Source organism: Lithobates pipiens, unplaced genomic scaffold (genome assembly GCF_037356315.1).
Source record: "Lithobates pipiens isolate NorthernLeopardFrog02 unplaced genomic scaffold, aLitPip1_a1.2 Scaffold_19, whole genome shotgun sequence".
Classification (NCBI taxonomy): Eukaryota; Metazoa; Chordata; class Amphibia; order Anura; family Ranidae; genus Lithobates; species Lithobates pipiens.
In genome coordinates this window covers 56,370,501-56,624,506 of record NW_027507764.1, presented here as the reverse complement: position 1 = coordinate 56,624,506, position 254,006 = coordinate 56,370,501, and the positions used below count along the sequence as shown (strand labels likewise).

Here is a 254,006-nt window from a genome sequence, read left to right as displayed (position 1 = left end):
ATGTGATACAAGAGATGGTCAGAGACTGCAGATGTGATACAAGAGATGGTCAGAGACTGGATATAATACAAGAGATGGTCAGAGACTGTGGAGATGGTCAGAGAACGCACAAATGATGCAAGAGATGGTCAGAGACTGTGGATATAATACAAGAGATGGTCGGAAACTGCAGATGTGATACAAGAGAGGGCCAGAGACTGCAGATGTGATACAAGAGATGGTCAGAGAACGCAGACATGGTACAGGACATAGTCAGAGACTGTGGACATGATAGAGGAGATGGTCAAAGGCTGCAGCCATAATACCAAGAGATGATCAGAGGCTGTGGATATAATACAATAGATGATCAGGGACTGTGGACTTGGTATATGAGATGGTCAGAGACTGCGGAATATGATACAAGAGATGGGGTCAGAGACTGTGGACATGGTAGAGGAGATGGCCAGAGGCTGTGGACGTGCTGCAGGTGACTTGAATTTTGAACATGCTACATGAGTTGTTGGAAACTGGAGACATACTTCTAGAGACAGTCATAGACTGGAGAAATATTACACAAGCCTGCTAAAAATCCCTGTGATACTAGGGCAATGGGGAAACACAGATCAGTGTTTGCAGAGTACCCGAGGGCCACATAGAAAGTATCAAAAGGGCACATGCGACCCCCAGGTTGGGCTCCACAGTCTTGTGACAGTGGTAAAATGTTTTTCCCCATCACTTTCCCTTCTAGTGACAATGGCCACCAGAGCAAACTGAGAGTAGGAATATTCATAGTGGGAAAGAAAATGGCAATAAAAACCTGATGGGGGCTCTAACCCTTTTCTTACTGTTTCCAAAACTGAAAAAAAAAAAAGTTTGGCTTTAGACCTCATTCACATGGGTGTACTAAAACATTTACGTGCAAAGTGCCATGTTTGCCCACACAGGATGCACAGGTGTTCATGCATCCTCGTGCAGGCAGACAGGTAAGTAGTTCAGCGCTCCTACATAACAAAGAATGAATGCTAGAGTTGGGAGGTTCAGTGGTTGATTGTTTTATGTCTTTTACTTTCAGAGTTCAGCAAAGCCGCATCTGATCGTAGCTGGAGCTGCCACGGTAAGCCGTCTTTAATAGCTCAATTATCCAAACTGCTGAAGCAAAACCATAACCTGTTATTAAGCCTGGCATTTCATTAAAGGATATCCGGGTTTATTATAAATAGATGGGAGGAGCCTGGCTTTCATCTGTCTTCCTGAGCGGTGGCCAGGCGGATCCGGTCATCAAGGTCCATTGAAGCTTAGATTGTAATGGATTGTAATGTCTTCAGCTGCTGACACTTAACACTTCCTTATCGGGCCATAGTCAAGGCATCCTCAGTTTGAAGTGGAATATCAGGGTTATGGGCGCAGCAATATCTTATAACCCCGGTATTGTGTTTTTTTTTTTTTTTTTTTCGTTTTTTTTTGCCGGTGATTCTCAAACATAAAAGTGATCAGAGCGGCTGGATAGCCGCAGGATCACTTTTAGAAGGGGCGGAAGGGATGGAGGCTCATCTCTGTGACCAGTTGCCACAATCGCCGGATTGGTTCCCGGGGCTACCGATCATCCAGGTAAGCCTGGGAACCACCAAAAAAACAAAAGTCCTGCAATCAGCATCTTTAGGGCGGTTTGGGGGCACTGTATTTAGCACAGCAAAAACGTCCTACCCATTGGAATGAATGGGCAGCACTTCCGAAGCACCTGAAAAGCAATTTGGAAGCGCCACAACAAGGGAGTTTTTAACACCTTCTTTGGCGGTGATTTACTGCTAACGTGGCTGTGGCCTCAGTGTGAAAGGGGTCTAAAGCATTAGATCTATCTGTGTGTATATATAATATAATATAATTTTTTTTATTATTATTTAACACTTTACATTGTAGAGGAGAGATGTGAAGTCTTGTTGTTGACCCCAGATCTCTCCATAAAGAGAACCTGTCGCTGCTTATTTCACAAGGGATGTTTACATTTCTTGTGAAAGGAATAAAAGTGACCACATTTTTTTTTTTTTTTTTTTTTAAAGGGACAAAAAGGAATTCAAAAGCAATCAATAGCAAAAAAAATAAATATATATATTTTTTTAACGTGTCCTTCCATACTCTCCCGCAGTGGTGAATGCATACATAGGTCATGGCCACATATGTAAATGGTGTTCAAACCACACATCACATGTGAGGTATCGCCACAAACGTCCGAGTGAGACCAATAGTTCCAGCCCTGGACCTCCTCTAAACTGGTGACCTGTAAATTTTTTTTAACCACTTGGGTACCGCGCTATTGCCGAATGACGGCATTAGCGCGGACCTAGATTTCCGGGACTACGTCTATTGACGTCGTCCCGGTTACGAGCGGCCTGCGCGCCCCCTGAGGGGCGCGCGCGGCGCGCTCTGTGATCGGCGAGTCTATGGGACTCGCCTGATCACCGATCCGTGCAAGGGGTCGATCCCGACCCCTTATCACGTGATCAGCTGTCAGCCAATGACAGCTGATCATGTGATAGAACGGAGCCGGTAATCGGCTATTATTCCTCCTCGCGCTGACAGCGCGAGGAGAAAAAAAAAAAGCCGATCACCGGCGGCCGTGATCGGGACATCAGTCCCGATCACGGCCAGCAATGCAAGGCACCACATGCCACCTGCCAGTGCCCACCTGCCTCCCGCAGTGCCATCCTGAAGGATAAATAAAAGTAAAAGTAAGTGCCCCCCGTCTGTGCCCATAGTGCCCACAGTGCCACCCACAGTGCCACCCAATCTGCCTCAAAGGTGCTGCACCCCAGTGCCGCCCATCAGTGCCCAGCAGTGCCGCCCATCAGTGCCACCTATCAGTGCCACCTATCAGAGCCACCTATCAGAGCCACCTATCAGTGCCCATCAGTCCCATCTATCTGTGGTACCTATCAGTGCCCATCCGTGCCACTTATCCGTGCCACCCATCCGTGCCATCTTATCTGTGCCCATCTGTGCCCATCAGTGCCGCCTTATCTGTGCCCATCGGTGCCGCCTTATCTGTGCCTATTAGTGCCGCCTTAACTATGCCTATCAGTGCCCACCAGTGCAGCCCATCAGTGCCCACCAATGCAGCCTATCAGTGCCCACCAATGCAGCCCATCAGTGCCCACCAATGCAGCCTATCAGTGCCGCCTTATCAGCGCACTTCAATGAAGGAGAAAAATTACCTGTTTGCAAAATTTTATAACAAACTATTAAAACATGATTTTTTTTTTTTTTTTGCATTTTTTTTTGTTTGTTTAGCAAAAAATAAAACTCCGAGCTGTAACTAAATACCACCAAAAGAAAGCTCTATTTGTGGGAAAAAAATGATAAAAATTTCATTTGGGTACAGTGTTGTATGCCCGCGCAATTTTCATTCAAAGTGCATCAGCGCTGAAAGCTGAAAATTGGTCTGGGACTGAGGGGGGTTTAAGTGCCCAGTAAGCAAGTGGTTAAAGGGCTGCCTATGGAGATTTTTAAGTACCATAGTTTGGCGCCATTTCACGAGTGTGCACAATTTTAAAGCATGACATGTTGGGTTTCTGTTACATCGGTGTAACATCATCTTTTATATTTTACAAAGAAATTGGGTTCTGTATTGTGTTTTTTTTTTTTTTTGTTTGTTTGTTTTTTATTGTTTTTGTTTGGTTTACTTTCAAATTCAAGTGTATTTTTGCCCAAAAAATTGCGTTTGAAAAATTGTTGCACAAATATGATGTGACAAAAATTGCAATGACCGCTGTTTTATTTTCTAGGGTTTCTGCTAAAAAAAAAAATATATATATATATATATATATATATATATATATATATAAATAAATAAATGTTTGGGGTTCTGATTAATTTTCTAGCAAAAAAAACCCACAGATTTTTATGTATGAGAGAAGTGTCAGAATTGTTCTGGCAGTTGCTCCCCCCACTTTGCCCACAGCCTTCTGGGACGGGTCACAGGTGGTGTCAGGATTGACTATACTTTTGCCTAAGTCCTAATGTGTCTGTGTTCATATTTCAGTGGTCCATAAAAATCAATAATGGCAGCGCGGAGTCTCTTGCCCAGTACAAGGTGAACCTGACGGATATAGAACCTGTCCTAGGAAAACTGACAGACAGTGGCGATGTTTATTGGGTCTTACAAGGTACGGTAGCGCTTATGTCATCTCTGTACAATTAGCTATGGGACTGTGTTGTCTGTGTGATCTTTGTTTAACCACTTGTCGTCCGTGCTATAGCCGAAAGACGGCTACAGCGCAGACTTAATTTGCCGGGAGGGCGTCCCTGGATGTCCTCTCGTGCGCCCCCTGCAGGGCGTGCACGGCGCACTCTGTGATCAGCAAGTGTCTCATAGACTCGTCTGATCACAGATCGGAGTAAGGGGTCAATCCCGTCCCCCTTACCACGTGATCAGCTGTCAGCCAATGACAGCTGATCATGTGATGTAAACAGAGCCGGTAATCGGCTATTTTTCCTCCTCACGCTAATAGCGTGAGGAGGGGGGAAAAAAAAGACGATCACTGGCGGCAGCGAGAGGGACATTGGAGGTGGAGGTGTCACCAGCGCAACTTACCAGTGCCCACAGTGCGGCCTATAAATCACTAATCAGTGTGTGTCATTGCCATTGCTGCCCATCAATGACATCTATCAGTGCCACTCATCAATGCCGTCTTATCTGTGCCCATCAGTGCAGCCTCATCAGCGAATATCAATAAAGGAGAAAAATGATGCGTTTGCAAAATTCTATAACAAACAATGAAACATGTTGTGTTTTTTTTGTTTTTTTTTTGTTTGTTTAGCAAAAAATAAAAACCCATCTCACCAAAATGGTGATTAAATACCACCAAAAGAAAGCTCCATTTGTATGAAATAAGTGATAAAAAATGTATTTGGGTATAGTGTTGTATGACCGCACAATTGTCATTCAAAGTGTGACCGCGCTGAAAGCTGAAAATTGGTCTGGGCAGGAGGAGGGTTTAAGTGCCCAGTAAGCAAGAGGTTAAAGAGTCTGCTGCCAGAACATTCATTTCACCAACAACCATTCCATCTTGGATGAGATATCAGCAGACTCTCAAAGCCGTCACTCACGTGACTATGTAGGTGTTCCCCTTCGCTTATTTCCAGTCTAGGGCTCATTCATATGGCTGGGAAGCAGTAAAACCTGGTGTTTGATCCAGGGCTTTAGCGCCTCCTGAAAGCCCATCACATTAAGATTTGCATACTACCAAACCAGCATTGTGTGCATTGCACATGGTTGTGGTGCAACCCCATAGAACTATATTAGCCGTGTTCAGTGGCAACACTGCCTGCCAAAAGCAATGTGCTCTTTGAGTTGCTGTGACGTGTGTACCGTCATGAGCGACTGTACTTGAGCCTGAGTTTTTAATTTTTTTTTTTTTCTCGTTATTTTCACTCAACCCAGCGGGCTTAAAAAATGAAGGAGCTTGCTGTTCTAACTTACTGCATACTTAGTACAGCGATCTCCCTGCTGAGCTATTGTGTTCTGACAGAGGAACGCCCTCTGGTCAGTGGTCGCAGTCATTGGCTACCAGCGCTGATCAGATGCCGATCGTCTGCAGGTTTTACAGCATGCCGTATGACAGAAGTCAGAAGTTAGACTGTCTTTTGTCAGACAGGCTGCTATATACACAGCCTAAATGTTTACCCTAAAACACACATGTTAAAGGCTATATCTCAGATTCAACAGACAAGGGCAGGGAACTGAGGTCACACACTGCACAGCATAGAGCAGGGAGCTGAGTGTAATCTGAGACCTGAGTGGAGGGAATAGGGAAACGTGCACAGCTGAGGCTGTCCAACGCAGGCTGTGTGCTGGAAGAACTCCCCTCCCCCCTCTCCCTTGATCCCTTGGCATAAAATGTCAGAAGTAACTCATTCAGAGGAGATAGCATAGGGTTATCACACTTGGTGCTTTGGCTTGAGGCTTTGCTCACTTTTCATTTTAGAGGTTTCCAACCACTTTAAATAGTTGATATATTGTTGACATTCTTTTGCAACTCCATGCCATAATGTATTCTTTATTTGTTTTTTTCCAGATCCAGTTTATGAACAGTTACTAGGTGAAAGTCGTAAAATCATTACCAATGTGAGAATTGATGCCTATAATGAAGCTGCAGCTGCAATATTAAATGGTACCAATAGAAGATCAAGATCAAAAATCAAAATCTTCAGTGTCTCCCGACTGATCTCGGAGGAGAGTATAGAGCAATCGTTGGATGGATTGCATGTCCCCGAGATCAGCAGAGATATAGTGAGTACCGGACCATACACAGCACAAGGATGGTCATCTACAGTGCCTTGAAAAAGTATTCATACCCCTTGAAATTTTCCACATTGTGTCATGTTACAATCAAAAACGTAAATGTATTTTATTGGGACTTTATGTGATAGACCAACACAAAGTGGCACATAGCCTTGAATCATCGGCTGGAACCTGCTGACATACTGCAGCTGTGTACCACTAAGTCGATGGGAGGGCACGCATGTGCACACCCTAAACCTGGAAACAGGCAGAGGCATACCAGTACGGGCCGCCTGTCTACAGTACATTGAGAGCAGGTGGTCCTTAAAGGGGTTGTAAAGCTTTGTCGTTTTTCACCTTAATGCATCCTATGCATTAAGGGGAAAAAGCAGCTGGCAGTGACCCCCCTGTTTTACTTACCCGAGCCCTGGAACTTGACCCAGCAGGGACGCGCTACATCTCTCTGCCCGGGGGTTCTTGGCTCTTGCTCGGAAGAGTGCTTCTCCTAGGTGGTTATCTGATGTGGGGAGGAGACGCGAGAGCCGCCGGGGGACCCCAGAAGATGAAGTTCGGGGCCACTTTGTGCAAAACAAGCTGCACAGTGAAGGGTAAGTATATCTTTGTTATTTAAAAAAAAAAAAACCTTACAATCACTTTAAGTAGTTATTCACTGGTGCTTCTTCATTTCACGGTATTGTAATGCCCCGTACACATGATCGGAAATTCCCCCAGCAAAAGTCTGAGAGCTTCTGGTCGGAAAATGCAATTGTGTGTACGCTCCATCGGACTTTTGCTGGCGGAATTTCGGCCAGCAAAAGATTGAGAGCATGTTCTCAATTTTTCGGCCGGAAAAAGTTCCGATCGGAAATTCTGATCGTCTGTACAAATTCTGACGTGCAAAATTCCTGTGCATGCTCGGAAACAATTTGACGCATGCTCGGAAGCATTGAACTTCATTTTCTCAGCTCGTCGTAGTGTTGTACATCACCACGTTCTTGACGGTCGAAAGTTCAGAGAACTGTTGTTGGACCGTGTGTATGCAAGCCAAGCTTCAGCGGAATTCTGTCCGAAAAAACATCCAAGTTTTTTCCGACGGAATATCCGCTCGTGTGTACGGGACATAAGTCTTTAGGTTTGGATATATCGGACTTTGTTTTCCAGGGGCCACTCATGTTATCACAGTGCATATTTATTACAATAGGTTTTATAATTACTTATGTTATGATTCTTTGTTCCAGGATGCCATGGTCCTCATGAACGCCTTCTGCAACAGAATAATCAAGCCCATCGATGGCTCCTGCTGCCAGCCCACACCTCCCCTCACCATCATCCAGAAGTTGGCGGTTTGTTTCTTCACGCTGTCTATTGCGGCTTACGTGGCGATCACTGTGATCCAGCGGAGCAAGCACCGGAAGAGCAGGATGTGTACAGACATAGAGAGCGGGGAGGAGAAGAAGCCAGCCACCGCCACCCCAGTCGCCTCCACACTGGAAGTCGCCCTCTTCTCCGTCTGCAAACTGGGCCTGATCATGGGTTACTTCTATTTCTGTGACCGAGCAAACCTGTACATGAAGGAGAACAAGTTTTATACCCACTCTTCCTTCTTCATCCCTATCATCTATATCCTCGTGCTTGGAGTCTTCTACAACGAAAGTACAAAAGAGGTATTTGTGTGCTAATGCTGTCAGAACATGGGGGGATGTGACTGGGGAGAGGGTTCCCTGCGCAAACTGGAGCCCCTCCAAAGGGCAGAGCCTACTATTGTTATATCTGACATAAGAGGGTTTAATCCCCATTGATCGTTTCGTTTATACCAGTTAAAGAAGTTGTAAAGTCTTGAGGTTTTTCACCTTAATGCATTAAGGTGAAAAACCTTCTGTGCTGCAGGTGAACAACAACCCCACCCCCCCCCCCCCCCCCCGAGCCCTCCTTTTTTGTACCAGAACCCGGTCGTTCCAGCGACGAGGTTGAGCCCAGCTGCTCCATTCGCTGTTTCGGGTCCTCATTGAATATATTGAAAAAACTACCAATATACAAAGCTAACAATATATATTGTGATCAGTTGTACCACACAATAAATTTTAATATAATCCACCAAGTGAAAAAAATTTAAATATTTATAATACAAAATATTGTCCACCGAATATTTGAATATTTAGATTCAAGAAAGTCCTGGTATCAGTAAATAATATCAGGAGATGGACATCTCAAAAACATCGATAAGGAAAATGACATCAGTGTGAAGAGAGAAACCTCTATGGAAGAAACCGCCACCAATTGTATGAAGGCTTACCGGAAGTAGTGGACTTAAAGGGGCTTATACCTCTTAAGTCAAACAGGCTGTATGGAAGACCATCAGGAATCCTGGTCAGATCCTTAAATAATGTTGATCAACACCAAATCCACAACGTACAGGCACATGAGGCTCAAATTGAAGGAGGAAATGCCAGAGGATATCCTTTTCTCGCATGTTGAAACCAAAAATCAAAGAAAGGTTCCACACAATGTGATATTGTTTAAAAATTACATTTATTTAAAAAGCGTAACAATGGAACACTCACGTTTAGGAAGTGCATACAAAGCTCATAAAAGGGCATGATGAGGCACAGTAATGTTGTCAGAGGTCGACCGACACATTTCGTCTGATTAGACGTCATCTGGGGTATGTGTGCACCCTAAACCTGGAGGTAGGCTGCAACACGTATGGGTATGTTGCTTTGCCTACAGCGGCCGCTCTCCCACAGTACATTGCGGTCGGACGGGAAAGTGGTTAAAGGTAGAGTCACACCAGGTGCTGTAGGAGTGTGTTGGGCAGCTATTCTAGCACAGTCCTTCTACGTGACGAGGCACAATGCCTTTTCTTCTACCTGGCCGGTTCCCAGCACTACGTTGCAGTACGAACCTTCAGCCACAGAGCTGGAGGAATTATCAGTGGACTACAAGTGTGATGTCATAGATCCATTGAGGACAACAATCCCTCTGCTATAATGACAGATTGGACTTGTTGTGTTTTCATTCACAGATCTCTGGAAATGAATGATGAGACCATGCTGGATATGGTCAGAATTGAGGTGGGGGGGGGGGGGGGTAGTTTTTAACCCTTTAGAGCCATCAACTGAGGGCTTTAGAATGCTGGCAGGCGGGTTCATAGCATAATTGACTGTCACAATGGTCACATGATCGGAAAGCTCCTGATCACAAGCCATGGCCATGAATGGGAGCTTTCCACTAGCTTACCGGTAACTGTGCTGGGAGAGCACATTCTCCACACAGCTCTGTCTGCGCTATTGCACACAAATATGTGGCTGAGAGGCTGCATTATTGGGTGCGCTCGGCGTGAAGAGGTTAAAGTTGTGCAGGGAGTGTTATCACATTTGTCCCAGAACAGAGAAGTCTGATTTAGTTGAAGTTACATTTTAACAGGAACTTTACGCAGATTTATAGTCACTGGGGAGTCGCTGACGTCAGTAGTTTAGCTCCTTTATTGAAGATATTCGCCAATCAAGATCAGACCGCGCACGTCGCCGCAGCACACCTCCCAGCTCTTCTTTTGTGTTCTAATAGCAAGCCGAGTTCTTAGATTTCAGGGAACAGCTATCTAGCAAATCATTTACTTTTATAATCTATTTAGTAAATGTAAATTCTGAATACACAACATTTTAGCGTGCTAAAGTACCATGTATGAAGATTAATTGCCATTATTCAGCAGCACGGAGATGCAATAATCCTTTGTTGCACAACAGTGCTGCTGCAGTCTCTTCACAGCCACTTTGTGTACTCCAGCGATGGCTGCGTGACATTTCTTAGGGTAGGTTTCCTGATGGTGAAAACAGTGGAGCATGCCTGTGTAATGTGTGTGGTGATTGGGTTTATGTATACTGACCATACCTTAAAGTGGAACTATGGGCAGAGTAAAAAAACATATATGATGCGTTCTGTCACTAGCAGCAACACAGTATCCGCTTCTTTCTGCCTATGAAGAATTGGGGCACACCGCACCCCAATATTGCATTTTTCTGCCACACAGCACCCCTGACAATGTACCTCAACACCCAAGACGCTGCACCTTTCTGCCCCCCATTTTTCATAGCACTACACCTCTGATTGTAAACCTCCATGCTTCCTAGCAACCCGTACATTGGACCCCAACAGTCCAGATTCTGCACCTTTCTTCCACCCAGCACCACTAACACTGCACCCCGACGGTGAACCTCCCTGCTTCTTAGCAACTCTGACATTGCAGCCCAACAATCCAGATTCTTCACCTTTTTGCCACCCAGCACCCCTGACCCTGCACCCCGACTGTGAAACTCCCTGCTTCCTAGCACCATAACACCCCGGACACTGCACCGTTCTGCCCCCCAGTACTCAGCACTGCACCTCTGACTGTGAACCTCCCTGCTTCCTAGCAACCATGACACTGCACCCCAGCAATCCAGATTCTGCCCCCAAGCACCTCTGTCACAACACCCTGATTGTGAACCTTCCTGCTTCCTAGCAACCGGGACACTGCATCCCGACTGTGAACCTTCCTAGCAACCCAGACACTGCACCCGACAGTCCAGATTCTGCACCTTTCTGCTACCCATCACCACTAACACTGCTCTCCCCCCAGCACACCTGACACTGCACCCCGACTGTGAACCTGCCTGCTTCCTAAGACCCCAGACACTGCACCGTTCTGCCCCCCAGTACTGCACCTCCAACTGTGAATCTACCTTCTTCCTAGCAACCCTGACACTTCACCCCAACAATCCTGATTCTGCACTTTTCTGCCACCCAGAAGCAATGCACTCGCCTCTGCCACCCAGACACTGCACCCCTGACTGTATACCTAGTTGCTTTCTAGCAACCCTGTCACTGAATCTGAACACGACAGCGGACTTAACCCAGGTCTAGCGTATTCAGAACTTGAGCCGGAGTGCTATTTTAATCTCCGTGATGTGTTTTTTGAGCTGTTACTATCACTATGACTGTTGTCTCGTTGCAGACGAAGCTCCTGAACAGAGAGCAAACCGATGAATGGAAGGGTTGGATGCAGCTTGTGATCCTCATCTACCACATCTCCGGAGCCAGCTCTGTAAGTATGGTCAGGTGTGACTTCATCAGGAACACTAGGGGCCACCAGCAATTTAAAGCAGAACTGAGAGGGAAAAAATGTGGTGCTGTGCCTGCACTGCATGGGTGAACTGCTAGAAGTAAGAGCAGAGTTTATACTCATATGATCCTCCTGAAAATGGCAATCCCCTACATCCAGCGATGGACCGTTCCTGTTGTCCCGACTCTCAGGGCAGGTCTATGGGCTTGATGACCTCAGGAATGGGCCACCACACATGACTGCTAGACTGCAGGCTTTGCAGGAGCAGCAGGGACCGGTCTTGCACTGGAAGGATCGGCTGAGTATATCTCGGCTCTCCTCTCCCCTAGATAAAAATGAACAGCCCATGCTGTGTGCAGGCACAGACCCACTTCATGGGGGAATTTTTCTTTATTTTTTTTCCTGGAGTTCTGCTTTAAAGCAAAAAAAAAAAAAAAATGATATCTATTGCAGCTTACTAATCAATAGATGTGGCTGCATTAGTTTGCTTTTTAAAGGCTTTTTGTTTTCACCTGGTGATCCGGCCAGTAACACACCTCCTGTATTAGAGTGCCCCCACTCTGGATGAAGGAGCACAGGGGGCACAGAAGACAATATCATTGTCAGTCTGGGAAGGAGGTGGGAGTAGGATGTACTAGCAGATTTATGGAGGCTCGGCATCATATGTGGGTGTTACTTAGGATGGTCTGCATGCAAATACAGCTTGCCTTAGCACACCCATTCCTCCAGACTGACATCCACCCATCAATACATTTCCATATTTGCATAACTCCTCCCAAAAGCCAGCCCACTGCTTGCATCAGGGGGTGAGGGCTCTTCAGAGGAGTACTAAGGGCAGGGCACTGTGATGTTTTAGGAAGCCATCTACAGCACCCTGCCGGCCCCTCCTACCATCCATGATTTGCCTGCATTTCATAGAGAACCAAAGAGATGCAGATCATTTCACTGGATCTAAAAAAAAAAGATGTGTAATGAGAATGGATTCAGTAGTAAGGGTGGGGAGGAGTCAGGGTAGGCAGAATATAAGAAGATCAAACTTTAACCACAAGATTTTACCCCCCTCATGACCAGGCCATTTTTTTTTCTATTCAGCACTGCACTACTTTAACCGGTAATTACGCGGTAATGCAACGCTGTACCTAAACTAAATTTATATCATTTGTTTCCCACAAATAGAGCTTTCTTTTTGTGATGTTTGTTTACCACTGGGTTTTTTATTTTTTATTATATAAATGAAAAAAAAAAACATACATTTAAAAAAAAATATATATATTTATTTTTTACTTTCTGCTGTAAAACATATCCAATAACATAAAAAAAAAAAAAATCTAAGTTCTTCATAAATTTTAGCCAAAATGTATTCTGCTACATGTCTTTGGTTAAAAAAAATAAATAGAAAATCCTAATAAGTGTATATTGATTGGTTTGTGTGAAAGTTATAGCGCCTACAAACAATTATGTGTGTGTGTATGTATGTATGTATATATGTATGTATGTGTGTATATATATATATATATATATAATATATATATATATACTTTTTAATACTACTATTGCTGTAGGCAATCTGACTCTGACGCTGGGTGTGAACTGATTAACTGACATCTCCATAGACACTGATACAGTGATCAGTGCTAATGATATACATCGACACTGGCTGGAAAGGGGTTAACATCTAGGGTGATCAAGGGGTTAAATGTGGGCCTAACTATGTGTAATGTCTGTTCTGTGTGCTGATTTTACTAAGCAATGTGGAGATTTTTACACCTTGCTTTGCAGAGAAAAAAAAAAAATAGCACATCACTGCTGTCTGTAGAGAGCTCTGGGTTGTTTACTAACACAGAGCACTCTTCTGTCATTCACTCAGCTGATCAGCAAGTTCCAGACATAAATCTTTGGCCGGGACCTGCTGATCGGCATGTGCTGTAGGAAATTACAGCACTGCCGGGCGATGGGTGCACGCCCCCTACCCAGAGATACAAATCGCATATATTTTTGTGGCCGCCCTGTTGCAGTAAGGCTGCAGGAAGTGGTCGGCGGGTGGTTAATCCTGATAAATGATGTTCTGATTTTGTCATTATTTGTCCTCTACATCTACATAATGTGTTCCTGTACCTTCTTTCCTCCCAGTTTTTACCAGTGTACATGCACGTCCGGGTCCTGGTCGCTGCTTATTTGTTTCAGACGGGCTATGGGCACTTCTCCTACTTCTGGCTGAAGGGGGACTATGGACTCTATCGGGTTGCTCAGGTATGTGACCAGATTAAAGAAGAACTCTGAGTTTAAAATAAAGAGCATTCGAATTCTCTATGCCTCAGGTCTTTAACCACTTACCGACCGTAGGACGTCCATGGATGTCCTTAGCCTACAGTGGTTATACTGGGATGATGCCTGAACCTGCAGACATCATCCCGGTAGGAACATTTTCAGCCGACGATTCCCTGAAGCTGAACAGCCACTTGATCACTTCTGTGGATGGCGGAAGGGAAGCAACCGATCAGACAGATCTGTGTTTGATTGGCTGCATTGGAGGCCAGAGGAGAGATTTGGGGTCTAATAAACCCCCAGATCTCTTCATCAATAGGATCTGTCATGGCCCATGCTGTCACAAGTAGGGCTGAAACAACTAATCGATTAGTTGTCGATTAATCGATTATGAAATGAATCGATTACTATTTTCATAATCGAATAATCGGCCACTAACATAATGGGGTTAACAAAAAACTAAAATTAGCCCATTATAGTACAAAAAGAGCAAATCGCTCCTGTAAATATTACATTCACTGTCCCATAGTAAAAAATGAACCCCTTACAGTAGCGATTATTTGCTCTTTTTGCACTAATTTTAGTTTTTTAACCCCATTATGTTACTAAACATCTCAGGCCTGGGTCACACTTCTGTGTTTTTTGGTGCTTTTTTTGTAGAAACACACTACAGTTGATCTACATGGTTTCCTATGGGACACGTTCACATCCATGATTTTTTCAGCTGCTGCGTATTTGGAAAAAGACAAGGACTTTTTTTTTTAATGCAAAACGGTGCTATTTTGTTTTTTTGGTTCAATATACTTCAATGGAGAAGCTGCAGAAAAGCATGTAATAATGCGTTTTTGTGGCAATTTGTGTTTTTTAATCTGCCCAACAACAAATTGGCCAAAAAAATATTTAAAAATGCAAATTGCAGCAAAATTACGTATATCTTTTTTTTTTTAGGTTATTAACTGATTATTCGAAATAATAATAGGCCAACTAATCGATTATGAAAATAATCGTTAGTTGTAGCCTTAGTCACAAGTAATGGTTATTCTTTGTAGTAGCAATAAAGTTAATATAAAAAAAAAAAGTAATAAAAAATAAAGACAATGTAAAATAAAAGTTTTTAGGATAAAATAAATAATAAAAAATAAATAAAAGTAAAGCGCCCCCCACCCCCCCAATGCTTGTGCACAAATGCAGATGCATTACTCCCGCACACTTATGTAAACGGTGACTGCACCACACATGTGAGGTGTTGTGAGAGTGTGAGCAAGACCTCCTGTGTATCTCTAAACTGGTCGCCTAATGCCGCGTACACACGAGCGGACTGTATGGCGTACTTAGTTCGTCATACAATCCGACGGACAGTCCGTCGTACTTTCGACTGAACGGACTTGACCACACACGGATGCACAAACAGTCCGTCGAAAGCTTGCGCGATGACGTGTACAGCACGTACGACGGGACTAGAAATAGGAAGTCCAATACACAGCAATGCACCCTTCCGCCGTGTAAATCCTTTCTGGGCATGCGCCATTCTTAGTCCGTCGAACTAGCCTACTCACGAGCGGATTGTCCGCTGAAACCAAAGTACGACGGACAGAATTTCGAAAAATCCGAAATACTTAGTACGCCGGACTGCACGCTGAAAAAGTCCGCTGAAGCCCACACACGAGCGGATTGTCCGCTGAAATGTGTTTCAACGGACTAAGTACGCCATACAGTCCGCTCGTGTGTACGCGGCATAAGGAGAACTTTTAAGTACCATAGTTTGCCACCATTCCACGGGCGGATGCAATTTGTGTACTTGGCGTAACATCTTTTACAGAAAAAATTAGGTATGATATTGTGTTTGCGTGCAATACAATTCATTAATAGAAAGTGTATTTTTTCCCCAAAAATTGCGTTTGGAAAAAAAAGGTGCGCAAATACCATGTGACATAAAAAATTGCAACACCCATCATTTTATTCTGTAGGGTCTCTGCTAATATATATTGGGCTTTTTTTTTCTCAGAAAATAGGTGCAGGAACTCAACCATGATACCCAAACCCAACCCCCCCCCCCCCAAACACACACACACACACACACACACACACACACACACACACACCCTCCAAACTGCATCAAATAATGGGTGTGGTTAAATTTTACGACTAACAGTGGAAGGGTCCTAAAGGGGAAATTAATATCAGGGATGCATTATGTACAGATTGCAGAGGTCAGGGGGGAAGTTTTACACGCAGAGTGCAGAGTTCAGAGGTGCGCTACATGTAGAGGTGGGGGGTGTGCTATGTGCAGAGTTCAGTCTTCTTCCACGGTTGCTTACCTCTGCATCCCCCCATCCACATCTCACCCCTCTTCAGCTCCAACTTCTGCATGCAACAACCCCCCCACCATCTTCCACATATCTTGCTGTGTTGCTGTATTAGGCTGAAACACCCAGCCGGCTCTAATACCTCCCTGCCCAATGTAGGTGGCTCTGCCTCTCTCACTTGCAGGGAGATCATCCAGTGGGAGGGTCTGGATCTTCTGTGATTGCAAGTGATAGTTGTGAGCAGAGGGACTGAGCCAGAGGTGGTGGATATATTGGTATATATATATATATATATATATATATATATATATATATATATATATATATATATATATATATATATATATATATATATATATATATATATATATATATATATATATATATGTATGTATGTATATGTGTATGTATGTACACACACATACATATATATATTGTGTGTGTGTGTGTGTGTGTGTGTATATATATATATATATATATATATATATATAATTTGGTGGGGGTATATATATATATATATATATTTGGTGGGGGTTCCAAGTCATTTTCTATTTAAAAAAAAAAAAAAAAAGTACCGTATGGTTTTACATGTAGGAGAAGTGTCAGAATTGACCTGGATGGGAAGTGATAAATCCCCCACTTCAGGCAAAGAGTAAATAAAGTATATTTCAATCCACTATGTTCTATAGAACATGTTTTATATAAATCTTCCCGGGCACAGAAGGTTCGGGGTGATGGCTCTTTTTCCTCCTCTGAGTCCAATGCTTGCAGTGATGGTTGTTCCAATTTGTCTCCTCCCAGGTCCTGTTCCGCCTCAACTTCCTGGTGGTGGTCCTCTGTATAGTGATGGATCGGCCGTATCAGTTCTACTATTTTGTTCCTCTGGTCACCTTCTGGTTCATGGTGATTTATGGGTCTATGGCACTGTGGCCACAGATCACTCAGAAGAAGGCAAATGGTAATATTTTAATCTGATCATTATTATAAAATCTACATCATGTCTATTAGAGTCAAGTTAGTGCTTGTAGGGAGCTGAGCTGCTGAGCCCCTGCTAGGAAGGGGAGAGCAGGGTGAGCTGAGCTGTGGAGTCAATGCTGGGAGCGGGGAGATAAATGTCTAAGTCAGCCTTTCTCAACCATTTAACCTTAGAGGAACCCCAAAAATAATTTCCAGGTCTCGAGGAACCCTTCCTAAAACCAATGTATTGGGGGTCAATAGGAACAATGCTCCTTATACTGGTGGCCAATAGGAAGAATGTCCCCCATAAAGTGCTGTTCAGAATGCCACCCTTAAAGACAGCTAAAAAGATATTTGGTGTCTTGCTGCTGACTTTGCTAAGTGATGCTGAACCTTGAACTCTGTAGACATCATCAAATAGGTGGTTCATCAACCACAGCTCAAGGAACCCCTAGTAACCTCTGGAGGAACCCCAGGGCTCCACGAAACCCTGGTTGAGAATGGCTGGTCTAATTCTTTGCTGGGAGGAGTGAGCTGAACTGCTGGGTCATTGCTGGAAAGGGAGAGCAGGGTGAGCTGAGCTGTGGCTTTGGTACCAGCAGAGGGGAGCTGAGCTGCCTAGTCACTGCTAGGAGGGGGAGCTGAGCTTCCAAGTCTTTACCAGGAGGGGGGAGCTGAGTCACTGCCGGGAGGGGGGGAGCTGAGCCACTGAGTGAATGCCGAGAGGGGGAGCTGAGCTGCTGAGTAACTGCCAGGAGGAGGGAGCTGACTTGTTGAGTCTTTGCCAGAAGGGGGTGACCTGAGCTGCTGGGTCATTGCTGGAAAGTGAGAGCATAGTGAGCTGAGCTGTGGCATTGGTACCAGCAGAGGGGAGCTGAGCTGCCAAGTCACTGCCCGGAGGGGGGAGCCGAGCTGCTGAGTGACAGCCGGGAGGGGGAGCTGATCTGCTGAGTTTTTGCCAGGGAGAGGTACTGAGCTGTTGCATCTTTGCCAGGATGAGGGAGCTGAGGTGCTGAGTCACTGCTGGGAGGTGGAGCTGAGCCACTAAGTCACTGCCAGGAGGGGGGAGCTGAGCTGTTGAGCCACTGTTGGGAGGGGGAAACTTGGCTGCAAAATCACTGCTTGAAGGAGGTAAAAAATCTATGATTCACATATTCCTTATTACAAAAATATCAGTTTTGAATTAAGTAATGTGTGTGTATATATATATATATATATATATTTATTTCTTTTTTAAACTAGGTAATATTCGTGCCTATTAAATGTTGTTGTTTTTTTTTTTCTTTGCAGCAAACTACATGTGGCATGTCGGCCTCATGTTAAAGCTCGGATTCTTGCTGCTATGTATATATCTTCTATCATGCTCTCAGGTATGGGGACCTGCTGACGTCAAAAGAGGACCTGAACCCTCAGTGTATCACTAAACCCCCCTCCCCCACTTCTCTAACATGTAATGTATAGGATCATGCCAGGTGCCTTCAATGGATTTTCTTTTATTGTATCTGTTCAATGAGTGCACCAAAGATACTTATTGATCCTGTCAGAAATCCAGTGCTCTCTTATAGTGTTATCTCAAATAACACTTCTTGTTCTAGGGTGACAATACTGCTCCCCCATTGATACACTATTTACCAAAAGTATTGGGACGCCTGCCTTTACATGCAAACTGGAGATTAACATTCTTACAAATGCTCATTCCTGGGTGGTTCTCTTTAACCACTTGACATCCACGCTATGGCCGAATGACGGCCACAGTGCGGATCTGAATTCCTGGGAGGCCGTCATATGATGACCTCCCCTGTGAACAGCTGATCACATGATCAAAACAAAAGCTTGGTGATCATTTTTTCTTCTCGCACTGACAGCGGAGGAGAAAAAAAAAGGCCGACCACCGCCTCATCCTAAAGGGACATCGGTCCCGAAAAGGAAGAGGCAATTATACCATCTAACAGTGCCCACAAGTGCCACCTATCAATGCCCACCAGTGGTGCCAATCAGTGCCACCTATCAGTGTAACTGATCAGTGCCCATCACTGCCACCTATTGGTGCCCATCAGTGCCGCCTCATCAGCGTACATAAATGACGGACAAAAATTACCCGTTTTTTTTTTTTTTTTTTTTTTTATAACAAAATACTTTTTTTTTTTTTTTTTATGTGTCTATTTACATTTTTTTAACATAAAATATAAATCGCACAGGTGATCAAATACCACCAAAAGAAAGCTCTATTTAGGGGGGAAAAATTATAAAAAATGTCATATAGGTACAGTGTTGTATGACCGCGCAATTGTCACTCAAAGTGCGTCAGCGCTGAAAGCTGAAAATTGGTCTGGATAGGAGGGGGTTTAAATGACCAGTAAGCAAGTGGTTAAACCCTCTGTCCAAGTGTACAGCTAGGAGAGGAGAGCATTTTTTAAAGGAAGAAATTTTTAAAGTGTATGTAAACACAAGAATAAAGCTGTAATATATTGCGGGTTACCATACATGGTGGCTGCATTTTGTTTTTCTTCTTCACGCTTTTTTTTTTTTTTTTTTACCCTGTGATCCTACCAGTAACACACCTGCTGGCCTAGGTTGACAACACTTACTCACTGTAACGTACACCATATTACCAAAAGTATTGTCTTAATCCGTAGGGTTCAGTATTGAGTTGACCCACCCTTTGCAACTATAACAGCTTCAACTCTTCTGGGAAGGCTGTCCACAAGGTTTAGGAGTGTGTCTATGGGAATGTTTGACCATTCTTCCAGAAGCGCATTGGTGAGGTCAGGCACTGATGTGGAACAAGAAGGTCTGGCTAGCAGTCTCCACTCTGATTCATCCCAAAGGTGTTCTATTGGGTTGAGGTCAGGACTCTGTGCAGGCCAGTCAAGTTCCTCCACCCCAAACTCACTCATCTATGTCTTGTTTTGAGACCCCAGACCTCTCATTTATCTTTAACAGCAAAAAAAATGTCATTATGACTTTAAGAATAAAAAAAACTCCCTTTAAGCCCAAGAGACTTCAGACCTCGCTCCGGTCCTCCAAGGGCATAGAGCCGATTGGGGGGGGGGGGGGGGGATGATCTCACCCTCACTCGGCTTCCTGTCTAGCCACAGATTGGACCAGATCACTTCCAGGTTTACCGATAGCTCTGGTAAACCGGGAAGCCGCAGGAGGGGGGCACCTCTCCCGCCGCTTGTGAAAGTGATCCTGTGGCGCATTCGCCGCCGGGACCACTTTTATCGTAAAAGCCGGCCGCCTGCTATAAATAAAGATACTGGGGTTATGGTAGCTAGCTGCTGCCATAACCCTGCTATTTGCAGACAATTTCATTAGGTATATTTACAGTTAGGCGGTCGGCAAGTGGTTAATGCATGTAATAATATATCTGTTGATGGTATTCAATGACTACATTTAGCAAGCATCACAACTTCCAAAATCTGTTTAAAACTGTAAAAAAACAAGCAAAAAATCAATAACTAAAGATAAATAATGTGCTGAGTTTCTCATCAGAAATCATAAAATAATTTGTGTTTTTTGTGTTTTTCAGGGTTCTTTCGAGAATATATTCTCCATCTGGCCTGTTTCCAAACTGTTTGAGCTGAACGGTAGAGTCTACGAATGGTGGTTTAGATGGTCATTAGATCGATATGTAAGTCTATCCTCATTTTCTTACATATCAATTTTGTTAATGTTTCTTTCATCTGTTTTTAAAACTGAATTCCAGGAACTCTGCAACTTTACAAAAAGTAGAGGCACACTATGCATTAAGTCCAATTAGGTGCTTGTCACCTTCGGGACTTATATCTATTACTTGTATGTGACAGGTTTATTGCACTCCCAGACGATACACAGGACACTCAAGACTGTGAGAGAGGAGAGAAGAACACCAAGCAGCTATGCCTGCCCCCTCCACTCTGCTGCCTCTTCACAGAAGCCTGTGTATTTTGTGAATTAGTTCACATAATACTATGGCTTCTGTGAATGGGCAGGGGGAGGGGTGAGCATAGCAGTTCCAGCAACTCTTATCTTGGAAAGAACTGAGGCCAACGGTGAGACGTGTCTGAGTTCCTGAAGTTATCTTCCTGCAGCACAATACACCTGTCAGATTTAAATAAATCAAGGAGATGGCAGACGCCTAGACTCAACTCATGGTATGCCTGTAGTTTTTACAAAATTGCTGAATTTCTGGAGTTTAGCCTTACTTTTCTACAATTTATAGTCTGGCAGTAAGCAGATTCAATTCTAGCTTTCCCACATGCTGTTTGAGAGAAATGGGCTCTTGTGAGATGTAATTCTGGGGGAGTGCCTAGATTTATAGGAATTGATCTCCCTTCAGCTATCCCTGCAAACCTTTTACAAGCCTGGAAATGACATCACAGAGTGAAAAATAATTCTATGATATGATCTAGAGCAGCCTTTCTCAACCAGGTTTTCATGAAACTCTAGGGTTCTTCTACGCGTTGCTAGGGTTTCCTTGAGCAATGAGCAGCTTCTCCATCTTAGATGAGTAACTACTGACACCAATGATCTTTTTCACGATTTGTAAGTGAGGGAATTCTTCCCCATGATCACAAATGTAAAAAGCATTTTCCCCAGTGGCCATCCAACTAATATACAATGAATTGTAGGTATAGCAAGTATTAGCAGGAGTTCACCGAACCTGGAAAGTTGTTTTCAAGGGTTCCTCCATGTTAAAAAGGTTTGAGTAAGAATGATCTAGCCCAGGGATATGCAATTCGCGGACCTCCAGCTGTTGCAGAACTACAAGTCCCATGAGGCATAGCAAGACTCTGATAGCCACAAGCATGACACCCAGAGGCAGAGGCATGATGGGACGTCTTTATGGAGCTGGCTACACAAAGGCACAGTCATGCCAGAACAGAAAAGAGCCTTCACCACACTTATTACAAGGCTGGAAGAGCCCCCCATTGTCTAAAATGTCTTTGTATGCTGTGACATTAACAGGTGTTTTTTTTGGGGTTTTTTTTTCTGACCTGCAAAGTAAATACATAATATGCTAGTATGCATAGCATACTAGCACATTTTTTTTAAACTTACCTGCAAACAAAGCCCTCCACCGATGCGTTGTCACTGCTGGAGGTTGCATCCATCTTCACCCATCTTCCTTCTGGGTCCGTGGACTCTGGCTGGGTTACTGGCTTGAGCCGGGTGACATCAGTCATGGCACAGGGCTCTGAAGGATGGTATAGCTAGTATAAGTAGTGACATTACTTATTACCACTTATTTTAATTTCCAGGCTGTGTTTTATGGCATGCTATTCGCCTTCACCTACCTGGCTTTACAAAAGCAGCAAGTCCTCCATGAAGGAAAGGGGGAGCCTCTCTTCTCCACCAGAGTGTCCAACATCTTGCTCTTCATGTCCGTGGTCTCCTTTCTGGTAAGTATTAACCATTTGACCTCCGAAAGATTTACCCCCTTCATGGCCAGGCCATTTTTTTGTGATACGGCACTGCTTTAACTGACAATTGCGCAGTCGTGCGACAGTGTACCCCAATAAAATTGATGTTCTTTTCTTCCCACAAATAGAGCTTTTGGTGGTATTTGATCACCTCTGCAGTTTTAATTTTTTGCGCTATAAACAAAGACTGACAATTTTGAAAAGAAAATTAAAAAAAAAAATCTTTTTAATTTCTGCTATAATACATATCTAATAAAAAATCAAAAATCGAATTTCTTCATAAATTTAGGCCAATATGTATTCTGCTTCATATTTTTGGTTAAAAAAAGTCCCAATAAAGCCTTTATTGATTGGTTTGTGCAAATATATATATAAATTGTTTATTTTCCTTGTCAAAGATTTTATTGCTTTTAACTTGAGACTTGCAGTACAAGTATACAGAAATGAGGGAAACCATCTCAAAATGCACATATGCTATAGCAGGTGGGCAACCAAACAAAACCGTACCGATTATAGGAGTAAACAAAGGAAAACAAAGATGGTTGCTGGGTAGGAATCCGCAGCCATTTATTTTTTATATATACCGTATTTGCCGGCGTATAAGGCGGCTGGGCATATAAGACGACCCCCTAATCATACATTTTAAATGTTGGATTTGTGCTATACTTGCCGTATAAGATGACCCCCTTCCGACCAGTCTGTCAGCCTGCTGGATGTGTTGTAATGCCGTATGTTCAGTAGCTTCGTGTAACAGTTAACACTGTCTCACAGTATACATACAGTATACCGCTCTTAGCCAATCACGGCGAGCGACGTATTCTATTAATGAAAACAAAGCCTGCTCGGATTGGCAGGGGCTGTAACATCATCAGCCCGCGCCTCTGACTCTCAAAGCCAATCAGAGCAGGCTACCGTATGTAGCCTGCTCGGATTGGCAGAGGGGGTTACTCCAATCCGAGCAGGCTTTGTATTCACTAATAGAATGCATCGCTTGTCAGGATTGTCTCAGCGGTGTATGTTGTATGTATACAGTATTACCGCACATTCAGCAAGCATCCAGAGGGATGTTATGCAGCGGGCGGCTTGCATACAAGGCGGCTTTGCTTTATACCCGGCGTATAAGACGACCCCTGCTTTTTGGCTGTTTTCTTTTAGTGTAAAAGATCGTCTTATATGCCGGAAAATACGTTAATAGTAATGTCGATCGGCGCTTTATAGCGGGACTGTGATATTGCGACAGACATTAGGACACGAACACTTTTGCCATTTTGTGACACTAATACAGTGATCAGTGCTAAAAATCTGAACGGTCGCTGTACTAATGACACTGGCTGGGAAGGAGTTTAACATTCAGGGTCATCAAAGGGTTAAATGTGTGCCTAGCCTATGTGTTTGTGTAAACTGTGTGCCGCCTTTACTAAGGGAAGTGATGGATTTTATTCCTTGCTTTGCAGGGACACAGAATCCATCCCTTCCCCCTTGTCGGAAACAGCAGTCTGCTACGTTTACATAGGCAGAGCTCCGTCCCTTGTCTCTGCTTGACAATCAGCGGGTGCTGGCGGTCATCCAGTGCCTGGCACCTGCAGATCGGCTTCCGCTGTGAGTAATCAGAACAGAAGCGGTGCATTGGGGCCCCCTTAGGCGGAAGTGCAGAATTTTGCGTGTGCGTGTGTGTGTGTGTGTGTGTGTGTGTGTGTGTGTGTGTGGGTGTGGGTGTGTGTGTGTGTGGAACAGCTGCCCTTTAGCAGTATATCTGCTATGGGGTGATCGGTAGGTGATTTAATAAGTCATGTTGCACCTAGTAGTGTCACAGTTAATAGAACTTCTTACAACTGGTCTGGAAGAAGATGAAACAAACATATAAAAGATGATGTTATGCCAAGTAAATATATGCCTAACATATTGCATCTTAAAACCGAGCACACTCGTGTAGTGGTGCCAAACCACAAGACTTAAAAATCTCCATGGGTGACACTTTCTTTCAACGTTTTTATTGAGTTTACAAGACAGAGGAAACAATACAGTACAGTTATCGCTCATTACGCGATGAAGACATAAGACACAGTCATCAGACTCACAAATGTTTACTCAGAAAACAACACGGAACTAGGAGTCTAGTATTCTTAACCATGACCTCCATTCCCATTTACATACCTAATCTTCAGGCTTAACTTGAGTAGCACCTACTGGGCCTCACCAGCACCCCATCTGGGATCACACTGTGCAGGGTGAGAGCCCTGTGGTGTCCTGTCTCCTGCAAAATGGGTGGAGGACAACCATGGGCGACGCTTTAAACATTTTTACAGGTTACCAGTTTGGAGTTACAGAGGAGGTCTAGTGCTAGAATTATTGCTCTCTCTCTCTAACATTCGCAGCAATACCTCACATGTGTGGTGCGAATGCCATTTACGTATGCGGGCACGACCTACATATGCGTTTGCTTCTGCATGCAAGCACAAGGGGACAGGGGCCCTTTAAAAAATATAATATTTTGTTATTTTTATTTTTTTACACTCTTTTTAATTTTTTTGTTTTGATCACTTTTATACCTATAACAAGAAATGTAAACATCCCTTGTAATAGAAACCAAAGACATGCAGGTAGGTTAATTGGCTTCTGTCCAAAATTGGCCCTAGTATATGAATGGGGACCTTGGATTGTGGGCTCCTTGAGGGTAGGGACCAATGTGAGTGTGCAATGTACAGGGATAGGGACAATTGTAGACACTCACTCAGGTTGAACTGGATGGATTGGTGTCTTTATTCAACCTTACTAACTATGAAACTATGAAATAAGGCAGGACAGGTCCTCTTTATGGAGAGATCTGGGGTTAATAAGAACTCAGAAATCTTTGCTACCCTGGAAGGCATGAGATGAAGAAGAAAAAAAAAAACGATCTCTGCTTTCCAGGGGAAAAAAAACTGGCAGTGTTTACATCTGCCGAAGCTGGAAGTGATATCATGACGTTGCTTTTGGCCTCCCAGGATCTTAGAGATGGCCGGAAATCAATCAAGTCTATGGCCAGCTCTATGGCAACCCACCGCCGGATCGAATCTCCGGCTTCCCGATCACACAGGAGAGCTCAGAGAGACGCCATTGGGCGATGGGTAATGTCCCTTCCAACTACCTGTAAAAGCAATTCAGCATGTAATTGGCTGCTAGGATGGCTTTTACAAGAGAGGAAATCTGAAAACCGATATTTGGATGATGCCTGTAGCTGCAACCATCATCCAGATATTTCCACTTCAAATCCAGGATGTCAAATGACATCCTACAGGCAGGAAGTGGTTAATAGGGTAACTCCACTTTCATGGGGGGGGGAAGCAAATACAAAATAATGTAGTGTATCCAATTCCTACACAAGGCATATTGTAATTGATCAATATTAAAAATGACCTTTCTTTTTCAATCTGCAGCACTGTCATTTTCTAAAATGCAATATGGCAACCTGGAGCTGTTCTATACACAAATGGCATACCAAACATATAAGATACAAGTCAGATTTTGGACATGCCCTGCAGCAAAAAATTTCATTTTTAGTGAGATACTTCCAAAGGGAAATCGCATCTAAAGGGATGCAGACCCTACCACTTTCCTCATTAGAGCCCTGCAGGTACACAGCTGATTGACAATTATAAAGTCACTCCCATTCACATTCACTTGATCCCAGATCTCATATTTTAAGAGGTCCTCTCGTGCTTTTTTTTCTTTTACATGGGATGTTTACATTCCTTGTGCTAGGAATAAAAGTGACACTTTTTTTTTGTTTTTTCATGTAAAAATAAAAGGTAAAATAAATAAGAAAAAAAAAATTCACATGGACACAGACAAACAGCTATTTCTTCATGAGTTTGTTAAAATCCTTGCAATGTACATAGATCACCCAGAGGGAAATGTTTTTTTTTTCTCAAAAAAAGTGGAATTACTCTAATTCTATTATGTTTTTTCCTATTACTACCTACTGTTTATTAAAGCCTGCTCTTACTGTAAAGAAGCCCTTCCTGAACAGATGGAAAATCATCATATATATATATATTAGTTGTCCCCTTGTCTTTTTACAGTTGTTGAGATAGAAATGTAATTTTCCCAGGACAGGATTGGGGATGGGTTGGGTGTAGGCGTAGAAAAGGGTTAAAAATCCCTTGTGTCTGGCTATATTACTTCACTTCCTGTCCCAGAGACCAAATGGGAAGTCAGAGGAAAGTGCGGGCAAATTCGCTCTCGTCACTGGAAAAAAGTGCCCCCATTCAAAGATGACTTCTTCTTCTGGTGACCTCTGGCATGAAGCAGCCAGCAGTGCTGTCAAATTGGCCATCTCATCACTTGCCGACCACCAACAGTATGTTACTTTGACGGAAAATACCATTGTTATGGCAACAGCTAGCTGCCATAACCCTGGTATCATTCTTTTCTGTGGGTGATTTGGCGTCTGATAAAAGCAATCCCAGTGGTGCATTCACTGCGGGATCACTTCTAGAGGTGGCCCCCACACTTGGCTCTATGCCCTTGGAGGACCAGAGCGACCTCCGATGTCACTTCCTGTTCTGCATAAAGAAATTATTATTTTTTCAAAAAATTCATTGTGTCAAAAATGTTTTTTTTTTTTTTGTTTCTTTTGCTTTTAAAGGTAAATGAGAGCTCTGGGGTCTTTTTGATCCCTGATCTCTTAATAAAGAGGACCTGTCATGCTTATTTTTTTTATTACTTTATTTTTATTACTTTATTTATTAATGTTTGCATTCCTTTATTACTTTTATTTATTAATGTTTGCATTCCTTGTAATAGGAATAAAAGAAAGTGATGATAAAAAATAAATAAAGGGACAGTGTAAAAATAAAAAGTATAATACAAAAAAAAATATATATATATATATATAATCTTTAAAATTCCCCTTCCCTCAGAAGTGAATGCATATGTAAGTCGCGCTCGCTTATGTAAACGGTGTTCAAACCTCACATGTGAGGTATCGCCGTGATCGTCAGAGCGAGAGCAATAATTCTACCATTAGACCTCCTCTGTAACTCTAAACTGGTAACCTGTAAAAAAAAAAATTTAATTGTCGCCTATTTAGATTTTTAAGTACCGAAGTTTGGTGCAATTCCACGAGTGTGTGCAATTTTAAAGCATGACCTGTTGGGTATCTATTTACTTGACAGAACATCATCTTTCACAATAGACAAAAAAGTTAGGGTTACTATTGTGTTTTATTTTTTATATTCATTATTAAAGTGTATTTTTTCCCCCAAAAACATAGCCTTTGAAAAACCACAGTGTAAATATAGTGTGACAAAAATATTACAACTATCACCATTTTATTCTCTAGGGTCTCTGTTTTATTTATATATATATATATATATATATATATATATATATATATATATATATATATATATATATATATATATATATATATATATATATATATATATATATATATATATATATATATATACACATTTTTACATAATTTTTAACCACTTGCTGACCAGGCCTTTTCTGGAAGTTTTTTTTTACAAGTTTAAATTAGTCATTTTCTAGCAAAAATTACTTAGAACCCCCAAACATTATTATTATATATATATATATATATATATATATATATATATATATATATATATATATATATATATATATATATAATGTTTGGGGGTTCTAAGTAATTTTTGCTAGAAAATGACTAATTTAAACTTGTAAAAAAAAACTTCCAGAAAAGGCCTGGTCAGCAAGTGGTTAAAAATTATGTAAACATTTTCATTTTAAAACACTTAATTACACTCATCTCATTCTTTTGCTCTTTAAAAAACGTGTTTTAAAAGACTTTATATTCTGTTAAACCAATCCTTCCCAGAGCGAGCTTCAGATTTCCCATTATGGTCTTTTGTGCACTTATCCCATCTAGTGGTGAGATGGGGTATTGCATCTAAGTGTGTGTGATGCCAAATACAAATGACTGTATTTTAGCAGGTTGGTGTTGTGATTAGAAATTGTAATTTTCTCATAATCTGATATGGGTGTTCTCTGTTCCCCTAGACGTACTCAATCTGGGCCAGCAGTTGTAAAAACAAGACGGATTGCAATGCGATGCACCCCTCAGTCTCTGTTGTACAGGTATGACTTTATTATGTGATGTATTCAAAAAACGACTTTTATACAATCCCAGGAAAATAGGAGGGTGGGGGATACTTTGACCACTTGAGTAGCAGTCTGTATTATACCCCTTCAGTTTTCAGTGCTTTGATTGTTTAATAACTGTAAATGACCTGATCATACAACACTGTACCCAAATTCATTTTATATCATTTTTTAGGGCAATAGAGCTTTAATTTGTTGGTAATAAGCACTGTTTCTATAAAAAAAAAAAAAAAAAAAAATCAAGACAGGGGTTCTAACCCTTCACCATCTAAAATGGAAAAAAAAATGCATAACATGTCATCTACACGTACTGTATAGTGTCCTATCAACAATTACTACTACCGTATGAGCCTTTACATCCGTGGCAAAAAGTTTTGAGAATGACACAAATATGAATTTTTATAAAGTCTGTTGCTTCAGTGTTTTTAGATCTTTTTGTCATATATTACTATGGTATACTGAAGTAGAATTAAAAGCATTTTATAAGTGTCAAAGGCTTTTATTGACAATTACATTAAATTTAGGCAATATTTGCAGTGTTGACTCTTCTTTTCCAAGACCTGTGCAATTCTCCCTGACATAAAGTCAACTTCTGGGTCACACATGTTCTCAGTGGGATTAAGGTCTGGGGAGTTTCCTGGCCATGGACCTAAAATGTTGATATTTTGTTCCCCAAGCCATTTAGTTATCACTTTTGCCTTATGGCAAGATGCTCCATTGTGCTGGAAAAGGCATTGTTCATCGCTGGACTGTACTTGGACGGTTGGGAGAAGTTGCTCTCGGGATGTTTTTGTTCCATTCTTTATTCATGGCTGTGTTCTTAGAAAAATGTATGAGTGAGCCCACTCCCTTGGCTGAGAAGTAACCCCACACATGAACAGTCTCGGGATGCTTTACTGTTGGCATGGCACAGGGCTAATGGCAGCGCTCACATTTTTCTTCTGCAGACAAGGTTTTTTCCAGATGCCCCAAACAAAAAAAAAAAGGGGATTTATCTGAGAAAATGACTTTACCCCAGTCCTCAGCAATCCAATCCTGGTACCTTCTGCTGAATATCAGTCTGTCCCTGATGTGTTTCCTGGAGAGATGTGGCTTCTTGGCTGTCCTTCTTGACACCAGGCCATCCTCCAAAAGTCTTCTCCTCGCTGTGCGTGCCGATGTACTCACACCTGCCTGCTGCCATTCCTGAGCAAGTGGTGGTGCCCCCATCCTGCAGCTGAATCAACTGTAAGCGATGGTCCTGGCGCTTGCTGGACTTTCTTGGGCGCCCTGAAGCTGCCTTCACAAATGCAGTAGAAATGTTTTTATGGGATTAAGTTCATTTTAATGGCAAAGAGGGACTTTGCAATTAATTGCAGTTCATCTGATGGGGCAGCACGGTGGTGTAGTGGTTAGCACTCTCACCTACCAGTAATAAGGGTCGCTGGTTCGAATCCCAACCACGACACTACTTGCCTGGAGTTTGCATGTTCTCTCTGTGCCTGTGTGGGTTTCCTCCGGGTACTCCGGTTTCCTCTCACACTCCAAAGACATGCAGGTAGGTTAATTGGCTTCTGTCCCAAATTGGCCCTAGTATATGAATAGGGACCTTGGATTGTGGGCTCCTTGAGGGCAGGGACCAATGCGAGTGTGCAATGTACAGGGATAGGGACAATTGTAGACACTCAGTTTGAACTGGATGGACTGGTGTCTTTATTCAACCTTACGAACTATGAAACTATGATCACTCATCATAACATTCTGGAGTACCGTATATACAAATTGCCATCATAAAAACAGAGGCAGCAGAATGTGAAAATTAATATTTGTGTCATTCTCAAAACTTTTGGCTACAGCTGTAGTCAGGTCAGCTCAGTATTGCCTATACATTGTACAACTCTGTACTGCCAGTACACTGCCCGCTGTGTTAATTGCCCCCTGTACTGTAAAAGTGGACCTACTGTATATTCAAATGTCAGTATAAAGCTATATTTAACAGTGTTTTGCTGTGATATAAATAAAGAATGAATGAAGAATGGAAGGGCCAAAATATTTGCCTCTTCTGAAGAAAATGCTGATCAAAGCTCCTCCTAGTGCTGCTCGCATTGTCAGTAAACTTTGGCATTTGATTGTGGCCCTGTTCACACCTGAGTAATTTTCAGCTTGTAAAACGCTCGGCTCTGAAGCTCCAAAATGCCCAACAGGCAAAATACCATTCATTTCAAAGGTAACATGGTAATATCTGAGTGTTTTGTCGCCTGAAGCTCAAAAAAAACAAATCATGAGCTTGTTTTTGGCAGATTATAAGCATTTTTGGCCCCATAGACTTCAATAGAGACGCCTGACCTGAGCAGAAAAACGTTTGTAAAATGCTCAAATAGCAGCTCTCCACCCCTAATGTCCTCTCCCTCTCCCCCTCCCTAGTGCTCTCTTATGGCTAAACAAGAAGGAGATCACATTGGCTGATCCTTCTCTTCAGCTGAGATAATGGGACCAAAGGCCGCTCTGAACATTATGTGAGCAGCACTTGAGAGAGCCCAGGGCAGCAGTTTCTCCAGAGAAGATAAATGTTTCAGCACATGTAGTCTTTATTTATCTATCACAGCAAGATTGATAAAGTTTGAACGTGCAAACACATCGTACTTACCTGCTCTGTGTAATGATTTTGCACACAGTGGTTCCAATCCTCCACTTCTGCCAGTGCTCCTGGCTCCCCACCCCCTCTGCCAAGTGCCCACATAGCAAGCCACTTGCTCTGAGGGCACTCGTGCGGGCTCACTCCCGAGCCGCATTCTGTGTGTTCATTGACTTCCAGAACGTGGCTCCGGCCCTGGCCTCTGCTCCCTCCTCACTGACTACGATTGACAGCAGCGGCAGCCAGTGTCTCCCACTGCTGTCTCTGAGCCAACGAGGAGGGAGAGAGCGGAGAGAACCTCTGCTCGTGTGCACATCGCTGGATTGAGATCAGGCTCCGGTAATTATAGAAATTAATTGGGGGGTGGGGGGGGGGCTGCATGCAGAAGGTTTTTTGCATAGAATGCATTAGGGAAAATAACTTCAACCTTTAGAACCACATTTACATTCCCATACAACAACCAAAGCAACACATTTGCCCTCTACATAGAAAAATGTATACACTACCATTAAAGGCGGAGTTCCAGTCTAAATAAAAACTAGGTCTTCATCTTTTGAGCAATATAAAGAAATGGGGAAACTAATGCGCAAAACCAAACTGTATAGAATAGGATACTTAAGGATGGGAGAAGCTGCCAACGTATAAAAGTGTTCCCACACAGATAAAATATACCAGTAAATGAAGTATGTGGCGCTAACTAAAGTGCAGAATAGAATCAATATGTATATAGATACTAAATAGAACCGCTCACACACCTGACAAGTAAGCGTGTAGAACAGAATAGGCAAGTGCAAGTGAAAATAAAAATAACAAATCTTCTCTACATAGTAGTACTTGTCAGGTGTGTGAGCGGTTCTATTTAGTATCTATATACATATTGATTCTATTCTGCACTTTAGTTAGCGCCACATACTTCATTTATTTAATCATTTGAGCAAACCTTGCTGTTTTGTGCCTTTTTTTTTTTTTTTGGTTTCCTGCGGGGACTTCCGTCCTACCCTGCCGCGGCGAGGTACGTCATCTCATTTGCATCGGCTCCTCCTGGGACCTGTGTGTGTCCCAGATGATGACGGGACCATTCAGAAAGCGCAGTGCGACTCGCCCATGTGCAGTAGGAAACCAACTGTGAAGCCTGGAGGCTTCACTGCCGGTTTCCCTTAGTTGCAATTCCGGCGCCTGCACCCAAAGTCGGGGGACCGACATCGCGGGATCCCTGGAGAGGTAAGTGTCCTTATCCAGTATTTGTAGCTGCTGACTTTTTTTTTTTTTTTTTTTTTTAGAGGCTGGAACTCTGTTTTAATGTGCAAAACATCTAAACGCTTTTGCACGTTGGTTTGTCCCCGTATGCAAACAGTCTGTGCTCATGTATACCCAGTTACAGCCATTGATTTTTATGGGCAGCTGTACACAGCACCTATGATTCCCTGGGCGGGGATCTACACCCAAATGTTATGTTGTACGGTTGCAGTCACCTGTAATCTTGATGCCCACCTATTGCTTTAGTATGAAATATTCCAGCCAGATACGTTGCCAGCATGAAGCAAAGTTATTGTTTTGTTGAATGTCCGCACACAGGGCCATCTCTTAGTGGTAGGTGACATTGCAGAGAGGATTTCCTCCCAGAACAGAAATCCTCAGCCCCGCAGTGTCCCATCTTCACTGCGATCCCACCAGTGCCACTGCCACGTGTCCTACACTATGGGGGATGTGGGTTTAGCTTTACAATGTGCTACATAATAAGTAAAACATTTCTGTCTTGTATTTTTATTGCAGATTTTAGCCTTTGTCCTCATTAGGAACATTCCTGGATACGCTCGCTCTGTATACAGCTCCTTCTTTGCCTGGTTTGGTAAAATATCCTTAGAGGTAAGTACTGGTGCGTGTTTTGTAAAGGCACTAGCAGACATCGGACAACGGTCTTTTCAGATCTTTTCACTGAACACAACACCCACAGCCCCCATGTGCCCAACCTGTGACCCCTGGGCCACATACGGCCCTTTGGTATGTGATGTGCGGCCCTCAGACCCCAGCGGTCTGTAGTGGGAACATTGATTGGGGTAATGGCATTGATCTCTACTAGACTCATGTAACATGTTCCTAGTTTCATATTGTCTTCTGCAGCATCTCCCCAGCCAACAATGTATCCTCTCCTCGCTCTCTGACCCTCATTTCCTCTATTAGATCTGCCATCTCTGACAGTCCTCTCTAGAATTACATACAATACACACATAACAACTCTGTGACATACATGTGTTTGTGTATACACCCACGCCCATGTGCACCTACCAACACACAAATACATACATGCATACACGTACACTATGTTACCAGAAGTATTGGGACACCTGCCTTTACATGTACATGAACTTTAATGACATGCCAGTCTTACTCCGTAGGGTTCAATATTGAGTTGGCCCACCATTTGCAGCTATAACAATTTCATCTCTTCTGGGAAGGCTGTCCACAAGGTTTAGGAGTGTGTCTATGGGAATGTTTGATCATTCTTCCAGAAGCGCATTTGTGAGGTCAGGCACTGAGGTGGATGAGAAGGCCTGGCTCGCAGTCTCCCCTCAAAGTCATCCCAAAGGTGTTCTATCAGGTTGAGGTCAGGACTCTGTGCAGGCCAGTCAAGTTCCTCCACCCCAAACTCACTCATCCATGTCTTTATGGACCTTGCGTTGTGCACTGGTGCGCAGTCATGTTGGAACAGGAAGGGGCCATCCCCAAACTGTTCCCACAAAGTTGGGAACATGAAATTGTCCAAAATGTCTTGGTGTGCTCACGCCATAAGAGTTCCATTCACTGGAACTAAGGGGCCAAGCCCAACCCCAGACCATAATCCATGTCTTACTGCATTGTGGCCCGAAGCCAATCAAAAGAGAGGTGGTACCTCTTTAACCAAGGATAACCAATAACCACCAGGTAATGGGGTGAGGAAATAACTTGAAATTGGATTATCTCATGGTGAAGAGCCCCTACGGCCAATGGTCAACAGAGCAGTTCCATGAGCCACATGGGCAGGCTGTAGAGGTCTCCCATCAATAGCCTCAATGGCAAGAGTCCTGACCTCAACCCAATAGAACACCTTTGGGATGAATTAGTGTGGAGACTGCGAGCCAGACCTTCTTGTCCAAATCAGTGCCTGACCTCACAAATGCGATTCTGGAAGAATGGTCAAACATCCCCATAGACACACTCCTAAACCTTGTGGACACCCTTCCCAGAAGAGCTGAAGCTGTTATAGCTGCAAAGGGTGGGCCAACTCAATATTGAACCCTACGGCGTAAGACTGGGATGCCATTAAAGTTCATGTGCGTGTAAAGCTGTGTGTCCCAATACTTTTGGTAATATATAGTATATATGTGTGCATACACATACATACATACATACATACATACATACATACATACATACAGTGGTGTGAAAAAGTGTTTGCCCCCTTCCTCATTTCCTGTTCCTTTGCATGTTTGTCACACTTAAGTGTTTCGGAACATCAAACCAATTTAAACAATAGTCAAGGACAACACAAGTAAACACAAAATGCAATTTGTAAATTAAGGTGTTTATTATTAAAGGTGAAAAAAAATCCAAACCATCATGGCCCTGTGTGAAAAAGTGATTGCCCCCCTTGTTAAAACATACTATAACTGTGGTTGTCCACACCTGAGTTCAATTTCTCTAGCCACACCCAGGCCTGATTATTGCCACACCTGTTCACAATCAAGGCATCACTTAAATAGGAGCTGCTTGACACAGTAAGGTCCACCAGAAGATCCTTAAAAGCTACACATCATGCCGAGACCCAAAGAAATTCAGGAACAATTGAGAAAGAAAGTAATTGAGATCTATCAGTCTGGAAAGGGTTATAAAGCCATTTCCAAAGCTTTGGGAATCCAGCGAACCACAGTGAGAGCTTTTATCCACAAATGGCGAAGACATGGAACAGTGGTGAACCTTCCCAGGAGTGGCCGGCCGCCCAAAATTACCCCAAGAGCGCAGCGACGACTCATCCAAGAGGTCACAAAAGACCCCACAACAACGTCCAAGGAACTGCAGGCCTCACTTGCCTCAGTTAAGGTCAGCGTTCATGCCTCCACCATCAGGAAAAGACTGGGCAAAAATGGCCTGCATGGCAGAGTTCCAAGGAGAAAACCACTGCTGAGCAAAAAGAACATCAAAGCTCGTCTCAATTTCTCCACAACACATCTTGATGATCCCCAAGACTTTTGGGACAACATTCTGTGGACCGATGAGACAAAAGTGGAACTCTTTGGAAGGTGTGTGTCCAAGTATATCTGGCGTAGAAGGAACACTGCATTTCATAAAAAGAACATTATACCAACAGTAAAATATGGTGGTGGTAGTGTGATGGTCTGGGGCTGTTTTGCTGCTTCAGGACCTGGAAGACTTGCCGTGATAAAAGGAACTATGAATTCTGCTGTCTACCAAGAGATCCTGAAGGAGAATGTCCGACCATCTGTTCGTGTACTCAAGCTGAAACGAACTTGGGTTCTGCAGCAGGACAATGATCCTAAACACACCAGTAAGTCCACCACCGAATGGCTGAAGAAAAACAAAATGAAGACTTTGGAGTGGCCTAGCCAAAGTCCTGACCTGAATCCTATTGAGATGTTGTGGTATGACCTTAAAAAGGCCGTTCATGCTCGAAAACCCTCTAATGTAACTGAATAAGGACAATTCTGCAAAGATGAGTGGGCCAAAATTCCTCCAGGACGCTGTAAAAGCCTCATTGCACGTTATCGCAAACGCTTGGTTGCAGTTGTTGCTGCTAAGGGTGGCCCAACCAGTTATTAGGTTTAGGGGGCAATCACTTTTTCACACAGGGCCATGATGGTTTGGATTTTTTTTCACCTTTAATAATAAACACCTTCATTTACAAATTGCATTTTGTGTTTACTTGTGTTGTCCTTGACTATTGTTTAAATTGGTTTGATGTTCCGAAACACTTAAGTGTGACAAACATGCAAAGGAACAGGAAATGAGGAAGGGGGCAAACACTTTTTCACACCACTGTACACACACACACACACACACACACACACACACACACACACACACACACACACACACACACACACACACACACACACACACACGCGCGCGCTCGGGGGAATGGTGCTCCGTCATTGGTGTCAGTAGGGGGAATGGTGCTCCATCATTGGTCTCAGTAGGGGGAATGGTGCTCCATCATTGGTGTCAGTAGGGGGAATGGTGCTCCGTCATTGGTGTCAGTAGGGGGAATGGTGCTCCGTCATTGGTGTCAGTAGGGGGAATGGTGCTCCGTCATTGGTGTCAGTAGGGGGAATGGTGCTCCATCATTGGTGTCAGTAGGGGGAATGGTGCTCCATCATTGGTGTCAGTAGGGGGAATGGTGCTCCGTCATTGGTGTCAGTAGGGGGAATGGTGCTCCGTCATTGGTGTCAGTAGGGGGAATGGTGCTCCATCATTGGTGTCAGTAGGGGGAATGGTGCTCCGTCATTGGTGTCAGTAGGGGGAATGGTGCTCCGTCATTGGTGTCAGTAGGGGGAATGGTGCTCCGTCATTGGTGTCAGTAGGGGGAATGGTGCTCCGTCATTGGTGTCAGTAGGGGGAATGGTGCTCCGTCATTGGTGTCAGTAGGGGGAATGGTGCTCCATCATTGGTGTCAGTAGGGGGAATGGTGCTCCATCATTGGTGTCAGTAGGGGGAATGGTGCTCCGTCATTGGTGTCAGTAGGGGGAATGGTGCTCCATCATTGGTGTCAGTAGGGGGAATGGTGCTCCATCCTTGGGTGTCAGTAGGGGGAATGGTGCTCCATCCTTGGGTGTCAGTAGGGGGAATGGTGCTCCATCATTGGTGTCAGTAGGGGGAATGGTGCTCCATCCTTGGGTGTCAGTAGGGGGAATGGTGCTCCGTCATTGGTGTCAGTAGGGGGAATGGTGCTCCATCATTGGTGTCAGTAGGGGGAATGGTGCTCCACCATTGGTGTCAGTAGGGGGAATGGTGCTTTATTATTGGTGTCAGTTGGTGGAATAGTGCCCCAAGGGCCAGATAAAGGCAGGCAAAGGGCCATATCCAGCCCCTAGGCCACAGTTTGAAGGCCACTGGTTTACACATTCTTTAACAGACAGGGAGTGGTTAGAGATGAAGACAAGGCTTTAGCTGTTGACATTTGCATATTGGTATCAGATCCTCCATGTTCTCCAACGCAAAGTTTATTTTTATTTTGCTAAAAGACCAACCATTTAGCGAAGTGTTCTTCCTTGCAGCTCTTCATCTGTCAATACCACATTTGGCTGGCGGCGGACACCAAAGGCATCCTGGTCCTCATTCCGGGCAGCCCGGTGCTCAACATCATCATCAGCACCTTCATCTTCGTGTGCGCGGCCCACGAAATCTCCCACATAACCAACGACCTGGCCCAGATCTGCGTACCCAAGGAAAGCTCGGCCTTATTCAAGAGGTTACTGTGCATCACCGCCTTCTTTTTCATACTCCTGATTTTATCGTCATTACAACATTAACAAGACTTCACAGACCTTCTCTCCGCAGCCCCTCCGACCCGGCGGGCCCAGCAGGCACTTTTTACGGCTTGTTTTGTAAATAGATAAACTATAGCGGGCCAAGCCGGGGCAGAATCGCCCCCCCAGCCGTGTCCGTGAGCAGCACAGTACAGGACGACCGTTCCTTTTCTAAAAGCCACTTTCGTTCACACCTCTAGGTAAAGCCGCACACGGAGGTTTGGGGGGGGGGGGGGGGGCGGAGAATATAAAAAAGAAAGGATACCTCCAATTTTTTTTTTTCTTTTTTGGTCACGGTAATCAGAGGTCGATCTTGTGAAGCACCACTGACCACTCAAGCTGTGAACAGTTGATCTTTATGTAAGAACATTGAACAGATACGAGAACACCACCAGTGTTTTAAACGATAAAAAAACAAACAAAAAAAATGAGACCTTTAAGGAAGTATGCGGTGTGCATTAAGTGCAATCCTTTACGGGAATAAGGTTTTTAATTTGTGTAATTAAACATAATTGAAGTTCATAATTTATTTCTTAGGAAAAAGAAATACCCATAGTCGTATTTATTGTTTTGTTATGATGCCCTTGTCTGTTTAAAGGAGAGCTCCACTACGCATGGATTGGTGAGGTGGGGGGAGGAGACTCTCGGATCGCTGCACTCCTATGTCCTTTACTATATATGTTCCAATCACCTCCAATAATATAATTACAATTACAAGATTTTAAAAGGTCACCAAGGCCTTAAAATGGACCTAAAACCTCCCTATTGTTTTCAGCCAAGGAGGCTGCCATCTTGGCTTCTGTTTAATCTTCAGCTGCTATGATGCTGCACATGTGATCAGGTATGACTCCAGCCATTGGATGGTCTGTTTGAAAGTACAACCAAATGTGACAGTTGCATTTCTGGAACTGTTTTTTTTTTTAAACTGTTAAATCAATGGGTTTAGTTCTGCTTTAAAGCGGAACTAAACCCATCAATTTAACAGTTTAAAAAAAATCGTTGCATTCCTGGCATGCTGGGAAATTAAGGCAGGGTTCACGGATATGCAGATTGGATGTGTTTTGAACCTCATCCAATTCACGTGATCCTGGCAGCCATCTCTATGGAGCCGGTTCGCATATCTGTGGGGCGGCATCGGCGCGTTTCTTATAGAAAGTCTTGTGCGTTTTTTCAGTACGGTTCAGGTGCGATTTCAAGTAAAATTTCCCACCTGAATCGCCTCCTTTTAAAAATCACGCTGAAACTGAGCCTTATGCCACATACAGATGATCGGACACTCTAAAAACAAAACCATGGATTTTTTTTCTGACGTATGTTGGCTCAAACTTGTCTTGCATACACACGGTCACACAAATGTTGTCGGAAATTCCGAACGTCAAGAACGGGGTGGCGTACAACGAGCCGAGAAAAGTTCAATAGCCAGTGCGGCTCTTCTGCTTGATTCCGAGCATGCGTAGAATTTTGTGGAAATGTGTACACGTGGTCAGACAACAGGTTTTGTTGTTGGAAAATTTGAGAACCAGCTCTCAAACGTTTGTTGTTGGAAATTCCGACAGCAAATGTCTGATGGAGCCTACACACAGTTGGATTTTCCGACAACAAGCTCACATCGAACATTTGTTGTCGGAAATTCCGATCATGTGTACGAGGCATTACTGTCACATTTGATTGTGTTCTCCACCAAACTGTCACACCGTCCAATGGCTGGTGTCATAAGTGATCACATGGCAGTTGAAGATGAAACGGAGGCCAAGATGGCAGCTTCCTTGGCTGAGAAGGATAAGGAGGGTTTAGTTCCACTTTAAAGTGAAATAAAAGCCTAAGTTTAACTATTCCTTAAACGGTCCCCCTCCTCCTACCTATCCCACCTATTCTAAATAAAAAAGTTATATGTACTTACCTATTTTTAATCCGCTCTGGTTCAGTTGCGCGATCTTGCAGCTGCGGCTCAGGAAGCTTTAGAAAACAACTAGGAATTCTGGGAGCTGTGACGTCACTCATAGGTTCTCAGCTGTTGTCGAAGCTCCCTCCTCTCCCCTGCAGCAGCCACTTACTGACAGAGGAGCTGAAACTGCAAGATCATCTGACCAGACCGGATTAACAAAAACATATATATATATATATATATATATATATATATATATATTTTTTGTCAATACAGGTTAGATATATAGTATACTTACTGTAGAAAATGTACACAATCCGGCTCCCATTGTGCAGCTCAGACCAGTTTAATCTTTAATTGGAGTGAGGTCTAGTCTGAGCTTTTTTCTACAATCTTCAACCCCAGTGGGGAGATCTCCCACCATCCCTGCAACAGGTCAGGGGTCTGCTGAATTCATATATTCCTAGACTGTCCACTAGGGGGCCTGTCACACCAGCAGTATGACCTCTCTTGCTAGGTTTCAGTTTTAAAGGGCCAGTAGTCTAATTGGGAAATCAATCAATACGTTACATTTACAGATATATGTGATCAGAAACACTGATGTAAGAAATTAATCTGTGACAGATTTTTTTTACATGTCGCTAATCGCTGTCCTGCATCCCTTGGAAGGACACTGTGGACACCCCGGTGAGCCGCCTTTTACTAATTTGTTAAAGCGATGCCAAATATTTCATGTTTTTGTACAGCTGTCAGAATCTTTTTACTGATGTATTTGTAAATGGAAATATTCGATCATTTGTGTAAATTGTAGTTTTAGGGTTACTGGACCTTCAAAGTGAACCTGTGCTTTAGTCATGCAGGGAGAAGTAACGGGTTCATGGAAAAAAATAAAAGTATTTGGTGCATCTCTGCAATCTGTGCACATTTCACCATGATTTGTGTCTCTATAAAGTACAGAAAAATGATCTGCCAGAAATCCAGTGAGCTCCTTACTTCCTGTAGTGAGCTGGCAAAGCTGCCTCCGTTGCACTGGAATTCTCAGAAGTGTTGTCAGCCCTGTCTGAATTCCCCCCTGCTGGACTACAGAGCACCACCCCCTCTCCCCATCTTCATAAATAAGGTGTTCTATAGTCCTACAGAGGAGAACTCAGGCAGGACTGACAACACTGCTTGGGATTTTAGTCAGTGTGTCAGCTCACTACAGGATGTTAGGCACTCACTAGATTTCTGGTATTATTCTATACTTGCAGCATTTATAAGGAGACGCAACATGGGGAAATTTGCATGTGCTGCCCAGACATACACTTTATCTGCTGACCCGACCTGCTGCACATGCCTAACCTTCCATTCTCTAACCTTGATGCTCTCTTCTGCCACCGGATAACATAAAATACCTGTTACTCCTGGGTATAGGGAAGCTTGTGACTTACGCCCCTTGACAGCACTGGTGCTTGGTGATTGACCCAGTGCTATCACATGGGGGTTGGGGAAAGGCTCTTTGCTCTCACGGGTCTGGTGAGTCTTCAGCCCTTGTGATTGATCAAGTGCGGATGGGAAGAGTATTTTCTTCCCTTGTGATTAGCCCAATTATAGCATATGGGAAATGTGAGTGAGTCTTTAGCCCTCGTGATTGACACAACATTGCCATGTGTGGGTATGGAGAGAGTCCTCAAGCTTCGTGATTGGCCCAGTTCTGTCACTTGGGGATTGAGATAGAATCTTCTGCCTTTGTTATTGGCCCAGTGCTGTCATATAGTGGTTGGGAGAGCATCTTCAGTCCTCTGGATTGGCCCAATGCTGCCATTTGTGCGTTGGGGGAGTGTCCTCGGGCTTTATGGTTGTCCCATTGGTGTCTTATGTTGGTTAGTGAGAGTCTTCAGCCTACGGATTGGTCCAGTGCTGTCATATGGGTGTTGGGAGAAAGTCTTCAGTCCTCGTAATTGACTCAGTACAATTGTAATAGGGCTGGTAGAGAGTCTTCAGCCTTTGTGATTGACCTAGTGCTGTCATATGCAGGTTGTGGGAAGTCTTCGGTCCTCACAATTGGCCTAGTGCTGTCATATGGGGGTTGAGAGAGAGTCTTCAGCCTCCTGATTGGCCCATTGCTGTCATATTTGAGCTGGTAGAGAGTCTTCAGCCTTCGTGATTGACCTAGTGCTGTCATATGCAGGTTGTGGGAAGTTTTCAGTCCTCATATTTGGCCTAGTGCTGCCATATGGGGGTTGGGAGAGAGTCGTCAGCCTCCTGATTAGCCTAGTGCTGTCATATTTGGGCTGGTGGAGTGTCTTCAGCCTTTATGATTGACCCAGTGCTGTCATATGGAAGTTGTGGGAAGTCTTCATTCTTTAATTGACATGGTGATGCCATACTGGGACTGGTAGGATATATTTGGCCTCCGTGATTGACCCAGCGCTGTCATATGGAGGTTGTGGAAAGTCATCTCCCCTTATAATTGGCCCAGTGTTGTCATACGGGGGCTGGGAGAGATTATTTTTGCCTTTGTAATTGGCCCAGTGCTGTCATATGGGGTCTATAACCCTCATGATTAGCCTAGTGCTGTCATATGGGAATTGGGAAGAGAGTCTTCAGCCCTGTGTAAGTCACAACCTAGAGCTAGTCTAGGACTTCTCTTCTCTCTCATTGGGGGAAAGAATTTGTCCTTCTGCTAAGGGGTGCAGTTTAAAGAACCTGTTGCTTTGTCTTTCATAGGCAAAGGATAGGTCCACTTTAAAGTGAACCTGTAAGGAAAGAAACATAGAAGCTTCCATTGTTGACTTGTTTGTAAAAGTGTGTGTTCCAGAGACGTCCGTCCTTTTCCTGCATGCTACCTACTGAATGACTGACGTGGAACAATCTCACAAACGAGTTCCAAAAAGTTACTGGCGGCGTTCTCGTCACTTACTGTGTCATGACGCCGATGTGACAGCAGCCCTGGAATCGGCTCTTCCAAAAACAAGTCAACTCCCATCTTTATCTCCTGATGGATTCCTTGTAATGTGGGCAGTTTATGAAAAGATTCCTTTGAAGATCCTTCTCTCAGATGGAGAAGCTGTCCATCCTGTGATTATTATTCAAAAACCCGTTCTGGTTTTTGGCCCTGTATGGATTTGGACTGTTTGTTTAGATGTATGGCTACGAGTGAGTGTGTGTGCGTGTGCGTGTGGGTGTGGGTGTGGGTGTCTGTACATTTATCAGTCTTTGTATAGCCTGGAAAGTCATATCTGAAAAATGTTGGAAATGTAAATAAGTTTTAAGTCCTTTTTTTTTTTTTCTATTATTATTTATAAAATCTGTTTTATTTTGCATTCTTTTTTGTGGAGTCTGTTCATCCCCAGTGGTAATGGGTGGTCAGCCTGGCCATACATGTTATAATCTAATTGTGCAATATCTATAAAGTGTAAATGCTTACCTATATAATCCATTCTATTTGTATCCGTTCAAGAAGGCTATTGCACTACTTAGTTGTTGGTAAATCCAAAGGAGATTATACAATCAGATTTTAACATGTATAGATCACTTTAAAGAAGAAGTAAACCCTGATGGGTTTACTTCCTCTTTGTCTCCCTGCAAAGGTAAAGCATAATGGACTACTATGCATCGCATAGTAGCCCATTATGTGTCACTTACCTGACACAGGAGCCAGCGATGTCACCGATGTCCCCTGTAGCATTAAGAGTCTAGAGCATGCGCACGGGAGCCGCCACTAACGGCATATCGCCATTAGCAGTGGCATGCTCAGTGCGCCTGCACGCCGTAGACAGCAGTGCCTGTCTTTGGGCAAATACCTCCTAAACCGTATATGTTTAGGAGATATTTCTTGGACCCACAGGTAAGCCTTAATCTAGGCTTACCTGTAGGTCAAAGTGGTTTGTAAGGGTTTACAACCACTTTAACAGGTTCTGGAAATACAACAGTCCAATTGATTTCTGGGTAAATGCTGTGTGGCCTCTGAGACCATTTACAAAATACCCCAGAAGCCACTTGACCGGGAGATGCTTTCATGCTGCAGCGTGGGCCAGCGGTGTGAGCTCCCGATCATGTGACAATCGCAGCAGTCACAGATTGAGAAGCCATGGCAATTTAAAGTGATTAAGACCATAGTGTCAAATAATCATCACATGACATTTGCTGATTTGGACCACCTACCCATGGACAGTTTTGCGTTTAAAACCCAGTTGATGGGAAATCATTCAGCTGACGCCCGTGTAAATATGGCATTTACCCAGAAATCCTTTTTTTTTTTTTTTGAGAGAGAGGTATTGCCTGTTGATTCCCAAGAGGAACTACTAGATGTCCACCTTCCTTCTACTTAATACTTCAGACATGTGGGATGTGAATTATAGATAATTATTTGGACTTGTTGGCTGTGTTGTGCTACTGATTCCTTTGGACCCACTGCAGTGGTTGCCATTTTTGTAGGCTTGTTGAAGTTATCAATTCACCAGCAACTAGTCATCTCTCTTGTTGATAGGCCGCATCTTCTGAAACATGGGTTTGGTGATCAAGATGGCAACCTACCTGCTTTCTAAATGATATACAGGGCTGTCCTAATTAATCTGATGGATGTCAGGGATATGTAGATGAAGATCTAATTAAAAGATCACAGCAAATGTTGGTGGAGAGTTCCATTGTAATAGGCAAATTTTGTGGATCTGACCTTTCTAAGCCCTTGTACACACGGTCGGAGATTCCGACGGAATGTGTCCTATCGGACCGTTTTGTCAGATATTCCAACTGTGTGTGGTCTCCATCGGACTGTTTCCGTTGGAATATCCGACGGACCAACTTTTCCAACTTGCCGACAAAATGCTCCGATCGGACATACTCCGATCATGTGTAGCCTACTCCGACGGACAACGTGCCACACACGCTCAGATCAAATTCCTAGACCAAAGCTATTGGCTACTAGCCTGAACGTAGTCCCGTCATAACAAAATAACGTCATCACGTTATGTACAATCGGATTTTCCGACAACTTTGTCCGACCGTGTGCATGCAACAGTTTCGGACAAAATCCGTTGGACAAAATCCAACGGATTTGGTTGTCAGAATGTCCGACCGTGTGTACAAGGGCTTAGGGTATCTGTTGCATCTTTGTCCCCATGGAACTATCCACAGATCTCCAGTGTTGTCTTTAAAAAAAAAAAAAAAATGTATCTGCATCTCCCTGAGTCTAGCCATAAACATGAGATGGTGGAGAGAAGATCCATTCCGTAGCATAAACATGCCCAAGTAGGAATGTATAAAGGTTACCTGTCATGAGAGAAACCTTGAATCTGCCATTGGTGACCACTCCTTCTAAAATTACTGGTTGCAGATCCAGAGCAAGCATGCAGATATGGACTTTTGACTTTTCTGCCGTCTTAAGTTGACTAAATATTGGTACCTAGTCAACGTCAGACTGCTGGAGAAAAGTCAGATTTCCATATCTATATGCTTAATATGGATAGAATTTTAAGATGGAGGCCAGTAATGTACACTTTAATCGCTGAGCAGGCTCTCCTGAAGTTGGCCTTAACTTAGGGCAGGGTTTCTCAACCAGGGTTCCATGGACCTCAAGGGTTCCTCCAGACCAGAGGTTGCTAGGGGTTCCTTGAGCAATTTTTGCCTCTCCGATAAGTTCCCACTGATCTATTTAGCTATCTGTAAGGAGGTAATTCTTCCCAATGACCACAAGTGTAAGGAGCATTCTTCCCACTGACCATCACACTAATGTATCATGAGTTGTAGATATAGTAATTTATATCAGGGGTTCTCTGAGAACGGAAAATTATTTCAAGGGTTCCTCTGTGTTGAGAAAGGCTGCCTTAGGGAATCCATGAAAACATCTGAGGATATCTCTATTGGGCAATCTCTTACTTTGAGTTGGCTATTGGGTGTCTGCAGAGGATGAATACTTTACAATCGTCTCTCAGTCTGACTGTGACCTGCGGGATCAGATAGCAGTTGTCTCATGTCTATGACTAGATCTATTGGATCAGCTCTGACCTCCCTGTCCGTAATCTGCCATACTTGGCTGAATATAAAATATAAAATAATCAGATCTAAGGTGTAAGGTGTGTCTTTTATTTTAATTTTTTTTATTTGCCATGTTTAAGATTTGGGTTTGGAAAGTACTTGTGTGAGGTTTTATCTGTTGTACATTCTGTTATTTTATGTTATTTATATACACGTGCTTGTGATTACCTCCTGATCAATGCCTTTTCATGAGCTTTATTTAATTTATGTTAAGATGTGTATATGGAATATCTGAGTAAAGGACAAGTAATAAAATCCTTTGTTTCCATGTGTTTGATTATTCTTGTTATACAATATAGTCCTATTTCATTACAATAAAATTAAGCTTTTTAAAGGGTTCATCCCATACTGATAGTTCACTTTACAGCTGACACTCCCCCTCTCCCCCCCTACAACATTCTTAAATCTCTTGGGAAGTTAATTAGCGGGATCTCCCTGCCAGCGATCCCAGATCTTCATTTTGTAGGACTTCTATTCCATCCTGACTTATCTTGCTGCTCTCTGCACTTATCGTATAAAATGTCACGACATAAAGCCTTAAGGGAAGTTAAAGGTGCAAGATTTACCTTAATATGCTGGGTGGGCAGCGCACCCTACTGATCAGAGGTCTAACTGGAGCCTGGGGCCAGGGTTAGTCTTGCAATGTTCTGATGCCCGCCATTGTGAGCTGCTATGGCTATTACCACTGTTGTGGAACCAGATCTAAATAACTGCCTTTGGAGTTTTGGATCCTGGACGCAAACTGCACTTATTATAAAGTCTTCTAATTTACTAATCTGCTATGGGCCACCAGTAAATTATTTTACTGATGATTGTACACCCTTTTTTTTTTATCTTAATGGTACAGTACATGACACAGGAAACATATGTATACACTATGGGTTAGACTTGTACCATCAGATGATTAGACACTGGCAGACTTCAGAAGCCCTCCTAGGGCCCCTCTTTTATAACCCTACCCCACTCCATGAGTCCCCAGTTTTTTGCTAGTGTCTGAAAGTGATGGACTTCTCCCTTAATGGAGAAATCAGCTTCACTAGTTTTATTTTTTTATTCTTGGAATTCTTCAATTAAGCCTGACTATGTTCTAATGCCTACAGAGAAGCAATGTATCCAGATCGGTGCAACCTCAGTAAAGACTCTGGATCTGTACTTGGACCTCACACTGTGGGGATAGCCTATAATGCTGCTTTGGGCACTGGATCTTGTGTGGGGAGCTAACCTTGGCACTTTGGAGTTAGCCGCAGGGTGCTATACAGGTCCAGACCCATGGTCCATCACAATGGAACCCAGTTCCTGAAGACGCCTTGGTAGGTGTGCCCACCATGGCAGGCATAGGCTGGACTTTTCTTTTTTTTTTGGTCATGTGGGGGAGGAAACCTACAAGATACTGAAGCCTCCTTATGAGGAGGCACCCCCGCTCGCTCAATATGGGGAATTCTTCTGCAGTTCTCAATGATCTGGCAGGAAGAGTGTCAAGACGAATGGGGGACTTCCTCAATAGCTCCAAGGTATTGGAGTTCCAAGAGTTCCCATCTCCTCGTTTTCTCGGATCAAACGTTCCTAAGGATTCAAAAGGAAAATAAGTCTTTCTCTCAAACATTGGACCATCTTGGCAAAAAGTGATCATGGTGGCCCCCATGTAAGAGTAGGTTGGGGTTTGGTTAATTCCAAATGGACATTCTGGATCTCAAAAATCTAAATTCAGTTCCTGAATATAACCACTCTTTTTCGCATGGAGTCAATCCAATCAGTTATCTCCATCCTACAAGGAGGAGAACTTTTGGCGTCAATTGACGTCAAAAATGCATACCTCCATATGCCTATGTCCTCGTTTACTAGTAATATCTACTTTTCAAGATGGAAAATCTTAATTTCCATTTCGTTCACTGACTGACACAGCTCCATTAATCTTGACCATAGGGTTGTTACACCACCTTCAGGAGAGGACTAGGTAGAACATGTTATACATGTGAAAAAACAGAACTTTACAGTTCCTCCCAGTGGGCGGTCCCTCCAGTAACAACCATTCAGCCTGCTTCCTGCAGCTCAGTTTTTTTATGCCTAGTGAAGGAGATGGACCTAGGAACCCTGCGGGACCATCAGTCCTGGGAATTTTTTTGCTGAAGTTTGCCTTTTGCGCAAGATTTTTTTTGATCCTGTAAACTACTATCAATAGCCGGCTGATTGACAGGCTGGATAATCTTATCCCTGTAGTCTCCCCAGCTTGGCCATCGAGCGTGTGCAGACCCTAGCTACGTACTGGGTCGGCCACGACATGCCCCTCAGTCTCCAGGGGCGGCTGGTGAGCGCAATGCTCCGGGGCACACATATGACCGGATTACTGATGTCTTTGTCACAGTATGCCATGGCCAGCAGCCACCCCGTACTGATCAGAGAGTGGGTCTGTGATGGGATGTCCCCAGCTCATCCGGGTGGTAAGTACAGCTCTCCTTGCCTCTGCGGGATTGAGCAGCTGGGCATTCCCTGGGAGTTCGATTAGGGGGTCCCTCTCTTCTCTCCCTGTCTCTATTTTCCCTCTCCCCCCCCCTGTGGGGGATGCTGCATGATGGGCTGCTGAGTGGTGTGTGTACCTGTAACCAGGGGTCCCCTGGGAGTCTGTGGTCTCCCTGCTGGGTGTATAGAGGTCTGCATGTGCTGATCGCCATAGCGCTGTTCTGCAGCCATTTTCTCTGTCCTTTCACTGTGTACAGTTGTTTGTTGGCCATTTTTGGTGTGCCTCAGGCGAAAGCATGGTCAGGGGCCATTTTTCTGTAGCTCGGCTGCCATTTTCTCTGCGATTATGTCCTTTATACAGGGCGGCCGTGGCCATTTTTTTGTAGTCCAGCGCGGTTTTTATGCCCAGCGCTGGTCCCTGCTGCTCAGAACAGCGCGGTTTCTCACTCGGGACACCTGGGAGCTGACACAGGACACAGGCACTTGTAGCTGAACGGCGCAGAACTCGGTCGGGGGGAGACTCCTGCGGTGGGGGCCCCACAGTCTGCAGCAGCTAGGAGGGTGGGACTGTGCACTTGTCCTAAGTCCCCAAGGGTGGCAGACAGGGTGGGTCAGCATGACTTCAGAAACTGGTGTTTCTTCCCCAGAACTCCCTGCAATTGCAACCAACTCGTCTGCAAACAATGCAGTGCCTTTGGACGCTTTGTCGGAGGTCCTTGAAACGTTCGTTGCCAGGGTGGAGTCGGTGTGCTCTGACGCAGACTCGGGCCCCGCTGAGGCTGGTGGCCCCTGCTCTGTTGCTTCAGATGACGCTGACCAGGACTGATCTGACAGTGAGGATGCGTCCCCATCCGGGTCCACGCAAGACAAAGAGCTAGTTGGAGCACTTATCACAGCTGTGCACGATACCCTGAAAATTCAGGATACAGCAGGTCCCTCTGCTGAAGTAGCGGTCCCTTTTGGGTCCCGTAAGCCAGCCCGTACACCTAAGGTGTTTCCGTATCTGACTTATTAAAAACTGGTCGGCTCCTCCAGTCGTGGACCCCCCCAGTATCCAGGTTAAATAAAGAAACCACGATTCCCGATAGAGGGGACTCCTGCATTTAGGGACCCTACTAACAGGAAGGCCGAGGCAGTGGCCCTTTCCTTATTTACGGTTGTGGGGTCTGCAATACGACCAGTACTAGCCACAGCACTTGTGTCACAGACACTTACTGAATGGGCAAAACTTTTGCACTGCGAATTGGAGAAGCAGCAGGCTACTCCCGTGTGCGTGGAACTAGCAGACCAGTTAGTGCACGGCCTTAAGTACGTTTGTGACGTGGCCCTGGTTACGCTTCCCCTGCTATCCAGTGTCAGCAGTGGTGCTGAGGCTCCTAATTTGGATAAAATGCTGGTCTGCGGACCAGGCATCCAAAAAAGCCTTGACGGATCTGCCCTTCCAAATCTCCGTTATCCCTGGATCGGCAGATTCGGGTGAGCCAGTCAGTCAGGGACTCCCTGCACTGGTGGCTGAGGTCCCCGGCACTTCGGTCCGGGAAGTCGTTCCTACCACTACATTGGACAGTGATCACAAGGGATGCCAGCCTGACTGGCTGGGGTGGAGTACTGGGAATACAGTCGACCCAGGGCCTCTGGTCGGGGGAGGAATCCAAGTTGCCGATCAATGTGCTCAAGCTCCGAACGATCAGGCTATTGGAACCTCTTGGGCTTTCCAACATCAAGCGTCAGTTGCTCAAGTGTGTAAGGCAGCGACTTAGTCGTCTTTTCACACTTTTACCAAATTCTACAAAGTGGATGTAAGCGCATCTTCTGATGCCTGCTTTGGCCGCAAAGTTTTGCAGGCGGCCATGTAATGTTGCAATTCTGCACTCCTTTTTTCTGTTTAAGGGAAATACAGTTACTTTTGAGTATAATGCACTGCTGCATTGTTGACCCCAAGTTCTGATGCGGCTAGATAAGGTGGTGACTCCCCTGTTAGGGAGCACTTCTGGTTGTGGGTGATGTTTTTTATGCTGTTCCCACCCCTTCGTTATGACACTGCTTGGGGATGTCCCTATGGTCAAGATTAATGGAGCTGTGTCAGTCAGTGAACGAAAGAGAAAATAGGATTTTTGTACTCACCGTAAAATACTTTTCTCTGAAGTTCACTGACTGACACAGCACCCTCCCCTCCTATTGGTTTACGTTATAATGCTTGTTTTTGATGTACTGAGCTGCAGGAAGCAGGCTGAGGGGTTGTTATTGGAGGGACCGCCCCCTGGGCGGAACTGTAAAGTTCTGTTTTTTCACATGTATAACATGTTCTGCCTAGTCCTCTCCTGAAGGTGGTGTAACAACCCTATGGTCATGATTAATGGAGCTGTGTCAGTCAGTGAACGAAAGAGAAATTACGATTTTCCATCTTGAAAAGTAGATATTACTAGTGAGCGAGGAAATAGGCATATGGAGGTATGCATTTTTTACGTCAATTGACGCCAGAAGTTCTCCTTCTTGTAGGATGGAGATAACTGATTGGATTGACTCCATGCGAAAAAAAAAGAGTGGTTATATAGGTGGTGTAACAACACTATGGTCAAGATTAATGGAGCTGTGTCAGTCAGTGAACTTCAGAGAAAAGGATTTTATGGTGAGTACAAAAATCCTATTTTTCAGTGTGTAGCTCTGCTTTCCAGTCTAGCTACTGCACCTAGAGTGTTTAGAAAGGTACTGGCCCCTCTTCTAGCCAGATTAAGGTATAACGATTATGGTTTACCTGGACGATCTGTTCTTGGTAGCCCGCTTAGACCAAAGTATGGTCACCACATTCAACTACCTGGAATATCTAGTTCGGATTCTCAGCCTACGAGAAATCTTCTTTAAAACCATGAAAATGGCCAAAATACTTGGGTCTGATCATAGGTACACCCAGAAAAGGGTATTCTTGCCCCAGGCAAAGATCAGCGCCATAAAGGAACTGATTTAGGTGGTCAAAGCAAGATGAATTCTTCTATTCAACTTTGCATGAGGTTGTTGGGAAAGATGGTGGCTTCATTCGAAATCGTTCCTTATGCTCAGTTTCATTCGAGACTGCTGCAAAACAGTATCCTATCAGCTTGGAACAAAGGGTTCAAGCTCTAAATTCCCAATGTTTCTGACTCCAAAGCCTACGGCCATATAACCCTGAAAGCGCCCGATCTCGTCTGATCTTGGAGGCTAAGCAGGGTCAGGCTTGGTTAGTAGCCAGATGGACCACCTGGAAATATCAGGTGCTGTAGGCTGGGTATGCCAGAGTCTCAGTTTATGGTTAATATCCAAAAATCTGCAAAGGGGAAAATCCTTCCTTCAGTTACCATGGAAGTGGCCCAGATCAGAAATGGCCTTGCCCATTATCATGCTAGAAATTCAGGCAGAGCACTTGGTTCTGAGGGCCTGAACGTTCAGTTTACGGTATTGTCCTGCCAGGATTCATTCTGACTATGCCACAGCAATGGCCTATATTAATCACCAAAGGGGCACAAGAAGTTGTGAGGCCCAAAGAAAGGTGAATAATATCCTATCTTGGGCAGAAAACAATGTACTTTGCCTATTGGCAATCTTCATTCTAGAAATAGAAAATTGGAGGCGGACTACTTGAGTCACCAGCAGTTGTTCCTGGGAGAATGGTTCCTTCACCCCGATGACTTCCTGTCAATATGTCAAAGATGGGGGATCCCAGACATAGATCTGTTTATGTCCAGGTTCAACAAAGAAATCGACAACTTTCTGTCAAAAACAAAGGAACCGCTAGCATGCAGAACAGATGCCTTGCTATTCCCATGGAATCGGTTCTCACTGATTTATGCATTCCCTCCTATTCTGCCTGTGTCCATGACTTCTTCGCAGGATCAAGCAGGAAGGGAAGTCGTGATTCTTGTGGCCCCCCAGCCGGGCCCAGGAAATCTTGGTATGCAAAGATTGTAAAGATGACACTAGGGGACCCATGGACCCTACTGCCATGGCCAGACCTTTTTTTGCAAGGTCCGGTATTCCATCCTACTTTACAAACGCTAAAATTAACAGTTTGGCTATTGAGACCCACACTCTGAAGAAACGTGGGCTGTCAGGATCAGTGGTTTCTATCTTGATTAATGCAAGGGAGCCGGCCTCCATAATGATATATTATGAAGTCTGGGAAGCATATGTCTCCTGGTGTGAAACCAGAAACCAACCCCAGGAAATAGGTCAAAGGTAGAATCCTTGACTTTCTGCAGATGGGGTGATAAATAAAGCTGGTCTTGAGTGCTTTCTAAGGACAGATCTCGACCTTATCGGTATTTTTTCAACGACCACTTAATTTGCTTTCTTTTGCTCGTAACTTTTTTCAGGGGGTAACATGACTTAAAGAGGAAGTAAACCCTGATGAGTTTACTTCCTCTTTCATTCCCTGCAAAGGCAAAGCATAATGGACTACTATGCATCGCATAGTAGTCCATTATGTGTCACTTACCTGACACAGGAGCCAGCGAAGTCGCCGCTGTCCCCTGTAGTCTGCCGCATCCATCTTCTTGGTGGGGTCTCGCAGCTCCGCCGCTGTTATTCGGCGAAGCCGCGATGACGTCACTCCCGCACATGCGCACGGGAGCCGACACGCGCGACAGCTCCGTCGCTGAGAATGCCGCGCTCAGTGCGTCTGCGCGCCGCTGTCTACGGCGCATGCGCCGTAGACAGCCGCGCCTGTTTTCGGGCGAATATCTCCTAAACCATATAGGTTTAGGAGATATTTCTTGGACCTACAGGTAAGCCTTAATCTAGGGTTACCTGTAGGTCAAAGTGGTTTGTAAGGGTTTACAACCACTTTAATCCACCGTTGGATCACCCCTGAACCCTTGGGACTTGAATTTCGTTTTGGCGGCATTACAAAACAGCCTTTTTTGGACTGATACGACATATTCCCTTGGTCCTTTTTTGACAAGGAAACTATTTTTTCTGGTAACCATATCTGCTGCAAGAAGGGTAACAGAATTGGCTGTTTTTTTTTGTAAAGAGCCATATTTTTATTGTTCACAAGGATAAGGTAGTATTGCGTCCTCATCCTAACTTTTTACCAAAGGTAGTATCGGGTTTTTATCTCAACCAGGACATTGTTCTTCTATCTTCATTTTTTCCAGAACCCTGTTCTATGGAATAAAAATCACTACATTCTTTGTGTAAAATCACTACATTCTCTGTGTACATACATGTGGTGAGAGCAGTCTATTTAAAGACGACTGCTCAGATTTGGAAAACAGATGTTTTGTTCATATTGCCTGAAGGCCCTAAAAGAGGACAGGCAGCATGGAAATCTACTATTCTAAATGGATTTGACAAGTAATCGTTCTAGCTTATGGTTTAAAGAGGTAGTTTCTACCCTCTCAAATCAAAACGCACTCCTCCCGGGCTGTTAGTGCTTCGTGGGCAGTGCATCACCAAGCCTCCATGGCTCAGATCTGCAAGGCCGCACTTGGTCTTCAATCCATACATTTACCAGATTCTATCAGTTGGATGTAAAAAGGCATGAGGATGTCGCCTTTGGGCGCAGTGTACTGCAGGCAGCAGTATAAGTCCTCTGATCTCATGGTGCCCTTCGTTTGTTGTGTCTCCCTCCCCTCAGTTGGCATTGCTCTGGGACATCCCACATAGTAATTACTATGGCTCTGTGTCCCGTGATGTACGATTAAAGAAAATAGGATTTTTATAACAGCTTACCTGTAAAATAATTTTCTTTTCAAGTGTTCCGTCCCTCTTTCTAGTATACACGTGTATTGCTTTGCTACGAAACTGAGATGCTCCCAGGATGGGAGGGGTTATATAGAGAGGCAACTTCCTGTTTAGGGTGTGCCAGTGTCCAGCACCTGAAGGTAGACTATAACCCACCTAGTAATTACTATGGCTCTGTGTCCCGTCATGTACTTCAAAAGAAAAGCATTTAACAGGTTAGCTGTTATAAAAATTCTATTTTTGTACTACTATCAGCTTTTGTTTAAAATAAATAAAACATATTAATACAAGGGCATGTACTAAGCCTAAATGAAAAAGATTTTTTTATAATTGGCACAGAGGTGCACTAAAATAGGCATTCAAATGAACAATATACCATATGTAATTCGACATATATCTAAAAGTGATTCTACACACCAAATAAAACATTAGAGTGTATAGAATAAATTAGTCCATAAAAAACAATTGTGTAAATTCTTGAAGTGACTTCCAACACCAGCATAAAGTTGTGCACCTCCACCACATAAAGTGTGTGTTTACCAGATGGCAAGCTATCATAAGCCTGTGGCTAATGCCCAGCCAGGGCCTTTATCCAGGAAGTAAGGAATGGGAGCTCTGGATCACTTGATAGATGATTAAAAAAGGTATACAGCAAACGGCCAGGGAGACTCGAACATTCAAAGGTCATGGATGTAGACCAGGTATTACCAAAAATAGAAAGGAGCTCAACATAGTGTAAATCGTTTTATATACATTTATTAAAAACTAAAAGATGCACGTTTAAAAGCCGGCCGGCTAGCGAACACCCGTCCACTCAGATAAACAATGCAATGACATCGGCATGCCACTCCTCCTGACACGCGTTTTATCACCCACTGATGTCGTCCTGTTTTATGTTAGATATCTCTTCTTTCATAGCTCGTTGTACCGAACGTGTCGAATAGGGTAACAAAGCAATCACATTGCCCACTTTCCCGACTAACAACTTATCTGTTGAGCCCAGATAGGGGAGGACAGTTTTTTCCTTACTAGTTTCCAGTTTAGCCTATAGGTACTTTTTAGGCTGCTACAAGTATTTAAATGGCAGAAAATTTGAGAACTGCATAGTAACATCCCAGAAAAGGTAACTAACTGTAATTGGTGGCCCCCTGCTGTGATTGTAAGGTCGTGATTTACCTAAAAGGTGAAAAAAACACTCAAGAATGATATTTCTTCTATAAAACTTATACCTTTTATTGCAGTTAAACACACATAAATGTTTACAGTGCAGAATGGGATGGCAATACCATCTGGTGAATTCTTACTCCTATGTACAAAACATTGATCCTTGTGAATGAGTTGCAGTAAATGCTGGAATGAAATACTTTCACATATCCCTCCAGTCGGTTCATTTAGTAAGGTAGCAATGATGAAATTGCTCGAATGCACGCTGCAATCAGCCAGCTACCATCTTATGCTCTTTTTGATGAAGAATGACATTTGATTGACTGATTGTCCATCACCATTGCTGCTTGTACTGCCATCATGTGTTTATTGACTGTTCTTTGTTGTCATTTTAATAAAGTTCATTTAAAAAAAAAAAAACCTTGTACAATTTATAAAAAAATCAAGATGGATGAAACTGTCCCATGAGCCATGCAGGTGGGTCATTTTCTTGGTTAGAAAAGTTGATGTTTATTTTTCTTTTCTTCATACATTTGTTATAAATTCATGGCTTCTGTCAGTTTCCTCTCTTCAGGTATACCATTGACCTGCAATAATAAAGAACACTCCAATCAAAACTGAACATTAAACCTTGAGAGGCCTGCTTCCATCTTCATTCATGTGGACGTGTCTATAGTTCATCAGTCTCACATTTATAAGCAGTCTGGTGATCTGAGAACCCCTTCCTCTGATACATGAGATATGTTTCCGAACAAACCCACTGCAATGCTTGTGCTAAAAAGTTTCACACTGCCAAAATCAGGTTCATATGGTCCCTTATGGACTAATTTTCAGTTCACCGTTGCTGCTGATTTTTGATTATTTATATAAATGCTGAAGAATAAAGCGAAGCCAATGGATTCCAGATGGTATTTCACAAGGACGATTAACAAAATGACAGTTGTAATCTGGTCACACACAGACTTTTCTCCATTTATTGTCAACTATCCAAAATGCAGCATAAGATCTACCAACATGTTTCCTTTTGAGCTACTACAGTATGTTACCAATTGGAATGAGCATATCGAAATCCGGTTCTCAGGAGGTTCGGTGAATTAAGTACCAAACCCCATTCCATTCTATAGAAGCTGAATCTTATTTTTTTATCTGGACTTTTTCAAGGCCAGTTTGTAAGCTTTTGTTCAAAAGGGGCATGGGTAGTTGGGCACTGGAGGATATGTATAAATTAAACAGTTCTTAAAAATACAGTGGGAAGAGAGTATTTTAATGCAGTTAAAGAGGAAGTAAACCCTAATGGGTTTACTTCCTCTTTGTCTCCCTGCAAAGGTAAAGCATAATGGGCTACTATGTATCGCATAGTAGCCCATTATGTGTCACTTACCTGACACAGGAGCCAACGATGTCACCGCTGTCCCCTGTAGTCTGGAGCATCCATCTTCTTCCGGGTATCGATGCTCCGGCCACTCACAGCGCTGGAGCAGCAATGATGTCACTCCTGCGCATGTGCACAGGAGCCGCCACTAACGGCATGCGCCGTAGACAGCTGTCAATGTCTTTTAGTAAATATCTCCTGAACCGTGTAGGTTTAGGAGATATTTCTTGGAGCTACAGGTAAGCCTTAATCTAGGCTTACCTGTAGGCCAAAGGGGTTTGTAAGGGTCTACAACCACTTTAAAAAGGGCAATATTACAAATACTCAAATGCTTTTAATAACTTGCCTTCAAACTTCAAATAAGATTAGAGAGCAGTTTAATGTACTACTTTAACAGTGGCATGATTTATTTACCAACAGCAGCTGGGGATCTGTCACTTAAGCCGTCCATAGATGGTTCGGATCTTGGCCAGTCCCTGATTCGAACCATATATGGACAGGCTAATTGTACCCAAGTTGATCAACTTGGATAGAACCAGCCTGTCAGATTTTTCATGTGATTATTGCCAGCGGCTATAGCCACTAGCAATAATCACTGTGTGGTCTCCCAGCCAGGACAGCACCCGCACTCCTATCCCACCGGAAGAACACAGTAGCTCTGTGCAAGGGATTTCTGCATCAACACTGATTGTGTTGATGGGGGAATTTAGGGCTCATTTACACTTGCCTCGACTTCAACACACATTAAAGCACCTACTTCTTCACCATGCCTTTTTTATGCGTTTTTGATGCTTCTGTGGTGCTTCAGTGGTGCTTTTTTGAAGCTTATATAAAGCTTAGCAGATGCCCTTTGTGTGTGTTGATATCTCATACCTGCAATTTCTCCAAAACAAAGTGAAGCTAAAGCTGAAGCCTCTCAAAAGCTCCAGGTGCTTCAGGCAAGCTTTGCCATAGACTTCTATGGAGGCTTTGAATATGCTTTGAAGCACCGCTAAAGCGTGTCTGAAGCCTTGTTTTGAAGCAACTGTAAATGAGCCCTAAGCGTTTCACATACTGTAAGCTCATACTGTAATGTCATTAATAAAGCCCAAGTAATTGTACAGTGATCAATAACAGTAGCAATAGAGCTATAAGTTGGGTATTCCATGTGAAATCTCACAGAAGGCTTTAAATTAAAAGAAAAAAAAAACAGTTGACTGTTGGTTATACTTACTTCGAACCTCTGAAATGTTGCCATGCGGAATTCTCCTTTGGATTCGGAAAGCAGTAATGAAGAGGAAGATAAATATGAAATTCCCCGTTCTGCTTCTACATGCAGTTCTTCTTACACATATTTGTTTTTTGTCAAACAGGATAAAGTTTTAAGTGTAATTTAAAAGTTATCCCACTTCCTAAATGCAGGAGAGTCCATATGACTTTTTCTTCTGTTTCTTGGGGACAATATGAAAATCACAAGCTTTCAACATGTACCTCTATGGTCCCTGCAAATTTGACCTCCAGAGCCCCTGGATTTCCTTACTGCCAATTACACCAAAAACAGTGAAGAATCTTCTTTTCACCGACTTCTAGTATAAGTAGATGGATTAATTTGATCTTTTATAAACCAACTGAGAAAAATATCAAATGTGGCACAAGTCATTTTTAAAGGGGGCTACAGTGAGCACAGATGTGGAAGCATTGCTTTGTAAAGAGAATGTAATAGCTATGATCTCTAGCAGTCCCTGTTAACGTGTCTCCAGTCTATTACTGTCTAATAATGCTAGAAATAATTTTCCCAGTCTCTGACTAGATGCCCTTGCATGTCTGCAGTCTCTTCTAGCTTTTTATAGCTTTACAGTCACTGAATGTTATGTGTGGCCCTTCACTGATGTCAGAGACAACACTTAAGGCCCCCTATTTTAAGTAAGTTCACCATTACTCACGTACAGGGTGGGCAATTCTTATGGGCTTGGGAGTTCCCTTTATTTATCCTTCAATTGAAGCATGAAGAAAGCAATGTTTGCAAACACTGTACACCTATCTACGTCCAACCATAGCCTGTCACTAAATTAAAAAATATACCGTACACACAATGCTTTGCTCTACTGACCTGGATTGTGTTGCTGAGGTATTGCTGTCTGATGTGGTATTGTCCTAGGAAACAATGAAACATTTGTCAGTTCATGGGGTGGAACCTTCTGCATATCAAGCATTGTTTTTTACTGGACACACATTACACAAGAACCATTAAAGGCTAACTGTACTTTCAATGCATTTAACTCTCTTAACAGAGGCACAAGTACAAATCATGGGAAAAGGGCAACATTTTGTCGTGGCTACTCTGGAGGCTCCCCCTCCACTGACATCTCTGTGACACTTGGAATTCTGCACCCCAAATTAGAAAATCCTTAACTACTGGTGGCCAGAGACCTATACTGTTGACGGTCAATGCCCTGCAACAAGCCAACATCCATCAGCCAAGGTCTCTCATCAGTTCCTCTGCATATTCACAGGAACTGTACCTGTGATGAGGACTATAGAGAAGAAGCTATGATATATTATGTACTGGAGGTGCTGAGAGAGGGCTATCCCCACAGAGTCATTAGGAAAGCCAGGAAAAGAGCATCAGCTTGTAGCAGGAGCAATCTGCTGTCTGCGTGTGATGTGCAATCTACCCTGTCCCCTATGGACCCAGTACAGGCCATTACCCAATACAGGACTCAGTGAGAGGAAGTGAGGTCCATCTTGAATAGACTGGCATTTCCTGATCTGTTCCCTGCGATTGGACGCCATAGTGGACCCAAGACCCCTTATGGTCACAAAACGAGACAGAAATCTTAATGATGAGCTGGTCCAGTCAGAATTTATATTCAAGCCAATGAAGAACTGGCTTACTGGGCTACCAAAAACAACTGGCATGTTCCCCTGTGGGCATTGCCAAATGTGCCCCTTTGTGGAGAAATCCGATGTGTTCACCTTGGTGGACCGTTCTAAGACTTTTCAAAGTTAGGCAATTTATTAATTGCTGCACTACACACCTGAAAAACACATTGTGTCCATGCTCCAAATTGTATGTGGGAAAAACTAAGCATCAGCTGAGGGCCCGCATTGGCAAACACATCGAAAGTATTAAGCATCAGGATGGCAATAAGTCACTAGCACAGCAATTTGCCACAGTACTCAGCAGAAGGTCAGTTGGATTAAGAGTTAAGGGTATTTATTCCCTGAATTTAGTCTCTCGCAGAGGGGAGTTCAATACCATCCTTCTCTGTAAGGAGAAAATATGGAACTTTAAACAAGGTACACTAGCCCCAAGGGATCTAAATTCAGAGTTGAATTTACAAGTTTTCATTGACCCTTGAATCAGGTGGCATAAGTATCAACTGTAGCCCTGCTGGGAGGCCTCTGAAGTATTCACCAATCCAGTGAGAGTCTAAGTCCAGGTGCTTTAAATAGTACTTAAATATCTATTTATGGAGTAATATGTCACCTTAAATTTAGATGCACTCACACACTTAATCTATCATTGTTTTGCTTATAGCTTTAATGCTAGTCTGTCAAGTTAAAGAGACCTCTGCTGGTGACACTTGGTTGGTGCAAGCAGTGAGGCTTTTTAAGCCTGGATTACATATCCCGCCGTGTCCTGAAGAAGCATGCAATTGGGGGAAGGCGAAATGCATTAATGGCACACCTGGCTGTCATCGCTCTGTGTCCATCTAACCATTGAGCTACCTCTGTCACAATGCAATATGTCAGAAATCAGATATTGACTATAAGCCCAGAAGGTGGTTGGCATTAGGAAGCTGCCACATCCACTCTTCATCAATCCTGTGCTGTTTGGGAGAAGCGGTAAGCATATCCATTAGGACCACCAAATTTCATATAATGGATAATTGAGACTTTGTTGGAGTGCCATGTGTGAGAATCGAGTGTCTCTTTACCCTGCCACTGCCCTCATCCTTCAGTCTGCTTTTGCAACTAATATGCTTGGCTCTGTACCTCTGTGCTGGTTAACTTTACCTCTGCTAGTGCTTACCCTGCTATATGCTTATACATGCTGTTGGTGTGGTATCAAGACTTGCTGCCATAGTTTTCTTCTCCAGCTTAAGGACACACATGCATAAGAAGGGGCTCTAAAGACTGGTTGTCAGTGGTTCCCAGGGTGCACACTGTGGATGGACTTTGGCACAAGTTTACACAAGGAAAGTTCATCACGGAAAGCTGGCCAACTCCCGACTGCAACACCATCCTTACCGAATTGATGCCGGAGAACTACAGGATCCTAACTGAGCATCAGAAAGGAAAAAAAGGAAGAGGCCTAGCAGTGATCTTTAAATCTCACCTTGTGCTCACCAAACCAATTTTGCAGAACTCAGTGCCTTTTCTGGAGACACTGACGCTACATCTTCAATCAACACCCCATGACACGACTCACATTCTACTATGCTATAGACCACCAGGACCAAAGACTAATCTTCTAACACCCCTCACGGAATTCATTTCAATACCCTGAAATCCTAAAACTTTCTGGTACTTGGGCACTTTAACCTCTGGGAAAACTCTACCCAAGACCCTATCGTGACCTCCTGCATCAACCAACTGGAATATCCAGCAACTGATAAAGCCTCCCACACATGGTTCAGGACACACCCTGAACCTCATCTTCAAACAAAATATTGACATCAACATACTCGACAACATACCACTACCATGGACGGACCACCACGCCATCAAATTTAAAATCTCCACTAATACCACCCACCAAAAATGGAAACTTTCAACAACAACTCACTGGACCAGATCGCAGAAGAAACTTTACTCCAAAACCTTCAAAACCACTTTTTCAAACAAAATAGCAACGCCGAATTTAAGCCACTCAATGGAGCAAATACTCAGCTCCCCAAACAAGGTATTACTACAATCAGCAGACTCAGTGGCTCCAAAATGCAGAACACTCATCCGGAGAAAAAACTCGGGATGGTTTAATGGCTCTCTCAGGCCGCGTACACACGCGGGGACTGTTCGCCCAACTTTGTCCGTCAAACAGTTTCGGCAAACAGTCCGCTCAAAATGTGCATGGACGGACATGGCCACACACGACGGACGAACAGTTTGCTGAAACCGTGCGCGATGACGTGAACGGCACGTACGACGGGACGAAAAATACGACGTCCTATACACTGCATTATAACTTTTGGCGTGTAAATCCTTTCTGAGCATGCGCGGAACTTAGTTTGACGAACAAGCCTACACACGAGGGGACTGTTCGCTGAAACAAAGTTTCAGCGGACAGTTTTTCGGAATTTCCGAAAAACCTTGTTCAGCGGACTGTTCGCTGAAACTGTCCGCTGAAAGCCCACACACGAGCGGACTGTTTGCCGAAACACTGTTCAGCGGACAAAGTTGGGCGAACAGTCCCCGCGTGTGTACGCGGCCTCACTCTACTCAAGCAAGAATGCAGAAGAGCAGAAAGAGCATGGAGAAGAAACCCTACCAAGGAAAACCACACAAACTACAAAGGACTCACGAAGAATTATCACAAAGCAATCTTCAAAACTAAAAAAGATAATTTCTCAAATACCAACTCATCGGCCATAAACTGCCCTTGGGAACTTTTTTAAATAGTTGCTTAGTCGATGAACCCCGTATGCTTAGAGCCCCCAGCAAACGAAACCCAAGATTTCTGCAACGAGTTATCAGATTTTTTCTTCGACAACATCCGGAAAAGAATTCATCAGAAAAAAACAACCAACCTCAGTCAACCAAAGCAAAAAGAAGATATCGACACGAACATCCCACAACCACCGAAATTTTCTCTGACCCCAATTACCACAGACACCACTAAAAACATCATCAAAAACCTTCGAGACACCACATCACCAATTGACATCATCCCCATAAAACTCCTGAAAAAATGCTCCGACATAGTGGCTCCCACCATAACTCACCCCATAAATCAGTTGTTTAAAGAAGGGATTGTTCTGGGCACCCTTAAACAAGGCATCGTCAAACCCCTGCTAAAGAAACCCAACCTCGACCCTCAGGACCCCAACCACCGCAGACCGACAAGCCTTAACACCATCTCCAAGATTATGGAGAAAGCGGTAGTACAACAGATACAGTGCCACCTGGATGCACACAAACTCCTGGCCCCGCTGCAATCAGGCTTCCGCCCGGGCCATGGACCAGAAACAGCACTCCTCAAGATATGGGACGATGCCCTCGAAGCAGCAGATGAATGAGAATCATGTCTCCTGGTACTGTTGGACCTCAGTGCAGTGTTTGATACAGTGGACCACAATACTCTACTCATCCGCCTCACAGTGGTTCGCATCCTTCTTAGGAAATCGTTCTCAGACAGTGAAACTAGGAGCATTCACCTCTGAAACCCGGGCAATCTCTTGCAGAATCCCTCAAGGATCACCCTTGTCGCCAGTGCTCTTCAACATATACATCCACCCACTCCTCAAAATCATCAGAATATCAGACCTCTGCTTCCACTCATATGATGATGACACACAACTCTACTTTCGTATCACTGGACAAAAAGACCATCATCATCAACTAGAAAATTGCCTCACTTTGATAGACGACTGGATGACAACTAGCTCCCTCAAACTCAACAAATCAAAAACAGAGCTTCTTATCCTACATGCAAACCAAAATTCCCGAACCAAGATTCCTTGGACACCACCCACCATCTTTGGACAGACCATCTCCCCAAGGACCAAGGCCAAGAGTCTCTGAGTCATTTTTGACTCATAAATGTCAATGGATGCATAAATAGGAGCAGTAGTCAGCGGTTCTCACCATCTGCTCCGCCTGCTACACAGACTCATCCCCTTCATTCCAAAGGAGGACAAAGTAGTGGTAGTTGGAACAGTCATTAATTCACAACTTGACTATGTAAACTCCTTCTACCTTACCTTACCTTACCTTACTCCTTACCCCAATATCAACTTGCGCGCTTACAGCTTATCCAAAACACGGCGCAAAGGCTGATAACAGGTAAAAAAACCCCTGGGAATCCATCTCCCCTTCCCTGAGGAGTCTACATTGGCTAACCGTAAAGAATCGGATCACATTCAAGACCCTCTGCCTCACCCACAAATGCACACATGGAGACGCTCCTCAATACCTACGCGAGAAAATAAAACACTATACCCCAATCGCAGTCTTCCATCATTTAACCAAAACCTCCTCCTCATTCCCAAATCCCGCTACAAATCAAAGGGGGAATGGAGATTCGCTGGCCAAGGACCACGGCTATGGAACGCTCTACCAACCTACATCCGCATGGAAGAAAACCATCAGGCCTTCAGGAAAAAACTCAAGACTCTTCTAAGAAGCTTGACAACAAACCACAAATACAGCGCCTTCAGGCGATTCAGTTTGCATTTTAGCGCTATACAAATTATTCATTCATTCATTCATGGTAAGTTTTTTTCCTTTTTCCTATTGTACCCCTGTTAATTGATTGATTGTCAATAGATCTCCTTCCATTGGTGGTTAGTGGAGAGCCCCCTTATGTTGGTTGTCACGTAGGAAGGTATATTGTTGACCAGTAGAGAGGGGCAGTGATGGCCAATGATCTGATCCAACGCTGAAATAATTATAAGTGTCAGTTGACTATTACCTCTAGAGATAGCCAGATCAGCCGGCACACAGAAGGAAAGAAGCTAAGATACTGCTGCCAGTACTTGGGCTACACTTAGTAACTTCAGAGCTATACTGCCTTGGAAAGTACAGTCACTCAAGTAATACAATCCAATTCACAAAGTAATTCAATGCTTTATAAACCAGGGGTCCAGACAGGCTGCATTTGTTGCTATTGTGGATTGTTGGGCAGATGGAAATCGCTGGCTGCAGTAAATTTGCCACCCCCTTCCCCTGCCCTCAAAAAAAACCCCTACTGCCAATTTACATGCTATGGTGGTAGTTGTGCAGTAGGGTGATAGTAGGAATACCAAACCTTCAAATATAAACTCCGTGCTGTGAGATCTGTCAATACAGGCCAAAACCATCAGTGTATTGTCTACCTTTAACTTGTCTGCATTTGCCCTTACCAAGAATACAATATAAAGCAGGGTTTCTCAACCTTTGTGCAGTACTTTACAGAAATTATAACATTTTATGGTTCCTTGCTGTGCCATCACAATAATCTAGAGCAAATATCTTCCTTGTTCCCAGTCCTTGACTCTAGTTGGTCTCTATGATGACAGCTCTCAGGACAACAAAAACAATTTTTTTTTATGTGGAGAACATGGGTGGAGTGGACTAAGGACTTTACAGCTCCTATGCCAACAATTAATACTCACTGCTGTGTTTGCATTAGTGGCATGTTGGTATTATCGTAGGTGTCTGTGTGAAGTGGCGGCACCATTTCGCCAGTCACCGGGTGGAAAACTGGAAGTGTGGACAAAGGCCAGGCAATCTCCCTGTTCTTGGACATGTCACGAAGTTCTTTGGATGATTTCTGGATAGCGCTGTGGTGAACAAGCTGAATACTGGAATAAAACAGAAAGGTATATTATTACATTTTGTTCATTTTACTCATATCCCATTGTCTGGGATATTTTACTGCACTGTTGTAAAGCAGAACGATATTAGAAGGTTTCATTACTTCAATACACAAACTCCAAGCAAAGTTGTCAGCAAAAAACATTTATGAAAATGTTGGAAAAAAGTACATTGTGGTTGCGTATAGTACACTATGGAAAACAGAGAAGGTACAGTTCTTTTTCAGAATTTTGATAGATAAGGACCTAAGATATTGGCCAACACTATCCAATTTGTTAGTTCAGTTTTGCATGGCTACCAAAAAGTTGACAAGTTCTTAGCTATCTCTGGGACACCCCTGGCAAGTTTTCCCCAGAATGCTCTGCTAGATCATTGCAGCCATTAAAACCCAAGTGACAGTATCAAACTCCTCAATGGATTTCCCCTACTATAGAATAGATAAATGAGGACTCCAGCCATGGGAGAAACAAAGCCTTGTAGAATCGGGTAAATATGCTTGTCTTTACATTTGGGTTCGCTGAACCTTTGGAAAATCGAAATTGGGCAGGTTTGGTCATTACTAGAGGCAAATCCCATTAAAGTCTGTTGAGTGTAGGGGGGTCTTGTTAAATTCCAGCCATTTTTAGGGCTAATAGGCAAAAGGAATGAGAAGCCTGGCACTACCATGGGAGACATGCATTGATGCAAACAATTTTTTTTAAATACCATACAGTGGGGAGAGGGTCTTTTCATGCAGCTGTGAGGCAATATTATAAATACACAAATTGTTTAAATAAGATGCTTGGTGGGGGTGCCTTAAAGTTGTATCTTCATAACAGTATGATTCTCACAGGCAGTCTCAGTGATAGCGTACACTGAAATTTGGTTGTGGACCCCGATCTGATTCATTGCAATTTAAAAAAAAGGCTATTTTCATGTAGGTTTAGCAGCTACACATGCTTATTGATAAGGTGGTAATAGGACCCCATTGGCCAGTAGTCTGTTGTGGCTGTCCATTTTCTCGCAGTTTTAAAACTGTCACACCCCTGTTTTAATTTCTATCATGCTTGAATTAAGAATTACAATACCACAGTGGATAAAGCAGTGTAAAATTGGCCAGCAGCAGGACAGTTTTAATCATGGATAAAAGGCCTAATCGGGGTATGCCTAACTTTTATGATTGACTGATTGTGAGTGACATATTGAGGTGGTATCCTTCATGCAATGGATTGGCATGCTGCAAAAAAAAAGGCAGCTCCAAGGACAGATGGTCATTAACAAGTGAATGTTCCTGTTTAAGCACCCCAAAATGTAAAAAGTGGCCTTATGAGCATAAAATAAAGTTAAATAAAAACTGTTAAAAGAAAACACCAAAATGCCACCCTGAAACAAAAGTCAATTTTTTTTAATGGGGTGCCTTATTTGCCCAAATAACTAGCAATTAGAATTCATGTTTTATAACTGATCCAAATCTCTCCTAACCCTAACCTATGAAATGTATCTTTTTGTATCTTTTCCTATCCTTTTCCTATAGCAACTTCCAATACACTGACACTACAACTTCTCTGAGCCCCATTTTTATAGTGAGGGGTACTGCCTTATCCAAAAGTCCCCTCTCTAAGCTTGCTGGCCATACTGCAAAGGCCCTGGGATGCATTACAGTTTCAAAAACATTCTCCTGGGTGAATCTGCACATAAATTCACCAGAACCATGAACCCTAAAACCTGCAGGATTTGCCTCAACTCATAATAGCAGCAACTCCAAAATGTATCCCTACTTGACTAAGCTTTGGAGAGCCATAAGATCCTAATGGAAAAAAGAATCAATCACAGGTTGTCTTTTCAAAAACTTCAAAATATTATCTATGGGCAAGGTTGACTTTTAAGTCCTAGTCACATCAAATCAGACTGCAACTGACAATCTAACAAATGCCATCTGTCTAAAAGACTAAAATGTTCACAATGTATATCCATGAAACGGTGCATTATCTGCAGTCATTGGCTCATTTGTCTGTGGGAAAGCTGGGGGGTACATGATGTCCTTAACTGACTCTCTCAACAGTTGCTCTGAACTGATTACTACAGACAGTATTATATATATAATCCATATACACTTTAATAAATCCATGACATAGGAACTTTAACAGCAACTACGGTGGCTGATAGAAAAGGCAGGTCAGGACCCCACATACTGTAGTCCACAGCTACAAGTTTATGAACTTAATAATCTAACGCAAAATACTCTCCCACCACCATAGTGGAATGCTTATTGACCATGTTTTTAGCTGGAACATCCTTCAAATACATCTAGGTTTCAGAATTAAAAAAACACCAACACTTTGCCCTCTTTTCAAACCACAGGGGTCTTCAATAGGTGACCTTTAGGAGAAAAATATTAGATATGGAATTTCTGCTTAAGGGGTATGTTCACTAAAAACATATTTCAGGTTTGGTTAACTGTGGTGGGATGAATCCTCCAAGGGTTTTATTTACTGCTTATCTTGGCAGTAACATACAAGGGTGTATAGGGTTGGGGTGCATTGATTGTGAGTGACATATTGTGAGGTGTTTTAAGTGCACTTTTTTTTCTGTCTTTCTAATCCACGTTAGAAAATCTACTCCAGGATAACCATCTCAGTTCAGCTTTCTCCCGACTCCCACCTGCGCAATTCTTGATGGAGGGGGATTGATAACCCCTTTTAAACCATACTGTACGCTTGCCACTCTCTTCTTTGTATCAAATGTACTTAAATCTCTTGGGGACAATGGCAATGTGATCTGTTTCTTGTGATCATGCCTGGTAGATATGGGGACCCAAGGACAGAGGTCTAACAACTATAGAGACCCCAGAGATATAAAAAGCTCATGGGTTATACAAATACCCAGCATCTACCTGAAACCTCCAAAGAACAAACACACACACACACACACACACACAGACACACAAAATCCCTGAATAGTTGTTTTTTGATTTGCCAGAGTTTATTGCAGATATTTTTGCAGGCCCTAATACCAGCTGTTCTGCCTTTAGAAGAACTAGACATAACCTCAAATAAGCAGCTTCTCTGTTACACCGCATACATTGATACAAATATCATAGTCTGTTCACCAACACACCAAGTAAACCTAAACAACTACCAGCAGCGTTCACCGAAATAATCCATGAGTGAATGCCAAGGTGGAGCATGAAACACATGGGTGAGGCATGGCAAGCTACGGTGAGGTGGGTGGTGAAGATTAGGTGACAACAAGGCAACATAGAGAAGACACTTACTCTGGTGTTTGCATGTTTCTCTTTTCCCTAGAAACGAAACAAAATGTATGAATTAAATAATAGCATTGATATTTGGAGCACTTTAGCTACAGATGAGTTATGAGTTCTAGATGAGCCATAAATGCTAATGTAGGTACTGAAGAGAAACAGTTACTTACATCAGTATTTGTTAAGATGGCAGAGAAGATGTTTAGATGTTCTACGTGTGATCAAGAGCATCCATCCTATGAGTGAAATACTTCAAACAGCCATGTGGTTACTCACTAATGGGACCCTCTTTGGTATACCTTTCTAACATAAATAATGTAAGCTTAAGGTAAATCTAATTTTTGACTATCCAAACCATTGAATTATGGTCATGAGGAACAATGAAGACACTGGGCCTCATATGTAACCCTAGGAAACTTGCGGTACTGCTCCAGACAAACATCTTTCAACCCTCAGGGACTCCTACCCAAGGGTGCAGGCTGCTAAAAAGCCCATTCCTCAGCTCTGTAGCATTCACTGGAAAGGAAGAAACACCACAGCACAACCGGTCCAAAAGGTGAATTAACAAGACAGCTTCAGGCTGACTCCACCAGGGGGTGTGACCTGGGTGGAGTCAGGCTGAAGCCATCTTGTTGATTCACCTTTTGGCCCGGGTTGGTGTGCAGCAGTGTTTCTCCCTTTCTTTCTTTCCTTTCCATTGGGCCTCATATTTCAAAGTAATCAGCTGGATTTCAGACATCACCAAAGTTTGTAAAAGTTTAAAAGTTGGTGTCATGGGTGTCACTGGAGGTCAACCTAATGCCGCGTACACATGACCGGACTTTCCGGCAGACTAGGTCTGACGAAATCATTCCACCGGATAGACCGATCATGTGTGGGACAGTCCGTTTTTAGTTAAAATAAATCATGCGGACCTAGAAATAGAACATGTTTCAAATCTGTCCGACGGACTCAATTGCTATCGGGAAAACCGTTCGTCTGTATGCTGGTCCGACGGACCAAATACGACGCAAGGGCAGCTATTGGCTACTGGCTATTGAACTTCCTTTTCTAGTCCCGTCGTACGTCATCACGATAAAAACAAAGGACTTTAGTCTGTTCATGTGTGGGCAAGTCCGTTCATTCGGAAGTCCGTCGTAACTCCGTCGAAAGTCCATCGAACCTTTTCTGATGGAAAGTCCGGTCATTTGTACGTGGCATAAGGGTGCTTAGGTAAAAGCAGATGCAGATATAAGGCAGAAACAGCCCTTGCAGCAAATTTTGATTCCTTTCTCCCAGATGCCTTTTGAAAACTGTAACCATCAAAAATTAACAGTGACATTTGTATTTGGCCATCTGAATTCATGAAATTCAATTGGAATTCAACATCATTTGAAATTCGGGTTAAACTCTTATTACGAACGAACGAACGAACGAACAAAATACTTGTATAGCGCACAATGCGAACTGAATCGCCTCTAGCTCTCACTTTTTTTTTTTTAATGGGGGTGTAAGAAAATATCTAATTAGTTGCCTTTCTTGGACCTATTTGGCTGTTTCCTAAAAATTTTAAGCATGCTGGCAATGAAGCTTTACTTAAACAGCTATTAGAAGCTATTGGAAGACACAGAGGAAACCTCTACATTTGGTTTGACAGAGGTCAAATTTTGACTAGTTACCGGATGTCTAGAAGGCCATACTTCTACTCCTTAAACTAAACTGAACTGGACATCTTAGCCCTTGTACACACGGTCAGAGAATCCGTCGGAATGTGTCCTATCGGACCGTGTTGTCGGATAATCCGACTGTGTGTGGTATGCATCGGACTGATTCCGTCGGAATATCCGTCGGACCCAATTTTCTAACTTGCTGGAAATATTTTCCGATAAACTGGTCCGATCGGACATACTCCGATCATGTGTAGAGAATTTTGATCGGACCGAGTGCAACGCATGCTCAGATCAAATTCCTACATCAAAGCTATTGGCTACTAGCCTGAATCTAGTCCCATCGTAACGAAATTACGTCATCACGTTCTGAAAGATCGGATTTTTCGACAACTTTGTCCGACCATGTGTATGCAACAGTTTCAGACAAGATCCGACGGACAAAATCCGATGGACAAAATCCGACGGATTTGGTTGTCGAAATCTCCGACCGTGTGTACAGGGGCTTAGACAAAGACCATCAAAGGAAACCATTTTTTTAAAAAGGAAACTTCAGCGTCTATGTTAACCATTTTCAATTAAACTTATTTTGTTTAGGGTTTTACAATAGAGCTTTCTTAGCCCCTCATTTTAGCTACCTCCAAAACAAGTTATGATTCCAGGACTTGCTGGAAAAGCCAAGATGCCATGGAAAAAAAATTTCTGGAATTTACCAAGATTCTTCTAAATATTGGCAGACATATTGCTCACTTGACTTCAGAATGTAACCTACGCAACTGAGATAATACGAAAGGATCAGCCCACCAAAAAAAAATGATCATTCAGTGTAGATGGGAAGCTTAACTATACACCGCTTCCCATACCTCTTAGGGATACCATCGGTGAGACCTCTGCAGCTTCCCAGTTCCCTCCACTAACAATGGTAGCTCCACAGGGTCTTGTTCACCCAGTGATGATAGAGTAAAGCCAGGAAGTGTGTTTGGTGGATCTCATGTCTGGAGTCATTTTGAGATATAAGAAGCCACAAGCTGAGTCATTCCACTGGACATTCTCCATAACTGGAATATCAATTGTGGGTGAATTGTTCCTTTAGGAATAGCAGGGACATCAGATCTGGATCACCATAGAGCAAATAATAATGAGTCACAATGCAGATTTCTAGAAATGACTGAAAAATGGAGATGCAAAGACAGAACGCATGTCAAAAACAAACACAAACATGGAGATTAATGTATGGCTGAAATAAACTTCATGAAAGAATGTAATCCAAAATGCACGGATGGCTTTTGTTATGTTACTTGCTGCTTTTTTCCCCATTTCATCTATATAATTAAACTTATTTTGCCTTCATAAAAAGACAGATTAAAAAAAAAAATATATATATATATATTAAATGTAAATATTTACAGTGCTTCAAATCAGGAAGGTGGCAACGTGTCAATTATTGGCATAAAAAGTTGATATTTGCATAATACAATACATTTGATCTCTTAAAACATACCAGTACAGTACTGCATAATAAAAAACAAAACGAAAATCTCATGTTTTTGTTCTGATAAAATTTTGCAAAATTAAGTTATGAGTGGTCCTAGATTGTCCTAGATGGGAATTATCATTCCTGACCTAGTCATTGCAAAGTGATCTCATGCCTATGGGGGCTCCTGACTCTGCTAGTGGCACCTGCTGGGGGAACCAGGAATAAGGTGGGAGAAAATATAACTTGTTCCTTTGAAAGGCCCACACTGGTCTCCTGCTTCCAGCTCAGTCCCACCATACTCGCCATTAAGCCACTTTATTTCACCAAAAGTTTGTGGACACCTGATAACCATGAATGTGAACTTGTTGGACTTCCCATTCCAAAATCATTGGCATCGATATGGAATGGATCCCTATTTAAGGCTATAATAATCTTCACTCTTGAGAAAGTTTTCAATAAGATTTTGGAGTGTGTCTGTGGGAATTACATTTGTAAGGTCAGGTCTCTCCACACCAAACTCATGAAACCTTGCCCTTATGGAGCTGGCTCTGTACTCCTGCATGCAATATTTGAAGGATTGTCCACCTCAGACACGTGTGATTTGTCGTGTTACTAATTGAAATTCAGATGAAATCTTCGATATTCGGAAAATCAGATGTATCTGAATTTCTGAATCACAGTAGTGATTTCAACTAATCTGAAATTATAAGAAAACGAATTATCCAGCTGCGTGGCTCCTGTGTCCTCTCCTTCTTGGCTTTGGAGGCAGGCAGCATGGCTCCTGTGTCCTCTCCTCCTCGGATTTGGCAGCAGACAGCGCAGCTCCTGTGTCTTCTCCTCCTCAGCTTCGGCGACAGGCAGTGCGGCTCCTGTGTCCTCTCCTCCTCGGATTTGGCAGCAGGCAGTGCGGTTCCTGTGTCCTCTCCTCCTCGGATTTGGCAGCAGACAGCGCGGCTCCTGTGTCCGCTCCTTCTCGGGTTTGGCAGCAGACAGCGTGGCTCCTGTGTCCTCTCCTCCTCGGGTTTGGCAGCAGACAGCGCGGCTCCTGTGTCCTCTCCTTCTCGGGTTTGGCAGCAGACAGCGTGGCTCCTGTGTCCTCTCCTCCTCGGGTTTGGCAGCAGACAGCGCGGCTCCTGTGTCCTCTCCTCCTCGGGTTTGGCAGCAGACAGCGTGGCTCCTGTGTCCTCTCCTCCTCGGGTTTGGCAGCAGACAGCGCGGCTCCTGTGTCCTCTCCTCCTCGGGTTTTGCAGCAGACAGCGCGGCTCCTGTGTCCTCTCCTCCACGGGTTTGGCAGCAGACAGCGCGGCTCCTGTGTCCTCTCCTGCTCGGATTTGGCAGCAGGCAGCGCAGCTCCTGTGTCTTCTCCTCCTCGGATTTGGCAGCAGGCAGCGCAGCTCCTGTGTCTTCTCCTCCTCGGATTTGGCAGCAGGCAGCGCAGCTCCTGTGTCCTCTCCTCCTCGGATTTGGCAGCAGGCAGCGTAGCTCCTGTGTCCTCTCCTCCTCGGGTTTGGCAGCAGACAGCGCGGCTCCTGTGTCCTCTCCTCCTCGGGTTTGGCAGCAGACAGCACAGCTGCTGTGTCCTCTTCTCCTCGGGTTTGGCAGCAGACAGCGCAGCTCCTGTGTCCTCTCCTCCTCGGGTTTGGCAGCAGACAGCGCGGCTCCTGTGTCCTCTCCTCCTTGGGTTTGGCAGCAGACAGCGCAGCTCCTGTGTCTTCTCCTCCTCAGTTTCGGCGACAGGCAGTGCGGCTCCTGTGTCCTCTCCTCCTCGGATTTGGCAGCAGGCAGTGCGGTTCCTGTGTCCTCTCCTCCTCGGATTTGGCAGCAGACAGCGCGGCTCCTGTGTCCTCTCCTTCTCGGGTTTGGCAGCAGACAGCGTGGCTCCTGTGTCCTCTCCTCCTCGGGTTTGGCAGCAGACAGCGCGGCTCCTGTGTCCTCTCCTTCTCGGGTTTGGCAGCAGACAGCGTGGCTCCTGTGTCCTCTCCTCCTCGGGTTTGGCAGCAGACAGCGCGGCTCCTGTGTCCTCTCCTGCTCGGATTTGGCAGCAGGCAGCGCAGCTCCTGTGTCTTCTCCTCCTCGGATTTGGCAGCAGGCAGCGCAGCTCCTGTGTCTTCTCCTCCTCGGATTTGGCAGCAGGCAGCGCAGCTCCTGTGTCCTCTCCTCCTCGGATTTGGCAGCAGGCAGCGTAGCTCCTGTGTCCTCTCCTCCTCGGGTTTGGCAGCAGACAGCGCGGCTCCTGTGTCCTCTCCTCCTCGGGTTTGGCAGCAGACAGCACAGCTGCTGTGTCCTCTTCTCCTCGGGTTTGGCAGCAGACAGCGCAGCTCCTGTGTCCTCTCCTCCTCGGGTTTGGCAGCAGACAGCGCGGCTCCTGTGTCCTCTCCTCCTTGGGTTTGGCAGCAGACAGCCTCTCCTCCTCGGTTGCAGCAGCAGGCAGCGCAGCTCCTGTGTCCTCTCCTGCTTGGCTTTGGCGGCAGACAGCGTGGTTCCTGTGTCCTCTCCTCCTCTGCTTCAGCAGCAGGCAACACGGCTCCTGTGTCCTCTCCTCCTCGGGTTTGGCAGCAGGCAGCACGGCTCTTGTGCCTCTCATCCTTGGTTTCGGCGGCAGGCAGCACGGTTCCTGTGTCCTCTCCTCCTTGGCTTCAGTGGCAGACAGCGCGGCTCCTGTGTCCTCTCCTCCTCGGTTGCAGCAGCAGGCAGCGCAGCTCCTGTGTCCTCTTCTGCTTGGCTTCGGTGGCAGACAGCGTGGTTCCTGTGTCCTCTCCTCCTCTGCTTCGGCAGCAGGCAGCACGGCTCCTGTGTCCTCTCCTCCTCGGGTTTGGCAGCAGGCAGCACGGCTCCTGTGTCCTCTCTTCCTTGGCTTCAGCGGCAGGCAGTGTGGCTCCTGTGTCTCCTCCTCCTCAGCTTCGGCAGCAGGCAGCGGGCGGGTTGCAGGCAGCAGATTCTGTGTCCTCTCCTCCTCGGCTTTGGCAGTAGGCAGTGCGGCTCCTGTATCCTCTCCTCCTCGGCTTCGGTGGCGGGCAGCGGGCAGGTTGCAGGCAGCAGATTCTGTGTCCTCTCCTCCTCGGCTTTGGCAGTAGGCAGTGCAGCTCCTGTATCCTCTCCTCCTCGGCTTCGGTGGCGGGCAGCGGGCGGGTTGCAGGCAGCAGATTCTGTGTCCTCTCCTCCTCGGCTTTGGCAGTAGGCAGTGCAGCTCCTGTATCCTCTCCTCCTTGGCTTTGGTGGCGGGCAGCGGGTGGGTTGCCAGCAGTGGCTCCTGCGTTCCTCTCCTCCTCGCCTTCAGCGGCAGGCAGCATGGCTCCTGTGTCTCCTCCTCCTCGGTGGCTTCCATTGTGCAGCTCCTCCTTCCTCGGTGTCTAATATGATCACCTGTCCTTTCAGCCAATCGGGTGATGGGTCTCAAGATTGGCTTCCTGAATGGCCGAGAGGAGGATCAGTGGGGTGATAGTGAATATTCACTCGCTACTGTCACACAACTGGGTCCACCTTTTTTTGAAACTTATTAAAGCCTGTGGCTCTAATCACCTGCTTCAAAAAAACACCCCCGCCATTTGAATCTGGCGCCATGTATGTAGATCAGGGGGCCAGATGCATGGATGGGGGGGTTGCGCCAGTGCACACCTAATAGATGGGCCACCACTGGTTTGCACACCACAGCTCAAACACACATGCCTTTCTCTGCAGCCTCAACAGCACTGGAGTGAATGAATGGGAGCTGTTGTGCTAAGCGGCTTCCTATTCATTCACATACAGAAGCATAGAAAACACAGTTTACTATGCTTCCATTATGATTTAACACAATGAGTGTGTTCACTGTGTTAATTTAGAAAAGGAAGTGGCCCCTTCCCCCACTCTTCATCCTGAAACGAAACATGGGGGGGGGGGGGAAGCCCAGGCAGTAGGGGAAAACGGCAGTGATTAGGGTGTGCCCAGGCACATCTGGCACACCCCCTGCTCTCACCTATGGCTATAAGTGATTCCTAACTGCAGCAGACAAAAATTTGACCTTCTGTCCTGCTAGACAGGGCTGTACCAAGTGGCAGAGCTGTGTAAATCTCAAGGCTGGATGGACAGAAACACATATACTTTGGCAGGTAAAATGACTCCATTATATGTATTTCATCATTGTATTCAGCTCTTTGCCTGGAATTTAGCTTTAAACTACCTTTTGATACTTTTGTATCTTTCTGATATTTTTGTACCAAAGACAAACTTGAACAGCAGAGAACAATTTTTGAGCTCCGAATTCAACTGGGGCCCAGGTAAGAACTCTTTATTCGATGTGTATATACCGCTCCTAAACCGCCCCTACCCCTTGGAATGCATGGGCAGCACTTCTGAAGCACCTGAAAAGTGCTTCCAAAGTGCCGCAACATGGGCGGTTTTAACCCTTTCTTCAGCCACTAGTGGGGGTTAAAAGCACCCCACTAGCGGCCGAAAAGCACCGCTGTAACGACGGTGCTTTACCGCCAACGTGACCACAGTGTAAAGTAGCCTTAGGCGGAGATAAAGAGAGACATTATAACATTTAGTTCTTTTAGATCAAAGGGATGAACTTGGGTCTGTAAAGGATATCAGTTTAACCACTTAAAGCTGAGTTCCACCCGCTTTTCTGGTCCCCCCCCCCCCCCCCCCGTGTCACATTTGGCACCTTTCAGGAGGGAAGGGGCAGCAGATACCTGTCTAATACAGGTATTTGCTCCCACTTCCGGCGAAAGATCGCAGCAGCGGCGATCTACGCCATGTCAGGCTCCTCCTCCGTTCCCCCCCGCTGTCTTCTGCGAGACACACAGGTCCCAAAAGACAGCAGAGACCAGTCGGAAACCAGGCTGTGAAGCCGCAAGGCCTCACTTCCTGATTCCCTTACCGAAGATGCCGGCGCTTGCACCCAGGAGCCGAGGGACAGGTCGGCTTCGGGTGAGGACATCGCGGACGCCCTGGGCAGGTAAGTGTCCTTGTTTTAAAAGTCAATAGCTGCAGTATTTGTAGCTGCTGACTTATTTTTATTTTTTTAGGCAGAACTCCGCTTTAAAGACTAAACCTTTTTCTGACACTTGTTGCTTACACGTTAAAATCAGTATCAGTAATTACTTAGAAGTTAGAACCCCCCAATGTTTTTTTAGCAGAGACCCTAGAGAATAAAATGCCAGTTGTTGCAATATTTTATGTAACACTGTATTTGCACAGCGGTTTTTCAAATGCAATTTTTTGAGAAAAAAATACACTTTAATGAACACAAACAATAAAGTTAGGCCACTTGTTTTGTACAATGTGAAAGATGAGTTTATGCCGTGAGGATCGTGATTTTTATTCTAAGCGAAAAAAAATTGTGATTCTCATTTTAGCCAGAATCGTGCCGCTCCACTGGATATATAAACAGAAAGGAACCAATGGAGAGAGGCCTTCAAAACACCCCCAACCTTCTAATGGCATATAAAACCCAACAGGAAATACTCACTTCCAGGTCCAATCCAAATAACTGTACAGAGGAAGCAAGACAGGCATCCTATGTGTAGATAGTAAAGGGGGGTTCCCCATTCTGTGTGTCAATTAAATATCACAAACCAAAAACATGGCTGGGGCACCATGAACAATTCCCCGGTCTAATGACAGCATAAGGCCTCATTTACACAGGAGGCTGAGGGGTGCTAAAAACAGGCCTTATTGTAAATAAATCTGCTAATACGTTTAACACCACTCCCCTCCCCTCAGACCGACAATGCTGCTGCCTGCTGTGCCTCCTGTGCCTCCTGCATCCAGAGTGGGGGGGGGGGGGGGTACTCTAATACAGGAGGCAGGGGCGTAACTATAGGGGGTGCAGCAGTCGCGACCGCAACCGGGCCCTGTGATGCAGGGGGCCCATGCAGCCCCCTCTACATATGGCCGGCAGCAGCATAGGCAGCTAGGGGTACCAGTGCACCATGCACACGGGTGGCTGGAGCTGGAGGGTGACTAGCAGAGCTCCATGCTTGACTATCGCACTGGCTGCTCTTTAGTTGTGCATTCCCTGCATGACCTGTGTCCTCGGCCGGCTCCTCAGAGTACCCCTCTCCTGCTCCATGCATTGCCCCTCAGTCTGATGTCTGTTCTCCCAAGCCAGAGTCCGGCCCCCCCCTAAGTCCGGCCCACACTGCACTGCATACTTCTCCTGAGCAAACAAACTTTAAGCACACAGATGCAGTACAGCCCTATGAGAGCCCCCCGGAGGACACTGCAGGCTTGTCTGCCAGCCCCCCTCCTCCCCCGTCATACACAGATGATGAAAGGTCTTTCTGGGAGATATGCCGATCACCCGTCCAGGCCAACATGGATGAGTGTGCGGCCTACAGCTTGGTCATGGTGAGTGAGAGGACCCCATCCCCCACACACTATTACATACCCCCTCCATCTCCCCCTGGGGACAGGGACCCCCACCTCCCCTGGGGACAGGGACCCTTTCTCACCTAGGGGGCAGTAACTTCATCTGCCCTGGAGAAAAGGTCCTCATCTCTTCTGGGGACGGGGACCCCATCCTGCCTAGGGACAGTCCCCCAATGGGGCACCTAAAAATGTAAAAAATTAAATAAAAAAAATGACTGATACCAGTGGTGGAACTACAGGGCTCACAAAGGTCATACCTGTGACCACGCCCTGGAGTTCCACCGCCGGACTCGGAGGGAAGGGCCCTGGCTGGGGTTCAGGGGGGCCCTTCATGGTTTCTTGCATCGGGGCCCTGAAGGTTCTAGTTACGCCACTGACAGGAGGTGCGTTACTGGCCAGATCACCAGGTGAAAACAAAGGGGGAAAGGCAACTAAAAATAAAACGATTGCAGCCATCTAATGTTATACTAACTATATCTAATGATTAGTAAGCTGCAATATATACTAACTGCCTAACTGCACTAGGTATGTATGTCCTGATTTTTTTTTTTTCCTTTGCCTTATTTATTTATTTTTCTGTAAAGTGTTCCAGTGTATTTCAGTGCGTTTTTGATGCGTTCCAATACAGTTCCTTGCAGAAAAAATGCAGCATGCTCTGCTTTTGTTGACTGTATTGGAACGCACTGCAATTGTGTAAACGTTGCCATTGGAATCCATGGATGTCCATGCGTTTGTGTTGCAGAAAATCGCACTGGACTGCATGTGGTGTGAACCACCCCTTAGAGCTACACACTGAATCACGCACCACACTGCCCCCTACTGCATTTGGGAATGGACAGCTGCCATAGAGGTAAAGTGCTCCAGCAGCTCCCCGTTCCTGTGTGAATACAGCCAAATACTTTCAAACGACATTAGTCAAGTCATTGAATGTACTGAGAATTTTCGAGGCATTTCAGGAAAATATTGCATTATGGCCACCATTAGTTACAGTTATTTGCTCATTTCTGTAGCAATCTCTGGAAATGTTTCATTGTATCTCTTTTTAGAAAAACACATGTATTTCCTATGCTCCACAGTGCCATCTAGTGACCATAATGCAGTAGTTTCCTAATTAAGGCATTTCAGGACAACATTATGGCCACCATTGGTTACATTTATCTGCTTATTCCCTCTAGTGTTCTCTAAGATTGTTACATTATATCTCTTGTTACATTAACATATGTATTTCCTATACTCCCCAGCTCCAATTGAGTGGCCACAATGCAGTATTTTACTATTGCACATGATAAAAAAAAAAAATTCACTCAGAAGAGAAAATGGCCTAAAGAACATTTGTTTTTTCCCAATACGCACAGAATGAATGTACAAGCAGATTCACGGGACGAATGTCTATGCAGCATTTTCTATAAATAGGCCCCTTATTCTACATGTATATAGAAAAGAAGGCACAGGAAACATCGGCCAATGGAAACACTATTTGCAGTCATAAGTCTTGACGCAACGCACGCCTGGTAAAACATTTCAATTTCAGGGGCCAACAATACAAATACAGCCCAGGTTTGTATCGGGTCTCACCAGGTTTCTATTCAAAGCTCTAAACTTCGGCAGCCTAAATAAAGTTGTTTGACTTTGAATGGATGAATAAAAACAGAGGTGACTCACATTCCTTCTCTCCGGCAGCACATGATGTACCCGAGTATGGCAAACATCACCAGAGCCACGGCAGAGGGCACAGCCAGGGTGATGAGGAAGTCTGCATAGAAATCTCGGGCCTTTAGGGACTCTGATGGTGGTTTATACTCCCCGACGTCCGGCAGGATCCCTTCTCCGCGCACAACTTCCTGCGTGATCACCACTTGCTTTGTTTTGTCCACCTGGAATGCAAAAAACATTAATCCGTGTGCATTTCCCACAGGAGGAATACAGAATTCTATAAAATGAAAGCATTGGTCTCCAAACTGCGGCCCAGGGGCCAGATTCTGCCCTTTGTTATCTTTTATCCAGCCCTTGGGGCAATATTCTTCCCACTGATATGAGATAGTGTTCTTCAGACTGACAGCAACTGTGAGGCATACTTCCTGCCACTGACACCAATGATGGGTGACTATCCCTTCCCCTGACACCAATGATGGGTCACTGTACCTTCCCCTGACACCAATGATGGGTGACTATCCCTTCCCCTGACACCAATGATGGGTGACTATCCCTTCCCCTGACACCAATGATGGGTGACTATCCCTTCCCCTGACACCAATGATGGGTGACTATCCCTTCCCCTGACACCAATGATGGGTGACTATCCCTTCCCCTGACACCAATGATGGGTGACTATCCCTTCCCCTGACACCAATGATGGGTCACTATTCCTTTCCCTGATAGAAATGATGAGTCACTGTACCTTCCCCTGATACAAGTGATTGGTCACTATTCCTTCCCCTGACACCAATTATGGGTCACTATACCTTCCCCTGACACCAATGATGGGTCACTATCCCTTCCCCTGACACCAATGATGGGTCACTATTCCTTCCCCTGACACCAATGATGGGTCACTATTGCTTCCCCTGACACCAATGATGGGTCACTATTCCTTCCCATGATAGAAATGATGGGTCACTATTCCTTCCCATGATAGAAATGATGGGTCACTGTACCTTCCCATGATAGAAATGATGGGTCAATATTCCTTCTCCCGACACCAATGATGGGTGACTATCCCTTCCCCTGACACCAATGATGGGTGACTATCCCTTCCCCTGACACCAATGATGGGTGACTATCCCTTCCCCTGACACCAATGATGGGTCACTATTCCTTTCCCTGATAGAAATGATGAGTCACTGTACCTTCCCCTGATACAAGTGATTGGTCACTATTCCTTCCCCTGACACCAATTATGGGTCACTATCCCTTCCCCTGACACCAATGATGGGTCACTATCCCTTCCCCTGACACCAATGATGGGTCGCTGTACCTTCCCCTGACACCAATGATGGGTCACTATCCCTTCCCCTGACACCAATGATGGGTCACTATCCCTTCCCCTGACACCAATGATGGGTCACTATTCCTTCCCCTGACACCAATGATGGGTCACTATTCCTTCCCATGATAGAAATGATGGGTCACTGTACCTTCCTCTGATACAAATGATGGGTCAATATTCCTTCTCCCGATACAAATGGTGGGTCACTATTCCTTCCCATGATACCAATGATGGGACACTGTTCCTTCCCCTGACATCCATGATTGGACACTATTTCTTCCCCTGACACCCATGATGGGACACTATCCCTTCCCCTGACACCAATGATGGGTAACTATTCCTTTCCTTGACACCTTGCGGCAATATTATTCCCACTGATATGAGGTAGTGTTCTTCAGACAGCAACTGTGAGGCATACTTCATGCCAATGATGAGTCACTATTCCTTCCCCCGATACCAATGATGGGTCACTATTCCTTCCCATGACACCCAGGATGGAACACTATCCCTTTCCCTGACACCAATGATGGCACACTATTCCTTCTGCTGATATCAATGATGGGTCACTATTCCTTCCCCCTGATACCAATGATGGGTCATTATTCCTTCCCCTGACACCCATGATGGGACACTATCCCTTCCCCTGATATCAATGATGGGGCACTACTCCTTCCCCTGACACCCATGATGGGACATTATTCCTTCCCCTGACACCCATGATGGGACACTATCCCCTCCCCTGTAACCAATGATGGGTCACTATTCCTTCCCCTGACCCCAATTATGGGGCACTATCCCTTCCGCTGACACCAATTATGGGACACCATACCTTACCCTGAAACCAATGATGGGTCACTATTCCTTCCCCTGATATCAATGATTGGGACACTATTCCTTCCTCTGATATCAATGATGGGACACTACTCCTTCTCTGGATATCAATCAAGGGTCACTGTTTCTTCAACCAATGATGGTTGACTATACCTTCCAGTGACACCAATGATGGGTGACAAATCCTTCTCCTGACACCGCTGATGGGTCACTATTCCTACTCTTGACACCAATGATGGATAACAATTCCTTCCCCTGACACTAATGATGGGTGACGGATAATAAACTGGGCCTCTGTTTAGGAAGTGTGGAGAAGCCTGGATTAAAGGAAATACTGTATATAATGTTTTTAAAGGCAAAGTTTTAAATCAGTTTTTTAAAAATGATTATTATAATATACAAATTTATTTACAAATAAAAATGTAATAAATAACAAAGGATTCACAGAGCACTGTGGGTTTTCTAAAGTAAGAGCCCTGCAGAAGCCAACAGCTTTTAGGCACCCCGTGTCTAATTGAAACTATAAAGTGGTTGTAAAGTTAGAAGGTTTTTTACCTTAATACATTCTTTGCAGTAATGTAAAAAATAACTTTTGTCCAGTGTCGCAAGGGGCTAACAAACCTGATGTGATAGGATTAGCAGGTGACAGGTCCTCCTCATGGAGATATCTGGGGTCCCCCTGTCCCCAATGTCTCCACTGCAGCTAATGAAGCATGCAGGGCGAGGGAGGGGTTACTATGGCCCTTCCCAGTGCCCTAAATTTGATTGGGCAGCTCTACAGCTTCCCAGATGACTAACATAATAGCTAAAACCGAACTGAAAAAAACAAAACCAAGCTCATGGCTGTAGCTGTGACCTTGAAGTCCCTGCCGTTTATATATGGTGTGCAGACATCATGTGAGTAAAGCTGAACTTTTATGCCGCGTACACACGACCGGACTTTTCGAGGGACTAGGTCCGGCGGTCTTTCCGACTGAGTTTTGGCGGAGTTCCGACGGACTTTCCGAATGAACGGCCACACACAATCACACCAAAGTCCGATGGATTCGAACATGATGACGTACAACTGGACTAGAATAAGGAAGTTCATAGCCAGTAGCCAATAGCTGCCCTAGCGCCAGTTTTTGTCCGTCGGACCAGCACACACACGAACGGATTTCTCGGTCTGGCGGAGTTCCGGTGAAAAAATTTAAAACAAGTTCTATTTCTAAAGTCTGCCGGATTTTTGGCAAGCAAAGGTCCGATGGAGCCCACACAAGATCGAATTGTCCGACGGACTCGTTCCGTTAGACCTTTGCTGTCAGAAAGTCCGGTCGTGTCTACGCGGCATTATTCAAATCTTTTTATCCTCCCAAAGAATATACAGGTGCATCTCAAGAAATTTGAATATCATCAAAAAGTTAATTTATTTCAGTATTTTATTTTCAAAAAGTGAAACTCCTATTATATAGATTCATTACAAACAGAGTGATATATTTCAAGCATGTATTTCTTAAAATTTTGATGGTCATGGCTTACAACTAGTGAAATACCCAAAATTCATTATCTCAGAACAATAGAATATTACATAAGACCAATAAAAAAAAAAGGATTTTTAATAGAGTAATGTTGGCTTACTGAAAAGTATATCCATGCACAGTATAATATGCACTGCATACTTGGTTGGGGCTCCTTTTGCCTAAATTACTATATCATTGCGGCGCGGCATGGAGGCGATCAGCCTGTGGCACTGCTGAGGTATTATAGAAGCCCAGGTTGCTTTGATAGCAGCCTTCATCTCGTCTGCATTGTTGGGTCTGTTGGGTCTCTCATATTCTTCTTGACAATAACCCACAGCTCCTCTATGGGGTTTAGGTCAGGTGAGTTTGCTGGCCAATCAAGCACAGTGATACCATCATCATTAAACCAGGTATTGGTACTTTTAGCAGTGTGGACTTTCATCCAAAGAGTACTTTGGACCACTGAGCAACAATCTAGTCCTTTTTCTCCTTAGCCCAGGTAAGACACTTCTGATGTAGTCGCTGGTTCAGGAGTGGTGTAAGGGCTTACCTAGGTTGGAGTCCATGACGCAGAGATGTATGCTCACCCTTGCAAATACACACAGCCCATGGTAACAGGGTAATAAGCTACCTGGGCTTTGGATCTGTGCATGAGGGTGTGACAGGAGTTTGCCAAAGGATAGTCGAGGTAAAGCTGTAGTCAGGGATTCCAGAAGACAGAATAAATGATAAGCAGAGCCAGGATCAGAAGCCGGAGTCAGTCTTGGGACGCTGTAACTAGAACACAGGAATACTGGAACATTTGGCAAAACAGGAAACAAGAGACAATGAACTGACATAGTGTTGAACCAGGAGTATTGTACCTGTCACTCCTCAACCAGGAGTAACAGGTACAGAGTATCGCCCTCAGTACTTCATGCTGAACTAGGCATAGCTGGAAAGCAGGCAGACTAGAGAACTGATGTGTGCCTCAGAGGTAAAGGAACAGAAGAAGCTAAACGGAAGGTTATGGGTTCAATACCACCTTGAGCCACTTGGGGCGTGACCACGCCTGGCTGTCTGCTTGGCACGGTAGGGACCTTAACAAGTGGCTTGTCACAAGGAATGCGGCAGTTGTAGCCCATGTCCTAGATATGTCTGTGTGTGGGGGCTCTTGAAGCACTGACACCAGCTGTAGTCCACTCCTTGTGAAGCTCCCCCAAATTCTTGAATGGCCTTTGCTTCACAATCCTCTCAGGCTACCCTTGTTGCTTATGCACCCTTTTCTACCACACTTTTTCCTTCCACTCAACTTTCCATTAATATGCCTGGATACAGCACTCTGTGAACAGCCAGTTTCTTTAGCAATGATCTTTTGTGACTTACCCTCCTTGTGGAAGGTGCCAGTAACTGTCTTCTGGACAACTGACAAGTCAGTAGTCTTCCCCAATGATTGTGATTCCTACTGAACCAGACTGAGAGACCATTTAAAGGAGGGACCCTCAAACTACGGCCCTCCAGCTGTTGCAAAACTACACATCCCATGAGGCATTGTAAAACTCTGACATTCACAGACATGACTAGGCATGATGGGAATTGTAGTTCCTGAACAACTGGAGGGCCATAGTTTGAAGACCCATGATTTAAAGGCTCAGGAAACCTTTACATGTGTTTGGAGTTAATTAACTGATTAGAGTGTGACACCATGAGTATAAAATATTCAACTTTTTCACATTCACATTTTTTGAGATGCACCTGTTTATCCTTTATGAGGAGAAAAAGATTTGAATAAAAGTTCAGGTTTAGACCCCTTTCACACTTTAGCGTTAAAAAAAGCGCCTGTAAAGCGCTTGAAAGAAGCCTCATCTGCAATCCCAATGTGAAAGCCCGAGTGCTTTCACACTGAGATCCCTTTCTCATTGGGGCATTTTTCAGGCGCTTTAGCTTTGAAAAAAAGTGCCTGTAAAGCGCCTGAAAGAAGCCGCAAATGCAATCCCAATGTAAAAGCCCGAGTGCTTTCACTCTGAGGCACTGCGCTGGCAGGGCGTCAAAAAAAGTCCTGCAAGCAGTTTCTTTGCAGCGCTTTTGGAGCGGTGAATACACCACTCCTAAAGCGCCCCTTCCCATTGAAATCAAAGGGTAGCGCCTGCAAAATGCCTGAAAAGCGCCTGAAAAGTGCTTTTGACAGCAGCGCTTTGTGGGTGCTTTTAACCCTTTATTTGGCCACTAGCAGGGGTTAAAAGTGCCCCAATAACACTCGAAAAACACTGGTAAAGCACTGCTAGTTTAAGCGGGGCTTTACGAGCATTTTTCGGGCGCTGACATTGTGAAAGGGCTCTTAAAGCACTTGGGTTTTCACATTGGGATTGCAGATGAGGCTTCTTTCAAGCACTTCACAGGTGCTTTTTTTAACGCTAAAGCGCCTGAAAAACACCCCAGTGTGAAAGGGGTCTTACTTGATGTCCGCACACCATATATAAACGGGGGAGACTTCAAGTAGTTAAAGCAAAGTCAGAGCTATAGCCATGAGCTTGGTATTGTTTTATCAGTCCAGTTTTAGCTTTTATATAAAAGTCATCTGGGAAGCTGTAGAGCTTCCCAATCAAATTTACGGCACCGGGAAGGGCCATAATGACCCCCCACTCCATGTGCTTTATTAGCGGCAGTGGAGGGCGGGGGAGAGACTGGAGCCAAGAAGACCCCAGAGACCTGTCATCTGCTAATGCTATCACATCAGGTTTGTTAGCCCCTTGCAATAGCAATAAAGTTACATTGAGAAAATAAAAAATGTTAAAATAATTGTAATAAATTAAATAAAGATAGTTTAAAAAAAAAAGTAAAAACCCTGTTGCCCTGCACACACAGGCAAATACAAGCACATGCATAGGGTGTGCACCTGTATGTAAACAGCAATTGCATTACAGCTTGAGGTATCGCAATAAGCATACTGATAGGAGAGGAGAGCATGGAGGCAGAGAGAGGAGCTCATCATTGTACTGTTTCTCCTTTCACTGTCCAGTCACAGGCTGGGGGCGGATCTATGATGACCTAGATTCAGAGGAAGCAGATTGAATGATGCTGGACATCAGAGTGACGACATCTAGTCGCAGAAAAAAAGTAAATCTCTGGATTGAAGGTGAATATTGTAGCAACAGCTGATTTTGTTGTTGTGTCTTGTAATGGACTGTTCATTTTTATCTTGTTATTTCTGGTTGGATTTCTGCATTAAGACTAAAAAATTAAAAATATTTTTCTGTAAAAACTCAGTTTCTGTAATTCTCTCTAACTGGGTATCAAGTGATATTTTCCATGGGAGAAGAACATTCTAGAAATGAGGACCCACCAGTGAAATCTTGCACCAGTCTATGTGGAACTGAGCTCGGAACTTTTTATCACAACTGATGACTGGCTCCATCTCTTGGCTGCACCTTAGCTGGTTCTGGGGGTTCTCCACCACCTCCCGAAGACATGAAGAGAAGGGGACATCTGCTCCCACCATGACGTAGACCCTAGAAGGACAAGAATAGGTCAATTTCACTAAGGAGGGACATCATCTTCACAGTACAGCCTTCAAGAGGAAAGATAAATGGTTGACGGGACTTCCTAAGGACTTCTTCAGACCTCGTTCCCATTTAACCACTTCAGCTCTGGAAGATTTACCCCCCTTCATGACCAGGACATTTTTTGTGATATGGCACTGCGTTATTTTAACTGACTATTGCGTGATTGTGCCACACGGTACCCAAATAAAATTTATGTCCATTTTTCCCCCACAAATAGAGCTTTATTTTGGTGATATTTGATCACCTGAGCTATAAACTAAAAAAGAGCAACAATTTTGTAAAAAAAAAAAAACTATATTTTTTACTTTCTGCTATAAAACATATCCAATAATTTTTTTTAAAAAAATCTAATTTCTTCATCAAATTGGGCCAATATGTATTCTGCTACATATTTTTGGGTAAAAAAAAAAAAAAATCACAGTATGCGTATATTGATTTGTTTGGGCAAAAGTTTATGACGTCTACAAACTATGGAATATATATGTGGAATTTTTTATTTTTTTTACTAGCTGGTGGTGATCAGAGACTTATAGCAGGACTGCGACAATGCGGCGGACAAATCGGACACCTAACTGACACTTTTTGGGAGCTAGTGACACCAATACAGTGATCAGTGCACTGTCACTCTACTAATGACACTGGCAGAGAAGGAGTTAACATCAGGGTTAAATGTTTTACCAGAGAGTGCATGCTAACTGTGAGGGGAGGGGGTGTTTGTACTGTGGAAAAACAGACATATGTGTTCCTGCTTAGCAGAAACACAGGATCACTACCTTCCCTTCTCACAGAACAGCGATCTGCCTTGTTTACAGATCGCTGTTCTGCCAGTCTCCTGAACAATCGGTGGGTCCAATCACAGCAGGAGCAGGTCGCCGGTGGTGTGCGTACACGCCCCAAACCTGGAAGTGCAGAATCATGTACAGGTGTGTGATTCTGCCCAGAGCGGCTGCCCTGCCGCAGTAAGTGTGTGTGGGACAGTCAGCATCTGGCTAAAGAGGAGACCTTCTTTATGGCTACTGCTAAAGATATGTAATTATTAGCATGAAAATAAGGATTGCACTGCTGTGGGTACGGCGTAGGATGCTTTTAAAACTACCATCCGCGGTACTATAGTGGGTGTCATCAAACATCTCAAGGAGGACAGGGCCTGGTAGGTATCTACACATGAAACCTCAGCCTTCACAGCAGAGAGCAGAGTTAAGATATATTAAAAACCCATCCTCTTCCATGAGGCGATTTGATCTGGTCTAGGTTGAGAAAACTCAAAAGAAGCTGCTGTACTAAAAACAGAGACTGTTCGAGTTTGGGGGACAAAAACAGTTGCTTATTTGGCTAGAATTGATTTGCCGCCTACCTCTATACCCTGTATTTTTGATCATACTGATACTCTTTAAACCTCACCAGAGGAGATCACCCAAGACTTCTTTGATTTTTATATGCTTCTAAAGCCAGCTATGATCAGGCAGACCTGGTGGCGTACCTGAGTGATGTTCACTTACCTGTCCTCTCTGAGACTGAAGTTAGTGACTTAGATACACCTCTTTCAATGTTGGAGATAGATGTGGCGATTACTTGTTTTAACCCACATAAAACCCGTGTCTAGATGGTTATCCAATTAAGTGGTCCAAAACCTATGCAGATTATCTCTCTAGTACTGTCCATGTACAGCGTGGCTTATGAAGTGGGAGCCTTACCTACCTTACTCTGTGAAGCTTTGATAGTCCCGATTCCAAAGCCCAATAAGGATCTCAAATATTGTGAGTCGTACCAACCTATATCATTAATCAATGTACATGCCAAAATTCGGGCCAAGGTCTTGGCTCGTTGTTTAAATGTGGTTATTGTTGGTCTTATCAACCCTGATCACATGACATTTAACCCCATGTGCTCCAAAGTGATTAATTTACGTTGCTTATTTACCAAGCTTCAGATCTGTGTCCCTGACCCAGACACTAGAGTGGTGGTATCGCTTGATACGCATTGAATGGCCCTACTTATTTGAGATCCTTAAAAGGCTTGGCTTTGGCCCTAAATTTCTGACCTGGGTTAAACCACTATATTCCCAGCCTATGGTATGATTTAGAGTAAATACCTCCATTACTGAGGCCTTCCAAATGTTTTGTGGTACTAGACAGGGATGTCCGTTATCTCCTCTGCTGTGTGCCATCACCATTGAGCCACTGACTGGCGGTGCTTCTTAGATAGGATGGGGTAATTAAAGGGTGCAGGATTAATGAATTGGAAGCAAAAACATCCTTATATGCGGATGATATGCTCTTGTACCTGGCAGACCCAGCAGACTCTCTTTGCACAGCCCTACGGGTTATATCACAATGTGGATCCTTTTCAGGTTTCTAAGTCAACTGGAGTAAATCTAGTATTCTCCCTTTGGACCCCCTATTTAAGTCAGTACTCCCACCTTCCATATCACTTTGAGTGATCTTTAAATTTTGCTATTTGGGAATTGAGATACAACTAACTTATATAGAAAACAATTTATACCCAATGTAGCGGATGATATTTGGGATCAAATGTCACACGCATTGTAAATTTAGTTTTTGACCTCAGGACAATAAAGTTTCTGAGGGTTAAATATTGTAGGTAGGCCTAACACCAGTCTGGCCAGGCTGTGTTTAGAAGTTCTGCATGGTCATGTGAGGTGCACATGACAGGCTAGAACCAAGTCTGGTTGGATGTTTTGGTATCGGCCCTCTCAGAGCCAATCAGCGGGAGTGCCAGGGGCGGCTGAGGAGTCTGGGAGGGGGTACTTAAACAGGTGTGGGTCACGTGTTTGTTCCGGAGTTGTTCATGAGTAGTGATGGACGAACTTCCGACGGGACGTTTCGCGAACGCGAAACGCGAACGGACACAAACGTTCGCGAAAACGACCGTTCGCCGCGGGCTCCATTGACTTCAATGGGAGGCGAATTTCGCAAACCTTTAGGTCGAATTTGCGGCCACGGGGTAATTATTAGGGGGTAGCACGTAGTCCCACCACCTGGACAATAGCATAATACATGTATGAGGTGAATTTGGGATCGATAACTACAAGCATTTTTTTTTTATTTGGGAAATTGTTCTGACAATTCAGGACTATGGAGCTAATGAAGGCAATGGAGGAGAGGGAAGGTCAGGGACCAGGGTAGGCAAACAAGAGGGTGCAGGAGATACAGAGCACTGACAGCAGCACCGTAATACAGAGCACTGACATCAGCACCGTGACATACAGCGCTGACAGCAGCTCCGTGACATACAGCGCTGACAGCAGCTCCGTGACATACAGCGCTGACAGCAGCTCCGTGACATACAGCGCTGACAGCAGCTCCGTGACATACAGCGCTGACAGCAGCTCCGTGACATACAGCGCTGACAGCAGCACCGTGACATACAGCGCTGACAGCAGCTCCGTGACATACAGCGCTGACAGCAGCTCCGTGACATACAGCGCTGACAGCAGCTCCGTGACATACAGCACTGACAGCAGCTCCGTGACATACAGCGCTGACAGCAGCTCCGTGACATACAGCGCTGACAGCAGCACCGTGACATACAGCGCTGACAGCAGCTCCGTGACATACAGCGCTGACAGCAGCTCCGTGACATACAGCGCTGACAGCAGCTCCGTGACATACAGCGCTGACAGCAGCTCCGTGACATACAGCGCTGACAGCAGCTCCGTGACATACAGCGCTGACAGCAGCTCCGTGACATACAGCGCTGACAGCAGCTCCGTGACATACAGCGCTGACAGCAGCTCCGTGACATACAGCGCTGACAGCAGCTCCGTGACATACAGCGCTGACAGCAGCTCCGTGACATACAGCGCTGACAGCAGCACCGTAAGCAGCCCCAGGAGGAAGTCAGCACAGCACAGGGATGGTGTGATCCCCTCATAATAAGAACCCCCAGGAGGAAGTCAGCACAGCACAGGGATGGTGGGAGCCCCTCATAATAAGAACACCCAGGAGGAAGTCAGCACAGCACAGGGATGGTGGGAACCCCTCATAATAAGCAGCCCCAGTAGAAATATGACACCGCTCAACCTCTTCAAAGAGGAGGGTAGGGGCATATAGTACGGTGTGCTTTTTTGGGTCAGGGAAGTGAGCCAAATGAATTAAGAAGGTCTGTGTGCTTGATTCCAAAAATTGTTTATAGACATATACATGGTCTACTGATCACATGTGTTGAATTCCTCCGAGATCCATGCCTCATTCATTTTTAGAAATGTGAGGTAGTTAACACTGTGGTGAGCTAGGCGAGTACGCTTATCGGTCACAATCCCCCCTGCTGCGCTGAACGTCCTTTCGGACAGGACACTGGATGAGGGGCAAGCCAACAGTTCGATTGCAAATTGGGCAAGCTCTGGCCAGAGGTCAAGCCTGCCCACCCAGTAGTCTAGGGGTTCATCACTCCTCAGAGCGTCCACATCGGCCGTTAACCCAATGTAGTCGGACACCTGACGGTCTAGGCGTTCCCTGATGCTGGATCCGGATGACACCTGTCGATGGGTCGGCTGAAAGAATGACCTCATATCCGAAGTCACCAACACATCTTCAAACCGGCCTCTTCTTGCAGGCGCTGTTGGATTGGTACCCGCAAATCCTTCTCTGGGAGTGGGAATTGCTCCTCTGCCAGCGCACGCAAAAGCAGAATGCAGCATTTCTCGAAGCAAGGCCTGGAAGTGCTGCATTCTGACAGCCCTCTGCGACGGCGGTAACATTTCCGCCATTTTGTGTTTGTACCGGGGGTCTAAGTACGTTGCCACCCAGTACTGGTCCTTGACCCTCATGCTTTTTATACGGGGGTCCCTATTAAAACACTGGAGCATGAAGGCCCCCATTTGCACTAAAGTGGAAGCGGTGTGGTGGCCTGGCTCCTGCTCATCATCCAGGATAATGTCGTCCTCTTCATTCTCCTCTCCCCATCCTCGCACAACAGGGATCCCAGAAAGGTTTAAAGCATGCTCTTCTTGCTCCTGCTCATCCGCCCCGGCACCATCCTCCTCTGACTCCTCATCAGACTCCTGTTGTTGACTTGTCTCAGATAGAGTAGCCCCCCCTGGGAATTCATCCAGCATTGCGACTTCCTCATCTTCCCGCTCCTGCTCCTCCACAGCCTGATCAATGACACGACGCAATGCACGCTCCAGAAAGAAGGCATAAGGTACCATGTCACTGATGGCGCCATGGCTGCGACTGACCAGTTTGGTGATCTCCTCAAATGGCCGCAGAAGTCTGCATGTGTCGCGCATGAGCAGCCACTGGCGCGGTGAAAAAAAACCCAGCTCCCCAGAACCGTTTCTTTCGCAGAGTTCATACAGGTAGACGTTAACTGCACGTTTCTGCTGGAGCAGCCTATCAAGCATATAGAAGGTTGAGTTCCATCGCGTCGGGCAATCGCAAATAAGACGTCTGACCGGCAGATGGTGTCGCCGCTGAATGTCAGCAAGGCGAGCCATGGCCGTGTAAGATCTTCTGAAATGGGCCGAGATTTTCCTTGCCTGCCGCAAGATGTCCTGGACCCCAGGGTATTTGACAAGGAATCGCTGCACGACCAAGTTTAAGACGTGTGCCATGCACGGCACGTGCGTGATTTTGCCCTGTTTCAATGCGCTAAGCAGATTGGCACCGTTGTCACACACCACTTTACCAACTGTCAAATTGAGCGGTGTTAGCCACTCATCTGCCTGTGAACGCAAAGCTGAAAGGAGTGCCGGGCCAGTGTGGCTCTTTGCTTCCAGGCACAACAGACGCAGCACGGCATGGCAACGTCTCACCTGGCATGTGGAATAGGTTCTGGGGAGCTTGGGCGGTGCAGTGGAAGAGACGCTAGCAGCGGAAAAGGAGGAGGCAGCTGAGGAGGAGAGGGAGGAGGATGGAGTAGGAGGAGGAGAAGAAGAGTCAGGCCTGCATGCAATCCGTGGCGGTAAAACCAAATCTACACGGGTGCCACGGGTTACATGCTTGACGGCCGTCAGAAGGTTCACCCAGTGGGCAGTAAAACTGATATACCTTCCCTGCCCGTGTTTGCTAGACCACGTGTCTGTGGTCAGATGTATCTTGGCACCGACACTGTGTGCCAGAGATACATTCACTTGCCGCTGAACATGGCCATATAGCTCTGGGATGCCCTTCTCTGAGAAATACTTCCTTCCTGGGACCTTCCATTGTGGTGTTCCAATGGCCACAAATTTGCGAAAGGCCTCCGAGTCCACCAGTTTATATGGCAGTAGTTGGCGGGCTATGAGTTCTGACAAGCCAGCCGCCAACCGTTGGGCAAGAGGGTTATCCGGCGTCATCATTTTTTTACGCTCAAACATTAGGCCCACGGAAGCCTGCCTTTTTGCAGAAAAATGTGAGCTTGGCGTGATGGAAGGTGGAGTGGAGGACAATTGTGAGGAGAGAGGAGAAGGAGAAGTAGAAGACGAGGCTGGACGGTGAGAGCCTGCAGTGTGGCTTTGTGTGTTCCGTTGCTCCCACTGGGCTCGGTGATGGCTGCTCATGTGCCTTCTTAAGGCGGTCGTCCCTAGGTGAGTATTGGGCTTACCGCGACTAACGCGTTGACTGCAAAGATTGCAGATGGCAACGCTATTGTCAGCAGCGGACACGTTAAAAAAAGCCCACACTGCGGAGCCATGTGCCGGTGTCCTGGGAGCGCCAGATGTGACCGTACATGGTCGATGACTCGCTCCTGATACATTTGCAGTCTGCTTTGTCCCTGCTGTGCAATGTAAGTCATTGCTGCTTCTCCTCCCTATCTGCTGGTCCATATCTCCCTCTGAACTCCCCTCCTCTTCCTCTCTTGTGGGCACCCACGTGACATCACTAGACACGTCATCATCAACGTCACCTTCCCCACCGCTATAAGTAGAGTAGGCAGCAACACCGGGGACCAACCTCCTCCTTGGGCTGATCTGGGTACTGGCGTCAGACTGCTGAGTAGCGCTTGTTGCTACCTCCTCTTCCTGATCCAATACCAAGAGTGGCTGCGCATCAGAAATGTCCTCTTGATATGGATCGGAAAATAATTCCAGTGACTCAAGCGGAAGGTATGTGGTGGTGGTGGTGGTGGTCGTGTTGTTGGTGGTAGTGTCTTTGGGGGTGCACATAGCAGAGAGTGAAGAAGAGGGTGCAGATCGAGAGGATGAGGAGGGTGCAGAAGAGTAAGGCTGAGCGAGCCACTCAACCAAGTCTGGTGCATCCTTTAAAGTAATTGAACGCACCTTCTGCAACTTCCCACTTTGGCTCAAGCCTGTTGCTCCTGCCCTACCCCTACCACCCCTGCGGAAGGGCCTGCCTCTTCCTCTGCATGTCATTTTTTAAATGACCCTGTGACAAAACTCTTAGTCCCTATACCGCTGAAGGACTGCTGCAGTATAGGTGAGCGGTCAGCAGTGGTGCACGTCAACCCTATCTATTGTGGACCTATAGCGGTCCTTACAGAACAGCAGACTGTACCGCACTCAAGCCTATGTACCGTAGCACCCTATACCAAGTTACCAGTCCTTATAAGAACTTTTGTGGACCAAGCAGGTTGTGTATTAGTGTTTAGCAGACTGTACGTCAGTCCCTATACCGCTGAAGGACTGCTGCAGTATAGGGCAGCGGTCAGCAGTGGTGCACGTCAACCCTATCTATTGTGGACCGATAGCGGTCCTTACAGAACAGCAGACTGTACCGCACTCAAGCCTATGTACCGTAGCACCCTATACCAAGTTACCAGTCCTTATAAGAACTTTTGTGGACCAAGCAGGTTGTGTATTAGTGTTTAGCAGACTGTACGTCAGTCCCTATACCGCTGAAGGACTGCTGCAGTATAGGGCAGCGGTCAGCAGTGGTGCACGTCAACCCTATCTATTGTGGACCGATAGCGGTCCTTACAGAACAGCAGACTGTACCGCACTCAAGCCTATGTACCGTAGCACCCTATACCAAGTTACCAGTCCTTATAAGAACTTTTGTGGAACAAGCAGGTTGTGTGTTAGTGATTAGCAGACTGTACGTCAGTCCCTATACCGCTGAAGGACTGCTGCAGTATAGGTGAGCGGTCAGCAGTGGTGCACGTCAACCCTATCTATTGTGGACCGATAGCGGTCCTTACAGAACAGCAGACTGTACCGCACTCAAGCCTATGTACCGTAGCACCCTATACCAAGTTACCAGTCCTTATAAGAACTTTTGTGGACCAAGCAGGTTGTGTATTAGTGTTTAGCAGACTGTACGTCAGTCCCTATACCGCTGAAGGACTGCTGCAGTATAGGGCAGCGGTCAGCAGTGGTGCACGTCAACCCTATCTATTGTGGACCGATAGCGGTCCTTACAGAACAGCAGACTGTACCGCACTCAAGCCTATGTACCGTAGCACCCTATACCAAGTTACCAGTCCTTATAAGAACTTTTGTGGACCAAGCAGGTTGTGTGTTAGTGTTTAGCAGACTGTACGTCAGTCCCTATACCGCTGAAGGACTGCTGCAGTATAGGGCAGCGGTCAGCAGTGGTGCACGTCAACCCTATCTATTGTGGACCGATAGCGGTCCTTACAGAACAGCAGACTGTACCGCACTCAAGCCTATGTACCGTAGCACCCTATACCAAGTTACCAGTCCTTATAAGAACTTTTGTGGAACAAGCAGGTTGTGTGTTAGTGATTAGCAGACTGTACGTCAGTCCCTATACCGCTGAAGGACTGCTGCAGTATAGGTGAGCGGTCAGCAGTGGTGCACGTCAACCCTATCTATTGTGGACCGATAGCGGTCCTTACAGAACAGCAGACTGTACCGCACTCAAGCCTATGTACCGTAGCACCCTATACCAAGTTACCAGTCCTTATAAGAACTTTTGTGGACCAAGCAGGTTGTGTATTAGTGTTTAGCAGACTGTACGTCAGTCCCTATACCGCTGAAGGACTGCTGCAGTATAGGGCAGCGGTCAGCAGTGGTGCACGTCAACCCTATCTATTGTGGACCGATAGCGGTCCTTACAGAACAGCAGACTGTACCGCACTCAAGCCTATGTACCGTAGCACCCTATACCAAGTTACCAGTCCTTATAAGAACTTTTGTGGACCAAGCAGGTTGTGTATTAGTGTTTAGCAGACTGTACGTCAGTCCCTATACCGCTGAAGGACTGCTGCAGTATAGGGCAGCGGTCAGCAGTGGTGCACGTCAACCCTATCTATTGTGGACCGATAGCGGTCCTTACAGAACAGCAGACTGTACCGCACTCAAGCCTATGTACCGTAGCACCCTATACCAAGTTACCAGTCCTTATAAGAACTTTTGTGGACCAAGCAGGTTGTGTATTAGTGTTTAGCAGACTGTACGTCAGTCCCTATACCGCTGAAGGACTGCTGCAGTATAGGGCAGCGGTCAGCAGTGGTGCACGTCAACCCTATCTATTGTGGACCGATAGCGGTCCTTACAGAACAGCAGACTGTACCGCACTCAAGCCTATGTACCGTAGCACCCTATACCAAGTTACCAGTCCTTATAAGAACTTTTGTGGACCAAGCAGGTTGTGTATTAGTGTTTAGCAGACTGTACGTCAGTCCCTATACCGCTGAAGGACTGCTGCAGTATAGGGCAGCGGTCAGCAGTGGTGCACGTCAACCCTATCTATTGTGGACCGATAGCGGTCCTTACAGAACAGCAGACTGTACCGCACTCAAGCCTATGTACCGTAGCACCCTATACCAAGTTACCAGTCCTTATAAGAACTTTTGTGGACCAAGCAGGTTGTGTATTAGTGTTTAGCAGACTGTACGTCAGTCCCTATACCGCTGAAGGACTGCTGCAGTATAGGGCAGCGGTCAGCAGTGGTGCACGTCAACCCTATCTATTGTGGACCGATAGCGGTCCTTACAGAACAGCAGACTGTACCGCACTCAAGCCTATGTACCGTAGCACCCTATACCAAGTTACCAGTCCTTATAAGAACTTTTGTGGACCAAGCAGGTTGTGTGTTAGTGTTTAGCAGACTGTACGTCAGTCCCTATACCGCTGAAGGACTGCTGCAGTATAGGGCAGCGGTCAGCAGTGGTGCACGTCAACCCTATCTATTGTGGACCGATAGCGGTCCTTACAGAACAGCAGACTGTACCGCACTCAAGCCTATGTACCGTAGCACCCTATACCAAGTTACCAGTCCTTATAAGAACTTTTGTGGAACAAGCAGGTTGTGTGTTAGTGATTAGCAGACTGTACGTCAGTCCCTATACCGCTGAAGGACTGCTGCAGTATAGGTGAGCGGTCAGCAGTGGTGCACGTCAACCCTATCTATTGTGGACCGATAGCGGTCCTTACAGAACAGCAGACTGTACCGCACTCAAGCCTATGTACCGTAGCACCCTATACCAAGTTACCAGTCCTTATAAGAACTTTTGTGGACCAAGCAGGTTGTGTATTAGTGTTTAGCAGACTGTACGTCAGTCCCTATACCGCTGAAGGACTGCTGCAGTATAGGGCAGCGGTCAGCAGTGGTGCACGTCAACCCTATCTATTGTGGACCGATAGCGGTCCTTACAGAACAGCAGACTGTACCGCACTCAAGCCTATGTACCGTAGCACCCTATACCAAGTTACCAGTCCTTATAAGAACTTTTGTGGACCAAGCAGGTTGTGTATTAGTGTTTAGCAGACTGTACGTCAGTCCCTATACCGCTGAAGGACTGCTGCAGTATAGGGCAGCGGTCAGCAGTGGTGCACGTCAACCCTATCTATTGTGGACCGATAGCGGTCCTTACAGAACAGCAGACTGTACCGCACTCAAGCCTATGTACCGTAGCACCCTATACCAAGTTACCAGTCCTTATAAGAACTTTTGTGGAACAAGCAGGTTGTGTGTTAGTGATTAGCAGACTGTACGTCAGTCCCTATACCGCTGAAGGACTGCTGCAGTATAGGGCAGCGGTCAGCAGTGGTGCACGTCAACCCTATCTATTGTGGACCGATAGCGGTCCTTACAGAACAGCAGACTGTACCGCACTCAAGCCTATGTACCGTAGCACCCTATACCAAGTTACCAGTCCTTATAAGAACTTTTGTGGAACAAGTGAGTTGTGAATGTTTAGCAGACTGCAGCAGAAGGGCAGCAGTCAAGTATAATATCCTTTCTATATTTGGAAGAAAGAATATTATACATGTACAAGCCTATTACTGTACCACTGATACCAGTCCTGAAAAGAACCTTTGTGGAACTAATAATAACAGCAAGTCTTTAAAATTACCCTCACTGCCTGACAACACTGCTTCCTTCCTGTCCCTATACAAATTGGCAAAAAAAGAGAACGATTAGTGGTTACTGGAACAGCTCTTTTGTGGACCTTGATAGTAACAGCTAATGATGATGATGATGATGATGATGATGAAAGACTAATCTGGCTGTCCCTGTAGCATACACCGTCCTTTCCCTTTCTCTAAACTAACAAAAGACACTCAGGCTGCTGCAAGAATCAGCAGCACAGCAAACCTATCAACACCTAACACCTATACCAGTCCTGAAAAGAACTTTTGTGTACCAAATAGCTAGTGGTTTATCTCTCCCTACTCCACACAGGAACCTGTCCCTATCTTAACAGAAGAAAGAATGTAAAATGGCCACCGGATCGGGTGTATTTATAGGTTAGGGGGAATGTACAAGTGTCCATGTGCTGTCATGTCTCAATTGGCTGTCCTGTATCACATGATAAACGTGTCACCAAAGGTTAAAGTTCTTGTATACATTAAACACGTAAGTCCGCCGCGGCGAACGACGGAAAAAGGCGTTCGAACGTGCGGACCGCGAATGTCGGAAATTCGCCGCGAAACGACCGCCGGGCGAACCGTTCGGCCATCACTATTCATGAGACCCATGTGGTCTGTTCTGGTTTCAGGACCGGGGTAGCCCTGTGAGGGGTCCTGGTCACAGGGTATTCGACATCCCGCAACATGTTCCTGGCAGTGGCCCCTGATAGACCTGCCTGGTCTGGGGTAGGGATCCGTCTGTTTCCGAGTCTCAGAACCTGCTGGTCCGAGGAGCTGTAACTGAGGGAGGATTCACAGTGTCCGGGTGTGCTCTCGGCTTGTAGGTACACCTCAGCTCGTGGAAGTGACCGGGGGAGGACTCTTCAGAGGAGGGCCGGCAAGTGGCATCCTGAGAAGTGCCTGGTTACTGAGTTGGGAAGGACGAATTCACACTTTTCCAGTACCATAAAGGAAGCGGGAAACGTTCCAGGTACGGTTGGAAAAAGGTTCCTGTATACTCTCAGTTGATTGTTCAAGTTTTGAGTCAACGTGCTGACTGCCATGATCTCTGGCTAGAGATCTGTTCAGCCTTGAAGTACTCAGCTGCGTGTGGATAATCTCTGGGTGGAAATAGAGACTTTGCTAGACCTGCAGTTCAAGGTGCCTGAGTTCTTCACCTGTGCCCTCTGTTCCCTAAGAGACTGTGTTTGTGAAAGTTCTACTGCAAAATAAACCTCTTTTGAAAGGATTTTATCAGTGTCAGTGTACAAGTCGTTGGGTATCAACCCTGGGAACCCCTAGACGCGGAGGAGCAGGCCAGGAGAAGGTAACCGGTAAGCCCAACAAATCAAGGCCACACAGCAAAAGTTGTGGCCGCTACACCAATAATAAACAGACTGAAAAACTTAGTTTGGGTTAAACTCCCTCTAAACCTGCTGGGTAGGATCAATTTGTTTAGGATGATCTTCCTGCCCAGGTTCTTATATATATTTTGGCACTAGTTTATTTGTGCAAAAAAAAAATTGTAAATATTAATGCCCTGCTTACCAACTTCCTCTGGGCCTCTCGTCCCCATAGAATTTCCTTAAAAACGTTACAACTATCGGTACAGAGAGGGGGCTTGGTACTACCTGATTTGCAGGCCTATTACTGGGCCACTCAAGTGACTCGCATGCACAGCTGGTTCTTTCCTGACATAGACAATGCTTTAGTGGCAGCACAGGTGACCATTATGCACTCATACAAAGCTTTGATTAACCTACTCTACAGGAATGGACCTTATCCCATTCAAGGGGCTGCAGTCCTCAAGCTATCATATAACATTTTTCATTTGTGCAATTGGAGAATTAAGGCCTCCCCTCTTACCTCCTCACTTAACCCCTCCTTGTTGTTTAATGGTAATTTGTCTGAACGTAATCATCTACCTGATGTGCACCGCTGGTCTCCTGCTGGTTTAAAGTATGCGCATCAGCTATTTTCAGAGGGGACATTTAAAGTGGTTGTAAACCCTTATAAACCACTTTGACCTACAGGTAAGCCTAGATTAAGGCTTACCTGCAGGTCCAAGAAATATCTCCTAAACCTACACGGTTTAGGAGATATTTGCCGAAAGACAGGCACCGCTGTCTACGGCGCATGTCTGAGCGCGCCGCATTTAACAGCGATATGCCGCGAGTGGCAGCTCCCGTGCGCATGCGCGGGAGTGACGTCATCGCAGCTCCGATGAATGACAGCGCCGGAGCAGCGAGACCCACCAAGAAGATGGATGCTCCGGACTACAGAGGACAGCGGTGACTTCGCTGGCTCCTGTGTCAGGTAAGTGACACATAATGGACTACTATGCGATGCATAGTAGTCCATTATGCTTTACCTTTGCAGGGAATCAAAGAGGAAGTAAACCCATCAGGTGTCTCCTTGGTGACCTGGAAGAGGAAGAGTTAGGTGCCACCCGGAAGTTGCTGATCTGCCTTCTCCTTTTTTATGCAAAAAAAGCAATTTCCCTCAGTTGGAAGAAACCAGAGCCTCCCACTTTACAGATGTGGGTAGACTTGGTCAATCAAGCATTGCCCATGTATGAACTGACCTATACCGCCAGAGGTTGTACAAATAAGTATGATAAAATATGGTCGGCATGGACTTCTAAGGTGTCGGGGGAGACTGAAGTTTAACAAGACTGGGAGGTACACCCCTCATATGTTTACAGATAGGTGCCCTGGCTGTGTCATATCCTCCTTTATGTTGCATTCTTCTGCATTTTTTGAATTGGAGCGATAGATTTCTTCTAAAATGCTCTAATCACCAGCTGTTTTGTTACTGTGTTACTTATGTCTCCTGGTACCCACTGGGTACGAAGCAGTGTCCTTGTGTTTATATTTTTGTCATCTGATATTGCAAACTGACTGATATCTACCCTTTCTTTGGTATGTTGTTAATGTTTGTTTGAAAACGAATAAAATACCTTTAACCATTTAAAGGACCGTCAGGATTTGCCCCCTTAATGACCAGGCCATTTTTTGCGATACGGCACTACGCCGCTTTTACTGACAATTTCGCGGTCGTCCGACGCTGTACGCAAACAAAAGTGATGTCCTTTTTTTCCCGTAAATAGAACTTTCTTTTGGTGGTATTTGATCACCTCTGCGGTTTTTATTTTTTGCGCTATAAACAAAAAAAGCATCAATTTTGAAAAGAAAACAATATTTTTTACTTTTTGCTATAATAAATGTCCCAAAAAATGAAAAAAAAAAATTCTTCATCACCAGTTTAGGCCAATATGTATTCTTCTACATATTTTTGGTAAAAAAAAAAATCACAATAAACATATATTGATTGGTTTGTGCAAGAGTTATAGAGTCTAAAATATAGGGGATAGATTTATGGCATTTTTATAATTTTATTTTTTAGCTAGTAATGGCGGCGATCTGCGATTTTTAGTGGAACTGCGACACTGCGGCTGACAGATCAGTCACTTTTGACACTTTTTTGGGACCATTGACATTTATATAGTGATCAGTGCTATAAAAATGCACTTATTACTGTATAAATGTCACTGACAGGCAGGGGAGGGAGTTAACTGTGTTCCCTCATGAGTGTTTCTAACTGTGGGGGGAGGGGACTGACTGGAGGAGGAGACAGATCGCTGTTCCTAATTACTAGAAACAGCAGATCTGTCTCTCCTCTCCTGTCAGAATGGGGATTTGTGTGTTTACATACACAGATCCCCGTTCTGGATCTTGTGCCCACCATTGCGAGTGGCCACGCGCACCGGGTCCCCCGCAGTGCAGCACGCACTCCTGGCACTTAAAGGAGCCAACGTACAGGTTCGGTGATTCGCGAGAACGAGCCAACCTACTGCCGTATAATCAAGGCGACTGGTCGGCAAGTGGTTAAAAAAAAGAGACCCGGTCACTGCCTTAAAAAAAAATTGAGATAAAAGCAAAGAAAAATCAAGTATTTAAGGCGGTGTTCTGCGACCCCCATGAAAAAATGTAAAGTCAACTGCTACAAATACTGTAGCTGCTGACTTTTAATGTTAGGAGACTTACCTGTCCAGGGTTCCCCCGATGTCGGCACTCCAGCTGATTTTCAGATCGGATGTCAGATCAGCTGTCAGATGCAGCCATCACCATTCTTGATAAGGAAAACCAGCAGCTCAGCCAGTTCCCTACTGAGCATGCGTGAAGCATGCTGCACCTTCTAACACGCCCTGGCGGCAGAGGGAGGTGGAGGGGGGCTGAACTTCTGAGGGATGGCGCCATCTCGGAAAACAGGTCCCCTTCTTCTGGGGGGGGGGGGGGGACGTAAAAGCGGAAGTTACACTTTTCGGTGGAAAGGTTCAAAGTAGGGTTGAACCAATAATGTTTTTTTACTGGCAAGTATGAGTACCGATACTTTCTGACGGGAAGTCACTATGACAAGCCTGGGTTCACACAGGAGTGGTGCGGGAAACCGCATGTGATCCGGACAAGAATCGCACCGCATTCCTGTTCAAATTGCATTTTGTATAGGCTCAAATAGCACTGCAAAAGTATCGGTTTCAGGCAAGTACTCGTGCAAATGCTCAGTATCGGCACCGATACCGCTGTCGGTGAAACCCTAGTGTAAGGGGTTAACATCTCGGGTATTGTGCCCCAGGAATGATCACTCTCAGTCTGCTCCTTAGAACAGGAAGATCTCTGCACACGGTGAAGCTGAGTAATATGTCGCATTCTAGTGGCAGCAATGGGATCTGTCAGTGTCACTATCACACCCTCCACCGACTATACCCATTTCTTTTTTTTTTTCATTTCTAATGCCATTTTCTTGACGATAAGGCCGCGTACACACGGGCGGACTGTTCCCTCAACTTTGTCCGCTGAACAGTGTTTCAGCGGACAGTCCGCTCGTGTGTGGGGCTTCAGCGGACAGTTTGACGAACAAAGTTTTTCGGAAATTCCGAAAAACTGTCCTCTGAAACTTGGTTTGAGCGGACAGTCCGCCCGTGTGTAGGCCACTTTCGAAATGAGCAAACTGTTCCCGCTCGGAGGAAAGTCTGCTCATTTCGAGCGCGTCTCCAGGTAGGCGGGGCCCGCGAAGGAGACGTCGCGGGCCCCGCCGCCTGGTATGGACTTAAAGGGGAACCCCAACGCCGAAAAAAATCGGCGTGGGGGTCCCCCCAAAGTCCACAACAGACCCTTGTCCGAGCACGCTACCCGGCCGGCCAGGAAAGGGGGGCGAGCGAGCGCTCCCCCCCTCCCGAGCCGTACCAGGCCGCGTGCCCTCAACATGGGGGGTGCCTTGGGGAAGGGGGGGCCGCGCGGCCCCCCCACCCCAAAGCACCTTGTCCCCATGTTGATGAGTATCCAAAAAAAACTGTCAATGACAATCAACACTGCGCTAACCCCAAAAATTACATACAAAAAAGCTGCTAACACAATCACAAGGATATACAGTAGTGAAGAAAATTCCAAATGTTAAATTATAGTGTAGCGCTATATAAAATATGATTAAACCACTAAGTGATGTGACAGTATCAAAATTGCATGACATACAAAAGTGCTTGCCCAAACTGCCCAGCAATTGCATAAATAATGAAAAAATTATAATGAACCCAAAAAAATGTGAAAACAGTCCAAAAAATCTGTTATTCGATTAAATCCAATCCACACGTGAGAGGGAAAGAGCCATCCACCTTCGTCCTATGAAGATCACATGCAGGCACCCTGTGGCATATCCATCACCAAATAAGATGTAGGCTTACCAGATAGAATGGATCCAAACGAATATACATTCGAAGGATCAATCAAACTTCAGAATATTCTCATATAGAGTTGTCCAACATAAAAAGGCTCTCCTGGGAATTCTCAATCAAGTATTCAAACGATGGGAAAATCTTCCACTTTAAACCTCAACGCCCATTGTAGAACTCATACAGGAGGAAAAATGAGGGCCACAATAGTGTAAATCCGTTTTAAAAAATTTAATGAAATAAGTAATGAACTTACATGAATCCAAATGAATAAAGCGCTTTTATCATAAAAACAGAGCTGCAGTAGGAGTCCCGACGCGTTTCGTCCTCAAAAGACGCCATGTTGATGAGGACAAGGGCCTCTTCCCGACAACCCTGGCCGTTGGTTTCGGGGTCTGCGGGCGGGGGCTTATCGGAATCCGGGAGCCCCCTTTAATAAGGGGGCCCCCGGATACCGGCCCCCCACCCTATGTGAATGAGTATGGGGTACAATGTACCCCTACCCATTCACCTGTAAAATAAAAGTACCCAAAAAAAAAACACAACACACGAGATAAAATATTTTATTGCACAGCTCCGGGGGTCTTCCGTCTTCGGGGGTCTTCTCACCGGACTCCTCCGCTATCTTCTTGTAGCTCTTTTGCTAGCGGAGGAGTCCGGCTTTCTTCCTCCCCGCCGCCGGCCTCTTCTCCCGACTTCGGGGGTCTTGTCCCCCTCTTCGGTTCTTCTGCCGGGCCACCGCGCCTTCTTATAGCTCTTTTGCAGGCGGTGGCCCGGTCTTCTGTCGCCGCCGCCTTCCGTTCTTCTGCCGGGCCACCGCGCCTTCTTATAGCTCTTTTAGAGGCGGTGGCCCGGTCTTCTGTCGCCGCTGTCGCCTTCCGGTCGCCTTCCGTTCTTCTTCTTGTTCTTCTTCTTCTTCTTCTCCAGGAGATGTTGACACGCCGCTCTCTCCGGCCGGAATGCCAGAGCCGCGCTGTGCGGCCACTTATATAGTGACAATGGGGCGGTGTCACATGGTATATGTCACATGGGTTGGTCACATGGTGACCCCGCCCCCTTACGATGTCATAGTCCCCATGTGACATCAACCCATGTGACCAACCCATGTGACATATACCATGTGACACCGCCCCATTGTCACTATATAAGTGGCCGCACAGCACGGCTCTGGCATTCCGGCCGGAGAGAGCGACGTGTCAACATCTCCTGGAGAAGAAGAAGAACAAGAAGAAGAACGGAAGGCGACCGGAAGGCGACAGCGGCGACAGAAGACCGGGCCACCGCCTCTAAAAGAGCTATAAGAAGGCGCGGTGGCCCGGCAGAAGAACGGAAGGCGGCGGCGACAGAAGACCGGGCCACCGCCTGTAAAAGAGCTATAAGAAGGCGCGGTGGCCCGGCAGAAGAACCGAAGAGGGGGACAAGACCCCCGAAGTCGGGAGAAGAGGCCGGCGGCGGGGAGGAAGAAAGCCGGACTCCTCCGCTAGCAAAAGAGCTACAAGAAGATAGCGGAGGAGTCCGGCGAGAAGACCCCCGAAGACGGAAGACCCCCGGAGCTGTGCAATAAAATATTTTATCTCGTGTGTTGTGTTTTTTTTTTTTGGGTACTTTTATTTTACAGGTGAATGGGTAGGGGTACATTGTACCCCATACTCATTCACATAGGGTGGGGGGCCGGTATCCGGGGCCCCCTTATTAAAGGGGGCTCCCGGATTCCGATAAGCCCCCGCCCGCAGACCCCGACAACCAACGGCCAGGGTTGTCGGGAAGAGGCCCTTGTCCTCATCAACATGGGGACAAGGTGCTTTGGGGTGGGGGGGCCGCGCGGCCCCCCCTTCCCCAAGGCACCCCCCATGTTGAGGGCACGCGGCCTGGTACGGCTCGGGAGGGGGTGCGCGCTCGCTCGCCCCCCTTTCCTGGCCGGCCGGGTAGCGTGCTCGGACAAGGGTCTGTTGTGGACTTTGGGGGGACCCCCACGCCGATTTTTTTCGGCGTTGGGGTTCCCCTTTAAGTACATTCCAGGCGGCGGAGCCCGCGACGTCTCCGTCGCGGGCCCCGCCTACCTGCACACGCGCTCGAAATGAGCGGACTGTTGCCTCGTGTGTGGGCGAGTCCGTTCATTTCAAAAGTTGCGCGGACTTAGTACGACGAACAAAGTTTGCCGTATTTGTCCGCTCAAAAAGTGCCGTGTGTGGGTGTGTTCGTTCATTCAAAAGTTTGAGCGGACTGTTTGACGAACTTAGTTTCGGCAGACAGTCCCCGCGTGTGTACGCGGCCTAACTTGTTCAGCAGCCCTTCACGGGGCCACAACTGACCATCAAAAATGGTTCCCATTGCCTTCAATGTAATTCAAAATTTTGGATTAAAAAATGATAGCTTAAAGGGGTATTAAACCCAAAAGCAAACATTTATTATATTGCAGTTTCCCAATTCTTAGATGTGATGGCTGCGTTTGTTTTCTTTTTAGGCTTTCTTTCTACTATTTTCATTTGGTGATCCAGCCAGCAAGTCATTTGTTTTTTTTACAAGCTCTCCAGCAGAATGTATCAGTTTACGTGGATGAGACAAACCACTTAACAGTGACAGGGGTGATTAAAATGATCAGATTTTATTTATTCATGCAAAACCTTAATCCTAAAAGGAAAAAAAAAATGTTTGCTGTAACTGATTATTAAAGTAGAATTATAGACAAGAATTTTTTTTTTTCCATTTTGGATAGAGCATGGGGGGGGGGGGTTATAACCCCTGTCAGAATTTTTTTCGCCATCTGTGTCCCATTGCAGAGATTTCCCTTCATTTCCTGCCCCATAACCAAACAGGAAGTGAGCGGAAATCCCTACAAATTAGGGGAATTCCCTGGGGACACCCAGGTCACCATTGGACCATTTCTCCTCTATTGCTTTTCTGGGGACAACCCAACATTTTTTAATTTTCTTTTACTTTCACTTTCAATGATAATGGTAAACAGGACAATTAAAGTCTCCATAATGTGGGCACAGACAGCAATACAAACTGACAGGTGTTCTAATCCCTCTCCACTCTATTCAAAAATAAAAGAAGAAAAAAATAAGTGTTTTGCCTTTAGTCACACTTGTAGTGTGAGCTGGAGTTTGGCTTCAATTTGTTGGTGTGTTTAAATCTGCTAATACATTTAACACTACCCTTCCCCCCTAAAAACAATGCTGTCTGCTGTGCCTCTTGAGCTCATTTCTCCAGAATTGTGTCTCATTGATACTGGAGGTGGTGTTACTGGTCAGATCACCAAGTGAAAATGGGGGGAAAAAAGTCAAAGAAAACGAATGCAGCCACCACATCTAATAATTGATAAGCTACAAAATAATAAAAAAATTTTGGGGGGTTTAACAAAAAGTTTTACTAAACCCACAGCAGTAAAATCAGTCTGTATACACAGTAAAGCATGCTTGTTGTACTCACTGTGGTATCTCAGGGGTTAATCCCTCTGCATTGTGTAAAAAAGACTGTTTTATTCTGTCTTCTCTGATCCTCCCCTTCTTCCAATAATAAAGACCGCAGAGGTGATCAAATGCCACCAAAAGAAAGCTCTATTTGTGGGGAAAAAGGACATCAATTTTGTTTGGGTGCAGCGTTGCATGACCGCGCAATTGTCAGTTAAAGCGACGCAGTGCCGAATCGCAAAAAGTTCTCTGGACAGGGAGGTGGTAAATCCTTCTGGGGCTGAAGCGGTTAAAACCTAATTTTGGCAGATTGGCTTATCTCTCATCATAATAAATACAGGAAACAATACCAAAATGTGATACCAAAAATGTTGTTGATCTCCAGCTAGCAGGCTGAGCTGTCAAGGAGTCGTGTAATTTTCCTTTTCCCTAATAACAGCATCTCAGGCTTCTGTGAAAGTAACTATTTAGGCGTTATTGATGCGTGACTGCCTTCATTACAGGCTGGAAGAAAAAATTGAGTCACCCCTTCTTTTTATAGCTGGAAGAGGATGCAGGAAAGGGGGGAGCAAATAAATGTACAGCAAATATACACGAGAGCTGAGAAAAACAATATCATGTTCTTTTTGTATTAAGGGAGTGGAAATATTTGCCAAACGATTCTAATGACCATGCCCGGGACAATGGGTGGGCAGGAGGGACAGCTGCCCTGGGCACAGCGAAGCAAGGGGACAGAGAGTGGACACGGGGCAGTAAACCCATTCCATGACACGCATTAACAGCGGGGGAGGGGGCACAGTTCTGCATCCTTGCCCTGGGCATTAGTCAAACCTGTCCCGATACTGCTAATGATGGTGTTAGTGCTTTAACCACTTGCCCACCGGGCACTTTCACCCTCTTCCTGCCCAGGCCAATTTTCAGCTTTCAACGCTGTCACTCTTTTAATGAAAATTGCACAGTCATGCAACAGTGCACTTATAGGCAGCACTGATGAGGAGGCACTGGTGGGCACTGATTGGCAGCACTGATGAGCACTCACTGGCAGAGCTGGTGGGCACTGATTGGCAGCCGTGGTGGGCACTGATTGACAGCACTGGTTGGCACTGATTGGCAGCACTGTTGGGACTGCACTGATAATCAGGACAGGGCTCAAAGAGAAATCAAGTCTAAAAGGATGCAGACCCTGACAATTTCCCTATTAGAGCCCTGCATGTGCAGCAGCTGATTGATCATTTTAAAGTCACTCCCGTACAGATTCACATGGGCACAGAGAAACACAAAGGGATTTCTTCAGAATAACAAAAGGTAGGAATCTGAAACAAAGTTTATTAAAATCCCTGAAATGTGCATAGTTACTCTTTAAAGTGACTCTGTCATGAGAAAAGTATAGGGGTGACCATTGCTGTCCACTCCTTTCATAACACTAGTTCCCTGGCTGTCATGCTGATGGTTTAGCTTCAATGCTTTCTTAATCTCTGACCCAGGAAACAGTACACAGATTAAAGTGTTACTAAACCCAGGAGCCTGCATTCACTATATCTGGTCTCTCACAGTACACAGAACATGGAAATTCAATAATTTTAGTAAATATAAACTGCTAAATACCTTTTCCCATCAGCAGTATATAGCAATCCCGTGACTTATATTAGTGTCTGGTTAAAGCTTGTAGGAGTTTTCATTCTCCCCTGCATGTCCAATGAGGCTGCAGGACCCCTGATCCTGTCTGGACAGTGCTGATTGGCCCTGTGCTGATCACATGCATGTTTGAAGAACAACACCCACCTAGTGTACCCAGCAGGCACCCAGGCACTGGAAAAAATTCTACACTGAGTTAGTGAGTACTGTATACAAGCTACTGAAAGGTGGCAAGTGGTTTAGATGTGAAGTTTGCAATTTCAAAGCTGAACAATGCCAATTAGGAAGCTGTGGAATTTTAACCACTTTCAGACCGGACCATTTTGCTGGTAAATGACCAGAGGTCTTTTTACACTTTGGCACTGCGCTGCTTTAACTGGTAATTGCGCGGTCATGCAATGTTGTACCCAAACAAAATTTGCGTCCTTTTCTTCCCACAAATAGAGCTTTCTTTTGATGGTATTTGATTGCCTCTGCGATTTTTATTTTTTGCGATATAAACGTAAAAAGACCGCAAATTTTGAAAAAAAATGATATTTTCTACTTTTTGTTATTAGAAAAATCCAATAAACTCAATTTTAGTCATACATTTAGGCCAAAATGTATTCAGCCACATGTCTTTGGTAAAAAAAAAGTCAATAATTGTATATTTATTGGTTTGCGCAAAAGTTGTCACATCTACAAACTAAGGTACGTTTTCTGGAATTTACGCAGCTTTTAGTTTACGACTGCCTATCTCATTTCTTGAGGTGCTAAAATGGCAGGGCAGTACAAAACCCCCCCAAATGACCCCATTTTGGAAAGTAGACCCCCTAAGGAAATTGATAAGAGGCATGTTGAGCCCATTGAATATTTTATTTTTTTGCCTCAAGCGATTGAATAATGACAAAAAAAAAAATTATTTTTTTTTTTTACACAAAGTTGTCACTAAATGATATATTGCTCACACATGCTATGGGCGTATGTGAAATGACACCCCAAAATAAATTCTGCTGCTTCTCCTGAGTATGGGGATACCACATATGTGGGACTTTTTGGGAGCCTAGCCGCGTACGGGGCCCCGAAAACCAAGCACCGCCTTCAGGCTTTCTAAGGGCGTAAATTTTTGAGTTCACTTCTCACTACCTATTACAGTTTTGAAGGCCATAAAATGCCAAGATGGCACAAAACCCCCACAAATGACCCCATTTTAGAAAGTAGACACCCCAAGCTATTTGCTGAGAGGCATGTTGAGTTCATGGAATATTTTATATTTTGCCACAAGTTGCGGGAAAATTACAAACTTTTATTTTTTTATTTTTTTTTTAACAAAGTTGTCACTAAATGATATATTGCTCATGCATGCCATGGGCATATGTGAAATGACACCCCAAAATAAATTCTGCTGCTTCTCCTGAGTACGGGGATACCACATATGTGGGACTTTTTGGGAGCCTAGCCGCGTACGGGGCCCCGAAAACCAAGCACCGCCTTCAGGCTTTCTAAGGGCGTAAATTTTTGATTTCACTCCTCACTACCTATTACAGTTTTGAAGGCCATAAAATGCCAAGATGGCACAAAACCCCCACAAATGACCCCATTTTAGAAAGTAGACACCCCAAGCTATTTGCTGAGAGGCATGTTGAGTCCATGGAATATTTTATATTTTGCCACAAGTTGCGGGAAAATTACAAACTTTTTTTTTTTTTTTTTTTTTTTCACAAAGTTGTCACTAAATGATATATTGCTCACGCATGCCATGGGCATATGTGAAATGACACCCCAAAATAAATTCTGCTGCTTCTCCTGAGTATGGGGATACCACATATGTGGGACTTTTTGGGAGCCTAGCCGCGTACGGGGCCCCGAAAACCAAGCACCGCCTTCAGGCTTTCTAAGGGCGTTACAGTTTTGAAGGCCATAAAATGCCAAGATGGCACAAACCCCCCCCAAATGACCCCATTTTGGAAAGTAGACACCCCTAAATTTAGGGGTACACTAGTGAGACTAGGTAATAAATGGCGGGTGCCCTGAAACTATAAAAAAATAACTAACCAACCAGCGTCACCTGTAACAGTTATATGGTGATCACTGGTGAAAGGGTTAACTAGGGGGCAATTAGGGGGCTTTATGCGGTAGTATATGGGGGTCCCTGGCGCTATAAAAAGCTGCAGCGAACCTAAATACCTACCTGCCTAACTAGCGTCACCTGTGACACTAATACAGCGATCAGAAAAACGATCGCTTATTAGGCTGGGTTCACACTGGAGCGATCCGGGAACGCCACGAATGCGCGGCGGGTTCCCGCATCGCATGCCTCCCGGCGGCAGTTCACACTGCCCTATGCGAACTGCTGGGAGTGTCAGTGAAATGTTACTGACACCCCCAGATCAGTTCGCATATCGCAGTGCGATCTGCAAACTCGGATCGCATGGTGTGAACACCCATGCGATCCGATTCTGCAGCGGGCCAAAAAAAGGGTCCCGTGCGAATTTGCGGCGGGTGCGGCGAATGGCTGAACTCGAATCGCACAGAGATCGGATGTGATTTGCACTGCAGTGCGGTGCGAATCACATCCGTTCTCATAAACCGCTGCAATGTGAACCCAGCCTTAGTGACACTGGCGACGGGGGGTGATCACGGGGTTAAACCTTTATTGGGGGGGTTAGGGGGGTACCTTAGAACTAAAGGGGGCTAACCCTAACTGCCCTAACAGTTATTAGTCACAAATGACACCCGCCGGGTGATCAGGGGGTTAAACCTTTATTAGGTAATAAATGGCGGGTGCCCTGAAACTATAAAAAAATAACTAACCAACCAGCGTCACCTGTAACAGTTATATGGTGATCACTGGTGAAAGGGTTAACTAGGGGGCAATCAGGGGGCTTTATGCGGTAGTATATGGGGGTCCCTGGCGCTATAAAAAGCTGCGGCGAACCTAAATACCTACCTGCCTAACTAGCGTCACCTGTGACACTAATACGGCGATCAGAAAAATGATTGCTTATTAGGCTGGGTTCACACTGGAGCGATGCGGAAACGCCGCGAATCCGCGGCGGGTTCCCGCATCGCATGCCTCCCGGCGGCAGTTCACACTGCCCTATGCGAACTGCTGGGAGTGTCAGTGAAATGTTACTGACACCCCCAGATCAGTTCGCATATCGCAGTGCGATCTGCAAACTCGGATCGCATGGTGTGAACACCCATGCGATCCGATTCTGCTGCGGGCCAAAAAAAGGGTCCCGTGCGAATTTGCGGCGGGTGCGGCGGGTGTGGCGGGTGCGGCGGGTGCGGCGAATGGCAGAACTCGAATCGCACAGAGATCGGATGTGATTTGCACTGCAGTGCGGTGCGAATCACATTCGTTCTCATAAACCGCTGCAATGTGAACCCAGCCTTAGTGACACTGGCGACGGGGGGTGATCACGGGGTTAAACCTTTATTGGGGGGGTTAGGGGGGTACATTAGAACTAAAGGGGGCTAACTCTAACTGCCCTAACAGTTATTACAGTCACAAATGACACCAATGCAAAAAAAAAAAAAAAAAAAAAAAAAAATGACATTGGTGTCACTGTGACTGGGGGGCAGGGGTAATTGGGGGGGTGATCGGGGGGTAAAGGGGGGGTGTGAGTGTGCCTGGCATGTTCTACTGTGTGTGTGAGTGTTGGTGCAACTTACTGATCCGCTCTCCTCCGTGTCGGAACGAAAAATACCGACACGGAGGAGAGAATACATCACTTCCTCTCCTGTGTTTACATTACAGGAGAGGAAGTGATGTCACCGGGGATTTCTATTCGTCGGGAGCGATCGCGAGGGGGTGACCATGAATGAATGGCCGTCCCCTCGTCCGGGATCGCTCCCGAACGAATACCGACCGCCGCAGGCACCGGGCGGGGGCCCGATCGGGCCCCCGACCCGCGGGAGGCAAGGGACGTACATGTATGTCCTTATGCCTGCCCGTGCCATTGTACCGACGTACATCGGCGTGCGGCGGTCGGCAACTGGTTAAACTAGAAATGTTTCTTAGCAAGGATTACTTGTGGCAAGTGTTGAATACAGACAGACCCTCAGACAGAGAGACGGGGGGAATAGGACAGGAAAGACAGACAGGCAAAAGCAATTATAAGCTTACTAGTGGAGGACGACCAGTTTATCCACATAAGAACAGAGTAAACAGCCAAAGGTATGTGGACTTCATTACAAAATCTGCATGAGCATTCAAGTCTAAACAGCAAACTGTTTCTGCTATGAAAGCTTCACAAGATGAGACTAGAAGTAGGCCACCAAATGTGTGACCACGTGAATGCTGTGCTGGAAATCATAGAGCAGTGATGGCAAACCTTGGCACCCCAGATGTTTTGGAACTATATTTCTCATGAGTCTCCAGCACTCTGCAGTGTAGTTGAGCATCAGTTTCAAAACATCTGGGGTGCCAAGGGTCATCATCACTGTCATAGAGCATATGCGTGCCAACAGAGACAACATCAAAGATAACCATATTGTTGCCCTGCTGCTCTGCAGCCTTCCAGAGACATGTACTGCTCTTATTAACGCTTTAGAAACCAGACCTGAGCAGGAACTGACACTGGAATATGTCAAAGGGAACATAATCAATGAATATGACAGAAGGGAAGAAAATATGCACCATAATGACAAAGCTCTTAAGATGTAGAAAGGCATAAAGCACAACAAAGAAAACAGAGCCTGTTTTCACTGTAAAAGGACCGGTCACATGTGACATAAAAAAGGACTGTTCTATCTGCAAAGCCAAGCAGCGCAAGCTAGAGCTATACACAATAGAAAGAGTTAAATCAATCACAAAGAAAACTGTAGATCCATTATGGAGTGGCACCTTTAAAGTAACACAGAGCGGAAAGCAACCCGGCTGGTGCATAGACTGGGGTGCAACAAGCCACATGACTAGCGATGAGACCTTCTTTACAAACATTTATTACAGTGCAAAAGACAATGTTTTCCTAGCAAACGGGAAAAGCATCACCTCAGTAGGTAAATGGCAGGGCTTCCTGAACTGCATTCAACCACAAGGCAAGCAGAGTATCCTTGTATAGAAAGTTCTGTATGTTCCAGAACTAGAGTTTCATCAGTGAAAAGTCTTGCAAACAATGGTCTCCTAGTTAAGTTCCAGGGTGATGAATGCACAAGTCACAATAATAAGCGATGCCTCGCCAAAGGAAAACTGGATGATCACCTATATAGGCTCATCACCACAGACCAGCAAGCCAATATAGTGTCTAATGACCTCCACAACAAATGTATTCGATTATGGCACAAGCGGCTGGGGCATAGAAGTACAGAAGCTATACAGGACATTATAAAGAAAGGCTTATCCGAAGATTTAACAGTAGCGCCTTGCCAAGTGCTCATGAAATGCAAATGCTGTATTGAAGCAAAAGCCACACGTGCTCCCCTTCCACAGGCATCTCGAAGAAAAACAACCTACCCCCTGCAGCTCATACATAGTGACGTATGTGGTCCAATGAAAACTCCCACATCAGGTGGAGACAAATATCTACTGACCTTCATTGATGATTATTCCAGGTACACAACTACTTATCTGATGAAACACAAGAATGAAACATCAGAGAAACTTCAAGAGTTTCTCATCCAAAACTAGTCGGGTATGTGGATGCTGATTGGGCCAAGGATTGCACAGACCACAAATCCACAAGTGGTCTGTGCAATCCTTGTGCAAACAAGTGATAAGTTGGTCTAGTCAAAAGCAGACAACTATCGATCTATCTTCAACTGAAGCAGAGTACATTGCAGCAGAACACGCAAGTCCAGAAATGATATGGATTTGTCAACTTTTTGTGGACATCGGGATAGACATGTCAAAACCAATTCCCATTTTTGTGCACAACCATATAAAGCTTACACAATCAGAAAGGGTCAATCCTAGAACCAAACACATTGACGTCAAGTATCACCTACTGAGGGACAATCAAGAGCAAGGTGTTATCGACATTCAATACTGCCCATCAGAGGAGATAACTGCCTTACCAAGCCTTTGTTGAAGGAATGTCATCATTATACTGACATTCATTGATGATTATTCCAGGTACACAACTACTAATCTGATGAAACACAAGAATGAAACATCAGAGAAACTTCAAGTGTTTCTCATCCAAAACTGGTTGGGTATGTGGATGCTCATTGGGCCAAGGATTGCACAGACCACAAATCCACAAGTGGATTCATCTTCCCTTATGAGGAAGGAACCATAATTTGGTCTAGTCGAAAGCAGACAACTATCGCTCTATCTTCAACTGAAGCAGAGTACATTGCAGCAGAACACGCATGTCCAGAAGCAATATGGATTCATCAACTTTTTGTGGACATCGGGATAGACATGTCAAAACCAATTCCCATTTTTGAAGACAACCATGCAAAGCTTACACAATCAGAAAGGGTCAATCCTAGAACTAAACACATTGACGTCAAGTATCACCTACTGAGGGACAATCAAGAGCAAGGTGTTATCGACATTCAATACTGCCCGTCAGAGGAGATAACTGCAGATGCACTTGCCAAGCCTTTGTTGAAGGAACATCATCATTATATCCAGAAGAAGCTGAATATAATTTGACAAAGCACATTCTGTTGAGAAGGGGTGTTGGCAGAACAACAACATGTAATGTAAAGTACTGTGAACTATATACTGTATGCATTATACTTATCTATGCAGCAGGTGGCCCTGTAGTATTATAGTGTTATAGTATAGTGTGTATTCTATGATATGACAGGATGCACTGTCTATCTAATTTCAGTGCACTTGTTTGTGGTTAGTACCTAGTTCATGTTTCTCATGCTGTAAGACATGCATTGCAATCATCCATAAAGTAAAGCCATTTGCTGCAAACAGTAAGCTTCCAGCGCAACAATTTCAATACTCTGCATAACAATGCACTTCCCCAAGAAGAAAAAAAACTCTCTAGCAATACACACCAAACTGAGCATGTGCAGCCTGACTCCAAAGGCTCTGTTCTATCAGGAGATAGATTGGGGACATGAAGAAGGGGAGGATCAGAGAAGACAAAATCAAACAGCCTTTTTACACAATGCAGAGAATTAACCCCTCAGGTTCCACTGTCAGTATAACCAGCATGCTTTACTGATATACAAACTGATTTTACTGTTATGGGTTCAGTAACACTTTAACCCCTTTCAGACCGGACCATTTTGCTGGCTTAAGACCAGACCAATTTTTGAGATTCGGCACTGCGTCGCTTTAACTGACAATTGCGCAGTCGTGCGACGTGGCTCCCAAACAAAATTGACGTCCTTTTTTTCCAACAAATAGTTTTCTTTTGGTGGTATTTGATCACCTCTGCGGTTTTTATTTTTTGCACTATAAACAAAAAAAGAGCGCCAATTTTGAAAAAAAAAACAGATTATTTGTTACTTTTTGCTATAATAAATATCCCCCAAAAATATATAAAAAAAACTTTTTTTTTCCTCAGTTTAGGCCGATACGTATTCTTCTACATATTTTTGGTAAAAAAACGCAATATTGATTGGTTTGCGCAAAATTTATAGCGTTTACAAAATAGGGGATAGTTTTATGGCATTTTTATAAATTTCTTTTTTTTACTAGTAATGGCGGCGATCAGCGATGTTTATTGTGACTGCGACATTATGGCGGACACATCAGACATTTTTGACACATTTTGGGACCATTGTCATTTATACAGCCATCAGTGCTATACAAATGCACTGATTCCTGTGTAAATGACACTGGCAGTGAAGGGGTTAACCAGGGGGTGGCAGTGTATGGGGTTAAATGTGTCCTAGGGGCATGTTACTAACTGTGGGGGGCTGGGCTGTGTGTTAGTGAACACTGATCTCTGCTACAATCACATGGAGCAGAGATCAGCGTCACTTGTTGCTAGGCAGAACGGGGAGATGCTGTAACCTACACGGTTTAGGAGATATTTGCCAAAAGACAGGCACCGCTGTCTACGGCGCACTGTCTACGGCGCATGCACACAGGCGCACTGAGCGTGGCACCGTCATCGACAAAGATACCGCGCGTGTCGGCTCCCGTGTGCATGCGCGGAGTGACGTCATCACGGCTTTGCCGAATGACAGCGGCGGAGCTGCGAGACGCCACCGAGAAGATGGATGCGCCGGACTACAGGGGACAGCGGTGACATCGCTGGCTCCTGTGTCAGGTAAGTGACACATTATGGACTACTATGCGATGCATAGTAGTCCATTATGCTTTGCCTTTGCAGGGAATGAAAGAGGAAGTAAACCCATCAGGGTTTACTTCCTCTTTAAGGGTATTTTTAAAAGCAACTAGTGTAAGTACCTGAATTTGACCTAGGATAAGCCTCTTGCAGTACAGTCTTTACAGCAGAGCACGGAGAGAGGGAGAGAGAAGCAGGACAAGCAGCCAGTCAGGTATGCTGCAGTGCTGGAAGCATGCTGACGGATGGAGAGAGCAAAGTGAACAGTGTGCTGCTTCTTTTCCCTGGCTTGTAAGTGAAAGTGAAAAAACTGAAAAGGGTTGTGCTGTGTGGCAGAGCTGTGCAAATTTGTGGACTGACAAAACAAAAAACCAAATCCTTTGGCAGGTAAAAGAGCTCCCATATATGTACTGCATGTCATATGTGTATGTGTCTAGTTCGCTGGAGTTCAGCTTTAATAATTGTTGTCTGGCACTCTCACTCACTTACAGCATGCTTGTTTCAGGTATGGGACTCACAAGTATGAAAACTAGACAGAGCCAGGCCACGAGCATTTTTAAACGAGGCCCATCAATGGCACGCAACACGCTTTTCTCATGATAGGGTCACTTTAAATTGAAGTTCAAGGACTGCCTTAAAATGATAAATGATGGAGCTTTTTAGAAAAATCACTGTACAAACTGTAAATTGTAGCATGACACTGTAGCAGGACACTTGTTAATGACAGGTCCACTTTATGTTTAGTTACTGAGAATGGAAGGAGTTCAGTCAAAGTCAGCTTACCCCTCTTTCATGTCATTGATGGGTAGAGGCACACGCCCCCCCCTGTCCAGCGCAGAGGTGATGTTTATTGCGTTCAGGCGATCGGGCTGCCAAACATTTTTCACCGCTCCAAGGAAATCCCCCAGAACCTCGCTGGCCAACATCTCCTCCACATTCATGTTTCTAATAAAAAACTCAGCTTGGTATGGGAGGGGAAAATCTGTTATAAGACATACATAAAAGAATGTGATAAGAATATATACAGTATATATATATAAAAAACAATCTATATCCATATATACTATATATACAGTGGGGGAAATAATTATTTGATCCCCTGCAGATTTTGTAAGTTTGCCCACTTACAAAGAAATTAAGTCTATAATTTTTATCTTAGGTGTATTTTAAATGATAGAGACATATTATTAACTAAAAATCCAGAAAAAAACACATGATACAAATGGTATAAATGGAGTTGCAGTTCAGCGAGTAAAATAAGTATTTGATCCCCTACCAATCAACGATAATTCTGGCTCCCACAGACTGGCTATAGTATGTGCTCATGTGGTACAAAGATTAGTCCTGCCAGTTTAAGAAGGTGCTCCTAACGACAACTCATTACGTGTATAAAAGGCACTTGTCCACAGAATCTCTTTCCTCCATTGAAACCTCACCATCAGGGGCAAGACCAAAGAGCTGTCAAAGGATGTCAGGGACAGGATTGTAGACCTTCACAAGGATGGGATGGGCTACAAGACCATCAGCAAGAAGCTTGGTGAGAAGGAGACAACTGTTAGAGCAATTGTTTGCAAATGGAAGAAATACAAAATAACCACTGATCGCCCTCGTTAGCCCTTGTACACGTGGTCGGAAATTCTGACCACAAAATCCATCAGATTTTTTCCGACGGTTTTTGTTCCGAAACTGGTGTTGCATACACACGGTGGGACACAGTTGTCGGAAAATCCGATCGTTTGTCGTTTGTCCGATCGGACAAAGTCCGATCAGATCATGTAATCGTAAAATTTTATATCCAGCTCTGAAACTTTGTTGGTCGGACATTCCGGCAGAAAAAGTCCGATGGAGCCCACACACGGTCTGATTATCCGACAACACGGTCCGATCGGACATTTTCTGTCGGAATGTCCGACTGTGTGTACAAGGGCTAATGGAGCTCCATGAAAGATTTCGCCTCATGGGGTAAGGATGATCATGAGAAAAGTGAGGGATCAGCCCAGAACTACACAGGAGGAGCTTGTGAATTGATCTCAAGGCAGTTGGGACCCACAGTCACCAAACAAAACCATTGATAACACAATACGCCGCCTTGGATTGAAATCCTGCAGCACCCGCAAGGTCCCCCTCCTCAAGAGTGCACATGTACAGGCCCATCTGAAGTTTGTGGAAAAAATGATCCGCAACTCCGGTTGTTGCTCTTAAAATTTCTTCATTTTATTGAATAGCCATAGTGAACAAACACAGATTAAGTCATAAGTTTGCCAATGAACATCTAAATGAAATCAGAGAAGGATTGGCATAAAGTGCTGTGGTCAGATGAAACCAACATTGAGCTCTTTGGTATTAACTCAACTGTGTTTTGAGGAATAATGCTGACTATGACCCTAAGAACACCATCCCTACAGTCAAGCATGGAGGTGGAAACATTATGCTTTCAAGCTGTTTATCTGCTAAAGGTACAGGCCGACTTAGCGGCATTGAGGAGCCAATGGGCCATGTATTGTAAAATCTTGGATGAGAACCTTCTTCCCTCAGCCAGAACACTGAAGATGTGTTGTGGATGGGTCTTCCAACATGATAATGACCCAAAACATTCAGCCAAAGCAACAAAGGAGTGGCTGAAGAAGAAGCACATTTAGGTTATAACGTGGCCTAGCCAGTCTCCAGAACTTAATCCTGTAGAAAATGTATGGAGGGAGCTAAAAATTTGAGTTGCCAAGAAACTTAAGGATTTAGAGAAGATCTGTAAAGAAGTGGACCAAAATCCCTCCTGAGATGTGTGCAAACCTGGTCACCAACTACAAGAAACATCTCACCTCTGTGCTTCCCAACAAGGGTTTCTCCACCAAGTACTAAGTCATGTTTAGCTTTGGGATGAAATACCTATCTTAGACCCCTTTCACACGGGGCGGATCAGTAATGATCCGCCCCGTGATGATCCGCTCGCTCAGCGGGGATCGCTCCGTTGTCCCCGCTGAGCCGGCGGTGGACAGGGCGGTCTTCGCACACTGTGCAGGGACCGCCCTGTCAGCTCTCCGCTCTCCTCTATGGGGGATCGGATGAACATGGAGCGTCTGTCCGTGTTCATCCGATCCGCTCTGCAGACGGATAGAAAAATAGGATTTTCCTCCGTCTGCAGAATCGGACAATTGCGGAGGCGGACAATAGCGGGTGTCTGCGGATGTTCATCCGCAGACACCCGCTGTCCCATAGGGATGCATGTATGTCCGTATTTCATCCGCAAACGGATGGATGAAATATGGACATACTGTCTGCATGTGTGAAAGGGGCCTTACTCACTGAACTACAACTCAATTTATAACATTTGTATCATGTATTTTTTCTGGATGTTTGGTTGATATTCTGTCTCTATCATTTAAAATACACCTATGATAAAAATTACAGACCCTTAATTTCTTTGTAAGTAGGCAAACTTACAAAATCTGTAGGGGATCAAATCGTTATTTTCCCCACTATATTACATTTTTGGTTTTGGGTTTAATACCGCTTTAGAGAAAAAAAAAAAACTAACAGGAAAGCTGCCAATAGGTAATACATAACAACAACCATTATCCTTTGGTCTCATGCCAATAATGGCAGGCAGCTAATGACAGTTGACAGCTCTTGGGGGAAGACTGATCAAGCAGGTTAGAAAGTCCACCCTATCATCCAAGATAAGAAGATAAAGTCTGTATCTTTGCGTGGCCAAATCAGAATCCTGACCTCAATCCCATCGAAGTGCTGTGGCATGATCTGATGTAAACTGAGCAAGGCAGACATGCCAAAGACTCATATCCAAAGCATCTTTCTTTAGGTGACATTGCTGTGTGATTGTCAGATACCAAAAGAGTTTGATCGAGCTTCATCAGTAACTCACTCACCCTCTGCGGACATGATGTTGATGACCAAATTATGTCTGGCCGTCTCAAATGTCCTTCTGTTATAAGCAGTTATCTATAAAAAAGAAAGAAAAAATATGAGTGGGAATATAATTAGATTCTATTAAACACCTCGTAACAAATATTGATTGAACATTAGGAAAATATATACGGTATATGGCGAGTCTCCTCCAGGAAAATGTACTTACCCTGGACCCGGCATCCTATAACTCATAGGTGCTGAACCATAATTTCCATCATAATTTGTGTTTAGGATGCTGACTGTAGGAAGGAGTTGTCTATCTGAATTTCATTAGTGAATCCTAAATGCAGTTTAGAAATAGAAAGCTTAAAGCCAAACTCCGAGCTCCGGCCTTCACCCCTCAATCACACTCCCTCCGGAGGTTTCCCCATTAGCTTTTTAAGATACTTATCTTTTCAATATGTCTCCAGGTTAGTCATGTGATGTGCAGGGTCCATGACCCCCTGCACTCACATTAAGTTTTCAGTCTTTTGAGCTGACTGAGGTCATTCTCTGGCAAAAAAAGGATTACTGTGGGGGGGGTCAGCTCTGAACAGGAGGTGAGTATTACAGCCGCGAGCTGTCATTCCTTTTTTAACCTCTTGGGGGACCTGTCTAAAAAAAGAGGATGTTGGGGATTACCACTTCCAGCCCAGGCCAATTCTGGCGTTTCTCTCCTACATGTAAAAATCAGTATTGGTTTTGCTAGAAAATTAGTCAGAACCCCAAAACATTATATATTTTTTTTAGCAGAGACCCATGAGAATAAAATGGAGATCATTGGAAATGGTTATGTCACACAGTATTTGTGCAGCAATTTTTCTGGTAAAATATAAATGCTGTAATGCAGAGTAAATAGATACCTAACATGTCACGCTTTAAAATTGCGCACGCTTGTGGAGTGGCGACAGACTTCATTACTTAAAAATCTCCATAGACTTTACCATTTTTTAAAGGTTACCAACTTAGAGTTACTGAGGAGGTCTAGTGCTAGAATTATTGCTCTTGCTCTTACGTTCGTAGCTATGCCTCACATGTGTGGAGTGAACACCATTCACATATGCGGGCGCGACCTACTGTACATATGCGTTCACTTCTGCGTGTGAACACGAGGTGCTTTAAAGGTTTTTAAATTTATTTTATTTTTTTACACTGTCCTGCTTAATTTTTTATTTTTTTTATTTTACGTTGTCCCTTTTAATCTTTTATTTTTTATCACTTTTATTCCTATTACAAGAAATGTAAAAATCCCTTGTAATATGAATAAGGCATGAAATTTTCTCTTTATGGAGAAAGTGGGGTCTCCAGAAATCGCTTTCTGCTTTCCAGGGAAAAACATGCCAGTGTTTACATCTGCCAGAACTGGAAGTGATGTCATGACGTTGCTTCTGGCCTCCCAGGGTCATAGAGATATTCAGAGACCATCCGGTCTATGGCTATGGTGAACCGCTGCCACCGCTGGATCAGATGTTCTGCTTCTCAGGAGAGCCCAGAGAGGCACCGGAGGGCAGCAAGGGGGGGGGGGGGGGGGGGGGTGACCTAATCTACATGCAGGGTGCTGGATGCATGGATACCAATGGGGGGGGGGGGGGGTTTTTTTTTAAGCACATGATTTGAGCCAGAGGCTATAATTAGTCTTCAAAAAAGCACTGAGCTCCGAGCCCACCCAGTTGTGTGACAATAGCAAACGAATATTCGCTACTACCAAACTGATCCTCTTCCCAGCGAATCAGGAAGTGGATACTGAGACCCATCAGGAGCAGGTGTTGGGGGTGCTTGGGGTGCCACCTGCTGACCGGGGGGAGGGGGTGGTTGTTTGCCGCCCCCCCAAAAAAAAACAAAAAAAACACTAGCCATCACTGCTAATCAGGTAATAAAAAAATATCAGTTGTTACAAATCACTTGTGATATCCGTTTAGTATATCCAACTCTTGCCAATTCTATGGGCCAACTCTCTATGGCCCCAGTCTGATACACTGAATTGCCTTTTCCATGGCATTTTCTCAGCAGATTTTAAACAATGTAGGTTGCCTGGTCTTTCCTTGAAGTGGTTGTTAAGCAACTCTAACCTGTATATACCATCAGCACTGCCTCCTATTGTAGTGTCCCCCTCTGTGTGTGATTTATAAAAATAAATGCTGCAAATACCTCATTTTATTGCCGAGATTGCGATCACATGATTGGCCAGCTTTCTCCTCTGATGGATGCAGTGGGCGGGGCTGAGATTCCTCTGCTGATGTCAGTCTGGAGGGGAGGAGGAGGGGAGGAGAGAGCTGGCTGTTCATGTGATCTCAATCTCGGCACTTAAATGAGGTATTTACCGTATTTATATTTATAAATCATTCGCAGAGGGGCACACTGCAATAGGAGGCAGTGCTGATTGTATATACAGGTTAGTGTTATGAGAGCAGCAAGAGGGGGGAGGGGCGGCTCACATACAGACAAAGGGGGGGGGGGACACAGGAGCAGAGAGGAGAGCAGATAGCAGGCTGCAGATGACAGAGGCATGTAAACTGACCACGGTATCTGATCTCAGCAGCAATGATACACCGTGGTCAGTTTACAGAGGGGTGGGGAGACACTGGCAGGATCAGTCAGGTTTTTTAGGTGTTACAGGGGGCCAAATGACACAGGACAAGAGCTGTGTCATATAAAGGAGCAAGATCCATTTTTTTGGGGTTAACAAACTCATTAACTGCATACCTCCCAACTTTCTGGGATGGGAATGAAGGACACCTATTAGTAAAAGTATGTAGGCATAGGATACACCCCCTAAAGGAGAATTATACAAAAAATATATATACTGGTTAAGCCCTTAAGTGATTTTTTTTTAAACCACTACTATTCCTTTATATTGGCTTTTGAAATTTACTGGTATTAGGATTATGGGTAGCCATGGCTCATTGAGGCATATGGGGAGCGAAAGCTGGCCTGTTTAGTCTGGTACAATGGAAGAGCTACTGTAGCTCAAATTGTGGAAAGAGTTAATGCTAGTTCTGGTAGAGAGATATCAGAGCACACAGAGCATCGCAGTTTATTGTGCATGGGGCTGTTCAGCCTCAGACCGGTCAGGGTGTCCGTGCTGACCCGTGTCCACAGCCAAAAGTGCTTACAATGGGCATGTGAGCATCAGAACTTGACCTCAGAGCAATGGAAGAAGGTGGTCTGGTCTGATGAATTCAGGTATGGTTTAAGGAAGAACAACAAGTATCAGGTGTTGCGTCCAAATTCTCCAGATCTCAATCCAATCGAGTGTCTGTGGGATGTGCTGGGAAAACAAGTCTGATCCATGGAGGTCCCACCTCCCAACTTACATGACTTAAAGGATCTGCTACTGACAGCTTGGTGCCAGATACACAGCATATGTTCAAAGGTCTTGTGGAGTCCATGCCTCAATGAGTTAGGGTGGGTGGTCATAATGTTATGGCTGATCGGCCAATGACTAAGCAACCGTTCCACCTCATTACATACATTTTTACATAAAACTTCTTAAACTTTTCTATCAGTTTTGTCTCTGCAAAAAAGAAATCAAATTTCCATCTAGTCCAATCATTTTTTTTCTTTGACTTTATCTAAGCAAAATTGTGAAAAATTCTGTCCTGCATAGACATCATCTCATTATAGAAGTTGGATTATCATGGGAACGGACTGAAGATGTGTATGGGCACCTTCATAGTTAATGTGCATCTGTTGATGTTTTTCTATTTACTGTTCATTATGATTTTCTTGTTTTAGATGCTTAGATGTCTTGAGTTAATACAAAATGTATAAATATCCCAATTATAAATAAGCCTCAATTAAAATTTAAAAAAAGGGGAAAAGGTTATCTTGGCTTTTTCTGAGTGTGTGTGAATCTCTGCCAATAAGCGCAATGTAGTTAAAAAAGCATTACTAATTATATTCCATAGCAATACACCAGGCATCCAAAAAAGGCTGAGCAGGATAATGACCATCATTGAAAACTAAACTAGGTCAGGATTTTAATTAGCACATTTCTCTTCCATGCAAAAATACATATATATGGCATAGCCATAAACAGATACGAGCTATATACTGTACAACAGGAACCAGCAAGCCCTGGAATGGTTTAGCCATGGGATGCTCTTTGTGCTGGCACCCGCTACCATTGGCTGGAATTGACAGTGCACTAGGTTGTCAGTTAGAAAATCTGGCCCACCGACCTACCTGACATAACCGAAAGCCCACCAGTGGCTGAAGATGGCGGTGTGCTGTGTGGAACAAGCCTGCCTACATTGGTACTAGGGGTAGAGCAACTGGGGCTGATCTAAGGTCTAAAGGTGAATGCATTGAAGGCTGATCTGATGTCTGAAGGTGCGTGCATTGAGGACAGATCTGACACCTCAAGTGCATGCATTGGGGGTTGATCTGAGGTCTGAAGGTGCTTGCATTGGCGGCTGATCTGAAGTCTGAAGTTGCTTGCATTGGTGGCTGATCTGAGGTCTGAAGGTACATGCATTGGCGGCAGATCTGAGGATTAAAGGAGCTTATATTGACAGCTGATCTGAGATCTGAAGGTGCTTGTATTGGCAGCTGATCTGAGGTCTGAAGTTGCTTGCATTGGCGGCTGATCTGAGGTCTGAAGGTGTGTACATTGGTGCTTATCTGAGGTCTGAAGATGTGCACATTGGTGCTTATCTGAGGTCTGAAGGAGCTTACATTGGCAACTGATCTGAGATCTGAAGGTGCTTGCATTGGCGGATGATCTGAGATCTGAAGGTGCTTGCATTGGCGGTTGATCTGAGGTCTGGCGTTGCTTGCATTGGCGGCTGATCTGAGGTCTGAAGGTGCTTGCATTGGTGGTTGATCTGAGATCTGAAGGTGCTTGCATTGGCGGCTGATCTGAGGTCTGAAGTTGCTTGCATTGGCGGTTGATCTGAGATCTGAAGGTGCTTGCATTGGTGGTTGATCTGAGGTCTGAAGATGCTTGCATTGGCGGCTGATCTGAGGTCTGAAGGTACATGCATTGGCGGCAGATCTGAGGATTAAAGGAGCTTATATTGACAGCTGATCTGAGATCTGAAGGTGCTTGTATTGGCAGCTGATCTGAGGTCTGAAGTTGCTTGCATTGGCGGCTGATCTGAGGTCTGAAGGTGTGTACATTGGTGCTTATCTGAGGTCTGAAGATGTGCACATTGGTGCTTATCTGAGGTCTGAAGGAGCTTACATTGGCAACTGATCTGAGATCTGAAGGTGCTTGCATTGGCGGATGATCTGAGATCTGAAGGTGCTTGCATTGGCGGTTGATCTGAGGTCTGGCGTTGCTTGCATTGGCGGCTGATCTGAGGTCTGAAGGTGCTTGCATTGGTGGTTGATCTGAGATCTGAAGGTGCTTGCATTGGCGGCTGATCTGAGGTCTGAAGTTGCTTGCATTGGCGGTTGATCTGAGATCTGAAGGTGCTTGCATTGGTGGTTGATCTGAGGTCTGAAGATGCTTGCATTGGCGGCTGATCTGAGGTCTGAAGGTGCTTGCATTGGTGGTTGATCTGAGGTCTGAAGATGCTTGCATTGGCAGCTGATCTGAGGTCTGAAGTTGCTTGCATTGGCGCTTATCTGAGGTCTGAAGATGCGCACATTGGTGCTTATCTGAGGTCTGAAGGAGCTTACATTGGCAGCTGATCTGAGATCTGAAGGTGCTTGCATTGGCGGCTGATCTGAGGTGTGAAGTTGCTTGCATTGGCGGCTGATCTGAGGTCTGAAGGTGCTTGCATGGGCGGCTGATCTGAGGTCTGAAGGTGCATACATTGGTGCTTATCTGAGGTCTGAAGATGCGCACATTGGTGCTTATCTGAGGTCTGAAGGAGCTTACATTGGCAGCTGATCTGAGATCTGAAGGTGCTTGCATTGGCGGTTGATCTGAGGTGTGAAGTTGCTTGCATTGGTGGCTGATCTGAGGTCTGAAGGTGCTTGCATTGGCGGCTGATCTGAGATCTGAAGGTGCGCACATTGGTGCTTATCTGAGGTCTGAAGGTGCGCACATTGGTGCTTATCTGAGGTCTGAAGGTGCTTGCATTGAGTACAAATCTCAGGTCTCAAGTGCATACATTGAGGGTGGATCTGAGGTCTATAGTGCATGCATTGGGGGTTGATCTGAGGTTTGAAGGTGCATGCATCAAAGGCTGATTTGAGGTCTCATGTGCATACATTTGGGCTGATCTAAGGTGTGTAGAGCAGAGCTCCGACGGACCTGGAAGCATAGCTCCCAACTGTCCCTCATTCCTCCTCATTTGTCCCTCATTTTGGTCTGATCTATATACTTGTATATAAAATGCACTTTTTATCTATCAAAAAGTGTTTTCCAGTGCTAAACCTTTCATCCGATTTCTAAATTGCTGCATTTGTAGATTCCAAAAGCCAATATAGAGGAATAGTAGTGGTAAAAACCAAACTTATTTTTTTTTGTACAATTCTCCTTTAAGGGGGCGTGACAAGGGGTGTGTCCTATGCCTGCACACTTTTGCTGATAGGTGTCCCTCATTTCCATCTCAAAAAGTTGTGAGGTATGCTGGAAGTACACTGTTACACCTCCAGTGGTTCCTCCTAACCATTCTCTGTGGTTCCACAGTAATCAAGCTGAAGCAGATACCAGCATGCAAAATCACCTCCAATAATACTTTATTGTTGTTACATCTTGCTCACAAAGCAACAGCCTCTGACACGTTTTAGCCTACTTGGCCTTAATCATAGCTATGATTAAGGCCAAGTAGGATGAAACACGTAAGAGGGCCTCACATTATGAGCAAGTTGTGAAAACTGAAGGAGAGGCTGTGTGCAAGTATCTGCTTCGGTTAGACAGCAGAGCTCAGACTGGGAGAGGGAAAAGCATCACGAGGAGCTGATCAGATATACTGCAACACAAGGAACACCCATGATAGAAGGAGAGAGAGCAGAGTAACAGGGAGATTAACTCATTAGTCTGCTGCTTGCCTTTCCGTTGTCCAGTCACAGGTTGAGGGGGGACCTCTAAGAAAAAGTGGAATTACAGCAGAGAACGATCAGGTCCACTTCCTGCCAGGCAGAACTGAGCTGTGTAAATAGCAGGACTGGATGGACAGATATACAAATCTCAAGCAGCTCCTATAGGCAGCCTGTATTTTATCTCTGTCTTTAACCTTTTGTACGGGAGTGTAGCTTTAACCCTTGCCTATGTTATATAATGTTTTATAGATATACTTTTAACGCCTGGCGTGACCATCTCTGAAATTTCCCTGGCTACCTGGGCTTTATTCCCGTCTATAGAGTTTAAGCTATAAAATCTTCAGAGAGGGGTGAATGCGTCTTGCACGCAGACGTCTACGCTCGAGCTGTACCCTGTTTCTCATTAATTCGATTTTCTCTGAGAGTTTAACATCTGTCGCTCACCACGTATGCATTTATAGCGATCATTCGCTGAGGCAGGGGCGGCCCGGGCCCCTGACTGAACACTGCACGTTTCTACATTAAAACTATACATTCCGACAAGGCCAAAAATATATTTGCGGTGGCAGCGAGAACGATAATGACATGTTGTTATAGGATATAATTCATGGTTGTTTCATCCATTACATCATGCTTAACAACTGACTGCATACACAGCAAATCTGCAAGGAAGCTTAAAACACATATAGGGCAAAGTAGTCCAGGAGTAATAGGCTGCCTTTCTACAGCCACCAATCAGGTTTTGTTTCTCATTCTGAACTCTGCACTTGTAAAATGAAACAAGAGATTTGATTAGCTGCGATGGGCAACAGCTTAATATTTCTTCAATAAATTCCCTCAGGTCCACGTGTGAAAATGTTGGAGCTCACATTGTTCCCTTCCTTCCATGACAGTGTTCCAAAGACATGCAGGTAGGTTAATTGGCTTCTGTCCAAAATTGGCCCTAGTATATGAATGGGGACCTTAGATTGAGGGTAGGGACCAATGAGAGTGTGCAATGTACAGGGATAGGGACAATTGTAGACACTCACTCAGGTTGAACTGGATGGACAAGTGTTTTTTTTCAACCTTACTAACTATGAAACTATGAAACTATGTGTTCAGGTCTGTCCACTGGACTTATGGCTCGAGTGCTGCATCATGAGAGGAAGGGGAGAAAGTCACGTGCTTCCCCATACCTGGAAGTACATACTTGTCTAGTGTCCCGGGCAGTCCTGGGATTTTCGAGACTGTCTCCTGTGTCCTACAGGATTCAGGGCACTTGGCAGTTCACAGAGTGGCACTGAAATTAGTGGCGGAACGCCTGGCACCCAGCCTAGATACAGCTTCCTCCAGTCTGGAACCAGGAATAATAGCTGATCACCCAAGAACTAGACGACACTAGCTTAGGTGCAAACTGGAACTTACTTTATTGTAAACTCACTCAAAATATACTGTATATAACACACAAAATCAGATAAGAGCTTGATCACATTATGCAAACAGTAAGATAGTTAACATAGCTAAGGAACAGCCAACATAAACAGTAACCTAATTAACTTCAGGACCAGGCCTATTTTTCAAACTTGTTGTTTACAAGTTAAAACCAGTATTTTGTTATAAAATTACTTAGAACCCCCAAACATTATATATATTTTTCTTCAGACACCCTAGAAAATAAAATGGCGGTCATTGCAATACTTTATGTCACACCGTATTTGTGCAGCTGGCTAACAAGCGCACTTTTTTGGGATTTTTTTTTTAAATTATAAATAGGACAACAGTAAAGTTAGCCCAATTTTTTCTATATTGTGAAAGATAATGTTACACCGAGTAAATTGATACCCAATATGCCACGCTTCAAAATTGCGACCGCTCTTGGAGTGGCGACAAACTTTGACTCTTAAAAATCTCCACTGGCGACGTTTAAAAATTTCTACAGGTTAACAGTTTTGAGTTACAGAGGTGGTCTTGGGCTAGAATTATTGCTCTCACTCTAACGATCGCAGCGATATCTCACATGTGTGGTTTGAACACCTTTTTCATATGCGGGCACGACTTCCGTATGCGTTCGCTTCTGCGTGGGAGCTCGTCGGAACGGAGTCTTAACATTTTTTTTTTTTTTTATTTGACTTTTTATTCTTTATTTTTACACTGTTCCTATTACAAAGAATGTAAACATCCTTTGTAATAGAAAAAAAGCATGACAGGACCTCTTTAATGTGTGATCTGGGGGTCAAAAAGACCTCACATCTCACATTTACACTTAAAAACAATAAAAAAAAAAAACACTTTTTCAATAAAAATAAAAATTCCCCTTTAAGACCATTGGGTGGAAGTGACCCCAATAGTATGGAGCTGAGTGAGGGCCATCTTTCCCTCACTCAACTCCATGCCTCAGAAGGGAAAGGACACGATCGTCTCCACCACTATCGAAGGCTCCGGTAAGCAGCGGAGACCACTGGGGAGTGGCGGGAGGGAGGCCACCTCTCCCGCTACCGATAAAGGTAACCTTGCGGCAAATCCGCCACAGAGACCACTTTTATCTGAACGCGGACTGCCTGCTGTTTAAAAGATAGCTATATGCTGCCATAACAACGGTATTCAACGTCAAACAGCCAAAGTATAAAACAGTGAGCTAACTAGTTACCTAGACAAGCCTAGGTGACTCAGTGCCCACCCAGACCATTTGGCACCAGTTCCCCAGTAAAAAAACCTAGGGCCATCCAAATCTCTAAAGGATTAGCAGACAGAAACAATAGGTGACTCAATTAACAATTAGAATTCATAACCTAGGAGGCACACAATGGAGAAATGATGGGGGAAAGACACCTTAGTAAGCAGACTATAGCAGGAGACCCCAGAAATTAGGTTGTTTTGAGTTGATTATATTAACATCTGCTCTGAATCTCATAGTCTAAAGTCATTGCTGGTTTGGGCACAAAGGCCCCAAATTTGTATCTAGGTCCTAGATTTCCAGAGTTTGTGTGTTTTGGGGAGACATGGCCACTCCAAGGGTCCCCCAGGCACACACCTCCCAAGAATAGAGCCCCCTCAAAAGCCAGGGACCATAGTCAGTAGGCAAAAGTGCACCCTGTAGTTGGATCTGTCACAGTGATCTTCTGCCCGACACTCATAGCATAGCCCCGCCATCAATGTAAGCAGACCAGCGGCGCAAGAGTATTGTCACGTACCTAGTGGTGAGCCTGGAATGCAGAAGGAGACCTCTCTTGCATCCCCGACTCACGGCCCCTGATAATGGTGACAGGAGGCACGGGAGTCTAAGGTAGCACGAGTGCCTGGCAGGATCAACAGCCGGAGGATGGATCAGGCTGACTTCAGGAACTGTAGCTGGACAAGCAGGCCCCAGTGGCAGCGGACAGGAACCAGTAGACAAGCAGGAGACCAACAGAAAGAGGTGGATCACTCAGGGGCAGGCACGCAGAAAAGTCAGGCAAGCCGGGTCAAACCAGACAGTCAGTACAGGAACAGATGCAGCAGGCAGAGGCAGGAACGTGGAACAGGCCGGGTAACGGATGAGCACGGATGGACCAGAGGATGAGACAGGTGCAGAGTTGTAGACAAGCCGGAGGTCAGAGGCAGGCAGAAGGCAGGGAAGGTCACAGGTCAGGCCGGGTCAATACACAAACAGATCAGATTCAGGTAATAGTCTCAGGAACGCTGTAGATCAAGCAGCAAGATCTGAAGGGAGAACTGGGTTTAAATAGCCCGCCTGGCGCCGGTAGCCGCGCGCGCGAACGCACACCAGGCACCCGCAGGCGCGCACAGACAGGTGACGGACCACTGTCCCCAGCCAGCCTTTCCTGACAAGTATTTTTTGGTAAATAATCAATTATCACGAATACTTATTCCTAATTCCAGCAGCCAGTACAAAATCGTGTGTATGTAGAAAGTGATATAAAACAATGTGAATAGTGATAGTATCCTATGAAAGTTGATACATTGAAATTTGAAAAGTCCATAAACAATGAATGATGAAAAGGGATAAACTGGATCGAGAGAAAAGAAAACGTGTTCCTCGTGACGTCAGTGTTGGGTGAGTATACAATACGACCACCACCGGTTGTAAGAAGGCAATGGCATCAGCAGGGCTTGTACTGACGCGTTTTGTCAACCCAGATGATGTTTCCTTAGACGAAACATGTCGGGACGAGCCTTGCTGCTGCTATACTGTTCATTACAAGCACTTCATCTATCCAAATGTGAGTGTTCCCAATTTTATTCAATTTTATATTACTCTTTTGGGTTCACACTATGTTGAGTATTTTTATTTTTTGGTTACACTGCTTGATTACACAGGAGACTCTGCCCATCTTGCTGGCTACATCTGTGATCTGCCCATCTTTGCCATTCATTGAATGGAGGGATCATCTTGCATTCTGGCCAGTAGTATAGGTGCGGATGTCCCATGTACTGGTGTTTACACCATAAGCCTTGCTGACTCATTGAGCATATGACCATTTGAGTCTCTTCACTCCGGTAAGCCTTCTTACAACCGGTGGTGGTCGTATTGTATATTCACCCAATACTGACGTCACGAGGAACACGTTTTCTTTTCTCTCGATCCAGTTTATCCCTTTTCATTACTATTTCTTTATGGACTTTTCAACTTTCAATTTATCAACTTTCATAGGATACTATATGGACTTAATTAGAGTTTAATTTTGTGTTTATTCACAGGGTTCATTTTATTCCCACTTACACTTACCAAGGGAATCATTTTATCTCCCTTAAAAATTACTCTCAAATATCAGCCCAGCTTCTGACTTCTATAACCAATATTGTTGTTTTTTTTTTCTTTTCTGTCAAATTTTAATCCACGTTGGCCCTTGTAGGATTTGTATAGTGAAAAAGTAAAGATTACTCCGAGTATCATGCCGGGACCCAGCTGCGCTCCCATTGCTAGCTCAGCTGTAAACTTCAACGTTCTTGACAGCTGCCATGTACATAAGATGAGATCGTGATCTGTTACGTGTTTTCATTTTTTTTTCTGTCACCAAAATTGCACTCAAAAGCACAAAAAAAAGTATACTTTTAGGCCGCGTACACACGCGCGGACTGTTCGCCCAACTTTGTCCGTCCAACAGTTTCGGCAAACAGTCCGCTCAAACTTAGCATGGACGGACATGGCCACACACGACGGACGAACAGTTTGCTGAAACCGTGCGCGATGACGTGAACGGCACGTACGTCAGGACGAAAAATACGACGTCCTATACACTGCATTATAACTTTCGGCGTGAAAATCCTTTCTGAGCATGCGCGCAACTTTGTTTGACGGACAAGCCTACACACGAGCGGACTGTTCGCTGAAACAAGGTTTCAGCGGACAGTTTTACGGAATTTCCGAAAAACCTTGTCCGTCCAACTGTCCGCTGAAACTGTCCGCTGAAAGCCCACACACGAGCGGACTGTCCGCCCAAACACTGTTCAGCGGACAAAGTTGGACGAACAGTCCGCCCGTGTGTACGCGGCCTTAGAGTTTTTTTCATAAATCACTTTTTATTTACTTGCAATGTGCCTTCGAATGTGTTTTTTTTTTTTTTGGGGAAGAGGTAAAGTGTCACTAAAGCCACAGCATAAAATGCTTAATCACAAAAAATTATCAATAAACGTATTACATGCTTTTCATACTCACTCAGTCACTACTGTATAGGATTTGTTTTCTATATTCTGCAAAAGACCTGGTTGATCCTGCTGCTCTCTATCTCCCCCTCCTGTCCATGTCCCCAATTCAGCTAAGGATTTTGCAGAGTAGTGTTGGCGGCTCTGCACATGCTCAGTTTTCAGCGAGTTTCTATGCTTCCTTGGACACTGCAGTCCTCTCCTCTTCTAGGAGTGTCTAATTATCTGAGTGACAGCTGAGTGACAGCTCCATGCCTTCCTGGGGTCACTTACATCACATCCAAGATAGAGAGGAGGAATCCTGCCATCGGATAATACAGACTGCAACAAAAAAACCTGATAAGGGTCTAAACCCTCACTACTCTATGCACAAATAAAACAAAACATTTGGCTTTAGATACAAATTAGAAGATAAGTGCCATGGAATGTGTACCAACCTGAATTCTATCCTCTGCACCCTCTGCCACAGACATAAAGTGGTTGTAAACCTCAGACATGAAATATGAACAAAGCATATCCCTCTATAGTGTGTACTTGTCTCAATCCAAAGAACTTAGTGTCATTTCTGTTTGCTGCTTGGCTTCTCTGCTATCAGCAGAAGTCACTTCTGACAAGTTTTCCTGTCACTAACAGAAAAAAGGTGACAGGGAGCTCCAGCACACAGCCTGTGATTGTCAGCCTCAGCTCTGTTCCTGTGAGCTATGTTGTTGGGTATCCCGTCCCTCCAATCAGCTCCTAAAGCTCCCCTTGCTGAGCTCTGCAGAATGTAACTTTAGTTCTCCATCCACTTTTATCTGAACCCTCAGACAAGCTTTATAAATTCTGGACTTTGAATGAATGTAGAGAAGAGAAGACTGCAGATAAAGAGGTACAATTTATGTAGGAGGATATGTTTCATCCCTGTGTATCACCTGAGGCTGGTCACTTCACTGGGTATATGGGTTTACAACCACTTTAACCACTTCCCACCCGGCCAATGCATATATACGGCCGGGTGGGAGCCGTCTACTCCTGATAGGACGTTCAGGAACGTCCTTCAGGAGTAGCGGGATCGCGCGCGCGCGCGCCCGCGCAGCGGCGCGATCCCGATGTGCTCGTGTCACCCGGACACGGCACATCTCAGATCGGCAGGAGGGCTCTGTGATTGGCCCTCCTGATCACATGACGGCTGTGTCCAATCACGGCCGTCATGCGATGTAAACAAACAGCCGGTTGCTAGGCAATCGGCTCTCCTCTCCTCACACGGAAGTCACCGCTGAGGAGAGGAGAGCAGAACGCTGCAGCCGGCTGATGATCAGTGAGTATGGGCTGCTTTTTACAGCTTTTTACTCACTGATCATCAGTGTAGTGTAAACACACAACACACCACACAGTACAAACACAGTCCCCACATATGTCCCCAAAACACACATGTCCCCAAAACATACATGTCCCCAAATAATAAAAACACATGTCCCTAATAATAAAAACATGTCCCCCACATATGTCCCACTAAAATCACATGTCCCAATGATTATCTGCACACATATGTACGTGATCACCTGCACACATATGTACATGATCATTTGCGTACATATGTCCGTGATCACACAAACCAATTATTATACACTTAACGGAATTTTTTTTACCAAAAACATGTAGCAGAATACATTTTGGCTTAAATTTATGACAAAATTTGATTTTATTGGATTTCTTTTCAAATAGAAAAAAGAAAATATAGTTTTTTTTCCAAATTTCCGCTATTTTTGCGCTTATATCGCAAAAAAAAAAAACGGAGTCGTGAATAAATACCACCAAAATAAAGCTCTATTTGTGCGAACAAAATGATAACAATTTCATTTGGGTACAGTGTAGCATGACCGCGCAATTGTCACTGAAAGCGCTAGAGCGCTGAAAGCTGAAAATTGGGCTGGGAAGGAAGGGGGTGAAAGTGCCCTGTATTGTAGTGGTTAAAGATGAATGTAACAACAAGAACACAACCACTCCTGATGAATTATCTGAGAAGAAACACGCTCGGAGGATGAAGGCATCATGCCGACACCCTGCACTTCTAAAGGGCATGCACACACAGAAAAGCAGAATGAGCTGGTGGTGCACAGATTCAATAACAATTAAAGGATAAATCACCTTTACACCATAATATGAAAGATGAGCTCCCAACATTCTCCCCTCTCTTCTGGTCCCCAGCTGGACAGAAGAAGAGACTTCTTGGAACACTTAATTTTAGTGGCGGCCTGTCCATTAGGAGCGCATGGGCACCACCCCCCTTATCCCTGCTGGCCTCTAATCTACATGCAGGGCACTGGACCCCTGGATTCCTATTGGGGGGTCGGGGGAGGGGTTGAAACAGGGGGAGGGGTTGAAACATGTGATTAGAGCCTGAGGCTCTAATAGGCTTCATAAAAGCCTACCCAGTGACAGTTGTGTGATAATAGCAAATGGATATTTCCCTATTTTCACACTGATCCTCCCCCCGGCCAATCAGGAAGTGGGTCCTGAGACCCCTCACCCAATTGCCTGAAAGGACAGGCAATCCTATTGGATGCCTAGGAGGAGGAGGGAGGAGATGCATGGCGGAAGCTGCCGTGAAGCAGAGGAGGAGGAGATGTGATAGAAGCTGCCATCTGTCATCAGTAGGAGCGCTGCCTGCCTGCAACCTAGATGGGGCAAGTATGGGGCTTGATGACTGACCGACTTCAGGTGACCCGACCAACCGGGGGGGGTTAGCCGCCCCCCCCCCCCACCCCAAAAAAAAAACAGTCGCCACTGCTTCATTTGTTCCATTTAAATACATATATTTAAACTCCCATTACTCTCACTATGCAGACCATAAATATAACATACAAAATATGATTGGATAAGCCAGCAAGTGCTTTGTTTCACCACTACTTTCCCTTTATACTGACTTATAACACATGCAATAATTTTGAGGTTGAGTGAAAGCTTTAACTTTAGCTCAGGGGTGGCCAACCTGTGGCCCGCAGGCCGCATGCGGCCCAAGAGAATTCAGCATGCAGTCCAGGCATGTCTGGAGCAACACCATACAAGCATAGAAGCCACAGCGACCAGTAGGGGCAAGCCAGGCAAAAGCACACATGGAGTAATGCCGGGGATGCCGTGCAAACATATCAGTCACCATAGGTGTGCGCAGCCTATTGCATTATGGAGTGCACCCCAAACCTCAAACATACATGCGATTCTCTGCAGCCTTTACTACCTCCTTCCCCCACTCTCCATTCTGAGAGCACAACATGGGGGAAAGCCCAGGCAATAGGGGGAATTGGCACTGCACGCAGTGATTAGGCTGTACCCAGACACACCTGGCACACCCACTGAAAGACTCCCGATTCCAGCTCTGTCCCTAACCAGACACAACAACCACAGGCATCCATCCAACAAGGTCCAACATTTCCAATCAAATGGGGAAATCAACAACAATGATGGGGCCCGGAGGGTAGTGTCCCAGCTTTTCCTTTTGTCTCAGATGATTTCACTGACAGTCCAATGGTTGCTATTTCAATAAATAGGAGACTCCTCCCCTATCTCGTTGATAGCGGGGCCACTAGGAGTACTATTTGTGAAGATCATTTCAGAGGCAAATGGGAACCAGCGGAACCCTCTTTGGGAATTAATGGGATACTGACAAAAACATATAGGACTCCACCCCTACCAATAGAAGATGATGAAGGGTACACCATATGCACACATTCTTTCAGGATAATACCAAGGTGTCCTGTAAATTTGTTGGGAAGAGACTTGTTTGGGCCACTAGGAATCACAATTAGAACCAACTCAGAAGGAGGTCTAGACATTTCCTCAGATAAAATCACTATAGTAGCATGCAAACCAGGTTCATTGATGCTGTCACAACAAAATAGTGAAGAAGATTTTGAGGATATAGACCCCCAGGTCTGGTCTACATCAGATCTGGATGTAGGACTTGTTTCATGCACACCATACAAGGCCACTCTCAAAGAAGGTGCATTTCCTATCCATCATAAACAGTATCCACTTTCTAAAGAAAAGATGGATGGCATAGTGCCAATGGTGAAAAAATTTCTGCAGGATGGAATCCTGGAGGAAATTATTTCTCCATACAACACACCTGTTAACCCTGTAAAGAAGCCGGATGGCTCCTTCAGATTTGTACAGGACTTGAGGGCCATAAATGACCTCATAGTCCCAATAGCACCCATTGTACCTGATGTTCCATCTCTACTGTCCTCCATTCCAGCAACAGCCAAATGTTTTACTGTGATTGATTTAAAGAATGCTTTTTTCTCTGTCCTTGTAGACAAGGAGACAAGGCCACTCTTTGCTTTTACTGTGTCGATTGACCAACACAATCGCCAGTTTACCTGGTGTAGAATGCCCCAGGGTTACATAGACTCACCTGTGGTCTATTCTATAGTACTCCAAGCCACCCTCAGGCCTTGGACTGCCCCTCATGGTTCTGTACTGTTGCAATATGTTGATGATCTTTTGATTTGTAGTTCTTCAGAGGAGGACTGCCGAGCTGATAGCCTATCCTTATTGAAATGGTTACATACGTGTGGTCACAAAGTGTCTAAGAAAAAATTACAATGGTGTAAACAGGAGGTTGAGTACCTAGGTTTTGTGCTGTCTCCGGGAGTTAGGAAAGTCAGTCACAAAAGAACTGTTGCTATAGTGCAGGGGTGTCCAAACTACGGCCCTCCAGTTGTTCAGGAACTACAATCCCCATCATGCCTAGTCAAGTCTTTGAATGTCAGAGTTTTACAATGCCTCATGGGATGTGTAGTTCTGCAACAGCTGGAGGGCCGTAGTTTGGACCCCCCTGCTATAGTGGGTCTGCCCCGCCCACTTACCAAGAAAGACCTGCTAACCTTTCTTGGAATGATTGGTTACTGCCGCCAATGGATACCTGACTGTTCTTTCTATGACAATATATTGAGACAAGCAACCCTCTCTGAAATGTCTGATATTGTAAAATGGTCTGATGAAATGTTAAATGCTTTTACCATGTTGAAAAGTGCAATGGTTACCAGCCCGAGCTTCGGCCTCCCTGATTTTAGCAAAATGTTTCACTTGTTTGCTAGGGAAAATTGCAGAACCATGGCAGGAGTACTGGCCCAGGAACATGGTGGGAGACTGCGCCCTGTAGCTTTTTTCTCAAAGGTGGTTCCAGTACAGGTGCAAGGCATGCCTGCTTGTCTCGTTGAAGCTTGAAGCGTTGGCTTCTTGTTCTATGGTTGCAGAGTTGGCAGCACCATTTACCTTGGGCCATAACACTACTTTATATATCTCACACAGCGTTACCACATTTTTTAAAATTTTATATATTTAGCATATATCAGCACAAAGTTTGAGTGGGTATGAAGTCATCCTCCTGTCCAATCCAAACCTGAAAATAAAAAGTTCAAACATAAACTCTGGCCCAGCTCCAATTTTGAATGCCTTATTAGGTCTTAAAGGAGAACAGGATGACTTACCACCACCTCATGACTGTATACAATCAATACATCAGGACACTTCACCTAGAGCAGATATGCTTTCAGTACCAATTCCTACTGCACAAACAGTTTTTGTTGATGGCTCTTGCAGCAGACCAAGTGATAATGTCTATCATGCAGGATATGCTGTTGTCCAACTGCCGGATACTGTCCTCGAGGCCAATCCAATACCCTATCAGTCTGCACAAGCTGCTGAGTTGATAGCATTAACCCGTGCATGCCAGCTGTTTGCAGGAAAAGAGGTAAACATTTACACTGATTCCAGGTATGCTCATGGTGTGGTTTGGGACCATGGTGTAATATGGCTTTGCAGAGGATATGTGGCAGCAGATGGAAAGAGCATCTCACACTCTGACCTAGTCACAGCATTACTAGATGCAATTCAGTTGCCTTCAAAACTAGCTATCATGCACTGTAAGGCACATACAGGCCAAATGACTGATATAGCCAAAGGTAATGCACTAGCTGACAGAATAGCTAAAGAAGCTGCATCTACACAAAAGGCAAACATTCAAATGCCCATGCTAACACCTCAGCCATGTTCCCTGAAAGAGACACATTGGCTCACAGAACTGCAGGCTTTTGCCACCCCTGATGATATTGCGCAATGGAACTGTGATGGGATGGTACAAAAGGATCCTAAAACAGGATTAATCTGCAAAGAGGGGAAGCCGTGTATTCCTGTTGCTAGCGCCCCCCTGTTCATTGCACAATACCATGGACTGGGTCACAAGGGATGGCAGGCCACATGTGAACTTCTAGATGCAGATTTTTTCATTGCAGGATTACCTAATCTAGTCAAAGCTTTTGTAAGGAGATGTGTCACTTGCATTAGGAACAATCCAACAAACCCAAAGAAATCAAAGCATGAACATCTTGAATACCCAACAACACCGTTTACCCATTTACAGATAGACTTTACACATATGCCCAAAGAAGGAAAGAAACAACAATATCTTTTGGTTATCGTGGACATAATGTCACGCTGGCCCGAAATTTTTGTCACCAACAATGAAAACGCACAAACTGTAGTGAAGATCCTCACACAGGAAATTATTCCTAGATGGGGGTGTCCATTGCAAATAAATTCAGACAATGGCCCAGCTTTCACAGCTAAAATATGCCAAGATCTTGTAAAAGTACTAAAAATAGACTGGAAATTTCACCTCCCCTACCATCCACAGAGTTCAGGAATTGTAGAAAGAATGAATAGAACAATTAAAGACAGGATAAGGAAAGCTACGGGTGGGAATTTTGGCAAGTGGAAAAAAAGTTCTCCCAGCTGTATTAGCTGAAATCAGAATGACCCCTCACAGTGTGACGGGTTATTCCCCCTTTGAGGTACTCATGGGTAGGCCATTCCCCACACCGTGGGCTAATCATCCCTTGATGGTAGAGAAAGGTGATTTGGAACAAATACAGGAGGAATATGTAAAAAAACTGATTGAAACTCTTGATATTGTCGAAAGAAGAGTTGCTCGCACCTCTCCTTCTTCTTCACAGGTACCAACCCACCCGTTCCAGGTCGGTGATCAAGTTGTGGTCCAGAGGCTTCAGAAAGGTCGAAAGCCGCAAGAGGTTCCATTCAGACCAGTGACCAAAGTGGTAGCCGTCACCAGGACCGCCATCCTTACAGAGGAAAGTCCTACTTGGATCCATGCCAGCAGAGTAAAGAAGGTTGATCTAAGCCCAGGAATTCAAGAAAGGCTGAAAAGAGGTGAAGCAGGTGTTTTAAGTCCTCAAAAGACAAGCACAGACATAAAGGACAGTGATGTCACTCATTTCACCACAGACTTCTGGGAAGGCCTTTTGCCTTCTGGTGATGTTTCTACTTCTGATCTTTGTCCCAGTGTGGATAATAACTAACTGTATTTTTCATCCTGAAGACTTAGGTGCCTTGAAACTCATATGTGGTAAAAGCGAAATACACACCAACCATACTGACTTTCACCTCAGAAATCGCAGTAAAAGAGATGTCTCTAATGAATTGATCAAAGAAACAAGTTTTTCTGGAAAAATGTTACTGTTAAAATTTAAATATGCTTATGCTAGAAAGTCAGGATATGAAAAATGCTGGATTTGTAGTAAGTTGCACCCAGAAACTGCTAAAATCCCACTCTTAGCTGTCCCTCTGAACCTCAAGTCATTATTGGAAAATACTCTAGTCTTAAGTATTAAGAATGTCTCGGAAGGGTACCGCAATCAGAGTATTATGTTTTACCTGAGTGGTGTGTTCAGTTAGGCAATACATCCAACGGAATAGGTATGTGTTCCAAGTCTGTATTTAACATTTCAAAGGGTATTCCCTTCCACACCAGTAACATTATCATAGGTCATATGTGTAGTTACAAAAATCAATCCCTTAACAACACCATTAGTGAACTTACTACATACAGGAACACAACCTCTGGGATACTTGTGAGTAAACTTGTTAGTGCTGCATTTGAGGCTGGAACTGAGCCCCAACGTAGTTCTCTAAGAAGTTTTTCATTGGGAAACAATACATATGTATGCTGTGCTAAAATTTGTTACCCATGGATCCCCGCAGGAGTGAAAGGATGGTGTTATTTAGCACAGTTGGTACCAGTCCTGTCAGCCCTAGGCCAGAATCAGGAACATCACATACAAGTTACTTCAAGTCCAGTACATAGGTTAACTTATAAATACAAGAGAGAAACCCCACCTATGTTTTCTACTTCAGATAAGTCATGGACATGGTTTCCATCCTGGACAGGATGGGGCATAACCATGATGGACAAATTAAATAACTACACTAGTTTAATAAATGATGTTATGGAAAAAAACTCCCAAGATATAGGACTATTCAATGTCGAGCTCAAAGCAATTAGAAGACAACTAGAGTTACACGAATTAGCTATTGAAAGCATGAGTGCAGCTCTGACAGGTTTATGCGAAATGACCCAAGATTATGAATGTTGTACATGGTTTCACAATACCAGCCTGGAAATCCCAGACTACTATGATGTTATTAATCAACACCGAACACAGTTAAATGAATTAATGAAACAAGCAAGGGACATAGGTAATTATGGATGGAACCCCTTTTCTAGTTTGGGTTTAGGTGGAATGTTTTCATGGTTAAAGGACATAGTGATTATGATTATCATAGTACTATTGTTAGGATTGATAGGCTACCTGATTTTCAAGCTTATTCTACTTTGTATTAGCAAGTGTACTACACCAGACCAACCTTCTCACGCATATACACAATATCTGCAGCTTTATGTAAAAGAATATAACAAACGTAGCAAGAACCGTAGATTTCAGGAGGCTGCGGATCTGTAGAAGTCATTCCATGACTTAAGAGGGGGTTGAAAGGTTATGTTAAGAATCCATCTTGTTTCTGTCAGCCATCTTAATATTCACAAACTTCCATTTCACAATATGTACAGTTTGAACACCCCTTTAACTTCTCAGATAACTGTCTCAACATGAGATTCTTCTAACTCATGTGTTCTCACACACTTATCTATAACCTTCACACTGTTTCTCAGCATCTTTTAGCTACAGAAGGAATTATGTATCTTTTCTTATATTAATTCAGCTAGCTTAGAACAAAGAACAATAGCGTTTTTGTCTTGACCAGCTGTAATCGTCTTGATGTCTACTGCGCATGTCTTATTCTGTATGACGTAAAATACCCTATATCATTTGCTTTGTAATATCTCAATACAATTAGTTCTTGAAGGACGCCATGGTGTGTGTGTGGTTTTATTTGTCCTTCGAGAATTGATTCCAGATATATCTGAATTTATACAATACATTGGATCTAAGGTCTGAGAGGTTGAAGGGACCACCCTAGACACAGGATTAACCCTTACACCCACTGAGCATGGTTATGGCAGTCACGGTGGCCATGGCACTGGGCATCCAGGCTGGAAGGATCCCGGGGCTTCCATTTTTGGCAGGAGTGACTACAGGGACTCCCAATAATGGCAGCAGTGTTGCCAACCGCCAGCAAATTTACTGACAGTTTGTAAAAATCTGTGATTATTTTCACAACTTTCATGCGGTGTTGACTTTTTAAGTGTAAATCAAGCAAATTACTTTGTTATAGGTATTTCCAGTCTTTTAATATGATGTTTATACTGTTCAAATATTCACTGTGTTAGTTTTCACTAAAAATATTCCAATAAAATTAAGTTTTTTTAAGTTTATGTATTAAAGTGAATGTAAACCCGAAATTTTTTTTTTTTTGATGTCATAATGTAGAGTATAAGATTTCCTATCATTTGAGCCCAGTCTTGCCACAAAGTGTTAATCCATCTCTGAGCAATCATCTTTTATTGTTGATTGAGATAAATCTTGACAAATAGAGAAAAACTTTGTCAAATCCTCCCCCTTGCTGTGAGTGACAGGTGATTTACATATCTTGTGCACTAGCCTAACAGACATGCGTTATTTTTTAATTTCCTCTCACTCCAATCAATGATCAAGGGGCTTCATTTAGCCTTTCAAGGAGTCGCCGGTATGTTGCTTTCAGAGCTGACCCAAGAGCCCCAAATCTTAAGGAATTTTTTTGGGCATCCTCTGGTCTCATACGTCAACTTATATAATGGTATTGCATGATTACTGGTAGTGATCCAAAAGGCTATACTAGGTGAGGATTGAGACTTCCAGTGGATGGTTATCGATTTCTTGTCATAGAATAATACTATGCGCAGAAAGGTTTGTACATTTTTAGGTATATCTTCATCATCAATATATCCCAGTAAGCACCGTAGAGGGTTGCAGATATTGGGTATCTGAGCCAAGGAGCTGATGAAGGCCGTGACCTCCGACCAGAACTTCCTAATCAGGGTGCACTCCTACATCATATGAAAGAACGTGCCATCTACCGTACCACATCGAGGGCATAATGCAGAGGGCAATCTATTTAATTTGTATAGTAAACATGGTGTAAAGTAGGATCTGTATAACAATTTTGTCTGTATCACCTTGTCACAGGAAGAAAGGACTGAGGGGACCTGGAGAGGAAGAACTTCCTGCCAGATGTCCTCCGTCAATTCAGGGATGTCAGCACTCCATTTATCGGCCGTACTGCTAAGCCTATGAGTTGTAGAATGTAGGAGGGATCTATAATATGATGAAACTAGTTTAGTGTGAGAAGAATCGGTCAGTAATCGTTCTAGCGGAGAGAGTTAAACAACTATGTTACGAAGGCCGAATTGCGTTGCAGCAGTGTGACGTATCTGCAAATATAGAAAGTAGGCCGTATTGGGTAGGTTATATTCCCGACGAAATTCCTCAAATGGGCAGAACACATTATTTGAAAATAGGTGCATGATCGGTTTCACCCCCCCGTGTAGACCAAAATCCCCCATCAGTTCTGCGGTAGAATTCCTGCAAATTTTGATTTCCCCATAGTGGAGTATTTGGTGAGTAGGTATTGCGTTCGCTGAATGCCAGCATTTTAGTGAGCCTAAAAATCCGTAGGGTCATTGCTAGTATAGTCATTCCCTCTCTCCCTCTAAGGGACATATGATGAATCAGGTTTTGAAGGGACTCATAGGAGGTGAGTATAGCTGCCTCCAGGGCAGTGGCCGCATTGTTGGTTTCAGGATAAAACCACCAGTGTGCGTGGGCCAACTGCGAGGCGATATAATAGGTTTGAAGGCAAGGTAAAGCCAGTCCGCCCTCCATTACTGGCAACTGTAGGGTGTTTCTCCCGATCCTAACTGCTCCCCCCCTCTAAATGAAGGTGGTAAGAAGTGAGTCTATTTCCTTAACCACTTCGGCCGTATATGTACATTGGCCGGGTGGGAGCTCTCTACTTCTGAGAGGACGTTCAGGAATCCCGATGTGCTCGTGTCACCCGGACATGGCGCATCTTGGATCGGCAGGAGGGCTCTGTGATTGGCCCTCCTGATCACATTACGGCCGTGTCCAATCACGGCCGTCATGTGATGTAAACAAACAGCCGGTTGCTAGGCAATCGGCTCCTCCTCTCCTCACACAGAAGTCATTGCTGAGGAGAGGAGAGCAGATCGCTGCAGCCGGCTGGTGATCAGTGAGTATGAGCTGTTTTTACAGCTTTTTACTAACTGATCACCAGTCTAGTGTAAACACACAACACACCACACAGTGTAAACACACATGTCACCACAATACACATGTCACCACATATGTCCCCAAAACACACATGTCCCCAAATAATAAAAAGACATGTCCCCAAATAATAAAAACACATGTCCCCCAATATATGTCCCACTAAAATCACATGTTCCAATGATTATCTGCACACATATGTACATGATCATTTGCGTACATATGTCCGTGATCACACAAACCAATTATTATACACTTAACGGAATTTTTTTTACCAAAAACATGTAGCAGAATACATTTTGGCTTAAATTTATGACAAAATTTGATTTTATTGTATTTCTTTTAAAATAGAAAAAAGAAAATATTGTTTTTTTTGCGTTTATATCGCAAAAAATAAAAAACGGAGTCGTGAATAAATAACACCAAAATAAAGCTCTATTTGTGCGAACAAAATGATAAAAATTTCATTTGGGTACAGTGTAGCATGACCGCGCAATTGTCATTGAAAGTGCGAGAGCGCTGAAAGCTGAAAATTGGGCTGGGAAGGAAGGGGGCGAAAGTGCCCTGTATTGTAGTGGTTAAATGTGACCTTAGCGACATATACTGGCGAATTACTCAGGATGTACAGAAATCGTGGTAAAAAGATCATTTTAAAAATGTTTATCCTACCTAGTAGTGTTAGGGGGAGGTTGGTCCATGTCTTTAATGTGGTTCTTAGTCTTCCGATAAGAGGATCTAGGTTAATTTTGATGTAGGAGGAGATTGGTTGTTGTATCATAACCCCCAGATATCGGAAGGAGCTGACTATTTGTAAGGGACAGGAGGGAGGTGGCAATATCGACGTTGCTTGGTCTATCATATATAGAAGGGATTTGTCCCAGTTGACCTGGAACTCAGAAAAGTGACCAAACCTCAGAATAATTTCTAACAGGGCTGGGAGAGACGATTGGGGGTCCGACAGGTAATTTAACATATCATCAGCGTACAAAGATACCTTTTCTTCCAGACCCCCAATCGTCAGTCCCACTACCTCCCCACTGGATCTTATTAGTGCTGCCAGAGGTTCTATCGTCAATGCAAATAGCAGCGGCGACAGGGGACATCTCTGTCTAGTGCCTCTCTTTATCAGAAAGGGATCAGACACGGCTGCATTTACTCTTAGTCTAGCGGTGGGCTTCAAGTAGAGTAGTTGCACCCACCCGATAAAGGTATTGCCGAATCCGAATTTTGCTAAAACTTCCAGCAGGTATGGCCATTTGACCGAGTCAAATGCCTTGTGTGCGTCCAAGGCCAATACTGCCCGAGATCCCACATTATCATGAGTGACTTGCAGATTAGTAAAAAGCCTATGCAAATTGATGGAGGTCGATCGGCCAGGGATGAACCCAGTTTGGTCCGCTCCAATAATAGCAGTGATGATTGTGTTCAGTCGCCGGGCGAGCACCTTGGCCAGAATCTTGATATCTGAATTAATGAGCAAAATCGGTCTATACGATTCACAGAGCAGGTGATCTTCATGGGGTTTGGGAATGAGGACAATCAGCGCCTCTGACATAGAGGGCGGTAACTGTCCCATTTTCATAGCAAAATTATATACCCTCAGTAGGTGAGGTATTAGTAGTTCTCTGAAGTGCATATACCACTCGATGGGGAATCCATCCAACCCTGGTGTTTTATTTCTGGCAAAAGATTGTATGGCTTCCCCAATTTCCTCAGTCGTTAGAGGGGCATCAAGAAGTGAAGCCTGATGATCTTGAAGTCTTGGCAGCGAGATATCAGATAGGTAGTCATCCAGTTCCACAATCGTGTAATGAGCTCTGGTAGTGTATAATGAGGAATAAAATGCGACAAATGCATCCATTATCTCTTTGTTTTGTTCTACCACTACTCCCTCTGAGTTTTTAATTCTCGGGATGCTACATGGCTGATAGTCAGGTCTGGAGAGATAAGCCAGTAGGCAACCGTATTTGTCACCGAACTCAAAGAGTTGCTGATTCTGATACAGCAACTTCTTCTGGGTGCGCTCCAAAAGTACCAAGTCTAGTTCCCTGGCCCTGTGCTTCCAGGCCATGTGTGTCTCAGGGGTGGGGGCAGCAGAATATGCAGCTTCCGCCTCCCTGAGACCCCTTTCGGCATCCACCAGTCTGGACTGAGATGCTCTGCGGGCTTGCCCAATTGCTGCAGCAAAAGAGCCACGTGTGGTGGCCTTAAAAGCATCCCAGACCACCGGGAAGGAGGCGCTCTTCTTGTTAGTTATCCAATATGATTTCATTTCGGCCATACTTTGGTCCACAACGGCCTGGTCAGCTAGCCCCAAAGGACTCAATCTCCACATCCTATAGGAGGAGGGGGAGTCCAGGGCAAGGACTACCATTAAAGGAGAGGGATCAGATACCGCCCTAGGGAGATACTTAAAAGAGGAATTAAACCCTGATGGGTTTACTTCTTCTTTCATTCCCTGCAAAGGTAAAGCATAATGGACTACTATGCATCGCATAGTAGCCCATTATGTGTCACTTACCTGACACAGGAGCCAGCGAAGTCACCGCTGTCCCCTGTAGTCCGGTGCATCCATCTTCTCGTGGGTCTCGCTGCTCTGCCGCTGTCATTTGGCGAAGCCGTGATGACGTCACTCCCGCGCATGCGCACGGGAGCCGCATATCGCCATTGACCGCGGCGCACTCAGTGCGCCTGCGCGCCGCTGTGTACGGCGCATGCGCCATAGACAGCGGTGCCTGTCTTTCGCCAAATATATCCTAAACCGTGTAGGTTTAGGAGATATTTATTGGACCTACAGGTAAGCCTTAATCTAGGCTTACCTGTAGGTCAAAGTGGTTTGTAAGGGTTTACAACCACTTTCACCTCAATCATCATATTGAGCAAGTCTGATGAGACTAGACAGAGATCAATACGAGATAAGGTACTGTGTGATTCTGACTGACACGAAAGCTCTCTCTTATCCACATGCTTCCATCTCTAGGCCTCTACTAAATCAAATTGAGTCAGAAAGAACCCAAGGGTATGGGGTGCAGTGTAGAGCAACGGAACCTATCAATAGAGTTATCAAGTACTGTATTAAAATCTCCCGCTATTAATAAAGGGCCCTCCGCTATTGCCAGTATGGAGCTCATCACCCGGTCAAAAAAACAGTTTAGTGAAGGGTGGTGGAGCATATATACTAGCCACTGTGTATGGCTTACCTGGGAGTTCAAGCACGACAATTACAAAGCAACCATTAGGATCGAGTTTGATATGTTTAATGCTGATGGGTGCTGATTTCACTATGAGGATGGATATACCCCTAGCGTACGTAGAGTACGTGGAGTGGATGGCGTATGCAATTTTCGCTCTCTTAAGGGCCATGACCCTAGATCCATGGAGGTGGGTTGCCTGGAGAAGGATCACATGCAGATTATGTCTTGCCAGATATTCAAACATAAGGGACTGTTTCACTTTAGAGTTAAGCCCCCGAACATTCCAGGAAACTATACGTAGTGTAGACATGAGCAGAAATAAAGTATGACTAGTGAAGCCCAGTTCTCAAAGCCTGCTGGGGGCAACCATAACCTAGGGTCCAGTGTGCCATGAGAAGTGCATAAAAGTGTGGGCGAGTCAAACATGTGAAACCATAGCATACCTTGTATAGTTATCAGTTGTGTACCATATCGGTTGGTTAGATTACTAGATAAAAATACATATAATGGTAGATACCAGCAATACAGCAGAAAAAAGCCCCTTGAATGGATCAGTTGCCGGCTAAACAAGCCAGCCAAACCTGTAGCCAGATACTCATGCATTAGCGAGTAAGATCTGCACACATAAAAAAAAGAAAAAGGAACAAAGAACAATCCCAAAACATTCAAAACCACCCTAACCCTCTCGGCTCCCAAACTGCAAAGCAAGGGGAAATGGCTATATTTCTAATAAAATTCTAAAAGTAATGCATATACTAAAGACGCAAACAAGAACATAAAAAAGAATGGATATGGTCTTTATAAACACCTTATAAAAAGACTTTATACCTCAATAATAGTTGGTTTTCCCACGCTCTCAAAGGTTGGAGATCCATATAGTACGCCATCACTATAAGGGGTCCGTTGAATGTAGCGCAGCCAACCCGGTCGGTCAGGATAGCCCATTAAATTTGTGTTAAAGGTGATTGGATCATTGCTTAGCTCTCCTATGCAAAAGAAAAACACATTATTTCAGTTGGCAGATCTAGATAAATATTTAAATACACTTTGACTGCTGGACATATACAATATTGTCACAAGTATTGGGACACCTGCCTTTACACACATATGAACTTTAATGACATCCCAGTCTTAGTCTGTAGGGTTCAATATTGAGTTGGCCCACCCTTTGCAGCTATAACAGCTTCAACTCTTCTGGGAAGGCCGTCCACAAGGTTTAGGAGTGTGTCTATGGGAATGTTTGACCGTTCTTCCAGAAGTGTATTTGTGAGGTCAGGCACTGATGTGGAGGAGAAGGCCTGGATTGCAGTCTCCACTTTAATTCATCCTAAAGGTGTTCTATTGGGTTGAGGTCAGGACTTTTGTCATTTAGACTATTGATGGGAGACCTCTACAGCCTGCCCATGTGACTCATGAGACTGCTCCTTTGACCATGGCCGTAGAGGCTCTTCACCATGAGATAATCCAATTTCAAGTTATTTCCTCACCCCATTACCTGGTTGTTATTGGTTATCCTTGGTTACAGAGGTAGAACCCCTCTTTTGGTTGGCTTCGGGCCACAATGCAGTAAGACATGGATTATGGTGTTGGGTTGTTTTTCAGGGGTTGAGCTATGGGAATGTTTAACCATTCTTCCAGAAGTGCATTTGTGAGGTCAGGTACTGATGTGGAGGAGAAGCCTGGCTCATAATCTCCACTCTAATTCATCCCAAAGGTGTTCTGTTGGGTTGAGGTCAGGACCTCAATTTATTTAATTTTATTTTTCTTATCTCCTTAATAATTCCATTATAGACAGTACAGGTGCTTGGTCCTGATAAGTGGCAGGTAAGCCACAAAACGCGTAGAGCTGTTGATTGCCATGTCTCTACCTATTGTACCAAGATTTCCTCAAGTTTTTATGTGATATATACCTCCAACAGGTCCAATGAGGCCATCGGTCTTGCAGTTAATACCTTTCTGAACCATTGTTATACACCCACACTATCTGAGGTGAACATAGGAAATTTTATGTCTCACCATAAGAGATTACCATCATTATTTTTACTATTTTGCTGCTTGAATATTTGCTTTATTGTTATCATATGTATTATGAACTGTGTTAATGGTCTGAGTACTATTTGCATATTACCTCTTATCAATGTTATCTGAAATATGTAATTTTATAATACTCTGTTCTAATAAAATACAATTCTTGTATGTTCATCCATTACCTTTTTGCTGCCATATGCTTCACAGAAAGTCCCACCCTCCTGTATAAATATGCGATTCTTTGTATATTTATAATTTTTTTCTTTATGCTAATGGGATGGATATTCATGATCTTACCAGGTCATGCTAACATTCAAAGTCCCTAGTGATATAAAATACATGGTCTTACAAGACCATGGCTTCCTGAAAGTCCCTAATCCAAAAAAAGCCCTTACTTCATTGATTATTGTGATTCAAAGATTCAGATACACCCGAATCTCCGAATAACAACAATGTTGTCCAAATTTCAATCTGCAGCAAAACGAATCACACGTGTCTAATTTCTATACTCAGACACCAATAGGGAAAATTGTCCATTTCCATACCTGGTTTTGGGTAGGGCGGGAATTCCCCTTTGTAGTATTCTCTCTCCAGAACGTGGACAAACAGAACCCCAGAGGAAGGATAGACGTTGCGGTCGGAGTGCACCTTGGACAGGATGGTATACACTGCAAAGTGGAGAATAAACATTAAACATGAACACCATTTCTATATGTGATACTAGGTGGGGAATCCGTTGTATAAATCTCTGCGGGGGATGGGAAGTAACAGTTTATTAATGTGTTAGCACAGTATCAGGTTATTACACACAGCGTGAACTACTGACACCAGATCCCATGGAGACATCACAGCTTTGGTAATGAAGACATCTGAAACTCATTAAAGGTTTACATATAACATATGTGGACCTCATTGTGTTACAGAGCCCTTCACACACCCAATGTCCACTGAATCTAATAAAGCTTTAAAAAACAGTCCAGTAACATAACATACATATGAACAAGTTTAGGTACTGAAGTTTGTTGCTGTTTCACGTACACACACAATTTTAAGACTTATGCTCTGTACACACGGTCGGACTTTCCGATGGAAAATGTGCGATCAGATTGTGTTGTTGGAAATTCCGATCGTATGTGGGCTCCATCTGACTTTTTCCGTCGGAATTTCCGACAAACAAAGTTTGAGATCTGGATATAAAATTTTCCGCCAACAAAATCCGTTAGTTTAAATTCCGATCGTGTTTAGACAATTCTGACGCACAAAGTGCCACGCATGCTCAGAATAAATTATGAGACGAAAGTTATTAGCTACTGCCCTCTTTATAGCCCCGTCGCACGTGTTGTACGTCACCTCGTTCTGAACGATTGGATTTCCCTACAACTTTGTGAGACCGTGTGTATGCAAGTTTGGGCCAAAATCCATTGGAAAAAATCCGACGGATTTTGTCGGCGGAATGTCCGACCCTATGTACAGGGCATTAAAGTAATTGTAAGGCTTAATTTTTTTATTTTTATTATTCAAATAACAAACATCATACTTACCTCCACTGTGCAGTTTGTTTTGCACAGAGTCGCCCCGATCCTCGACTTTTGCGGTCCCCTGGTGGTGCTGGTAGCTGCTCCCTGCATTGGGAAACCACCTAGGAGAAGTGCTCTCCCAGGGGGGGTTACCTTGCGGGCGCGTTCCCAAGTCCATCATTTATGTCCATAGATGTAGAATGCCGGACTCGGCCCCCCCCCCCCCCGCGTCATTGGATTTGATTGACAGCATCGGGAGCCAATAGCTGCGCTGCTATCAATCTATACAACCAAGAGCCTAGACAACTGGCAGAGGGGAAGAGTGTGTCTCCGGCGTGGGAAATACAGGGCCCAGTGACAGAAGTTTTTTCACCTTAATGCATAGGATGCATTAAAGCGGAGTTCTGCTTAAAAAAATAAAAATAAAAGTCAGCAGCTACAAATACTGCAGCTGCTGACTTTTAATAATCGGACATTTACCTGTCACAGGGTCCAGCGATGCGGGGGAACAAAGCCCCGCTCGTCTCCCCCTCCTCTCTGAGGCGCTGGCATTGTAACTGTGGGCGCCCGGCTATGGCTTCACCCACTGTGCATACACACGCTGTGTGCCATGACTGGCCGGGCAATCATCTGGGACCTGTGATGTGTCCCAGATGATTGCCGAGAGGGAGGGGGGGAGAGGTGATCTCCCTTTCGGTGCCGAGGTGTGCCGGGAGGAAGTGGGAGCTGGGACCCTCTAAAAAGAGGGTATCTGCTCCCCCCCCCCCCAAATGTGGCATGTCAGGGGGTCACCTCCCTTAATGCGGAAGTTCCATTTTTGGGTGGAACTCCGCTTTAAGGGGAAAAAGCGTGAGGGTTTACAACCCTTTTAACATTTTGGATATCTAATTTACAGTGGGAAAAATAATTATTTGATCTCTGCAGATTTGGTAAGTTTGCCCACTTATAGAGAAATGGGTCTATAATTTTTTTTATCATAGGTGTATTTAAAATGATAGAGACAGAATATCAACCAAAAATACAGAAACAAAAACAAGATACAAATGTTATAAATTGAGTTGCAGTTCAGTGAGTAAAATAAGTATTTTATCCCCAAGCAAAACATGACTTAGTACTTGGTGGAGAAAGACTTGTTGGCAAGCGCAGAGGTCAGACGTTTCTTGTAGTTGGTGACCAGGTTTGCACACATCTCAGAAGGGATTTTGGTCCACTCTTCTTTACAGATCTTCTCTGAATCCTTAAAGGGGTTGTAAACCCTCAAGGTTTTTCACCTCAATGCATAGAAAAACCTCCTGTAATGCTGGAGACCCCCCCCCCCCCGAGTCCCCATTTTACTTACCTGTACCCCCTCTATCTTGCGCAGGGGACAAACACACCAACAAAAGCTGGTGTCTCGGCTCCTGATTGGATGGATTGATAGCAGCGCAGCCACTGGCTCCCGCTGCTGTCAATCAAACCCATGGATGCAGGCGCCGAGGGGTGGGGCCGAGTCCTGCCTTCTGTGTGAATAGACACAGAAACAGGACACGGGAACGCGCCCGCATGGGTGTCAAAAAAGGAGAGCGCTTCTCCAACATGGCACTCGAGAAAAGGAGGAGCCAGGAGCGCAAAACCAACTGCACAGCAGTGATAAGTATAACATGTTTATACCCTGAACCTTTACAACCCCTTTAAGGTTTCTTGGCTGTCACTTGGCAACTCGAAAGTTTCAACTCCCTCCATAAATTTTCTATAGGATTAGGATTAAGGTCTAGAGACTGACTAGGCCACTTTATGACCCTAATGTTCTTCTTCTTAAGTCACTCATTCTCTGCCTTGGCGGTATGCTTTGGGTCATTGTCATGCTGGAAAACACATCCACGACACATCTTCAGTGTTCTGGTTGAGGGAAGAAGGTTCTCATCCAAGATTTTACAATACATGGCCTCGCCCATTGGCCTCTCAATGCAGCAAAGTCAGTCTGTACCTTTAGCAGAGAAATAGTTCCAAAGCATAATGTTTCCACCTCCACGCTTGACTGTAGGGATGATGTTCTTAGGGTCATAGTCAGCATTTTTCTTCCTCCAAACACGACGAGTCGAGTTAATGCCAAAGAGCTCAATTTTGGTCTCATCTGACCACAACACTTTCTCACAATCCTTCTCTGAATCATTTAGATGTTCATTGGCATGACTGTAAATGTGCCTTTTTGAGGAGAGGGATCCGCCATGTTTGGAGGAAGAAAATGTATGGAGGGAGCTGAAACTTGGAGCTGCCAAATGACAGCCAAGAAACCTGATCTGTAAAGAAGAGTGGACCAAAATCCCTCCTGAGATGTGCAAACCTGGGAACCAACTACAAGAAACGTCTCACCTCTGTGCTTGCCAACAAGGGTTTCTCCACCAAGTATTTATTTTACTCACTGAACTGCATATCAATTTATAACATCTGTATCGTGTTTATTTTTTGGGCTGATGTTCTGTCTCTATCATTTAAAATACACCTATGATAAAAATTGAAGACCCTTAATTTCTTTGTAAGTGGGCAAACTTACAAAATCTGCAGGGGATCAAATAATTATTTTCCCCACTGTACTTGGCACAACCTAATCCAGGCATGTCCAAAGTCTGGCCCGCCGGCCAATTGCGGCCCACGGTCCGGTTTTGAACGGCCCGCCTGGTCTTTCTAAATTTAGTGTGCCGCGAGAGCAGGGCTGTCAGAGTAGCCGGATCCCCGGCACTGTGAGAAGCTTTGTGAGCTTTAAAAGTGAAAGTAAAGTGCAGAGGAGTGTGCTGTGCTCTCTGCTTCCCCCTACAGTGCAGTACCCAGCTGAATGAGGAAGCTGGAAAGGTACTGTACTATGCTACAAGCTAAATTTTTGTTAAAAAGGGCTTTATTCATGTGTGTGTGTGTATGTGTGTGTGTGTGTGTGTGTGTATGTATGTAGGTGTATGCATGTGTCTGTATGTGTGTGCACATGTGTCTGTATGTATGTCTGTGTGTGTGCATGTATGTGTATGTGTGTGTCTGTATGTATCTACGTGTGCACATGTGTCTGTATGTATGTGTGTGTGTGCGCATGTGTCTGTATGTATGTCTGTAAGTATGTGTATGCATGTGTCTGTATGTCTGTATGTGTGTGTGTATGTATGTGTGTGTGCACATGTGTCTGTATGCATGTCTGTATGTGTGTGCATGTATGTCTGTGTGTATGTGGGGCGTGCATTTGTCTGTATGTGTGTCCGCATGTGTGTGACTTCCTTACTCACAAAAATGCAGGGAAAGAAGTTCCCAAGCTTTTTTTTTTTTAAATTGCACTGCACCAAAAGCACCCTACATTTTCCAATGTGTGGGGTACCATTAAGAATTAATGGTACCCCCTAAAGTGCAGAGCATTCGTCTGTGTGTTGGGAACGAGCACGACAAAGGCAAGAGAATTCTTGTTGGGCAGTGTATTAGTGCTCGGATGGACACACTTAGCCCTTGTACACACGGTCGGAGAATCCGTCTGAATGTGTCCTATCGGACCGTGTTGTCGGATAATCCGACTGTGTGTGGTATGCATCGGACTGATTCCATCGGAATATCCGTCGGACCCAATTTTCCAACTTGTTGGAAATATTTCCCGACCAACTGGTTCGATCGGACATACTCCGATCATGTGTAGAGAATTTTGATCGGACCAAGTGCCACGCATGCTCAGATCAAATTCCTACATCAAAGCTATTGGCTACTAGCCTGAATGTAGTCCCATCGTAACGAAATTACGTCATCACGTTCTGAATGATCTGATTTTTCGACAACTTAGCCTGACCATGTGTATGCAACAGTTTCGGACAAGATCCGACGGACAAAATCCGATGGATTTGGTTGTCGAAATCTCCGACCGTGTGTACAGGGGCTTAGACTGAATTTTCAATGGTTCAGAGAATGACAGGCAAAATGGTCGGCCCTAACGCATGTTCACTTCATCAAATCTGGCCCTCTTTGAAAAAAGTTTGGACACCCCTGACCTAATCTTTTATTTTTTACCAATAAAGTTGGTAATATATTGCATTTGTGTGCCCAAAAAGCTATATAAGTGTTTTTTTTTTTTAAATAAATAGAGTGTGCTTCCTGAAGACGCGTGGATGCGCAAAACGCATTAGACATGGGCACCGTCAATAAATTTGTTTCATTCTGTTCCCTTATGGTTCGTATTAAAATTAATTCGTACTTTGTATTTCGTGTCCGAAATTCAATTTCAATTTGTACGAAATACGAATTGTCGTTAGGTTCGTTAACTTGTATGAACGTTCTTTACAATGAATTTAAAGGCAAAAATATACCTCAATATGACAGTCGATGCTGATGGAAGTTTGGTTTTTAACCGAAATATGAAATTCTGTTGAAGAGTTTCCTATCCGAAATACGAATTTTTGTTAGATGAGGGGCTCCCACCATCCCTGTGCTGTGCTGATTTCCTCCTGGGGATACGTAAACAAAAGTTCGTATTTCGTACAAAATTCGGACGCATGGCAATTCGTATTTCGGATCCTCCCGAACGTACGAATTTAGGAAAATTCGTACGAATTTGAGATTCGTACGAAAATAAATCGCACATGTCTAAAATGCATAGAGGCTGAGCGATCAATGTCACTTCCGCTTTCATCCCCTACATCACTTACGGGCCTGTGGCACGCACGCTTGCTCTGGTGGATGCGGGCAGCGGTGCAATATTCCTGGGCTTAAGTGAGCTGTTTGTGTCATTGCCTTTCCAAAGACACTTTTTATGTAAGTGTAGACATATGGTTTAAGAAAAAAAAAAAATGTTAAATAAATGACTACACTATATACTTTCTATTTTTAGGGGCTCTTTTGTTTGTCATACCTGCTAAATGAACGCTGCTAATGACTACCAGGAGAAGATTGGATGAAGGCGTTTTGAAAGCCTGGATGTAAATTAAAGCGCTTGTAGGCTGCTTGTTGGCCTTATTGATCTGGTGAGTGCAGTATTTACTGGCATGTGCTGGAGCGCTTATGGTTTTGGAGAAGAAATAGTCACTTTTATTCATTTGGCTTATGGACCCTGTGATTGGCAAAATTCTATGTAATGTTTAGATGTTTTAGGCTCCATACACACGGATGTTAAAATAACATTATAAAAACGCCAGTAGCTTTGCAGAGTCTTTCAACGTTTTTTAACGTTTTTGCAATAGCGTTTATTCGTGTTTATTTTTTATTTTTTTTAAATGTATTTATTTTTTTCAATGGATCAAAAATGTTCAAAAACGCTGGTGAGCCACGTTTTTGCACGTTTATTGGCGTTTATGAGCGTTTGACGTTTTTTGTGGTCAGAAAAATTACTCCTGAACATGATTTTATGGCGTTCAGAAAACAGCCCATAAACTCCACTGCTGATAAATGTCCAAAAACGTCCATGTGCGCATGGACACATAGGATAACAGGGGATTTTATGGGCTGTTAATGTAATGAGATTTGTACCTATTCATTAATAAAACTGTAAATATGTATGCTCCTGATGGGCAGACGCTATTATTTTTTTTCAGATTTAGTTGTCTGAATCTGTAGTTGGCTCAGACAAATTTTCTCTAAAGTTCTGGTTTCTGTACCAGTCCAGCTGGGTTGCACTGGTTCCCACTTGACCGTAGGTGTCGCTGTCATTGCCGGTAAGTGTGGAAATGCAGCAGGCTGGATGCATTGAATACTACCTCTTGCTCAGAAATGGCTCAGTGGGAGTGTCTTCCCTGCTGTGCATTCTGGGAGAGGGTATTTAAGGTACCGACGCCAGTTTTTGGTGGTTCTTCTGCGGGGTCCGCTATCCCGACCTCATGGCCCTCTTGGCCTGGGGTCTGTGTCGCATTGGTCCTGTGCCTCAGGGCCGGCTGGACTGAGGCTGTGCAACTGAGAGGGTAGGCCCACAACAGTCTTGGGGGCTACTGATCCAGGGGTGGTCCTGTGCTGTCTCGCCTGCGGGGAGAGGCCAAGAAAACTGGAGGATCCAGGAGAGAAACTCAGTTGGAGGACGCAACCCGGATCAATACCCATACACTATCGCCGGGTCGGCTGAAAGAATCTGGTACTGTATGGCAGTTCTTCTAAACTCTCAAGATTTCTTAAGTTTAACTGACAAGTCTGTGGCAGAGACTTTGTTGAGCATCTCATCGGCAGCTAGGTCAAGTGAGAGGGGCCTATCCGATGGTTGCTGGATCCAGTCTGTGGAGCTGTTTGTCCTCTGGATCTGACCGATACCTCTAACCCACAATTACCAGGTGCCTGAACTCCCCTTTATCCTCTGACCCTCTATTGAAGGACTTTTGTTCTTATCCTGAATAAATGTTAAAAAAAGGACTAAGTGTCGGATTCAACATCATTTGGGCTACTTTCTAACCTGACCCCTGTGACCCAGAGGCGAGCAGGTGAGGCAGGGCCGTTTTTAAGGCAGGGCAAAAGGGGCAGCTGCCCTGGGCCCTGTCATTGTTGTGGGGCCCAAAGCAGCTGCCTCATACTTGCCAACTATCCTGGTTTAAATTCCCTTGTCCCTTGAGGTTTTAGTCCTTTGCTGTGTCCTGATATCTCAGTGTGAAATGCTGCTACTAATTCTGCCCAGCTCTGCCCTATTGTTGTGTAAAGATGACTCACCTGCAGACCCTGTGTTTATATGTAAATAGGGGTGGCCGGCAGCATTGATATGTATATCATGCCCCAATGAGGTCATATTCACAGTAATCTCTAGCAACCAATCAACAAGCAGAAATCATGTGCTGTAACCTCTAGCAACTAATCAGTGAGCCGTAATGTGTGCTGTAACCTCTAGTAACCAGTCAGTGAGCGGTAATGGTACACTGTAACCTCTGGCAACCATTCGCAATAGCTGCCTGATCTGATTCAGTAAACTGATTTTGAGCCTAGCTGCTATTTATTGTATGTCTCAGAGCAGACGGAGAGCAAAACTGCATGGGGGGGGGGGGGCCCAAGAAAAGTTTTGCCCAGGGCCCAATCAATATTAAATACGGCCCTGAGGTGAGGTAACGGTAAGCCCAAATAAAACCAGCAGCTCCTTTGGAGGTTAGTGCTACATGTATATTAGCTATTTATTGGTTGTATGTGTTGTGCCCCATATAAAGTCCCAGGGCAAATAAAATGTTTTTATGGATATGTTTATGTAGGGATGGAGGTGCATCACCGGGTGCATTAGATCACATTATAATTTGTTGCAATATGGTGGCATACTACCACCTGTACGCTGCGGATTGACAGTAATACCAGAGAAGGAAAATTGCAGAAAATATTGAATACAATTTTTTTCCTTATATAGTTCAGTATTTTTTTTTTTGTGTACAAATTATCAGTACCTCTTTTATTTCCAGAATATTTATCTAAAAAAAAAAAAATTCCATTTGCTGAGCTATTTATCTCTATGTGGCCAATTGAAATGCAGAGTGCCTGGCTGAGTGTTTTCGGGTTATAATATGAATTTACATGAAAAATGCAGAACTAGATTTTAGAAGAAAATGTTCTGGGCTTCTAATGAAAGGGCTCACATATGCAGCTATGAACACATGGAATCCAATGTACAATAGGACGTCTCCAGTAACGTCATGAATACAAAACCTTCTTTGTGCCTCGCCATTACTATAGGGCCATCTGACTTGTGTTAGAGCAGCCCACTCCTCACCAGCTTGTGTCCAACTTTCCGAGGTCTCATCTGTTATAATGGCACGGACAGAAAAACACTCCTAACAGCTCAAGGCAAAATGTGAGTCTGGGCGAGGACAAACAATCTTATTTCTATAATGTACATGGAGCAAGATGGGAAACACGCCGGGTCCACATCCAAATGGGAGTTACTATATCAATAAAAAAGTAAAAGTAGAGCAACTGGATATTGTAGAATATAATTTTAATTTAACCACTTAAGGACTGAGCCTCTTTCTGAGATTTGTTGTTTACAAATTAAAAACATTTTTTTTTTGCGAGAAAATTACTTAGAACCCCCAAACATTATACTTTTTTTTCTAACACCCTAGAGAATAAAATGGCGGTCGTTGCAATACTTTCTGTCACACCGTGTTTGCTCAGCGGTCTTGCAAGCACACTTTTTTTGGGGGGAAAAAATACACTTTTTTTTAATTAAAAAATAAGACAACATTAAAGTTAGCCCATTTTTTTTTTTTTATATTGTGAAAGATAATGGTACGATGAGTAAATTGATACGAAACATGTCACTCTTCAAAATTACGCCCGCTCATTGTATGGCAACAAACTTTTACCCTTAAAAATCTCCATAGGCTACGTTTAAAAAATTCTGCAGGTTGCATGTTTTGACTTACAGAGGAGGTTTAGAGCTAGAATTATTTCTCTCGCTCTACCGATCGTGGCGATACCTCACATGTGTGGCTTGAACACCGTTTTCATATGCGGGCGCTGCTCACATATGCGTTTGCTTCTGCATACGAGCTCGGCGAGACGGGACGCGTTTATAATTTTTTTTCTTATTTATTTTACCTTTTATTTTTTATTTTTACACTGTTCTTTAAAAAAAAAGTTGTGTCACTTTTATTCCTAAGAAATATAAACATCCCTCGTAATAGAAAAAAAGCATGACAGGACATCTTAAATATGAGATCTGGGGTCAAAAAGACCTCAGATATCATATTTACATTAAAATGCAATTTTATGACCTTATGTTGTAGAGATGTGATCTCTACAACATGAGGTCTTGTAGACCCCACATCTCTCCATATAGAAATAAAAGTGATCAAAATTTTTTTTTTTAAAGAGAAAGTGTAAAAAAAATAAAATAAAAGTAAATTAAAGAATAAAAAAAAAATATTTAAAGTGCCCCCGTCCATGCGCACAGAAGCGAACGCATACGTAAGTCTTGGCCACATATGTAAATGGCGTTCAAAGCACACGAGGTATCGCCGCGGACGTTAAAACGAGAGCAATAATTCTAGCACTAGACCTCTTCTGTAACAAAAACAAAAACATCATGCCAAATGTGGCACGTCAGGGGGTCACCTTCCCTTAAAGTGGAAGTTCCATTTTTGGAATAATGGAAGATAATGACAGAGTCCTCAGGAAGTTATCAGCACACTGGATTTAAAGGGGTTGTAAAGCTTAATTTTTTATTTTCTAAATAGGTTCCTTTAAGCTAGTGCATTGTTGGTTCACTTACCTTTTCCTTCAATTTCCCTTCTAAATGTATTTTTTCTTTGTCCGAATTTCTCACTTCCTGTTTCTCCTCAGTAAACTTCACACCATCATCCGATGCGGTGTTTAGTCAGCCAGAACAGCTTACTGAGGAGGAACAGGAAGTGAGAAATTCAGACAAAGAAAACAAAGAAAAAGAACATTTAGAAGGGAAATCGAAGGAAAAGGTAAGTGACCCAACAATGCACTCGCTTAAAGGAACCTATTTAGAAAATAAAAAACAAACCTTTACAACCCCTTTAAGGTAAAAAGCCTTCTGTATGCAGCCCCCCCCCCCATACTTACCTGAGCCCAATCTCGATCCAGCTCTCTTGGCTCTCTCCCTCCACATTGGCTCAGAGACAGTAGTGTGAGCTATTGGCTCCTTCTGCTGTGAATTACAGCCAGTGGGGGGCCTAGCCTTGCTGTGTGGCTTGGAAGCAAGCCCACACAAGTGCTCCCATAACAGGCAGCTTGCTATGAGGGAGACTCTGCTGGTGGGGAAGGCCAGAAGTTCTGGCGGAGAACCTGAGAAGCGGAGGATTCCGGGCTGCTCTGTGCAAAACCACTGCATAGAGCAGGTAAGTATAACATTTTTGTTATTTAAAAAAAAAAAAAACATGTTTAGAATCACTTTTAACATTTATTTTGTTGCACTTATCGCACAGAAATCACAACACCATAATTTCGTATTATGGGAGAGCCACACTTAGTCAGGGACGTGTTTGTTATGACAGTAGAGGTAGGTAGGCATCCCGGGTAAGATGTTTTATACACACAGTTTAGGCCGTAACTTACAAATAAGGGCTCATGCATATGGGCGTAATAAAATATTTATATCTATGCAGGATTTTGCTGGCAATACACATCAAGGTCCGCACTGTGCTTCCATTTACACATCTTTAGGCCTTAGGATTACACTGCTGCGACCCCCAAAGCCCTGCCACTTCCAGTGTGACTTTGTATTGCGACTTCAATGCAACTTTCATGTAACTTTGGCTTTACAAAAAACCTCTGAAGTTGCCGCCAGAGCTGCGAAGGTAAGATACGACTAAGAAAGATACGACTACCTTGCGACTTTTGTGATTTTAACATTGCACTCTATGGCACTCATGTCGCACCAAAGACGCAGAAAAGCAGTGCAGGAACTTTTTATTTTTTTGTTGTCGCTGCAATTAGAACAGCACCCATTGTAATGAATGTGTTTTTACTTGACTTGCAACGTTCTGTCGCAGGTCACAACAAGTCACAGCAGAAGATACAGCAGTGTGAATCGGGACTTAGACGCAAAAAAAGTCTGTAAAATGTTTGCATCCATAAAAATTCTTCCAATCCTCTAGCTCAGTTTTCAATTCCAGCACATGGGTTTACATGTGTCCATGCTCTGGGTATAGCAGACCTTCATGTGCTTAAACAATGTAAGCTGGCTATACAGTAGTACAATTTTGTTCAACCTTTTAACCTCTTCACGCCGACCGAACGCACATATAGGGCCTCTTGGCGTGTGGCCTTTCAATGCCGAGCGGTCACATATATGTGGCCTTGTTTAAAACACTTACCATGCTCCCAGCGCTGTAGCGTGGCAGTTACCGGAAAGCTCCCGATGCATACTAGTATGCATCCAGAGCTTTCTTATCATGTGATAGCCAATCACAGCAGTCACATGATCCAAATGCCTGTCCCCGCCTCCCGGCATTTAGAAGCCTTAGGGGGCTGGGAGGTGGCCGGCGGGAAGGGGTTAAGAACATTCATTTGATTTTCTAATTGTTAGGGGTGTCAAATGGACATTCGTTTTCAACCACTGGGGTGAGAAAATTGAAGGAGCGGATGGAATTTTTTTTAGAGCGAACAAATTTTTAACAATGTATGCGGTTTTTATTTGGAAAATTGAATTCATTCCAAAATCAAATGTTAAAAGCAAACAAAATTTTGAAGCACTTTCGAATGATATTCATCCAGCCATAGGATGTGCAAAGAATTTTTGTATGAATGTTTGTACAAAAAATCTACTATTTTATAGCCAGCTTTAATCTCCCACACACACCACCCCTCTATGAATGGAAAACACAGACCACGCCCCCCCCCACCGCCATTCATGACTAAGCGGGAATGACGTGTCCTGCTCCTTCAGCCTCTCGGGATACCACATCAGTGGCATAAAATGGAAGGCCAAAATTCTGCATTCATGGTCAGTATTTCTGCATTAAGTGGAACTTTGCATTCCATGCCCAGCACTTTTTTTTAAATTCTTGCTAATCCTTGGTTGCTTGCTTTAATGCTTGGTTGCCTCTGACTCACATACTGTACCTGCCCAGCAATAACGTTGTCCTGTTGTGATCTGCAGATCCTGCCACAGCCTGCCATCTTGGTCCTCTTCAGTCATTGAGAGCCAACAGCCAGGGCCGTCTTTTCGCATGGGCACGCTGGGCAGTTGCCTGGGGGCCCCACCTGCCTGGAGGGCTCCACCTGTCCAGTGACCCCAGCCAGGGCTGGACTGGCCTACCGGGATACCGGGAAATTTCCCAGTATGCCACCTGACCTGGGGCTGCTTTGGGTTGCGGCTGCAGTGCTCCGCTCTTTCCCTCTCACCTCCTCCTCCTGTCAATCACGGAGCTGGCTGGGTCTGTGTTCGGTGGCCGTGCTGTAACAAGGTCCCGCCCCCCTAGATCGGCTCGTATAATAGTAGATTTAATCAGTGTTCGGCCTATAACACGAGCCGGTCTAGGTGGGCGGGACCAGCGCAGCCTCCGAACACAGACCCAGCCAGCTCCGTGATACACAAGAGGAGATGCCCACTGTGTGTGTGTGTGTGTTACCAGGTGATGGTGAGTCTGTATTAATTGGCACAGTGATGCTGCATTCATGGGCACAGTGAGGGTGCAATTGTGGGCACAGTGAGACTGCATTCATGGGCACAGTGAGGCTGTAAAGGTGGGCACAGTGAAGCTGCAATGGTGGGCACAGTGAGGCTGCATTGGTGGGCACAGTAAGACTGCATTGGTGGCCACAGTGAGGCTGCATTCATGGGCACAGTGAGGCTGCAATGTTGGGCAGTGTGGCTGCATTCACGGGCACAGTGAGGCTGCAATGCTGAACACAGTGAGGCTGCATTCATGGGCACAGTGATGCTGCAATGGTGGGCACAGTGGGGCTGCATTCATGGGCACAGTAAAGCTGCATTTGATGGGCAATCGTGCGTGATTATGTAGACAGGGCCCCAGTGCACTGTATTGCCCAGGGGCTTATAATGCTCTTAAGATGGCACTGCCAGCAGCCTCTTTTGATTTCTGGCAGCTGCTCCCCCCAGCGTGTGCACCAGGCCCACCCATGGGCTGCTGTGAGTTTCTGCTCTCATAGCCCCCTGGCATGACATCACATTATTCAGCAGGAACGTAGGGGAACGCAGTTCCCGGCACCTCCAGCACTGAATGTATGTAATGGCAAATGGTGCTGGGGTGTGCTGGAGGGTCTATTCATGATGGATGCTGAGGGTACCATTGTTGCTGGTGGGGATCTATTTTTGTGTGGGGAATCTATTGTTGCTGGGGAGGTCTTATGTTGCTGGGGGGGTCATCTTTTGCTGGGAGGGATCTACTCTTAAGAAAGGGGTCTATTGATGTTGACTGCTGGCAGATATGCTGTTGCTTCTGGAGGTCTATTGTTGCTGGGGAGGGTGGGGATTTATTGCTGCTGGGGAGGTATTTATGTTGTGGGGGTCCATTGTTGCTGGGGAGATCTATTGTTGTGGGAGGGATCTATTGATCTATGGATCTACTTAGCACCACAAAATGATACTTGGTTCTGTATTCTCTAAAAGGGGCAGTACTGGGAGTTGGGTAGGGGGTGAAACCAAGAGACAGCGCTCAGAGGTGGGTAGGGAGCGGCGATAAGGGGTAACTCAGAAGGTGGAGTTCTGGCACCTATTCTCTGAGAAAAAAGCCCCGTCCAGGAGGCTGCAGAAGCAGAGACTCATAGTGGCCAATGGGCAGGGCCTGGTGAACATCATTGGGCTGCAGCAGCCAGAATTCAGGAGAGGTCACTGGCTCTCAATGGCTGAGGAGGACCAAGATGGCGGGCTATGGCAGGATTCCTGGATCGCACTAGGAAAATGCTTAAATTGCTAGGGAGGTAAGAATGTGAATCGAAGACAACCAAACATAAGGGGTAAGAAGGGATTAAAAAAAAAGCACATGGTTAGAAGGAACAAGAAGCTCAACTTTACGCAGAAATACTGACCATGGATGCAGAATTTTTTCATGAATTTTATGCCACACAAGATTCACTTGATGTCAGCAGTGTGCAGGGGTCCAAAATATCCAAAACTACTGCGGACAGATCCATAAAAAAAGCTATATGCGGTATGGATCTGAATGCAGCATTTTTATTTATTTTTTTACGCCTATGTGCATGAGCCCCCATATCTCACCTCCTAGTATAAAGCCTCCATTAACAAAGAACAGATGTAAGTGCGTTTTATTATAGACAGCATTGGGGGGATAATTCATTCCAACCTAAACTCACCAGAACCCTTCTCAGCAGGATTTAGTCTGCTGAGCAGATGAAGGCTCGGCCGTTTGGCCATCCGGTAAATGGACTCGTCATCGGCCCAGCTTAGCAAAATCACTTTGCAGAACAAAAGAGAACAATGTCGGATTAATATAGAGATTGTAGATCTGTACAGAAGAGGAGACAGATGGATCACAGGGAGGGGAATTTTTTCACTTTCATAGTCATCACATTGCTGAGATCTCCAGATCAGGAGGACGGTATTGTGGATTGTCTATAGAGTGCCAACGGCTCATGCCAATTTTAAGAGACCCTATGAGCCTTGTCTAACCCCACTTCACCGAATCTGTTCACACCTGCACTTGGCTGCTTAGTACAATGGCATAGAGCAGGCATCACTAAAAGGTGGACCACAGTCTGGACCTGGACAGTTCTACCTGGAGCGCCAGCCAGTCCCCAACAAAGGTTGCCCCTCTCCTATGGGAGTGATTGCTTGTTAACACTGTAGACGCCCTGACAATCAATGATGTCTCATGCATGACCCAAGAATCACCAAAGGACAGAGGTGGAATGTCCTTTATCCAGACCTGCCTGGCAGCAAAAGGTACAGGGGCACTCTGCTGGGGACACCTGATGGAAGGGAGCACTCTGATGAAGACACCTGATGTAAGGGGGCACTCTGATGAAGACACCTGATGAAAGAGGGCACTCTGATAAAGACACTTGATGAAAGAGGGCACTCTGATAAAGACACCTGATGGAAGGGGGTACTCTAGTGGGGACACCTGATGGAAGGGGCTAGTCTGATGAAGACACCTGATGGAAGGGGGTACTCTGGTGGGGACACCTGATGTAAGGGGACACTCTGCTGGGAACACCTGGTGGAAGGGGGTACTCTGATGGGGACACATGATAGAAGAGGAAGCTCTGCTGAGAACATGTGATGGAAGGGGGTACTCTGGTGGGCACACTTGATGGAAGGGGGTACCCTGATGGGGACACCTGATGAAAGGGGGTACTCTGATGGGGACACCTGATGGAAGGGGGTACGCTGATGGGGACACGTGATGGAAGAGGGTACTCTGATGGGGACACCTGATGGAAGGGGGTACTCTGATGGGGACACCTGATGGAAGGGGGTACTCTGATGGGGACACCTGATGGAAGGGGGTACTCTGATGGGGACACCTGATGGAAGGGGGTACGCTGATGGGGACACCTGATGGAAGGCGGTACGCTGATGGGAACCCCTGATGGAAGGGGGCACTCTGCTGGGAACACCTGATGGAAGGGGGCACTCTGCTGGGAACACCTGATGGAAGGGAGTACTCTGCTGGGAACCCCTGATGGAAGGGGGCACTCTACTGGGAACCCCTGATGGAAGGGGGTACTTTGATGAGGACACATGATAGAAGAGGAAGCTCTGCTGAGAACATGTGATAGAAGGGGATACGCTGATGGGGACACCTGATGGAAGGGGGTACTCTGATGGGGACACTTGATGGAAGGGGGTACGCTGATGGGGACACCTGATGGAAGGGGGTATGCTGATGGGGACACCTGATGGAAGGGGGTACTCTGATAGGGACACCTGATGGAAGGGGGCACGCTGATGGGGACACCTGATGGAAGGGGCAACTCTGATGGGCACACCTGATGGAAGAGGGTACACTGATGGGGACACCTGATGGAAGGGGGCACTCTGATGGGGACACCTGATGGAAGGAGGGACTCTGCTGGGAACACTTGATGGAAGGGGGCACTCTGCTGGGAACACCTGATGGAAGGGGGCACTCTGGTGGGGACACTTGATGGAAGGAGGTACTCTGATGGGGACACCTGATGGAAGGGGGTACTCTGATAGGGACACCTGATGGAAGGGGGCACTCTGATAGGGACACCTGATGGAAGGGGGCACTCTGATGAGGACACCTGATGGAAGGGGGCACTCTGCTGGGAACAGGTGATGGAAGGGGGCACTTTAAATCTGGAATGTGGTTGGCTGTCATTAGGCAATGCAAACTATTTTTTGCATCATCCACTCAGATAAAAGAGAAGTTTGTGATCCTCCATTGTCTCTGGTTCCAGAGAAATCAAGCTTTTCAAGATGGATATGTTCAAGTGTTTCTCCTACTTTTATATCATTTGAATATTAAAAGTTCATTTCTATTCATGTTTGTACTTGTAATTATTTTGCATGTTCTGTATTCAGGATGTGTACTTACAAAAGGCCACGGTCTATTAAAAAACCATGCAAATGTATTTTAGAATATTCTCAAATGTCTGAAAAGGCAATAATAAAAGATATCTAAACCCAAGAACGAAAACTTAAATCAGACCTCCGGCCTTCCCTCTCAGTTTTGCACAGTCGTAAGGGATCCTCTCCTGGACTGAAATTGCTTGCTCTGGTTTCACTGCACACTGTGAGTTTCTCACAATGTGCATTAGAACCTGCAGCAACTGAGATCCCGCCTCATTTCCTGGCTGGAAAACGTCCAGCATCATTCATCACTTTCTTCCCCAGCCTAGCTGTCTCTGGTCAGTCCCTTTCATTCACTGGATTTCAGGTCCTTCAATCATGGAGGCTCAGCATCGCATGTGGGCGTTACCAAGGGTGGTCTGCATCCAAATACAGTATCCCTCCTCCAGACTGACAGCCACTATCAAGGCATTTTGATATTTATATATCTCCTCCCAAAAGCCAGCCTACTGCTTGCTTCAGGGTTGCGGTTTTTGAGAGGAGTACCGAAGCAGGGAGCTGTTTTTTTTCAGAAAGCTATGTACAGCCCCTTGCTGGCCCCTCCCACCATCCATGATGTGCCTGCATTGCATAGAGAAGCAAAAAGACCCAGACATGAGATCACTGAGTCTAAAATATGGTCTGTAATAAAAGTAATTGCTTTATTTAAAGAATGATGATTGGGGGGAAGGAACCAGGTAAGGCTGGATAATAAATACTATATTACCAAAAGTATTGGGACACCTGCCTTTACATGCACGTGAACTTTAATGCCATCCCAGTCTTAGTCTGTAGGGTTCAATATTGAGTTGGCCCACCCATTGCAGCTATAACAGCTTCAATTCTTCTTAGAAGGCCGTCCACAAAGTTTAGGAGTTTGTCTATGGGAATGTTTGACCATTCTTCCAGAGGTTTCACTTGTGAGGTCAGGCACTGATGTTTAACGAGAAGGTCTGGCTCACAGTCTCCGCTCTAATTCATCCCAAAGGTGTTCTATCGGGTTGAGAACAGGACTCTGTGCAGGCCAGACAAGTTCCTGCCCCCCCCCCACCCCAAACTTGCTCATCCATGTCTTTATTGACCTTGCTTTGTGCACTGGTCCAAATCATTTGGTGGAGGGGATTATGGTGTGGGGGTTGTCTTTCTGGGGTTGGGATTGGCCCCTTAGTTCCAGTGAAGGGAACTCTTAGGGTCCTTTCACACGGGGCGGATCAGTTCTGATCCGCCCCGTGGATATCCGTTTGCTCAGCGGGGATCACTCCGTCGATCCCCGCTGAGCAGGGAGATGACCGGTCCGTCTCTGCACACTGCGCAGGGACGGATCTGTCACAGCGCCGCTCTCCCCTATGGGAGATCGGATGACGACGGACCGCAGTGCCCGTCGTCACCCGATCCGATCCGCAGACGGATGGAAAAATAGCTTTTTCCTCCGTTACACTTTTTCGGATCGGAGCGGGTCGGATGTCAGCGGACATGTCACCGCTGACATCCGACGCTCCATAGAGCTCTATGGAGCACCCGTTCAGGTCCGCCTGAAAAACTGACAGGCGGGCCTGAACGGGACGTCAGTGTGAAAGAGGCCTTAAGGTGTCAGCATACCAAGACATTTTGGGCGATTTCATGCTCACAACTTTGGCCCTTCCTGTTCCAACATGACTGCACACCAGTGCACAAAGTAAAGTCCATAAAGACATGGCTAAGCGAGTTTGGGGTGGAGGAACTTGACTGGCCTGCAATAGAGCCCTGACCTCAACCCAATAGAACACCTTTGGGGTGAACTAGAGCGGAGACTGCGAGCCAGGCCTTCTCGTCCAACATCAGTGCCTGACCTCACAAATGCGCTTCTGGAAGAATGGTCAAACATTCACTTAGACACACTCCTAAACCTTGTGGACGGCCTGCAAAGGGTGGGCCAACTCAATATCGAACCCTACGGACTAAGACTGGGTGGCAATTGACAATCAGTTATACAGCTGCAATGAAAAAACACCATATTCTGTCTAATATGATTATTTTCACCACCATCTAGTGGCCATAATACAGTATTTTTCATACAATATCTAAATCAGGAAAACACTGCACTATGGCCACTAGATGGCACAGACGATTCACCATTTTTTTTTTATAATGAGACCCCCCACCTGCGCCCCATAATGTGATCCAATTAAGGTTTAGATCTACTTTAACATAATAAAATGTGTAAGAGCAAGCAAGTGTAAAAAATTAGAAACTTTAGATTAAAATGTTTCCTCGCAGTGACCACACAGGAAGTGAGGAGTATTCACCCGAATGGAGACACAGCAGCAAAAAATGATCTACAGTAACTTTATGTCATCTGTTTGTTTTCTTTTTCCTTGGGTCTAAAAATGGTAACAGTATCTTTCATCTCTATTAGGAAATAGACAGCGCTGCCAAAATTCCTACTGTGGGCGCAGTCAGTAATAATTTATTTTCCTTTTATTTCGCTGTCAGCTGATTTCGTGTTTGAAAAGGAAAGTAGAATTGTCCTGTAAAGTTTATGTAATGAGATCATTTATATATAAATACATTCAGTTTGTGAAATACTGTATATTAAGCTAATTGACAAGGGTGTAATAATGTATATGCAGCTGTATACTAGTCTATGGGGCCCCTCCACACAGCTGTATACTAGTCTATGGGGCCCCTGCACACAGCTGTATACTAGTCTATGGGGCCCATCCACACAGCTGTATACTAGTCTATGGGGCCCCTCCACACAGCTGTATACTAGTCTATGGGGCCCCTGCACACAGCTGTATACTAGTCTATGGGGCCTCTCCACACAGCTGTATACTAGTCTATGGGGCCCCTCCACACAGCTGTATACTAGTCTATGGGGCCCCTCCACACAGCTGTATACTAGTCTATGGGGCCCATCCACACAGCTGTATACTAGTCTATGGGGCCCCTCCACACAGCTGTATACTAGTCTATGGGGCCCATCCACACAGCTGTATACTAGTCTATGGGGCCCATCCACACAGCTGTGTACTAGTCTATGGGGCCCATCCACACAGCTGTGTACTAGTCTATGGGGCCCATCCACACAGCTGTATACTAGTCTATGGGGCCCCTCCACACAGCTGTGTACTAGTCTATGGGGCCCATCCACACAGCTGTGTACTAGTCTATGGGGCCCATCCACACAGCTGTATACTAGTCTATGGGGCCCATCCACACAGCTGTATACTAGTCTATGGGGCCCCTCCACACAGCTGTATACTAGTCTATGGGGCCCATCCACACAGCTGTATACTAGTCTATGGGGCCCCTCCACACAGCTGTATACTAGTCTATTGGGCCCATCCACACAGCTGTATACTAGTCTATGGGGCCCCTCCACACAGCTGTATACTAGTCTATAGGGGCCCATCCACACAGCTGTGTACTAGTCTATGGGGCCCCTCCACACAGCTGTATACTAGTCTATGGGGCCCATCCACACAGCTGTATACTAGTCTATGGGGCCCATCCACACAGCTGTATACTAGTCTTTTGGGGCCATCCACACAGCTGTATACTAGTCTATGGGGCCCCTCCACACAGCTGTATACTAGTCTATGGGGCCCCTCCACACAGCTGTATACTAGTCTATGGGGCCCCTCCACACAGCTGTATACTAGTCTATTGGGCCCATCCACACAGCTGTGTACTAGTCTATGGGGCCCCTCCACACAGCTGTATACTAGTCTATGGGGCCCATCCACACAGCTGTATACTAGTCTATGGGGCCCATCCACACAGCTGTATACTAGTCTTTTGGGGCCATCCACACAGCTGATACTAGTCTATGGGGCCCCTCCACACAGCTGTATACTAGTCTATGGGGCCCCTCCACACAGCTGTATACTAGTTTATGGGGCCCCTCTACGCAGCTGTATACTAGTCTATGGGCCCCATCCACACAGCTGTATACTAGTCTATGGGGCCCATCCACACAGCTGTATACTAGTCTATGGGGCCCCTCCACGCAGCTGTATACTAGTCTATGGGCCCCATCCACACAGCTGTATACTAGTCTATGGGGCCCATCCACACAGCTGTATACTAGTCTATGGGGCCCATCCACACAGCTGTATACTAGTCTATGGGCCCCATCCACACAGCTGTATACTAGTCTATGGGGCCCATCCACACAGCTGTATACTAGTCTATGGGGCCCATCCACACAGCTGTATACTAGTCTATGGGGCCCATCCACACAGCTGTATACTAGTCTATGGGGCCCATCCACACAGCTTTATACTAGTCTAGGGGCCCACCCACACAGCTGTATACTAGTCTATGGGGCCCCTCCACACAGCTGTATACTAGTCTAGGGGCCCAATTTACACAGCTGTATTCTAGTCTATGGGGCCCCTCCACACAGCTGTATACTAGTCTATGGGGCCCATCCACACAGCTGTATACTAGTCTATGGGGCCCATCCACACAGCTGTATACTGGTCTATGGGGCCCATCCACACAGCTGTATACTAGTCTATGGGGCCCATCCACACAGCTGTATACTAGTCTATGGGCCCCATCCACACAGCTGTATACTAGTCTATGGGGCCCATCCACACAGCTGTATACTAGTCTATGGGGCCCATCCACACAGCTGTATACTAGTCTATGGGGCCCATCCACACAGCTTTATACTAGTCTAGGGGCCCACCCACACAGCTGTATACTAGTCTATGGGGCCCCTCCACACAGCTGTATACTAGTCTAGGGGCCCAATTTACACAGCTGTATTCTAGTCTATGGGGCCCCTCCACACAGCTGTATACTAGTCTAGGGGCCCACCCACACAGCTGTATACTAGTCTATGGGGCCCCATCCACACAGCTGTATACTAGTCTATGGGCCCCATCCACACAGCTGTATACTAGTCTATGGGGCCCATCCACACAGCTGTATACTAGTCTATGGGGCCCATCCACACAGCTGTATACTAGTCTATGGGGCCCATCCACACAGCTGTATACTAGTCTATGGGGCCCATCCACACAGCTGTATACTAGTCTATGGGGGCCCCCCACACAGCTTTATACTAGTCTAGGGGCCCATCCACACAGCTGTATACTAGTCTATGGGCCCCATCCACACAGCTGTATACTAGTCTATGGGGCCCATCCACACAGCTGTATACTAGTCTATGGGGCCCATCCACACAGCTGTATACTAGTCTATGGGGCCCCTCCACACAGCTGTATACTAGTCTAGGGGCCCAATTTACACAGCTGTATACTAGTCTATGGGGCCCCTCCACACAGCTGTATACTAGTCTAGGGGCTTCTTTACACAGCTGTATGCTAGTCTATGGGGCCCCATCCACACAGCTGTATACTAGTCTATTGGGCCCATTCACACAGCTGTATACTAGTCTAGGGGCCCAATTTACACAGCTGTATACTAGTCTAGGGGCTTCTTTACACAGCTGTATACTAGTCTATGGGGCCCATCCACACAGCTGTATACTAGTCTAGGGGCCCAATTTACACAGCTGTCTATAGCTGCATAAAAATACATGTATCCTTTAACCTTTCCTTCTACTTTAAATGCATGCAGTGTATGTGCCTGTGCTTGATCTCCCAGTGGAACCCAGTCTGGTAGAGGGAGAAGCAGTACAAGGTGCTAACAAGGAACATGCTGATAGGAGGAGAGAGCAGAGTGACAAGCAGATGCGCTCGTAATTCTGCTGCCTATCCTTTCTTTCACTATACAATCACAGGCTGGAAGGGACAAGATCTGTAAATGGCTCGAACCATGTATGGACAGGCTGAATGTACCAAGTTTATTGATCGATCAATTTGTGTACAACCAGCCTGCCTGATTAACCTGTGATTATTGCTAGCGGCTGGTATAGCCACTAGCAATAATCTCTGTCTTCACCTAGCAGGGATGGCTTCCCCCAACCCCCCCCCACTGGGAGAAGACAATTGGTCGGCAGGGGGGATTCCCCTGTCTGCATTGTGTGTGTGGAAGGGGGAATTGTGCAAATTTATGTCCTGCAACCTACTGTCTATGGCCTGCCTAAGTGTTACCCAAACTGCAACCTTCCCTGGCAGACCGGGCTGTGCTGTGTGGCAGAGCTGTGTAAATCTCAGGACTGGATGGATGGAAATACAACTCCTTTGGTAGGTAAAGCACGCCCTGTGGATGTATTTTGTCTGGAGTTCCTGCCACCTGCACACAGACACTGAGCAATACAATGAATTGAGGAAGAGTCCCCCTGCTTGTGTTATAATGTATCCAGACAATAAGCCGATCGCTGAATTCAGCTTGGCTTTCCCTTATTTGGCCAAATATTAGTTAGATCTATGTTGTGCCAATGCCACTAAACACGCAGGGGGAGGGGCCTCTGCAACGCTGCCAGTCTTAAAGTGACAGTACACTCGGGTTTAAACCAAAAATATATTCAAGTAGATATCCTTCATTTAGAAAAGTCCCTTCCATCGCTCTCAGCCTCCTCCAAATCTTCAAGTCCCTTTTTTTGCTGCTGTCATCTGATTTCCTGTTAGAAGGCGGCTCCATTCATTCTCTGTGGTCACACTGTATGCATAGCTCCCAACTGTCCCTGATTCCAAGGGACTGTCCCTGATTTGGAGAAATGTCCCTCTGTCCCTCACTCCCCTGATTTGTCCCTCATTTTGCTCTGATCCATATAGATGTATATAAAATGCACTTTCTATCTTTCAAAAAATGTTTCCTAGCGCTAAACCTTCCATCTGATTTCTAAATTGCTGCATTTGTAAATTCCAAAAGCCAATATAAAGGAATAGTAGTGGTAAAAAAAAGCTCTTGTGGGTTTAACCGATCTTGTTTGTTTTGTACAATTCTCCTTTTAAGGGGGCGTGGCAAGGGGTGTGTCCTATGCCTGATTACTTTTGCTGATAGGTGTCCCTCATTCCCATCTCAAAAAGTTGGGAGGAGTGCAAGGAGGCTGATAAAACCCAGTAGGAAATTCTTTCATGAAAAATAGATCACAAGGCTTTAAAGTGGTTGTAAACCCTTACAAACCACTTTGACCTACAGGTAAGCCTAGATTAAGGCTTACCTGTAAGTCCAAGAAATATCTCCTAAACCTACACGGTTTAGGAGATATTTGCCGAAAGACAGGCACCGCTGGCGCGCAACAATGATATGCCGCGAGTGGCGGCTCCCGTGCGCATGCGCGGGAGTGACATCATTGTAGCTCCGTCGAATGACAGCGCCGGAGCAGCGAGACCCACCGAGAAGATGGAGGCTCCGTACACAAGGGGACAGCGGTGACTTCGCTGGCTCCTGTGTCAGGTTAGACACATAATGGACTATTATGGGATGCATAGTAGTCCATTATGCTTTGCCTTTGCAGGGAATGAAAGAGGAAGTAAACTCATCAGGGTTTACTTCCTCTAGTCCATTATGCTTTACCTTTGCAGGGAATGAAAGAGGAAGTAAACTCATCAGGGTTTACTTCCTCTTTAAAGAGGAAGTAAACCCTGATGAGTTTACTTCCTCTTTCATTCCCTGCAAAGGCAAAGCATAATGGACTACTATGCATCGCATAGTAGCCCATTATGTGTCACTTACCCGAAACAGGAGCCAGCGAAGTCGCCGCTGTCCCCTGTAGTCCGCCGCATCCATCTTGTTGGTGGGGTCTCGCAGCTCCGCCGCTGTCATTCGGCGAAGCCGCGATGATGTCACTCCCGCGCATGCGCACGGGAGTCGACACGTGCGGCAGCTCCATTCTTGGAAATGCCGTGCTCAGTGCGCCTGCGCGCCGCTGTCTACGGCGCATGTGCCCGTTTTCGGGCAAATATCTCCTAAACCATATAGTATTGGTTGTGTATACTGTATATGTACCATTTAAAGTGGAGTTCCAGCCATTTTTGAGTTTATTAAAAGTCAGCAGCTAAAAAAAAAAAATAGCTGCTGACTTTTAACCACTTGCCGACCAGCCGCCGCAGTTTTACTGCAGCAGGTTGGCTCGGCTGGGCAAATTGACGTTACATTCAGTCACTTCCCATTGTGGCGGCCACTAGGGGCGAGCTAGCACCGCCGGAGCCGATGCGAGTGCCCGGCAGGCGCGATGACCTCCGAGCTCCCGCCATCGCTCGTGACAGAGCGAGAACCAGGATTTGTGTGTGATCCTGGTTCTTTCAGGGGAGAGGAGACAAATTGTGTGTTCATACTAAGTATGGACACCAATCTTAGACAGTCCCATCCCCCTACAGTTAGAACACACCTAGGGAACACATTTAACCCCTTGATCGCCCCAAGTGTTAACCCCTTCCTTGCCAGTGACATTTATACAGTAATCAGATCGCTGTATAATTGTCAATGGTCCCAAAAAAAGTGTCAAAAGTGGCCGCAATATCGCACTTCCGACATTTTGTAGGCGCTATAGCTTTTACGCAAACCAATCAATATACACTTATTGCAATTTATTTATTTTTTAAACCAAAAATTTGTAGTAGAATACATATCAGCCTAAACTGAGGAAAAAAATAGTTTTTTTGAAAAAAAATGTGGGATATTTATTATAGCAAAAAGTAAAAGTTATTGTGTTTTTTTCTAAAATGTCACTATTCTTTTGTTTATAGCGCAAAAAATAAAAACCGCAGAGGTGATTTTTGGGAAAAAAAAGGACATCAATTTTTTTTTGGGTACAGCATCGCACGACCGCGCAATTGTCAAAGCAACGCAGTGCCAAATCACAAAAAATGGCCTGGTCATTGAGTGATTAAAGGGACATCTACACTGATAATCAGGGCACTGATTAGCAGTATCCTGATTATCAGTGCAGCCCCAACAATGCCAACCAGTGCTCATCAGTGCCTCCTTGTTCATGTCACCTATCATGCCCATCTGTGTCATCTATCAGTGCTGCCTACCAGTGCCCATCAGTGCCGCCTACCAGTGCCCATCAGTGCCACCTACCAGTGCCTCCTCATCAGTGCCACTTATCAGTACCCATCAGTGGAGGAAAAAAATTACCCGTTTGCTAATTTTTATAACAAACTATGGAAAATGTTTGTGTTTTTTTATTGGTCTTTTTTTGTTTGTTTAGTGAAAAATAAAAAAAACCCCAGCAGTGATTAAAGAGGAAGTAAACCCTTACAAACCACTTTGACCTACAGGTAAGCCTAGATTAAGGCTTACCTGTAGGTCCAAGAAATATCTCCTAAACCTATATGGTTTAGGAGATATTTGCCCGAAAACGGGCACCGCTGTCTACGGCGCATGCGCCGTGGACAGCGGCGCGCAGGCGCACTAAACGCGGCAGTTCCAAGAATGGAGCTGCCACATTTGTCGACTCCCGTGCGCATGCGCGGGAGTGACGTCATCGCGGCTTTGCCGAATGACAGCGGCGGAGCTGCGAGACGCCACTCCCATGCGCATGCGCGGGAGTGACGTCATCGCGGCTTCGCCGCTGTCATTCGGCGGAGCTGCGAGACGCCACAAGCAAGATGGATGCGGCGGACTACAGGGGACAGCGGCGACTTCGCTGGCTCCTGTGTCAGGTAAGTGACACATAATGGGCTACTATGCGATGCATAGTAGTCCATTATGCTTTTCCTTTGCAGGGAAAAAAAGAGGAAGTAAACTCATCAGGGTTTACTTCCTCTTTAAATACCACCAGAAGAAAGCTCTATTTGTGTGACAACAAATGATAAAATTTTTATAGGGGTACAGTGTAGCATGACCACAATTGTCATTCAAAGTTTGTCAGCGCTGAAAGCTGAAAATTGGCCTGGAAGGGGGGTAAAAGTGCTGGTAAGCAAGTGGTTAAAGTGTTATTAAACCCAAAAGTAAACATTTATCATACTGCAGTTTACTATTTCCTAGATGTGATGGCTGCATTTGTTTCCTTTTTAGTTTTTTTTACATCTATTTTCATCTGGTGAACCAGCCAGCAAGTCAGTTGTTTTTTAAAAGCACAAGCTCTCCAGCAGAATGTATCAGTTTACATGGATGAGACAAACCACTTAAAACTGGCAGAGGTGCTTACAATGATCAGCTTTTATTTATTCATGTAAACCCTTTATCCCACAAGGAAAAAAAAAAACAGCTGTAACTGATTATTTATTGTGAGCTGCAGTTTGGCTTCAAATTGTTAGTGTATCTAAATCTGCTAATACGTAACACTCCCCTCCCCCCAGACTGACGATGCTTTTGTCTGTCGTGCCTCCTGTGCTCATTCCTCCAGAGCTGTGTCTCACTAATACAGAAGGTATGTTACTGGGCAGATCAGCAGGTGGAAACAGAGGGGGGGGGGCCTAAAAAAGAAGACTAATGCAGCCACCACATCTGATTGAAAATATACAATATAATACATTTTTGGTTTTGGGTTTAATAGCGCTTTAAGGGTCAATTTCCACTAGTGCAATGTCCGACATCGGATGTGATTCGCACCGCACTGCGGTGCAAATCACATGCAATCTCTGGGCGATGCAATTTCAGCCATACAGATAGTATGGCTGAATTTGCATCGCATTCGGGCCAAACTCGCACAGGACCCTTTTTTTTGGGTCCACAACAGAATCAGATCGCATGCGATCCGATTCCTGTCAGGATTTGCAGTTCGCACTGCGATATATGAACTGATTTGGGTGTGTCATTAACTTTGAATTGACACTCCCAGCAGTTGGCATAGGGCAGTGTGAACTGCTGCCGGGAGACATGTGATGCGGGAAGTGGATTCACAGGGTTCCCACATCACTGCCTAAGGCTCGGGTCACACATATCCGCCCGAATCGGATGCAATTTGACAATTGCGCGGTCATGTTACACTGTAACCATTTGAAATTTTTATAATATTCTTCACACAAATAGAGTTTTATTTTGGTGGTATTAAATCATTGCTGTTTTTTTTTTTTTTTTATTTCATACAAAAAAAAAGAAAAGAAAAGACCGAAAACTGAAAAAATACGTTTTTCTTAGCTTCTGTCAGTAAATTTTGTAAATAAGTAATTTTTCTCCTTCACTGACGTGCGCTGATGAGGCGGCACTGATGGTAATTGATTGGCTCCACTGATGGGCATTGATGAGGCGGCACTTATGGGCACTGATTAGGTGGCACTGATGAAGAGGCACTAATATGCCGCACTTATGGGCACTGATAGGTGGCACTGGTGGGCATCGATAGGCAGCACTGGTGGGCACTGATAGGTGGCACTGATGAACATTGATGAGTGGCAATGATGGGCAGCATTGATAGGCGGCACTGATAGCCAGCACTGACTGGCATCACTAATGGGCACTGATTGCTGGCACTTTATTGTAATCAGGGCACTGATGATCAGTGCCCTGATTACATGTCTTGTTGTCCCCTGCGAGGAGAAGCCGCTGATCAGCTCTTGTCTCCTCACACTGTCAGTGTGAGGCGATGAGAGCCGATTTTCCAGAATTTTCGTGTTTACATGTGATTGGACACAGCCAATCACATGGTTAAAGAGCAGGTTGCTGGTCTTTACAGAGATCGGGGTCGCGCCGTGTCTTAGCAACACAATGCAGTCGTTCGGGTGCGCCATCATATGACGTCCATCCAGAACGAGAGCCGCACCGTCCCTCTGTCATTTGATGGTGAGCGGATGGCAGATGGTTAAAAAAAAGTCCTGTGCAATTTTAGGTAAATATTTGCAACGGAATCGATGAACAGAACAACACCGGGCTCCCGCACTGAAACCGCGGCTGCATATGTAAGAAGAACATCTTGCTTTATTCTGTATGGGATGCCTTAAAGCGGAGGTCCACCCTAAAATGGATCTTCCGCTCATCGGAATCCTCCCCCCCTCCGGCGCCACAATTGGCACCTTTCAGGGGGCAGGGGGGTGCAGTTACCTGGATAATCCAGGTAACTGCACCCACTTCCGGGATAGCTCTCTGCCGAAAGGGGCGTAGATTACGCCCCTTTCCGCAAGTGCCCGCCCCCTTCCGCAGGTGCCCCGCTGCCTGCTGGGAAACACACAGATCCCAGAGGCAGCGGGGACCGTCCTCATTGCGCAGCGCAACTCGCGCATGCGCAGTAGGGAACCGAGAAATGAAGCCGAAAGGCTCCATTTCCTGATTCCCATACCCAAGATGGCGGCGGCAGCACCCGAGTGACGATCTAGAGATCGGCTTCGGGTGCCGACATCGCGGGCGCGCTGGACAGGTAAGTGTCACTATTTTAAAAGTCAGCAGCTGCAGTATTTGTAGCTGCTGGCTTTTAAAAAAAAAAGCGGAGTCCCGGCGGACTCCCGCTTTAAAGCTGAAATTGAATCTGTTCATATTCTGCCTTCCCTTCTCCACCCCCCCCCCCCCCCCCCCCGTTTTCATTACATACCTAATTTTAGACCCAGTGATGTCATCACTGGCTCTCTGTGGTTCTCTCTATGCTGTGGCTTGTGGGAGGGGCCAGCAGAGTGGCGTACATAGATTGCATCTCTGTCCTGATGCAAGCAGTGGGATGGCTCTTGGGAGGAGTTATGCAAATATAAAAAAAGCCTTGATGGGTGGATATCAGTCTGGAGGAGACTGCATAAAGCATGCCAAAGGTAACGCCCCCTATGTGACGCTGAGCCTCTGTGATCAAAGATCTGAAATCCAATCAATGAAAAGGCAGACCAGGGACAGTCAGGCTGGAGAGGAAAGGGCTAGAGCAGGGATATGCAATTAGCGGACCTCCAGCTGTTGCAAAACTACAAGTTCTATCATGCCTCTGCCTCTGGGTGTCATGCTTGTGGTTGTCAGAGTCTTGCTATGCCTCATGGGACTTGTAGTTCTGCAACAGCTGGAGGTCCGCTAATTGCAGATCCCTGGGCTAGATGATGATGCTGGACATCCTCTGGCAAGGAAATGTGGTGGGCTGTATTTGAGGTTGCCACTTTTTCTTCAAGCTCAACCAGGACACTTTTTTTGTGTTAGTATACAATATAAGATTGTAACAGACCTGGGACATCTTTGGGCACTCCAAAGAGAATAGTAATGCGGAGCACATAGTTCCCCCTCACCCTTCTGTCAGGCCCTGTTCTGAGCCACATTTCTGTCTGAATAATAGGTCCAGGTTTCAGGCGGACGGAAACCCGGACACATGATTAAAAAAAATGGACTGTCCGAGTGAATCCCAGACAGGTAGCAACCCTAGCTGTATTTGACCGAATGGAGCTTCTAATACACAATGTAAGAAGCTCACAATGTTCATTGAAATCAGAAAAAGCAACTTCAATCCAGGAGAGGAGCCGGTACAACTGTGCAAGACTGGAGGAAGGGCCGGAGACCAACTTACTGGACAAAGTATATATTCAGTTTAAGGGCCAGTTCACACCACATGCAGTCCAGTGCGTTTTTTATTTTCTGCATCAAAAACGCATGGAAAGTAAGTTATATGGTTTTCAATGGCCTAGTTCACACCAGTTCCAGAAAAAAAGTAGAACATGCTGCATTTTTCCTGCACTGGATTGTACTGGTACGCCGCAATGTCGCAATACCGCTAAAAATCGCAGATCACCGCCACTACTAGTAAAAAAATAAAATAAAAATTCCATAAATCTTTCCCATCGTTTGTAGATGCTATAACCAATTATAACCAGTTTGTTTGTGCAAATCAATCAATATATGCTTATTGCGATTTGTGTTTTAACATGTATGTATCAGCCTAAACTGATGAAGATATTTGTTGTTTTTTTTTTATTTGGGGGATATTTATTATAGCAAAAAGTAAAAAAATATTGTTTTTTTTCCCTAAAATTGATGCTCTTTTTTTGTTTATAGTGCAAAAAATAAAAACCACAGAGGTGATCAAATACCATCAAAAGAAAGCTCTATTTGTGGGAAAAAAAGGATGCAAATTTTGTTTGGGTACAGCGTCGCATGACCGCACAATTGTCAGTTAAATTGACACAGTGTCCAATTGTGCTCTGGTCAGGAAGGGGGTAAAATCTTCCCAGGATGAAGTGGTCAATGACCAGGCCATTTATTGCAATACGGCACTGCATCGCTTTAACTGACAATTGTGCATTTGTGCAATGTTGCACCTAAACAAAATTGACGTCCTTTTTTTCCCACAAATAGAGCTTTCTTTTGGTGGTATTTGATCACCTCTGTGGTTTTTATTTTTTTGCGCTATAAAAAAAAATGAGCCCCAATTTTGAAAAAAACAAAACAATATTTTTTACTTTTTGCTATAATAAGTTTCCAAAAACAAATAAAAAAAATCAGTTTAGGCCGATATGTATTCTTCTACATATTTTTGGTTAAAAAAAAATCAAAAAAAAATCGCAATAAGCGTATATTGATTGTTTAGCACAAAGGTTATAGTGTCTACAAAATAGGGGATAGAATTATTGAATTATTGAATTTTTATTATTATTATTATTTTTTTTACTAGTTATGGCGGCGATCAGTGATTTTTAGCGGGACTGCGACATTGCAGCAGACAGATTGGACACTTATGACACTTTTTTGGGACCAGTGGCATTTATACAGCGATCAGAGCTAAAAAAAGCCACTATATAAATGTCACTGGCAGGGATGGGGGCCAACACTAGGGGGCGATCAAGGGGTTAAATGTGTCTCTAGGGAGGTGTTTCTCTAGGAGGGGGGGGGGGGGACTGACCAGACTGACTGGAAGTACAGAGAGATATCGCTGTTCTTGATCACTAGGAACAGCAGATCTCTCTCTCATCCTCTAGTCAGAACAGGGCTCTCTGAGGAGCGATTGCCTGTGGCCGGTGGATATTGTGGCCGCTGGCCACGCGCATCGGCTCCTATGTCGCAGTGTGCCCCCTATACTAAAGCGGCCGCTGTACAGCTATGGTGATTCATGCAGGGGACCCAACCTGCCAGCGTATAACGACTGGTCAGCAAGTAGTTATGGTTAAGAAAAAAAGAGGGGGAAAAACGCACTGGAACGCATCAAAAACGCACATGCAGAAAAGCATCTGGAACGCATCCGGAGTGCGCTTCTATGGTGTGAACTGACCCTATAGGTGTAACATAGCAGATACATTTATTTTTTTGTATTTTGGATGGAGTATGGCTTGGGTAAAACCCTGTGTCAGGCTTTATCCTATTCCGGAGATTTTTTTCACTTCCTGTTCTGGAGATACAGCAGGAAGTGACACAAAATCTCTCCAAAGTAATGGAAATCTCTCAGACAGTTGTCACTGGTATAGGTGTCCCCAATAGAAGATTTCCCCTCTATTCCTTGTCCGGTGACAGCACAAAACTTTCATTTTGGTCACCAGGACACACAAGGGGGGTTAATCACCAACAGAAATATAAACCCGAAAGAGGTTCAAACCCTTCCCCACTTCCAAGAAAAAGATGCACTATCAATATGACTCCCATCAGCCCTTAAAGTGACCAGACAGTTCATTTAAACAACAATCTTCCCATAAGATGAAATGTTTATTTCACATATTTTATGGATGTATTTTTAACTGTAAAATCCTCCATTGCATAGATATCCAAAAGCTCAGATACTGCTGCCGGGCGCCGCCATCTTGGATGTGATGTTAGCAGCCCCAGCAGACTCAAAGCTGTCACTCAAATGAAACTATAGCAGGCCTAGGCAACCTCGGCACTCCAGCTGTGGTCAGACTACAAGTCCCATCATGCCTCTGCCTCTAGGAGTCATGCCTGTGGCTATCAGAGTCTTGCAATGCCTTATGGGATTTGTAGTTTCATCACAGCTGGCATGCTGAAGTTGCCTATCTCTGCCCTGTTGTACTCCCCTGTACTCCATCCCCAGCTCCTGTATTCCAGGTTATATAGGGAGGGGAGGGGCAAAGGAGCTGGGCCAGCACACACAATAATTAACCACTCCTAGGAGAGGAGGGGGCTATGACATGCGAAGAGGCTGTGCAAGGGAAATAACTCTTCCTGGACTAATCACATTTGCAATCAAGTTCAGAGGCATGTTGCATATCAATAAAAAAAAATGTTTATAAAAGGGAAAACGCTGCATGTAAGAATTTCAAAATCTTTTTTAGTCTGGGCTTTAGGGATGAGCTTGGGTTTAGCTGCTGATCCAGTCCTAACAAATGTTAGCCTGGACCCTGAGGGAGTTGCCAGTGCCGGGCCAATCAGCTGCACCTGGGGGATTGCGTGCCCAGCAGCTGCATGTACATAAAGCGGCGGAGATGCTCATTACATCATTGATCTAATAAAGCTGGCAGCAGATTGGACCAGGGTTTGGCTCCAGATTTGGCCTGAACCAATGCTGGGATGAACCCAGAAGGCAGCTGTCAATGCTGGACCAATCAACTGCAGCCGTGGGATTTCCTGCCCGAGGATGCTCTACATCATTGACCTAATATAGCTGGCAGCTGATTGGCCCGTCATTGAGTTTGGGTTTCACTCCAGATTCAGTCAGAGCCAACATTGGCTGAACCTGAAGGTAGCTGTCAGAGGCGGGCCAATCAGCAGCTGGCGAGGGATTCCCTACCCAAAAGCTACTCATGCGTAAAGTAACGGGGATGCTCGTCACATCATTTATCTAATATAGCTGGCAGCTGATTGGCCCGGAATTGAGCTTGGGTCTGGCTCCAGATTTGGTGCAAACCCATGTTGGGCTGAACCCAGAAGGCTGCTATCAGTTCTGAACTGGTTAACTGTGTGGGAGGGATTCCCTGTGCCGCAGTTGCATGTACATAAACTGGAGGGGATGCTTGTGACATCATTAACCGAATATAGCCAGCAGCTGATTGGCCTGGCATTGAGCTTGGGTTTCACTCCAGCTTCAGTCCAAATCAATGTTGGGCTGAACCCGGAGGCAGCTGTCAGTGCCGGGCCAATCAGCTGCAGCTGGGGGATTCCTTGCTCTGCAGCTGCACATACATAAAGTGGTCATGATCATCATTGACCTAATATTGTGGGCAGCTGTTTGGCCTGGCATTAAGCTTGGACCGGGTTCCAGATTTGGTTCAAACCCATGATGGGCTGAACCTGAAAGGTAGCTGTCTATGTTGGGCCAATCAGCTGCAGTCAGGGGATTTCCTGCTTGGAAGCTGCACGTTCACAAGTGGGTAATGCTCATGACATCAGTGACCTAATATAGCCGGCAGCTGATTAGCCCAGGATTGGGCTTGGGTTTGGCTACAGGTACAGTCCGAACCCATTTTGGGCTAAACACAGAAGGTAGCTGTCAGTGTTGGGCCAATCAGTTGCGTACGAGGGATTCCCTGCCCGCCCAACAGATGCTTGCACACAAAGTATTGGGGATGCCCGTCACATCATTGATCTAATATAGGCAGCAGCTGATTGGTTCGACATTAAGCTTGAGTCTGGCTCCAGATTTGGACCAAACCCATGTTGGGCTGAACACATTAGGCAGCTGTCAGTGTCAAGCCAATCACCTGGGGGTGAGGGATCCCTTGCCCAACAATTGCACATAAACAAAGTGTCAGGGATGCTCCTGACATCATTGACCTTTGGAGAATCTTTGTCTTGGAGGACCTTTTTGTTGGGAGGGCCTTTGAAGAGACCCTGTCCCTAGTAATGATCTTGCTTTTGATCTGAACCTGGAAGAAGGCTGCCACTGCCCAGCCAATCAGCTCCCGGCTATATTAGATCAATGATGTCATGACCATCCCAAACACTTTGTGTTCATAGAGCTGATTGGCCCGGCATTGAGATTGGGTTTGGTTCCAGATTTGATTTGACCCCATACTTGGCTGAAACCAAAAGGCAGCTGTAATTACCGAACCAATCAGCTGTTGGCTATATTAGATCAATGATGTCATGAGCATCCCCAGGACTTCCAGATTTGGTCTGACCCCATGCTGGGGCTGAATCCAAAAAGCAGCTGTCAATTGCGGCCAATCAGTTATGGGCAAGGGATTGTCAGTTTAAAAGTTACACATGCGCAAAGTGGCGGGGATGCTCCTGACTTTATTGACCTTTGGAGAACCTTTGTGTTGGAGGACCTCTGAAGAGACCTTCTCACTAGTGATGATCTTGGGTTTGGTCCAAGGCTTGGAAGAAGGCTGTCACTGCCCGGCCAATCAGCTGCTGGCTATATTAGATCAATGATGTCATGAGCATCCCCAACACTTTGGGTTCATGTAGCTGCCTGGCCTGGCATTAAGCTTGGGTTTGGTTCCAGATTTGGTCTGACCCCATGTTGAGCTGAACCCAAAAGGCAGCTGTCAGTGCCAGGCCAATCAACTGGGTGTGAGGGATCCCCTCCCCAACAGCTACATGAACACAAAATGTCGGGGATGCTCCTGACATTATTGACCTTTGGGGAACCTTTGTGTAATTAGAGGACCTTTAAAGAGACCCTGCCACTAAGTGATGATCTTGGGTTGGGTCGGAACCTGGAAGTAGGCTGTCATTGCCTGGCCAATCAGTTGCTATATTAGATCAATGATGTCATGAACATCCCCAACACTTTGTGAACATAGAGCTGATTGGCCTGGCATTGAACTTGGGTTTGGTTGCAGATTTGGTCTGACCCCATGCTGGGCTGAACCCAAAAATCAGCTGTCAGTACCAAGACAATCAGCTGCATGTACACAAAGTGGTGAGGAGGCTTGTGACATCATTGAACTAATATAGCCGACAACTGATTGGCCCAGCATTGACAGCTTGGATTCGGATCGAACCCAAGCTCATTACTAATGACAGGGTCTCTTCAAATGCTCTCCAATACACCAAAACTTATCGTAAATACCAGACATGCCAAATCACCGGGTCCAAACTCAACAAAAGTAGAATATTGGTTCAAAGATGCCTGCGGTGAAATACAGCCAGGGTATCTGAGCGCATACACTGACTGTTACCACAAATTACGCTTCTTTCTACACGTTCCTGCACGCAAACAGAGGTGGCCATCAGCATCATGCATGCAACATAGAAGATATCCATGGTCAGAACCCCCAGACATCGATGCGTTATATCGGAGTCATGAAGCCAGCAGCCGCCTTTCGCTGCCCCCACCACGGAGCAGTCATGTTTTCCATGCAGGCGTGATGGGGGCAGCGAGAGGCAGAGGCTGGCTGTGTAGGGAGGAGGGGGATGCACACAGACCTGACAGTAGAAGCAGGGTACCACTTGTCACCGATGCAGGCTTCATGGTCAGCACAGGGTCCATCGATGCCCCCAGCAATCTCTTCTTCCTTCTCCCAGGCTCAGTGATAGACAGGAGCCAAGCAGTAGCAGCAGCAGCAGCATCCCCTCCTCTTCCTCTCCCCTCCTTCCTTGCCTCCCTCCTCCCTCCACCTCTTATGGAAAGTGGGACAAGGAGCATCTCTTTCCCACATTCCCCGTCATACTGGAGGAGGAATGGGGCCAGGAGCTGACAGAGGCTGCACTGTCTGGGATCCGCTGTTTGGGTGTGATGGACTGCATTGTATTTGTGTTCCCTTCATTCACATTTGTAGTGATTTTTGGTCTGGCACACATTTCCCTCCATTGCTGGGAGAACGCCGGTGCAATGGTGGCCATACAAATCGATCTCTTCCCATCGGAATAATCATTCTGTAGCTGACAATCCATTCAGTCGATATGCCTAACAGGGAATTGGATTTCAATCGCTAGAATAGTTAAGATATGATTGTCACGATTGTAAATTATCAATTGCATATCTGTTTCCACACTGTAATCTCATAATTTGATCGATCGAAAAACAATCGTATTCATAAATCTGCTTTCTGCACCTTTTTTTCTGTATCTCATGCTTCACCCTTATGCCACGGACCCACGACTGGACTTTCCGGCATATAAGGTGCGACGGAATCATTTCATCAGATAATCCGATCGTGTGTGTATTCTTCATCTGACTTTTTTCTTCAAAAATTCTGATGGACCTAGAAATAGAACATGTTTTGAATCTTTCCGAAGGAATCAATTCCTATAGGGAAAACCGTTTGTCTGTATGCTGTTCCGATGGACCAAATACGACACAAGGGCAGCTATTGGCTACTGCCTATTGAACTTCCTTTTCTAGTCCCGTCGTACGTCATCACGTTCAAAGTGAACGGACTTTGGGTTGATCGTGTGTAGGCAAGTCCATTCAGTCGGAACTCCGTCGGAAAGACCGTCAGAGTTTATTCTGACGGAAAGTCCGGTCGTGTGTACGCGGCATTAGGCTCCATTCACACCTGATCGCGTTTCCGTCCGCGATTTTAAAGCGCTGCAAAATGCGGAACACGCTTGTGATGCCATTACTTCTTAATTGCATCCCAAATGCGGCGTGATTTTGCCACGGTTGTCGTGCGGTAAAACGGGCTGCAATCGCAATGCGTTACACGTGTCACTCAATAAGAAACATGAGCTTCTTTTGTGGTGAAAGCGTTGCGCATTCTGATTGCAGCTCTATGTACCGCGTGACAATCGCTGCAAAATCATGGTGTGATAGGGGTGCCATTACAATTAATAGCAACGCAAACACGCCTTGCTTTTTGCAGCGATTTGAAACGACCAGGTGCGAATGTGATTTACACTTACATTTACACTTTGCAATTTGGAATCACGGGCAGAATTGCAGCAATTTTGCCTTTGACTCCAAATTGCATGGTGATTCCTGCACAATTGATGTTTTGGTGCCACTATTCCTTAACCACCTCAATACCGGGCACTTACCCCCCTTCCTGCCCAGGACAATTTTCAGCTTTCAGCGCTGTCACACTTTGAATGACAATTGCGCGGTCATGCAACACTGTACCCAAACTAAATTTTATAATTTTCTTCCCACAAATAGAGCTTTCTTTTGGTGGTATTTGATCACCTCTGAGATTTTTATTTGTTGCTAAACAAACTAAAAAAGGCCGAAATGTTTCTTTGTTTTTTCTATAAAATGTTGTTTCTCCTTCCCTGAAGGGCACTGATTAGGTGGCACTGATGAGTTGGCACTGATAAGGTGGCACTGATGAGGAGGCATTAACATGTAGAATTGATGGGTACTGATATGCAGCACTGATGGGCACCTATAGGTGGCACTGATATGGAGCACTGATGGGCACGGCCGTCATTCTGCTATAGCCCGGGCGGGAAGTGGTTAATGGCACCCCAAACACAATGTGATTCTGTAATTCTGTTGCGATTGCCATGCGACAATCATGGCACACTGTGACCTTCAAAATCGCATAAAGCTTGTTGCCTGAAAAGGAGAAGGAACTTGTTTTCAGGCGACAAAGGCATGTAGAGCAGCCCATTCAATTCTGAATATGCTGGCCCTATACTTGTTGGTATGTCTGTTGTGACCAGCCCAATGCTATCATATAGGTGTTATTAACACCTTATGATAGCAAATAAGTAAAAATAAATACATAAAAGTAAAAAAAAAAAAAAAATTATAATAAAATGTATTAAAACATATTACAAATAACCCCATTGCCCCGCACACACGCACAATACACCACATACATACATACATACACATACATACATACACCATATGTGTGACGTATCACCACGAACGTCAGAGTGAGAGCAATAATTCTAGCACTAGAGCTTCTGGGCTGCTCTAAACTGATGAGCCGTAAAGTCTTTTCAACTTGCTGACTGCCTAACTGGGAAAATACATCATTACTTTGATGTTTAATACCAGAGTTATGGCTGCATCTTGGTGCCATTAACCCCCTGCAATAATTCTAGCACAAGACTAGTGATGGCCGAACAGTTCGCCCGGCGGTCGTTTCGCGGCGAATTTCGGCTGTTCGCGATTTTCCTGATCGGCGGAATATTGCCGCCGTTCGCCCGGCGGACTTCCGTGTTTACTGTGTAAAAGAACTTTGACCTATGATGACACATCCATCATGGGGTACAGGACAGCCAATTGAGACATTACAGCACATGGACCTTCCCCCTAACTTATAAATACACCCGATCCGGTGGCCATTTTACATTCTTTCTTCTGTCACTATAGGGAGAGGTTGCTGTGTGGAGCAGGGAGAGATTGTAGTGACCCAAATCGCTAGCTATTTGGTACACAAAAGTTCTTTTCAGGACTGGTATAGGTGTTAGGTGTAGTTCAGGATATAGGTTTGAGGCAGTGCAGTGCTAGTGATTGTTGCAGCAGCCTGAGTGTCTTTTGTCAGTTTAGAGAAAGGGACAGGACGGTGTGTGCTGCAGGGAGAGTCAGTTTAATCATTAGCTGTTACTATCAGGTCCACAAAAGTGCTATTCCAGTAACCAGTTATTGTTCCAGCAGCCTCTGTTTTGTCAGTTTATATAGGGACAGGCAGGAAGCTGTGTGTGAGGCAGTGAGGGTCAGTTTAATCAGTAGCTGTTACTATATTAGGTCCACAAAGGTTCTTTTCAGGACTGGTATCAGTGGTATGGTAATAGGCTTGTACACGTATAATATTCTTTCTTCCAAATATAGAAAGAATATTATACTTGACTGCTGCCCTTCTGCTGCAGTCTGCTAATCAGTCACAACCTACTTGTTCCACAAAGGTCCTTATAAGGACTGGTAAGGTAAAGGGTACTACAGTACATAGGGTTGAGTGAGGTACAGTCTGCTATTCTGTAAGGACTGGTATAGGTCCACAATACATAGGGTTGAGGTGCACTACTGCTGACCGCAGCCCTACACTGCAGCAGTCCTTTATCAGTATAGGGACTGACGTACAGTCTGCTAATCAGTCACACACAACCTACTTGTTCCACAAAGGTCCTTATAAGGACTGGTAAGGTATAGGGTACTACAGTACATAGGGTTGAGTGAGGTACAGTCTGCTATTCTGTAAGGACTGGTATAGGTCCACAATACATAGGGTTGAGGTGCACTACTGCTGACCGCAGCCCTATACTGCAGCAGTCCTTTATCAGTATAGGGACTGACGTACAGTCTGCTAATCAGTCACACACAACCTACTTGTTCCACAAAGGTCCTTATAAGGACTGGTAAGGTATAGGGTACTACAGTACATAGGGTTGAGTGAGGTACAGTCTGCTATTCTGTAAGGACTGGTATAGGTCCACAATACATAGGGTTGAGGTGCACTACTGCTGACCGCTGCCCTATACTGCAGCAGTCCTTCAGCAGTATAGGGACTGAGAGTTTTGTCACAGGGTCATTTAAAAAATGACAGGCAGAGGAAGAGGCAGGCCCTTCCGCAGGGGTGGTAGGGGTAGGGCAGGAGCAACAGGTTTGAGCCAAAGTGGGAAGTTGCAGAAGGTGCGTTCAATTCATTTAAAGGACGCACCAGACTTGGTTGAGTGACTCACTCAGCCTTACTCTTCTGCACCCTCCTCATCCTCTCGATCTGCAGCCTCTTCTTCACTCTCTGCTATGTGCACCCCCAAAGACACTACCACCAACAACAACACCACCACCACATACCTTCCGCTTGAGTCACAGGAATTATTTTCCGATCCATATCAAGACATTTCTGATGCGCAGCCACTCTTGGTATTGTATCAGGAAGAGGAAGTAGCAACAACCGCTACTCAGCAGTCTGACGACAGTACCCAGATCAGCCCAAGGAGGAGGTTGGTCCCCGGTGTTGCTGCCTACTCCGAGATCTCTACTTATAGCGGTGGGGGAAGGTGACTCCTTTTCTGCTGCTAGCGTCTCTTCCGCTGCGCCGCCCAAGCTCCCCAGAACCTATTCGACATGCCAGGTGAGACATTGCCATGCCGTGCTGCGTCTGTTGTGCCTGGAAGCCAAGAGCCACACTGGCCCGGCACTCCTTTCAGCTTTGCGTTCACAGGCAGATCAATGGCTAACACCGCTCAATTTGACAGTTGGTAAAGTGGTGTGTGACAACGGTGCCAATCTGCTTAGCGCATTGAAACAGGGCAAAATCATGCATGTGCCATGCATGGCACACGTCTTAAACTTGGCCGTGCAGTGATTCGTTGTCAAATACCCTGGGGTCCAGGACATCTTGCGGCAGGCAAGGAAAATCTCTGCCCATTTCAGAAGATCTTACACGGCCATGGCTCGCCTTGCTGACATTCAGCGGCGACACAATCTGCCGGTCAGACGTCTTATTTGCGATTGCCCGAAGCGATGGAACTCAACCTTCTATATGCTTGATAGGCTGCTCGAGGAGAAAGGTGCAGTTAACGTCTACCTGTATGAACTCTGCGGCAGAACAGGTTCTGGGGAGCTGGATTTTTTTTCACCGCGCCAGTGGCTGCTCATGCGCGACGCATACAGACTTCTGTGCCCATTTGAGGACATCACCAAACTGGTAAGTCGCAGCCATGGCGCCATCAGTGACATGGTACCTTATGCCTTCTTTATGGAGCGTGCATTGCGTCATGTCATTGATCAAGCTGTGGAGCGGGAAGATGAGAAAGTCGCAATGCTGGATGAATTCCCAGGGGGGGCTACTCTATCTGAGACAAGTCAACAACATTAGTCTGAAGAGGAGTCAGAGGAGGATGGTGCCGGGGCGGATGAGGAGGAGCAAGAAGAGCATGCTTTAAACCTTTCTGGGACCCCTGTTGTGCGTGGATGGGGAGAGGAGAATGAAGAGGACGACATTATCCTGGATGATGAGCAGGAGACAGGCCACCACACCGCTTCCAGTTTAGTGCAAATGGGGGCCTTCATGCTCCAGTGTTTTAATAGGGACCCCCGTATAAAAAGCATAAGGGTCAAGGACCAGTACTGGGTGGCAACGTACTTAGACCCCCGGTACAAACACAAAATGGCGGAAATGCTACCGCTGTCACAGAGGGCTGTCAGAACGCAGCACTTCCAGGCCTTGCTTCGAGAAATGCTGCATTCTGCTTTTGCGTGCGCTGGCAGAGGAGCAATTCCCACTCCCAGAGAAGGAGTTGCGGGTACCAATCCAACAGCGCCTGCAAGAAGAGGCCGGTTTGAAGATGTGTTGGTGACTTCGGATATGAGGTCATTCTTTCAGCCGACCCATCGACAGGTGTCATCCGGATCCAGCATCAGGGAACGCCTAGACCGTCAGGTGTCCGACTACATCGTGTTAACGGCCGATGTGGACGCTCTGAGGAGTGATGAACCCCTGGACTACTGGGTGGGCAGGCTTGACCTCTGGCCAGAGCTTGCCCAATTTGCAATGGAACTGTTGGCTTGCCCCTCATCCAGTGTCCTGGCCGAAAGGACGTTCAGCGCAGCAGGGGGGATCGTGACCAATAAGCGTACTCGCCTAGCTCACGACAGTGTTAACTACCTCACATTTCTAAAAATGAATGAGGCATGGATCTCGGAGGAATTCAACACATGTGACCAGTAGACCATGTATATGTCTATAAACAATTTTTTAAATCGAGCACACAGACCTTCTTTCTTCATTTGGCTCACTTCCTTGTCCAAAAAAAGCACACCGTACTATATGCCCGTACCCTCCTGTTTGAAGAGGTTGAGCGGTGTCATATTACTACTGGGGCTGCTTATTATGAGGGGCTCCCACCATCCCTGTGCTGTGCTGTGCTGACTTCCTCCTGAGGCTGTACCTCTGCTGTGCATATTATGAGGGGCTCCCACCATCCCTGTGCTATGCTTATTATGAGGGGCTCCCACCATCCCTGTGCTGTGCTGACTTCCTCCTGGGGCTGCTTATTATGAGGGGCTCCCACCATCCCTGTGTTGTGCTGACTTCCTCCTGGGGCTGCTTATTATGAGGGGCTCCCACCATCCCTGTGCTATGCTGACATCCTCCTGGGGCTGCTTATTATGAGGGGCTCCCACCATCCCTGTGCTATGCTGACATCCTCCTGGGGCTGCTTATTATGAGGGGCTCCCACCATCCCTGTGCTGTGCCGACTTCCTCCTGGGGCTGTACCTCTGCTGTGCATATTATGAGGGGCTCCCACCATCCCTGTGCTATGCTCATAATGAGGGGCTCTCACCATCCCTGTGCTATGCTCATTATGAGGGGCTCCCACCATCCCTGTGCTGTGCTCATTATGAGGGGCTCCCACCATCCCTGTGCTATGCTGACTTCCTCCTGGGGCTGCTTACGGTGCAGGTGTCAGTGCTGTATATCACGGTGCTGGTGTCAGTGCTGTATATCACGGTGCTGGTGTGAGTGCTTTATGTCACGCTGCTGATGTCAGTGCTCTCTATCACGGTGCTGCTGTCAGTGCTGTATATCACGGTGCTGGTGTTAGTGCTTTATGTCACGCTGCTGATGTCAGTGCTCTCTATCACGGTTATGGTGTCAGATGACTCTATCACGGTGCAGGTGTCATTGCTGTATGTCACGCTGCTGATGTCAGTGCTCTCTATCACGGTGCTGGTGTCAGATGACTCTATCACGGTGCAAGTGTCATTGCTGTATGTCACGCTGCTGGTGATCATCTCCTGCACCCTCTTCTTTGCCTACCCTGGTCCCTGACCTTCCCTCTCCTCCATTGCCTTCATGCGCTCCACAGTCCTGAATTGTCACAACAATTTCCCATATAAAAAAGAATGCTTGTAGTTGTCGATCCCAGATTCACCTCATACATGTGTTATGTCATTGGTCATGTGGTGGGATGTTTGCACAGCTATTAATTATTTTGTGGCTGCAAATTTGACCTGTAGGTTTGCAAAGTTCGCCTCCCATTGAAGTCAATGGGGCCAACCGCGAACGTTCCGGTTCGCGAACGATCGGCCGCATTCGCGGTCCGCGTTCGCGAAACGTCCCGTCGGAAGTTCGTCCATCACTACACAAGACCTCCTCTGTAACTCTAAACTGGTAACCTGTAGACATTTTTAAAGCGTCACCTATGGAGATTTTATAAGTACCGTAGTTTGGTGGCATTCCACTTGTGCATACAGTTTTAAAGAATGACATGTTAGGTATCTATTTACTAGGCGTAACATCATTTTTCATATTTTACAAAAAAAACTTTTAGGAAGGAAGTTTAAGGAAAAAAACCTTACATTTAAATGCCCATTAATGCAGCCTTATCAGTGTCATCTGCAGCCTTGTCCATCATTTTCAGCCTTGTCAGTGTCATCTGCAGCCTTGTCATGCAGCCTTGTCCATCATTGCACTCTTGTCAGTGTCATATGCAGCTTTGTCCATCATTTGCAGCCTTGTTAGTTTAATTCTCAGCTTTGCCATTTTTTAAAAATGGCGCCGCCGAGATACAGAGCCGGTTGTCCTGTGTATCTTGGTAGTGCTCATTAGTGCTCGGTAGTTCTTGCCGGGTTTCGGCCACCTTCGGCCGTTCTTGGTGGTTTTCGGCCATTCTCGGCAGCTTTTGGCCGCCTTCGGCCCTTCTTAGCGGCTTTCAGCCGCCTTCAGCCGTTCTCGGCATCTTTAGGCCGCCGAGAATGGCCAAAGGCGGCCGAAAGCTGCTGAGAAGGGCCAAAGGCAGCTGAAAGCCGACCAAGGCTCACAATCAGTGGGGGATCGGCATATAACACGCACCCGAGATTTTCCCCTGATTTTAAGGGGAAAAAAGTGCGTGTTATACGCCAATAAATACGGTATATATATTTTTTTATTCATTAAAGTGTATTTTTTTTGTTATTATTGACTTTGAAAAACAGCTGCTCAAAAACTGTGACATAAAAAAGTGCAACTGTCTAGGGCCTCTGCTAAAAAAAAATGTAATTTTTGGGGGTGATGTTATAGAAAAAGTACTGATTTTTACTTAAACTAAGTGTGTTAGAAAATGCCTGGTCAGCAAGTTATTAAAGTGTCCCAGTTTTAAGACGTTTTATGTTTGGTATCTATTTACTCGATGCAACCTCATCTTTTATATTTAGCAAAAAAAAAAAATGGGTATTATGTTGTGTGTGTTTGTACAATAAATGCATTAATTTAGATTTACTTCCTGGACTGACCTTTGGACATGAAAACTGTTAGGCTCCGTTCACATTTATGCAAATTGGATACGTTTTGAATCACAATCGATTCGCATGATATGTGAATTAAGCTGGCTTTCTCTGGAGCTGGTTCACATATATCCTGTGCGAATTTATGACAAATTTGAAAAGAGTCCTGTGTGTTTTTTGAGCACTGCGGTTTAGAGGTGAATTCCAGGCTATTGCCTTCTATGGGAACGCATCTGAAACGCACATCAGATCAGTTTTTAACACAATTTGATCCAAAAAAAACCATCATGGGATCCCTTTCTCAGATCATACCAGACCCTTAAAGAGGAAGTAAACCCTGATGAGTTTACTTCCTCTTTCATTCCCTGCAAAGGTAAAGCATAATGGACTACTATGCATCGCATAGTAGTCCATTATGTGTCACTTACCTGACACAGGAGCCAGCGATGTCACTGCTGTTCCCTGTAGTCTGGCGCATCCATCTTCTCGGTGGGTCTCGCCGCTCCGCCGCTGTCATTCGGCGAAGCCACGATGACGTCACTCCCACGCATGCGCACGGGAGGCGCCACTCACTGCATATCGCTATTGACCGCGGCGCGCTCAGTGCGTCTGCGCGCTGCTGTCTATGGCACATGCGCCGTAGACAGCGGTGCCTGTCTTTCGGCAAATATCTCCTAAACCGTGTAGGTTTAGGAGATATTTCTTGGACCTACAGGTAGGCCTTAATCTAGGCTTACCTGTAGGTCTAAGTTGGTTGTAAGGGTTTACAACCACTTTAAGTCTGGTATAGATTTTGAGGGGAACCCTCATGCCAAAAAAAATGACATGGGGCCCCCCCAAGATCCATACCAGACCCTTATACAAGCATGAAGCCCAGCAGGCCAGGAAAGGGGGGGGCAGCAAATGCCCCCCCCTCGAACCATACCAGGCTATATGTCCTCAACATGGGGGGGGTGCTTTGGGGCAGGGAGGTACCCACATTGATGAGGACAAGGGCCTCAGTTGTCTATTCCTAGGTACCGAGATAGTCCATACAAACATTATGTCATGGGGCATTTTTTGGAGTAGCCCCTGACAAACCTTCTCATAACTTATCTTCCCCACATTGATGGGGCCAAGAGCCTATTCCCCACATTGATGAGGACAATGGCCTCTTCCCCACATTGATGAGGACAATGGCCTCTTCCCCACATTGATGAGGACAATGGCCTCTTCCCCACATTGATGAGGACAAGGGCCTCTTCCCCACATTGATGAGGACAAGGGCCTTTTCCCCACATTGATGGGGACAAGGGCCTTTTCCCCACATTGATGGGGACAAGGGCCTCTTCCCCACATCCCCGTGCGGTGGTTGTGAGGGTCTGTGGGCAGGGGCCTTATCAGAATCTGGAAGCACCCTTTCACAAGGGGGCCCACAGATCCTGGGCCCCCCCCCTATGTGAATGAGTATGGGGTACATTGTACCCCTACTCATTCACCAAAAAAGTGTCAAAAATAAATATAAAACCACCACAGTTTTTGACAATTTTCCACTTAAAGTGGATATAAACCCTCACATACAGTATCTCACAAAAGTGAGTACACCCCTCCCATTTTGGTACCAATTTTATTATATCTTTTCATGTGACAACACTGAAGAAATGACACTTTGCTACAATGTAAAGTAGTGAGTGTACAGCTTGTATAACAGTGGAAATGTGCTGTCCCCTCAAAATAACTCAACACACAGCCATTAATGTCTAAACCGCTGGCAACAAAAGTGAGTACACGCCTAAGTGAAAATGTCCGAATCGAGCCCAATTAGCCATTTTCCCTCCCCAGGGTCATGTGACTCTTTAGCGTTACAAGGTCTCAGGTGTGAATGGGGAGCAGGTGTGTTAAATTTGGTGTTATCACTCTCACTTTCTCTTACTGGTCACTGGAAGTTCAGCATGGCACCCCATGGCAAAGAACTCCCTGAGGATCTGAAAAAAAGAATTGTTGCTCTACATAAAGATGGCCTAGGCTATAAGAAGATTGCTAAGACAATGAAACTGAGCTGCAGCACGGTGGCCAAGACCATACAGTGGTTTAACAGGACAGGTTCCACTCAGAACAGGCCTCACCATGGTTGATCAAAGAAGTTGAGTGCACGTGCTCAGCGTCATATCCAGAGGTTGTCTTTGGGAAATAGATGTATGAGTGCTGCCAGCATTTCTGCAGAGGTTGAAGGTGTGGGGGGGTCAGCCTGTCAGTACTCAGACCATACGCCACACACTGCATCCAATTGGTCTGCATGGCTGTCGTCCCAGAAGGAAAACTCTTCTAAAGATTACGCAGAAGAAAGCCCACAAACAGTTTGCTGAAGACAAGCAGAAAGGACATGGATTGAGTTTTTCCTTCAGGTTTACCAAAACCATGTAGTGCAGGGGCCTGCCTGATTGCATACAAATTGAAACTCCTAAGGTTTGACCTCATATTATATGGTTTTGGTAAATCTGAAGGAAAAACTCAGCAGAAAAACTGATAGTGTATATGGGGCTTTACGGGAACCATATCCTGTGGTCTGATGAGACGAAGATAAACTTATTTGGTTCAGATGGTGTCAAGCGTGTGTGATGGCAACCAGGTGAGGAGTACAAAGACAAGTGTGTCTTGCCTACAGTCAAGCATGGTGGTGGGAGTGTCATGGTCTGGGGCTGCATGAGTGCTGCCGACACTGGGGAGCTACAGTTCATTAAGGGAACTATGAATGCCAACATGTACTGTGACATACTGAAGCAGAGACCGGGCTGCAGGGCATTATTCCAACATGATAACCGCCCCAAACACACCTCCAAGATGACCACTGCCTTGGTAAAGAAGCTGAGGGTAAAGGCGATGGACTGGCCAAGCATGTCTCCAGACCTAGACCCTAGTGAGCATCTGTGGGGCATCCTCGAATGAAAGGTGGAGGAGCACAGGGTCTCTAACATCCACCAGCTCTGTGATGTGGTCATGGAAGAGGACTCCAGTGACAACCTTTGAAGCTCTGGTGAACTCCATGCCCAAGAGGGTTAAAGCAGTGCTGGAAAATAATGGTGGCCACACACAATATTGACACTTTGGGTCCCAATTTGCACATTTTCACTTAGGGGGTGTATTCACTTTTGTTGCCAGCGATTTAGACATTAATGGCTGTGTGTTGAGTTATTTTGAGGGGACAGCTAATTTACCCTGTTACACAAGCTGTACACTCACTACTTTACATTGTAGCAAAGTGTAATTTCTTCAGTGTTGTCACATGAAAAAGATAGAATAAAATATTTACAAAAATGTGAGGGGTGTACTCACTTTTGTGAGATACTGAATACCCATACCTCCCAACTTCAGAACGAGGGACACTGTAAAAAGGAAACAACCTGTAGCATGCGCAAAATGTGGGTGTGGCCAAGCGCTTAACAGTGGAAGGGGCTTAAAGGATGTGGTTAAACAAAACAGAACAAATCCTCCCATCACAAATATTCTTCCTTCTACCTTACCATAAAGCCTTGTACACATGGTCGGAGAATCCCTCGGAATGTGTCCTATCGGATCGTGTTATCGGATAATCCGACTGTGTGTGGTATGCATCAGACTGATTCCGTCGGAATATCCGTCTGACCCAATTTTCCAACTTGTTGGAAATATTTCCCGACCAACTGGTTCGATCGGACATACTCTGATCATGTGTAGAGAATTTTGATCGGACAAAGTGCCACGCATGCTCAGATCAAATTCCTACATAAAAGCTATTGGCTACTAGCCTGAATGTAGTCCCATCGTAACGAAATTACGTCATCACGTTCTGAAAGATCGGATTTTTTGACAACTCAGTCGACCGTGTGTATGCAACAGTTTCGGACAAGATCCGACGGACAAAATCCGACGGATTTAGTTGTCGAAATCTCCGACCGTGTGTACAGGGACTAAGTCCTCCTCCACCCTCCCCAAATCCCCAGTCACTGTACAATTCCCCCTTCTTCCCTATCCTAGCACTTATCTCCAGCCCCTCAGTTCCCCCAAACCCCCCCCCCCCATACCCCTCTCAAAATAAATCCTCTACCACCCCCCAATCCTCCGTCCCAGCACAAAAAGATATTTCGCCTTTTACATCAGGTCAGGTTAATATAACCCAGCACAGAATTCCCCCTTACATCAGAGTCTGCAGGGTTCCCCTTTACAGTGTAAGGGGAACCTCTGTGGACCCTGATGGTCCACAGTAATAAAAACTGACAGGGGTTCTAATCACTCTCCACTCTATCCAAAACCAAAGGAAAAGTTTTGCTGTTAGTTATACCTTAAAATCAAAATGCTTCTTTGAGTATTTAGTGCTTGGGCTTAGATCTACTGTACTTTCAAGCAGTATTAAACTCAAAACTAAAAATGTAATATATTGCAGCTTTCCAATCATTAGATGTGGTGGCTGTATTAGTTTTATTTTCTTTGTATTTTTCCTCCCCTCTGTTTTCACCTGGTGATCTGGCCAGTAACACACCTCTTGTATTAAAGCGCCTCTATTCTGAACGAAAGAGCACAGGAGGCACCTTTGCTTTGGACAGCCGCATTGTCAGTCTGGGGAGAGGGGAGTGTTGGATATACTAACTAGCAGATTTCAGGTTAAAGTCAAACTTCAGCCCACACCTAAACTGGAACTGCAGTCTGCTCTCATAATTTGTAATAAAAACATCTTTGCCATTCTGAAGCTTCCCTCCAACCACTTTGCATATTATTTTATATATACTGCAATTCTGTATTTGCCAAATATGCTGCAGTAATCTCCCTTCACTAAGTCTGGCTGCATCCATTTTAACTGTGGGCCGCTGAAGCTGCTGCCTGTTCACTTCCTGGATTTACACAGACACACAGAGGCACACCTCCAGCTCTGCAGCTCTCATTGGCCCTCTTATGACTCATCTTCCCTCCCTTCCTGACAAACTCCCATGAGAGTGAGAGAGAGAGAGCTGTGCATGATGTCATAAGCCTAGGCTTTTTTCCAGACAAGAAACAAGAAGTGGGCTGTATAAGGTATTTACTGGCAGAAAAAAATAATTTTACTATCCAAAGTTAAAACAACAAAGGCAGAAGATTTAATAGATGGAAAGCTGAAAAAAATGACAGAAGATCCACTTTAATAATCAGTTAAAGCAAAAAAAAAATTTCCTTTTGGGATGAAGATTTTACATACAATAAATAAAAGTTGATCATTGTATGCACCCCTGACAGTGTTAAATGGTTTGTCTCAACCCTCCAACTACATCTACATCTGCAGGACAGCTTGTTCTGTAGAAAAATAACAGACTTACTGGAAGGATCACCAGGTTAAAAATAAAAGAAAGAAAGACTAAACAAAGAAATACAGCCATTACATCTAAGAATATAGCTTTCACTATATCTGGTCTCCCACAGTACACAGGACATGGAAATGAATTTCTTTAGCAGTTGATGATTACTAGAGATGGTCGGCGGTCGGTTCGCAGCAAATTTTTCTCGATCGCGATTCACCAAACCGGCGGACATATGCGCTTACATTGTGAAGAACTTTGACCTATGATGACACATCCATCATGGGGTACAGGACAGCCAATTGAGACATTTCAGCACATGGACAATTGGACATACCCCCTACCTTATAAATAGACCTGATCTGGCGGCCATTTTACATTCTGTCTTTTGTCAGTGTAGGGAGAGGACGCTGTGTGGAGCAGGGACAGTCAGTTTAATCACTAGCTATTACTATTATGTCCACAAAGGTCCTTTTAAGCACTGGTATAGCTGTACAGTATATAGGGTTGTAATACACTTAGAATATACTTTTTTTCAAGTATATTATGGTGCACTGCTGACTGCTGTGCTGCTGAGTGCTTGCTGACCGATTCTGCAGCTGTCTTTTATCAGTGTAGGGAGGGACAGTTTGGTGTTTGGTGTAGGGACAGTCTGCAAATCACTAGCTACTAGGTCCTCAAAGGTCCTTTTAAGGACTGGTATAGGTGTACAGTATATAGGGTTGTACACGTATAATATACTTTCTTTCAAATATAGAAAGCATATTTTATATCACGGTGCTGGTGTCAGTGCTTTCTATCACGGTGCTGGTGTCAGTGCTTTCTATCACGGTGCTGGTGTCAGTGCTCTCTATCATGGTGCTGGTGTCAGTGCTCTCTATCACGGTGCTGGTGTCAGTGCTCTCTATCTCTGTGCTGGTGTCAGTGCTCTCTATCTCTGTGCTGGTGTCAGTGCTCTCTATCTCGGTGCTGGTGTCAGTGCTCAGTCTTTATCGCGGTGCTGGTGTCAGTGTTCTATCTCAGTGCTGGTGTCAGTGAGAGAGATAGTAGCGGAAAAGCCAATCAGTAGGCAGTGCCAGCACCATGGCTGAGGATCATCACTGGACTGGCACCTCAGGACCACCGCAGTGGAGCCCTGCATAGGTGGGGGTAAGGGCGGGCAGAGCGAGGGGCTCAAGCACAGGTTGGCACACTGGGACACTGGCACAGGACTGCACTGCCCTGACTGTGGCACTGATCATCTCCTGCACCCCCTTCATAGCCTGCCCTGACCTTGTCTCTCCTCCATGGCCTTCATGCGCTCCTGAATTGTCAAAATTTCACAGATAAAAAAAGAATGCTTGTCGTTGTTGATCCCAGATTCACTTAATACTTTTGTTATGTCAGTGTCCATGTGGTGGGACTATGTGTGCACAGCTAGTAAATATTTTGTGGCTTAAAATATGACCTGGAGGTTTTTAAGGTTCGCCTGCCTTTGAAGTCAATGGGGTCTGCCGTGAACTTTGCAGTTCGCAAACTTTTGGCTGCGTTCGCGGTTCGTGTTCGCGAAACGTCCCATCGGAAGTTCGTCCATCACTAATGATTACTTTACTCATTGACTTACATACAGCAGCCTCAAACAAATATGGTTACTTCCCATAAAAAAAAAAAAGCTTTATTAGGTAGCATATTCAGACAGCATTTTTATTTTTTTGTGTAGTAGTGATAGACCATAATTGGAGTTCTGTAAGTAATTTAAATCTATCACAAAGTGTAGATTTAAAACAATTAATTTATTGCTGTCAGCTTCATACAAATTGTCAAACAGGTGGCAAAACAAATCACTTGGTCACTTGTGATCTTATTTTCAATAAAATTCTGTATTGCGTACAGAGTTTAATAAAATGACAACCCAAAGTGCACCAAAAAACATCAAAATCACAAACCAGAGTTAAAGCAGTCATTTTGCTAAACTAAAAAATAAAACTGGCAGGTTACATTCTATCAGTGTCTGGTTAAAGGAGTTTTCATTCTCCCCCGATTGTCCTATGAGGCTGCAGGACCCCTGATCCTCTGTCTGCACAGTGCTGATTGGCCCTATGCTGATCACATGCACTCTCTTTAGGAAAAAAAAAAGTTCTCTAGCAATATACACCAAATTGAGCATGTGCAGAGTGCCCCCAAGGCTCCGGAGATGGATTGGGGACTGTGAAAGAAGGGGAGGATCAGAGAAGACAGAATCAAACAGCCTTTTTACACAATGCAGAAGATTAGCCCCTTAGGTTCTACAGTGAGTATAACAAGCATGCTTTACTGCGTATACAGACTGATTTTACTGTTGTGTTTTTTTTTTAAATAGTAATCTAAAAGAAATAACATGCTCGAAAGGAAACCATTTGAATCCTTCATCTACCTTACTGACTTGTGTGACATTCTTCTTCTTCATTATAGGACTTTTGGGGGGTATTTCTGGCTCCTTGGGAGATGAAGACTTTAATTCATTCACCATTTATTGTGTTATTGTTATAAATAGCGCTGAGCTGCTGTCAGCCTCCTCTGCCCCCAGGCCGCTGTCACTTAGCATAACCGTCTTTACTGGCATCTATTGCTGCTGTTTTCTAGAAACATCCCTCTTTGTCTACTGGTGGCAAAACAGGCTTTGTTTTATTACTAAAACCATTTAAGGCCTCATTCACACGGGCGTGTATTTATATTCATTTATAGGTCCATTGTCAATGCCTATGTGGCACTAACCCCCGAAGGAGCTGCTGGTTAGATTTGGGCTTACCGTTACCTTCTGTTCTCCTCGTTGCACGTCTAGGGGTGTCCCGTGGTAATGGCCCAGTAACTTGAGAGACCGACAACAGATCCACTTGAATCGATTTTATTTGCAAAATACAATGAACAGTCTCTTAAATTGGGATCAGAGGGTTGGAAAGGAAATTCAGGTCCTCTTATGCCGCGTACACACGATCAAACAAGCGGGTGGAAAAGTCCGGCAAACTCAAGTCCGCCGGACAATCCCCCCCGTGTGTAGCCTCCGGCATACTTTTTTGACCCGAAAGTACGGCGGACTTAGAATGCCGTGTTGCACTCCAATCTTCCCGCCGGACTCGCATTTCGGCGGACAATCCGGCCGTGTGTATGCCAGTCCGCCGTACTTTTGAAAGGAGCGGACTTTTCCCGCCCGGAGAAAGGTCCGCTCATTTCGAGCGGGTCTCCAGGTAGGCGGGGCCCGCGAAGGAGACGTCGCTGGCCCCGCCGCCTGGTATGGACTTAAAGGGGAACCCCAACGCCGAAAAAAATCGGCGTGGGGGTCCCCCCCAAGTCCACAACAGACCCTTGTCCGAGCACGCTACCCGGCCGGCCAGGAAAGGGGGGGCGAGCGAGCGCCCCCCCTCCTGAGCCGTACCAGGCCGCGTGCCCTCAACATGGGGGGTGCCTTGGGGAAGGGGGGGCCGTGCAGCCCCCCACCCCAAAGCACCTTGTCCCCATGTTGATGAGGACAAGGGCCTCTTCCCAACAACCCTGGCCGTTGGTTGTCGGGGTCTGCGGGCGGGGGCTTATAGGAATCTGGGAGCCCCCTTTAATAAGGGGGCCCCCGGATACCGGCCCCCCACCCTATGTGAATGAGTATGGGGTACAATGTACCCCTACCCATTCACCTGTAAAATAAAGTACAAAAAAAAACACAACACACAAGATAAAATAATTTATTGCACAGCTCCGGGGGTCTTCCATCTTCGGGGGTCTTCTCGCCGGACTCCTCCGCTATCTTCTTGTAGCTCTTTTACTAGCGGAGGAGCCCGGCATTCTTCTTCGTCGCCGCGGCCTCTTCTTCCAACTTCGGGGGTCTTGTCCCCCTCTTCGATTCTTCTGCCGGTCTTCTGTCACCGCCGCCTGCGACCCCCCATGTTGAGGGCACGCGGCCTGGTACGGCTCAGGAGGGGGGGTGCTCGCTCGCCCCCCCCCCTTTCCTGGCCGGCCGGGTAGCGTGCTCGGACAAGGGTCTGTTGTGGACTTGGGGGGGACCCCCACGCCGATTTTTTTCGGCGTTGGGGTTCCCCTTTAAGTCCATACCAGGCGGCGGGGCCAGCGACGTCGCCTACCTGGAGACGCGCTCGAAATGAGCGGACTTTCCTCCGCGTGTGTGGGTGAGTCCGTTCATTTCAAAAGTAGGGCGGATAGTATGGCGGACTTAGTACGCCGTATTAGTCCGCTGAAAAAGTGCCATGTGTGGCCAAGTAGCCCGTTCGGAAAGTCCGACGGACAGTCTGGCGGGAAGTCCGCCAGACTAAGTACGTCGGACAGACGGCTACGTGTGTACGCGGCTTTAGTGTCAAATTGTTGAAGAACTTGCTCACTTTGACTGCATCCAGAGAATAGCCATTCGCAGCTGGATGGTCACTCAGGTTGGACAGTCCCTCTCTCACAAGGCCTAGCAGCCAACAAAGTGCTTGCTCAAGAACAAGTCTCTGCCACAGACTTGTAGAATGTACAAGATAATGTCTCTGCCACAGATGTTGTTTTAGAACACGTAGAGAAACTAAGCTTGAAAACACTTGTAGGATACCTGGATCTTTCAGCCAGCTTGGCGATATCCACAAGACTGGATTTTCTTGGTTACTTCAGCCCTTCCAGGCTCTTACTAAGAAGCCAACCCGTATGTGGTCTTCTTCTGAAGAGTCCTCCCCTGGAATGTTTGAAGTTACTGGGTCTCTCCCGAACCGGAGACGGCACCCAACCACCTCAGAATCCTTCTTTTGGTTTCTTTGCCTCGGGCTAGCCATCCCCGAGACATCAAAGTCGGGTGGATCCACACCCCAGGCCATTGCCTTCCTGGGGGCTGGTCAGGAGGACCAGGACCATGAAGTCAGTACATCATTCTAGACCGGAAACCCCGAACCACGTGACGTCCGCATCTTAAGTACCCTCTCCCAGAAGGCATAGTGAGAACACCCCTCCCACTGGGCAGGCCCAAGAGAGAGAGAGTAACTTAAACACCAAAGCAGACCATAGTTCCATGCCTGCCAGAAAATACAGTGCCCCCTGTGGCCAGGCTGAACGTCTCACAGTCCAGTCAGACTGATGCTGAAGTCTAATTTAGATAATTGCACCCAAACTAAACTGCAGTTTAGGTAATCTTAACTTTTGAAAAAAACGCATGGTGCGTGCTCTTCAGGAGCCGCCACTACACCCATAAATGCATTTATTGATTTTAACCACTTGACAACTGAGCACTTAAACCCCCTTCCTAACCATACCAATTTTCAGCTTTCAGTGCTCTCACATTTTGAATGACAATTACTCAATCAGGCAACATTGAACCCATATGAAATTTTTGTCCTTTTTTTTCACACAAATAGAGCTTTCTTTTGGTGGTATTTGATCACTTCTAGGTTTTTAATTTTTTGTGCAATAAATGAAAAATATCTAAAATGTTGTTAAAAAATGCATTTTTTTTTTTCGTTTCTGTTATAAAATTTTGCAAATTAGTAATTTTTCTTCATAAATTTTGGGCAAAATTTATACTGCTACATATCTTTGGTAAAAATAACCCAAATCAGTGTATATTATTTGGTCTTTGTGAACGTTATAGAGTCCACAAGCTATGGTGCAATTCACTGAAAATTGATCACACCTGATGTACTGATGGCCTAGCTCATTTCTTGAGACCCCAATAAGCCAGGAAAGTACAAATACCCCCCAAATGACCCCTTTTTGGAAAGTAGGAAATCCATTATATTTAGTAAGAGGCATAGTGAGTTTTTTGAAGTTGTCATTTTTTCCCACAATTCTTTGCAAAATGAAGATTTTTTTTCCCCACAGAATTGTCATATTAACAGGTTATTTCTCTCACACAGCGTATGCATACCACAAGCTACACCCCAAAACACATTCTACTACTCCTCTCAAGTATGGCGATACAACATATGAGAGACTTTTACACAGCCCGGCCACATACAGAGGACCAACATGCAGGGAGCACCATCAGGCGTTCTAGGGACATAAATTACACATTACATTTTTTGACTACCTCTTAAAATTTTGAAGGCCCTGGAGCACCAGGACAATGGAAAAGTCCACAAAATGACCCCATTTTGGAAAATAAACACCCCAACATATATTCTATGAGGCATAATGAGTCTTTTGAACATGTTATTTTTTTCCACAAGGTTGTGGAAAACGTGGAAAGAAAATGAAAACGTAATTATTTTTAAAGCAAAAGTTGTCAATTTATAAGATATTTCCAACACATAGCATGTACATACCAAAAATTACACCCCAAAATAAATTTTGCTACTCCTCCAGAGTATGACGATACTACATGTGTGAGACTTTTCCACAGCCTGGCCACATAGAGAGGCTCAACATGCAGGCAGCGCCATCAGGGACATACATTTCAAATCTCATTTGACTACCTATTACACTTTTGTGAGACACTGATGGGCACTGTAGTGGCAAGGATGGATTAGGCCCGGATGAGTACTGATGTGGCACGGATGAGCACTGATGTGGCGTGGATAAGCACTGATGTGGCGTGGATAAGCACTGATGAACACTGCTGTGGCATGGATGAACACTGCTGTGGCAAGGATGAGCACTGCTGTGGCATGGATGAGCATGAATGAGCCATGGATGGGCATGGATGAGCCATGGATGAAGCACGGATGAGCATGGATGGAGCATGGATGGAGCACGGATGAGCCAGGGATAGATGGAGCATGGTTGAGAACGGATTGTGCATGGATGACACGAACTGCCAGGGATGTATGGAGCATGGATGAGCCAGGGGTGGATGGAGCATGGATGAGCCAGGGATGGATGGAGCATGGATAAGTCAGGGATGGATGAGGCATGGATGAGCACAGATGGAGCATGGATAAGCCAGGGATGAATGGAACATGGATGAGTATGGATGAGCACAGATGGAGCATGGATGAGCCAGGGATGGATGGAGCATGGATGGAGCATGGATAAGCCAGGGATGGATGAAGCATGGATGAGCCAGGGATTGATGGAGTAGGGGTGGGCATGGATGTTACATGGATGGGCACATATGGAGCATGGATGAGCCAGGAATGGATGGATGCTACATGGATGAGCATGGATGGGCACAAATCAGCACTGTGGGCACTCCAGAGACAGCCCACATCGCTGCTGCACCCGGCTCCCCCCTCTCCTTGCACACTGTACCGATCGCTGCAAGGAGAGGGGAGGAGCTGCACCGGTTTGTTGACAGGTGATCGCTCTGTCATTGGACGGAACGATCAAATGGTAAAGGGCCGCTGTCTTTGTCCCATTACCCTGTTCTGTGAGGCGATGGGTCCAGAGGACCTGACGGTCACAGACATTCCCGGGGGCGCGATTCTGGGAGGAGGTCCATGGATGCCCTCCCAGAATAAGCTGACCGCGCTGTAGTCATATTTCGGCTATGGCTGGTTGGTATTTGGTTAATTCATGACGTGCATTTGCTTATTCGAAAAGTAGAAATCTATGCGCCAAGGGGCAGATTAGATAGTAAATGTAGGGCCCATTCACGCCATATGGACTGGGCAGCCTTTTTCAAAGCAGTCTTAACTGGTTCCCGACCAGCGCACGCCAATGTATGTCGGCAGAATGGCACAGGCAGACAAATGGGCGTACCTGTATGTCCCTTTAAATTTGCTGCCCTGCCATCGCGAGCGCGGCGCTGGCGGCACGCTCGCGTATCGGTCGGGACCCCCGTAAGTCCGGTCACGGGTCCCGCGGACTCGATCGCCGCGGGCATACCCACGATCGTCTCACGGGGCGGCTGAACGGAGAGATGCCGTTGTAAACAGCATCTCCCCATTCTGCCTAGCAACTAGTGATGCTGATCTCTGCTCCATGTGATTGGAGCAGAGATCAGTGTTCACTAAATAAAAAGCCCAGCCCCCAACAGTTAGTAACACACCCCTAGGAACACTTAACCCCTACACTGCCACCTACTGGTTAACCCCTTCACTGCCAGTGTCATTTACACAGGAATCACTGCATTTATATACACAGAAGGATGTCAGCTGTCCCTAACTCTGGAGGTTATCATTAATCCTAAAGAGGCCTGGGACTTTTCTGCATGCGTGCAATGCATGAGGTTGCAGCATGCTAGTACAGGGTTCAAGGAGTTAAAGCGGGTGAGGATACAACGCCACCTCACCTCCTGTAAAATGCAAGTATGAACGAGCCCTTGGGGACAAGCCTGCCTGATGTATCTGGGTTTGGATCCATACGGGTTCAGCCAGCATTACCGAAGTTCGGATTCTGAATCCAAACCCCACTAAAATCAATAAGGGCCAAATCTTAGAAATCCGTAATGGCCAATTTCTAGGTTAACAGGCAAGGCTTTGTCAAAGAAAGGGCATAGGGAGCTGGGCAGGGCCGACACAAGGTGGGGGGCGAGAGGGACGCCTGCACTGGGCCGAATGGTTTCACTTAAGGATGGGGGCGCCTTCCTTCTGTTACAAAGTTGACAAGTGAGTGACTGCTGGGTGTAGGGTCCCATAAGCTTGCACATCATGAATGGGGGGGACGCAGTCCCGGCACTGCCCAGGGGACATGTACCTAGGTCTAGGTATATAGGGCAACATTCAAAATGTTCTTTTAAAGAACATTACGATTCTTAGGGACAGCATCAGTGACAGTGTATTGTAGAATCACATAAATTGCATGTATAATAATTTATTTTGCTTTTACATTACTGGTTAAATCCCACAAAAAAAAAAAAAAAAAAAGCTTTATCAGATAGCTTTTTCAGACAACATTTTCTTTGTGTGTAGTAGTGATAGACCATAATTGAGTTCTGGAAGTAGCTAAAATCTATAACAAAGTATATACTTCAAAAAAATAAATTCATTGCTATCAGCTTCATACAAATTGCCAAACAAGTGGCAAAACAAATCACTTGGTCACTTGTGATCTTATTTTCAATTAAATTCTGTATTGTGTACAGAATTTAATAAAATGACAACCCAAGAAAACCTCTAAATCACAAACCAGAGATGAGGCAGTTGTTTTGCTAAACTAAAAAAAATAAAACTGGCAAGTTACAGAAACAACAGCCAAACACATCGCACAGTGGTGGCAGTGTATGAAAGTAGATTGATTTGTGCCTGGGTGTCATGTACCTGATCGGAGACTGAAATGATGAGGTTGGCCTCTCTTGTATCTCCAGCCCAGGTCCCAAGGGACAGGGGGAACACGAATGCCGGCAGGTGTTGATAAGAATGCTTGCAGCAGGGGAAGCAGTCCCAGGCAGGCTGGCAGAACATCAGGTCAGGAGCCGTAACTGTGCACGGAGATCAAGCCAAAGTTAAAGGGGCACTCCACATGGGCTGCAGGTTCCAAATGCGAGGCTTGTCAGAGCTCCCAGCAGACAGACGCTTACTGTGGTGAGCAGAGCTGATACAGATTACAGCCAGGTAGGCTGTAATCGAATGTGGGAACAGAGCCAGGAACAGAAGAGTGGTCACAGGTATAGCCAAGATCAGCAGCAGGTGGGCAGCGAGGTACAGCATCATAAGTCAAAGAAATGGTCAGGAACAGAGCTGGGATCTGGAACTGGCAACAAGGCAGAGTCAAGATCCAAGTTACGGTTAGAAGCAAGCCAGGTCAACAACAAGGGAACAAGCAGAGTATCAGCAGGTTGCAGGGAATAGCTGAAAGACCAGTCAGCACTTAAACATGAGCAGGAGCATCCTTAAATAGCTTGTCTGGTGCCAACGTGCACTGAGTGCATGCCTGTGAGCATGCACACGCCTTTTTACTATTCTGCTAATAATTCTGCGCACATGCGCATTTCTACGAGTCAAACATGTGATAGGCATTCTCTGACACGGCAATTAAAGAGGGAGACATATCCAATTGTTCCCGAAGGAACAACAAAAGTGTTATATTTCACAGACTGCAGCCATAAACATTGTATAGACTCGCTGCACATTATGCAAGTATTTGTATTATTTTTTTATAATTATTTATAGTTATTTATTATATTATAATTTATGATTTTGTGTTTCAAACTTTATCATACCCGGGATGTCTTCTAGGCTCTTGTTTGGACAGATTTAAGTGTGTTATTCCTAAGAATTACAGGCCTACAATATAAAACGGCAAATTTCCATTCAAAACAACTGTACCGCTTTGAGATGCAAAAATCTGACATAATCATACCGCCAGGGAGGTTAACCACTTGCCAACCATCCGCCGTAGTTGTACTGTGGCAGAATGGCACGGTTTGGCGAAACTCTGTTATGTAACGTCGCTTCGCCCTGTGGTCACTAGGGGGTGCGCGTGTCCCCTGCTCGCCCACGGAGCCAATGCGAGCGCCCGGTGGTCGCGATCACCGCCAGGCTGCCACGATCGCTCGGGGGGCACATGGAGAACCAGGATCTGTGTGTGTAAACACAGTTTCCGGTTCTCTGTGGGGAGAACAGACAGATTCTCTATTCATACAGAGTATCTGTCATCTCCCCTACACAGTCCCCTCCCCCCTTCAGTTAGAACACACAATAGGGAACACATTAACCCCTTGATTGCCCCCTAATGGTTAACCCCTTCACTGCCAGTGCCATTTTTACAGTAATCAATGCATTTTCATACACTGATCACTGTAAAAAATGCCAGTGGTCCAAAAATGTGTTAAAATTGTCCGGCGTGTCCGCCCTAATGTCGCAGTCCTGATAAAAATTGCAGATCGCTGCCATTGCTAGTAAAAAAATTTATTAATAATAAAAATGCCCTATTTTGTGGACGCTATAACTTGTGCGCAAACCAATCAATATACGCTTATTGCAATTTTCTTTTACCAAAAATATGTAGAAGAATACATATCGGCTTAAACTGATATATTTTTGGGGGATATTTATTATAGAAAAAAGTAAAAAATATTGTGTTTTTTTCAAAATTGTAGCTCTTTTTTTGTTTATAGCGCAAAAAATAAAAACCGCAGAGGCGATCATGTACCGCCAAAAGAAAGCTCTTATTTGTGGGGAAAAAGAAAACGTCAATTTTGTGTGGGTGCAACGTCACTTGACCGTGCAATTGTCAGTTAAAGCGATGCAGTGCAGAATCGCAAAAAATGCTCTGGTCAGGAAGGGGGTAAAATCTTCCAGGGCTGAAGCCGTTAAAAGCTCCCTTATATCTGTACTGTAGACACATTTTTGCTGATTTACTAAAGCAGTTGAGAATATTGACACAAAAAGGAACGAAGATTCAATTCCTTTAACCAATCTGTTTGAGTATTACATTTACACGATGATTGGATAATTGAATTGAATCTTCACTCTTTGTTACGTATAAACATTCCTAACTTATTTAGTAAATCATCCCAATAGTCAGTTTGTGACCCACATTCTCATGTAATGACTGTAAGCTGTATGTACAACACCTCTATCGGTAATTTAACTGAATAACTATACATTTCAGATAAATTAAAATGTATTTGAGGTTGTTATCATTTTTGGAATGGCAGTAGTAGTTATTCTAGTTGAAGAAAATTGCAGTTTAGCTGTAGGGGGCTTAGCGCTGCATATTGCAAAATGTCCACAAGGTGCCACTACAGATTTAGAGGCAGGGGTTGCTAGGGGGTGTGCGGCTGTCTCGGCAATTGCAATACTAAGTGACCAAAGAGTTTCAGTGTACTGGGTTTAAGCAGGACCCCAAGAAAACACTTTTTTTTTAATGATTTGTGCTGTGTACAATAGTTTCCTCTGGTAGCAGTTGTCAGCATTTCCCAAGGTCAGGCACTTTGGGGTTGAGTTACTAAAGGCAAAAAGACTGGGCACTTTGCAAAGTGTAGTTGCCCTCTGCAAGTGCAGTTGCTCCAGAGCTTAGTAAATGAGGTAAAGCTTCACTTTGCAAAGAATACCCAATCACGTGCAAGGAAAATTTAAAAAAAAACAGCATTATTGCTTGCATATGATTGGATGATGGAAGCCAGCAGAGCTTCTGCTCATTTACTAAGCTCTGGAACATTGGAGTGCACATCTATTTGCCTTTAGTAAATCAACCCCATTATCTCCTGTGACTGTCTACAACTCTCTCCTGTCCAGGACACCAGGACCTCCCCAGGTATTCCTCGGCCAGGGAATGCCAGTTGCTGGAAGCAGTACATTTCTGCAGGTATGGCCTCACCAAACCCCATGAAGGCCAGCTCCAGAGTCTTATTCCTGTCCTCTTGACTCTCTACCTGATCTTCTCCCACTCCCTGAATTAACCCACTATTTAGCTAGCGGGAGGGTGCCACCTAGTGGTCAAACTTGGAATGGTACCAACACCCCCTTACATATCAATAATATGTGAACACAACATTTCATATTCCTGATATGTGCCTGCTGTACCATGTACTTGTATGAGAACGCATCCTCTTCTCTTTGTATTGCTTTCCTGTGAAATCTCTGGTGTTCCTGTCAGCCCCTTTGGCTTCCTATTAAAAACTGCTCACACTGGGCAAGAGAGCACAGTGTGGTCAGTTTTCTAGCTGAGCTGGGAACTCAGTCTGCACTTTTTCACGCCCCATGCACACTAACATTTTTTTTAAGCTCCTAGAAGCTGTTAGTAGCATTTTGTTTCTGCTTCTAGAAGCTAAATAGCGTCACCCTTTGTGTCCATGCACGCTACAATAGGCTATTAGCATTTCTTGAGCTTCAGCGTCTAGAGTAGAAAAAAAATGCTGAACACTCCTAAAACGCTCCTAACAGCTTTTTTTTTGTTTTTGTTTTTTCATGTACTGTAAAAACGTTAATAAAATGCTAATGCTCCTAAAAGTGACCCTAATGCCGCATACACACGATCGGACTATCCGGCAGACTTAGTCTGGAGGACAACCCGCCGGACTTTGCAGCTGAGGTCCGTCAGACGTTCTGAACGAGTGGACCTGCCCACACATGCCCACACACGACCGGACTTTTCCGGCAGACTAGGTCCAGCAGACAATCCGTCGGACTATGGCGGGGATCCGCTGGACTTTTGAAATGAACGGACTTGCCCACACACGTAGTAAAGTCCATTCATTTTGAACGTGGCTCCAGGTAGACGGAACTACCCCAGGAAGTCAATGTCGCCACCTCCATCGGCGAGATTGACACATCACTAGTCCCGTCACCTGGTATTGATTGATTTAAAAGGGAACTCCCACGCCGAAAAAACGGCGTGGGGGTCCCCCCAAAGTCCTTACCAGACCCTTATCCGAGCACGCAACCTGGCCGGTCAGGAAAGGGGGTGGGGATGAGCGAGCCATACCAGGCCGCGTGCCCTCAACATGGGGGGTGGGTGCTTTGGGGAAGGGGGGTGCCCTGTGGTCCCCCCACCCCAAAGCACCTTGTCCCCATGTTGATGAGGACAAGGGCCTCTTCCCAACAACCCTGGCCGTTGGTTGACGGGGTCTGCGGGTGTGGGGCTTATCAGAATCCGGGAGCCCCCTTTAATAAGGGGGCCCCCAGATTCCAGCCTCCTACCCTATGTGAATGAGTATGGGGTTTCCCCATTCACCTGGGGAAAAAAGTGTACATAGAAAAAACACAACACATGTTTTTAAAGTACTTTATTACACAGCTCCGGGGGTCTTCTTCTGTCTTCATGGGGTCTTCCCATGGGGAAAATCCGATCGTGTGTGGGTTCCATCGGACTTTTTCTGTCGCAATTTCCGACACACAAAGTTTGAGAGCAGGATCTAAAATTTTCCGACAACAAAATCCGATCGTTTAAATTCCGATCGTGTGTAGACAATTCCAACAGACAAAGTGCCACACATCCTCAGAAAAAAATTTGAGATGAAAGCTATTGGCTACTGCCCTCTTTATAGTCCCATTGTATGTGTTCTACGTCACCGCGTTCTGAACGATTTTCCGACAATGGATTTTGTTGTCGAAATGTCCGACCGTGTGTATGGGGCATTAGTTTTCATTTTCTGTCCTGATGACCAAAAAGCAAGTAAGCTGAAACTCTCCAACAGAAACACACAAAGCGATAAACGCCTAACTGAGGTTCTAAACCTTCCCTTTAAAAACCACTTGCAGATTGCATAACACTGTTGTATGGTGGTAAAGTGTCTCTCCCGTGCCCTTCTGGGTATGGGGCAAACATTTAACCCTTTGATCGCCCCTGATGTTAACCCCTACCTATACCGTGTCATTAGTAAAGTGACAGTGCATATTTTTATCACTGATTACTGTATTAGTGTCACTGGTTCCCACAAAGTGTCAGTTAGTGTCAGACTGTTCCGCCACAATATCGCAGTCATACTATAAGTTGCTGATCGCTGTCCTTACTAGTAGAAAAAAAAATAAAAAATAAAAGTTCCAGTATATATACCATAGTTTATAGATGCTGTAATGTTCATATAAACCAATCAATAAACGCTTATTGTAGTTTCTTTTTAACAGAAATATGACTCAGAAAACATATTCGTTTTAATTAACGTAGAAATGTCTTTTTTATATATCTTTTTTTATTGCAAAATATGTAGCAGAATACTTATTGGCCTAAATTTACAAAGAAATTTCCTTTTTTTATAAAAAAAATATGCAGCAGAATACATATTGGCCTAAATTTATGAAGAAATTTCTTTTTTTTATTGCATTATATATTGCATTATTATATTATTTATATTTAGAATATTATTTATAGCAGAAAGTAAAAAATATATTGTTTTTGTTTTCAAACTTTTTGGTCTTTTTTTCATTTATAGCGCAAAAAAACCCTAAAACCTAGAGGTGGTCAAATACAACCAAAAGAAAGCTCTATTTGTGTAAAACAAAAATGATAGAAATTAAAATGTATGCACAGTGTTGCATGACCACGCAATTGTCAATTAACCACTAGCTGACCTGCTCACGCAGCTATACTGCGGCAGGTCTGCTTTCCTGCGTGAATCGCCGTACCTGGAACATGCCCGCTCACGACCCGCAATCACCTAATACAGAGGCAGAACGGGGAACTGCCTTTGTAAACAAGGCGATTCCCCATTCTGACAGGGGACATGTCAGAGATCTTCTGTTCCCAGTGATCGAGAACAGCGATCTCTGTCAGGTCCCCTCCTCCCTACAGTTAGAACAGGCTGAGGGAACACATTTACCCCCTTGATTGCCCTCTATTGTTCATCCCTTCCCTGCCAGTGTGATTTATACATTGATCAGAGCATTTTTATGGCACTGTCAGAGAAGGGGTTAACACTAGGGGGCGAACAAGGGGTTAACTGTGTTCCCTTGTGTGTGTTCTAACTGTAGGGGGAGAGGACTGACCTAGAGGAGAAGACAGATCGTTGTTCCTAGCGATCTGTCTCTCCTCTCCTCACAGAACAGGGATTTGTGTGTTTACTTTATTTTTGAGATGAGAATGAGGGACACCTATCAGCAAAAGTATGCAGGCATAGGACACACCCCTTGCCACACCCCCTTAAAGGAGAATTGTACAAAAAAAAAAAGATTGGTTAAACCCACAAGTTATTTTTTTACCACTACTATTCCTTTATATTGGCTTTTGGAATTTATAAATGCAGCAATTTAGAAATCAGATGAAAGGTTTAGCACTGGAAAACACTTTTTGATAGATAAAAAGTTCATTTTATATACAACTATATAGATCAGACCAAAATGAGGGACAAATGAGGAGGAGTGAGGGACAGAGGGACATTGCTCCAAATCAGGGACAGTCCCTTGAAATCAGGGACAGTTGGGAGCTATGCTGTCCGTGTTCTGGCTCTCGTGCCTGCGACCGCGTCTGTCCATCGGTCATCGCGATTGCCAGCCACGTGCATCGGCACCCCCGCTGTGCAGCAGGCATGTGCGCGCCTGCTATCCTGCTTAAAGGAGCCGAAGTACAGCTACAACAGCTCACAGGATCGTGCCAACCTGCCGCAGTATAATGATCGGCGAACGGTTAAAACGACGCAGTGCCCTATCGCAAAAAATTGCCTGGTCTTCAAGGGGGCAAATCCTTCCGGGGCTGAAGTGGTTAAAGTAATGCAGTGGCAAAAATCAAAAAGGGGGGGGGGGTAAATCTTTTAGAGGGCAAGTGCTTCCTTTGCCATCTGTGTTCCTTTTGGAAAGATTCTCTTCCATTGCTGTGCACAGGAAGTGATGAGAAATCTCAATAAAGACAATAGCAATAAACACCTGACAGAGGATGTAATGCTGTTCTAGTCTATCTAAAGCTTCAATAAAAATTGTGTTCGGGGTTCTGCTTTAAGAAGATACCATTATCTGCCATTGCATATACAGTATCATTACAATAACAATGCTTTGACCTAAATGCTGGCTTTCTCCAGCAGCAGCTGTCGGTGAAATCCGCACGTAGCAGTTAGATGAGTCACTATATAATGAGTGGTGCAGTAGATTCCTGGACACATTCAATTGATAAGGAGCCACTTGTACAATAAGATGAAAATGCCATGATTCCCTAAGTACAGTGAGCAGATGGCGCAGAGCTATCGGGCGCTCACCAATGATTTCACTTCTAAGTATATGGAATTGCTTGTATTTTATTTTATCATTTGTCAGTCAATGCAAAAAACGTGAAATCCTTACATGCAACTCTATACAGTATATTCAAATAACTCTAAGCTAAAATAAAAGCATATATCTAAAAAATCATTTTTTAACTAATTGACCGTCCAGAAGATTTACCCCCCCACACCGTTCATGGCCAGGCCATTTTTTGCTTTTTGGCACTGCGTTACTTTAACCACTTCAGCCCCAGACCAGAGCACCTTTTGCGATTCGGCACTGCGTCAATTTAACTGACAATTGCGCGGTCGTGAGACGTGGCTCCCAAACAAAATTGACGTCCCTTTTTCCCCACAAATAGAGCTTTCTTTTAGGGGTATTTGATCACCTCTGTGGTTTTTATTTTTTTGTGCTATAAACAAAAAAACAGTGTCAATTTTGAAAAACACTACGTTATTTTTTACTTTTTGCTATAATAAATATCCCCCCAAAAAATATATATAAAAAAACATTTTTTTTCCTCAGTTTAGGCCGATACGTATTCTTCTACATATTTTTGGTAAAAAAAAATCGCAATAAGCGCTTATTGATTAGGGGATAGTGTTATGACATTTTTATTATAATTTTTTTTTTCTTTACTAGTAATGGCGGCGATCAGTGATTTTTATCAGGACTGCGACATTATGGCGGACGCATCGGAGACTTTTGACACGATTTTGGGCCCATTCACATTTATACAGCGATCAGTGCAATTAATGCATTGATTACTGTGTAAATGTGACTGGCAGGGAAGGGGTTAACCACTAGGTGGCGCTTTAGGGGTTAAGTGTGTCCTAGGGAGTGATTCTAACTGGGGGGAGGGGCTGTATGTGACACATCACTGATCACCGCTCCCGATTACTTGTTTACATCAGCATTTCCCCGTCCTTCCTCTCTGTGAGACAATTGCGGATATCCCCGTGGACATCAAATCCACAGGATCCATGATCATGCTCACAAAGCTCCCGGCGGGCGCGCAAGCCGCCTCTTAAAGGGCAACGTACAGATACTTTAATCTGCCTGTATCTGCCCTTCTACCGCAGTATATCTGCGTGAGGCGGTTGGGAAGCCGTTAATGCACAATTGCGTGGTCATGCAACGCTGCCCAAACTAATTTTTTTCCCCCCACAAATAGAACTTTCTTTTAGCGGTATATGATCACCACTTTGCTTCATAAGCCTGGATAAAGGCAAGCAAATGGCCGCATCCGGTCCCGGGGCCGCAGTTTGGAGACCCCTGGTTTACGCAATCGTTATAGCCTCTTCAAACTATGGGATATATTTATGGAATTTTTTTTTTATACTAGTAATGGCGGTGGTCAGCGGCTTATAACGGGACTGCAATATTGTGGTGGAGAATCAAACACTAACTGACACTTTTGACACTTTGCGGGAACCAGTGACACTAATAAAGTGATCAGTGATTTAAAAAAATGCACTGTCACTGTACTGATGACACTGGCTGGGAAGGGGTTAATAATCTAGAAAGATCAAGGGGTTAACTGTGTGTCTAACCAGTGTTTGTGTTTACTGTGTGTGCTGCTTTTACTAAGGGAAGTGATGGATTCCAGTCCCTGCAGGAACACAGAATCCATCCCTCCCCCCCGTCAGAACAGAACTCTTCCAGAATGGATCCCTGTTCTGTTTAGTTTACAGACGATCGGCAGGTACCAGAGGACATTGAGTGCCCGGCACCCGCAGATCAGCTTCTGCTGTGAATTATCAGAGCAGAAGGTGCATGCATGCGCCCCCTGCAGGCGGAAGTGCAGAATTAGTAAAACTGCTATAGGGCGGTCAGCAAGTGGTTAAAGCAACATTAAACGCAAAAGCAAACATTTATTATATTGCAGCCTACCAATTCTTAAATGTGATGACTGCATTCGTTTCTTTTTTTTTTTTAGGGTTTCTTTATACCTTTATTTTCACCAGGTAATCCTTCTTATGTCTGCTGATTTTCAAAAGAACAAGCTGTCCTGCCCATGTATCATTTACAGAGGTGAGACAAACCATTTACCACTGACGGGGTGCTTACAATAATCAGCTTTTATTTATTTATGAGTATCTTCCTCCTAGATAGGTTGCTAGAAAAGCTAGGTACATTTTGTTATTTTTGGCTCCACTGTAATCAGTGGAGCCGTTCCTAATTGCTCTGGGCTGTTCTGGGCTTCACTGGTTGCAGGTTTGATTGTTTTTTCCCTTGCCTTCCCCTTTTTCCCTTGCCTTCTGGAGGATTCCAGAATGTAGTGAGCTGTAAAGGCAAATCAGTAGCCTGAATATTTATGTGGTCTCAGACGATTCCTGGGGGAGGGTGCCCAGAATGTGGCTGGGGAAGTGCATAAATAGTATGGGGTTTGAAGTTGCCCTGCTCTTGTCCAGCAGAAGTTCCCAGCCTGAAGGGCTGCTGCCCTTGTAGGCAGCTCAGCTGAAATTCTACCTATGTTCATTGAGGTCCCAGCTATGCTGACCTGGGGAGGGGGATTTTGAAAGAATGCGTTCAAGTATCCATGGATATTGTGGATCGGATTGCAGAATGTGTATTGGGCTTCAGAGGAAACGGAGATTTCGATACATATCGAAATCTACACTTACCCTCCTTGTTATGCTCACAGCAGTTCACACCAATACCAGTGGGAAGACTGCCCAATCAGGTGCACTCACGGTTACAGCAACCCGAACAGAGTGGGTTACAGCCGGAATGACAGAGTCCGTAAAGAGGGGCAGAATGCAGTCTGGCCTTTTCCCGCCCAATCAGGAAGATGTCTAAAGGAGATGGGACCCTACACTCTCCCTGCTCGCCAGGAACCTTTTCCTACCTCTAGTACTGTCCCTAACAGATGGGGTACTTTTCCCTGCACTGCCCACTCACATAAAAGCACATCAAGCCTGGGAGCCAGGGCCTTAAATAGGCTCTGCCTGGCCCAAGATGGCTGCCACAATCCCCAAATTTAAATTTGAGGTAAAAATAACATTGCACTACCACATAAGAATATGTAGGGGCATCTACTAAGTTTCTAAAAGAAAAGAAAATAAAAAAAAGGCTTTTCTTTTTTTTTTCTTAATATTTATTGTTGGTAATATATTCATGAAATATGTGCAATGGCATTACAGCCAATAGTGAATATAAAGGGGTGGGTCCTGCGCAAATCGTGCCACTCAAATAAAATACACAAATTCAAAATAATATAAATATGTGCATACATACAATGCTGTGAAAAAAAATATAGTCCAAAAAACAGCACGCATAAAAATATATAAAAAATATATTAAAAAAATGGAAAAAAGGTTTAATGATAGAACAATAATAAAATGTCCGCTACTCAAGGCTCCCAGAACTCTCACCTTTAAACGAAGTGAATAAGCAAATCAAACAAACTCCAGGATTCTCTTATTTCATTCATAAATAATAGCCATCAGGAAATCCAAAGGAGGGATGCAATGATACAATTCCGCCACTAGAGGGCCAGTCCCAGCTTCCAGAATAGGTGAAATGGATCTTCACTTCTATTTCACAGTGTATGGCTCAAAATAAGAGAGAGAAGGGGGAGAGAGAGAAACAGGAGACTTCCATAGTGTAGTAGTTTAAAAAACGGCAGGTAGATTTATTAAAAAGCAGTAAAGACTCTCACATTTTAATTGCAAAAACAAGCACAATTAGGAAGAGGGTATAATGACAACTTCCTCCCGCCTTACTCTACTTCCGGTTCGTCCTCTGGCCAATCCCTACGCGTTAAGTCATGGGAAGAGAATCCTGGAGTTTGTTTGATTTGCTTATTCACTATATTTGGACTATATTTTTTTTCACAGCATTGTATGTATGCACATATTTATATTATTTTGAATTTGTGTATTTTATTTGAGTGGCACGATTTGCGCAGGACCCACCCCTTTATATTCATTATTTGATAGTTTGTGCTCACTATTTTGTCCTGCTGCATTTTTTAGTTAGCATTTGCACTTTATATCACTCAGGCTCTTTTTTACAGCATCTGTGTTTCATTATATCTGATTTTGGATTTTGTTCCACTTTAGTCACTTATTACCACTTAGCGGCGCGAAGGCTGACCACTTTTATTATAGCCAATAGAGTTTACAATTTTTTAGGTTTTATATTTTCAAGTTGTACTTCTGCTTGTATAAAAACAATATATGTGTTTGTTTATGAAACTTGGTTTTATTTATAAAGACGTTATTTATCACAACGGCTAAATCTGTGTCTGTAGTGAATGTTCAAACGTTATGTTATTGGATTATTCTCCAGGAGTATATAATGAGTTTGGCAATTCTAAAGAAATGCTTAACCACTTGCCGCCCGCCATATAGCAAAATGACGGTGGCAAAGTGGTTTTAATATCCTGACCAGACCTGGGGGGCGCGCATCGCGGCGATCGTTGTTGTGGGGTGTCAGTCTGACACACTGCAACTACGATCTCGATAAAGAGTCTCTGACAGAGACTCTTTACCATGTGATCAGCTGTGTCCAATCACGGCTGATCACAGTGTAAATAGGAAGAACTGACGATTGGCTTTTCCTCACTCGTGTCTGTCAGACGCTGGTAGAGGAGAGCCGATTATCAGCACAGCCCCCCGAGGATGCCCTCACTGGACTACCAGGGATGCCACCAGACCACCAGGGATGCCCAGCACCAGGTATGCCCCCCTAGACCACCAGGGATGCCAGTCAGTGCCCACAATGGATGCCAATCAATGCCCATAATGGATGCCAATCAGTGCCCACAATGGGCATCACTGATTGGCATGCATTATTGTTTGGCACTGATTGGCATCCATCCCTACAATACTGTACACTACAATGCCCATCTGTGCCGCCTATCAGTGCCCATCTGTGCTGCCTATCAGTGCCCATTCGTGCCGCCTATCAGTGCCCATCCATGCCGCCTATCAGTGCCCATCCATGCTGCCTATCAGTGCCCATCCATGCCTATCCATACCCATCCATGCCACCTATCCATGCCACCCATCCATGCCAATCCGTGCCACCTATCAGTGCCTATTTGTGCCAACTGTCAGTGTCTATCTGTGTCGCATATCAGTGCCACCTATCAGTGCCGCCTATCAGTGCCACTTCATTGATGCCACATCATTGGTGCCCATCAGTGCCGCCTTATCAGTGCCCGTCACTGCAGCCCCGTCAGTGCCCATCAGTGAAGGAGAAAACTTACTTATTTACAAAGTTTTGTAACTGGAACAAAAAAAACATGTTTTTTTTCAAAATTTTCGGCCTTTTTTTATTTGTTTAGCAGAAAATAAAAATCCCAGAGGTGATCATATACCACCAAAAGAAATCTCGATTTGTGTGAAAACAATTATAAAAATTTAGTTTGAGTACGGTGTAGCACGACCGCGCAGTTGTCATTCAAAGTGGGACAGCGCTGAAAGCTCAAAATTCGTCTGGGCAGGAAGGTGTATAAGTGCCGTATTGAAATGGTTATTAAAGCGGAGTTCCACCATGATTTTTTTTTTTCCATTAACAGACTCCTTTTAACCTAAAAAAAAAACATTTGGAGGAAAACATTTTTTTATACTTACCAGAATTGCCCTGTTGCTATGTAGTCCACCTAATCTGCCACTTCCTAGGCCGCGGAGCTCCTCGTCACTTTCTCCCTCGCCTATGCTCCTGGGAAATGATGTGTCCCAGGAGTCTGTGGGCAGTAAAAAAATGGGGTTCCCTCGCACTATCAATGTGAAAAATATCTGAATGTGGTATGTCGGTTAGATTGCTGCTAGACCTAAAGTGTATACCATGCACTTGAACAACAATAAATAAAAAAGGGGATCAGTGCAAACTATATACCAAATATTACTACAAAGATGGAAAATCCTTGTTTGATATGTATTCTACTTCATAGATAAAGTGCAATAAATCAATAATTATATCAATACTATTGGTGAATCCTAATGCAAATTACTGCTGTGCATGCAATTATTTAGCTGCTGTGCAAAACTACTACTGTGCAAACTATGCAAATAAATTATTCGCTGTGCATGCGATTATTTAGCTGCTGTGCAAAATGCTACTGTGCAAACTACACAAATGAACACACTAATAACTAAAAATCATCATAAATACAAAATATTTAAATACAATAAATTAATAATATGTAATAACAAATAAATAAATAATAATTAACCCCTAACCTTAAAAAAGTTTTAAAACAATTATTATTATTATTATTTATAATAATAAACACCCAAACCTGAAGAAATACTAATAATATTAATCTATGTATATATTTTGTGTCAAGATGTTTATTTATAATTTTTTTTAAAGGGTTAGAGCTCCACCTAAAAGGGGACTTTGTGGCTTGTATGCTTCCTCCCCCCTCCGCTGCCACATTTGGCACCTTATGAGGGGAGGGGGAGTGGATACCTGGTTTTGACAGGTATCCGCTCCCACTTCCTACAAAGTCTCCGGGAAGTTCGGACCCCCTCCTTCTTCCCCCATTGCCAGCCCATTCACAAAGAGCAATGCACAGTAGAGAGCCAGCTGTGAAGCCGCAAGGCTTTACTGCCGGTTTCCCTTACAAGGAATGGCAGTGGCAGCACCTGACAATGGATTGAAAAATCATCTGGGTGCCGACATTGAGGAATCCCAGGACAGGTAAGTGTCCTAATATTAAAATCTAGCAGGTACTGTGTTTGTAGTTGCTTCCTTTAATTTTAATTTTTTTATTTTTTTTGGTGGGTCTCCACTCTAAGATTAGGGGTTAATTATTTATTTATTATTGCATAGTATTCATTTATTGTATTTTTTATGTTTTTTTTTATTTTTATTTATGTGTTTAATTTACATTTGTTTATTCATTTATTATTATCATTATTAGTAGAAGTATATTATTAACACCATAACACTACAAAAATAAATAAATAATAAGACAATAAACAAAATATTAAACCCTAACCCCAACCCCTAATCCTAACCCTCAGCCCTTGTACACACGGTCGGACATTCTGACAACCAAATCCGTTGGATTTTGTCCGACGGATTTTGTCAGAAACTGTTGCATACACACGGTCGGACAAAGTTGTCGGAAAATCCAATTGTACATAACGTGATGACGTTATTTCGATACGACGGGACTACGTTCAGGCTAGTAGCCAATAGCTTTGGTCTAGGAATTTGATCTGAGCATGCGTGGCACTTTGTCCGTTGGAGTAGGCTACATATGATCGGCATATGTCCGATCGGAGCATTTTGTGGGAAAATTTTACGGACAAGTTGGAAAACTTGGTCCGTCGGATACTCTGATGGAAACAGTCCGATGGAGACCACACACAGTCGGATTATCCGACAAAACGGTCCGATAGGACACATTACGTCGGAATCTCCGACCGTGTGTGCAAGGGCTAACCCTAACCTAACCTTAAAGTAGAGTTCCACCCTGAAATTTTTTCTTTTAGAATTGGACTTCTCTAAAAAAACATTTGGAGGATTTTTTATATTCTTACCAGTATCGCCCTGTTGCTATGTAGTCCTCCTAATCTGCCACTTCCTAATCCGCAGAGCTCCTCGTCACTTCCTCCCTCGTCTGTGCTGTGGGCAGTACTATGATGTTGCCATAACAACGGGGCGGGACCTTTCTCCATCGCTGCCCATTGTTATGGCAGCGACGGAGGAAGGTCCCGCCCCGAAAGAAACAATCGGCACTACGGTCGGTGAATCGCACATGCGCGAGATCGAGAGGTGCAGGAAGAGATATCGATTTGGGCTTCACGTGCCCACAATCATGATGGCAACGGCCACAACAGGAGGGACAAACTTGTGAGTATTACATTTATATTTTGGCAACATCCACTATTAACGTTGTATAATCGCTTTTTTTATGCATAATGCATTATGCTCGGATTAATTAAAAAAAAAACGTGGCAAGAACTCGGCTTTAACTCTTGAATAAAAATGAATAATAATAATAAAAAAATACATAAAATCTAGTGGAAAAGATAAAAAGGTGAAAGACTTAGCAACAAATGATGCAACAGATGATAGTTTTCTCTATTGTCCAAAAAAATAAATGCCAAAGCTCAAAAACGATGTATAAAATGCGCACAAAAATGCACGGAAAAATGCTGGTAAAATGCTGAAAGGCGCCACACTCAGGTGTGAATGCAGCCCTAAAGGACTCCGGGAGGGGGCGGGAAGGGGTTAATACTTTCCTGTTGAATCCTTAGGTGCATTTTGTAGGTTACTTGTCTGAAGCCATTATTTCACAGCCATTACAAAATGGCGTCCGCCCTGAGTTTATTACGGAGCAGACTCACCTCCTCACCTTCGGAATGCTGTTCATTTACATTTGACTCGAGTCTGGCTTAAATATTTGCAGAACTCACACAAACATCGGCCCAAACTAACAAAACCTTTACTGAGGTGCACCCTGTCCCTCTCCTCCATCAGACACAACAGGACGTGCTGTGGCGGCCATGGTTGTCACGACAACCACTATTTGTGTGTTGACACAAGTCAGACATGTGGAGAAGCAGAGCCGTGTTGTGATGGAGCGTAGGCTTGCAGATCTCAGAATATAGAGGAGCACTGTCGTTATTCCGAGTTCCTGTCAGGAGCTGGAAGGAGGCCAGGACCCAATCATTGTTATTTACCTCAAAGTGTTTTTGCCGCACTTTTGGAGATATTTTCCAGTCTCCCTCCCGGTCGTTCCTCAGAGAATCACACTCTGGTACCACAACTCCAGGAGAATTATTTCCATTACTCCATGTTACCTATCCTATCCTTACCATACTCTTCACTTACAGGTCCCAGTGGTCGATGAAATGAGCCTTTCAATACCCAATCGAATCTCTACTGATTATCAATCGCTTTCCACTATTGCTTAGGCCTCAATCTACAGGAATATATGGGAATGTTTGACCATTCTTCCAGAAGCGTATTAGTGAGGTCAGGCGCTGATGTTGGACGAGAAGGCCTGGCTCGCAGTCTCCACTCTAATTCATCCCAAAGGTGTTCTATTGGGTTAAGGTCAGGACTCTGTGCAGGCTAGTCAAGTTCCTCCATCCCATACTCGCTCATCCACATCTTTATGGACCTTTGCTTTGTGCACTGGTGCGCAGTCATGTTGGAACAGAAAGGGGCCATCCCCAAACTGTTCCCACAAAGTTGGGAGCATGAAATTGTCCAAAATGTCTTGGTATGCTGACCCCTTAAGTGTTCCTTTCACTGGAACTAAGGGGCCAAGCCCAACCCCAGAAAAAAAATCCCACACCATAATCCCCCCTCCACCAAATGATTTGGACCAGTGCACAGAGCAAGGTCCATAAAAACATAGATGAGCGAGTTTGGGGTGGAGGAACTTGATTAGCCTGCACAGAGTCCTGACATCAACTTCATAGTTTCATAGTTAGTTAGGTTGCATAAAGACACCAGTTCATTCTGAGTGAGTGTCTACAATTGTCCCTATCCCCGTACATTGCACACTCACATCAGTCCCTACCCTCAAGGAACCCACAATCCTAGGTTCCCATTCATATACTAGGGCCAATTTTAGGCAGAAGCCAATTAACCTACCTGCATGCAAACTCCAGGCAGTAGTGTCGTGGTTGGGATTTGAACCAGCTACCCTTCTTACTGCTAGGCAAGAGTGCTAACCACTACACCACTGTGCTGCCCAACTTGCTAGAACGCCTTTAGGATGAATTAGAGTGGAGACTGTGAGCCGGGCCTTCTCATCCAACATCAGTGCCTGACCTCACAAATGCGCTTCTGGAAGAATGGTCAAACATTCCCATAGACACACTCCTAAATCTTGTGGACAGCCTTCCCAGAAGAGTTAAAGCTGTTTTAGCTGCAAAGGGGGGGCCAACTCAATATATGAAGTAATATATGTAGCGCCGTCTCCTGACGAGCATGCGCTATATGTTTTTTTCAAATTAATATTCCTAAAACCACAGTTGGGTTTTAGGGTGAATATTGTTAAATGATGGTTTCAGTGCCAGTTTGGCTGGATTGCGCTGGGTTCTCCTTGGCCACAAGTGTTGCTGTCACCGCTGGCAAGTGTGAGAACACAGTTTGGCTGGGCGTATTGAGTGCCATACTTTCTCGGAACCAGTCCAATGGGAGTGTCATCTTGCTGTGCATTCTGGAAGGTGGTATTTAAGGTACTGAGATCACGTGCTTCTGGGTTCCGCTCCAGAAGATCTTTCTGTCTGTTTGGTCCTGGTCCTCCTGACCAGCCCCCATGGCCCTCATGGCCTGGGGCGCGGATCCATTCAATTCCGAGTCTCGGGGCTGGATAGCCCAAGACAAAGTAACTGAGAGGAGGATTCAAAGGTGGTCCGGTGCCGTCTCATCCGTGGAGAGGCCCAGCAACTGGAGAAGCACCCAGGGGAGGACTCTTCGGGAGGAGGCCATGCACAAGGCTGGCTCCTCCGAAGGAGCCTGGAGGCTCAGTTGAAGGACACTAAATGGTTCTACACTCATACGGTATCGTCGGACCGGCTGAGAGATACTGGTACCGTATGGTAGCTCTTTAAATTTACATATGTCCCTCAGTTACATCCAAGTCTGTGGCAGAGACTTTGCTTTACCTAACACCCTACCGGCTGTTAGGCCTAGTGAGAGGAGGTCTATACGGTGGTTGTGAGAATCCAGTTGTGAAACAGTAATTCTCTGGATTTCTATAGTGAGAGACATTCCTATTTTTGCAGTTCCAAAAGTACCTGAACTTTCTTCCTAACCCTCTACCCTTCATTAAGAAACTGTGTTATCTTTTAACCACTTGCCGCCCGCCCTATAGGCAATTGACGGCTGCAAAGTGGTTGCATAATCCTGACCGGACGTCATATGACATGATCAGGATTATGAGCCGCTGCGCGCCCCCGGGGACGCGCATCGCGGCGATCGTTGTTGCGGGGTGTCAGTCTGACACCCGGCAACTACGATCTCGGTAAAGAGTCTCCGACGGAGACTCTTTACCACGTGATCAGCCGTGTCCAATCACGGCTGATCACAGTGTAAATGGGAAGAGCCGGTGATCGGCTTTTCCTCACTCGCGTCTGTCAGACGTGAGTAAAGGAGAGCCGAGCGGCTGCTCCTCTGACAGGGGGGGTCTGTGCTGATCGATTATCAGCACAGCCCCCCCGAGGATGCCCACACTGGACCACCAGGGACGCCACCAGAACACCAGGGAAAAGGTAATCCTCCCTAGACCACCAGGGATGCCAGTCAGCACAATGGGTGCCAATCAGTGCCCATAATGGATGCCAATCAGTGTCCACAATGGGCATCACTGATTGGCATGCATTATTGTTTGGCACTGATTGGCATCCATTACTATAGTATAACACCAATGCCGCCTATGAGTGCCCACCTGTGCCGCCTATGAGTGCCCACCTGTGCCGCCTATGAGTGCCCAACTGTGCCGCCTATGAGTGCCCACCTGTGCCGCCTATCAGTGCCCACCTGTGCCGCCTATCAGTGCCCACCTGTGCTGCCTATCCATGCCCATCTGTGCCGCCTATCCATGCCCATCTGTGCCGCCTATCCATGCCCATCTGTGCCGCCAATCCGTGCCGCCCATCCGTGCCAGCTATCAGTGCCAATTTGTGCCACCTATCAGTGTCCGTCCGTGTCGCCCATCCGTGTCACCCACCCGTGTCGCCCATCAGTGCCGCCTATCAGTGCTGCCTATCAGTGCCACTTCATTGGTGCCACATTGGCACCCATCAGTGCCGCCTTATCAGTGCCCATCAGTGTAGCCCCATCAGTGCCCATCAGTGAAGGAGAAAATGTACTTATTTACAAAGTTTTGAAACTGAAACAAAAAAAAACTTTTTTTTTTCAAAATTTTCGGTATTTTTTTATTTGTAGCGCAAAAAATAAAAACCGTAGAGGTGATCAAATACCACCAAAAGAAAGCTCTATTTGTGAGAAAAAAATGATAAAAAATTCATTTGGGTGCAGTGTAGCATGACCGCGCAATTGTCATTCAAAGTGCGACAGCGCTGAAAGCTCAAAATTGGTCTGGGCAGGAAGGTGTTTAAGTGCCCGGTATTGAAGTGGTTAAATAAATATCCCAAAAAGAGGATCCAGTGTCAGTTTCTGCAATTCTTTGGGTCATCTACCACAGGAAACCCCTAGACGGGCAGCTCCTTCGGGGGTTAGTCCTACATATATAATCATAATAAAGTTAAAAGTGTGTGCAAAGGCAGGTGTCCCAATACCTTTGACAATATAGTGTATATCTGAAAAATGATTAGTCCTGACATTCTGACAGCCTGAAAATGCCAGGATAGTAACAATATCCCCCAAATCACCCCTTTATGGAAAAGTAGGCAGTCCAAGGTATTTAGTAAAAGGCATGAGGACATTTTTGAAGTTGTAAATTTTTATCACAATTTTTTGGAAAATTAAGAAATAAAAAAAAAAATTCACAATTTTTTTTTTTTTTCTTTACATACTGTCACTAGTGCAGTACAGTGTTGTCATATAACAGGTGTGGCAGTGATCAGGGACACTGACTGGTAACAGTATGTTAAGAAAAAAAAAATATCTTTTTTTTTCAATCTTTTTTCTAACATTTTTTTTTTGTTTTACAATTTTTTTTTTTTTAACACACTGTGACCAGATCAATATTGTAAAATTGCATTTGGGATTTCATTAACCACTTTCCCCAGGTTAATGTCATATGACATTGGGGACTTGAAGTGGAGATCCTGTATGTGAATTGTGCCTGCATCATCCAGTTACCTTTTTTTTTTTAGCAGGCGATTTCCTGCAATGTAAAAGCCATCATAGTGGATGTTTAACCGCCTGATGCTTTTGCAGGAGGTGGGAGGGGATGTTCCCCCCTAAACCCCCCCCCCGCCCCCCCGCCGCCCTTCAGTGCTTCTCCGGGCTTGCCTGTGCAATCAGGGAGCCAGAAGATGAATCCGCCACTGCCGCCGGTTTATTATAGAGCTGACCATGGACCAGATTGTCCCTGGCCATCTCTATGTCCCTCGGAGACCAAGTGGTGTTATGACGTCACTTCCGGTGCCGGCAGAAGTAAACATTGAGGTTTTTTATTTTTTTTTTGCTGGAAAGCTGGAGATCGATTTTTTTTTATATATATATATATTTGGGCGTTCTGAGTCATTTTCTGGTTAAAAAATGATCATTTTTACATATAGGAGAGAAATGGCAGAATTGGCCTGGGTGGCGAGGAGTTAAGGGATAAAGGCACACAAACGCGCGTCGCGCACTGTGCAGCGATTGCGGCAAGGTGCGAATGGAGCCTGAGTGTGAAGACGTTACAGGCGAAGGCAATTGGGAAGGATCATAGGAACAGGAAGAAAAAAATAACTTTTTCAGCAAGGGAAGAGTCCGCCCCTAATCAATGATCCTCTATGGAGATGGGTGCCTGCGGTGTGTTTGCGGCGGTGTCACGTATCGGGAATGACTCGCCGTCCTTGAGAACTGCGGAACTCTGGCTGGGGCTCACGTATTCTGCTATCTAAGCAGCTTCCACTCTGTCTGCGATCCCTCCAGGCTTTGATTTTGGCTTTTTTACTGCTGGTGTAATAGCTGCTAACAGTGACTTTGTAAGCGGAATTTAGTAAGTGTACTTTTATGTTTACATTCTTGCCTGCTTCACTGTCTTCCCAACACAAGAAAGAGGCCACTTCTTAAAGCGGGACTCCGAACAGAATGAATATGCAGGCTCAGAATTGTTAAGGATGAACTCCAGCCTTCCTTTCAGTCTTGTACCGGCTCCCCTCCTGGACTGAAATAGCTTATTCTGATTTCTCCGCACACTGTGAGCTTTAGAAGCTGCAGCCAGTCAGATGTAGCCCACCTCGTTTCCTGGCTGAAGGACATCCAGCACCATCTAACTCTTTTCTCCCCAGCCAGACCGACCCTGGTCCGCCCCTTACTTCCATTGGATTTAATTTTTTTAAATCATGGAGGCTCAGCTTCACGTGCGAGCCAGTGGCGCCTGGTGCTCAACATTTATGGGGGGGTGCAAACAAACTGAAAAATTCTGAAAGAAAACCCCATCAATTGCAGTCTCACTGTACCATCAAACGCAGCCACTGTGCCATATCAAATGCTCCCACTGTGTCCTCATATGCTGCCACTGTGCCATCAAATGCTGCCACTGTGCCCCATCAAATACAGCTACTGTGCCCATCTTATGCAGCCACTGTGCCCCATTGAATGCAGCCACTGTGCCCATCATATGCAGCCACTGTGCCCATCAAATAGAGCCACTGTGCCCATCAAATGCAGCCTCACTGTGCCCATTAAATGCAGCCACTGTGCCCATCAAATGTAGCCTCCCTGTGCCTCATAAAATGCTCCCACTGTGCCATATCAAATGCTGCCAGTGTCACCCCTGCCCGTCGTCTGTACTTACTCTGTCTTGGTGGCGGTGGGGCAGCTCCTTGATGTCTTATCCTGTCCTCACTTCCCATCCTCTGCTATGATTGGACACTTATAGGCATCCAATCACAGCACCAATCAGATGACGGGTAACAGATCCGAGCATCTGATTGGCGATGTGGCGGTTTAGTGTTAGGAAAGCGAATATTCATTTGCTTTTTTAACACAGCTGAGTGACCTGCGAGCGCCCAGCATGGACGCTTATAAACACACCGCCACTGGTGTGAGCATTACATAGGGTGGTCTGCATGTAAGGCTAGAGGGGATGATGCATCATCCATGTTCCCGTCATCATTGGACGCCAAGCATGGGAGGCCTACGCTGTCATGGGTTCTTCTGGGCTACACTAGGCATCTTAGACAGGTCACTGCCTTACATGTGCAGTAAAACAAAAACAAAGAAAAATTCCCAGCTCAACTTACCAACCAGCCTGCAACAAACCAAATTATCATATCTAACAGTTCATGTTAAAAACAGGGGTTTCGTTTGCACCCAATTGCAAATACACGCTGCAGAGGCCGTGTCACGGCACCCCAATATTATCTGCAGTCCTAACTCTATAAATTTTGAGAGCCTCCATAGAAGAAGCACAAATATACTAATGGATAGATTGAGGGCAGGTGTGCCTGGAGGGAGCCCACTCCTTCTTAAAGGCACACTGGACACCCAGCACATAGCACTATGGCACCAAAGGTGTCCAGTGCACCCCCTCACCAAATAACCAACAGTACAAACAAACGGCACCTGCCCCAACCTTTAACTGGCCTTATTATCAAGGAGCAAATTGAAGGACGACACATGTCAAAGAAAAAGAAAAATACCCAGCTCAACTTACCAACCAGCCTGCAACCAACCGAAATATCCTGTCTAACCTTGAACTACTTCTGGACTGCCCCCCGCACATATACTGCAGCAGAGCGGCCCGGCTGCGTGAAACAACGTACCTTAATTTTTTCACTTCTTCTGGGTCTGGGGCGCCACCGGTGACTTGCTTCCGCTGTGATTGGACGCAGTGGGAGCCAATCAGCGGGTCTGGTGGACGCGATGTCTGCCGGGAACATGGCGATCATGTGTAGAGAGGCAGAACAAAGATCGCCGTTCTGTCAGTGAGAAAGAGAGAGATCCCTAAGCAGGAACACGGATCTCTCTCTTCCTCCAGTCAAACCATCCCCCACACAGTTAGCAAGCACCCCCTAGGCACACGTTTAACCCTTCCATCACCCCTGATGTTAACCCCTTTCCTGCCAGTGTCATTTATAAAGTGACAGTGCATTTTTTTTAGCACTGATCACTGTATTGGTGTCATTGGTCCCCAAAAAAAGTGTCACTCAGTGTCAGATTTGTCCGCCACAATGTCGCAGTCCCACTAAAAATCACTGTTCGCTGCCATTACTAGTAAATAATATTAAAAAAAAGTCCATAAATCTATCCCATAGTTTGTAGACGCTATAACTTTTGTGAAAACCAATCAATATAAGCCTATTGGGATTGTTTTTACCAAAAACATGAAGCAAATTACATATTGGCCTAAATTAAATAAATAAATTAAATTAATTAATTAATTAACTTAGATTTTTTTATTTTTATTTATTGGGCATCTTTATGGGATACATGTCCTCAATCCATCCATTATTGTATATCTAACTATGGAGGCTCTAAGAATTTATAGAGTTGGGACTGCAGATAATATTGTGGTGCCTTGTCGCAGCCTCTGCTTATACATGTTTTTGCAAATGTGTGCAATCTGTTTTTTTTTTGTTTTTTTGCTTTTTGTAATTCCTTTATTTGTTTACCCAAAATTGCACAGTACAACCTAGGCAAGAATAAGCATAAAAGGGTACAAAGATAAGATAACCAGAATTCCGTTTGATGGGTGGATATTAGGGGCTACTTAGCGATAATGTGCATACAAAAGTAAAACAAACTAGACATGTGCACTGACCAAAAATTTGTTTTAGTTCCATTTGTTTGTTTGCTTTTTTTAGAGATTTGGAAATACTGAATTCGGAAATTTCACATTTTTGAATTTCTGAATTCCGAATTTTGCAGGATTTTCAAATTTTGGAATTTTCTAATTTCCGAATTTTCAAATTTCAGAATTTTGAATTTCCTAATTCTGAGTTCCCGAAATTTCTAATTTCTGAATTTCAAATTTCCGAAATTTCAAATTTCCGAAATTTCTAATTTCCGAGATTTTGAATTTTCAAATTTTTCAATTTCCCAATTTAAGAAATTTTCCAATTTCCGAAACGTTCCAATTTCGGAAATCTACAATTTCTGAAATTTCGAAATGCTGAATTTCTGAAATTTTGAATTTTAAGAAATTAGAAAATTTGGAAAATTGAAAATTAGAAAATTAGAAATTTCTAAATTCGGAAATTTGGGAATTTGAGATTTCAGAATTTGAAACATTCGGGAATTTTGGAAATAACGAATTTATCAAAATTTGTTAAAAAACGAATTCGGAACTGAACAAATTGCACATTTCTAAAACAAACCAAATCAGTTAGCAGCCAACAGGTCTTAGAAATCGAACAAACTTTAAATCGGTCATTAGCCAACAAGACATAGATATGCCTGCTAGAGGCGATGGATAGCGCCTCCAACAAACGTATACAATCATAGAAATATAAAGACAGCAAGATATAGTGAGAAATTATAAAAAAAAATACTGGGGTCACTTAAAGGGCCCCAAGGGCCAGGGAAAAATCTTTGGGGGTGAATCACCAAAAGATGAAATGTATGGATAAGGTATCAGCTTAGAGCTGCAAATAATATGTCACCAAATCCCTTGTTTTTAATGTGAACTATTAGATAGGATAATTCAGTTTGTTGCAGACTGGCTGGTAAGCTGGGAAATGTTCTTTGTTTTTGTGTGACATGCGTCACCCTTCCATGTGCTCCTTGTTGTTAAGGTCAGTTATAGGTTGGGGCAGTTGTAGTTCTGCAATATTGCGGCAGACAGATCGAAATCTAACTGACACACTTTTGGAGGGGGTTAACATCAGGGACGATCAATCTGTGTAAGTGATGATTTGACTAGGGGAAGGCAGAAACACAGAATCAATACCTTCCTTTCTGACAGAACAGCAATCTGCCTTGTTTACATAGGCAGACCACCATTCTGCCTGTGTTGGCAGACATCAAGTCCACGGTACCCATCGCTGGGCTCCCGCTGTGTGTGTGATCACAGCGGGAGCGGGTGGCTGGCAGCAGGCGCGTGCCCCAGACCCAGAAGTGTCAGATCATGGACTATAGGTGTGTGATCTGGCACAGAGCGGCCGCCCTGCCACAGTGTATGTGTGGTGGGCGGTCTGCAAGTGGATAAAGTGACAGGAAACTCTGGTTTATGTACTGGTTCACACCAGGAATGCAGGGCGCGTTCCTGTGCAATTCGGTGCAATGCAATTTTCAGTAGACATGTGCAATTCGTTTCATGCTGAATTCGTTCTTCGATGAAATTCAACAAATTTGTTCATTCGGAAATATTCGAATGAACAAAAAAACCTGTTTAACGAATTTTAACGAAGATTTGTAAATTTGAAAATTCATAAATTTGAAAATCTGAAAATAAGAATGAAAAACCCAAAAATTAAAAAGAACAAAAATCAGAAAACAAGAACGAAAATCCAAAAATTCGAAAACACGAAAATTCGAAAATCCTAGATAACTAACTAATGATAATAACTATTACTAACTATTAAAACTTTCAAATTTGGCTGTTAATGAACGTAACAAATACAAATTTATGCGAAGTTACGAATCATCCAAAATAACAAAGGCTGCACCTCGAATTGAATGTAAAAAATAATAATAATAATAATAATAATAATAAATAATAAAAACATGTTATTACTAATATTAATATTTATTATTATTAATTTGTTATGTTCCATTCATTTAGATGCGGCATTCGTTATTTGGGATGATTCATAATTTCGGATACATTTTTATTCGTTACGTTCATTAACAGCCAAATTTGAAAGGAAATTCCAATACCTATAATTTAATATTTAGTTATTAATAGTTAGTTATTATTTCGAATTTTGCTGATTTTCTTTTTTTTTGCAGATTTTCGTATTTCCACATTTTTGAATTTCCACATTTTCAAGTTCTGAAAATTAAAAAAAATCGGAATTTTACAAATGGAAAAGTTATTATTTCAGATTTTCAAATTTTCAAATTTATGAATTTATGTATTTATAAATTTTAGAATTGACGAATACCGCATCTAAACGAATGGAACATAGCGAATTAAATTTTTTCCAAAGTTACGAATTTATTCGTTATAACGAATTTCGAACATAATGAAACAAAAAAAAAACAACAAAAGAAAGAATGAAATGAAAACGAAAACAAACCAATTTTTTCTGCAGTGCACCAAAAGTAGTGTGTGCACTACTATTGGAAACGCACATGAAGGGGGGTCCTGATACCTAATTGGCTGGGAGTCCTAAGACTCCCTGGCCAATTGGGTCTCAGGACCCCCTTTCTGATTGGCTGGAAAGAGAAGCAGGAAGACATTAGCAATTATCAGGCTCTAATCACGTGCTTCCAAAAAAAAAAAAAACCCACCTTGAAATCCATGCTTCCGGCGCCCTGCATGTAGATTAGGGACACAGCCGATCAACAGGTCCAGGAATCATTGTCCGGGGACCGGCTGAGAAAGTTCCCTTGTGTCCAATAACAGCAGGAATCAATGGGGGGGAGGGGGGTGTGACATGTGCACCCTGAACTCGGGAGAAGGCAGCAATATACAGGTATGTTGTTGTGCCTGTAGGAGCCTTCTGTACAATGCGGGTGGGCGGTCCTAAAGTGGTTGTAACCCCTTACATCTACCCAGTGAGGTGACGGGGTGCAGGTTATACACAGAGATGAAACAATCCTCCTAAATACTGGTTTTATGAAGTCTTCTCTACAGCCATTCAAAGTGCAGAATGTATAAAGCTTGTCTGAGCTGTCAGAAAGCAGGGGGTGGGGAGCTAAAATTACATTCTGCAAAGCTCAGTGAGAGCTGATTGGAGGGAGGGGACACACCCCTCACACAGCACACAGGAACACAGCTGTCAATCACAGGAACACAGGCCAAGTCATTGAGGATCGGGTGATCACAGATCCAAGTAACCGGCTGGTCCCAGCCCCTTACCATGTGATCAGCTGTCAGCCAATGACAGTTGATCACATGATGTAAACAAAAGCTCGGTAATTGTTTTTTTTTCTCCTCATGCTGACAGCAAGGGACATCGGCCCCGAAGAGCAAGAGGCAATTCTGCCTCATCTGTGCCACCAGTACCTCCTGCCAGTGCCAGCTGCCAGTGCCCACCAGTGCCACCTATCAATGCCCACCAGTGGTGCCAATCAGTCCCACCTAGCAGTGCTGCCTATTAGTGTAACCAACCAGTGCCCATTATTGCCACCCATCAGTGCCCATCACTGCCACCTATCGGTGCCCATCACTGCCGCCTCATCAACGTACATCAAGGAAAATTGGTCCGGGCAGGTAGGAGTATAAGTTCCCGGTATTAAAGTGGTTAAAGGTGTTGTAAAGCCTAAAGGTTTTTCAGCTTAATGCATTCTATGCATTAAAGATGAACTGCAGTCTGCTCACATAATTTGTAATAAAAACATCTTTGCCATTCTGAAGTTTCCCTCCAACCACTTTGCATATTATTTTATATATACTGTGCTTGCCAAATATGCTGCAGAAATCTCCCTCCACTGAGTCTGGCTGCATCCATTTTAACTGTGGGCAGTTGAATCTTCTGCCTATTCACTTCCTGGATTTACACAGACACACAGCTCCAGCTCTGCAGCTCTCATTAGCTCTCTTATGACTCCTCCCCCTTCCTGGCAAACTATCAGAGAGAGAGAGAGAGAGAGAGAGAGAGAGAGAGCTGTGCATGATGTCATAACCCTAGGCTAATGACCAGACAAGAAAAAGGAAGTGGGCTATATAAGGTATTTACTGGCAGAAAAAAAAATGTTTTACTATCGAAAGGTAAAACAACAAGGGCAAAAGACTTAATAGATGGAAATATGAAAAAATTACTGAAGGATCGCTTTAAGGGGAAAAACCTTCTGCACCAAGGTTTTTAACCTTAAAGAGGACCTTCAGTAATGTTTTCATATTTCTATCTATTAAAGCGCCCCCTACCTTTTCTTACTTGATCCCAACCTGATCCAGCGATGGGCACGATCCTCATTGGACAGATTGATAGCAGTGGGAGCCATTGGCTCCCGCTGCTGTCAATCAAATCCTGTGAAACAGGAGTGGGGGCGGGACCAAATCCCGCTGTCTTTGTCAATAGACACAGCAGGGGGACTTTGGAGGGAGCCCACATGGGTGCACCCGATGAAGAGGAGGGGTCTGGAGCATCAACAGGGGACCCCAGAAGAGGAGGATCGGGGCTGCTCTGTGCAAAACCATTACACAGAGCAGGTAAGTACTGTATAGGCCTGTTTGTTATTTTTATTTAAAAAAAAACAACTTTACAACCACTTTAAGTAATAGATGTGTATGGATTGTTTTGTGTCCCTTTAATGAATAGGAAGTGAGCTCCAAATCATCCCGATCACCGGCAGCAACTTGCATGTAGCTCGTAAAAAAAAATAAGCCGGCTGGATCTGGATCCGGGCAAGTGGAGGCCTGGCGTCTATACCATCCATGACGTGATGCTGACATTTATATTAAGTCCTGCTTTTAAGAAGATTAGGGTTACATTATGCCTGCAGCTGTCACCTATCTCTATAGATGTAAATCCCCTTTAAGAATGCCTCCCAATGCCATGCACTGCTATTCAGTCCTGTCCACCCAATCAGCTCCAATGATGAAGCCACCTTTCTTTTCCTCTAACCCCCCATCTCTATCATGCTCCTTTATGTTTCCTGACCTTAGAAAAGAATACAGTGCATTCAGGAAGTATTCACATTGATTCACTTTTTCCACATTTTGTTACGTTACAGCCTTATTCCAAAATGGATTAAATTCATTATTTTCCACAAAATTCTACAAACAATACCCCATAATGACAACGTGAAAGAAGTTTGTTTGAAATCTTTGCGAATTTATTAAAAATAAAAGATGAAAAAAAATAATCCCACGTACCATACATAGGTATTCACAGCCTTTGCTCAATACTTTGGTGAAGCCCCTTTGGCACGAATTACAGCCTCAAGTCTTTTTGAGTATGATGCTACAAGCTTGGCACACCTATTTTTGGGCAGTTTTGCCCATTCTTCTTTGCAGGACCTCTTAGGCTCCATCGGGTTGGATGGGGAGCGTCGGTGCAGAGTCATTTTCAGATCTCTCCAGAGATGTTAAATCGGGTTCAAGTCTGGGCTCTGGCTGGGCCACTAAAGGACATTTACAGAGTTGTCCCGTAACCATTCCTTTGTTATCTTGCCTTTGCTCCAGTCTGAGGTCTAGAGCGCTCTGAAGCAGGTTTTCATCAAGGATGTCTCTGTACATTGCTGCTTTTCCCTCAATCCTGACTTGTCTCCCAGTTCCTGTCACTGAAAAACATCCCCACAGCATGATGCTGCCAAAACCATGCTTCACTATAGGGATTGTATTGGCCAGGTGATGAGCGGTGCCCGGTCTCCTCCAGACACGATGCTTGCCATTCAGGCCAAAGAGTTCAATCTTTGTTTCATCGCATCAGAGAGTTTTGTTTCTCATGGTCTGAGAGTCCTTCAGGTGCTTTTTGGCAAACTCCAGGCGGGCTGTTATGTGCCTTTTACTGAGGAGTGGCTTCTGTCTGACCAATCTACCATACAGGCCTGATTGGTGGAGTGCTGCAGAGATGGTTCTTCTTCTGGAAGGTTCTCCTCTCTCCACAGAGAAATGCTGGAGCTCTGTCAGAGTGACCATCGGGTTCTTGGTCACCTCCCTGACTAAGGCCCTTCTCCCCCGATTGCTCAGTTTGGCCAAGCAGCCTACTCTTCGAAGAGTCCTGGAAAACTTCTTCCATTTACAGATGATGGAGGTCACTGTGCTCACTGGGACCTTCAACGCTGCAGACATTTTTCCCTACCCTTCCCCAGACCTGTGCCTCCATACAGTCCTGTCTCAGAGGTTTACAGACAATTCCTTGGACTTCATGGCTTGGTTTGTGCTCTGACATGCACTGTTAACTGTGAGACCTTATATAGACAGCTGTGTGCCTTTCCAAATCATGTCCAATCATCTGAATTGACCACAGGTGGACTCAAGTTGTAGAAACATCTCAAGGATGATCAGTGGAAACAGGAGGCGCCTGAGCTCAATTTTGAGTGTCATGGCAAAGGCTGTGAATACTTACGCACATGCGATTTGTTTTTGTTTATTATTTTTAATAAATTTGCAAAGATTTTAAACAAACTTCTTTGACATTGTCATTATGGGGTATTGTCTGGAGAATTTTGAGGAAAATAATGAATTGAATCCGTTTTGGAATAAGGCTGTAACATAACAAAATATGGAAAAAGTGAATACTTTCCGGATGCACTGTAATTCTCGATTTCTGTGATGAAGATTGTATAGCTTCTTTTTCATCTGTTTTATTGGAAAACAGAACTTTGCAATGTAACCCCTGTGCATATTTTTCTGTCCATCCACAAGTTGTTGTAGATGAACTAAAAGAGTGTAGTGAGCGCATGCAAACTCCATGCAGACAACTTCTTTTACCACCCTTCCCAGGTCTTGTACAGCATTTTCAATGGATGTGAATCATCACAAATATCACAAAAATCAAACTAATTTTCACTTGCATCAAAGTTCAAACTTCTTTTCCCATTTCACTTTTATACCCCCAATGAAGTCATGATCCTGTATCTGCTACAGAGAGAAAGAGAATGCTAGCTTATTGCAGTTGGCATCCAGTGCGCAATTCTGGCTTCGTCCATTAGAGGGCAGAAGCTTAAAAAATAATGAAAATGTCAAAAAATATCATGGAGCCTTTAACATGAAATAGAAAACTGTTAACGCGTTATTAAACCCAAAAGCAAACCTTTATCCAAAACCTGTGCCCAATCACAGCCCAGAGCTCTGTTTTGACATTCAACACAGAGCTCTGTACAGGGAATGATCTCTGTGTTTCTCATCCCTGCAAAGCAGGGATGAGAAACTTGGAGATCAACTAGTAAAACCATCACATTGTACACACATTACACATAGTTAGGCACATATTTAACCCCTTGATTGCCCTAGGTGTTAACTCCTTCCAAGCCAGTGTCATTAGTTCAGTGACAGTGTATAGAATTACCCCTGCTCACTGTATTAATGTCACTGGCATATGCCTGCACACGGGGTGTGCCAGGTGTGCCTGGGCACACCCTAATCACCCCGTGTGGCGCAGATTCCCCCTGTTTAATTTACACCTGATATTTCACCAAAGCCCCCTAACGGGGCTCTTAAAAATAAAAATTAAAAAAGTAAAAAAATAATAAAATAAATACAATTTAAAAAAATATAATAATAAAAATAAGAACTACTGACACCATCAACTGCCCTATTGACTCCAATCTTTGCCCTACTGACTCTGTCCATTGCTCTTCTGACACTGTCAGTACAGGCATACCCCACTTTTAAGTACACAATGGGGTTTATTTACTAAAGATGGAAAGTGCAAAATCAGGCTCACTTCTGTATAGAAACCAATCAGCTTCCAGGTTTTATTACCAAAGCTTATTTGAAGAAGCCAAGGTTAGAAGCTCATTGGTTTCTATGCAGAAAGGAGCCTGATTTTGCACTTTCCAGCTTTAGTAAATAAATCCCATTGTGTACTTAAAAGTGGGGTATGCCTGTATATATATATATATATATATATATATATATATATATATATATATGTATGTGTATGTGTGTGTGTGTGTATATATATATATATATATATATATATATACACACGCACATATGTGTTTGAGTCTTGGGGTGCACACCCTAAGGCAGTGATGGCGAACCTTGGCACCCCAGATGCTTTGGAACTACATTTCCCATGATGCTCAACTACACTGCAGAGCGCATGAGCATCATGGGAAATGTAGTTCCAAAACATCTGGGGTGCCAAGGTTTACCATCACTGCCCTAAGGCAATACTTGTAGTCACTGGTGATGTCAGTGGCTAGTTAGTCAGTTTTTCCCCAATGCCAGTTAGTGTCGGATTTTCCGCCACACTATCAAAGTCCCCCATTAGTAGCATAAACAAAATAACAATTTCAGTATATATCCCAATAGTTTGTAGACATAATAACTTTCACGCAAACCAATCAATATACACGTATTGGTATTTTTTTTTATCAAGAACATGTAGCAGAATACATTTTGGCTAACATTTATGAAGAAATTTTGGTTTCTTTAAATATTTTTATTGGATATTTCTGAAGATAGAAGAGAGATTGCATTCTGCACCTATCCCCCCAGCTTCACCTTTTCCTTTCTTTCCAATATCCAGTGCAGGTGTCCTGATTTTCAATGTCAGCTAATTTATCTGCACAAATCACGGTCCTCGAGGTCCCATTCACACCCGAGCGTAGGTGGAGCACTCACCTTTTTTTGTGCATGTTTTTCACGTGTCGCTCTGCCCATTCACTTGAATGGGCTTCCCTATGAGCGTCAAATGCCCCAATGTGGCTCCAGAACCTTTTTTGGTCGTGGTTGGTCGGGCATATTTTCAGTGCGTGTTTTGGTGAGTTTGTAGCATGGTTTACTGCGAGTCAAATGCAAGGCAAAACATGTGTCTGCTACCTGCGCTTAGGGTGCCATTAACAATGAATGGCACCGCAAGAATGACCTGCGATTACAGCGCATCTCCAAAGTGCGCAGCAAAATCTTTATGCTTGGGTCACATGTATGCGTGCGCAATTCACATTTATTTCTATGGGCTGCTCTACCCATGAGAAACGCAGAAAAATAAATCCCAGACTTTTTTTAAAATGTGCTGCACTGAACCACATGGGTAATAATGTGTGGGAGTGCCATTAACCACTTGCCTACTGGGCACTTATTTCCCCTTCCTGCCCAGGCCAATTTTCAGCTTTCAGCGATGTGGCACTTTGAATGACAATTGTGCGGTCATGCAACACTGCACCCAAACTATACGTTTTTATCACTTAGTTAACACAAATAGAGCTTTCTATTGGTGGTAGTTAATCGCTGCTGGGGTTTTTTTTTTTTTTTTGCTAAATAAATGAAAAAAACAAAAAAAAACGTTGAAAAAAAAATACAACTTTTTTATAGTTTGTTATAAAATTTTGCAAACATAATTTTACTGAAATTCACTGATGTGCGGTGATGAGTCTGCACTGGTGAGGTGGCATTGATGGGCACTGATGAGGCAGAACTGGTGGGCACTGATGAGGCACTGATGAGGCTGCACTGATGGACACTGATAGGTGGCACTGATGGGCACCGATGAGGTGGCACTGATGAGGTGGCACTGATGGGCACTGATGCTGGGCACTAATATGCGGCACTGATAGGCAGCACTGATGGGCACTGATATACAGCACTGGTGGGTACACATAGGTGGAACTGATGGGCACTGATAGGCAGGACTAAGAGGTGACACTGATGAGGAGGCACCGATGGGCACTGATTGACAACACTGGTGGGCATTGATTGGCAGCACTGGTGGGCACTGTTGTGACTGCACTAATAATCAGGACACTGATAATCAGTGTTCTGTCCATCAGTGTAGATGTCCCTTTTAGAGAAGCCAGTTATTGGCTCTCTTCTCCTCTCCTCATGCTGTCAGCATGAGGAAAGGAGTGGCAATAACCGGCTCCTGTTTAGATTCATGATCAGCTGTGATTGGGCACAGCTGATCGCGTGGTAAAGAGCCACTGATTGTCTTTTAATCCCTCAATCTGTGATTATCAGTGTCCTCAGTGTGCGATCACAGCACACCATCATATTCAGCATTCGGCTATAGCATGGTCAGGAAGTGGTTAAACATGTTATACTTACCTGCTGTGTGTAATTTTTGCACAGAGCAGCCCCGATCCTCCTCTTCTCAGGTCCCCCACTGACCCTCCTAGCTCCTTCCCCCAATAGCAAGGCACACTGGTTCGTGCTCGCTCCCAAGCCCTGCTCTATGCATCTCCATCCCCGCTCTCTCCTCATAGGCTTACTGGCTGTGATTGACAGCAGCGGGAGCCAATGGAGTACAACGTTGGATCGAGAGGGAGCTTATGTGAGTATTGAGGGTGCTGGGGGGGCAGTTAATGCACACAGAATGCTTTTTATCCGCACCCCCATGAAGCTTGACACGCACAAGAAGCTCTTTTTGGGAAACGAGGTCTGCGCGATGCGGTTTGCCGCGATTACAAAGCTATAAACCCTGCGACAATCACGGCAAGACCGTAGAGCGTTTTAGGTGCCATTAAAATTGAATGACACGCAAATTTGTGTGGCACATTTTGCCAGGATTGCTGTGCGGTTTGGAATTGTGAGCCAAATCGCGGCGCTTGCGCACGTGATCCCAAATCGCTACATGTGAATGGGGTCTAAATGAAACTACTGTGCATTAGCACCCGCATGCATTTTCGGTGTGGCGTGTTTTTAAATAAGGAAAGAGGACTTCTTTCTCTGCGTTTCCGTATCGAAATAAATGAGCTGCTTTAAAGGCGACGTGCAAAACACACATGCATGCAAGTGAACCAAGCTTAGTGGCACCTCTGTGCGTCTGCTAAAGGGCAGCGTGTTTCTGTGTGGGTCGCGGGAACTCGCTTATGACCCGCACTAGTGTCGGCCTAGCCTTAGTCCTGTTTACAGGACCGCCCAGCTTCCTGGGGTATCCCCGGCAGGATAAACTGTGCTAGATTAAGGTTGCAATAAGACTTTGGCGTAAAAAAAAATGTCAGTAATCGCTGGAAGGCGGCAAGCCGGGGGAATGGTAATGCGTGGAGACGGCGAACTCCAGAAGTGAGCTCATGTAGCCCGGGGTGAACCTGGCAAAGGGCATCAGTATCAAAGCTAGCTGTGCATCATATCGAGCATGAAATCTCCTCTACTAACCCGGACAGCAGACTCTTCCTATGTACGGCTCTAACTGCTGCTAAAAAAAAATCAGCGCACCTTCTTTCTATTGCCTCCCCAATCCGCCCCCTGAAAAAATACCTAATCACTGACTTACTAAAAGTCAGTATTTGCCTAGGGTTAGCCCCTCCCCCCATGTGCTTTGGTGTAAAGTAGACCTATCAGTCTTCTTTTTCTGTCCCACTTTTATTTCTGTGCTGTTTTAACCACTTGACAACTGGGCACTTAACCCCCCCCCTCGTGACCAGACCAATTTTCAGCTTTAGGTGCTCTCACACTTTGACAATTACTCAGTCATGTAACACTGTATCCAAATGATTTTTTCGTCCTTTTTTTCATACAAATAGAGCTTTCTTTTGGTGGTATTTGATCACCTCTGGGGTTTTTTATTTTTTGTGCTATAAATGAAAAAAGAACAAAAATTTGGGGAAAAAAACACATTTTTCTTCGTTTCTGTGATAAAATTTTGCAAATTATTAATACAATCCTTGGTAAAAATAACCCAAATTAGTGGATATTATTTGGTCTTTGTGAAAGTTATAGAGTCTACAAGCTGTGGTGCAAATCATACAAAATTGATCACATCTGATGTACTGGTGGCCGATCTCATTTCTTGCGACCCCAACAAGCCAGGAAAGTACAAATAGCCCCCAAATGACCCCTTTTTTGAAAGTAGACATTCCAAGGTATTTAGCAAGATGCATGGTGAGTTTTTTGATGTTGTCATTTTTTCCCACAATTCTTTGCAAAATTAAGATTTTTTTTTTCACACACAATTTTCATTGTAATAGGTTATTTCTCTCACATGGCATGTGTATACCACAAATGATGCCCCAAAATACATTCTGCTACTCCTTCTGAGTATTATGATACCACATGTATGCATCAGGTTTTTATTGTTCTATAGTATGCTGACATCTAGTGGTGGTTTTGGACCACTACAACTCAGGGGCAGCCCGTCCATTAAGAGCGCATGGGCACCACCCCCCTTCACCGCCCCCCCTTATGCATACCCCATGCATAAGGGGGGGCGCAGGACAGCGGCACATGTATTTCAATGCAGGGCGGCTGTTTTTTTGAAGCACTGGTTAGAGCCGGAGGCTCTAATAGGCTTAAATATAGGATGGGCTTGGGTCACTGAGAGTGCGCTCTGATCCCACCCAGGTGTGTTACAACAGTGAATCAATATTCATAGGGATAATGATGGGGATAGTATCAGGGCCGTCTTTAATATTGATTGGGCCCTGGGCAAAAATTTGCTTAGGGCCCCCCTCCCCCCATGCAATTTCGCTCTCCACCTTCTCTGAGACATACAATAAATAGCAGCTAGACTTAAAATCATTTTACTGTATCAGATCAGGCAGCGATTGCGATTGGTTGCCAGAGGTTACAGCATATCATTACTGCTTACTGACTGGTTGCTAGAGGTTACAGCACTCCTTAAGGCTCACTGATTAGTTGTTAGAGGTTACAGCACATGATTTCGGCTTGCTGATTGGCTGCTAGAGATTACTGTACAGTAATACTACTCACTGGTTGCTGTAGGTTACAGCACATCATCTCCTCACTGCAGGGGGCATGATATACATATGAATGCTGCCTTATTTACATATCAATGCCGTTGGCCTCAGCTATTTACATATGCATGTCACTGCTATTTACATATGAATGCTGGTTATTTACATGTAAACACAGGGTCTGCAGGTGAGTCATCTGTACACAACAACAGGACTAAAACCTCAAGGGACAAGGGAATGTAAACTGGGATAGTTGGCAAGTATGAGGCAGCTGCTTTGGGCCCCACAGCAATGACAGGGCCCAGGGTAGCTGCCCCTTTTACCCTGCCTTAAAGACGGCCCTGGATAGTATGGGGGAGGGGGTCCTGTGTAATGATGGGGTTAGTAGGAGGGGTCCTATGTAATTATGGGGGTAGGATGGGGGAGGGGGGCCCTGTGTAATGATGGGGTTAGTATAAGGGAGGGGCCCTGTGTAATGATGGGGGTAGTATGGGGGGGGTCCTCTGTAATGAATGGGGTAGTATGGGGGAGGGGGTCCTGTGTAATGATGGGGGGAGTATGGGGGGTCCTGTGTAATGATGAGGGTAGTATGGGCGAGGGGGTCCTGTGTAATGATGGGGGTAGTATGGGGGAGGAGGTCCTGTGTAATGGGGGTAGTATGGGGGAGGGGGGTCCTGTGTAATAATGAGGGTAGTATGGGGGAGGGGGGTCCTGTGTAATGATGGGGGTAGTATGGGGGAGGGGATCCTGTGTAATGATGGGGGTAGTATGGGGGAGGGGGCCCTGTGTAATGATGGGGGTAGTATGGGGGAGGGGATCCTGTGTAATGATGGGGGTAGTATAGATTATTAAATTTTTATTGTGCTGCACCAAAATGCATGATACATTGTTACAGTTGTGTTTTGGTGTTAGATTTATAATGCACTTTAATAAGGTGGGGGGTGCACACAAATAAAGGATGTGCGTTTATTTACGCCATGGGTACCGGCACCACTTATGACTATGAAGTGAATACTTGGATGTATAATGCGGTGCCCACCCCACGTCATTTGTCCCATTTCTGCACACATTCCATATCTCTGCTCACAGTACATAATGACGGGATTATAGACTTTGCATGTAACTTGCTAATCAGAGATCGGTCACAAGATATCAGACTTCCTCCACGCCGTCCTTATCTACAATGTAGCGATTGTCGGTGGAATTATCTCTGATATTTATTGATGGATGTGTGAAAGTATTTTAACGCATTGCATATCTCTGTCATTAGAGACGTCCTCTGTGTTCTATATCACAGAGCTTCTACTATATCATTACTACATGTCACTACTCCGTCTTCCACCTGGAAATCCAATTGTATTACAAAAGGGGGGGGGGGGGGGTTTACAAAAACGAAAGCACTCAGAATCTGTGCACAATAACCAATCAGCTTCTGACTTCAGCTTGTTCAGTAAGACCCCTTTCATAGCGGGGGCGCTTTGCGGGAGCTATAGCATTAAAAATAGCGCCTGCAAAAGCCCTAAAACAGCTGCTCCATGCACTCCAGTGTGAAAGCCCCTTAAAACAGCCCCGCTAGCGGCCGAATAGAGCTGCTAAAACAACGGTAAAGCCGCACTAAAAATAGCGCCGATTTACCATTGGCACCCTAGTGTGAAGGAGCTCTTATGGCCCGTACACACGGTCCGAATATTGTACGAAAACGGTCGTCCGAGGAAGGTTCGTGCGATTTTCGGATGGTGTGTACACTACTTTCGACAGCCGATATTTATTGAGGAGGGGGACCCGCTGTGTTTGAAGGAAGAAAATGCTGACTATAACCCTAAGAACATCTTCCCTACAGTCAAGCGCAGAGGTGGAAACATTATGCTTTGGGGCAGTTTCTCTGCTAAAGGTACAGGTCAACTTTGCCGGATTGAGGGGACAATGGATGGGGCCATATATTGTAAAATCTTGGATGAGAACCTTCTTCCCTCAGCCAGAACACTGAAGATGGGTCATGGATGGGTCTTCCAGCATGACAATGACCCAAAACATACCACCGAGACAACAAAGGAGTGGCTCAAGAAGAAGCACATTAGGATCACGGAGTGGCCTAGCCAGTCTCCAGACCGTAAAAAGTGAGTGGTATTTTTTGTTTTTGTTTTTTTAGAATAACAAACATGTTTTACTGACCTCCTCTGTGCAGTTGGTTTTGCACAGGGCAGCCCAGATCCTCCTCTTCTTGGGTCCCTCTTCACTGCTCCTGGTCCCTTTCTCCTGTTGAGCTGCCGTTCGGCCCTGCCCCCTCCCTCTCCTGATTAACTAACTGACTTAGATTGGCAGCCGCAGGAGCCAATGGCGCTGCTGCTGTGTCTCAGCCAATTAGGTGGGAGGGTCCAAGGAACTCGTGGACATCGCTGGATGGAGATCCAGAAGGCTTTTTATCTTAATGCATAGACTGTATTAAGATAAAAAAAAAAACCTTCTGCCTTTACAACTCCTTTAATCCTATAGAAAATTTATGGAGGGAGCTTGAACTTCGAGTTACCAAGCCACGGCCAAGAAAACTGATCTGTAAAGAAGAGTGGATGAAAATCCCTCCTGAGATGTGTGCAAACCTGAGAACCAACTACAGGAAACGTCTGACCTCTGTGCTTTCCAACAAGGGTTTCTCCACCAAGTACTAAGTCATGTTTTGCTTGGGGATCAAATACTTATTTTACTCACTGAACTGCAACTTAATTTATAGCCATTTGTTTTGTGTGTTTTTCCACTTAAAGGGGTTGTAAAGTAAAACATTTTATTTTTTTAAAATAACAAACATGTCATACTTACCTCCACTGTGCAGCTCGTTTTGCACAGAGTGGCCCCGAACCTGCTCTTCTGGGGTCCCTCGGCGGCTGTCTCTGCTTCCTCCCGCAGGTGCTTCTCACGTTAATGCGAGCTCCCTCACATTGGTGAGAAGCACTGCGGGCGCGCTCCCGTGATACAGCCGGCGGCTATAGCCGCTCGCTGTATCACAAGGCCCCGCCCCCCGGCGCGCTGCGTCATTGGATGTGATTGACAGCAGCGCGAGCCAATGGCTGCGCTGCTTTCAATCCATCCACTCCAGCCAATCAGCGGCCAGGCTAAGCGGCGAAGAGGACAGCGGGGGCGAGCGCGGGATTTTCGAGGGGTCAGGTAAGTAAAACGGGGGGACTGGGGGCGCCGGCAGTGTGAGATGTTTTTTCACCTTAATGCATAGAATGCATTAAGGTGAAAAAACATTTACCTTTACAACCCCTTTAAGCCCCGGACCATTTGGCTGGCTAAAGACCAGAGTGTTTTTTTGCGATTCAGCACTGCACCATTTTATCTGACCATTGCGCGGTCATGCGACATGGCTCCCAAACAAAATTTACGGCATTATTTCCCCCAGAAATAGAGCTTTCTTTTGGTGGTATTTGATCACCCCTGCGTTTTTTCTTTTTTGCGCTCTAAACAAAAAAGTAGCGTCAATTTTGAAAAAAAGCACATTCTTTTTTACTCTTTGCTATAATAAATACCCCCAAAAAATATATATAAAAAAATTTTTTTTTCCTGAATGCCGATACGTATTCTTCTACATATTTTTGGTAAAAAAACAAATCGCAATAAGCGTTTGTTGAATGGTTTGCGCAAAAGTTATAGCGTCTACAAAATAGAGGATAGTTTTATGGCATTCTTATTGATAATTATTTCTTACTAGTAATCAGCGATTTTTATCTTGACTGCGACATTATGGCGGACACATCGGACAATTTTGGCGCGATTTTGGGACCATTCACATTTATACAGCGATCAGTGCAATTAAAAATGCATTGATTACTGTGTAAATGTGGCTAGCGAGGAAGGGGTTAACCACTAGGTGGCGCTGTAGGGATTAAGTGTGTCCTAGGAGTGATTCTAACTGTGGGGGGGGAGGGGCTGTGTGTGGCACAACACAGATCACCGCTCCCAATTACAGGGAGCTGTGATCAGTGACAGTGTCAGTAAGCAGAACGGGGAAATGCTTGTTTACATTAGAATCTCCCCATTCTGCCTCACTGTGAGATGATCGCGGGTATCCCAGCAGACATTAAGTCCGCGGGACCTGCGATCACGGTCACGCAGCTCCTGGCGGGTGTGCGCACGCCAGCAATCTGCCTCTTAAAGGGCAATTTACAGGTACGTTAATCTGCCTGTACGCGCCCTTCTGCCGCAGTATATCTGCGTGAGGTGGTCGGGAAACGGTTAAAATACACCTATGATAAAAAAAAAAAAATGATAGACCTTTCATTTCTTTGTAAGTGGGCAAACTTACACAATCAGCAGGGGGCCAAAAAAACATTCCCCCTCCCTGTATACTGTGTATCTTTCTGCTAGAAGCTTGCCGAAAAATCCAGCTTAAAAAAAAACGCTAGTTTTGGCGCATAATTACACACATTTATGCACCTATGGCATTTAGAAGAAGATGTACTTAAACGCATTCTATTGGCTAGAATATTAATTTATGCCAGTGCAACTAGAATGCTTTTATGTGCTTCTATGTATACAAAGTGAAAACACTGAACTGAGTTTAGGGCATTAATGCTCATGAATGCAGCGTGCAAATATGTGTGTAACCGCTTGCCGCCCGCCGCACACAGATGTACGCCGGCAGAATGGCGCAGGCAGGCAAATGGGCGTACAGGTACGTCCCTTTAAATTTGCTGCCTATCAGGCATGCCAGCGGGTCCCGAAAACTTGATGTTCGCCGGCTCCCCGCGACTGCGGTGTGTAAACAAGGCATTTCCCCATACTGCCTAGTGACATATGACAGTGATCTACTACTCCCTGTCATCGGGAGCAGTGATCGCTGTCATGCCAGTGGAAGCCCACCTCCCACAGTTAGAACACCTCCCTAGAACACACTTAACCCCTTGATCGCCCCCTAGTAGTTAACCCTTTCCCTGCCAGTGTAATTTATACAGTAATCAGTGCATTTTTATAGCACTGATCGATGTATAAATGACAATGGTCACAAAATGGTGTCAAAAGTGTCCGACGTGTCCGCCGTAATGTCCCAGTCACGATGAAAAATCGCAGATCGCCGCCATTACAAAATAAAATAATAAAAATGCTATTAATCTATCCTCTATTTTGTAGGCGCTATAATGTTGGTGCAAACCAATCAATATACACTGATTGTGATTTTTTTCTTTCCAAAAATATGTAGAAGAATACGTATCGACCTAAACTGAGAAAGAAATACATTTTTTTAATATATTTTTTGGGGGGATATTTATTATAGCATCAGTCATCAAATCATTCTCTGCAGCTATTACCTTTTGTACCACCCCCTCCCTTTAGAATGTAAGCTCTACGGGCCGGGCCCTCCTGTACCTTTTGTATTGAACTGTACTGTAATTGTGTTGTTCCCCTTATACATTGTAAAGCACTGTGTAAACTGTTGGCACTATATAAATCGTGTATAATAATAGATCGTGTATGTTAATAATAGCAAAAAGTAAAAAATATTGCTTTTTTTTCAAAATTGTAGGTCTTTTTTTGTTTATAGCGCAAAAAATAAAAACCGCAAAGGCGATCAAATACCACCAAAAGAAAGCTCTATTTGTGGGGAAAAAAAGGACGTTAATTTTGTTTTGGGTACAGCGTGGCACGACCGCGCAATTGTCAGCTAAAGCGACGCAGTGCCGAATTGCAAAAAATGCTCTGGTCAGGAAGGGGGTAAAATCTGCTGGGGCTGAAGTGGTTAAAGAGGAACTCCGGTTGTCTTACCCCTTTTTTTTTTCTTTTTGCTCCTCTTACCTGATGGGGCTTTCTTCACATTTCAGATACTCGCCCATCCAGTGTTGAGGAAAATCCTGCAAAGTGAAGGTATCCTGGTCTGTCACCAGAATTAGTGTCCCCATTGGAAGATTTTTGTTTTCTTTTCACTTTTGATGATAACGGTAAACAGAAGAGATTGAGAGGGTGAATCTCCCTAACCGGGGGCACAGACAGCAATAAACACCTGGCAGATGTTCTAATCCCTCTTCACTCTATTCAAAATCCTTTAGTTACACTTTAACAATGTCTAAGCCCTTGTACACACGGTCGGCCATTCCAACTGAAAATGTCCGATCCGACTGTGTGTGGGCTCCATCGGACTGTTTCTGTCGAAATATCCGACATACAAAGTTTTAGAGCTGGGCTATAAAATTTTCCGACAACATGATCCGATCGGACTTTGTCCAACTGTGTGTAGAGAATTCCGATCGCAAAAAGTGCCACGCATGCTCAGGTCAAATTCTTAGACCAAAGCTATTGGCTACTAGCCTGAACGTATTCCCGTCGTAACGAAATAACATCATTATGTTACGTACGATCGGATTTTCTGACAACTTTGTCCGACTGTGTGTATGCAACACCAGTTTCAGACAAAATCCGTCTGACAAAATCCGACGGATTTTGTTGTCGGAATGTCCGACCGTGTGTACAAGGGCTAAAAGGTAAAAAAAACCTAAAAAATAAAAATAGGCATGCTGTGTAAATGGGAACACATAACAAATAGTGGGGTCAAAGTAGAAATACCCTTTAAGCTGCAAAGACACATCCAATCAGATGCAGCTGCTGTTAGTACAATAGCCCAGCAGGGGGAGCAAAGCATATCTAAAACAGTGTATGGCCAGCTTAAAGGAGTTGTAAAGTCTCGTGTTTTTTTCACCATTCTATGCATTAAGGTGAAAAGCCTTCTGTGCTGCAGCTGCCCCCCAGAGCCCCCCTTTTTCTTACCTGAACCCGATCATTCCAGTGACGAGCACGTGCCCAGCAGCTCCAGCTGCTGTCTGGGGTCCTCATTGGATAGATTAATATTGGCTCCCACTGCTGTCAATCAAATCCAGTGACTCAGGAGTGCGCTCGTATGGGTGCCCCTATAGAAAGCGGCTCTCCGTGGGGGCACCCGATGAAGAGAAGGAGCCAGGAGTGCCGGGGGACCCCAGAAGAGGAGGACCGGGGCTGCTCTGTGCAAAACCCTTGCACAGAGCAGGCAAATATAACATGTTTGTTATTAAAAAAAAAAAAATAATAATAACCTTTACAATCACTTCAAGTGTTAATTTTCCTTTAACCATTTGACCTCCGAAAGGTTTACCCATCTTCATGACCAGGCCATTTTTTTGCGATACGGCACTGCGTTACTTTAACTGACCTATTTTTCCCACAAATAGAGCTTTCTTTTGGTGGTATTTGATCTCCTCTGCGGAATTTTCGTTTTTGCGCTATAAACAAAAAAGAGTCGCTGACAACAGCTGCTATGCTTGGGCCACGAAGTCACCCATAGGTTCTCTATAGGCATAGGCGTGTGCACAGGGTGTGCCCGATGTGCCTTATCACACTGTGCTGCGCAGATTTCCCCTGCTGCTTGACTTGACTTGAACTGTCTCTGCTTCAAAAGTAAGACATCAGGGGTCTGTTTTGACCGCTGATATTTCACCAAAGTCTCCCAATGGGGCTCCTAAAAAATATGAAAATAATAATAATTATTGTAAAAAAAATGGTAAAAAAAAAAAAAATTTTAATTGTAAAAATAAATTATATATTTTTTTCAATTGTCCTACTGCTATTTATATATATATACACAAACATTGTGTTTGAGCTATGGGGTGAACACCCTAATGCAATAGGCTGTGCACACATATGTCTATAGGGCATTCATTTCCATGTTCCTCCTCTCCCCTGAAGCCGGAACTGGGACCTGGGATCATGTGCCCGGACCTAAGCGCCCTGAGAATAGGTAAAGGCATCTTCCTTCTACAGGGTAGTTAGTATAGGTGTTGGAAGGGGCGGAGGGAGGGTTTTAAGCTTAGATAGGTCTAGCCTGGACTTAAAGCTGAATTCTGGGATAAGAAGATACTGCCTAAATCCATTCTTCATTTGTATTCTTCCTTAAAGGGGTTGTAAAGGTTCGTGTTTTTTCACCTTAATGCACCCTATGCATTAAAGTGAAGAAACATCCGACAATACCGCCCCCCCAGCCCCCCGTTTTACTTACCTGAGCCTGTTCACCTGCTGCGCTCGCCCCCGATGTCCTCTTCGCCGCTCAGCCTGGCCGTTGATTGGCTAGATTGAATGGATTGAAAGCAGTGCAGCCATTGGCTCGCGCTGCTGTCAATCACATCCAATGATGCGGGGGCGGGGCCGAGTGATACAGTGAGCGGCTATAGCCGCCGGCTGTATCATGGAAGCGCGCCCGCAAGAACTAACCACCATGCGAGGGAACTCACACGGTGGGGGAACATAGAGGGGACCCATTTCTCCACATTTTGTTTTTACCTCCCCCCCCCCCCCTTTTTTCCTTGAATTTCTGGGTGAGTGAAATTTCCCTATATCCCCCTTATTTCAATTGTCATCTTTACTGGCTTTACAATACTTTATCTGTATAATTATATTAATTGTTAATTGTTATGAATTGTTTATTATTTATTTATTATATAGACCTCCTCCTGAAGAAGCGGACAATCCGCGAAACTAGTAGAGGAATTCTTCATCTACGCCACCAGAATTGAACTCTATTAT

General features: G+C 44.9%; 2 protein-coding genes and 1 pseudogene across 5 annotated transcripts; 2 read left to right on the top strand and 1 right to left on the bottom strand.

The window, feature by feature from the left end:
* The first annotated feature begins 6,132 nt into the window (after positions 1-6,132).
* Positions 6,133-45,712, top strand: CASD1 (CAS1 domain sialic acid O acetyltransferase 1). Its single transcript, XM_077490772.1, has 11 exons — positions 6,133-6,265; positions 7,495-7,920; positions 11,247-11,336; positions 13,485-13,604; positions 16,727-16,883; positions 18,173-18,252; positions 20,415-20,516; positions 22,126-22,266; positions 28,318-28,395; positions 32,807-32,899; positions 37,303-45,712. Exons 2-11 carry the CDS (start codon positions 7,501-7,503, stop codon positions 37,555-37,557), a joined length of 1,536 nt encoding a protein of 511 aa, XP_077346898.1. The 5' UTR covers positions 6,133-6,265; positions 7,495-7,500; the 3' UTR covers positions 37,558-45,712.
* Positions 45,713-51,058: 5,346 nt separating this feature from the next.
* Positions 51,059-51,174, top strand: LOC143998546 (5S ribosomal RNA; annotated as a pseudogene).
* Positions 51,175-54,840: 3,666 nt separating this feature from the next.
* SGCE (sarcoglycan epsilon) lies at positions 54,841-186,270 on the bottom strand. Of its 4 annotated transcripts, none has more exons than XM_077490768.1 (12): positions 186,112-186,270; positions 150,216-150,338; positions 148,471-148,628; positions 120,308-120,380; positions 117,210-117,408; positions 86,024-86,189; positions 79,048-79,259; positions 67,921-67,947; positions 64,466-64,654; positions 58,258-58,301; positions 57,382-57,416; positions 54,841-55,383 (listed from the first exon to the last, which is right to left on the bottom strand). In XM_077490768.1, exons 1-12 carry the CDS (start codon positions 186,173-186,175, stop codon positions 55,333-55,335), a joined length of 1,341 nt encoding a protein of 446 aa, XP_077346894.1. In that variant the 5' UTR covers positions 186,176-186,270; the 3' UTR covers positions 54,841-55,332. The 4 variants fall into 4 exon arrangements, with proteins under 4 accessions (XP_077346894.1, XP_077346897.1, XP_077346895.1 ...); XM_077490771.1 differs by lacking the exon at positions 186,112-186,270 and adding an exon at positions 164,883-164,993; XM_077490769.1 differs by lacking the exon at positions 67,921-67,947 and having other exon boundaries at positions 186,112-186,269.
* Between the last annotated feature and the right edge of the window lie 67,736 nt (positions 186,271-254,006).

Excerpts from the sequence above, each read along its gene's own strand:
- CASD1 (XM_077490772.1), top strand. The coding sequence starts at position 7,501 with ATGGTCCTCATGAACGCCTTCTGCAACAGAATAATCAAGCCCATCGAT. Across the intron at positions 13,605-16,726 it reads GACTCTATCGGGTTGCTCAG|GTCCTGTTCCGCCTCAACTT; the intron begins GTATGTGACCAG and ends GTCTCCTCCCAG. Across the intron at positions 20,517-22,125 it reads GATGGTCATTAGATCGATAT|GCTGTGTTTTATGGCATGCT; the intron begins GTAAGTCTATCC and ends TTTAATTTCCAG.
- SGCE (XM_077490768.1), bottom strand. The coding sequence starts at position 186,175 with ATGGACCCTGTGCTGACCATGAAGCCTGCATCGGTGACAAGTGGTACC. Across the intron at positions 64,655-67,920 it reads AGAAACATGCAAACACCAGA|TATTCAGCTTGTTCACCACA; the intron begins GTAAGTGTCTTC and ends GTTTTATTCCAG. Across the intron at positions 57,417-58,257 it reads ACCTCAGCAACACAATCCAG|GAGAATTCCGCATGGCAACA; the intron begins GTCAGTAGAGCA and ends CCGAATCCAAAG.